Here is a 284582-nt window from a genome sequence, read left to right as displayed (position 1 = left end):
GAGGTTTTGTGTTGGAGCACAGAGTCAGGCATTCTAGCAGCTAGACACTCCAGGGAGCTACACCACAATGTTGTGCAGCTAAGATTCCAGGTGCTAGAGAGGGTGTCCTCTTTATCTGGGGCGGTGGAGGGAGATATTAAAAGGTTGCTGCTCCAGAAGGAAGTACGGTTGGTGTACTGGTTGGACACAGTGTCACCTCATGGTCTTAATGAGAAATTTAAGTGGCATTGGTTCGTCTAGATACTTCCCCCTGTGCCCTCTGCCTTGCGAGTCTTTAAAGTCTTATTCTTATTTGCATATATAGCACTGTTGGTATTCTCAAAATCTTTCCCTCTCCAGGAGATGAAAATGTCTCCTTTTCATTGGATTAACATTGTTGTATTTTCATGGGATTAACATTTGTTGTATTAGTTATGTGTATATTTTTACATTATTTTATTTTGTTTGTATAAACTTTATGTATGTCACCTCAGCACCCTTTGTCTCCAGATTACTATTTTAGCAGCTCTCTTTCTTCCATGTTCTTCTTTTTTATACGTTCATTTGAACTCCCTGTGGAGATTAAGTACCTTAGTACAGATGGTCCTCACTTTATGACCAACCTGTTTTACAATGGCAAACACTTATGACCAGCTCTCTAGCGGGGTGATTCGAGGGATTCCCAACGTTAGAGTGCTAGTCTATGTTTTGGATTTCAGAGATTCCCTGCGCTAGTGAGATAATCTATATTCGGGGAAATTTCCCCAAGCATAGATTCGTCAGATTCCCTGGGCTATTGAACTGGTCTATATTTGGGGAATTCCCCTGAACGTAGACCTGCTCTCTTGCGCATGCTTGCAAGCGCATCCTCACTTACTGAAACAATTAGTTTCACGGTAAGAAATTAACCCAGTCAGTAAGTGAGGACTGTCTGTACTTATTATAGCCTGTGATTATAAGATTTACCTATTAGTTTATGTGCCCACTGCTTCTTTAAATACTGGAGATTGTGCTTTACTCAATCTTACATAATAACATAGTTACATAGCTGAAATTAGATGCGTCCATCAAGCTCAACTTTCATCTGTTTTTGCAGTTTTTTGCAAAACAAAGCCAAAAACTATGTAAACCCAGCTTGAAGCACTTCCAATTCTCCAACAAACTACAAAAATAAATTCCATCTTGACCTCAGAATGGCAGTCAGATCTCTCATTGGATCAAGAAGCTATTACCCCACAATTTAAAAATTACATCCCTGAACATTATGATTTTGCAAGTATTCATCCAGTTCCTGTTAAAATATCTGTGCAGACTGTGATAAAATCACCTCTTCAGGCAGAGAATTCAATATCATTTTTTTTTACTGTAATTATTTTTCCTTTGCCTTAGACTAAATCTCCTTTCTTCCATTCTAAATGTGTGACCTTGTGTCCTATGTATAAGCCTACTTATGAATAGATTTCCAGACAATGGTTTGTATCGGCCCCCAAATATATTGTATAATGCTATCATATTCCCTCTAATGCTCTGTTTTTTTTTTTTAAACTAAAGAGATATAAATTTGTTAACCTTTCTTCATAACTGAAAGCTTCCACTCCTTTTATTCATTTTGTAGCCCGCCTCTGCACCTTTTCCAGTTCCATAATATCCTTCTTTAGAACAGGTACCAATATATTGATGCTCTGCACTAGATTTCTCTGTTGTTTTATTTTAAAAGTGCATCTCAAAGCTCTTGAAGATTTAAGTATGTTATATTTATGTGTCACTGCACACCATCCTTTTACACATATTTTATATATGGTATTGGCTTTTTGTTTGCTATAATTGTGTCATTTTTAAGTGAGTATTTTTTTTTAGGGTTTATGCACATATGTTTAATTCATTTGAACACTTGGTTTAAAGAGGTATATGCAATTTTTTAGCGCTTTTAAACACGGTTTGATTTTTTTTTACTTGTTTTAAAGAGGTATACGCAGTACTTTTAGCATATGGTTTTAAAGAGATTTACATAGTATTTTTCATTTATTTACCACAACAAGAGGATGTAGTCTTAAATAAGAGGGGCAAAGGGTTAAAAATAATATCAGGAAGTCTTACTTTACTGAGAGGGTAGTGGATGCATGGAATAGCCTTTAACCCCTTAAGGACCACACTTCTGGAATAAAAGGGAATCATGACATGTCACACATGTCATGTGTCCTTAAGGGGTTAAGCTGAAGTGGTAGAGGTTAACACAGTAAAGGAGTTTAAGCATGCGTGGGATAGGCATAAGGCTATCCTAACTATAAGATAAGGACAGGGACTAATGAAAGTATTTAGAAAATTGGGCAGACTAGATGGGCCGAATGATCTGCCGTCACATTCCATGTTTCTATGTTTTTAATTGTTTAGCGCCTATTTTTCTACTCACATTGTTATTTGATTTTGCCAATCTGATATAATTTGCCACGTTTTGGCTTGGAATACTGACACTTTACTTGTTCCTTAGCAATTTAACGCTGATGACGTAGGACGCAACGTGCGTTTAGAATCATGTGACCATACTAGACTCATGGAGGATTCAGAAAATGGCAGCAGTTGACTCTGGTGGGGTCTGGCTGCATCTCTTCAGTGGGGGTGGTTTCCGAGTCATTTGGTTTCACTTCTGTTTGTGTATTTATGTAGGTGAATGTACTCACTATTTGAAAGGACATTTTGGCATTGATAAAGAGGCAGCCCAAAACATCTCTTTCTCTCTGGTCCTTCCAATAACAATTGTATGTAGCACTATTTGTGCACATTTGCATATAGTTGAACTGGCTTCACTTTTCTTTACTTGGTTTATCTTACAAAATCCATTTGGTGTAACCTTTTATCGAGTAATGGAATGAGAATTCCTGGCAAAAGAAGCACAGAAAACACCTATGCATTTTTCATTATGTTAAGACCACAAGATGGCGATAGAGAACATGTTAACAGCTGTCTACATAACAGGCACAGATATTTTGAATAAAAAAAATAAAATAAAAAATTGTATGCAAAAATATTAAATTATTTGAAAAGCTTATCCAAAAATATTAAATTGAGGCCTTAGTTATTCACAAGTGTGCAATGCAAAATGATACAGTAAAGCATTTGAAAAACAAATATAAAATATTTTAATAAAAGTGTGTTTAATTGGTGATTAAATTTAAAAGACCATTTATCAGTATAAAGAGGAAAACTATTTTACAACTATAAAACATATGAATATTGGAAGGATTTACCAAATAGTTCATGAGCTTATACAAACAGAAAACCAGGTATGCAGTGTGAATAAACTACAATAAACAAAATTGATTTGATAACTGACTACAATGGAAAAAAAACAAACAACGATATATAACGATGTAGGAAGGACATTTTTCTATAAATGTTAATATTTTCAGGGGAGTTCTGGCAGCCTTTGGCCTGGGGGGCAAATCCAGTCAAGTGGCCCATTGCACCAAGAGGAGAGTAAAAACACCTTTCCCATGTGATTGAAAGGAGGGGCGGGGGGTGCAGTCACCTTAACAGACACTCAATGACAAGCACACACACACTTGCTGATTTGGCGCACACTAAAAAACACAAACTCACTGACAGGCACACACACGCACTTACTGACAGGCACCCAGACACACACAGAAAGACACACTGTTACAAGCATACTGACTCAGACAGACAGACATACTGACACACACACACACACAGGCATACTGGCTGACATACACACACACAAACTGGCTTACACAGAGACATACTTGCACGCACACACAGACATACTGGCGCACACACACACACACAGACATACTGACACACACATACACCCAAACTTTACACTTTTAAAATCAGTAGACGGTGGCTGAGTAAAGGGACGGGGCTGTAGTGGGGGGACAGGGGCTGTAGTGGAGGGTATAAACTGTGGGGGGTTTAGGAAATGTAGGGGGGGGGGGATAGGGGCTTAAGTAGGTTGATGGCTACAATTTGGGAAAGGAGTTGTGGTGTGGGTGATATGGGTTGCAATTGGGGGAAGAGGAGCTGTAGTGGGGATGTTATGGGGCTGTAGTGGAAGGCATGGGGCTGAGAAAGGGGGCAGGAGCTGAGAGGGGGAAAAAAGGAGCAGGGAAAGGGTGGGACAGAGCCTTACTAAGGGACCAGAGCCTGACTAAGGGACAGGGGATGGCTGAGGAAGGGGACAGGGATTGAGGAGGGGGGGGGACAGGGGCTGAGGAGGGGGACAGGGGCTGAGGAGCGGGACAGGGGCTGAGGAGGAGGATAGGGGCTGAGGAGGGGGGGCAGGGCTGAGGAGGGGACAGGGGCTCAGGAGGGGGGGCAGGGCTGAGGAGGGGACAGGGGCGAGGAGGGGGCAGGGGCTGAGGAGGGGGGGCAGGGCTGGGGAGGGGGACAGGGCTGAGGAGGGGGGCAGGGCTGAGGAGGGGGGAAGAGAGGGAGCATGGCTGAGGAGGGGACGGGGGCTGAGGAGGGGGTGCAGGGCTGAGGAGGGGGGGCAGGGCTGAGGAGGGGGCAGGGGCTGAGGAGGGGACAGGCGCTGAGGAGGGGGAGGTAGGGCTTAGGAGGGGGAGGTAGGGCTGAGGAGGGGGGAAGAGAGGGGGCAGGGCTGAGGAGGGGACAGGCGTTGAGGAGGGGGGAGGTAGGGCTTAGGAGGGGGAGGTAGGGCTGAGGGGGGGGGGAGGTAGGGCTGAGGAGGGGGGAAGGGGAGGGCAGGGCTGAGGAGGGGAATAAAAAAAAAAACTAAAGTGTATTTCACCCTCCCTTACCTTAAGCCAGGGAGGGGTGGGCAGCAGGCAGCAGGCAGCAGCCAGCAGCCAGCAGCCAGCAGCCAGCAACAGTCAGTGAAGTCTGGAGCCTGCAGTCCAGCGGTCCTGGGAGAAGAGCAGTGAAAGTCACGCCCCCTCCTCCTGACATCATCAGGAGAGGGCGGCCCACTCCACTGGCTGCAGGCTGCAGGGAGAGTGAGATAAGGTGAAAAATCTCAGAGGCAGGGGATTCAGATTTTCCTTTTTTTGCTGGATGTGGGCAGCCCTGGCCCCTGGGTTTAGGGCGGCCTGGGGGGCAATTGCCTCCATTCCCCCCTTTCCAGCCCGCCCCTGCATTGGATCGGATAAGGCATTGCTTTTAGAGTAAACAACCTATTATATGGAGTTACATACAGAGTGGACTCACTAAAATAACATGGGGATCTATTTCTGGGTTTTGACCCAAGCACAGTTCTAACATGACTGGAGTGGAAGTTGATGATGTAGAAACAAACAGCTTATCTCTTAATCAGAGCTATTTTTCTTGACTGATGACTTAGAGCCACAGCATGACCAGTGGATCATACCACTAGCCAGAATCAGTCACAAAAAGGGTGACGTATAGATTCTGCTTTATCACTTAGCTGAAGGGCACTTTGTTGTTTAGGGACAACAGATTACGCACAAACTGTGAGTAATCTAATGCTGCAGTAAAAAGTACTGCACATTCTGAAAACAATGATGGCTAACTGAGTTCTTGAAAAGACTCAAAAATCCCAGAAATGAAATAGCAATTACACAATTTGCGTAATTTTATACACTATCTAACCTATGTCCAAACGAGGACGCAGAGCATCCTGCGTTATTCCTACGACATGTAATTGCACTTGTTTTTGGTTATCCCATTATTACTTACTTTCCTAATATAACATTAAGAACGGCCACCATAAGGACCTTTAATACGTTTCTATCCGTTTCTCATACTGTTTGATAGGGTATATGTACAGGGGCGGACTGACCACTCGGGCAGATCGGTCATGGACCGAGGGCCCGAGGGAGTCAGGGGCCCGGCAGGCTGCACAGCCATGCTCTGATCTGGGAGATCAGATCACAGATTCTCCCCAGCCAGAATCAAACATATTCTAGGGATAGGTTGCCTCCTGCAACCTATCTCATTCTGTTGTCTTTCTGTTGCCCCCTCCACCCCCACCTTCTGAGACCTGGTAGTGATCCTGCTGCTCCTGCTGCTCCTGCCAAGTCTCCTCCATGTAATGGCTGCGGAGCTCAGTGTGAGGGGGAAGAGGCGGGGCGAAAGAGGGGAAGTTACCTCACTTCCTGTCCTGCCCTCTACTGCAGAATCTGCTGAACCCTGGCAAACAGCAGGTAAGTAAATATTTTGTTTAAGCTAATATCCCCCCTTACCCAGCCCAGCCCCTTCACCCATCTCAGCCCCTGTGCCCCCTTCACCCATCCCAGCCGCCCTGTGCCCCTTCACCCAGCCCTGTGCCCCCTTCACCCATCCCAGCCCTGTGCCCCCTCCACCCATCCCAGCCCTGTGCCCCCTTCACCCATCTCAGCCATGTGCCCCCTTCACCCATCTCAGCCCCAGTGCCCCCTTTCACCCATCCCAGACCCTGTGCCCCCTTCACCCATCCCAGACCCTGTGCCCCCCTTCACCCATCCCAGTCCATGTGCCCCTTTCACCCATCCCAGTCCATGTGCCCCTTTCACCCATCCCAGCCCATGTGCCCCTTTCACCCATCCCAGTCCATGTGCCCCTTTCACCCATCCCAGCCCATGTGCCCCTTTACCCATCCCAGCCCATATGCCCCTTTACCCATCCCAGCCCATATGCCCCTTTACCCATCCTAGCCCCAGTGCCCTACCCACCCAGCCCAGCACCTGTGCCCCCCTTCATCCATACCAGCCCTTGTGCTCCCTTTACCCATCACAGTCCCTGTGCCCCTTTCCCCAATCCCAGCCCCAGTGCCCCTTTACCCATCTCAGTGCCCCTTCACCCATCTCAGCTCCAGTGCCCCCTTTCATGCATTCCATTACCTGTGCCGCTTCACCCATCCCATTACATGTGCCCCTTCACCCAGCCCAGTACCTGTGCCCCTTCACCCAGCCCTGTACCTGTGCTCCCTTTACCTATCCCAGCCCCTGTATCCCTTCACCCATCCCAGGCCCTGTGCCCCCCTTTTCCTATCCCAGCCCCTGTACCCCTTCACCCATCCCAGCCCCTGTGCCCCCTTCACCCATCCCAGCCCCTGTACCCCTTTATCCATCCCAGCCCCTGTACCCCTTTATCCATCCCAGCCCCTGTACCCCTTTATCCATCCCAGCCCCTGTGCCCACCTTTTCCTATCACAGCCCCTGTGCCCACCTTTTCCTATCCCAGGCCCTGTTCCCCCCTTTTCCTATCCCAGGCCCTGTGCCCCCTTTACCCATCCCAGGCCCTGTGCCCCCTTCACCCATAACACCACCTGTTCCCCCATTTACCCATCCCAGTCTCTATGCCTCTTTATCCATCTGAGCCCCCTTTCATAACCCCTCTGCCCTTTTTATCCATCTGAGCCCCTATGCCCCTTTACCATCCCAGATCCTACTCCCCCTTCACCCACTACAGCCCTATCACTCTCATTCCTATCCTTCCCTGTACCCACCACAGCCTCTGTGCCTTCTTGTACACTCCTCAGCCTCTCTCTCCCTGTACCCACCTCACCCATATGCCTTCCTGCACCCACTACAGTCCTCATCACTCTCATCCCTATCCCTCCCTGCACTCACTACAGCCCCTATCCCTCACTGATCCCACTGCAGCCGCTATCCCCCCCCACTGTCCGTATGCCCCCTGCACCTACTATAGCCCCTATCCCCCATGCACTGCAGTCACTATCCACACACATACTGCAGCCTCTATCCACACGCTCTCTGCAACACAACCAGCCCTCTCCACTAACATACGACACTGCAAACAGCTCCATACACACACGCAAACCCACAAGGAACCTCACTGTATGCACGTAATCCCACAAACAGCATTCCCACACATTCAATACCACATGCAGCCTCCCTACACAAACATCACAAGAGGCATCCCCAGCATGGCAATACTGCATACAGCCTCCTTATACACACACACATCACAAGAGGCATGTGTTTGGAGGCTGCTTGTATGTTTGAACATGTGGGGGATGCTGCTTGTGATGTCACCAACAAACACAGAGGAACTGTTTAATTAAATTTGCTTTATGTCTTTATTTTAATGGGGGGGGGGGGGGAGGGGGGAGCGTAAGGCAAGCTATTAAGGGGTACTCCACTCAAAAACAATGTTTTATTAAAACACTGTTTTTGGTTGGATTTACCCTTTAAAGCAGGGCTGTCCAACCTGCGGCCCCCCAGATGTTGCTGAACTACAACTCCCGTGATTCCCTGGCTATCTTTTTAATTGAAAGAATCATGGGAGTTGTAGTTCAGCAACATCTGGGGGGGGCGCAGGTTGGACAGCCCTGCTTTATAGTATATCTGGCCCTGTTTGGGGGACGCCATGACTCACACAGCCATGTTGGGTAGCGCGCACATATCTGTATGACAGCTGCACAAAGACCTTGCACCGGGAGGGGGGCCCTTGATCTCCTATTGACCGAGGGCCCTATAAGTTGTCAGTCCGCCCCTGTATATGTACAATGACACTGGTCATAACACTACTTTGGCAAATTGTATACCATGATGGAGGTAACCTAAATCTGGGGAGTGTTACTCCACACCAAGGGAGACATGGATCCAGCATATCAGTCCATCACAATTAGGGTATGGTTAGCAATTTGACTTTTTTTATTACCAACAAACCAGACTAAGATGTACATGATGGGTATTTCTATACTAACGGAGGTTTGCAGAATATAAATTTGGAGTCTTTATTCTAATAGTGCACATCAGATCTGTGATTTACCAAAACGCTATGTGTGTGATAAATATCAGCAAGAATATTACAGCTAAATTTGTCAGATGTTGGGGATAAACCATGTGACAAACTCCCCTTTTCAAGTGAGTTTGCCATGAGTTCTTGGTGGGGCCTGCTTGCCAGCCTCCTGCCCACAGACTATGGACCCTGTAAACTGTGATATAAAAGTCTCTGTTTGTCTATGGGACTTATATGGTTCGGTAACTGAGCAGCCGCACAAACCGGAGACCACCCTGGAGCTTAATTGATACATTGTTGCAATTTCCACCGCAGTGGTCTAAATGTTCGTCTGGGTGGCCGCAATTCCTATGTACGACCACAAGGTGGTGGCCATCTTGTTTGCATGGACCAAAACTGCGAATAGACTTCAGGGGGACTTAGTCGCGAATGCCCTGGAACTATTTTCGTCATGAAAACCTCGCGGTTCCCGGTCGGTCCTCCAGCGACACTTGGACGCGATCCTATGGAACTATTTTCGTCTATGGGACCATGCCTGCGGTCGGTAAAAAAAATTGACTTCCATAACATTTCTGGACCCCTGAACTGATCTGGGTGATTTTTGGATATGTTGGTCACCCATATCAGGGCTGTTTTGGGGTACTTTTGGGACTTTTTAGAAATATGTGTTTTTTCTGCCTGGAGATAATTAAATTGATACAGTATCTGTCTCAATTATCTCCCAGGCAGAGGGGAGGGATTGTATGTTTGTTATGGGAGTGTCCTGCATTTAATCACTGTTCTTATTGGTCTGTGTCTTTGTGTTGGAGTCCCCAACAAGGTCCATATGGGCGTACCATTTGCACGGGGATTGTCATAAAAGGCCAGTGTGGCACCATTAAAATTGATTCCAGCTTACACTACAAAACTGTGTGTCATCCTGTTATTGGAGGGAAAGAAGATTTACTCCTGTGTCTGCTGTTCCAGCTTGCAGGGGATTCAACGGGGAATGTCCTTGTAAGGACTAATGCTCACATGACTGAGTATCGCTCAGTGCCTGGGGGTGTCTAGAGCTAATTCCTCATTCGGCTCCAGGAGGGAGCGGTTCCAGGGCCCCAGTCAAGCCACGGCGACTGAGGGCAAGAGTGCTGAGGTTTGTCCCCTGTTCCAGCAAGGAAGCGGCCCTTGGCAGATGTACGCAGTCGGGGTACAGGGAGCTCCATTACAAACTGGCCTTATGAAAAGACTCAACATACCTTGTATGAAATAGGCCCATTTGTTTTTTCAAATTGTATGCAGTGATGAGGCAATTGGCAATTAGGTGTTGCAGATCTGTGCCAAGAGCCCAGTAAAGTAATTCGTAGAAATGTGAAAACGGATTTGTAAAGAGGGGAGGTCTATAGATCCTATAACTTCCCAAAAACTGGCAAACTATGTATTTGGGCACAGTTGAATATAAAGTGGGCTTATTTTTTGCATTAGTCCACATCAGGATTAGATTATAGACATCAAAATTACACAAAAAAAAATGATCAAAGGACAACTTCAGTCAGGAACATTTTAAAAGTTATTTTTTTTTTTAAAAATCAGGCCTTAGTGGGTAAACCACCTATGTAAGTCAGTTTTTCAAGCCTGTGCAACTTGAAGAAGGATTAACATTACAAGTCATTTTCCAGCCGGTGCTCTGTGAATAGACTTGTACTAGCAAGTCAGCTATTTTTCTAGCAAACCACATTTGAGTCTGTAAATATGACTGACTTTGAAACACACTACGTTTGTGAATATCTTACTTGGGGATTTCTCTCTGTGCCGTTACAACTCCTGACTTTAAGGAAGTCTTAAGTAAGTTGATCCTATGTAAGGTGGTTGTGGATGAATCCCTTTGCCTAGCTAAGTGTTAAATCTAATTTAAGCACATTACGGTTTATTTATAAAGAACAACTGTGTTAGAAATATCTAAAAACAATCACCATGGAAACAAATAAAATAACTATTCCTCTTTTAGAATTTCACACCATAATTGTTCACCATAAATAATCCACATTATACTTGATTAAATTCATCAAAACACTGTCATATCCAGTGGGAGTAATAAAGAGTATTGACACAAAGACATAAATGGCATAACAAATGTTGGTGAAATAGTACTCTTGTTCATTTCCTCCTAAAGGTCATAAAATCTGCAGCGTGGTGTAATGTAACCTTTTAGCTGTAGCATTCTAGCAGCTGGTGCAGGTTAAAATTCTCCGTGGGTAGTGAGGCAACTTTATAGTTCAAATTTTTGAAATTTCACTCTTGCCCACTTTCTACAGATGTCTGGAAACCTTTGTACCATTGTATGCAGACAGGTTACAACATATTCTATTTTTTTTAAGAGCTGTAATTGTAAAACGTTAGCTTCCACTTTTCCTTTAATTACAAATCACAACATCCTCTGCCTGCCTGGAACTTTACACAGTTAGACTCTAATTGGGTAGACGATGATGATGTAATGGAAAGGGTTGCACAGTTAGCATTTGACAAAAAAGTTAGATACTGCATCCTGTGACAAGGCATGTATGATGTCATGTACCACACATTTTATAGTCTTGTATTGATTCTGTTTTTTGGTAATATTAAAGTCAGGTATTAAACTAGTAGGTTCAATGCAGTAATCGGGTGAAGACGAGTTCAAAACTAGACTTGGGTTCAGGAATAGAAGTCTGAAATAGCAGTGCCTTGACTCAGTCAAAGAGCGGAGTCGCACACAGACAATTGGTCATTCACAAGAATAGGAACACAAAGGAATCAAAAGTGCTAGAGGGATTAGTTTCCCTGAAAGCACTCATTAACAAATATCTACTTTTTTTGTCTACTTCCACTCATGTCCTTGACGTGTCTGGGCAATGGGAATGTCGTTATGTAGTAATGGTTAGACAAATGGAAATCAAGGCATGTTTATTTTGTGCTCAATTTTATTTTGCCTTATAAACTATTATGTACTTCGTCATTTTCTCTGACATATTTAGGGGCAGAAAAAAAAGACTAAATTTGTGAGCTAGATTTATTGTATATATTTTTTTCCTACCAAATTCACTTAATTGTCAGAGAATTTTTTTTTTTAAGTTTAAGATGTTTGATTCTCCCCTGAACTAAATATAATCTGGGTTTCTAGCTGCACTCATCTTTTATCTAAAAAATCAGGTAATAAAAAAAAAAAAAAATCACAGTCAGCCAGACAAGTGATTTGTATCTGTCATCACATTCTCCATTTATGTTTGCACGGTGAAGTTGAATAGAACTGGCACAGATACAACCATAAGCTTGGATTTGTTATGCACTGATACAGTAAAGTGTCTCTTTGAGGAGCTGCAATTGCTCACTCCAGTGTCCAGAACAGCAGTGAGACTGTTCTCCTGGGACCTTTATAAGGTGAAAATGAAGAAAATATGGACATTTTTAGCTAGTCCCTTAGAACCTTTACTTAAACTACTTGGGATATGTCTACATTATTTGAAATCAATAATCCTACCAGGGTAAACCATCAAAGCCAGGAAATATAGAAGCTTACAATTAGGTCCAATGCAAAGGCTTTTGTCTACACAGGCAAAGATGCACAATTTTAAACTTCCCTTTAGCCTCTTTTGTATTCCTTATTCCTTCTTTTGGATGTCTTACCCCATTTATTAAATATTATCCCCATTTTCTGTCGTACACCTCCCTCTAGTGTATTTTATGCCCCTTTCTGAGTCTTTCAGCCCATCTAGTGTATTTTGGGCAGACTAGATGGGCTGAATGGTTCTTATCTGCCGTCACATTCTATGTTTCTATGTTTCTATCTTAGTGTATCTTATCCCCAATTAAGTCTTACAACACCCACTTGTGTGTCTCACTTCCCTCAGATCCTTAGTGTGTCTTTGATTCTCCCCAGCCCATTTGTGTGTCTTTGAATTCCATCCAGCCAATTTGTGTGTATCATACATCCATCAGCCCCTGTGTGTTTCTCTGTCACCCCAAAGTGCACGTCTCTTACTCCCCACAGCACCTTTCTATATATCTCTGTCTCACCCAACCACTTTGTGTGTGTCTCTTTTTTTTTTTTACTTCACGAACCCCTTTGCACTTCTTTTACTCCCCCTAGGCCTGTTGTGTGTCTCTTTGTCCCTCAGCCCTTTTGTGCGTTTCATACATTCCCTAGCACCTTTTTCTGTCTCTTTCACCTCACAGCCACTTTGTGTGTCTCTTACTCTACCTCAGCCCCTTTGTATGTGCAGTACCTCACAGTACCACTACCTGTCTGTGGTGCTATTGCATGCTGCTGCACCCAGACAGAGATCTCTCTATGTTCCCAGCTGGCCTAACTTTACAATTATCTTCTCCCTATTTACAATGAGGAAAAAAGGTATTTGACCCCCTGCTAATTTTGAACGTTTACCCACTGACAAAGAAATGATCGGTCTATAATTTTAATAGTAGGTGTAGTTTAACAGTGAGAGACAAAATAAAAAAAAAAAAAATCCAGAAAATGCATGTCAAAAAAGTTATAAATTGATTTGCATGTCAATGAATGAAAAAAGTATTTGATACCCTATCAATCAGCAAGATTTCTGGCTCCCAGGTGTCTTTTATACAGGTATAAAATACTCTTAAAGGGAGTGCTCCTAATTTCAGCTGAAAAAAAAGACACCTGTCCACAGAAGCAATTGATCAATCAATCAGATTCCAAACTCTCCACCATGGCCAAGACCAAAGAGCTGTCCAAGGATGTCAGGGACAAGATTGTATACCTACACAAGGCTGGAATGGGCTACAAGACCATCGCCAAGCAGCTTGGTGAGAAGGTGACATCAGTTGGTGCGATTATTTGCAAATGGAAGAAACACAAAATAATTGTTAGTCTCCCTCGGTCTGGTGCTCCATTCAAGATCTAACCTCGTGGCGTTTCAATGATCATGAGAATGGTGAGGAATCAGCCCAGAACTACACCTGAGGGTCTTGTTAATGATCTCAAGGCAGCTGGGACCATAGTCACCAAGAAAACGATTGGTAACGCACTACATCATGAAGGACTGAAATCCGGCAGCACCCGCAAAGGTCCCCCTGCTCAAGAAAGCACATGTACAGGCCCGTCTGAAGTTTGCCAATACACATCTGAATGATTCAGAGGAGAACTGGGTGAAAGTGTTGTGGTCAGATGAGACCAAAATGACCTCTTTGGCATCAACTCAACTCGCCGTGTTTTGGAGGAGGAGGAATGCTGCCTATGTCCCCACTGTCAAACATGGAGGTGGAAACATTATTAGTGATGTCCCGAACGGTTCGCTGGCGAATAGTTCCTGGCGAACATAGCATGTTCGCGTTCGCCACCGCGGGTGAACACATGCGATGTTCGGTCCGCCCCCTATTCTTTATCATTGAGTAAACTTTGACCCTGTACCTCAAAGTCAGCAGACACATTCCAGCAAATCAGCAGCACATCCTCCCTAGCAGACCGTCCCATCTACTGGACAGCATCCATTTTAGATTCATTCGGAAGCTGCAACCATTTTTTTTTTTTTCAAATTTTTTATTTTTTTTTAGTGCATATAAATGTTACATGCAGATACTCCCCCCAGACACTCTGTATTACTGCAGCTACTCCCCCCAGACACTCTGTGTTACTGCAGATACTCCCTCCAGACACTCTGTGTTACTGCAGATACTCCCTCCAGACACTCTGTGTTACTGCAGATACTCCCTCCAGATACTTTGTGTTACTGCAGATACTCCCCCCAGACACCCTGTGTTACTGCAGATACTCCCTCCAGACACTCTGTGTTACTGCAGGTACTCCCTCCAGACACTCTGTATTACTGCAGATACTCCCTCCAGACACGCTGTATTACTGCAGATACTCCCTCCAGACACTCTGTGTTACTGCAGATACTCCCTCCAGATACCCTGTGTTACTGCAGATACTCCCCCAGACACCCTGTGTTACTGAAGATACTCCCTCCAGAATCTCTGTGTTACTGCAGATACTCCCTCCAGACACCCTGTGTTACTGCAGATACTCCCTCCAGACACTCTGTGTTACTGCAGATACCTCCCTCCAGACACCCTATGTTACTGCAGATACTCCCTCCAGACACCCTGTGTTACTGCAGATACTCCCTCCAGACACTCTGTATTACTGCAGATACTCCCCCCAGACACTGACACAGAGCAGAATAGGGACTGTTCCCCGTACATAGGGTCACTTGGCAGATATGGATTAACACCTATCCTAAGGATCCCTGATACACACTGACACAGAGCAGAATAGGGACTGTTCCCCCTACATATGATCACTTGGCAGATATGGATTGACACCTATCCTAAGGATCCCTGATACACACTGACACAGAGCAGAATAGGGACTGTTCCCCCTACATAGGGTCACTTGGCAGATATGGATTGACACCTAACCTAAGGATCCCTGATACACACTGACACAGAGCAGAATAGGGACCGTTCCCCCTACATAGGGTCACTTGGCAGATATGGATTGACACCTATCCTAAGGATCCCTGATACACACTGACACAGAGCAGAATAGGGACTGTTCCTCCTACATAGGGTCACTTGGCAGATATGGATTGACACCTATCCTAAGGATCCCTGATACACACTAACACAGAGCAGAATAGGGACTGTTTCCCCTACATAGGGTCACTTGGCAGATATGGATTGACACCTATCCTAAGGATCCCTGATACACACTGACACAGAGCAGAATAGGGACTGTTCCCCCTACATAGGGTCACTTGGCAGATATGGATTGACACCTGTCCTCAGGGACCCTGATACACACTGCGTGGTGGGTGGGGGCCATAAAAATAACGAGGGGGGGACCTACTGTCCTCCCCCCAGCCCCCACCCCTGCACGGTGGGTGGGGGCCATAAATCACAATGGGGGAGGACCTACTGTCCTCCCCCCGCCCCCACCCCTGCGCGGTGGGTGGGGGCCATACAAATAATGAGGGGGGGCCTACTGTCCTCCCCCCGGCCCCCACCCCTGCGCGGTGGGTGGGGGCCATAAATCACAATGGGGGGAGGTCCTACTGTCCTCCCCCCGCCCCCACCCCTGCGTGGTGGGTGGGAGCCATAAAGATAATGAGGGGGGGGGACCTACTGTCCTCCCCCGACCCCCACCACTGCGCGGTGGGTGGGGGCCATAAAAATAATGAGGGGGGACCTACTGTCCTCCCCCTGGCCCTCACCCCTGCCCGGTGGGTGGGGGCCATAAATCACAATGAGGGGAGAACCTACTGTCCTCCCACCGCCCCCACCCCTACGCGGTGGGTGGGGGCCATAAAAATAATGAGGGGGGGACCGACTGTCCTCCCCCCCGGCCCCCACCCCTGCGCGGTGGGTGGGGGCCATAAAAATAATGAGGGGGGGGACCTACTGTCCCCCCCAGCCCCCACCCCTGAGTGAATGGTGTGGGCCCTAAATAAAAATCCCCCCCCCAATCAAAAGTGACTAGGGGTCCCCAAGCCCCTAGTCACCCACCCCCCCCCACAACAAAAAAGTTACCCCCAACCTACCCCCCTCACCCTAAAAAAATAGTGAAGGGGGAATAAAATAACTAACCTGTAAAGAAAAATTCAACTTACCATTTGACGTCTTCTTTTTTCTAAAATCTTCTTTTTTTAGCCCCCCAAAAATCCAAATAAAAAGCCATAAGAACCGACGCAATTGGAAAAAAAAAAAAAAAAAAAACGAGCGCAAAAAAAATAATCCATCTTCACCCATGGAGGGCTCCGCGCAGACTGAGCTCTGCAGGGTGGGGGAAGGCTTATAAAGCCTTGCCACGCCCTGCAATTAGGCTAAGAACCCTCTGATTGGCTGGTTTAAGCCTGATTGGCTGGTTTAAGCCAATCAGAGTGCTCTTTGTCATTTTACACAGCGTGGGAAAATTCCAAAGAACTTTCCCACGCTGTGTAAAATGACACAGAGCACTCTGATTGGTTAGATTCCAAGCCCACCAATCACAGTGCTCTGTGTCATTTTACACAGCGTGGGAAAGTTCTTTAAAATTTTCCCACGCTGTGTAAAATAACAAAGAGAACTCTGATTGGTTAGATTCGAAGCCCACCAATCAGAGTGCTCTTTGTCATTTTACACAGCGTGGGAAAATTCCAAAGAACTTTCCCACGCTGTGTAAAATGACACAGAACACTCTGATTGCTTAGATTCCAAGCCCACGAATCAGAGTGCTCTTTGTCATTTTACACAGCGTGGGAAAATTCCAAAGAACTTTCCCACGCTGTGTAAAATGACACAGAACACTCTGATTGCTTAGATTCCAAGCCCACCAATCAGAGTGCTCTTTGTCATTTTACACAGCGTGGGAAAATTCCAAAGAACTTTCCAACGCTGTGTAAAATGACACAGAACACTCTGATTGCTTAGATTCCAAGCCCACCAATCAGAGTTCTCTTTGTCATTTTACACAGTGTGGGAAAATTCCAAAGAACTTTCCCACGCTGTGTAAAATGACACAGAACACTCTGATTGGTTAGATTCCAAGCCCACCAATCAGAGTTCTCTTTGTCATTTTACACAGTGTGGGAAAATTCCAAAGAACTTTCCCACGCTGTGTAAAATGACACAGAACACTCTGATTGGTTAGATTCCAAGCCCACCAATCAGAGTGCTCTTTGTCATTTACACAGCGTGGGGAAATTCCAAAGAACTTTCCCACGCTGTGTAAAATGACACAGAACACTCTGATTGGTTAGATTCCAAGCCCACCAATCAGAGTGCTCTTTGTCATTTACACAGCGTGGGGAAATTCCAAAGAACTTTCCCACGCTGTGTAAAATGACACAGAACACTCTGATTGGTTAGATTCCAAGCCCACCAATCAGAGTGCTCTTTGTCATTTACATAGCGTGGGGAAATTCCAAAGAACTTTCCCACGCTGTGTAAAATTACACAGAACACTCTGATTGGTTAGATTCCAAGCCCACCAATCCGAGTTCTCTTTGTCATTTTACACAGCGTGGGAAAATTCCAAAGAACTTTCCCACGCTGTGTAAAATGACACAGAACACTCTGATTGGTTAGATTCCAAGCCCACCAATCAGAGTGCTCTTTGTAATTTACACAGCGTGGGGAAATTCCAAAGAACTTTCCCACGCTGTGTAAAATTACACAGAACATTCTGATTGGTTAGATTCCAAGCCCACCAATCAGAGTGCTCTTTGTCATTTTACACAGCGTGGGAAAGTTCTTTGGAATTTTCCCACGCTGTGTAAAATGACAAAGAGCACTCTGATTGGCTTAAACCAGCCGGAGTGTTCTTAGCCTAATTGCAGGGCGTGGCAAGGCTTTATAAGCCTTCCCCCGCCCTGAAGAGCTCAGTCTGCGCGGAGCCCTCCATGGGTGAAGATGGATTATTTTTTTTTTAAATTGCATCGGTTCTTATGGCTTTTTATTTGGCCTTTTTTGGGGCTGAAAAAATAAGATTTTAGAAAAAAGAAGACGTCCAATGGTAAGTTGAATTTTTCTTTACAGGTTAGTTATTTTATTCCCCCTTCACTATTTTTTAGGGTGAGGAGGGTAGGTAGGGGGTAACTTTTTTTGGGGTGGGGGGTGGGTGACTAGGGGCTTGGGGACCCCTAGTCACCTTTGATTGGGGGGAGGGAATTTTTATTTAGGGCCCCCACCCACCACTCAGGGGTGGGGGCTGGGGGGGAACAGTAGGTCCCCCCCTTATTGTTTTTTTTAGGGCCCCCACCCACCGCTCAGGGGTGGGGGCCAGGGGGGGAGGACAGTAGGTCCCCCCCTCATTATTTTTATGGCCCCCACGCACCGCGCAGGGGTGGGGGCCGGGGGAGGACAGTAGGTCCCCCCCTCATTATTTTTATGGCCCACACACACCGCACAGGGGTGGGGGCGGGGGGAGGACAGTAGGTCCTCCCCCCATTGTGATTTATGGCCCCCACCCATCGCGCAGCGGTGGGGGCTGGGGGGAGGACAGTAGGTCCCCCGCCTCATTATTTTTATGGCCCCCACCCACCGCGCAGGGGTGGGGGCGGGGGGAGGACAGTAGGTCCCCCCTCATTATTTTTATGGCCCCCACCCACCGCGCAGGGGTGGGGGCGGGGGGAGGACAGTAGGTCCCCCCCTCATTATTTTTATGGCCCTCACCCACCGCGCAGGGGTGGGGGCGGGGGGAGGACAGTAGGTCCCCCCCTCATTATTTTTATGGCCCCCACCCACCGCGCAGGGGTGGGGGCGGGGGGAGGAGAGTAGGTCCGCCCCCCATTGTGATTTATGGCCCCCACCCACCGCGCAGGGGTGGGGGCCGGGGGGGAGGACAGTAGGTCCCCCCCTCATTATTTTTATGGCCCCCACCCACCGCGCAGGGGTGGGGGCGGGGGGAGGACAGTAGGTCCCCCCTCATTATTTTTATTGCCCCCACCCACCGCGCAGGGGTGGGGGCGGGGGGAGGACAGTAGGTCCCCCCCTCATTATTTTTATGGCCCCCACCCACCGCGCAGGGGTGGGGGCCAGGGGGGAAGAAAATAGGTCCCCCCTCATTATTTATTATTATGGCCCCCACCCACCGCGCAGGGGTGGGGGCGGGTGGAGGACAGTAGGCCCCCACCCACCGCGCAGGGGTGGGGGCGGGGGGGAGGACAGTAGGTCCTCCCCCATTGTGATTTATGGCCCCCACCCACCGCGCAGGGGTGGGGGCCGGGGGGAGGACAGTAGGTCCCCCCTTATTATTTTTATGGCCCCCACCCACTGCGCAGGGGTGGGGGCTGGGGGAGGACAGTAGGTCCTCCCCCATTGTGATTTATGGCCCCCACCGCCCGCGCAGGGGTGGGGGCCAGGGGGAGGACAGTAGGTCCCCCCCTCATTATTTTATGGCCCCCACCCTCCACGCAGGGGTGGGGTCGGGGGGAGGACAGTAGGTCCCCCCCAGTGTGTATCAGGGTCCCTGAGGACAGGTGTCAATCCATATCTGCCAAGTGACCCTATGTAGGGGGAACAGTCCCTATTCTGCTCTGTGTCAGTGTGTATCAGGGATCCTTAGGATAGGTGTCAATCCATATCTGCCAAGTGACCCTATGTAGGGGGAACAGTCCCTATTCTGCTCTGTGTCAGTGTGTATCAGGGATCCTTAGGATAGGTGTCAATCCATATCTCCCAAGTGACCCTATGTAGGGGGAACAGTCCCTATTCTGCTCTGTGTCAGTGTGCATCAGGGATCCTTAGGATAGGTGTCAATCCATATCTGCCAAGTGACCCTATGTAGGGGGAACAGTCCCTATTCTGCTCTGTGTCAGTGTGTATCAGGGATCCTTAGGATAGGTGTCAATCCATATCTGCCAAGTGACCCTATGTAGGGGGAACAGTCCCTATTCTGCTCTGTGTCAGTGTGTATCAGGGATCCTTAGGATAGGTGTCAATCCATATCTGCCAAGTGACCTTATGTAGGGGGAACAGTCCCTATTCTGCTCTGTGTCAGTGTGTATCAGGGTCTCTGAGGACAGGTGTCAATCCATATGTCAAGGTGTCAATATTTCATATGTCAGGTGTCAATCCATATCCATTGTGATTTAGGAATGTTATGTGATTTATGCCCTTTATGGATTAAAACCAGACTCTGCATCAACTGTGTAATTTTCCATGAGAGTTTTGCCATGGATCCCTCTCCGGCATACCACAGTCCAGTTGTTAGTCCCCTTGAAACAACTTTTCCATCACTATTGTGGCCAGAAAGAGTCCCTGTGAGTTTTAAAATTCGCCTGCCCATTGAAGTCTATGGTGGTTCGCCCGGTTCGCGAACATTTGCGGAAGTTCGCGTTCGCCGTTCACGAACCGAAAATTTTGTGTTCGCGACATCACTATTCACTATTTGAATGCTACAAGTATTCACATAAAGGAGCACTATAGTCTACATATAAAAGCAAGAAAGACAGGTCCCGTAGCCTTCTTTCTTTCTTTCTTTTTTTTTTATTCTTTATTTTTGTATTGACATATATATATATATACAGAGATTTGTCTGGTAATACATTTGATTTGTAACATAAACAGTTTGCGAACAGCTGTCATATATTTCCATTTGTTGGGTATTGCCTAGTCTGACGGTACATGAATGTAAAATTGTCGTACCCATTTCGCAAGCCCCATGCGTGCGGCTCATATCTGTCTCTTTGGTTGCATTTATTAATTGGAATAAATAAAGTATAAAGTCCTATCTATAATCAATAGAAAATTGAACTGAATATACATAAATAGATAGTCCTGCTGCACGGGTTTTCGTTACAGCCTACTGTCAATAATAGGAAAATAAAATTAACAAATGAATGAAAACTAATGAATTAATAAATAAATTAAATATTGACGCACATGCTTTTCTGTCTCATTATTGCAACCTCTCTCTGTCTCTCTAATAACTGCGCTAATAACTGCATTAGTCTGCTGTGGCGAAAGTAACCTCACCATTGGTACTTGGAGGGGCCTGCTTGCCAGCCTCTTGCCCCAGGATTATGGGCCCTTCAAAAACACATGTTAAAAAGTGACTTCCATGGAAAAACCAAACCACTGAACCGATCTGGATGATTTTTGGATATGTTGGTCACCCAGATCAGGGCTACCCGAGGATGTGACTCTTGTGGGGTTTCCATGGATCTTGGGGGTACTTTTGGGGTGTTTGTAAATTGTGTGTTTTTCTGTACCTGGAGATAATTCATTATCTCTTAGACACGGAGGAGGAGTATGTCAAATGTATTGCTTATCTGTGCCTCTTCCCCTTCACCTTTTTCCTGTACCATTGTTTCCCCAGCAGGGCATTGTCCCAGGGCCACTGCCAGACCAGTTTAAACTGGCTGCTTTGTCCCTCCCCAATCTCCCATCAGCCCTTGCTATAGTCTGACCCTACCGTTCCTTGTACTATAGTAATCTATGTAACCTATTGTATGTAAATGAGGCTGTTGGGGGTTTAAAATGTGTGTATAAATTATAAGTGCTGGCTTGCATTAAAGAGACCTGCTTGACCACTTCATGAAGTCTTGGCTCATGTTTGGGGGATGGGATAACTACACTCTTGGGGATTGCTATAATTACAATACTCCCCTGAGTATAAGCTCTTGTAAGAGCTTGTTCCTGCTACACTCTCTGGAATAGGAGAGGTCTACCTACTGGAAGCTGGATTCTGGTCTTGGGTCCAGGGTGGGTGGAGGACGACGAGACCCTGGCTTAGCTGCATCGCTGGAAGTGGGGTCTGCAGTGCTTATGGTGTCTGGTGGAGTGCTTGCAGTCCTTGGGAAGCACTAGGAGAATCGATTGGCGGAGGTACTCGGTCAGAGTGTCAGTGGTCCGGCACATCTGCTATCAGTGGCTCAAATCTCCGTTACTAACTCTTAAATTATGTTTTGGAATTAGCAACGAAGGCATGGGAATTGATGTGTAAGAAATTAGTCCTACATACAAGAGCGTTTTAATGACAAAAACTTGACAAATGTCTTGAAATACATCATCTGAACAATGTTTCGAGGTGTGGTAACTGTAGTATGTAAGGAATAATTGATGACAGTCCGTTGAATTATTAGAAAAATAATGCACACCCAAGGTGGTAATGCGGTCACAAAACATAAATTTATTTTATTTTAATTACTACTTACTGTTTTATTTTAAAAATGGCAAGTAGCAGTCATGACCTATACGAGGATGAGGAGACACAGAGAATGGTAAGTGAAATGTTTTTACAAAGTTTATAAACTAGAGCTATAATATATAGTGATCGTTGTACTCTGAATAACCGTGTAATTAAATTCATATATACAATTAAACTTTTTATGACTGCAGTAAACTATTTGATTTGGAAAAATAAAATACAACTTTTATTTTGATTACAGATTGCGGAGTTTTACCGAAGGAGGTGTAGTGCACCAGTGGAGGCAGTAAATCCACTGGACTGGGACCCTCTTATCGAAGAAAACTACGACGATGCATCTGTGAGGACAGACACACCTGGTGTTCCTTCAAGGCTTGGAACATCTGAGTGGTGCCTTTGTGGAAATTGTGTGCCAATGCCGACAGAGGAAGAAAATATCTGCTGCAGGGAGATTCAGAAAATCAGGATCCCAGGATCTTGTGAGCAGGGAACACATACTGTGTCTCTACCGGTTTGGTGCCAGCTTTGGGAATCTGAGCATAAAGTCGCCAGAAGAAATGCTGGAAAGGTTAGTTTAAAATATTTAATTTTACATTTATATACCATAGTGTGCTGTAATGGAATACTATAGTCAACAGAACCATTCCAGCTTATTCAAGTGGTTCTGGTTTCTATAGCATGTCTCTGCAGGCTTTTCTAATTTAAAGTGGCATTTTTATAGTATTTCTATTGCTGTCAAGTTAACCCCCTTCAACGACATGTCATGGTAGGCAGGAGGGAGGCAATCCAGGATTCTACAGTACAAGTAAAACAGCTTTGTTTTCCTGACACTGCACAATCCCTTTAATAGCTACTCCAGCTGTAGTCTTTCTTTATGTGCCCAATAGACTGTCAATACTGTCTCATCAAAGCTCACATTACCTTTTTTCTTAAAATGTGATTTGAATTCAAAAATGACAATTAGGATTAGCGATAATATGGTCCTAAGTTTTGTGCTGATGGTTTATATTTTTATAACTTTTTGCTTCACAAATAGGTGACGAAAAGGTCATGTAGCGCGAGTACTTTTCATACATATAGAGTACATTCAATTTTTTCTATTATTATTGATGTTCTTTCTTTTCATGTTTTCATGTCTTAAAATCAAATAACAATTGTAAACAAAAAATGTTTTTCTTTATTCTCTTGTAGTGACTACAGGAAGACGGCCTACAGGGCTTTTACTTTGTGGGTCTATGGTCACTTGGGACCCAGGAATAGGTGTCCAATTCCATTGTGTGGGGTGAAGTGGATCCGGGAACACTTCCCCGCACAGGACCTATTCTATTTGGGGTATCGTCCAATATCCTCCGAGCCCAATGCTGTGGATTTTATGTAAGACACAGTATGTGTATGTAAAGGATCCTGCTATCCGTGCAGCGCTGATCCTTGTAGCGTCTCCCGAAATCCAAGCTGAAAAGACCGAAGTAGTGATTATAGCTCCCAATTCCCCAAACATGAGTCGAGACTTCATGAAGGGATAAAACGAATGTGTTTATTGATGGCCAAACTCAGCCCTTTTATGATGGTCTTCCAGCAAGGACACCCCCAAATGGGACCTTGTGGAAGACTGAAACAGAATATACAGAACCAATCACTGTACTTTACAAATATTACACACACCCACAGGAAGAGTGTATCCCCTCCTCTCTATCCTGGAGATAATTAAGTTACCCCTCCTCTCTATCCTGGAGATAATTAACTTAAGTGGTTGCAGAGAACCTAATTATCTCCGGGCAGAGAGACACATGTTCTTTTTATTTTATAACAAAACAGTATTAAAATATATAACTTATATTTCACCGAACATAATCCCCACATTCCACATACCCCCAGATAGCTTGGATCTGAGCGCATATTATAGGCGAATAGCACTCAGATCCCACGAACACAGTTCTCAAAAACGTCGAGCAAAGTCCAAGTTCACCAGTTGTTCGTGCCATTCAATCCGAACAGAGTTCCATAACTTAATGGGCCAGCATCCCAGGGTAAGAGGCTAGCAATCCGGCTCCTCCAAGAGACAGGGGAGCAGGGCAGTTTGTCACATGCAAACCCAGTGACAAAAGCCATTTTGTCACACATCTCCCCTTTGGGGGGGAGACTAACCAGGTATCTGACCTGTCGGTCAGTGCCTGAGTTAGTCAATACGCGCACCCACAATAAACCAGTACAGGAGTAGCCCACCCACAACACACCTTTACTGCGCCAGGTGATCCCTCCATTGCTACCGGGCAAGACGCTGTGGGGGCTTGGGGGGCAGAGGCCAGCTGCGCTCTGCCCCGATGTCAGCGCTTCTGCTGGGGTAGCCTGGACGCAACTTGGCTGGATAGGGGAGACATCGCTTACCTCCTCCTCCTGGTATTATTGGGGGGGTAGTTGGGGATCTGGATAGGAGGTCCAGCATACTGTAGGTCGGGTGTAGAGACCACGGGCCCTCCTGCACCGTCCAAGAGATTGTCTCCCCTTTGTAAGGTAAGCTGCCGCTGGGGAGAGATACCGGTTGCCTCTTCTCCCTTTACAATACACTGCCGCTGGTGAGTCCGACCGAATGTCCGGATTCCCAATGATGATGGTTGCTGTTGCGATGAGAAACCGACAGTCTCCTCTCTTTGTGACACAACCGGCCTGTGGGGAGAGGGACCAACTGTCTCCTCTCTCTGTAAGCTGCCCGGCTGCTGGAGGGGGAGACTGACTGTCTCCTCTCCCTGTAACGCTGCTTGGTGTTGGGTAGTGGTAGCGACCCTCTCCACTCCCAGTGATGCTTGTTGTTGCTGAGATGAGGGACCGACAGTCTCCTCTCTCTGTGACACGGGCTGCCGCTGGGGAAGGAGATCTACAGTCTCCTCTCCCTGAACCACACACTGCCGCTGGGGATCTGGGCCGGTTGTCCAGCATTCCTGTAGGGCCGGTAGAGAGACCTCGGTCCCATCTCCACCTGCCGACTGTGGGTCCTCCCCGGACCAGTCTATGAGGTCCCCTACCTCTGCAGCTGGTAGAGGAGCAGGGTGTACCTCAGCCGGGTCTTTCCAGTGGTAGTGCTGCAGGTTAGGCTGTGAGTGGACCAAGCTGAACAGATGTTGGTAGTCCTGCTCCAGCTCCCATTCCCTTCTGACCAGGAATGTCAGATCTGCTCTCACCCCCCTTTCGGGAGGCCAATCGTGTAGGTCTCTCCTGTAGTCTATAAGGTCCCAGAATCTGGACTCTCCCGTGCTCCCAAAATCCATTTTGTCAAAGGACTCCCATAATAGACCAGGGCCATTGTAATCCTCACCCTCGGGTCTGTGGTACTCCTCCGTCCAGGGAGCCTGCCGCACTGTGTCCCACCATAGTGCCTGGTATGCGTCCTCTAACCAGGTCTCCTGCCATACCAGGGTCTTGAACTCCGACACCCACTCCTTCAGGGGCTGCTCCCCCAGCAGAGGCTTTCGCAGCGCCAATCGCATTCGCAACCTCTGCTGCTCGCTGGGGAGACTCTTGCTCCATTGTAGCTGCACGTCCTCCATGGCCTCGTGCCATACGCCTTTCCGGGCTGCATCCCTGTAATCCGGGTGCTCCTCCTCATGGAACGCTGTCCAGGAACTAGCTGATTCCATGCTGCTGTAGCCAGGGGCATTGTACGAATACTAGCGTTGCCCTAATTATAAATCCATGGTACCGGTGTCGCTAGGATGCTATTCACTACTTGATTCGGTTCTGTATATCCATTCAGGAGAAAATTCCGCCGCTTGCCACCAGTGTAAAGGATCCTGCTATCCGTGCAGCGCTGATCCTTGTAGCGTCTCCCGAAATCCAAGCTGAAAAGAGCAAAGTAGTGATTATAGCTCCCAATTCCCCAAACATGAGTTGAGACTTCATGAAGGGATAAAACAAATGTGTTTATTGATGGCCAAACTCAGCCCTTTTATTTTATTTTTTAAAATTCTTTATTTTTGTTGTGCATGTGTAACAATCGCAAGACATTGATGCCACAACAGCATTCTTAGACAATGTGAACATACAAGAGTGTATACTGTTATGTAGCATTTAGAAGGTACGCACATATTTTTTGTATTGTGATAACAAAATCAAGCTGGGTACATGCTGGTGAACCTTAATGACTTCTTCTATCGTTTGGTAACATTAGCGTAAGGTAGACTGTGGCAGGCGTGGATATAGCGGTAGCTATACAATCAAAAACAGTGCCCGTAAAATTTTCGTGGCATTCAGGCTATGGCTTAAGCATTCACTGCGGTACACATATCACCATTTAGCAGTCGTTGTTAGGTTAACAAGTCATGGACATAGTAGATACATTAAGTAGTATGAGAGATCTCATCATATGGCAGAAGCCAGTCGTGTCAGACTAGTCAGCTATTCTGAGAATACACTACATTAACTGTGAATGGAATCCTGTGGGAGTAATTTCCACACTAAGCAATATCAATAAGGGAGATCAGATAGTGGTATCCAAATAGCATTATTCAGGTTTAGTCTAGGGAAGAGGCAAGATTGTTAAACTGGCCCTAGCTATCCTCATTGCTATTCTCTTACTGTGTTAATCTCAGTAGCAGGGGTTAGCAAGGTGTAAGAGAACATAATACACAAGGTCATGACATTCAAGCTTCGGTGTGTGACATTTAAGGGCTAAATTAGCAAACCAGGTCGTTGAGGAGAGAATCCAGACCAGTATCAGTCCCACAAGTTAGCCTAGCCGATTCCATCTGGTATGGTATACTGCTTGCCAGTAAAATCGCTGTGTATAGTTCTGTCCCTATGCTTGTCACAGTTCACAGAGTGCTGCGGGTTCCAAAGGTTTTGCAGTGTCACAGAGTTGCATGGTGTTAGTTCGTGCCTCGGTTAGCGGTATCTAGGTGTGTGCGGGCATTGAGGGTAGTCGATGGGCGTTGTGGCTGTGGTATCGGCTCAGGTCAGCAGGTTAGCAGGGTTACCGCTGGTGGACCTCCTCGATCGGTCCTTTTCAGACCCGACCACAGGGGCACAGAGTGAGTGAGTGGAGCTTCTGAGGGCCCCTCCTGCTGGCGCTACCCTCCACCTCCAGCCCCAGCCCGCCCGCCATGCAGTCGGAAGGCAGGATTGTTTGGGTAGGGGTGATGCTCAGCAAGGTGGTTCCGTCTGCATACAGGCGAGGCTGCTTCGACCATTGTGGATCGCAGCGCCGCCATTTTAGTACCCTGGCTCCTGGCGCATTGCTTTGTAGGGCGGTGTGACCCTCCGCTGGGGACCGGGATAACCCCCACGGTCCATGGGGGGGAGGCGAGGCCCTCGAGGCGCATCCCAAAGCTGTCACAGGGTGGCCAGGTTCGCAAGCAGGACGGCGTCCGTCCGTCCCGCTCTCCACCCCAGTAGGCCGCAGGCCCCAAAGTCCCATATCGCTCCCTGGGGGCTCCGGAACTCCCGATCTCAGGGACTGCGGTGGCTCCGGCTTCTGCCTGGGTGCTCATGACGGCCTCCGGACACTCAGATTTCGGTGATGGTAGAGTTTTGTGCCATTGGGGACCAAAGTAGTCAGGAGCCTCTCCGGCCTGCGACCGGTCAGCATGGCGGTCAGGCCCCACCCCCCAACTCAGCCCTTTTATGATGGTCTTCCAGCAAGGACACTCCCACATGGGACCTTGTGGAAGACTGAAACAGAATATACAGAACCAATCACTGTACTTTACAAATATTACACACACCCACAGGAAGAGTGTATCCCCTCCTCTCTATCCTGGAGATAATTAAGACAGGACTCAAAAAATATAAAACTTTTTTTCTGAAATGTAATCTTCAGGTGTTGGCTCTGTTAAAAAGGATAGCCCTCTAATCTCTGTAGACTCATCTTCTGGACTGTAGTCTGAATATTTCCCTTCAGGTTCAGTAATAGTGGACTCTAGAGATGCATTTATCCGAAGTCTCAATGGCGTATGTGTTGGTCCTGATGTTACAAAATCTTTTTGCCGGTAATAAATATGAATGATCATACACCATCGAAGAGTACTCACTATTTGAAGTTCACCTCCTCTATTCTGCCTTCTGTCTCCAGCCTCCTCTATACAGACACCTGTCTCCAGCCTTCTGAATCCACCTTCCAGTCTTCAATCTTCAGACTGTCTGCATGAGCCAGCCCACGCTGTGTGGTGTTGGAGGAGATCTAATCTCCCACACTCCCACACGCTGCTGACAGGGAGACAGGAAACGTGATGAATGCCAATTAGGCATTCATGAACTTAGAAGTCCCTCTGGTGGCAGTCTGAGTGACTGCAACTGGAGGTGTTCCTAGGTTCAAAATACAGTGTTTACATGAGAGAGGCTGCAGGGAGCTATTGTTCTCACCTGAACAACCTCAGTAAGCTGAAGTTGTTCAGGTGACTATAGTGTCCCTTTAAACTAGGACAATCATCGTTCTCTGTGTTACTGTATTTAACCAAAAGGATGATGACCAGTGGTTGTCTAAAGAAATCCAGCTGTGCCTGTGGGATATCTTTTAAAGAAAACCCAGCATGTCCCAGGAGAGACATGATTCAGCCGAGAATAGGCATGATTTGAATGGGTTGCATAGTCTCTGCAACCTCCCACATGTAAGGCTAAATCTGATCTCACATAGTATAACAATGACGCAAATGAGAGCTCATTAACTCTGCTTAACCTCTCCATACTGGTGAATCACACAATAAACGCCTACAAAAATAAATAAGGTTACTTACTTGCCAAAGTCTAGTGGTGGGTGAAATTTAAGAATGCATCTAAACTCAGAAAGGGGCGTACCTAGAGAATTTGGCACCTAGGGCAGTACCTGTATTTCCTAAGCAACCCCCTCCCCCCCCTCCCAACCAACTTTAAATATTTAAAAAACACCCAAAAATGGTTTCAAGAATATATATAGTACCTCCGCCAAACACGCTCCCTAGCTATCGCCGGGACACCATCAGCACTTAAGCCCCTTGCCGCTGCAGCTTGGCTGGGGTCTCGCCATTGCTTCCCACCCTGGAACAGGGTCCTGGATCCAACTTCTAGTGATTAGAGCTCTCCTGCAGAGAGTATAGCTGTATAGCTGGTACTCTAGTCGAGACTGAGTGAAGGGTGTAAAGGAACTGATTTATTATGGCCAACTTGCCTGCTCTTATATGCAGCCCCCAGCATGGGGTCTCCATTCAATGCAAGACAAGCCCCTCCCATGAATCTGTGTGCTTGGAAAAATTGCATTAAAGACCTGTAAGCTAATTATCTCCCAGGAGGCAAAAATACCCAAAACATCATAGAAACATAAATAACCACACAAATAATACACTGTGTGCAGAATTATTAGGCAAATGAGTATTTTGACCACATCATCCTCTTTATGCATGTTGTCTTACTCCAAGCTGTATAGGCTTGAAAGCCTACTACCAATTAGGCATATTAGGTGATGTGCATCTCTGTAATGAGAAGGGGTGTGGTCTAATGACATCAACACCCTATATCAGGTGTGCATAATTATTAGGCAACTTCCTTTCCTTTGGCAAAATGGGTCAAAAGAAGGACTTGACAGGCTCAGAAAAGTCAAAAATAGTGAGATATCTTGCAGAGGGATGCAGCACTCTTAAAATTGCAAAGCTTCTGAAGCGTGATCATCGAACAATCAAGCGTTTCATTCAAAATAGTCAACAGGGTCGCAAGAAGCGTGTGGAGAAACCAAGGCGCAAAATAACTGCCCATGAACTGAGAAAAGTCAAGCGTGCAGCTGCCAAGATGCCACTTGCCACCAGTTTGGCCATATTTCAGAGCTGCAACATCACTGGAGTGCCCGAAAGCACAAGGTGTGCAATACTCAGAGACATGGCCAAGGTAAGAAAGGCTGAAAGACGACCACCACTGAACAAGACACACAAGCTGAAACGTCAAGACTGGGCCAAGAAATATCTCAAGACTGATTTTTCTAAGGTTTTATGGACTGGTGAAATGAGAGTGAGTCTTGATGGGCCAGATGGATGGATTGGTAAAGGGCAGAGAGCTCCAGTCCGACTCAGACGCCAGCAAGGTGGAGGTGGAGTACTGGTTTGGGCTGGTATCATCAAAGATGAGCTTGTGGGGCCTTTTCGGGTTGAGGATGGAGTCAAGCTCAACTCCCAGTTTCTGGAAGACACCTTCTTCAAGCAGTGGTACAGGAAGAAGTCTGCATCCTTCAAGAAAAACATGATTTTCATGCAGGACAATGCTACATCACACGCGTCCAAGTACTCCACAGCGTGGCTGGCAAGAAAGGGTATAAAAGAAGAAAATCTAATGACATGGCCTCTTTGTTCACCTGATCTGAACCCCATTGAGAACCTGTGGTCCATCATCAAATGTGAGATTTACAAGGAGGGAAAACAGTACACCTCTCTGAACAGTGTCTGGGAGGCTGTGGTTGCTTCTGCACGCAATGTTGATGGTGAACAGATCAAAACACTGACAGAATCCATGGATGGCAGGCTTTTGAGTGTCCTTGCAAAGAAAGGTGGCTATATTGGTCACTGATTTGTTTTTGTTATGTTTTTGAATGTCAGAAATTTATATTTGTGAATGTTGAGATGTTATATTGGTTTCACTGGTAAAAATAAATAATTGAAATGGGTATATATTTGTTTTTTGTTAAGTTGCCTAATAATTATGCACAGTAATAGTCACCTGCACACACAGATATCCCCCTAAAATAGCTATAACTAAAAACAAACTAAAAACTACTTCCAAAAATATTCAGCTTTGATATTAATGAGTTTTTTGGGTTCATTGAGAACATGGTTGTTGTTCAATAATAAAATTAATCCTCAAAAATACAACTCGCCTAATAATTCTGCACTCCCTGTATATCCCCTAATAGCCCTGTTCTGAGCGACCAAGTTCTCCAAATAGCGCTCAGATCCATGCAATGTAGGGCTAACGCCACCATGTTAAAGTTCTGACCGGCCACACACGTGGTTCTATGCCCAAAACAGTTCCAAGTCAACTTTCGGAAGCACCTGCGTTCAAAATATAGGGTGCTCTGGATGACTCTTAGGTAGCGTTTGTGTCCCTTAGTCTCACACACCTTCCCTCCAAAAAGCGCTCTCCTGGCGGGTTGCAAAGTCATTCAAAATCTCAGACCAAGTTGTCCAGGAGCCGCAAGGTCATCTCATGCCGAAAACAGCTCCAAAACATTCGAGGCTAAGTCCCGCTGAGGTGACTGGGAACCCTCCTGCCAAATTTAGATACATGGCGATCACAGCTAAGTACCGCTGAGGAGAATTTGTGGGTTTCTTCATGCGAACAGCCACCAGGGAGCTAGCGTTCTGTTCCATTCGAATGAAGGGAAAGTACTGAACTAGGGGCACCCAGGGAAAGCTTCTAATGATGGCTGGGGAGGTTTATCTCCCAAACAGGGTCTTTGGATATGGCCCATAGTTCTTAAACAGGAGGCTAGCTAGCAGGATCCTCCAGGAGCTCGTGGCATAGGCACGTTTACCACATGTATGTTAGAAAGAGTCCCCTCAAAGCCCCATTAGAGCCACAATGGAGTCTAATGGGCTCTGAAAATGGGGGTCTCTCTAACACTCTGACCACTATTCACAATATTGTATTATAGTATAGCTCTCTGATACCTAGCTCAAGTTGGCTCTTCTCACCTTAATTATTGTTGCTGACTGGCTGCTGTCTCAGGCTGGCAGCTTTGGCTGGCTGGCAGACCTTTCTCTTCCCAAAGCAGGCGTCTTATTCTCCCTAAATCCCGTTGTGTTTATCTTCTTCCCCTTCTCCCCCTTTGTGTGTTTCTTTTCCTCCTTCCATTCTGTGTGTCTTTCCCCCAGCCGTTCTGTGTACCTCTTTGTCCCCCCAGCCCCTTTGTATGTCTGTTTATCCTGCAAACCCATTTGTGTGTCTCTTTTTCCTTTTCCCCAGCCCCTCTGTGTGTCCCTTTGTCTCCCCTCAGCCCCTCTGTGTGTCCCTTTGTCTCCCCTCAGCCCCTCTGTGTGTCTGCTTGTCCTCCTTCAGATCTTCTGTGTGTCTCTCTGTGCCCCCAGTCCCTCTGGGTGCCTCTTTATACCCCCAGCCCATCTGTGCGTTTTCCCCCCTCTTCTCCTGTGCCCTTTTTTTTACCCCATCCCCTCCTGTGCACTCTTTAGTCCTCCTCTCCTGTGCCCTTCTTTGTCCTCCCTCCTGTGCCCTCTTTAGCCCCATCCCCTGTGCCCTTGTTTGTTCTCCCTCCTGCACCCTCTTTAGCTCCCCTGTGCCCTCTTTAGCTTCCCACCCCTGTGCCTGTTAAGGCTAACCTGAGGTCTGAACTCTTTGTTTCCTGTAGCCGGTATGACAGGAAACAGTTCTGTGTTCTCTGTGAGCACTTCCTGTCAGACCAGGTAGGGGAATAAAGGCACATCTACCGTGGTGTAGCGTTACTCACCTTTCCCAGGGGCCGGCCGCGGTCCTCTCTTCAAGCCACACGGTCATGCGGCTGCACGAGCCGCGCGCGGCTCATCCGACGCTTCAGACAGGAAGGCGGGCAGTGACCGCGAGATGCGGTCACATGTCCCGCCTCAATCTAAGAGCGCGCCGCGAGTCTCGGGCGCGCTCTTAAAGAGACAGTGGGAGCCTAAATTGCAAAAAGGCTCCCATTGGCTCCTGTCATGCCAATCACCCCATACACTTACCTTTTGGGGGTGTGGAAGTGACAGGAGCCAATCACATTAGTTTAAAGGCTACTTATACTTACCCTTTTCCCTTAGTTCCTTGCCCTATCGTGGTTTCTGCTACAGTTCCCTTTAGCGCTTGTTGTGTTCAGTTGTGTTCCTCCGTATTTGACCTTGGCTTTGTATTCTGACTTTGTTTTCGCTTTATCCTTGTCTGTTCTGTTTGCCGGCTTGCTGATTCCTGTGTACCAGACCCCGGCTAGTTCTCATTTACGCTGTCTCTTTGTGCCCTTGACCTCGGATCGTTCCTGACTCTGTACTTCTCCTATATACGTCGAGTCCGGACACTCTAAGGTCCGGTAGACGTATCTCTCCTCTGTGCTGTCTTCTGTTTGGCTGGATCCTGCGTGTAGGGGTATATTCTCGTTACATTACGATAGGGCCATGGACCCCGCAGATTTAGCTCAACAGATGGCGTCCCATGAGGCTAGATTTATAGAGCAGGATCACCGTATGGATCAGATAGCTCAGGCTCTCCAGACGCTCTTAGCTAGAACCATTCCAGCAACCACACCTAACCCTCCTACACCCCTGCTTCCTGAAGTATGCACTTTGCCTACTACTTCGGCCCATTTAACACCTCCTCCTAGGTATGGAGGGGATTCTAAGACATGCAGAGGGTTCATTAACCAAATAGAGTTTCACTTTGAGATGTATCCACGTTCATTTCCCACAGAGAGGTCTAAAGTTGGGTTCTTTATGCACCAACTTACCGACAAAGCACTTGAATGGGCAAATCCTATTTGGGAAGCTAATGGACCTATGGTGCATGACTTTCACAGTTTTCTTACAGCTTTTCGCAGAACTTTTGACACTATGAAAAGGTCTAAGAATGCCGCAAGAGCATTAATGAGAGTTAAACAGGGTTCTAGGTCTGTGGCTGATTTCGCTATTCAGTTTCGTACCCTTGCCTCACAGGTAGATTGGACCAACAATGGGTTAACTACTGCCTTCATGGAAGGCTTATCAGACTCTATATTGGATGAGGTAGCAGCTAAGGAGCTTCCTGTTGCCTTAGAGGACCTTATTGACTACCTCATTGATATAGATAATAGGATTCTCGACAGGCTCTATACCAAGAAAAGAAATAGACGTTTTGTTACACCTATTCACCCCAGAGTTAATACACCGGAGAGTGTTAGAATATCTGAAGAGGAACCTATGCAATTAGGGGTTGCCAAACTCTCTGATAATGAAAAATTACATAGGAGAAGGGAGGGACTCTGCCTATATTGTGGTAGGAGAGACCATATGGTAAAGGAATGTCCTTTGCTCCCGGAAAACTCTCGCACCTTATAGGGGACTGGCCTTGGGTGTGATTTCTAAGTCTCCTACATTGCCTCCTAAACGACTGCTTCTCCCTGTTTCTTTACATATGGGAGAGAGTTGTATAGTTGAAAATATATACGCCCTGGTTGACTCTGGGGCAGCTGAGAATTTTATAGACTCTGGTTTTGTAAAGAAAAACAACATTCCCATCAGGGAGAAGGAGATACCCTTGGCCGTTGAGGCCATAGATGGTAGACCTTTAATTTCTCCAGTTGTTACTCATGAGACTGCACCGTTACACATGTACACAGGGGTTTTACACTATGAAACCATTCGGTTCCAGGTCATCACCTCTCCCTCTTCACAGTTGGTGTTAGGGTATCCATGGTTACGTGCCCACAATCCCATTTTTGACTGGGAGACAGGGCAGATCAAATCATGGAGTGAAGCCTGCCATGAGTCATGTACTATTGAAGTCACACCTGTGAATTCTATTAATGTTCCTACCATTCCTCCTTTGTCTACGGCTATACCCTCTCAGTATTTATCTTTAAAGACTGTCTTTGATAAAAGAGAGGCTGACAAATTACCGCCTCACAGACCCTACGATTGTGCTATTGACTTGTTGCCTGGCATACCTCCCAAGGGCAGGGTGTACCCTCTATCGGTTCAAGAAAACCGTGTCATGGAAGAGTACATTAAAGAATCATTAGACAAGGGATTTATTAGGAGATCCTCTTCTCCGGCTGGAGCGGGGTTCTTCTTTGTATCGAAGAAAGAAGGTGATTTAAGACCTTGCATTGATTATAGAGGTCTTAATAAAATCACCATAAAAAATGCTTACCCTATACCATTAATAACAGAATTGTTTGACAGGCTCAAACATGCTACGGTATTCACCAAACTAGACCTTAGAGGAGCATACAATTTAATACGTATAAAAAAGGACCACGAATGGAAGACAGCATTCAACACTAGGTCAGGTCATTATGAGTATACCGTCATGCCATTTGGGCTTTGCAATGCCCCAGCCGTATTCCAAGAATTTATCAATGATGTCTTAAGAGACTTTATTCACTCATTTGTTATTGTGTACTTGGACGACATTTTAATATATTCTACAGATCTACACACTCATCACAGACATGTTACGACAGTTTTAAAGACCCTTCTTGCTAATGGCCTTTATTGTAAACTAGAAAAATGTATATTCGACCAATCCGAGGTCCAGTTTTTGGGGTATTTGATTTCCGCTAAGGGTTTTCGTATGGATCCCCGGAAGCTCGCTGCTGTCATAGAATGGCCTCTGCCGCAAGGTCTGAAAGCCATCCAGCGTTTTCTGGGTTTCTCTAATTATTATAGACGTTTTATCAAAGGTTTTTCGTCTATTGTAGCACCTATTACTCGTATGACAAAAAAGGATGGCAATACACGTGCCTGGTCTACCGAGGCACTTCAGGCTTTTGACTTTCTTAAGACTACGTTCGCCTCTGCACCTATTTTACAGCATCCTGTCCCCTCATTGCCCTATATACTTGAGGTTGATGCTTCCGATATAGGGGTAGGTGCTGTCTTATCCCAAAGAGAGTCTCCTGACAAGCCGTTGCATCCTTGTGGCTTCTTTTCTAAACAAATATCCAAAGCAGAAAAGAATTATGATGTGGGTAATCGCGAACTCCTTGCTATCATTTTAGCACTCAAAGAATGGAGACATTTGTTAGAAGGCACTAAGGATCCCATCCTCATATTTACGGATCATAAGAGAACCTGTCCTTCCTTAGCGAAGCTAAAAGATTGTCTTCCAGGCAGGCTAGGTGGTCACTGTTCTTGTCCCATTTCAATTATATAATCACCTATAGGCCAGGTGATCGGAACACTAAAGCAGACGCTCTGTCCAGACAGTTTGAAACTGTTGACAAACAGGAGATTGATGTTACTCCTGTCATTCCCCCAGACAGGATAATAGCAACTACTGTATTGTCTATATCCTCGTCCCTCTTGCAGGCCATACAAGCGAAACAAAGCATGGCACCTAGCGAGAGGCCTAATGATAAATTGTTCGTTGACGTTCCCGAGAGACGGGATATTCTGTCACTATATCATGATACTAAGACTGCTGTACATCCTGGTATTTCCAAAACAGTGTCAGCTGTTTCTCGGTATTTTTGGTGGGATTCCTTACGAAAGGATGTCACTGACTATATAAGTGCTTGTACTACTTGTGCCTGTATGAAATCCTCTCGTAGAGTTCCTTGTGGGCTGTTGCATCCGTTACCCGTTCCCGAGAGACCTTGGTCCAACCTATCTATGGATTTTATTGTTGAATTACCCCCTTCGAATGGTAACACAGTCATCCTGATGATAGTTGACCGGTTTTCCAAAATGGCTCACTTTGTGTCTCTTCGCAAGTTGCCCACATCCAAGGAACTGGCCCTTATCTTCGCTAGCGAAGTATTTCGGTTACATGGCATTCCCTTATCTATTGTGTCCGATAGGGGTAGCCAATTTATTTCCAGGTTCTGGAGAGCCTTTTGTACAGAAATGGGTATTTCTCTCTCGTTTTCTTCCGCTTACCATCCCCAGTCTAATGGAGCTGCTGAACGTGCCAACCAGTCTCTGGAGCAGTACCTCCGTTGTTTTGTGTCTCACCATCAGGACAATTGGTCTGACCTGCTTCCTTGGGCTGAATTTGCTCGGAATAACGCCACTCATAATTCTTCCGGCAAAAGCCCTTTTTACGTCGTCTATGGCCAGCATCCCGTTGTTCTCCCGGCTGCATTCTCCTCACAGGGCATGCCAGTTCTGGATGAGCATTTGGCTGGTTTGCGTAATACTTGGGAACAGGTTCAGCGTTCTTTGGTTGACTCTGCTGCTCGCCAGGAGGCTCAGGCTGACAAGCATCGCAGAGCGGCTCCTTCCTATGTTGTGGGGGACAGAGTTTTGCTTTCCACGCGGAATATTCGCCTCCGGGTGCCTTCTATGAAATTGGCCCCCCGCTTCATTGGTCCTTATTGTATTATACATAAGGTTAATCCCGTTTCTTATGCCTTGGGTCTGCCTAAGAATCTGCGCATACCTAATGTTTTTCACACATCGTTGTTGAAGCCTTACGTGCGCAACCGCTATACCCGGCATGCTCCTCCTCCTCCTCCTGTCTCTGTGGAGGGTCATGAGGAATTCGAAGTGTCTGCTGTTCTTGACTCTCGTTTCCTTAGGGGTCGGCTTCAGTACTTGGTACATTGGAAGGGTTATGGGCCTGAGGAGCGCAGTTGGATTTCTGCTGATGCTGTTCATGCTCCCCGCCTTGTGCGTTCTTTCCATTCACGTTTTCCTGCCCGACCTAGTCCTGCCCGCCCGGAGGGCGTGTCCTCAGGGGGGGGGTACTGTAGCGTTACTCACCTTTCCCAGGGGCCGGCCGCTGTCCTCTCTTTAAGCCGCGCGCGGTCCTGCGGCTGCACGAGCCGCGCGCGGCTCATCCAACGCTTCAGACAGGAAGGCGGGCAGTGACCGCGAGATGCGGTCACATGTCCCGCCTGAATCTAAGAGCGCGCCGCGAGTCTCGGGCGCGCTCTTAAAGAGACAGTGGGAGCCTAAATTGCAAAAAGGCTCCCATTGGCTCCTGTCATGCCAATCACCCCATACACTTACCTTTTGGGGGTGTGGAAGTGACAGGAGCCAATCACATTAGTTTAAAGGCTACTTATACTTACCCTTTTCCCTTAGTTCCTTGCCCTATCGTGGTTTCTGCTACAGTTCCCTTTAGCGCTTGTTGTGTTCAGTTGTGTTCCTCCGTATTTGACCTTGGCTTTGTATTCTGACTTCGTTTTCGCTTTATCCTTGTCTGTTCTGTTTGCCGGCTTGCTGATTCCTGTGTACCAGACCCCGGCTAGTTCTCGTTTACGCTGTCTCTTTGTGCCCTTGACCTCGGATCGTTCCTGACTCTGTACTTCTCCTATATACGTCGAGTCCGGCCACTCTAAGGTCCGGTAGACGTATCTCTCCTCTGTGCTGTCTTCTGTTTGGCTGGATCCTGCGTGTAGGGGTATATTCTCGTTACACGTGGTCCACCTGCTTGGTCCCAGGCGCTCCGTCACAGTTGTACTTTGACTCACATAATCCTGAGACTTAGAAAATAACACGGAGGTCGCAGAGTTCTCCAGCTGTTAGCTATACCTCTCCTATACGTGAGTACGACTGTCAAACACTGAAGTTACAACATATATTCTTCTCTTTGGAGTAAAGAGCTTAGCGCGTCATTGAGTGGGCACGTCTGGACTTAAGCAGGCCTTCTTGTCACATCTTTGACATTCCTTGTGCCTAAATGTCTCAGCATGAAGCCTTGGTAATCAATGCTCATACCTGTGCAATTGTATGATCTGCATTCCTGTCCCTCCTTAATTTGCACAGTTTTTGCTATTTTGGCTGCACACTGCATCTGCAAGGACACACCAGTCCTGCTAAGTGGGTTGTGCAGACATGTCCTGAGATTTGTTTAAAGGGACATTTCAGACCCCAAAAGCACTTTAGCTTGCTGAAATCCTTTTGTGTGTGAAGAGTACGTCCTCTTTTTTTTTTTCATTTTACAAAAAGTGCAGATTTCAATAGAAATTGAAACGTGCATACCCCTTTGCTGTCAATCAGACAACTGGTCCTGTTACATCCTGGTAGCTTTTAGTAGAGATAAACCCTAGATAAGATTCAGAAATTGCCCAGGACACCTGCCTTGCAAAGACTTCTCATTGAGCTGCATTGGGAAGTATGTGACTTGACACAGTATGTCTGGGAGTAGGGGGAGGGAGGGGGCTTGCAAAGGCAGTAGGCAAGAATCTGCAGTTTTTGCAAGCTGCTCTTAGATATATCCCCAATGAAGAAAATGCATAATTAAATGCATGCATGGATTTATTTTTGTTATAGAAAGTGATTTTTTTTTCTTTAAAATTGCATTTGGGCAGTGAAGTGTCCCTTTAACTCCAATATCCCTTTGTAAGGATACTAAGCCTTTGACTTAGTGATTGGTCATGTGTCCCTGTTGTGCTAGTCCTACTCTACTTTTTCCATTGCTTTTTCAATTGCAAAGAATATGGGAAATTGCAGAAGGGACAAAAGCTTAGAGAAACTCAGTAGCCTGCCCTTCGTTAAATCATTGCTTAGCTCTCAAAATAGTTTTTGCTGTATTGTGCCATTACAGAGAGAACTTATTCCATAGTATATCCGAATTATCCCGCCTGCAAGGGCAGTCCAGTACTGAAATGCCGGCAAGTTCTCGAGAGATACAGCAACCCCACATTATCGTTTTGGCCTCCTTTGGGCCTTGTCAGTGAGGTATTGCTGATAGCCCTCTAGGCACAGTAAGAATGGGGTCCACATCTGCATTACCCTTTTAACTTGGGGAGAACAATGTTAATCCATTGCAACAAAAATAAAAACTGCCTTTTTTGGGTGGGATCAGTCTGATATACAAATGGTACAAGATGAACAAAAAACAGCTTGAGATCTGAGCGGGGACCCACCAAAGGGCAGGCTACTTGAGTTGTTGTCTGTTCTCAGTACTCTCTTGCACCTTGTTTTTTTTGCTCTACACAAGTTTAAAGGGTAATTCAGATTTGGGCCCCTTGCTCATGATGCCTAGAGGGGTATTCGCTATACCTCACTGACGAGGCCTATCAAGGCTGAAATGATCCTCTGGGGTTGCTGTATCTCTCGTGCAGAGAAAGCTGGCCTCCATTTTAAATCTGGAACTCCTTTTTGGGTGAGAGCAGTCTGATATGCAAATTGCCCTGGTTCTTTTTGTAATGGGACAAGATGAGCTAAAACCAGCTGGAGATCTGAGTAGGGACCCACCGAAAGGCAGGTTACCTGAGCTGTTGTCCATTCTCAGTACTCTCTTGCACATTGTTTTTTGCTGTCCCCTTTGTTTCAATTAAGAGATGCTTCTTTGATCTTAAATTTCTGTGTCCTGGCTGGAGTTGCTGCTAATCATGCAGTAAGCCTGAGGTAGAGAACGTTTGTCCCACATAAGGTCTGCTTCAGACAATTTTCCAAGCTCCTGTGAAATTTACCTGGGTCCAACCATGGCAGAACCAATGATATGGGAGATGGGCAAGGGAGCATTCACCCCCAGACTTATAGCATACAGTGTTTGTAGACTGCAAGATCAGAGCACCATTCTTCTGCTGATTTTAAAGCAATCAGAGGTGAGATGGAATGCCTGTTAATACTTCAGGAATGAAGCAACATTGCAGGCATTGTACAGTACCTTTGCTATTTCAGTCGTGTGTGGGTTTGTGCTTTGTCTGGTGGCACATAATCTCAATCTTGTCAGGGTTGGAGGGCAAAACAAGCCATTTTGGGATGTTTCCTATAAGACTGTAGTATCTGGAGATTACTTGCCAGTAATGAGAATTTATTTTTTTTTACAAATGGGAGATAATACATTCGTGTCAGTGGAGTCTTGAGAAAGTGAGTTGATCACTAAGATATGCACAGATTTCAGTGAACACTCTATCGTGGTGTACAGGGACGTATTAGCCGCGAGGCCACGCCTAGGGCAGCACAAAACCAGGATACACCACTGGTGGTGTACATGTCATACTGATGGAGGTTTCAAAAAAAAAAAAAATATGATATCACAGCTCACAAATCCTTCTATCTTTATATATAATTTGTGCAGTGTGACATGTACCATCTACACAGAGATTTTTGTGTGGGGAAAAAAAAGTCCATAGGTTCGCTCTTTCCACCCAGTGTTTGTTCTTGCCAGCGTAGTGTGCTGCCTATTCTGTTCAGGATCTCAATCAAAGCTTAGCTGCACAATGAACTTAGGCTGCACGGCTAGATGTTTAATGAGATCCACCCTGCTGTCCTACTATTAGATGGGTGTGCAGCAAAAGTTTTTTCTCCAGCACCCCTTCCTGATTAGCCCATCCACATTAGCACTATCCTAATGATTTTTTTTTTAAAATCAGGCAGTAGCCTGATGTAAAATCAAACAAAACATTCATATATTCTTGCCCCTCCATTATCTGCTAATGAGCTCCACACCCAGAGCACAAACCCTACACAGCAACATCAATATGTAAAACTCAAATTTATTGAATAACACGTGTGACGGTAGTCACTATCACTGGGAGCTGAAGACAGACACGTTATGTAGGTCCCCAGATTGCTCTTATGTTTCAGTCACCCTGTGCCCATTATAGGTACAGGGTGTGTATAATGTATTTGTTAGTTATTTTCCTCCACCCCCTTCCTTGTTGTTTTACCAGTAGGACATTGTCCCATTGTTTCACACACACACTTCCAGGCTAGTTCAAACTTACTGTTCTGCCAAGTCCTTATGATGTAGGACCTGGTGTGGCACTTTGTGTATCACTGTTACCCTATTGCATGTAAATGAGACTGTAAGGGTATAAATAGATGTGCTGTTTGCAATAAAGGGGACGGTACCTGCCTGGAAGGAGACTTCTTCAGAGAGACCCCAGTCAAGCTTCGGCGACTGGGTCTGAAGTGTTCCAAGTTCCATGCTTCCTTCCCAGTGGCTAGGAAGCGAATTGGACTGAGGTACTCGGTCAGAGTACAAGCGCTCCGTCACATTATACCCAGCAATAGATTACAACTCTGCTCATAAAATGGTGGTATTCCAAAAATAACAGTCTATATTTAAACATCCAACCCATATCTAGGGATCAGTATGGAAAAATAACTTTCTTCCCTAGATTAGTGTGGCATGGCCAAGTTTTTGTATTTATAATTGTATAGAACATCTTAAATAGCATTAATGGAAGAGTATTTTATGGTTATTAGTTATGTGGGTCCAATAAATAAAGTACCATGAATAGTAAAAAATATTATGTTGCTGCACATATAAATTCAAAACACATGCAAATAATTTGATTTGCTCAGAAATATTTTAGATTTTATATTGTTCAAAATAACAGAAAATAACAGAAATATAAGGCATGGGTAACTGTTGCAAATACAGTAAAATGGGATGTGCCAGCAGCATTGAGAAAACACACCAAGTTGGGTGTTTGTTTGGGGTTAAGTTTGAGAAGTGGAGCAATCACCATGGCAACCAAATAACTATTTATGCTGATTGCTCATGTTTTACTTTTGTGTCACACATGCTCTCCATAAATTACACTCAATGCAATTCTAGAAGTAGCAAAGCTAGAATTGATCAGAGTTGAAATGAATCATTCCCAAGTAACCAACAAATAAATTAAGCATTATTATTTATGAACTAAAATGTCATACTCCTTAATTTTGTTGCATTCCTTAAAATTAACTTTCAATTTGTGATGGTCCCCAGCCTGTTCTTTTCCTTGTAGCAGGCCCATAAGGCATGCATGAAGGGTCAGTGTATCATATTTATTAAGAGACGTTTATTTGTGTCTGAGAAAGTGTGGTTAGTTTTCACATCTAAGTAAAGAGTTGAAAAAAACTTTAGATACTTTAAAAGAAAAGCAGTTTAGAAAACGAACATTCATTTGTTGTTTTCATATACTCTAAGGGGAGGGAACAGCCAGGATAGTGCTTTTCCTTTTTGCTTTGTGCTCAACAAAATGTGAAGGTCAATGATTCTCATATATTAGCTTTGGATTGAGTGCTTCTCTGTAAGCAGTGTGGCAGTTCCAGTGCATGTACCCTGCCTCTCTGCTTTTCTGTGAGATTATCACTATTGATGATCTCCACATATGGAGCAGAGCTGTTGCCAGGAGACAATCCCAGCTCGGGATTCGAGATCATCCTTTATTTTAACCCCTTAAGGACCAAGCTTCTGGAATAAAAGGGAATCATGACATGTCACACACGTCATGTGTCCTTAAGGGGTTAAAGGAATTGGGCATGAAAAGCAGGCCCAAACATACAGACCAACACTCCAGGATTATCAATAGAAGAATTGATAATAACTGGTGTGTTCCTTTGAACTTTACCATCAAGAAACTACCATTATTAGATCAGAGTCCTATTTAATTGCAATTTCTATATGTAGTAAATGGAAGGATAAATAGGAGAATGAAAAAAAATATGAATCCCTCTTTTTTTTTAAAGTAAATAAAGATCTATTGTTATAATGTTTTTTTTTATTATTATTTTTCTACTGCTATAAAATAAAGTGTTCTTTTTGAATTGCCCATAGTGATATTTTTATAGTACTTCATGAGAATAGCTCTGATGACTGATCTGCTTTAACAAGAATTTCCTGCTGTATCTCTAATTTTAATGAGAACGGAAATAAAAATAAACAGCAGAACTGTAAATTTACAAAAGGACAGTCCGGTTTCTAGATAATAATGCAAATAACAAATACTCATAGGATGAACAGTAACAGTATCAGAGGTTGCACATTTATCTCTCCAGCAAGATCAAAGGCTTATTGGGATATGTGTGGGCTTTATTCGCTAATGTAGGAACTGTAGACATCTGACAGTGGGATTGCAATGTTTTAGGGTCTGGTATTGATTAGTTTAGAAACATTTTTCTACCCCTAAAATAGTCAGTTTTCTAGCATTATGAGTCTAGTGAACCCTTATTTTAACTGTGGTTGGATTTGGGAAGATGACAGCCATATCAGGTGCAGGAAGAGGAACTAGCAATAGAAAGAGGGAAGTGCTCATGCCATTGTACAGAACACTGGTAAGACCTCACGCGGAGTATTGTACGCAGTACTGGAGACCGTATCTGCAGAAGCATATTGAGAGTTCAGAGAAGGGCTACTAAACTGGTTCATTGATTGCAGGATAAAACTTACCAGGTTTAAGGTTAAAGGAACTTAACATGTATAGCTTGGAGGAAAGACGAGAAGTATTACTTTACTGAGAGGGTAGTGGATGCATGGAATAGCCTTCCAGCTGAAGTGGTAGAGGTTAACACAGTAAAGGAGTTTAAGCATGCGTGGGATATGCATAAGGCTATCCTAACTATAAGATAAGGCCAGGGACTAATGAAAGTATTTAGAAAATTGGGCAGACTAGATGGGCCGAATGGTTCTTATCTGCCGTCACATTCTATGTTTCTATGTTACAAGCTGACTATAATAGCTGCCCAGATTAGCAGACTACGACTGCAGTTTATTTGTCCTCCTATAGCCATTCAAATCTGTGATGGGGTTTTACCTCCTTCTTGAGGCCGCAGTTGCTGGCCAACCAACTGCTGCTTTATCTCTTCCTCTCCCTGCCTATAAAAATGAAGTGTCCCAGCTAGGATTCCACCCAGCTGCCACCTTCAAGTCAATCTCTGACTTTGCAGACAGTTCCTTAGAGACATATAACACATAAGCATTGTAAAAATAAGCTGACCCCGGGGTTTTAACAATTTGTAACAATTCATGGGTTGGTTCTCAGATAAACGTAGTGGGTCAAATGGAGGCTTTAAATGGTTGTAAGGGTAGGAGGGGTAGGACTCGGAGGTTTGTGGCCAAGTTAATGTGGTGGATGACTGACATGAAGGTCATAAGAGAGATGGCAAGATTAATGGGTGCACATGAGATGACTGAGGGCAAGGGTTTTGATATAAATGGCAGGAAGAATTAAAGGGGCACCATACACAGCAAAACCACTATAGCATATTATATATGCTTTATATATATATATATATATATTTTGGATATAGAACTGAGAAGATAAGGATGGTCTGATATTCATTCGTGCAGATCACAATCGTAGCGCATATACAGAACAGGGTTTATTCGGGTATGAAGTGGACATTGAAGTGTGTTTCCAAATCAAATTTCTTTTGAATCACATCTAGTTGAATCAATCAATTCAACGAATACAACGCCACAGGCAAATGCTGGACAATCAATTAGTTCAGGCTTGGATTAAAAAGTATTTGATGTGGACAAATCATCTGAAATGAAGTTTTGCACATGGCTCGTATTTACTCCATTGTAAGCATGCTATCTATATCATGCATTAAAAAAAATGTCCTCAATCCACCAGGAATTCTAGCTTGTAAATGCATCTGAGCCTTCTTTCCCTAACTTACAATGTTTTCCAGAATTAAATTATGTCTTTACTGGTAATATAATGTTTAATTCAAAAGTATCTGTATTTCTGCGTTGCTTTATCCTTAAAACAAATATAAATGTTGATCATGAATTGTATATGGTTTTATTGAATACATTGATCTAACATTCATTTTATGTAGGAAATATATGTAGAACCTTCAAATGAGTATCAGGTGGCACCTAGCTTGGAGGTATCCTAGTCAATGTGCCTTTTCGTAACTGCTTGAAGTAAGTGATATGTGGTGTGTTTAGAGGAGTGTTTTTTACCTTATGATGGACTTGTGAATATCAGCCTGTGCAGGAAATGCTTTCAGTTCATTGATCATCAATCAGGGATTCAATGTGACTTCCTGGAGTAGTATATTCTTTGATTTTTGAGTGCCTTGAGTTGAGTGGCCATTCTTTGGAAGGTAATAATGGTCTTGAGTTTCCTCCATTATGCACTTATGTGATCTGCATTGATGAAGGGCAGATGTCTCTAGAAATGGTTTTGTAACAATCTTTTCAACATTGTTAAGTCTTAGTTTTTTGCCGAAACACAGAGAATGTTTGGATAATGTGTCAAATAGATACATAGATTAGTTGATTTGTGTTGTTCAGCTATATTAGCTGTTAGATGTCCCTTCATGAAGAACAGAACACATATATATATTTATGACATTGTAACTTGTTTGTCACTTAAATTGTCCCTAATTTCAAAATGTATATCTTTTTATATTTTGTAAAGATGGTGACGCAAGTCAGATGACAGCATGCATATCCTAGTATAGCAACACTTCATGATTGCCCATGGATGCTCTATAAATACAGCAGAGACGTGGTTGTAAAACCACATACATGAGTCCTGTGTTCTAGGACAGCAAGGGGTTACAGTGTCAATATGATACTACGGAATGTATGAGAATAAAGAGATTAGGCACAGATGTCCCCAGCTGTGAAAAAGTCTATGAGGGTGAAATAAATACACTGCCCCCAGAGAAAGATGACAGGACATGTGGGCTGTGGGAAAACAAGGGAATCGTGATAAATCATCTGGGGTGGAGTCATACGGAGATAAAAGTAAATGTATATTCTGGTCTCAACCCTTACAAGACAAGACAAATAATAGTTGCATGGATGCCTAGATACAACACCAGCATAGGGTGAACTCTAGATAGTGCATTCACATTGATGTAAAACACTTCATTTTCCACTGTGTCAAACCATCCCAGGTAATTGTCTACATAGGAAATCAATGTAAACAGGACATTCTCCGGCAAATATTTTGATTACATGGGGGATCAATTTGTACACTAGGGATTTAATTAACAGTCCACTCTGAGTAGACTGTAAAAAGGAGGGATACTTGTCCAGAAAGTTAATTACAATTCTAAATATGCAAACAAGAAAAGGGGATTACTGACCCAAATTAGGATTGCAGTATATTATAATAGCTCATATAAGAAAATAGCAATCGATATTAGTACTAAAATTAAACACAACTTACACCTGGACTACATTTTACAGGGTAATAAAACACAAGGAAACATACAGAGCACAGCATAGAGAAAAGGTCCTCTGTTATTATGAGATCAAAACTGCACACTATGGCTTTAGCGCAACATGTAAGAACCCAATTCAACATCCAAGTATGGTGGTGGTCATGGGCGTAGGAACCCAAAAAAATCTGGGGGGGATAGCATTTTTACTCGCCGGGTATATTCTTATTCCGTAAACTAGGAGTTGTTTATCCCATTGTACAGCGCTACGGAATTTGCAGTCGCTATATAAATGATTAAATAATAACAACATTAAAGGGTCACCACAGGGAAGGGGTTTTACTTACCCGGATACAGCGCCGGGATCCTCCTGATTAGAACCACCCCTACCCTTCCCATGAATATTAGAACCACCCCTACCCCTTCCATGCACAAAAGAACTCCACCTACCCCTTCCACGCACATTAACTCCCTACCCCTTCCATGCATATTAGTACCCCCCTAACCCCTTCCATGCATATTAGAACCCACTCTACCTCTTCCATTCATATTAGTACTCCCCTAACCCCTTCCAATAATTTTTCTACCTACCCCCTCCTCCCATCCATATTAGTAGCCCCCCTAAACCCTTCCAATTATTTTTCTACCTACCCCTCTCCCCTATCCTTATTAGTAGCCCCTCTAACCCTTTCCAATTATTTTTCTGCCATGTTAACTAACGCCAGTGCTGGAGTGCCTACATTAAAAGGCCTGCAGGGACAGGCTATAGACACCAGAACCACTACACTAAACTGCAGTGCTTCTGGGGACTATAGTGTTTCTTTAATGTGAGGTAAATTAGAGATTAGTGCAACGAATAATATGCTAGATTGCCTACTTACAACCAGATGAGGATGATGATGGGCTCTAGCTGCAGTCTGGCTCCACTGGTCTGGTGTAGAACAGGCTCTCTGGAGGCTGTTTGTAACTGTGGTCACAAAAATCAATGTTCTGTGAGAACGGGAAGCAGCTCCATTTTTTGGGGGTCCTTTACACAGCTCAAGGTCTGGATCCCAGGGTCCACCTTCATGTTCCACCAATGAGTTTGTTCACAGGGGGTGGAGTGTGTAGGGGATGTCCTGATATGTGTGTAAGGAATGCATTGTGTGAATCTGTGTTTGTATGTGTAAGGGCTGCAAGGTGTGATTCTGTGTATGTACGGGATGCAGTGTGTGCGTCTGTAAGGGGTGCATTGAGTGTATGTACGGGGTGCATTGAGTGTGTAAGGTTGCATGATTGTGTGAGTGTGTGTGTGTGTGTGCACGGGGTGCATTGAGTGTGTGTAAGGATGAATTGTGTGTTTCTGTGTGTGTAAGGGTGGTATGATTGTGTGATTGTGTGTGTGTGTGTGTGTGTGTGGTGGATGTCAATCTCTCTCCCTCCCTTGTCACTCTTTCTCCCCCCTCCCTCCCTGCTTCTTTCTCCCCCCCTCCCTCCCTGCTTCTTTCTCCCCCCCCTCCCTCCCTGCTTCTTTCTCCCCCCCTCCCTCCCTGCTTCCTTCTCCCCCCCCTCCCTCCCTGCTTCCTTCTCCCCCCCTCCCTCCCTGCTTCCTTCTCCCCCCCTCCCTCCCTGCTTCCTTCTCCCCCCCCTCCCTCCCTGCTTCCTTCTCCCCCCCCTCCCTCCCTGCTTCCTTCTCCCCCCCCCTCCCTCCCTGCTTCCTTCTCCCCCCCTCCCTCCCTGCTTCCTTCTCCCCCCCTCCCTCCCTGCTTCTTTCTCCCCCCCCTCCCTCCCTGCTTCTTTCTCCCCCCCCTCCCTCCCTGCTTCTTTCTCCCCCCCTCCCTCCCTGCTTCTTTCTCCCCCCCCTCCCTGCTTCTTTCTCCCCCCCTCCCTCCCTGCTTCTTTCTCCCCCCCTCCCTCCATGCTTCTTTCTCCCCCCCTCCCTGCTTCTTTCTCCCCCCCTCCCTGCTTCTTTCTCCCCCCCTCCCTGCTTCTTTCTCCCCCCCCTCCCTGCTTCTTTCTCCCCCCCCTCCCTGCTTCTTTCTCCCCCCCCTCCCTGCTTCTTTCTCCCCCCTCCCTGCTTCTTTCTCCCCCCCTCCCTGCTTCTTTCTCCCCCCCCCTCCCTGCTTCTTTCTCCCCCCCTCCCTGCTTCTTTCTCCCCCCCCTCCCTGCTTCTTTCTCCCCCCCCTCCCTGCTTCTTTCTCCCCCCCCTCCCTGCTTCTTTCTCCCCCCCCCCTCCCTGCTTCTTTCCCCCCTCCCTGCTTCTTTCCCCCCCTCCCTGCTTCTTTCCCCCCTTCCCTGCTTCTTTCTCCCCCTCCCTGCTTCTTTCCCCCCCCCCTGTTTCTTTATTTCCCCACCCTCCCTCCCTGTTTCTTTATTTCCCCTCCCTCCCTGTTTCTTTATTCCCCCCCCTGTTTCTTTATTTCCCCTTCCTCCCTCCCTCCCTGTTTCTTTATTTCCCCTCCCTCCCTGTTTCTTTATTCCCCCCCTCCCCCCTCCCTGTTTCTTTATTCCCCCCCCTCCCTGTTTCTTTATTCCCCCCCCCTCCCTGTTTCTTTATTCCCCCCCCTCCCCTCCCTGTTTCTTTATTTCCCCTTCCTCCCTCCCTCCCTGTTTCTTTATTCCCCCCCCCTCCCTCTTCCCCCCTTCCTGTTTCTTTCTCTCCCTCCCTCCCCTACCTATGATGTAGCGTGGCCGAGCGCTGTATAGTCCGCCGGTACAGGTAGCTTTTGTTTCCTGTACCCGGCGGACTAACAGGAAGTGCACACTCAGTGTGCACTTCCTGTTAGTCCGGCCGGGTACAGGAGACAGATGCTCCCTGTACCGGCGGACTATACAGCGCTCGGCTACGCTACAGTGAAGGAGTGACAGGAGGGAGCGCTGAGCGCTTCCCTCCTGTCAGCTCCTCTCTTCATGCTGCGCCCGGGCGGTGCGCTCTCATGGACGCACCAGCCCGGGCAAAGCTGCAGCCGCCTGAGGCTCTCTGCAGAGCGCTCGGGCGGCTGCAGCATCAGGGGGGGGGCGGCGGAGCTGGGGGGGATTTCCCCATACCTGTCCCCCCCGCATGATTTGCTGGGGGGGATGCGTCCCCCCCATCCCCCCCGGTTCCTACGCCCATGGTGGTGGTAGCATAATGTTGTGGAAATTCTCTTTATCAGCAGATACTAGGAAGCTAGTCAGGGCAAACTGAATGGAGCCTGAATGGACTGAGGGCAAACTGAATGGAGCCTGTTTCAGTATGTAAGACTCCTGAGGCTTGAGTAGAACTTCACTGTAAAGCAGGATAATAATTTTTAACATACAGTCAAACCTACACCAGAATGATTAAACATCTATAACTTGTATATCTTAAATACAGATTAGGGAACAGCGCACATACAAAAAATTACAGTTTTAAGTTTTACATTGTTAAAATCCCTTATTTTGTCAATATTCAGTCACATCGATTTAGTTACACCATATGGCCATATTGCGTTAAGCCCACCACTATGGCACAGTACCCCAATATCAGTGAGTCCTATATTATAGGTGCCTCTTTGGAGGAGCCTCTTTACACCGCATGATCGCAAGTCACGACCCTTACTCTGAACGGCAATTTCTGGCCATGTATACAAAACGCTCTTTGTTGGATTTATCCTTACTGAACCCACAACGATTTGATGTAAGCATTTTGATTTTAGCATTGTGAACTTTTAATAAAACAGTGTTGTGAACTTTTAATAAAACCTGTTTTCTCCTTTTCATTTTGCTGGAGCCATATGAAGGAGTTCAGGGCTGTCTTTAACACGGGGCAAACGGGGGGAGCAACTCCGGGCCCAGTGACTTCAGGGGGCCCACAGCAGCTGCCCCATGGGCCCCGCTGCCCTCAATAATTTTTCTCCCCGCTATTGCCACCAGCGGGGGGCCCACACACTAAGTAGGCCCACCGGGTGGCCCATGCACTTAGGTCCACCCGGTGGGCTTGTTTCGACATCCGTCTTGGAAGAAGTGACAGCTGCAAGTCACTTCCTCCCATAAAGAGAGGAGCTGCGCTGGAGGGAGCATAAGGAGCCGCGCTGGAGGAAGAAGGAGAAGATGGCAGTGAGGAGGCGGTCTCCACTCCCATCAGCCTCAGGCACCACACTGGATCCCAGGGAAGCCACCCTCCAGAAAGAGGTAGGAAACTGGAGGATGGTTTTAAAAATTTTAATTGTACATGTCTGTCTGTGTGTGTGTATGTCAGTATGTATGTCTGTGTCAGTATGTCTGTCTGTGTGTGTCAGTATGTCTGTTTCTGTGTGTATCTGTGTGAGTTAGTATTTATGTCAGTATATGTGAATGTGTGTGAGGGTCAGTGTGTCTGTCTGTGTACGTATAGGTGTCAGTATATCTGTCAGTGTATGTATCTGTGTGTGTCAGTATGTCTGTCAGTGTATGTATTTGAGTGTGTCAGTATGTCTGCCGGTGCATGTCTGTGTGTCAGTATGCCTGACAGTATATGTGTCAGTGTATCTGTATGTTGTCAGTGTGTGTATTTGCATGTGTGTCAGTAACACATACATATATACATACACTGACAGACCGTATGTCTGTCAGTGTATGTGTATGTGCGAGTATGTCTGTCAGTGTATGTATCAGTATGTCTACCAGTGTATGTGTCTGTGTTTGTATGTCCGACAGTATATGTGTGTGTGTATCTGTACTATCTGTATGTGGTCTGTGTGAATACCTGTGTATCTGAACATCTGCATGTGTGTCGGGTTGTGTATCTGTTTGTCTGTATCTGCATTAGTTTATGTGTCTCTATCTGCAAGTGTGTCAGTGTGTATATCTGTGTATCTGCATTTGTCTCAGTGTGTCAGTATGTATATGTGAGTATGTGTATCCCAGTGTATGTGCATATGTGCATACAGCTCAGCATTGATACACAAACACTACATACAAATACATGATTGCATTCAAACTTCAACACTACATAAAAACACTCCTGCATTTAAACATCAACACTACATACAAAAACACATATTTTGGTGTTAAACACCAATACTATATAAACACACCCCTACATTCAAAAATCAACACTACACATAAATGCATGCTTGCATTCAAACGCCACATACAAAGACACCCCTATATTCACACAAACTTACTCCATACAAAAACATGCTTACATTCAAACACACCAATATGGCTCAGTGCTAAATACAACCTTGCAAGAATGGTAAAATTATATAGCCCCAGCTGTCATAGCATTGTTGGAGTTGCACGACAGATAGGGATATACCTTCTGGCCACCGTTGCGATTGGGGGGCCCAAATAATTCTTGCACCAGGGCTATTTCTACTTTAGTCCTTCAGTTTGTGTGGTGGAGGGCTTGATTGCATGCCAAGGAGTGAGGGGGGTGGTGGCGGGGTCCAGGGGGCCCTGAAGGACCGTGTGGGTTTTTTACCCTTGCCCTGGAAACTGTTTAAATATAGAGCCGGGCCATATAGGCTCTGGTCAATGTGAGTGCCTCATTTTGGGTGGGGGAACAAACAAGGCTTTTCAAATAGTATGCACAATGTGTTTGGCTATTTTTTATCTTTTCTAGGACAGAAAAATTAGGAAATATTTTAAAAGAATAAGTATTGTTTTATGATTATTGGCATTTTTAAAAAAAATAAGAGGTGGCACTTTATGGAGCATTAAAACACTTTATTATATAAATATTCAGTTTTCCATAAAGTATGCACCTTAACAATAGGCTGTGTAATACATTTGCACTTTAGAATCCCAATATTTGTTGGCTAAGATAAGTGATTTTAAGTAGCCTTGTAAAACTTAAACCTGTATTTTATTTATGCGCACTGTTCCCTAATCTGTATTTTGTATTTTGCATCCCTACTTAGAAATGTATGTTCCAGGTGTGACCCCAATTCCCATGTTTTATTTGTAGATCTGAAATCCAGACTAGATTCCTATTGGGATGAGTATCCCTCCCATCAACAGGAAAGCATGGATTGAGGAGAGTCTTTGGAAGCAGATTATGCAGTAAGTATTGCAAGTTAGCATGTAAATCTCCCACGTTAAAATTAGTGTAGGACCCACTGATACTGGGGAACTGTGACGTAGTGGTGGACTTAACACAATATGGCCACATGGTGTAACTCAATCCCCATATGCGTTTGCTAAGATAGGTGATGTTAACTAGCCCTATAAAACATAAAATAGTATTTTTTTTGTGGGTACTGTTCCCTAATCTGTGCTTTGTATGTATTTTGGTCTTAACGGCAGCACTAGTACTTACTTATTATGGCAGCACATATTCTGTGTGCCCCCATTTTAACCTGTATATCTTAGAATGGCCCATTCAGAGCCCAAATCTCGGTCTGATTGAGAATCTATAGACTTTGAAATTGCTGTTCACAAGCAGTCCCAATCCAACCATACAAAGTCAGAGTAATTTTGCCAGGAACTAAGAGTAGTCAAAGGTGCTTCTACAAAGGATTGGCATATGTGATTAATCCATGCAATGAACAGGCAACAAATATATTGGAGCTTCTATTTGTCTGTGATTGTTTTTTTTCGTTGTTGTTGTTGATGCTTGTGTCATTATGAAACACATTTTGTACCTTCAAACTGTTAGGTATGTTAGATAGTTACAAAGGCTGAAAAAAGAGACGTGTCCATCAAGTTCAGCCTTCCTCACATATGCTGTTGATCCAAAAACAAAACAAATAGTTGAATAACATTAAAATCAATTTTTATTACAGGATATAGCACTGTGTAAATAACAACATACACAGAAGTAGCAGTTAATTTGTAGATTTTGCAATGGCTGCACATACACGTAAACTCTCACCTTTCTTTAACTCTTCTTACTCGAAACTCTGTTCATGTAGATTCTCACCCAGGGCCGGCGCGTCCATAAGGCGGCACAGGCGGCCGCCTTAGGGCGCACCGGCTCTGGGGGCGCAAAATTCCAGTGACCGGCAGGAGGGAAGTTCTCCCTCCTGCCTGGTCACCTCCTGGATCCCCGGAGCGGCGCTGAAGTGGATTAGGAGGCGGCGATGGAGCTCTGATATCTCTGACCGGCTCCCTCGCGCGCCTTTTGCTGATGCCGCGGGAGCCGGAATATGACGTCATATTCCGGCTCCTGCGGCATCAGAAAACAGCCTGCGAGGGAGCCGGTCAGAGAGATCAGAGCTCCCTCGCCGCCTCCTAATTCAGTTCAGCCGCACGCCTCCCAGCAGCCCCACTGGACCACCAATGAGAGACCCACTCCAGCTCTCCAGGTAGGGAGGCTGGGTGGGACATTTACATTTAATTTAGATTATTAATTACTGTGTGTGTATGTGTGTGTGCGTGTGAGTGTGTATGTCAGTGTGTATGTGTGTCTGTGAGTTTGTGTGTGTCTGTCAGTGTGTGTGTGTGAGTGAGTGAGTGTGTGTGTCTGTCAGTGTGTGTGTGTGAGTGAGTGTGTGTGTGTCTGTCAGTGTGTGTGTGTGAGTGTGTGTGTGTGTGTGCATGTGAGTATGTGTCTGTGAGTTTGTGTGTGTGTGTGTGTGTGTGTGAGTATGTATTTTTCTGTATGCCTGTCTGTATGTATGTATCTGTATGACGGTATGCCTCTGTATGTATGTATGTGTCTGTATGTCTTGTACGTATGTTTCTGTATGTCTCTGTATGCATGTATGTAACTGGATGTATGTTTGTCTCTGAATGTCTGTATATATGTCTCTGTATGCATGTATGTAACTGTATGCCTTTATGTCTCATTATGTACGTATGTGTGTGTCTGTGTGTCTCTGTGTGCCTGTATGTCTTTGTATGCATGTTTCTGTATGTATGTATGTGTCTGTATGACGGTATGCCTCTGTATGTATGTATGTGTCTGTATGCCTGTCTATATGTATGTGTCTGTATGACGTTATGTCTCTGTATGCATGCATGTATCTGTATGTGTATATGTCTTTGTATGCCTGTATGTATGTATGTATGTGTCTGCATGCCTGTATGTCTCTGTATGTATGTTTCTTTATGCCTGTATGTCTGTATGTATGTGCCTGAATGTCTTTGTATGTATGTTTCTGTATGCCTGTCTGTATGTATGTGTCTGTATGACGGTATTCCTCTGTATGCATGTATGTCTTTATATGCCTGCATGTCTCTGTATGCATGTATATCTCTGCTTGTATGTCTCTGACTGTATGTGTCTGTATGTCTCTGTATGATTATTTCTGTCTTTGTATGACAGTGTACCTGTATGACTGACTGTGTGACTGAAAAATGATGCCTGTGTGCCTGTGGCTTGGGAGGAAAGACACACAGGTGAAGATGCATTTTTTTTTATTTTTTTTTATGAGGGTTGGGGCGCCAAAATGCATCTTCGCCTGTGTAACTAAAAATCCTAGCACCGGCCCTGTTCTCACCTAGATATGTCATATTCACCATGTTTCCAGGACACATATCACTTATACAAAGTAATGAGCAACATATTAAAAGTGCTGCCTTGTGGTATGTAGAAGTCAAATACTACAGATAGTTTTTAAGGATTATCACAGCAAATGAATTCTACATACTACAGGGTATTGTGTGCTGTCAATCAACATGATGAAATTAAGTGTACCCAGGAAAACGTGGTGGATATGGAAAGTCAAGAGTTGTACAGGCATTACCTTTTGTGAAACATAGTACACAGTCTAGAAACTGAAGAAAAAACAAACTAACCCAATTCTGCTTGCAGACATCATTTTGTAATTAGTAAAAAAAAAAAAATGGGTGATTGCCAATAGACACAAACAGTTCCTGTGTACACAATGGTTCAGAGACCCAGATATAATTTGATAATGTCTACGAGTTTTAATTGGACTTTAACTTTTTGAGTGCTTGAAGGATGTGAACTGAATGTCCGTTTTCACAAATAAATGTAGAAATGTGTTTTAAAAGTTGGGTAAATTTTTATTCGTACAAATGATTTGCCCACTATACATAATGCAAGTGATCAGCTAGCAACAAAGCTGGTAGGGATGAACAGTGCAAGGATTACTAACACAACAGTTAATAATACACATACTAAACAAAAATAAAACATTGAGTCACGCCTTTTTTAGTGGAGCAATTTACTTGAAGGGGATGTTCCACAGTTAAAATTGTGCCTCACATTTGCTCTTTAAACAGACAATGGGAGAGATCATTAATTGAATTTAAGAGACACAGGTAAAAAAAAAAAGAGTTAACAAAGACACACCACAGGGACAATATGACAGTGCCACATTTTAAGTCACTGGGATCTTCAGCATGGTCCATTGTACTGTCAATGTTTGTCTATTTAGATTTCACGCCCTGAATTGTATGCACTTGTCAGCAATTGGTGAGACTGAAACTCTTTACTCAGTAGTAGAGTGGTAGAGAGGTTTCCACATACTTTTGTCTATATACTGTGGATAATGCATTAAGAATGCTAAATAAAAGTAGGAAAAAATTAAATTTTCCAGTAAGGACATAAACAGCATATGCACACTTTACATATATTTTGCCAGCAGACAAGTTAAGCATAAAAAAAAACCGATGTGTGCTGGCACTCAATTACGTGTTAGGTGCCGGTATTCGAGGTATAACCCCACAAATAACCTCCAATAAATATCATACAAAAAATATATATGAATACCGCACTCAATAAACGGTTTTAAGTAATAATTAAACCTATGTTCAAATTTATAGTATTTATTGAAAAGCTTATAAGGATAATTCACAAAGTTAATGGTATTTCATCAAAGTAACACATAATTCATCTTATATACACCAACTATGTACAAATGTCTATCTAGACACAGTATCCTCCTATGTGTAATGAACAGTTCAATGAAAATAATGTAACGAAATTTCGTTACATTATTTTCATTGAACTGTTCATTACACATAGGAGGATACTGTGTCTAGATAGACATTTGTACATAGTTGGTGTATATAAGATGAATTATGTGTTACTTTGATGAAATACCATTAACTTTGTGAATTATCCTTATAAGCTTTTCAATAAATACTATAAATTTGAACATAGGTTTAATTATTACTTAAAACCGTTTATTGAGTGCGGTATTCATATATATTTTTTGTATGACAAGTTAAGCATAGCTCATCTGAGACAAAACATGCTGCACTTATCAGTATGCAAGGAGATAGGGACAGGTCACATTCTTTGACCAAGAAACATAAATTGATATGGTGCCTTAACCGTCTTTACAAACTACTGACTGTTCCATTGTTCCATGCAGACAATATTTTTGTTCAATGAACAGAAAGCTGTGAAGTTGCTTTCTATATATATCAGTCACAAATCATTATGTCTAGAAATAAACTAATGGACTGTTGGAATTAAATAAGCAGATTATAATATCAGAAGACAATGCCAGAACAGAAAGTTAATGTAGTTTATTAACCCTGACTTTTTAGCTTTATTTATAATGCTGGGTTGCGAATTTGCTTGTGTAGATTTCAAGTCTCCCCATTAAAAGGACAATCCACACCCTAAAGGAGGGATAAGCAACTTTCAGCACTTCTAATGTTGTGGACTACATTAGGAGCCTGATGCTTTGCCAGTAGTGATGTCCCGAACTGTTCGCCAGGAACCGTTCGCCGGCGAACATAGCTTGTTCGTGGCGAACGCGGCGGGCGAACATATGCGATGGTCGGTCCGCCCCCTATTCGTCATGGAGGTGGGAGGGTCTGGGAGGGAGGGTCTTCTGCTGATTGACTGGAATGTGTCTGCTGACTGTGAGGTACAGGGTCAAAGTTTACTCAATGATGATGAATAGGGGGCGGACCGACCATCGCATATGTTCGCCCGCCGCGTTCGCCACGAACAAGCTATGTTCGCCGGCGAACGGTTCCTGGCGAACAGTTCAGGACATCACTATTTGCCATTGTTAAAGCCGTTAGAGCATTATGGGATATATAGTCCACAACACCAGGAGTGCTGAAGGTTGCCTATGCCTGCCCTAGAGCCTTAGCAGGTTAGTGTGTGTCCCTTTGCAGGGCCGCCGTCTGGGGGTGACAACCATGACGGTTGTCACGGGCCTGGCAGCCGTGGGGGGCCCTGTCCGGGCCCCACGTGTAGCGGTGGAACTGCCGCCGGTGTAGTTGCACCGGGGCCCTTCACGATGATGGGGTGCATCGGGTGGCCCACGTACTTAGGGCCACCCAATGGGCCCTATATCTTCAGGGGCCCGGTCAGCGCTGTGGCCGTGTAATTGCACGACCGAGCCCCTTTAAAAAAACAAAAAACGCAGCTGCAGCAAGTGCTGCTGGGAGGAAGTGGTCACTTCCTTCCAGCTCACTCCGCGTGGGAGGACCGCCAGCCAGGCCGTAAAGAGGGACACCCGCGCCGAATCCTATCAGCCCCAGCCACCCTCCTGCAAAGAAAAGGTAAGAGACAGGAGGGTGGCTGGAAAATGAGCTTTGTGTGTGTGTGTCTGTATGCATGTATGTCTGTATGTCATTATGTATGAATGTCTGTATGTCTGTATGAATGTATGTCATTATGTATGTATGTATGTATGCCAGTATCAATGTATGTCTGTTTGTCTGTATGTATGTCTGTATGTATGTCAGTATGAATGTATGTCTGCATGTCATTATGAACGTATGTGTGTATGGATGTCAGTATGCATGAATGTATGTATTTATGTATGTGTGTCTGTCAGTATGTCTGTATATATGCATGTATGCCATTATGAATGTATGTCTGTGTATGTACGGATGTCAGTGTCTGTATGCATGTATGTCTGTCTATATGAATGTATGTCTGTCAGTATGTCTGTCTGTATGTATATATGTATGTATGTATGTATGCCAGTATGAATGTATGTATGTCTGTATGTCACTATGAATGTATGTCTGTGTGTATGAATGTCAGGGCCGGATTTAGATGAAAAGAGGCCCTAGGCTATTTCACTTATGAGGCCCTTTCACCTCTCATTTTTAAGTTTGTAAATTACATGAGAGACAATAAAATACATAATTACTGTGATATATATCAATATGTTAAATGAAACATATTGTGATTGGTACTAACCTTTATAAAAAATGTGGCACAGATAATAAATTTAAAAAAAGTCGAGATGAGGAGAGGGGGGGGGCAGTGATTGTAAGAGGGAGGGGGTAATGATGAGAGGGGGGGTGATTGTGAGAGGGAGGGGGTGATGAGGAGAGGGGGGGTGATTGTGAGAGGGAGGGGGGTGATGAGGAGAGGGGGGGTGACTAAAAAAATTACCTTAAATCCCTGGTGGTCCGGTGGGGTCCCTGGTGGTCCGATGGTCCTCATTTCCGGTCTGCAGCTCCGCAGAGCTGCAGACCATGGATCTTGCGAGACCCAATCAGAGCGTTGCTGTGGTAACCCGCGGCAACGCTCTGATTGGGCAGTGCATGCGAGATCCATGGTCTGCAGCTCTGCACATTGCGGAGCTGCAGACCGCCGGTCTCGGCGATCGCGGCAGGAGGGGCATTGCAGTCTGCCCCGGGCACCCCCCTAGTAAGTGGCACCCGGGGCTGACCGCCCCCCTCACCCCCCCTTAGTACACCACTGGTCATATCATATGCGTAGAATTTCTCATTATTTTCGGTTCAGTGTTTTAGTGTTCACTGTTTTTAGAATAATGTAATTTTAATTTTGCTAACAATTTGAATGTAGGCCCCTCTTGATCTTGAGGCCCTAGGCTGAAGCCTAGTTAGCCTATAGGAAAATCCGGCCCTGATGAATGTATGTGTGTATGTATGTCGGTGTCTGTATGTATGTCAGTGTGTATGTATGTATGTGTCTGTATGTCCTCATGCATGTGTATCTGTATGTATGTTAGTATGCGTCTGTCTGTCACTATGTATGCCTGTGTGTCTGTATATGTGTGTATGTCTCAGTATGTGTGTGTCAGTATGTATGCCTATATACATGTATGTCTGTTTCAGTATGTGTGTCTGTTAGTATGTATCTGTGTGTGTGTATCTGTTCTTTTTGTATCAGTGTGTGTTTGTGTCTGTGTGTGTGTGTATTCCTGTGGGTGGGATTTGGAGGTGGACCCTGTAGGCGTGATTGGAGGCGGGCCTCAGGGGGCCCAGACCCTGAGCTGAGTTAGGGGCCCCAAAATTTCTGGTAGTGGCCCTGCCCCTTTGTACCAATTCATTAAAGGGCAGATTTCTCTTGAATTCATAATTGAATTAATTGAAGAATACCCTACTAGCAGTCACATTGACAGACAGGAAGGCATCTTGGTTCACTCCGCTTGAACAATCTCATTCAGGCATAGGTGAGAGCTTCCATAGGCAAGCATTAGTCTAATAATTTAAGAAATAAATTCAGACTCTCCAAGCTTTATTGGACTGCTACGAACAGTTTCCTAAATTGGGCTGTTGCACAATGCTGCATTGTATGTTAGTGACGTAGCAAGCGGCCAGTTTTATTCTCACTTTGGTGTGTAATGGTGTGATAAGGGCCTGATAATTCAAACAAATACAGCTGTGTATGTATAGGGAAGTGTCATGCTCACACTAACTTGCTATGCCAATGTGTGCATGTCTTTACAAGGCCATCTGCATTGATCTGCTTTGTGTCAACAGCCTCTGGGGTGACTGTGCATATGACATCAGTGAGAGGCATCTTTAAAGTAAATAATGAAATACTACGTTTCTGTTTAACACAGTGTGTTACAGTTATCACAGTATACTGAGACCTCATCTCTATTTTGCCATAGAGACACAACATTTTAACAATCATAACAAAGATAACTAAAACAATAGGAACACATGACATAATTTAAATCGTACAGTTTTACTTATGTTATAATTCATTAGTGCATTTGCATATATCTTATGAGGGGATAAGTTTAGAATATTTAAGATAGAGGAACTGTACTGGATTGATTTAATATGTGCACCTTCGGCATTTCAGACTGGACTACATCTCCCCTGATGCTTTGCCAGTATTATGGCTGTAAGAATATCATGGGAGATGAAGTCCAAAACATCTGCAGTGCCAAAGGTGGCCTACCCCAGGCCTAGAACCATGGAAAGAAAATAGGGATAGACTGTCTGATGATGATGTCTATAAAAAAGTGTAAATCCCAACTTGCATATTATGAAAGAAATAAAAAGCCCAATAAGCTGATAAAAACAAAACCATTATCATTTAATTGGCTATTACTGTTGGCTGTTTAATAATGCTGCTAACCATCATACAGCCTCAGAGTCTATTATTTGCCATGCTGTCTTCCTAAACTCCTAAATGGTATGTCTTGAAATAAATATTATGGTTAAGAGGTCAACATCAACTATTATTATGTTTCCTGTTGTATTAGTCTACAAATGTTGGATTTGAAATATAAAACAACACTAAGGATTGGTACAATTACAGCAATGCTATAATATTGCTGTTTTAGAAATAGCATGTCACTTTTTTTATAAGCCATGAGTCTACTGTGCTCGCTGTACTGATTGAAGTCCAGCAGTTTACACTGTGCTGTAGTTTTATGTGTACTTAAAGGGATACTATAGTCACCAGAAAAACTTTAGCTTAATGAAGCAGTTTTGGTGTATAGATTATGCCCCTGCAGTCCCACTGCTCAATTCTCTGCCATTTAGGAATTAAATCACTTTGTTTATACCTCCCTGCATGTGACTCACACAGCCTTCCTAAACACTTCCTGTAAGAGTCATCTAATGTTTACATTTCCTTATGTTTAATTTAGCATTTCTTATGTCCTGCTCTGTTAATAGAGTGCTGGTCCTTGCAAGAGCCTCCTGGGTGTAATAAAAGTTCAATTTACAGAGCAGGACATAAAAAAACTTTTAAGGTAAGTTACATCTGATTGAAAATGAAACCATTTTGTTTTCATGCAGGTTGTGTCAGTCACAGCCAGAGGAGGTGTAGCTAGGGCTCCATGGAGAGAAAAAAAAAGATTTAACTCCTAAATGGCAGAGAATTGAGCAGAGGCATGATCTACACACCAAACTGCTACATTAAGCTACAGTTGTTTAAGTGACTATAGTGTGCCTAACTACCCTCAGCACTGCACAAGTATGTTGAATGATACACTTGCATTGCGCTTGCTGGGAACAGTTCATTGGTATACCCAGAAGGAGGACAGATAGAAACTGTGACAGGAATAAGAGTGGCCGATCTAGATCACTACCACTAAGTTGTCTGTACCTTCTCTTCCAACTCCATGGACTGCCAACCACATTTTTCCAAAGGACAGACTGGTATTGACCACTCTGTCTTCTCAACCTCCTGAGCAGGTATCAACCCCTCTGCCTGCTCTTCCTCCCAGTGTCAGTATCCACAACCTCTCAAACATATAAGCCACATGTAGGCCACAATAAAATACAATACAATAAAATATAGTTGTCACCAGGAGGAGGTATAATGAAACAGAAAATCAATAAGCAAGCTAATTTTGCTTGCATTTCACAAGATATGGAAATAGTATAGGAGATATATATATATAATTGCAATCAGGCTTCAGTTGATGGATGGCACTGCACCAAACAAGGTCCATGGTCTTTGGAATCCCACTTGCAAGCATAACTCCACTCACCAGGACTCTCATTCTTCCATTCGTACTGCCAACATTTGGATCAGTGGTAATAAAATGGGAGCTGGAGCAAAATGTCAAAGACATGACAGATTAATAAGGAGGTAAGGTGTATGCTTCTGAATAGATAGCTTTTAAGACAACTTTTAAAACTGTGGATAGAGGAGGATATTCTGACAAAGCCCAGAAAGCACTTCTAGACATCTTGAGATACAAGGAGACAGGGAGACATCTTGGAGACACAAGGAGGAATAAATTAGGAAATGACAAACAAAAAAGTTCACATCGTGACATACACCTTAAACCAGAGGAAAAATAATAAAAACTTATTTCAAAGTGATAACTGGAACTTTGAATGTTACCTACAATCTCTCTCCTATATTGAAGATCCCACTAACAGGTATCTTGGGATGTTAGTGATGATAGTGGTTTGCATGATATGCTAGGATGTGGCCTGGCAGCCTCACATGTGATGTAAAATGAGCAGAGAACAAAGTGTTAATAACTTTTAGTAAGCTACAAGCACAAAACAACAAAACATTGAACACTGCGTATATTGGAAGAGAATAAACTCGCAGACAGAATTGGGGGAAGATTTTTTATAAAATACTGCATTTTAGAGAACAGCTCAAAGCATCATAATTACTGACACTACAGCTTATATTTTAGGATGTTGTACACTGAAGAGCATGGATTAAACATGTATTCCATCATGTAGAAAGACAAGATTAGATTAAAGCCATCTAACTTACGTGTTTCGTGTTGCACAGAACACTTAATCACAAATGTCAATCAGAGGACCAATTGTGCATTATTTTTTTATTTGGATTTGGATATTGTAGGTACTGACTGCACCCCATCGGAGAGCACCAGTTCCTGGTGATCTCTACTTGCACCCAGTTCTTTCACTCCTTGGAACACACAGTTGATATTATATTATTTGACTTTGCAGTCACCATTGTGAACATTCCCTGTTTGAAAGAACATTGATTTCATTTATGGAAGTACATTTAGTATTACATTAATTTAATCATCTAGTCTGTTATTAAATTTAGAAAAAAATGGATACAAAAGTGTTAAATGAACAACTATGGAAAATCCCTGCAGCCACACATCAGGCTCCGGTCCAGGCTCTGTATTTGGAATGCGCACTACACCCAACATGTCAACTTGATGGTAGAGTCTCAAACAGTGATTCCAAAACAAGCAATGTCTTTTGATAGGCCACAATGAGCACACATTCTGATGAATGATGGGCTTTGTTATTGGCAACGAGAATAAACTGAACAGTCACATGCAGCAGGGTTAATATAAATCACTTTATTTTGCTTATCATTAGTTCATCTGACTCTGAAAAATGACTTTGGTTCACGTTAAAGCAAGGCTGACAAGTGTGTGTAGAATTCAAGAGTCTTACGGGCATATTAGGTACCAAATCTTTTTTTTTTTTTTTTTTTAATCAATCTGGAATGTAAGCCCAGATGTCTGCATAAAGTATACAGAAAGTTGACAAAATAGAATTGAGAAATATATTTTTTAGAAGACATGGCCAACTGGCTTCTGGGATTTGTCAAACACTTTAACTCCTTTACTACCACCAATACCACTGAACATAATTATAAACGCAACACTTTTGTTTTTGCCTCTATTTTTCATGAGCTGAACTCAAAGATCTAAAACTTTTTCTATGTACACAAAAGGCCCATTTCTCTCAATTATTGTTCACAAATCTGTCTATATCTTTGTTAACGAGCACTCCTCTTTTGTCGCGATAATCCATCCACCTCACAGGTGTGGCATATCGAGATGCTGATTAGACAGCATGATTATTGCAAAGGTGTACCTTAGGCTGACCACAATAAAAGGCCACTCTAAAAGGTGCAGTTTTATCACACAGCACCATGCCACAGATGTCGCAAGTTTTGAGGGAGCATGCAATTGGCATGCTGACTTCAAGAATGTCCACCAGAGCTGTTGCCGTGAATTGAATGTTTATTTCTCTACCATAAGCCGTCTCCAAAGGCGTTTCAGAGAATTTGGCAGTACATCCAAACGGCCTCACCAGGGCCGGACTGGGAAAAAAATTAGGCCCGGGCATTTTTCAATCAGAGCGGCCCCCTAAGAAGGGGGGCGGGGCAGGAGAGGGTGTGTTTTGTCATCACTAATGACAAGCACGCCCCCTCTCAAAGTGAGCATGTTGGTTCAATGTGCAGAGCCCCACTGAAGAGCTTTGTCTGTTAACTCACTGAGGGTTATTTTATATATTATATATATATATACATATATATATATATATATATATATATATATATATATATATATATATAACAATACACAAGATCCAGTGCACTCTCCTATCTACTAAACAGCAAGTTCAATGTTGACAGATTTTATTAGTTTTTAAAAAATTTTATTTAAAAACACCTTATCTAGGCAAAAAATAATGGGGATTTAGTAACATTATATGATCATACATTGCATAAGCCTGCCACAACGTCAATGTACCCCATCTTTGGCAGGTCCTACTCTCACAGTCTAATGTCTGCTCTTATGAGATTAACCCACTTACTTGGGAAAAAAATTCCATCTGAGGCTCTCTGCAGTACAAGGCTAAATAGGGACCTGAGATGAGGCACCTGTGACAGGGAGGGGTGCAAAACCAAGGAGTTGGCTAGACTCCCAAATATATATATATGGAACATGGGGGGGTGGTTGCACTCACCTGAACATGCTTAAATGGGGTGCTGCTGGGGGCCATATTGTACAATACACAAGATCCAGCGCACTCTCCTATCTACTAAACAGCAAGTTCAATGTTGACAGATTTTATTAGTTTTTAAAAATTTTTATTTAAAAACACCTTATCTAGGCAAAAAATAATGGGGATTTAGTTACATTATATGATCATACATTGCATAAGCCTGCCACAACGTCAATGTACCCCATCTTTGGCAGGTCCTACTCTCACAGTCTAATGTCTGCTCTTATGAGATTAACCCACTTACTTGGGAAAAAAATTCCATCTGAGGCTCTTTGCAGTACAAAGCTAAATATGGCCGTGGGATGAGGCACCTGTGACAGGGAGGGGTGCAAAACCAAGGAGTTGGCTAGACTCCCAAATATATATATATGGAACATGGGGGGGTGGTTGCACTCACCTGAACATGCTTAAATGGGGTGCTGCTGGGGGCCATATTGTACAATACACAAGATCCAGCGCACTCTCCTATCTACTAAACAGCAAGTTCAATGTTGACAGATTTTATTAGTTTTTAAAAAAATTTATTTAAAAACACCTTATCTAGGCAAAAAATAATGGGGATTTAGTTACATTATATGATCATACATTGCATAAGCCTGCCACAACGTCAATGTACCCCATCTTTGGCAGGTCCTACTCTCACAGTCTAATGTCTGCTCTTATGAGATTAACCCACTTACTTGGGAAAAAAATTCCATCTGAGGCTCTCTGCAGTACAAGGCTAAATAGGGACCTGAGATGAGGCACCTGTGACAGGGAGGGGTGCAAAACCAAGGAGTTGGCTAGACTCCCAAATATATATATATGGAACATGGGGGGGTGGTTGCACTCACCTGAACATGCTTAAATGGGGTGCTGCTGGGGGCCATATTGTACAATACACAAGATCCAGCGCACTCTCCTATCTACTAAACAGCAAGTTCAATGTTGACAGATTTTATTAGTTTTTAAAAAATTTTATTTAAAAACACCTTATCTAGGCAAAAAATAATGGGGATTTAGTTACATTATATGATCATACATTGCATAAGCCTGCCACAACGTCAATGTACCCCATCTTTGGCAGGTCCTACTCTCACAGTCTAATGTCTGCTCTTATGAGATTAACCCACTTACTTGGGAAAAAAATTCCACCTGAGGCTCTCTGCAGTACAAGGCTAAATAGGGACCTGAGATGAGGCACCTGTGACAGGGAGGGGTGCAAAACCATATATATGTATATCTGTGTGAGCGAGAGTGCTGTCTGTCTGAGGTTGCTGTCTGTCTGAGGGTGCTGTGTGTGAGTGAGAGTGCTGTGTGTGTCTGAAGGTGCTGTGTGCTGTGTGTCTGAGGGTGCTGTGTGTGTCTGGGTGCGCTGTGTGTGTTTGGGTGCTGTGTGTGTTTGGGTGCTGTGTGTGTTTGGGTGCTGTGTGTGTCTAGGGGTGCTGTGTGTGTCTGGGTGCTGTGTGTGTTTGGGTACTGTGTGTGTCTGGGGGTGCTGTGTGTGTCTGGGGGTGGTGTGTGTGTCTAGGTGCTGTGTGTGTCTGGGGGTGCTGTGTGTGTCTGGGTGCTGTGTGTGTTTAGGTGCAGTGTGTGTCTGGGGGTGCTGTGTGTGTGTCTGGGTGCTGTGTGTGTCTGGGGGTGCTGTGTGTGTGTCTGGGGGTGCTGTGTGTGTATGGGTGCTGTGTGTGTCTGGGGGTGCTGTGTGTGTGTGTGTCTGGGGGTGCTGTGTGTGTCTGGGTGCTGTGTGTGTCTGGGGGTGCTGTGTGTGTCTGGGTGCTGTGTGTGTCTGGGGGTGCTGTGTGTGTCTGGGTGATAAGTGTGTCTGGGGGTGATGTGTGTGTGAGGGGGCTGTTAGCGTGAGTGTGATTTTTTAATTTAAATTTAAATATTTTTTTTATTAATAATAATAATAATAAAAGGTTATATCCCCCCCCTCCTCCCTTCTTACCTTTAGCCTGGGAGGGGGGGGAGCCAGGTATCCATTGAGGAGGGGGGCCGTGCTGCCATGGAGGGCACTCTCGCGAGATCTGAGCGTTGCTGTGGTAACTGCGGCAACGCTCAGACCTAGCGAGAGGACCCGGCGGAGCTGCTGGATAGAGCTCTGCCGGTCCTCTCCTCCCTCCCACACTTCTCAGCCGGCGGCCACCTGTAACTGCCTCTGGGCCGGTGAGGGAGATCTTTGATCTCCCCACCGGCCCATGGAGGCACACAGCGGGGCCGGCGCTCGGATAGTGCCGGCCCTGCAGGGGCTGGCCAGGGGGGGTACTGTGATCTCCCCTGCCGGCCTCGGACTCACGGCCATCGCGGCCCACTGAGCATTTGCCCGGTATGCCCGATGGCCAGTCCGGGCCTGGGCCTCACAACCGCAGACCATGTGTAACCACATTAGCCCAGGACCTCCACATCCAGCATCTTCACTTCCAAGATCTTCCGAGACCAGCCACCCAGACAGCTGATGCAAGAATCGGTTTGCGTAACCAAAGAATTTCTGCACAAACTGTCAGAAACCATCTCAGGGAAGCTCATCTGCATGTTCATCGTCCTCATCGTGGTCTCGACCTGACTGCAGTTTGTCATAGTAACCGAGTTGAGTGGGCAAATGCTTACATTCGATGGCGTCTGGCACTTTGGAGAGGTGTTCTCTTCACGGATGAATCCCGCTTTTCACTGTACAGGGCACATGGCAGACAGCGTGTATGGCGTCGTGTGGGTGAGCGGTTTGCTGATGTCAACGTTGTGGATCGAGTGGCCCATGGTGGCGGTGGGGTTATGGTATGGGCAAGTGCATTTTATTAATGGCATTTTGAATGCACAGAGATACCGTGACGAGATCCTAAGGCCCATTGTTGTGCCATTCATCCACGACCATCACTTCATGTTGCAGCATGATAATGCACGGCCCCATGTTGCAAGGATCTGTACACAATTCCTGGAAGTGGAAAACATCCCAGTTCTTGCATGGCCAGCATACTCACCGAACATGTCACCCATTAAGCGTGTTTGGGATGCTCTGGATCGGCGTATATGACAGTGTGTTCCAGGTCCTTCCAATATGAAGCAACTTCGCAGAGCCATTGAAGAGGAGTGAACCAACATTCCACAGGCCACAATCAACAACCTGATCAACTCTATGCGAAGCAGATGTGTTGCACTGTGTGAGGCAAATGGTGGTCACACTGGTTTTCGGACCTCCCCGGACCCCCCCCAATACAGTAAAACTGCACATTTTAGAGTGGCCTTTTATTGTGGCCAGCCTATTCAGACCTGTGCAATAATCATGCTGTCTAATCAGCATCTTGATATGCCACACCTGTGAGATGGATGGATTATCTCGGCAAAGTAGAATTGATCACTAAAACAGATTTTGACAGCTTTGTGAACAATATTTGAGAGAAATAGGCCTTTTGTGTACATAGAAACAGTTTTAGATGTTTGAGTTCAGCTCATGAAAAATGGGGGCAATAACAAAAGTGTTGCGATTATAATTTTGTTGAGTGTATATTCAGTTGTTGGTTTTTTTTGGGCTTTGTAATGCAAAAAAATTAAATAAGGCCCCACTTATCTTCCTCCCATGTCTGTGCTATTCTTCAAACAAGTTTCTCCATTGGGGCTCTTGTTAGTCAATCTGTGATGAAGTGCGTGTAAGCATGAAACAAGTAAAATTTGTTTTTACTTTTTCCACTGTTCTACTTGTTAATCACAACTTGTTTTTTTACACTTAGTGGATCAATTAAATAAAATTCTAAAATTCTAAAATTTTTCATTACCTTTTCATGGTAATAGTTTCTTTCTTGACAATCCTTGTTTTAGTGGTCTTGCATTTTGTTTGTTTTATTTAGTGGCTGAATGATGTAAATATTGGGTCATTCAAGTGATATGCATATAAAAACAATACAAAATTAGGTATGAAAAAAAATACAGCTGAGTATATGGTCCTACTGCTTTAAAATGCATGAATTAGTTAGTTTCTGGGCTGTCCTTTTCATAAATTCCAAAGTATTGATTGCCATATGACTGGTTTATCCACTATATAATAAATGTTGCCGAATTAAGAATTAAATTGTAAGAATCATGGCAAAATAGTCTGGTAACCATTCTTAAATGAGACCTGAACACAGTAAGATGTATAATCTAATACATATTTTTTTTTTGTTGCCCAGTGTAGATATGTGTTAGCTACAACTCCTATCACTGCTGCTTATTCTGGTGGGTATGCCTTGCTCGCAATATTGTGATAAATAAGCACTATAAGAATACTTGTTCTCCAGATATCTTTTTTCCCCCACTCTATATATAGATCATGCATTATATTGCTAGTAGAGTAACTGTACAAGTTGGGGTACATTAGCCTTGTGGCAGGCTTATGCAAGGTGTGATCATATACCTTAACTAAAGCCACATTATTTGTTTGCCTAACTCAGGTGTTTTTAAAAACTATTACATTGTGTGAGATTTGAAGTTGCATTTAGTGATTGAGTGAGTGTGCTGGCCTGGATCTTGTACGTTATTTTATATTTAGGGTCATACTCCTATCAACAGTTTAGCGACCAATGAAGCACTCAGAGGATTTACCTGAAACCAAACTAGGCTGTTTCTGAGACTAGTGCGCACTGATACGGTGTACACAAAATCTAGCAATAAAATGTAATTAAAGGACCACACCTTCAGGGTCCCCCTCCCGCCGGGCTCTAGGGGGAGGAAGGGGTTAAACTTGCCTCTTTCTCCAGCGCCGGGCGGGGGACTCTCCTCCTCCTTTCCTCCACCTCGGCTGAATTTGCATGCGCGGCACGAGCCAGTCTCATAGGAAAGCATTCTCAATGCTTTCCTATGGATGCTGGCGTCTTCTCACTGTGAAAATCACAGTGAGAAGCGCGGAAGCGCCTCTAGCGCCTCTAGCGGCTGTCAATGAGACAGCCACTAGAGGCTGGATTAACCCATAGGTAAACATAGCAGTTTCTCTGAAACTGCTATGTTTATAGAAGAAAGGGTTAATCCTAGCTGGACCTGGCACCCTGACCACTTCATTGAGCTGAAGTGGTCTGGGTGCCTATAGTGGTCCTTTAATGTTACAAATGCAAGATAACAACATCACTACAGAAATTGGTGGCAAAATGGCTGTACAAAGAGCGATTCCCAATTTTCCCAAGTGAAATCACTTGGGTTGTCTAATTTTGAGAAATGCACAGTTTTAGGCTGAATATTTGAATGACTAAACCTCTGAAATTACATGAGGGAATAGGATCACTGTCTGTCAAACTCCGTAGTTGGACCCTTTAACATTACACATTTTGTTACAAACTACTTTGAGATGAAGTGTTGCTGATAAAGGCAAAAAAATAATAAAAAATAAATAAAAAATAAAATGCCATTACATAAATGTAATTCACATATCTTTAAGATGTAATATTAAATTAAGTATAATGCTTTTGACCATTCAGAACCTTCAGTTGAGAACACATATAAAACATCCATCTTTACTTGACTCTCTTTTTTTGAGTATCCATCCATCTTTTCCTTAAACAGTGAGTTGTTGCATGTTGGTAGTCATCCTGTACGATTAAAACAAATGCCCAACTCATGATATCCTCCTACATTTTATACATTTACAACACAATCACAACTCAGTATTTGGTGACAATCTGAAAAAAAAAAGTCACATTTACTTAATCTTGGAAATTCGACAAGAGAAATGAAGTGCACAGAAGGGCATACCCTTCCCCCATAAGGATTTTTAGAACAATAAGATTAGTTAGCCTGGTGGAGAAGAATGCCATTCTTTTCTGTTCAAGACACACAGACCATCATGTGGCCCTGGTCTATTCATTGACAGAGACTCAGGTGCAACATTCCTATCTCCTTCACTCTCATTGCCCACTGAGGATACATTTCTAAGGTTACATGTAAAATTCGTCACACCGATAAAGATTAAATATTTAGCAAGAATAAAGTAAAACCTCAACAGGGGCACATAGTAATCTAGGTTAAAAATATATATATAAGTCCATTAAGTTCAACCTTTGAAAACCATTATTTTATGCTGGAATAACATGATTTGCAGAAAATTTACCATGAAATGTAAATTTTTATCTACAGTGGTGCCTCGGTTAACATAATTTTCGGTTTACAAATGAAAATCCATTGAAAATAATGCCTCGGTTTACTACATTTTTTTGCAATACGAAGCAAGGATGCATTGCGCCAGGGAGGTTTATAGCGCCGCTCCCGTGCATACTGGAGTCTGTGGGTAGCACATGGCGTCGAGTGTGGTGGTGTTGGAGCGGTTTTTGCTTTCGAGTTTTACAACCATTCTGGACATTTTTTGCAGCGGTTTTGGGACTTTTTGGGTGAATTTCTCAAGCTGTGGAAAGGTAGGGAGCTGAGCTTTGCCGTTTGCATGGCTTTTATTTTGTGTTCGGCATTGTGGGTTGGTTTCCATGCCACCTCCTTTTGACTTTTTTTCTGACCTACGGAACGGATTTATTGGTTTTCAATGTATTCCTACGGGAACCAACATTTTGGTTTACAAATACAAAACGTCCCGGAGAACGCATTAAATTCGGAAACCGAGGTACCACTGTAATCATAGAGTAAGGAGCACAACCATCAATAATAATAAAACAATCTTTATTAAGTGGGTATACTCTATAAGAATATCATATAACATAAAGATCGAAAATATAGGATCATGTCACACTATACAGCAATGATCAGAAAAATTCTGAATATATATGTATAAACGCCAAAAGCGTCTTATATGAATAACAGAGTCTCAATATACAAAATTAGAGAAATAAAATACCAGTCTAATCCAACCCCACAAACATATATATAAATATACAAAAATATATAACAATAAGCATACCAGAGCTAGTGAGAAGCAGGGACAGAGTCGGTCACCAAAACACCCCCAACGTTTTGGCAAAAATGCCTTTATCAAGGGAGGGTTGGATTAGACTGGTATTTTATTTCTCTATTTTTGTATATTGAGACTCTGTTATTTATATAAGACGCTTTTGGCGTTTATACATGTATATTCAGAATTTTTCTGATCATTGCTGTATAGCGAGACATGATACTATATTTTGGATCTTTATGTTATGTTATATTCTTATAGAGCATACCCACTTAATAAAGATTGTTTTATTATTACTGATGGTTGTGCTCCTTACTCTATTGTTATTTACATGTATTTGGGCTTTTGGGGATAAAGCCTTATGTGAGTTTGCACCCCATATTGTATTTTCATAGAGCTCCGCTTGGGAGCTTGCATATATTTCATATTGAGTGTGCCTACCTTATTTAATTTTTAATTACCACTGTAATCATAATCTGCAAAATGGAAACACTTCCAACAGTTATTTACTAAACTGTTAATTGTCTATTAAATGTAACATGTCATTCATCCTGTACAAGCAATGCTTGCAATCTAAGGGGAGAGATTTGGAACCTGCCATTAGTTATATAAACTTTTGACACATGACTAATTGTTGATAATTTTACACATTTTGGTAGCGCATGTGTCTGTATTAAACTTTTATAACAACAGAAACAATTTATGATAAAAGGAAATGTCTATATAATACAATATCATGTTGAAGGATCACTATAACAAATGTTTATTGTTATCTCTCTGTAATTTACATCTGGAGAGAATTTGTAGTTGCAATACCTGCCTGTGGAAGTGCAACAACTCCAAACACTTGAAATGTATATTTTTTTATACTTTTACCTTTCTTGCATAATTTGTTAGTACTTTTATCTATTTAAGTCTTTAAAAACTTGGACGGGTCAATGCTTTCTTTATTTAATGCATTAAAAATAGAGGGTTCTTTTGTGTCCTCTAAAAAAAAATTGGAAACATGATTAATTTAACAAACTATATCTGGGGATATGTTATTTAATATGACTGTATATATTGATATAAATACAAGACTATATTTACATAAAATATACGAGCATAGTATGTCACTTATTTAATTCTAATACAGAATTAAACACTTCTTCTGAAATGGGGTAAACCTGTTTTGTGCTTCACTATTCCTCTGATTTTAAATACATTTATTTGCAAAGACGTTTAGTGTCTTACCCACCTTCCTGAGGTGGATCCAATTGCGTTTGCAGCCTCCCTCCTAACACCCCCTCTTCTCCCAAGACCATTAACTACTATATTCCCTGTGATGAGAAAAGGAATTTGGTGTGAATGTCAGGGAGGGACTTCAGAGAGGAGGTATTTTGAGATAATGAGTAGGCAGGGACAGAGAGATAGATCTGAGCATGGTGGTACAGGGAGAGAAGAGGAGGGTGGGAGAGGGGAGGATTATAGAATAAAAGAGAGGGAAGAAATAAGTGATAGATAGAATTAGGGGAGGGAAAACAAGAGACAGATGGGAGGGGTGAAAGAGGCACAGAGGGGAGAAACTTTGCCAAAGTAAAAACCTTTTTCTTCCTGCTTTTTTTTGCATTGCATGTGGGGTTGTAGCTATTCTTCACTGGGACTGTTTGTTTTTTGCAAGTGACCCTTATGTTGAGGATGTCTAAAAGGACTTTCCCTTACTTTGCTCATCAGGAGATGGATTCAGTGTCAGGCTACCAATAGGAAGCAGCATGCAGCTGTGTGCGTGTGTATCACTTACATGAACAGGACTCTGCTCTCATTCTGTATACATACTATAACTTTCTTGGCACAGGACCTCACAACGCCGCTCTGCATGAACCTCCAGGTGCATTTTAAACGTTCTGGAGCAGGAGAGGAATCTCTAGCATGTCATCATTCAGCAATATAGGATAACTCATGCTGACTTCTGCACATCTCTAAGAACTCCCTGAAATGCGTCCTGATAAGTACTATGCTGCCCTTTCAATGAACTTTTTCTGCGCTGAATACTAAGGGTGACTCTAAAATCAGCCGTGACATCAGACAGGACACTGGAATGAGGGACCTTCTTGGCTTGGACACCAGCTCAATCTGAAAACCACCTTTTTGGAAGCTGTTCATATTGCTTTGTTTCCCTGGTTTACATTCTCAGATTGCAATGTAAACGTGTAGTTCTATGAAGAATCTCCCTGGAGTTACCCTCCTTTGTCATTGAGTGTCTTCTCACTCAGTAGAATTGTCCAAGGACAGAGTCCATGCAGTGGTTCTTGCACTTCCTTTACTGTACAGTGTTTGACTTTGTAATCTCTATTTTTATTTATTAAGTGCAATCCCATGAAGTATACCTCTAACAGACAGAGGAGTTATGTTGCTATCTACTGTAACATATCCCCCCTCTCAATGTGCTGTGTAGGATAAGCCTCTCTGGTTTGTGGCAGCACATTAGTCATCATGCTATCCTTGGTTTGGAATCACCTCTGGTTACTTCTTCTCCCTACTTATTCCCTCTGTCAGCAACTTGGGAGTCATGATGTAGAGCTGCCGTACTACGATGATAATGGTAAGTGTGACAGATACCTTCTGATTCCTTTAGTGGCCGACAAGTGACGTAGGAATACAATGTTTTAATGACTCTGAAGATTTGGTGACTGCAATGTGGGTTAGGTGTCATTGGTGGCAGCTGGTTATGTTGGAGAGAGAGAGAGAGGTTACCAGATCATGTCTTTAATTTCAATGAAATTCCAACACAATAATAAGATATACATTAAAGACTTTTTCTTAAAGAGTTACTCCAGCAATCATTACTGGTACTGCCTGTTGTAGTGGTTATGATGGTACGAGTACCCTGAGGCCTCATACCTGGGTTCTTGTCGGGTGCTTAGAGTGACTCTTTAAATTGGCTGTTACTTCTCAACCCAAAACAGTACCTTTCTTAAATAAAATATTAGTCTTATGCATTTATCCTGAACTTGACAAAATGTCAGAGCTACAGCCATTAAGCTTTGTCAAGCCCTCAGCCTTCACTAGTGATGACTGAGGGGAAAAAAGACTTTGACTGTGGAGGATCTTGCAGGACATTAGCACCTAGTAGATGAAGCAGCAGGAGCTGAAGAGGACCAGCAGGAAGACGATAGCAGCAGCTGTGAGGGACAGGTTCACTTAAAGGGACCATATAGTCACCAGAACACTTACAGTGTAATATAGTACTTCTGGTGTCTATAGCCTATTCCTGCATGCTTTTCAATGTAAGCGCTACCCTACCTTATCAGAGAAAAGGCAATGTTTATATTGGTGCCTAGGAGCACCTCTAGTGACAGTCATTCAGACGGCAGCCACCAGAGGTGCTTCCTAGTCCAGTTCTGGTGTTCACAATCTCCATGCTCTGCATAGAGGTACTGAATATTACTCATAGAGATGCATTGATTTAGACTCTTATTGCGTTTTGCCGTGCATGCACAAAAGTCTTGCAATGCTTTTCTGTGAAGATTAATGATCTCAGTCATGATGGTGGGGCCAGCAAGGCTGGCACAGTGTGGGAGAAAAGGTGAGTAAATTCACCTTTTTAGGGTGATCGGAACAGGGACGGTTGGTCTAAGCATCCACACCAGCTCTATAGTGTCAGGAATATATATGTGTATTCCTGTCTTTATAGTGTTCCTTTAAGTAAAACCTACCTTTCCCTGCACCCTGTGACCATCTGACTGCAAGGAGCAAAATCACCACTGGAGTCTTTTTGAAGATCCCCAATAAGTATGGATTTAGAAATATCAGAGGAAGGCCTTATATTTTTCCAAGCAGTGATTGTGAGGGATGGCTGATGCCAAAGACATCTTCTTGCACAATGTTTATGGAATATCTCTGCTCATTTTTCAAAAAGCATAAGATCCCGTGATCCCATATGATCTTTCAGTGCCAATATTTTGGGATTATCTGCCTTTGCAACCATTCAGGAATGCCAGGAGCATTGGAAACCAGAGGTGAGTAGAACTTACACCTTCCTTTTCCAATAAGGGACCTCCATCCATTGGATAGTTGACCTTTGTGTGTCTTTACCAAAAAAAAGCTTAAAAACAAAAAAACAAACTGTAATTGAGCTATTTACTAAAGTGAGAATTCAAAGTGAATTTTAAAATAAATAAAAAGTTAAATGATCTGAACTGGAGAAATGCACTAATTGAGCTATGCGTCCAGTTTAAATAATTTGGCCTCATATTCATGTTCACTTTAAATTATTTTTTTTAGTAAATAACCCTGTCCGTTATGGATCTGGTTTAAGGATTGAAGTAGTATAGTAAAAAAAATAAAAAAATTTGAAAAGTGCCAATTTCTGCAGTAGATGTTCAATGCTGAACTAACTGGAGCGATACTAGCTGCACAATAAGTGTGATCATTCTTGGATATATCTGTAATAATATTCTCTTATGTATGTAGTGTTCCAGGGTTTGTGAGATCTGATCATGATGTGAAGTGAAGCATGCAGTTTTGGATGGCTGCTCTAGGAGAACTGGCTGGTTATCTATAACAAACTCATCATAATATAAGAAGTTGTTCGAGCCTAGTAATTATGAGGGTTATTGTCAATTAATTTTGATGTGTCTGCAAATTCTTCATGGATATATAATAGGGAATTTACACATTTGAAATGGGCAATGATACTTGTCACATTTTGTTCCATGATTGGAATCCTTTAACCCCTTAAGGACACATGACATGTGTGACATGTCATGATTCCCTTTTAGTGTAGACATTTCTTATCTGATATACAGCATAGTACTAAAACCTTAAGAGGTTGCATAAAAGGTTGGATAACCACAGCAATTACTCCTAGGCTAGAGCAGGCTTGTCATTAAAACATAGTGGTACTAATATACTCCAATTTCTTTTACGCTTTGATCACTGGGCTGCAGCTGGGGGAGAGTTAGAGGAAAGGCATTGCCGTGCAAAAAAAATACACAGTCTCTTTCAGCCTGTGGCTCTTTAATATTGCAGCTTTTTGACCCCAGTTTCCCTCTTGATACACAAATCAATGAAATGAGAATGTACCTGGGTTGTAAGCCTAAATTGTTTTGATACTAAGGGGAATTAGAGGAAGAATATTCAGGACAGAAACAATAGTTGGATTGTGATGCACAACATTCCACTCATTTTCTTAACATGGGTATTTCAATTTTCTTTAGAAAAAGACTTTGATTGGAATGGTATTACCAAGGTTTGTTATGAATTATCTTACGTGATTTGTAAATGATACCATCGGAGTATATTAACAGCATACTAAAATACTTACAAAACGTACAGTCCTCTAGATTGTAAGCTTGTTTGAGCAGGGTCCTCATCAACGTATTGTTCCAGTAACATTTTGTAATTGTCTCATTTATTGTTAAATTTCTCCCTTTATACTATTGTAAAGCGCTACAGGAGGAGTTCTATAAAGGCCAATAATAATACAGCACTACTGAAAGTTTATTTACATTTGATTGGCACCGTGTTAGGCTGCGTTTTCTTTGCTGGTGACTGATCTAGGTACCCAAAAATGCTAGGTGAAACGAGTAGTTTAGGTTACAGTTATTCGTCCATGTGTTTTTAAAAGGACATTCGATGGATCAACGAGACATACATTTACAATGTATTATGTATATTTGCTAAATAAATGTTTAAAGAGATGTATATTCTTATATACATTCAAATTTCCTGCTGCTTCTTCTAATACACCGCAACACAAAGCAGGAGGCACGCTCCACCCAGACCAGGAAGAGGTTTTACCGATCAGGAACCTCTCCTGTGGGGTCTTTGTTTTTTCCTTACGTCAGAAATTCCAGTTCAGCATTGGTTTATGGGATATGCTGCTCAGTCCACAACTGTGTTTTCACTTTGTGTAGGGCTTATTAATGTTCTGTAAAACTCCTGTACATTTTAATTAATCACCACACAGCACATGTTTAGGGGAAACATACAGCTATCTATTTAAACCATTGGGGAACAGGATTTAAATGGCAGATCTCAATCATTTAATGGTTGAAGATGTAATTTTAGTATATCCTCAAGTTGCAAATAAGTTAAGTTCAGGTCAAGTACCATTTTCAACCAAATGTGACTTATTTTAAAAGTTATCTCCTGCTCTGTAAATTGAACTTTAATTAGAAACAGGAGACTCCCGTAGGGTCTAGCAAGTTATTAACAGAGTAGGAGATAAGAAATTCTGAATTAAACAGAATTTACACTAAAGGAAGTGTAAACATTAGATGACTCTTTACAGGAAGTGTCTAGGAAGGCTGTGTAACTCACATGCAGGGAGGTGTGACTAGGACTGCATACACAAAGTTATTTAACTCCTAAATGGCATACAATTGAGCAGTGAGACTGCTGGGGCTTGATCTATACACTAAAACTGTTTCATTAAGCTAAAATTGTTTTGGTGACTACAGTGTCCCTTTAAATTATTTTATCTGTATAATTAATTAAACGGGTAATAAATCCTGTCCTTAAGGAAACAAACTCTCTGAAAACTCCTTCCTTATTTCCATTCAGATCATTTGGCATATAGAGCTATATTATTCCTTATTAGCCTATAGTTTGCATATGTTATGCTACTTTTCATATATGAACTATTGATATTCTTTACAAATAGATATACACATGGTGTATACTCCCACTCTTCCATTAGAGCAGCTATAAGGTCTTTCACAGGTTTCCCTAATTTAATAGTCATATGAATAATGTTGTTCTAAAGTGACCTCTATGATCTTCATGATTCATGACACCTGGGTTATATTATTTCAGTAACCTTGTATTGCATTTTTCTGAAGCAGAGCTCATCTTTCCTTTTGGATTTTAGATTAAATGGCTTCCTGTGTGAAAGCTGAGATTGCTGACCACAACTACACAAAAAATCCTTGAACAAAATTCCGCCAAACAGAACCAAATCTGTGAATGCAACCACAATTATACTTCATATGGACAAATAAAAACACATTCATTTTAGAGGTGTAAAGGGGGAGGGGGAGGTTTGACCAAGGGCAGGGTGACTTACTAATAACAATGTATGCAAGTAAAATTAAATTTTGTACAAAAACAATGTATCTTATTTAAACAGACTGATTTCTAAACACATTTATTGTAGTTTAAATGAACACTTTAGTGTCAGGACCATCCTGACCCTATAGTGTTAAACCACCATCTAGCCCCTGCCCCCAGCCCCCCTTCCCCACCTGGTCCCTCCCTGGCCTCCCTAAATGTAGTAAAATCTTACCTTTTTTTCCAGTCTGCTTCAAGGCTTTCATGCCAAAGCTGTCCATAAGCCAAATAGTACTGAGTATTGGAGTGTGGATTATTTTAAATAAAGATGGAGGAACTCACATATGGACATTATGCAGGAAGTAAGAACTTGACATAGCAGCGGGGATATTAATGTATATTTGTAAGAGAACTGTTCGTGTATAAACACAGCTGCTGTATCTAAAGGTTCAAAGGCTGCAAAGTCTGTTACATGATCATTTTTCACCCTTATGTCATCATCATATAATTTGTTCATCACCATTTCCGCTCATCACCATCATTCCTACAGGAGAGTTTAACTTTAGGTAGATGCACATCTTCTAATACAGAATGGTATGTAGTGAACAGGTAGAGTGCAGCTCCTTACTGTGCAAGAAAAGGGATTTTACATAAATACAATTCTCCATTTTTCTGTCCAAGATGACAGTGAAGAAAGCGACCTTAATGTTCCAGTTTCACTCATACCTCTCTAGCATTTGGGTTTATCTGAGCAATGGGTATAAAAGAAATCTAATGGCTGTGTGATATTGGTACCACCTTGAGACCTAAATATCTGGGATTAAAGCCAACCCCACCCACACTCTGAACTCTACTACTCTGACATATTTTACAGCTGTGTGAGACAGGCGCATGGTCAGGGGCGTACCAAGCAGTGATGGGATGGGAAGACCTGCTGAGGATTGCAGCATGTTTAAACTTAGACAGTATTAGCAATAATCACTGACAAGTATCTGCACTTCCTCTGTTTGCCAGACACCCCCCACCCCCATTGGAAATTACCATCAAAACCTGCACAGCATAATTTCACTGTAGTTCAAGGTTTGATTAGAAAGTCGTGAATGGGAATCAATGTAGGCATGGGCTAGAGCAGGCATAGGCAACCTTTGGCACTCCAGATGTTTTGACTACACCTCCCATGATGCTTTGCCAGCATTATGGGTGTAAAAGCATTATGGGAGATGTAGTCCACAACGTCAGGAGTGCCGAAGGTTGCCTACCCCTGGGCTAGAGTCTAGACAAAAAGTAGCAATCCTGCTCTTGTTCACCTTTGACAACAAAAGTAAAGCTGCCTATTGGTTATGAGACTTAACCCATTCTGGTCACACTCACTATAAGAAGCAGATGTTAATAGCATCCCATTCTGCTGTAATGTTTTAGTAACTCACAAGAAGCTATTTACTAAACTGGGAATTATTGAGAATTGACAAGGGCATTGCAATTTTTACATGAAAATCGCTGAGCTTTAAATTTTTATCTAAATATGCAGTTCAGGCCAGCCTTAAATCTATGGTCTGCCTTTGAAGGACCCTTGTATTAAATGCTTATGAATTAAAATTAAATAAACAATTTAGAATACAGAAGTAATATAACATAGCAACTGTTAAGTTTTATTTTAAGATAATGAATACATCATTAATGCATCTCCTTGCAGGGGTACATTTAAAGCATTGATGCCAAAATTAGGTTTTACATTCATGAGAGTGCAGGGTCAATACTGCTGCTTTCATTCCGGGGGATTATTGTTAGCAAAGCTGAAGGTTAGGGGGTGTCTGCATTCGAAATGCTGTGGATTCATACATCCAGATGGATAAAATTGATGGGAATTGCAGTTCACAACTCCAACATGAGGTACACCTCTACACCCTTCCATGTTCAGAAGGTTGGGTTACAGTGTGCATTGTAGTCACCATGATCTTATGATGTAGAACTAGCAGCAAACCGCTGAACGTTGAAATGTAGCAACTCACTCTATGACATGTGTGACACGTCATGATTCCCTTTTATTCCAGAAGTTTGGTCCTTAAGGGGTTAAAATAGGGTGCTATAATGATGCTGCATTCTTTAAAAGTCAACATTTTAACAATAAATCTCCCAAATGTTTTTTACATTTTATTTATTTATACATGGGATCAAGTGTACTTAAAAGCCAGGGTGCTTGAAGAAATGTGTATTACCTTGAATCAAATGTAATGTATCATCAGTATATTGAAATAGAGAGCAACAGTAAACATAACCATCCATGCCGCCTTCTGTTACGTTGTTTAAATAGGGACTCACGGTAATGGCAAACGCTGAAGGGGTAACTCCATGTACAGTAGCTTAAGAAGGCAAACCAGGTAATGCATACAGATAGGTAGTGAGTTTGGAGCTCATATTTTCATGACATCAGGGAACATTTCGTCCAGGTGTGAGACACTACAATGTAGGAATATGTTCACATACAACCCCCTCTGTAAATTCTTTAATATTTCTCTTTCTCTTGTTCTGTCTGTCACTGTGAAGTAGATCTATAAATATTTTGTGCATAATGTTGAAGAAACACAGAAAAATGGATAACACAAGGGCTTTACATACTGAACACTGAATTGTGAGGCACTAAGAATCAAATATCAAATATTAGTCATATGCTCCAATTTATATTGCCAATGAATAGTTCTATATACTGTAATGAACTGCGTTATAAATAAACCCATAGCTCAAGTAATAGAGAAAGAAAGATGGTTTAGAAAAAACGTGAGACTATTATATTAAATTGCAAATTATGTGCCAAACAAGTTCAGCTGTAAAATAAGCCGAGTTGCTGCTTTTTTGGGTCTAATTTGACAAAACAATTGTAATGCTATATCAACTCTCCACAGAAATCACTTTAGTGAATAATCCCTCTGGGTGAAATTTTAGTGTATGACTTTTTGTTCTGGCGAAGCAATATTTAAAAAAATAAAAATAAAAAATAAAAAAAATATATATATATGATTTCATTTGTGGCTCATAATAATATTTCTTATTATTTAAAAAAACAAAGTATGAGGAATAAGCATATGAAAACAAAATATTGAAGTAAACAGTGGAAAGGTCCGGGAAAAGTAAAGTAATTGTTAAGAATGCAGAAGGCATTGATCAAACAGCCATTTTAGGAAAAGTGGGTGTGAATATACAACCTGCAGCCTGCAGGTAGGCCTTGTAAAGAATCTGAAATTATGGAAAGCTCAATTACAACAATACTGCATCCTCTTCAATGATTGATGCATCACAAATAAGACAAGTGAAGTCCGATCAATATAGAATGAAACTAACTGTAGGAAGAGAAGTGATATCTTTAGATCTGATACTAAAGTAAAACTGAATTAATGCAGTAACACACTGTGTATATTTCAATGAAAAGTCATTTGAAAGTGGGAGAATACTTTCCATAGTCATGGTAGATATTGGTTTATAATATAGGCAATACTTCCACTGGTATATCATGTAAAACTGTGCTGTGCTAGAAGTCCCTAGAGTTACAAAGATAATAATAGTTTTGTCACTTTAAGCTTCTAAATAATCCTTATGGTATGAAAGTAGCTAGTTTTTTTTTTTCATCTCTACAACAGTTATATCACAGGGTACGTCACTAAAATCAAAATTTTCATGAATTAAATCTGAATGACAAAACCCAGAATTGATGTGGTGAATATGACTGTGTTGGAGGATTTTTAGATGCCATCTATTCTTGCCTCGGTTTTGCAAATCAGATTTAATTCTCAAAAATGTAAAGTTTAGTTCATAAGTTGATGGGCTCTAACTAATTTAGGGTTATATTTGAAAGCATTAGATAGACTCCAAGGAGTATTGCATCTTCGATGATTATATAAATTAGCAGAGCAGTGCTATTTGGTGTTAGTGTATTTCTATATTTTATTCCATGTTCACAAAGAAAAGTAATTAGTTAAAGATTTTTTGGGGGGCGCAGCCTAACTGCCGAGTTGAATGGTCGCACATCCTGAGAGCTACAGGAAAAAGAGCTCTAAAATAGCTAAAATCACCCAAAATCTGAGCTGAAATCGCACTGCCGAGGTATCCTGGAGCTGGAGATTAAAGGACCCAGCAAAAATTGCTTCACCCAAGTATCTGACCAAAAACAGCAGCAACCAGAGAAGACCAGCGGCTTACAAGCGACCCTTGACATGCAGCTGCACAAGAAGCCTGACGTCTCTCCTACTCTCTCTCTCCGCCCTTCCGGTGAGAGATACCCCGGCACCCTTAAGTGGGGAAGCGGTGGTGAGCTCCGGTAGCAGCATGTGTCCCGCACCCAAAATGACGGAAGCCACATGCGGCACGCAACCTACACTCCAGGAATAGCCGGACGCTATCTTTGCCAACTGGCTAGTCACACTTGACAAGAGCCAAAACACTGCTGAGAGGGCCCGGTACATACCTGCCGAATACCTGACCACAAGACAAACCACTTTGCCGACACAAGCAATGCCGTACTAGTGTCCACCTAAACGGTGGGAAAACAAGACACCCAGACCGCGACAGCAAAGACGGACCAAGTCGCAACTGACAGGGCAGTGCTCCACACCTTCTGAACTGGACACTGACGCGGCTCCAAAAGTGAGAAAGCTCAGTCGGGCGCACCGACGAGTGCACCAGACAGGGAGATTTGGCATGACCGCTTGCCCCCCTCGCTTCGGGCTGCGGCCTACTAAGCAACAGACCCCTCAAGGCTTGCCTCACCCTAGGGAGCACAACACTCAGCATGTCAGCAGACTCACCAAGAAGCCCCAAGGTGTATCAACGACCCCACATGGAACTTATGATTTAAATGACCTGGGGGGGCGGTAAAGACTGGGGTTAGTGGGGGGCTACCTTGCAGAATTTAAGCCACAAGCATAAATATGGGGTAAGATGGGCCACCCAACTCAAGCAATGCCTTTGCAGATGCAAGCCTCTTATCTCCCAACTCCAACACAATAAAGATAACAATCTCACTGATATCCTCTCATGTCACTACTCTGTTATCCTCATGTCATTCACCTTGTCCTCCTAACATAAGCATGTTTCACAATCTATTTTACACCTATACTCACCATTTCTAAAACAGCATAACTCAACATTTCTCTCTTACTATATAGCCTAGACAGGATCGGTTTAGCCCGGACTCTAAACTATACTATAAAAAAAATTGTGCAGCATACTCAAATGCCATATAAATGTTACGCTTTGTCTAATTTGCTTGTTTGTCACTGCTGTTGGGGCATTGACAGAATGTCTGTAAATCATATGTATGCAAAAATAAAGAATTAAAAAAAAAAGATTTTTTGGAGAGCGTATCATATGTTCTTTTTTGCTGTGCGGTTTCTATTAATTTTGTGGACAATAACCCCTGGCATGTTGTAGTTGAATTATCACCACATGAGTGCCATGGCTTCTCTGTTAATCTCCGTTCATAGTGTTGGCCCATTGAATGATGACATATGTTCACAGATGTTGTCAATTACTGATACAGTTTACTTAAAAATATCACTGCTTATTGTTTTGTTGTTCTGCCACAGGAACCCCCCCCCCCACTATTTTAGATTTATTATATTGACCTAAGAACGAAATCACACTTATTACAAATATAATGAGGCATTGTCCTCAATTAACTTCTCTTGTCCATTTTCCTTTGTAGTTATTGATCTTCTGGAAGCTTTGAATGTAACACGTTCTATCAAAGGTGTTACCAAATCAAAAGGCCCAGATCCAGATACTCCAGCGTGGAAATTTCGGCAACGTGTACCCCATCTCACCCTACCCTGGGATTACTCTGTATATCTACTCTCCAGTACACAAGGCTCTCTGGGCCTGCACTTTGTAGCCAAACAAGCTAAGAACAATAAGGGAACACTGCTGGCCCTCCAGTCGCCAGCTGCCACCAAGAAAGATGGGCATCCACTTCTGCGTCTTGTCTCTGATACCTCCGTTGACCAGTTGCGCTTGGAATACCGCACCCCACAGGGCATGGAGCCAGCCTCTTTGGTGCTTCCAGGGGGATCACCTTTCACTGGCTCTCAGTGGGCCCGACTTGCACTAAACATAGACATTCATAAGGTGACAATCTTCCTAGAATGTGAGGAGCCAGTGGTGTTTGGGAAAGAGGAAGAAGAGGAGTTATTGAGTTTGATTCTCCCCTTGGATCTTCAGATCAGCTTTGCAAGCACTCCAGGTGACAAAGAGAGCAAATTCCTGGTAAGAATCCATCCCAGGTCCCAAGGTTTTAACTATTGTTATTTGGCTTGCTTTTACACTGTCCACATAGTTAACCTTTCTACTCTACATTAACCTTATAGCAACATAGTATTTTGAAAACACTCAAAATGGACTATTATATTCTCTCTTTTAGGCCTGTGATTTCCCTGTGATTTATTATTATACTTAAGTTTCCTTTTAAATTCCTGATAGTAACGTCACACTTTCCCTCTCATACTTGCCTATCACAAGCTAACGTTTTGACATCTATAAAGATATAGGGCAGATAATCATATGTTGGAATGGAGGGTATAGAAAGAGCATGGCATACATGATGTATTAAATGCTCAATAAAATTGTTGTTGTCACTTAAAGGGACACTATTGTCACCAGAACGGTTCTGCTGTCTATAACCTGTCCCTGCAGGCTGAACAATGTTAACATTGCCTTTTCATTGCTGCCTAGTAACACCTCTAGTGGCAGTCACTCAGACGGCCACTAGAGGTGCTTCCTATTTCAGTGCTGCACACAGTGAAGCACCTACAGTCAGCATCACCACGCTCTGCATGGAGACGCTGAATGCTCCCCTTAGAGATGCATTGATCACATTTGATGATCTCAGCCTTGGAGGTGGGACCAGCTGCAGCAAGACTATTACAGCAAAGGAGAAAAGGTAAGTTTAATCACTTTTAAACTCCACAGATAAGGGTGGCGGAAACCTACACATCTGTTCCAGGACTATTGTGTTAGGGTTATATGTATGTGTTCCTAACACTATAGTGTTCTTTTTTTTTTTTTTTTTTATTCTTTATTTTTAGTGGGTTTGCAAGTCAAGAATAACAGTTACAGCATGTGCTCAAATGGATAACATGTAACATTGTACAAACTGGATCATCAGCATATGTCAGAGAGTCGCACATGTGAGTCGTCTACCCGGTTTAGTTTTTCTTTTTCGTCAGGGTAATCCTCCTCTTGTCAGTGTATACGGTGTGCAGCAATATGTTAGGGAGGGTTTGGGTGTCAAGCTTTATGTGCCCTGCTAAGTAGTTAGGTCAAAGCTTCTTGCCTAGGGCAATTATGGTGAGTGGTTGGGGGAGTTGATAAAGTATGGTCTGCATATGTTTGTGCCCCTATGTGGGTCCTTTAGTCGGTCAGGGTTTTTCAGGTGGGTCTCTTGCCCTGTAGTGTGGGTGTATAGACCAGCTGGTTGAGGCCCTACTCTGTCTTCTTGAGGGTGGGGGGAATGGTGTGTTGCCTAGGTAACGTCTCAGTCAGTCGGCTTGCGGAGCCAGGGTAGAGGTGGTGTCTCTGAAATAAGACTGTAAGTGTGGATAGTAACGTCAGAGAATATGTCAACGTGACAAAAGGTCATGTAAGCATACATTTAAAACTGGTAAAAAACAATAGGCCTGAGAGGCCTTCAACTGGGAGTTGTAATCTCCACAAGAAAGTACATAGTAGGATGTTGTAAGGGTGTGCGTCCGCTCATCTCAGGTTTGCAGTTCCGTCGTCCTTAGTGCCGTTCCCCTGGGAGCAAAGGGAGTAACTTCTGCGATGTTCCACGGTGGACAGGCTCCCGTATTCACCGGCGGTGCTGGGATGCCTATCGATTGGAAGAAAGTCGGTGCTTCCGAGGCACTCAGTAGGAGGTGAGTCTTTCCATCATGTTCCGCCGTCAGTCTGTGGGGGCCCCATTTGTAAGGGATAGAGTTCTCCTGCAGGTGTTGCGTGATGTGGCGGAATGTTCTGCGCCACGTGAGGGTGTGTCTCGACAGGTCCCTGTACAGTGTCAAGCTGGCTCCTTCAAAAGTGATTGTGGGGGATCCCCGTGCTGCCCCCATAAGGGCCCCTCTATCAGAGTCTCGAACCATTTTAAGTAGAACATCCCTTGGGGCATCTTGCGGTGCTTTTGTGGCTTTGGGGAGTCTAAAGCAGGAGTCAGTTACAATCAGTTTAGCCTGTTTTGGTGGTAGCAATGTGGCTATCAGCCTTCTGCAGTAGTGAGGCAGTTCCATATTAGTAATGGTTTCAGGTACACCTCTGATGCGCACATTGCGCGCTTTAGCTTTATCCTCCATGCCTGCTAGTTGGGCCGCCAGTGTAGTGCACTGTTTCTGTAGGGATCCCAGTGTGGCATCTGTGGCCGTTTGTGCCACCTTAGTGCTTCTAAGCGTCTCCTCCGTGGAGGCTACACGGCCTGCAAGAGTGTGCACCTCTCCTCTAACGAGTGCCATGTCTGCGTCAAACATCGCCCTTATTTCTATCATTATAGCCTTAATATCGGCTTTTGTTGCTGGTGCTAGGTCACCCCGATCTGATGTCTGTTGGGGCATAGGTCGTACCTTTGATTGTGCAGGCACAGTGTCCGGGAGGCTGTCGTCATCTGAGGATTGCGAGGTGAAGGCCTCAGCCGGCGCCATCTTGGCTGACTCGCATCACTCTGTCAGGCGCATGAAAGCGCCTATATCCCTGGTTCCGGAGCCCGGTTCTGCTCTGTGTTTTTTTGTCTTTTTCCCCATGGTCTCGGGTAAGCAGGGGGATGATATCACGGGTCTCCGTTGTGGTTTTAGCCTCCTTTGTCGCTATTTTATCAGGTCGGCCGTCGGAGCTATGGTGAGCTGCGACCGTCTCGCTAAGGCGCTGGCTCCGCCCCCCTACATAGTGTTCTTTTAATACCATATGGACACCAATTTTGCAAATAAAAACATAACTTTATATAAACGTCTGATATATTCAGCTCCATATTGAGAGAATTTGTGCTAAATTTGTAGAAGCTAGGTAGCAGGCTATACAATGACCATCTGGATCACAGAATGGATGTAGAAGTATCCGTTTATGTTCCATAAATATTCAGTTATTTGCTTTGTGTTATGAAAATCACACAGGAAATCTGGTTACGGTAATTGCATGTCATTTATTTCAGGGTTACTGGCAGACTGCAGAAATTTCCCCAACCGGATTCACCCACAGACCATGGCATTGTGAGAACCTTTCAGGTGAATGCAAACTTCTATTGTACTATTGATTCTGATTTTGATTTGTTATATATCTGCCAGTTATAACACTTAGACCTTCCTAAAAAAAAAAAATGATCAGTCAGTCACAAGCAGGCTGCTGCAAGGCTGGAAACTGTCTTAGTTTGACTTATTGTGGTACATAAACATATATACTGAGACACACACACACATATATACACATATTATTATGAGTAATAGTGTATTATTTATAGAATTTGTTTTTATTTTGTTCTAGTACTTATGTAAATGTCCGACAAAAACATAAATTTGTCAGGTCTGTCACAATCATCATATTTTAAATTGTCCCTCTTAGCAATAACCTTTCCTGCAAATGTTTTAAAGAGACATTTCTGAAGGGCCTGATGACAGAGAACCGGATTAAGCAGAGGTTATTTTGGAGTTTCTTGGCTCATTAGCCCCTTCGTGCCAGGACTGTGAGAATAAAGGGACACTACAGTCACCAGGACAACTACAACTTAATGTAGAGATTCTGGTGTCTATATCATATCCCTACATGCTTTTCAATGTACACAATGTCTTTTCAGAGAAACAGCTGTGTATGCATTGCTGTCTAGTAACACTTCTAGCTGCAGTCACTCAGATGTCCACTAGAGGTGCTTCCTATTTCAGTGCTGCACTGCGTGCAGCACCTACATTCACGCTCTGCATAGAGACACTGAACGCTCCCAATAGAGGTGCATTGATCCAATGCATCTCTATGTGGAGAAGCTGTTTAACGCAGCGTTTTTTTTTTAATCTCAGCCATGGAGGTGGGGCCAGCCGTGGCAAGACCAGTGCAGCGATAGAGAAAAGGTAAGTTTAAAACCTTGAAACTCGGGGCGGGGCCGGGCCGCCGAGCAGAGCGGTCGCAGGGAAGACCAGCTCCCGCAAACAACGACCCTGTAAGCCTGCCAAACTAGAATTTGCCCACCTAACTTACCCATCACTGCGACCCTCGACGGCAGAAGGCTTCCGGAACCGGGGAGAGGCTTGCTCCCCGAGTTTTAGTCCCCCGGAGGGGAGATCTCAGCTACAACTGGCGGGAACTCTCTTGGCGGTGAGTGGAGTGGACGGCCGCCGCTCCGCTATCCCGCTTTCCGATGCCTGAACGACACGCTACACCAGTGCGGACCCGGCCTCGGTCCCCCCCCCTGTGGGCCGGGGGGGTGATCCCGGCCCTCACCCCAAGGCCGCACTCTGAGACCACGCTGTACCCAGAAGGCCCGAAGCCTGAATCCAAGATGGCGGAGGCAGTGTGTTAAGGAGTCAACTCACTGAGACCGCTGATCCCCGCCGGACAGGCATGCTTAGGGAAAATTCATTGCTTGGGAACGAGGCCTAGTGGGCGTTGTGACGGGGAGAGGCGACCGATCTACAGGACTGACGTGCACTGACCCGAACTAACATGGAGTTCCAGCCTCGCTGCACACCCCTCATCTCCCCATGCCCCTCCAGCAGTCCCAAGAATGCCACGCATGGCCACAGACCCCAAGATGACCTGCCTCAAGAGATGTGGACGGCACCGGCAGTAACCAAAGCAGCGCATAAGTCTATACACCAGTGCCAACCAAGACAGGGGTCTCCTGGGAGGTCTACAGCTGGAAAACCACAAGCGGCAAAGGGCCTAACAAACCACCAAGGTACTACCTCACTGCCTCGTCTGACTACCGGTCCACCGAATTGCGCCATAGTAAGGGGCTGCATTTTGCCCATGGCAGGCATATGCCGAAAATAGTACAAGAGACTTTGCTTTGTCCCCCCCGGGCCTAATTTCCAGCTGAAGCGACATGTTTCTCATTTGATTTACAATTTTATGTGCAAATCCTGTTTTACTTGTATTTTGTAGTGCTCTGGACTCTCCTATCTCTCTCTCTCTCCTAGTGCCCTTTCGGGTGGAGCATGTTTTCTCTTATTATATATATCTTTTCAAAAAAAAAATGTGCAAAGTAATTTAGATGCCATACAAATGTCTCTATGCGTTTACTACAAAGCTTGCTCTAGCTGTTGTGGCACTGCAAACCTGTTTGTACCTTCCATGCACAACTAAAATAAAGAATTATAAAAAAAAAAAAAAAAAAAAAAAAAAAAAAAAAAAAAAAACCTTGAAACTCTATTCTGTTGAGGGGGCCGGTGACCTAAACAAGTACTCCTTTAAGGCCTTGATTTTAATATTTTTGGATAACATTTTTAAATCTAATATTTTGAAAATATTTTTTTTTTTTTGTAATAAATTTTTATTGAAACATTTTCCTTTTTCACAATACAAGACAATTATGTTGGGTCTTAAGAGATTCAATTCATGTACAGTGTTACAAACAAATAAGTATTAGAATAAATTATTACACATTATTTGACATTGTACAGAAAGATAGTGTCACAATGATCCCATAGGAACCAGCATAAATAACAAAAATAAAATAAACAAACAAAAAAAAAAAAAAAAAAAAAAAAAAAAACCATCACCAAATTTTGGAGCAGATAATTTAGAGCATATAGTCATTTATTTAGATCCATATCTATTTTATGTTCTATTTGATTTATCCCTTCGTAAGGCCAACAAATACTTCACAATAAAATACAAATATAATAAACTATCTAGCTAGAAGAGTGTCCAAATAAGCCCTTGTATTTTTTTAACCAATCTTTGTACCATTGTTGCTTCTTCGACATAAAAGTCGAATTGTTGATCAGCTCATATTCCATTGACATTTGGAACATGATCTGATCAATCAATAGTTGCTTGTCAAACGGCTTTGATGATTTCCAATGTCGCGCAATAGTGATTTTAACAGCGACTAGGCAATGAATGGCAAAACAAACATCCTTCTGGGAATTGAAAGTCAGGTTTAAATGTAAGAGGGCCGCAGCGGCATTCTCCTCAATTCTATTTGTCGTCATGGCTGTAAAAATATTAAACGCCCATAACCATAAATATTTAACCGCAGGACAGGTCCACCATATATGTGTATAAGTACCTGGCTGACTTCCACATCTCCAACACGTTGGATCAGTAGAATCATATATTCTGGCCAGTCTGGCTGGAGTATAGTACCATCTATATAAAACTTTAAAATGGCACTCAGACAGGTTAAGGCAGTGTATATATTTATTTACCATAGTTAGAGAGGAGTTCCACTCCTCTACAGAAATCTGCAAATCTAATTCTAGTTCCCACCTTTTAATCAATCTGTGAGGGGATTCTTTAAGCAGCTCCAACATGGACGCTGCCACAGACGAAATCTTTCTAATGGCTTGGCTTCGAAAAATAAATTCCAATTTCTTTGCAAATATATTAGATGATTTAATAACATTTTTGTGGATGAAATTTTTTAAGCGAAGATAAGTAAAAATTTCTCCGCCTGGAATATGACGAGTATCTATAATGCTTTGGAAAGGTACGATCTTATCTCCCTGCATAATGTCTGCAATCCTCAGTTTGTCAACATTATTCCAGTGCTTTAACGAGAAATCTTCTATCAGTATTTCCAATATGTCAAGCGTACATGTTTTCGGTATGGAATTATTTATGCTTAGTTTTTTCTTAATATTTAGCCATTCTCCCAGCATCTGGGATAATATCAACGAGCTAGTTAGAGGAGAGTTTTTAAGGGAAGTCTTTGTAGTTGTCCACAAAGAATGTTGTAATTTATCCAAATGAGCCACTTTGGATTCTATAACATACCAGGGCTCAGAAACCTGTTTAGGATCCTGGAGAAGATAAATATGCCTGATAATATTCGCTTGGTAACTATATACAATGCTAGGGAAATTTAGACCGCCATTGCTCAACTTTTTAGTTAGGATCTTTTGAGTAATTCTGGGTTTTTTATAGTTCCAGATAAAATTGTTAAAACTAGATTGAATCATTGCCAACCAGGATACAGGGACTTTAAGTGGTATCATGGAGAACAAATATAGCCATTTAGGCAAAATGTATGAGTTTATAATATTGATTTTACCCTGCCATGAAGTTTCTAAATTTCTCAATTTTTTAAGTTTAAGATTCATGTTGCGAATGAAAATCAAAATATTCCTCTCCATTATTACGGCTGGGTTAGCAGTTATAACTAATCCCAAATAGTTTATTTCTGAATCTGTCCATATAAATTTGTAAGTGTTAGCTAAAGTAGTGACTTGTTCACTGCTCATATTCATGTACATTACTGTGGATTTATTAATATTTAATTTGAAATTTGAAATAATGGAATATCTGTCAATTTCAGACATTAAGTATTTCAGAGACGACTCTGGAGCGGAGAGCGTAAGTAACGCATCATCCGCATAGAGAGATATTTTGACATCCAGAGTATCCATTTGAACACCTCTAATTCGTGGATTGTTCCTGATATTAATAGCCAAAGGCTCAATGGACAAAATATACAACAAGGGAGAGAGTGGGCACCCTTGTCGCGTACCATTTTTAAGAGCAAACCACCCTGCAGTAATGTTGGGGCCCACAGTGCGTGCAGAAGGAGCAGAATACAAAGCCATTATGGCATTATGTATCCAACCTGTAAGCCCGAAAGCAGTAAGAACTTCAGCTAAGTAACCCCACCCGACCCTGTCAAATGCTTTTTCAGCATCTAAAGACAGGGCCAGGAGGGGCAACTGATCTCTATTGGCCAAATCTACAATATCTATTATTCTCCTAGTATTACTGGATGCTAACCTACCCGGTACAAACCCAATCTGGTCCGGATGGATCAGGGTCGTAATTATAGACTTGATTCTCTCCGCGATTATAGCCGCGTATAGCTTCATGTCTACATTAATTAACGCTATAGGTCTGTAATTGCTGGGATCGGTACTACTTTTATTTTGTTTTAATATAGGAATGATATTGGCTTGTAGTAGTTCGGTTGGAAAAGACTCGTTTATGGCTATTTGATTGAACATATCCGTTAGAGGTTTAATCAATAGAAACTGCATATGTTTATAATATAAATTTGTAAAGCCATCCGGACCCGGAGTTTTATTTATAGGTAATCTATTTATTTGGAACTGAACTTCGTCCTCCGAAATGGTTTTATTTAAGTTTAATAAATCCTGATACGTAACTTTTGGTATTTGCGTGTCAAGTAAATACTTTTTAATATCATTAACCTTAGGGGACAGTTTTAAATTATACAAATCCTCATAAAATTGGTTAAATCTTTCCCCTATTGAGGAAGGGGTCGAATAAACCTTTTGACCGTCTGTCAGTTGTTCAACTCTATTTTTTGCGTTGAAATTTTGTAATCGTTTGGACAGATTTTTGTTAGCTCTATTCCCCGTATAGTAATTATTTAGTTTTAATTTATGAATATTTGTTATGATTTTCTGTTCAACCTTTAGATTTATTTGTTTTTGTAACCCTTTTAACTTTGTGTTTATTTCTGCAGAGGGATTCTGTTTATTAAGTTTCGATAAATTATAAAACTCGATATACAAATCACTTAAGGTCTTTCCAGTATTGATCTTCATAATGTGGGCTAATTTAATTAAATATCCGCGCATAACTGATTTATGTGTACACCAATTGTTTGCTGGAGATGTATCGGAGGAGCTGTTCTCCTGCCAAAAATATTTTAATAATTGGGTTAGTTCCTCCTTGCTCTTTGGATCATTAATAAGAGCATCATTCAGTCTCCAAGTATTTCGGACTGGGGGAGATTTATTTCCGAGCTCCATTAATATAAAACTATGATCTGACCAAATACTGTCTTTAATTTCACTTGTGTTGCATAAAGAAATCGAATTTGCATCCAATAGACAGAAATCAATCCTAGAATATGATCCATGTACACAAGATTGATGAGAGTAATCTTTGTCGGTTGGATGCAATATTCTCCATATATCATGCAGGTTGTATTGTTTGCAGATAGTATGGAGTTTTTTAGCCTGCTTAATAGTTCTTTTATCAGTTAGAGTGCCAAATGTATACAACTTATCCATTTTAGGGTCACTGACACAGTTAAAGTCCCCAGCTATAATTAGATGGCCTGTGTGCACTTTATCAACTTGACTCATTATAGACAGAAATTTAGCCATAGGATCAACATTCGGCAGATACACATTGACTAAAGTATAAACCGTATTATCAATGGCACAGACAATAATTATAAATCTAGCTTCTGTATCCAATTCAATATACTTAATTTCAACATTGAGATTACTATTAAAGATAACTGCAACCCCTCTTTTTTTGTTATTCGTTAATGAAGCATGAACAATGGTGGGAAACTTGTCCCCTCCCCATTTCTGGGGACGATCCTTTAACCAATGAGTTTCTTGTATAAATGCCAGTTGTATATTATGTTCAGCTAACGAGGCATACAATCTTCTCCTCTTTCTATTTGTATTTAAGCCTTGTGCATTTAATGACATAAACTTAATCATATTTTTCATGTGGAGTTTTCAAAAGTATTTGATGTGCTTGGACCCCACGTCTAACGTCAAAGAATTGGACAGCTACCATCATCAAGAGTTTCTCCAAAATATCATATGCTCCAAAATAAAAACAAAAAAAACAAATCAAATACAAAAATATACCACCCATAATAAAACAGAATTGGATCAAAATTGATCCAATAGCCACAGACAACATATAACGAATATAGAAGAACCTAGTTCCCTAGTTCTTCCCGTTTCCTCCTTGTCCCTCTTTTCTCTCTTGCACTGTGAATTTCAGATGGTACTAAAAATTGACAGAAACTATGTAGTATCACTACACCAAGAGGGGCAACCTCCCAGAGAAGACTGACAACAGCCTCTTAGAGTCTTACGTCCACTATTTCCATTTAAGTCGGGGAAAGCAGGATACCCTTAAACTGGTCCCACCTAACGTATTCTGTGTGTATTAGTGTCAATACAGTTAACCAGACAGGGTCATTATATAAATGCAAAGAGGGGAAAAATTTGATATACCTATCAATTATCTGTATACAAAAAAAGAACTGAGGGTATGATTGGGTCTGGTATGATTTCCAACAACAAGGGCATAGGCCATAGGAGATAAAGTTTACCCGTGCCATTTGTCGGATTCTACTGTGGTGCTAGTTAATTCAGATAAGCCCCCTATGACCAGCGCTTATACCTCCCAATATATATCACCATTAGGTAGTCGTGCCATGATTTCTCAACTGCATATTCTATTCGGTGCTTACCCATCTACCCCCACATCTTAATAGAGAAAAATAGCAATGGGTATAAATTACATGCTTCAAAAAAAAAGTCTTATTTTACCTTAATTCGTGGATCCCCACCAGCATTGGCATTTTAAAGAATGGGATTATCATACACATATAGTATCATTGTGCCCGTACAGATTATTTGTGCACATTTGTATGAGTGTGCATAGCAGATTTCTATCTAATCTATCCCCGCAAACATCCTTCCATATTTGTTTCCGAATAGTGATAAATTTAAACTTTGACAAATTAACATTCTTTTCCCTTTACCCATTTTCATATTTACACACAGTGTTGTCTTGTGGTAGTAAAACAAAATTCAATGACTATGACAATTGTTTATATTTTAGAATACCGTGTCTAAATATCTATAGGCCCTAGCAGTTTAATTTGCGAATGGCTTATAGAGTTGCTAATGTATATCAACTTGCCTATACCAATATACCGTGACATATTAAGTTTATCTGTGAGTTTACAATTTCTAATGTGAATCTGCATTAGCAGAGTGATTATTAATCTGCACATACAGAAAAATAATGAAAAGTGAGTAGTGAATCTATATTAAATCAAACATTTAAATCGTACTTTTCTTCTCATCTAGTAAATTGTCTTAAACAAGTAAAATCCCAATCACCTTATCATCCCCCCTGTTTGTAGCTATTGAGTAACCATGGCTAATTGTGATAGCTCTGTAGTCTGATCCCCTATGGGGCCGTCAGCCTAGACGTTCTAATAATAGTGAGTATAGGTAAGTTAACGTATTATCCAATGGTAGTAAAACAGACTACCGTAAGTATATCACTTATAATATATATAGGCTGTTGTATTCGAGGAGTGGGACATTATCCGTATTGTAGTACCATTGAGCAATTGTTTAAGGGAGTTTTTTCTTTTTTTTTTTTTTTCTTTTTTTTTTCTTTTTTTCTTTTTTTTTTCTCTTTCTTTCTGCTTTCTCCCTGAATAATAATCACTCTCCTAGTTTCTTTTTTTTTTTTTTTTTTTTTTTTTCCCTTTTCTTTTTCTTTTTTTTTTCTTGTTGCCCTTATCCCCTCTCCCCCCCCTTCCCCAGCGAAACACTTCATTTCTCCCCATATGCGTTATATTCTTAACCACTTAATGGTGCTGCTGCATTAATTTCTTGCCCTTAAGCCATTCAACCAAGTCCATATTAGTGTCAAAAGTCTCTCTTTTGTCTTCATATGTCAGCGAAAGTTTCAAGGGGTGTAGCCACCTGTATCTTATATTGTGAGATCTAAGTATTTGGGTTGCAGAACTAAATGTTTTCCTTTTCTGTCTGGTATCATAGGAGAGATCCCGAAACACCTGTACATTTTGATAACAGCCAGAATTGATTTGATTTGTTCGAGCTGACCGCAGAATAGATTCCTTAAATTCATATGAAACAAAACAGGCAATGATGTCCCGTGGAAGATTTTTCTGAATTGATTGGGGTTTAGATAATCTATGGCAACTATCTATTAATTGGTCGTGTGGATCAAACACAATACCCAAAACTTCTACGAAATCCAGCAAGGTTTTTTTTAGATCTTCTTGTGAGTCTTTCTCAGGTATATTCCTGAAACGTAGGTTTTTACGCCGACTGCGATCTTCCAAGTCAGTTATTTTGAGTTCTAATGCCGAAATCTTGATTTGGGCATTCGTAGTTTCTTGCATAAGACTTTTAACTTGAAAATCCATTGCTTTGAATTGATCCTCTATTCTGTGCATATTAGCAGCAAGAGCATTTATTTCTTGTTTAATTTCTATTTTAATTGCTGCTGCAGTTGTAGCTAATTCGATCTTTATTTCATCCAAGTTCGCTCTGAGGGTAGTTTGTAATATAGTAAGTGTAACTTGATCTGTTTCAACGGATTTTCTGCCTTCAGCCTCGGGAATATCAAGACTAGTGTCTGTATCATTCACTGTCAATTTAGGCTTTTTATTCTGTTGCGGCGAAAAATAAGTGCTCATTGATTTGTCTTGAGAAGGATCTTTTTTATCTTTTCTTGATGAGATCTTAGTGTCATTAGGTTTTCTTGAAGCCATATTGAAGAAAAATAAATCCGGGTTAAGGTTGCACACCAGTAAATATGGTTGCTCTTTAATTATGATTGTATAGACAAACTTAGCGTTGCACTTGAAATTACACAGTGGTATACAATTACCCCGTTTGTATATACGTTGGCACACAAAAATATGTATGTAAAAAATGTATAGAAAAATATAAATATGCCCCTCACACTCAGATATATGAAATAATTTGGCTGACTTTGGTGGGGTTTAGTTGTACACTAATACACTAATAGTGTGCATTCCCATTCAGGATGTATGAGTAGACAAATAGAGAAATAGAGAAAAATATAAATCCTTGATCAGAGGAGCAGCGTTTACCACGTGGGAAGCGGCCACCGCAACCTTGTGAGGGCACATAGGGAGAGTGTTTCCTCCGGTAGATTACCTTTATCTTTTGGTTAAAAAAGGGAGCGGATAGTTCTCTGTCAAGGCTGGAGACAGGGGGGAATCAGGCAGAGTTTATTCCCCATCGGCAAACCGTAATGACTCCTCAAAGCTGCAGCGGGAGCACGGACGGCTCATCTCGGAACGGCCGCATCGGCACCCGCCATCCCTGGTGGCTGCCCCTCCTCCTCCGTCACAGCGACGCCGCACGCAAAGCACGTCAGCACGTCATAACGCCCTAATATTTTGAAAATATTTTAATATATCATGTATCTATATATTTTTATATTTAGAAGAATAATTTGAAAAGTGTATCTAAAAATATTAAATCTAGACATAATCTAGACTTGCAGAACCCCATGCTAAGAAGTTGTTGAAATGTGTCTTCAAAATCCTTCTGCGTTTTGTAAGTCTATTTCTAAAATAGTTATAATAGTTTTGGTGATATAAAACCTATTACAAAGGGTTTTTTAAAATTTAAGTAAAATATCTTTATGCCTTAATGTGCTTCTGTCCTCATCTCAACTGCGTTAAACTTACTCCTCCTTTTGGAGTTGCCAGGACCAATATTCACCAAGGGCATAGTGATTTACTGGGCTTTGAATAATTTTGGATAAATCATACCTTGCGTGGCATGCCTCACCGGTGAATGCATTGGTTGGTGGTGATGATGGCAGTCCCTCTTTAAAGGAACACTACAGGTCCTTTACAAAGTAAATACAACGTTTTGTAGTGTCCTTCTGCCCCTGCACCCCCTCTCCAGGACATGTAAAGGGGTTAAAAAACCTTTTAAACACTTAATTTCAGCTCCCATGTTCCTCAGCGCTGGATTGAGCCCCTCCTCCACTGACGTCAGCACATCTGGAAATGCAATGTTTTACATTGCAGAGTTAAGGGTGCAGGGACACTGCATCCAGAACGCTTCAATTAGATTAAGTGGTCTGGGTACCTATAGGGTCCCTTTAAGAATGGAAACGTCAGGTTATGTGGACAAGTTGGTAGGTTGGCTCAATTGAGCTTGCCATCACACTATTCCCTATTGTAAACATTGCTTAGTGTTTGTAGAGCGTGTTTATTAGGCAGGGTTAAATACTATAAAACTACCTTTTGGAACATTCATGCTTGCTCCAAGTGTTAGCAATGCTAAGTAATAACACTAAAGGGAAAGAATGTCACAGATTATGCCTTGGGGGCAGGGTTTATTCAGCACTGAATCTTGACTGCATTCTGACAACATGCTTGGAAGCCACAAAAGCACAGTGAATTAGGGCTTTCTTCTTCTTGAAAAACTACAGACACATTTGGAAAAATAAACATGAACTGGCTGATCCTAGATCTCTAAAGAGCGACTTTTGTTAAGTACCTGCTGAAACTGTATCACATTCATGGGCGTAGGAACCGGGGGGGATGGGGGGGACGCATCCCCCCCAGCAAATCATGCGGGGGGGACAGGTATGGGGAAATCCCCCCCAGCTCCGCCGCCCCCCCCCTGATGCTGCAGCCGCCCGAGCGCTCTGCAGAGAGCCTCAGGCGGCTGCAGCTTTGCCCGGGCTGGTGCGTCCATGAGAGCGCACCGCCCGGGCGCAGCATGAAGAGAGGAGCTGACAGGAGGGAAGCGCTCAGCGCTCCCTCCTGTCACTCCTTCACTGTAGCGTAGCCGAGCGCTGTATAGTCCGCCGGTACAGGGAGCATCTGTCTCCTGTACCCGGCCGGACTAACAGGAAGTGCACACTGAGTGTGCACTTCCTGTTAGTCCGCCGGGTACAGGAAACAAAAGCTACCTGTACCGGCGGACTATACAGCGCTCGGCCACGCTACATCATAGGTAGGGGAGGGAGGGAGAGAAAGAAACAGGAAGGGGGAAGAGGGAGGGGGGGGAATAAAGAAACAGGGAGGGAGGGAGGAAGGGGAAATAAAGAAACAGGGAGGGGAGGGGGGGGAATAAAGAAACAGGGGAGGGGGTGGAATAAAGAAACAGGGAGGGGGTGGGAATAAAGAAACAGGGAGGGGGGAGGGGGGGAATAAAGAAACAGGGAGGGAGGGGAAATAAAGAAACAGGGAGGGAGGGAGGAAGGGGAAATAAAGAAACAGGGGGGGGAATAAAGAAACAGGGAGGGAGGGGAAATAAAGAAACAGGGAGGGAGGGTGGGGAAATAAAGAAACAGGGGGGGGGAAAGAAGCAGGGAGGGGGAGAAAGAAGCAGGGAAGGGGGGAAAGAAGCAGGGAGGGGGGAAAGAAGCAGGGAGGGGGGAAAGAAGCAGGGAGGGGGGGGGGGAGAAAGAAGCAGGGAGGGGGGGGAGAAAGAAGCAGGGAGGGGGGGGAGAAAGAAGCAGGGAGGGGGGGGAGAAAGAAGCAGGGAGGGGGGGAGAAGGAAGCAGGGAGGGGGGGGGAGAAAGAAGCAGGGAGGGGGGGAGAAAAGAAGCAGGGAGGGGGGAGAAAGAAGCAGGGAGGGGGGGGAGAAAGAAGCAGGGGAGGGGGGGGAGAAAGAAGCAGGGAGGGGGGGGGAGAAAGAAGCAGGGAGGGGGGGAGAAAGAAGCAGGGAGGGGGAGAAAGAAGCAGGGAGGGAGGGGGAGAAAGAAGCATGGAGGGAGGGGGGGAGAAAGAAGCAGGGGAGGGAGGGGGGGAGAAAGAAGCAGGGAGGGGGGGGAGAAAGAAGCAGGGAGGGAGGGGGAGAAAGAAGCAGGGAGGGAGGGGGGGGAGAAAGAAGCAGGGAGGGAGGGGGGGAGAAAGAAGCAGGGAGGGAGGGGGGGGAGAAGGAAGCAGGGAGGGAGGGGGGGAGAAGGAAGCAGGGAGGGAGGGGGGGAGAAGGAAGCAGGGAGGGAGGGGGGGGAGAAGGAAGCAGGGAGGGAGGGGGGGGAGAAGGAAGCAGGGAGGGAGGGGGGGAGAAGGAAGCAGGGAGGGAGGGGGGGAGAAGGAAGCAGGGAGGGAGGGGGGAGAAGGAAGCAGGGAGGGAGGGGGGGAGAAAGAAGCAGGGAGGGAGGGGGGGGAAGAAAGAAGCAGGGAGGGAGGGGGGGAGAAAGAAGCAGGAGGGAGGGGGAGAAAGAGTGACAAGGGAGGGAGAGAGATTGACATCCACCACACACACACACACACACACACAATCACACAATCATACCACCCTACACACACAGAAACACACAATTCATCCTTACACACACTCAATGCACCCCGTGCACACACACACACACACTCACACAATCATGCAACCTTACACACTCAATGCACCCCGTACATACACTCAATGCACCCCTTACAGACGCACACACTGCATCCCGTACATACACAGAATCACACCTTGCAGCCCTTACACATACAAACACAGATTCACACAATGCATTCCTTACACACATATCAGGACATCCCCTACACACTCCACCCCCTGTGAACAAACTCATTGGTGGAACATGAAGGTGGACCCTGGGATCCAGACCTTGAGCTGTGTAAAGGACCCCCAAAAAATGGAGCTGCTTCCCGTTCTCACAGAACATTGATTTTTGTGACCACAGTTACAAACAGCCTCCAGAGAGCCTGTTCTACACCAGACCAGTGGAGCCAGACTGCAGCTAGAGCCCATCATCATCCTCATCTGGTTGTAAGTAGGCAATCTAGCATATTATTCGTTGCACTAATCTCTAATTTACCTCACATTAAAGAAACACTATAGTCCCCAGAAGCACTGCAGTTTAGTGTAGTGGTTCTGGTGTCTATAGCCTGTCCCTGCAGGCCTTTTAATGTAGGCACTCCAGCACTGGCGTTAGTTAACATGGCAGAAAAATAATTGGAAAGGGTTAGAGGGGCTACTAATAAGGATAGGGGAGAGGGGTAGGTAGAAAAATAATTGGAAGGGTTTAGGGGGGCTACTAATATGGATGGGAGGAGGGGGTAGGTAGAAAAATTATTGGAAGGGGTTAGGGGAGTACTAATATGAATGGAAGAGGTAGAGTGGGTTCTAATATGCATGGAAGGGGTTAGGGGGGTACTAATATGCATGGAAGGGGTAGGGAGTTAATGTGCGTGGAAGGGGTAGGTGGAGTTCTTTTGTGCATGGAAGGGGTAGGGGTGGTTCTAATATTCATGGGAAGGGTAGGGGTGGTTCTAATCAGGAGGATCCCGGCGCTGTATCCGGGTAAGTAAAACCCCTTCCCTGTGGTGACCCTTTAATGTTGTTATTATTTAATCATTTATATAGCGACTGCAAATTCCGTAGCGCTGTACAATGGGATAAACAACTCCTAGTTTACGGAATAAGAATATACCCGGCGAGTAAAAATGCTATCCCCCCCAGATTTTTTTGGGTTCCTACGCCCATGATCACATTATATTCATTTAATTTACATTGATTGCCCTTTTAAATTAATCACTCATGTATGTGCTGCTTACAATAAAATGCAAAGTATTCCTTTAAAGTACATTTTCCAATTATTTCAAAACGCATTAAAGGAACATTGTAAGCACTTAAAGGGACTCTCCAGTGCCAGGAAAAAAACAAACGTTTTCCTGGCACTGCAGGTCCCCTCTCCCTCCCACCTCCCATCCCAAGTTGCTGAAGGGGTTAAAATCCCTTCAATGACTTACCTGTATCCAGCGCCGATGTCCCTCTGTGCTGGGTCAGGGTCCGCCCACGCTTCTCCCCCAGCGGGGGAGACCTACTGAGCATGCGCGGCCGGCGGCGGAGGAGACCTAATGCCTTGTACGTGCATTAGACCTCCCCATAGGAAAGCATTGAATAATGCTTTTAATGCTTTCCTATGGGGATTTCAGCAACGCTGGAGGTCCTCACATAGCATGAGGACGTCCAGCTACGTTATAGCACACTTTTCGTGTTCTATGAACACAGAAGTGTCCTCTAGTGGCTGTCTAGTAGACAGTCACTAGAGGAGGACTTAACCCTTCAAGGTAAATATTGCAGTTTAAGAAAACTGCAATAATTACACTTGCAGGGTTAAGGGTAGTGGGAGTTGGCACCCAGACCACCCCAATGGGCAGAAGTGGTGTGGGTGCCTGGAGTGTCCCTGTAAGCCTTATGGGCTGACCAGCCTGTTCTTCTCCCAAAAACCTTATATTAAAGGGATGCTATAGTCACCAGAACAACTACAGCTTAATGTAGTTGTTCTGGTGAGCATAGTCAATCCCTGCAGGCATTTTAAACATGTAAACATTGCCTTTTCAGAGCTTACATTATAGCCTAAGAACACCTCTAGTGGCCACTCCAAAGATGACCACTAGAGGTGCTTGCTGGGTCAGTGCTGCACAGTGTGAACATCTACACCTTTTGCATGGAGACGCTGACATTTTCCCAAAGATATGCATTGATTCAATGCATCTCTTTGAGGAGATGCTGTTCGGCTATGGTGGCATTTGGCTCTGCCTCCAGGTCCACCTCCTTGGCTGAGATAATCAAAATTTAACATTTCAGCCAATCCAATGCTTTCTTATTGGATAATTAATTCTGATTATGTTATCAAGGAGGCAGATCAAGGGCGATGCTAGCGTCATCAGACCCGCGCAGTGATGGAAACAAGGTTAGTTTTCTAGTAATTTAAAAGGAGGGCAAACTGGGAGATGGGTCGTGTACCATGTTTTCTAACACTAAAGGGTTCCAGACCCTATAGTTTTACTTTAAACTAAATAGGAGGCTTGGAAGAGGAGCTTCAATCCACGCTCGCAAGTCCTCTGGGTATGAGACCTGGGAATATTACTTCCCGGCTCTCACCCCGTAACATTCCATGACGTCACACGTGCATGCACAGTGCCGTCATGGTCGGCCATAGATAATCATTAAGCACAGTAATTCTCTAAGGAGGAATTTTTGGTGCATCGCACGCATTGCATGGAGGAGGTCATGGATATTTTGGGAGACACCCCCAAAATAACCGCTGGCCAAGTTGTCTGATCCATGGAGCTCATAGGTACATACTTCCAGACACAAGCACACACAGATCTATATTTTCAGACATAACAAATACACAGACACACACACAGCTATATGCTGCTATATTCACACATCTCCACTCTCTCATACACACAGTTACACCTAAAATCATAAACGGGCATTTACAGACAGGGAATTTTGCATCTGTACATCCACGATTAGGCAAGTCTAGCTTGGAAAGGAGTAAATACAGAATGACTGTGCTATGCCATGGAAGAGGTTAATTTACTCTACATACTATATTTTTTAATGATATAAATATATTATGATATAAAACCTCAAGGCCACACTGTGAAATGTGTGTGGGAGAACAACAGGAAATATTATTTTGCATAACCTTTTGTAGTTAATACATTTGGAACATTCTACAGTTCTAGAGGGATAGGTCATATGGAAAAGGAAAATAAATCAATTTTGTAGTATTTATTTTTAGCTTGGGGACAGGCAGACTGAGTAAATTTTATTTAATCTTTGAAACTTTTTCCATGTGCTTGTCTATTGCAAGTACAGTGTATCTGTAGCACTGTTCCCATACACTGACTGAAAGCATTTCTAGGTTCCGCCTCATTACATTAATTAAACAGCTTCCGAGACCTCTTCATCTTGTTAAGAGACCGGGTCCTTGGTCCCTCCTGCTTCCCACATCAATCAGAATTCCTTTTCATGTCTCCAACACTAGATCTTCCATGGCTCCAACCTTCCAAAATATTTCTGTGACAGCAACAGACACAATGAGGAAACACAAAACAAAGGATTCACAAACCTTGAATTGTGAATAGTGAATAAAATGAAGGTCAAAATAGTTGTGTTGAAAAAATTCGAAGTCTTTTATTTATGTTATTTCTAAAAGGGCTATTTGGGGACATACGATGTGAATTAAGTTTTAAAGTCACGTTGTTTACTGTTTAAAATTTGTATGAAGCTATGAACACTAGGATGTTACACTTTGCCATTTTAGTAATATATTATTCTGAACTTTATGTATGCTAATATATTATTCAAGGATATTGTTGTGCATCTATTACCATTTAATTGGCCTGGACTCCATCATTGTATCACAGACAGGGTTTTCCAGTTCCGCCATGTTTTGCTGGTCACATTTTGCTCATATGCATACATCTTGATGGACAACAAATGACAATTTCTGCCGTGTAGCATACATTTCACTATTCGTAGGCATGGAACCAGGAACGGGATTGACAGGTCAAAAAGAAGTGTAAACGATCTGTAAGAAAGAGGAAGGATCAACCAGAAAGAGGCATGTCAGCTTGGCGTGTGTGCACATTGAATGGCCACTGTATTGGCCAGCTCCTCTTAGAGCTGCAGATGCGCAGATACATTTTGAAGTTTACTTTGCTCCAAATGCTTTTACATGGCTCAATGCTCCAAGTTTACTTTGTCCAATGCAATTGCATCTAATGATGTGCTTGCACTACTCTTTCTGGGAGCTTAGTTTCTGGTGTCCCCAGAAACAAGTCAAACCTTTGATAGGTTTGGGAAAGTGACTCAAAAGAAGGACTGTCTTGCTAAATCCAGGACTTTGTGGAGGTGTGCTGTAGTATGCAGAATTCATATACCACATGTAGAAAATCAATTAGGAACCAATATAATTTCTACATACTCTAGGGCAAACACCAGGTATACCAGAGACACCCTCAGAGAAAAAGAAAAATTCAGATGGAATAAAATAGTTAAAACATTTTTTACCCCAATGTACTGTCTGCATGTAGAAATAGGACTCCTCCAGCTCCAAGTTCTCAACAGTAGAATATATACACACACACACACACACACACACCAAAAAACAGGTATCTACAATGTAGAAATATAATAGAAAAAACATAGGGCAATATTGCAAGTTGAGGGAGTATAAAGTGATTATCTGTAGAAAAACACTCACAAATCCTGGAGAGGTTTGTCCTGAAATTGTCTTCTAGAGTTATTTTCCACGTGCCCAAGTTCTTGGACCTTCCATATGGAGAGGCAACTGATTGGTAGTTAGAATGGTCTAGTTCCCTTGTAAGGGTCCTCACATGACCAGTATCAATTTCTTTATTCAGTAGAGGTGGATCATGTTAAGTCATGGGGCTGACTAGCTCTTCATGGGGGTTACTCTGTGATGGTGACAGCATGGGATTTGGTGTTCCTTCAGTACTGTGATTGATATGTCTGTGGTGGATATCTTGTGCATGGTTGCCATCTTTTCTTATCTACTTGTATGGGCCTATTGTTGTACTTCCTCAGTAACCCTTGATAATTCCACCTCTATGAAGTTGTATCTGTCGTTATGCCCTCTATGGGTGGGGATTCAAGTTGACAACCCTCTGCAAGTGTGGATATGGGTATGGGAATTTCTTCCTCCTCACGGAACATACAGTATTTTTTGCTCAATAACACACACCTGACCATAAGATGCACTTAGTTTTTAGAGGAGGAAAACAAGAAAAAAATATTCTGAATCAAAAGGTGTACTAAACTATTTAATAAACTACCGGTATATCAGAATAATATTTCAACCATGTAAAGTGGACAGAGGTCAACAGTGGCATTAAGAACCATCATCACTGTCATTAACAAACAAAGAGAGACTTTAAGGTCCGAGTATTCTTTTAGTTTTCTGTGAACACAAGAACTCATCATTGTTAGAGTCAGAATTTATGAAGCTCAGTTGCTCACAATCACTGACATCACTTTCTTCGCTATCTTCATATAAGATACCATCTTCGTTTCCATCCAAAGCATTGCTAATACCACATTTTTTGAATGACTGTACAACGATTTCCTCCTTCACTAAGTGCCATGATGTTTTCACCCATTCACAAACTTGAGTGATAATGGGCCTCTTCATTCGTCCAGTAGGTGTCAGATCATGATTACCAGCAGCCATCCATTTGTTCCACTCTTCTCGCATAAAGACCTTAAATGGTTTGTTGATGGAAACGTCGAGAGGTTGCAACTGGCTGTTAAGACCTCCAGGAATTACAGCTAGATGAGTCTTCACTTCTTTAAAGCACTTTTTTGTAGTTTCGCTAATATGTGCTCTAAACTGGTCAAGTACTAGTAAGGCATGTTTTTTTAGAAGCCCTCCAGGACGTTTGGACCACACTTTTTCAACCCATACTCTCATTCCATTTTCGTCCATCCATCCTTTTTTATAAACATGTACAATAACTCCTCTTGGAATCACTTCTTTTGGAAACAACTGTGTAATGGTTTTTTTCATGTCCAGAGGTTTTCACAGTGATAGTTGTGGCACCTTTCAGATCAACAGTCCTATTACCACTAACCATTTGCGTTATCTCTGAGCATGGCCTTAATTCAATCAGAAAACAGACTCTGGTGGCACAAAGCAAATAGAATTGCATCCATACTAAAGAAACAGAATTTACAACATATGGCCGACTATCCTGATACTGCTTAAGAGACAGAAACAAACAAACATTGGGCTTTGTGCATCATATGTATAAATTCATAGTTGATAACGGGAGTCAATTATTACTTTTTACATATGATGTACAAAGTCCATTTTTTTGTTTGTTTTTGCCCCTTACGTAGCATTGCAGCCAGCACTGTTTTTTTTACCTTAGCTAGGGACAGTGCTTGAAGGAGTAAGGTAAAGGAAGGTACACATGCGCACTGCTGTCCCGGCGAGACCAGTTGCTAGGCGAGCGGGCGAAGCAGCGCGCCCCCGGACAGACCCAACACAGGAACCCCAGCCGCCTCCTCTCTGCAGCCTTCCCTCCTCCATGCCGCACGATCTCAGTATGCTTCCCAACTGGGATCTGCTTCTCGCCCCTGCACTCGGGCTTGGCGATTCGGCTCCAGGGAACACACAATCGCTCCATAAGACGCACAGACATTTCCCCTTACTTTTGATGAGGAAAAAAGTGCATCTTATGGAGCGAAAAATACGGTACATTTCAGTGGTTTGTTCCAGTAGTCCAAGCCGACATGACTCTCTTGCTCTCATATTATTAAGATGGGCAGTATATATTGTTAGGTGTCTTACCCAGGGAAAATTACTGGCGCAATGGTCAGACCAGGACTTCAGTTTCCCGTTTCTAAGGCAGTGACATTATCACTGCGCTAACCAGTAATATATATATATATATACATATATATACATATACATATACATATACATATATATATATATATATTATCTTAAGCAGTAGTTACACAACACTTAAGCAGTTAGCATGCTTAAGAATCAAACTATCATGCTCTGCTAATGCAAACCAACAAGGAATTGACTACAGAAAAACCAGGCCACTGAGAAAAAGAAGGGTGGGGAAAGCATACACCCCTCTCTGGCACTCAGAGAGTTAAGGCTAAAAGAATGGAATTTAGAAATGTAGAAGTGAGTTGACATTTCAGTACTTAAGGAAAGAACCCTTTATAGCATAGTTCCTAAGAATGCTGGCAGTCTATGTGAATTACCACATAAGAGAAATTATCATTTTTAATTTACCCATACTTGGTAAGAGAATTGTGCACAAAATTGCTATTTAGTTGCTTCACCTCTGATAGGCTGCTTCGAAGGCGGTCTTTAAAAACAATGAACTACATCCAGTCTGCTGCTTTCCTTTCACACAGAGCTCAGCATTGTCTCTCTGGAGTTATCAGCCCTGCTGGTGACTCTCGCTGAGGTCACAGGGTGTGTTTAGAGCCTGGATGTGCTTCGTAATTACATGGAACCCCCTCAGGGCCCAGAAAGTGAATAAACGTACACATTGCTATACCCAAACAAACACACACTGCGTTATATCAACACGTATTTGCTGTCTGCATAAAAAAAAGACAACAAAGCAATGGGCTGTGTAGTCAGAAGCACTGTTGTGCACACACACCACTGTTGTACACAGCCTGAATTACATTCTTGTGCACATGTAACCACATGAATGCTGGTCCCAAAGCAAGAGGGGAAATAATCTACTTGTTAAAAAAAAAAAAATATTAAAACCAGAGATGGAAAATAAATAGTAAAATATGAGTTTTTCATAAAGCAAACGTTTTGTTTAAATACACCTATGATATACTTGCAATTCTTTGTTTGATCACTCAAAGTGTATACAGTCTATATATAATCTCCTTGCTTAACTCAGTTCATATTTTTGCCCCATAACATTGTACAGCGCTACGGAATTTTGCTGGTGCTACATAATAAATAATAATGCAGCTAGTTACTTCATATAGTAACAAAGTATTTAACCGGATAGCTCTGGTATCCATGGTACATGCTGGTGATGTTGCTTTTGCCCAACATGGTACTCATTTTATCGACCTCTAAAGGATAAAGTCAACCCTGCTATGATTTTAACTTGTGACCGCCAAGGGTTTAACAGATTCTATTGATGATTCATTAGCCCAGTGAGCTATCACCCTCTGCTCAGCTTATATAGTTCTGTTTATTTTTATATCCCTCTGCCAACTCTAGTTCCTTCTGCTCATTTCAGAACTATCTTTTTGAGTGACCTTAAAGGGACACACCACTACCCAAATAAAAATAAATACAAATCACTGTTTAGTAGATATACCCCAAATGAAAACCTGCATGCATTAAATAACTCATTTTTTCATTTGGGTAAATATAACCGCTTGCAAAACCTGAAGTTCTCTTGTCTGCTGCCTTTGCAAATCCTCCCCTTCTAACCCTGCCTTGTCTTTCCGTGGCTGTCCAATCACAAGCTTTCCAATGCCACTCAAGAGAAGTCTTTACAAGGCAGGTGCTCTGGGCAATTGCTGCCTCTTGAGTTTAGCTCCAAAGAGCTGATGAAACCAGGAAGTAACATGACCTGTTGTATGCTTGAAAGGCAAACGAAGTAACAAGGATAATTCATAAAAGTTTCAGTTTCTATTGAAATCTGCACTTTTTGCAAAATGAAGAAAGAGGACACACTCTTCACACATAAACATTTTCAGCAAGCTAAAGTTGTTTTTAAGGGTCTGGAGTGTCCATTTAACTCTGTCTGCATAGAGATAAATATATTACATTATAATTAACATGAGACTGTTTTGCATTTGTCTGCCAAATAAGCCCAAATGTGTACCTTCTTATTTGCCTGGTCCATACTAGTGGTAATAAACCAGATTATATAATATATAATGGAACAAGGAGAAAGGGCATGATACCCTCCTCCTTGTTATCAAAGACAGCCATACTACAGGTCATAGTGGGCACATTAAGCCATTGCACTTGTTGTTGCTACATGATAAAGCCTCCACAGTAAATACCCCCATACAAGAGGAGGAGATATGAAGAGAACCACGAGTGTTGGAGGACATAAAGAGTAACACAGATGGAAAAGAACAGGTAATAGAAATAGAGGGTAAAGAGACAAGAGGAGAAGGACAAGGTAAACAAGGGACATGGCACAAGGGTAAGGGGATTCATGGAGATAGCAATAAGTAGAGGGGTTTGAGAGAGACACAGGTGAAAGATAGTTAGAGAGATGTGTCAGGGAGCGTAGGGATAGACACAAAGGAGGAAAGACTCATGAAGTAGTGGACCTGCTGAGAGACAGAGTGAATGGGATATACAAATAGGGAGCATAGGGTCAGACAGAAGACATAATGGCATAGTCAGGTGTGGGGGCATGGATGGAGACAGGGCAAGATGACGAGAGGGATTGGGAGAACCATAAAAGTGTAAGGAGGATGACATGACAGAGGGGTAGGGTGGATGGAAGGATTAACTGGAGGAGGATATAGAAACATGGAGGACAACACAGAAGCAGAAGACTGATAGAGATAAACAGTAAAATAGTGTGTGTGTGCGGTACACATATGAGTGGAAGGTATAAGAATTAGTAAGGTATGGAGGAAGGATGAAGAGTATAAGGAGAGTAAAGCTTGGGAAAAGAACTGAGACTGTGAAAGAATTGGGGAGAGAATTAAGCTTAGCTGAGAGAACGAAGCAGGGTATGAGATGTGTATGGAGGCAGATGACTTATGGGCTGCCACATGCTAAAAGAGAGGAAAACAAAATGAAAAGGAGAAACTATATAAAGTAAGAAACACCCAGAAGGAAATACATTGTGGAAATATATAATTATGAGGATATATTTGGAACAAAGGGTGGATATAAGCAGTAAAATTAATTAAAAAAAAAAGCACACAAAAAAAATAAAAACACCCAAACTACTTAACTGTAACCTAATCTCAATTTTGAAGCAGACATGTTGGTAGATACGCTCCTTTAGAAGTGTCTTGACCAATTACAGTTAATTTGCAGATCTATATAAGTTGTTGAAGCTATTACCATCAGCCAGTATTTATAATATTAGGACTATAATTCTGCATCAATGTCTATTGCTCTTTTTTAAAAAAAAAATATATATATTGTTTATTTTTCAGTGCATAGAAGTAGTTACAAACGAAAATGCAATGCCACGACAGCATAGATAAGTAATTCAATGAGATATAATGGCATGACATATAAAAACAATGCACATTTTTATAATACTAGCAAGAAACAGGTGAGTTAGTCATGTCTGCTGAGATAAAGTTATGAGTGTTGCAAGAGTGTTTAACTGACTCATGCTGGAGCTTAGCCAGAGTAATGACCCAGGAGGTCGCCACGTTAATAAAAATTGGTAAAGGAGGCAAGGTAGGGCTCTAAGTAGAGAAATAAACAAAAAACGAATAACTAATAACAAAAACAATTACAAGAAAGAATGCCCCAGAGGTATGAAGAACCCCCAAAAGAGTGAGACAAAGTGATAAGATTATTTAGCTTGATCTGTTCGGTCTCCAGATACCCATCATGGGCAGAGCACAGTCCAGCACTTGGGGAGAGCACTGCAGGCCTTCAGGCCAGAATGGAAATCGGTGGGCCATAGCCTGTAGTTTCTGCAGCCACATATGGTCCTTCTGCTTAGGGAGTGCAGGGAGCTTCAGATGAGGGCATGGGGTTGACCGTCGGTGCGAGTGTTCACTCTTTTGTGGTGAAGCGTTTCTGTGCATTCTGCTTTCCAGGCACTGCCTGTAATTTTCAAAGAGCCTGTCTAGCTTGGAGCCAAGATCATAAGGTTCATCACGTAGGGTAGGGAAACACGCTGTCTCCGCCATGTTAGGTAGGTCACACTGGATACCGCCAGTGTGGGAGGCTTTTCTCTGTGCTTCTCCAGGGTCTGGGTCACCCTCCTGGGGTGGACTGGGTCTTCCCTATTGGTGCAAGGGGGGTGAGGGGTAATGTGGCGCTCGTTTGGCTGTGGGTACTAGGCACTTCCAGATTGGGAGACCCGCTGCCTCTCCCGCTCGGCACACACTAGGCCGCAACTGCTGTGGTGGGGAAATAAACTCCCAACGGGCATTAGACCGCTTCTCGGCTTGTCAGGTAGGTCAGGGAGCACACATGTCTCCTCAGGTAGTTTTGGTTTGTGCCAGGAAGGTATCATTGAGCCGTTCATAGCAGTTTTATGGTGGAGCTCAGTCTAGATGCGTGACAGTCCATGACAGTCAGGCTCCGCCCCCGTCTACTGCGCTTTTAAATATGTAAGAATGCTGTGCTTTGTTAGCAACAAACTACTTTCAATGGACTCTATTAAGTATATCAGATGTGTTTTTTTTTTCCAGACTCACCAACACTTCCTTACTCTTTGCCGCAAGAGAGGCATGTTGATGAAGAGGTGCAACGGGAACCCAGAGCTCCAGACATATCAGACATAAAGTACTACCAGCAGCAGCAGAGTGAAGTCCCTCCTTCACGCCTATCTCAAGAAGATCGTCTTCAGAGACTGGAAGAAGTCATACTTGGCTTAACCAGCATGCTCGACATGGTTAAAACTCAGGTGACCAGCAATTAATAATATCATGGTTCAAATATTCAGATAACTTCAGCAGCATGCTACATTTTTATCGATGAAATTAAGATATTTATTCCTTTTGTAATACGGTTACACTGGTTTTGTTTAGTGGAGCCTGAACCTATTCAACAAGTATTAGTATAGCAAGGGTTTCTAAAATATGTAATTAAACACTTGGTAACAATTCTGCTTTCCACATAGGTTGAATGAAATGTATATCAGCTGTAGCATCAACCATATGAAAGTGCATATGTGTTAATGTGCTACAAACAAAAAGTGACATATACTTAAACTTTTATTAAAGTGCAATGTGCCCAATTCACACGTATAATGTACAACACTGCTAAATATAATAAAGTGCTATCAATTTGTGAAAATATACAGTGTAGCACTTTACTTACATATATATTTTGCCCGTATATTAGGTAGGTTGACAGGCTTGCAGGCAATTTCATACAGCATATAACATGTTAACATAGGTTTTTGTTTTTTTGTTTTGTCTTAAAGACACAGCAGACTTTTTTTTTTGTATTACTATGTGTTTTGAGCTTTTACATATTGTAAGGTGCAGCTTTGTATAACAATTTCAGTGTAATAATTTTTAGCGCCATACTTACTTGTTTACTTTACTCTGTATATGTATGAAATTTATGCCTGTATATATGAATGAAATTATAGCTGCTACTCAATTTATATTACAAAGCATTGCTTGACACTGTTCTAATGCCCACAGAATGCTGATCTTCAGGTTAGAGTAAAGGCTCTAGAAAGCTGTGAATGTCGCCGACCCTCATGTTTCTGGGAAGGTCAAGAATATCAGGACAGTGAAACATGGAGGAAAGACACATGCAACATATGTGTATGTGTGGGAGGAACTGTGACATGCTCGCTACGCAAAGATTGGCCACAGTGTCTTGGTAAATTATATATATTTTTTATAAATATACTTTCTAATCTTTTTATCCTTTTATTTTTCTAACTTCTTTTAAAAAGATGCCAAACAAAACTCCCCATCAGAGAATTGTAGTAGTTTGCTTACTTTATGTCTTACACTGTTGAAGTGATGTTTTAAATATCTCTTCAAGCTCACTGCCTTTACAGCTATGTCAGTGCATACACATAGATAAGTGCAGAATATAGTACATTTTCATGACTTTCCTATTGTTATTGCTTCTGAAATGTTAACATTTACAGCAGGGGGTAAGTTGGAATCACAGGGCCCCGGTGAAGGAATTGGAGAAGACCCCCACTTATGATATACATACACTTCAATGCACTCACTGACACACACACTCACTGACAGACATGTAGTCATTGGCATACACACTGTTTAACCAACACACACTTTCACTGACAGACACATACTGACATACACTCACTGACACACACACTCAGATACACATACACTGACAGACAATACACGCACTCACTGACAAACCCCAACATTCACTCACTGATTTGACACACTCTGACAGACATACACACTCACTCACTGACAGACAGACAGACAGACACACAGACTCACTGATTTGTGGTGGTGTTGCCCCGTGTCTGTAATTAAGCAAGTCAGGTTTCTAGAGGTTCAGATCTGCAAACAATACAATATTTATTTTAGGACAACTCCTTGCTTTTGCAAAAAGAAGATAGATACAGGTTAGCAGAATAGAGCTGCATTATACAGATACTTGCAAGATCCCAATCAATGGAAAAATCAGTAAATACTTTGGGCATCGCTAGATGTTGGCATGGTATTAGATCATTTTAAATGGGTTTTTGGTTAATGTGCCACAAATAACAGCTGCTGTTCCATCATGGTGATGTTTAGTTTACCCCTACAGGTTGTACCTATGAGGGAAGAACTTATAATAACAAGGAAACTTTCTCTTTGGGTCCCTGTGCATCATGCATCTGCCAGGTAAGATCATACAACTTTTGCAAATCTGTCTTTATCCTGCTAAATGCCAGCATATCTTTAACTTTATGACACATATAGAAAAATCCCAGAATTAATGTGGACGTGCTTGCTTGAGATTAACATTAGTTCTAGACTGCCTTGTTTTCCTGCAACAGGAGGACTGTGCTGTTTCTGCACTCTTTGCTCATGCACGTGAAAGATACTATGTGCAGAGATGTGGGGTGAAATCCATGTTTTGTTATCAGACAGCACTCCCTAAACTATCAGGGCACACTGCTCCACAGTGACCTCTATATTTCCTAGTACAGGGATAGGCAACCTTCGGCACTCCAGATGTTTTGGACTACACCTTCCATGATGCTTTGCAGCATTATGCTACAGCATTATGGTTGTAAGAGCATTGTGGGAGATGTAGTCCATAACATCTGGAGTGCCGAAGGTTGTCTATCCCAATCCTAGTATAATGCAAATCAATTTGAGGACCAACCCATTAGGAAACTCCACAGATAACCTTTCCCACCCAGGGAGGTAAATTTAGCCAACTGAATTGCCTCTGAAGTGAACTGCCTGGCATTCCTATGGTTTGGCATATTTGATTAGTCTGTATACAATATCTTTGATTTCTAAAATGACTGGTTTTAGGTCTGGTAATGCTATGCAGAGTAAAGGGAGTATGGAGTGATGCAGGTTAGTTGTAAACATCTGTAAGTCATCAGCAAAAGCCGAAACTCTTAGAGGGACACTATAGTCACGAGAACAACCCCAGCTTAATATAGTTGTCTATAGTCTGTCCCTGCAGCATTTTTTAATGTAAACACTGCCTTTTCAAGAATAAAACAAGTTTATATATATATATATATATATATATATATATATATATATATATATATAAATATACCAAAAAAAGGTAGCCAGCACTCAAGGTCTTGTGAAGAAAAATACATATAATAATAATAGTATCTACTATGTCCTGATGAAAGTTCTATGAGATGAACTGAAACGTTAACTGATTGTGGGATCTTCGTATTATTACATTTATTTTTCTTCACAAGACCTTGAGTGCTGGCTACCTATATCGTGTATATCGTGCAGCAGAGCAGAAAGACTGGGAAGCTAGAGTACAAAACCTACGGGCTGTATATATATATATATATATATATATATATATATATATATATAAATATTGTGGCAGGGTCAGAGAGGCTTTCTATGTAAGTAACAGATTGTAGCGCTCTCTATTCCCAGCATAGGGTTAATTGGTGGAAGTCATGCCTTTCAGGTGAATGTAATTAACCTGCTCTAGGGGTTTAAAAGTTCAGCCTCTGAACAGAAGGATGGGAGAACCACCTTCTGAAGCAGATGAAATCTAGAAACGACTTTAGGAAGTAAGTTTTACTAGCTCTTAGGATCACTCGATCATGAAATATATGAGTGTGTGATTCATCACTAGATCACCGCCACCAGAAAACCTGATTTATGAGCGAGGCGTTGAATGGAGATATCCTGCAGAGGTGCATAGGGATATTCAGTTAAATCATTTAGGACCATTGGTAAATCCCATGGAGGAGCTGTGTTTCTGGCTGGAGGGCGCAAGTGTAATGCTACCTTAAAGAACCTTGAGATGAGAGGGTGAGATGCCCATGAGGGCCGATAGAGCTGAGAACTGAACCTTTAAAGTGCTGAGGCTGAGACCTTTGTCCAGGCCTGCCTGTCGGAATTCCAGAACATGGAGGTAAGTAGGGTGTAGAGAATCAAAAGACTTTGCCACAGCCCAATTTTGAAGGTTTCCAAAATTCTGTAATAGCAGGCAGACGTAGACTGTTTCCTTGCCTTTAGGAGTGTATTAATCACTGTTTCTGATAGGCCCTGGCTAAAGAAGGGATCCCCTTTCAACAGCCAGGTCCCCAAGTTCCAGCTGGATGGGTTGGAGTGAGTCGCTGAACCCTGGATTAGAAGGTCCGGGGAGATTGGAAGTAACCAACGATGGGTCAGAGTCATTGTCAGTAGAAGGGGATACCAAGGTCTCCTGGGCCAGATCGGAATAATGGCTATCACCTTCTTTCCTTTCTTCCTGGTTTTTCTCAGTACCCAGAGATTAAGAGGCAGGAGAGGGAACACATACCCCAGGTCGAAGTTGCAAGGATGGGAAAGGGTGTCTTGATCCAAAGCTAGAGGGTCCTTGGAGAGGGAAAAGTAGTTTGTCACATGAGCATTCCCTCTGTTGGCCATTAGATCTACCTGGGGTATGCCCCACCTCTTCATCAGAACCCAAAAGCTGAGAAAATCTGCCAGAATATTTTCTGTTCCTGGGAGATAGATTGCATTCATCCCCTTGATATAAACTTGCGCCAAGCGCATCAATGGAGTAATTACTTGTAAGAGAAGTTTGCTTCTTGTGCCTCCTTGGTGATTTATATATGCAACCACTGCTCTGTTGTCCGTCTGTATAGATAGCCAAGGAGTCTTGAAGGCCATGTGGAGTATGTATATGGTCCTCATTTCCCACAGGCTTGAGTGACGGTACCTTTCTGATGGGTTCCAAGTGCCTTGAATCCATACAGATTATGTCTGAGCACCCCAACTTGTCATGCTTGCATCCATGATGATAATTTGCCGAGGGGGATCTTCTAAAGGAAAACCTCTCAGTAGATTGTCTTGCTATAGCCACCACACCAATTGATCTTTTACTGCTTGTGGAATTTGAATCATTTTGTTTCCAGTTGTTGTGATAGTGGTTGAACTTATTCAGGAAATTTAATTGGATTGTTCTTTAGTTCCATTGAGCCCAGCGGACTAATCCTATGGTTGAGGTTAGCGAGCCCAGAAGGCTGTTATGGAAGATTTGGGGAGGACTGAGAGAATCTGCATCCCTCAGGTCTATGGACATTAGCCAATCCCCTCTGTTGATGTTGGGAATAATAGTGGATATGGATTCCATCTTGAATGATAGGCGTTTCAGAAACATGTTGGTTTTCTTCAGATCTATAATCAGTGTCCATTTCCCGTTGGGTTTTGGGGCCAAGAGCACTGTTGAATAGATACCTTTGTATGTTTCTGAAAGAGGCACCTTTTCTATGACACTTTGGAGAAATAGTTTTTTGACACCGGATATCATGGCTTCCCCTTTCCCCCCCCCAGGGTTTATTGACCTTATGAAGGAGTTGATTGGAGGAAAGGAGTCAAAGTCGATGATGATGATGGACATGACCCATGAGTTTGATATATTCGTGGCCCAGACAGATAGGAAATAATGAAGTCTTCCTCCTAAGCAGTCTGTGTGGGCCTGTCAACCTTCAGAAGTTTTTAGAAGGGACTCTCGATCCCCCCCCCCTCTGTTGGTTTTAAAGGAAGATGAAGGAGGCTGGTAGGATCTCCAAGAAGCATATCTGTTGTATTCTTCACCTGGTCGATATGATCTATGGTCTCGAAAGGACTTGTCACAAAACCTCTTGTCTTTCCATGCGGTCGAGTATGGGTTTCTCTCCCCTTGAGGTTGTAAAGCTTTCTTGCTGTCTGCTGCTTTTTGAATAGCCTCATCAAGGACTTTTCCAAAAAGGAGATCCCCCTGGAAGGGAAGAGAGCAAAGGGAGGATTTCAAAGAATAGGCAGCCACCCTAGAGTGTAACCACAGGGCTCTTTTGGCTGAGACAAATAATGCCATGCTTTTGGTAATCATCTTGGATATATCCAGGGATGCTTCGGAACTGAAGTCCGCTGCTAGTCTGAAATCCCTAAGGTTGTCCAGAAGGTGTTCTCTTCTTACTCTTTGGATATCTTCTTCCAGGTTATCTAACCATGCTTTCATAGCTCTGGACAGGGTGTTAAGGGCTGGGTGTAAAGCTGAGCCAAGAGACAGATAAGCCTTTATGAGGTTGGCATCCAGTCCTTTCTCCATAGGTTCCCTTAAATATGCCATGGAGTCCATTGGAAGCATGGTACGTTTCGCAATATTTATCATAGCCACATCTATTTTTGGGATCGCAGTCCAAGTTTTGCAATCCTTGGAGGTGAAGGGGTAGATCCTCGGATTCTTATTTTTTAAGTTAACTTTCTTCTCTGGCCTGGCCCATTCATTAAGGATAATTTCCTTGATAGAAGGATGCACGGGAAATGAGGGTTTTCAAAATATTTGTCAGATTCTAGGGATTCTGTCTTTTCTTCCTGTAATTTTAGGTTATTTCTTATTAGGAAGATAAGTTACTCAACAGATTTGGAGTCTAAGCATTTAGGGGCAAACTCTGTATCCTCCTCCTCATCGTCAGAAATACTCTTTAAAGTATTCCAGTTCAGACTCAGATGAGGGAGAAGAGAATTCAGCTCTTTGACATTTTCTAGAGGAGGTTTGTTTTGTAGAAGCCTTAAAGCCTTCAGCTATGGCTTGGGATATCCAGGTTTAAAGTTCTTCATGAAGAAAACTTTTCCTGGGCTGGATGTCACTTCTGACATACAGGTGAGGCACAATTATTATTTTTTTTATTTATAATTCTTTATTTTTGTAGTGCTTTGCAGATTTCACATATAAACATAGACATTGCAAAAGGTAATAACACATCCAGTACAGAGCATCACATGTCTGATTCACAGCACTATTTTTAAAGTAATGTGGTTTCATCAAGGGTTAAACTTCTGTGTCAGTTACAGGTTACGACATATGAGATGGATACAGAGAAACATACTGACATTTTTCGTGGGTTATTGGGTCGCAAGCTTAGCCAAGATAGGTATAAAGGCAAGTTACCACCAGGTAGAGTGTAGCATACTGGGCAGACATCAGCAGAAGGCATGAAAAAATAAAAAATAACATTTACTTTAACATTAACTGAGGAGATACACACTATCAGTAAATGCAGCCTAAGTGACCTCTGATGTGGCTAACAGTGGTACAATACACGTTGTGTGTCTTGATTCGTATATGTTATCTGAAACTGGGGTCGCTGCTGGCTCTGGCAATGCAGAAGATAGGAAAAAGCAGCCTGTTCCTAGACATGAGGTGAGTCCCTGTAATGCACCTAAGAGGCCCGCTGAGTCCCAAAGTCCCGCCGTAGGCCACAGTGTGTACAGACCGTTGTTGACAGGCTTCCCAGCTGTTGGATGGTTATAGTCGCTGTACTTTCCAAGCCACAGTGTACAGGTGCGGGCTGCAGTATAGTGGAGTTGGTGCATGGGGATGACTTCCCTGAGTGCACTTCCAGTGTTTGTCTCTGGCGTCAGTTTGAGGACCGGTGGTCAGGCACACTCAGTCGGAGTAGGCACTGAGCCAGCGTCTAGGGATTTCCACTGCAGTGTGAGTAGGTGTAATAAATGCAGGCTGTTGTGGTTCTTGCCTGTCTTCAAGCTTATTCCAGGAATATTCACTTTGAATGACGAGAGCCATCTGAGAATCCTCACGATGTCAGCTCGGATTGTGAAGTATACGAGCACTGCTGCAGCGCGCCACATTTTAGTGAGGTCGTGTGGGAGCCTTTTGCTTTCGGCGTTGAGCCGCCCAGGTTGGTTGCTGAGGTGGTAGTTTGCCTGCTGGGGACCGGGATAACCCCCGCCGGTCCAAAGGTGGGGGTGAACGGGTCCAGGAGGGCCTCAGGTACGTTGTAGTCTAGTAGCAGCCGGGGCAGAAAGCGAGGCAGCGGCCGTCTGTCCCACTCTCCTCCCAGGTAGGCCTCCGTCCTCAAGCCCCAGAGCATCTCTCCAGGACCCAGAATCACCCAATTTCAGGTGCTCCAGCTGCACCGTGACACTCCAGGACCTTTTACTAAAGGCTTCCAATGTGTTGCAAGCAGAGTAAGGTAAGTATTTACCCGATATTTGCTGGATTTCTCGGGAGCCACAGTGACTTGCAGCCTGCTAGCATGGCCGCCCGGCCCCGCCCCCCGAGGCACAAGTTTTTACTCTCTAGAGCAGTCTAATTGCAGGCCAAGCAGCGTTTAGATTTTTCCTTATGTTTCCTGGGGGATCTGTCCCGGCTCATGCTTGGGCTGCAAAATAAAAGGGCCATGTAAGTAACTATGGGGCCCGTATGACACTCTTTTATTCCACTTATGTAGATATAAACATTGTCTCAACTATGTTTCTTTGAACCTGAGCAGTGGGAGGCAGAGGGAGAAGACATCTATAAAAAGGAATAAAGGTGGCGAATTGAGAAGACTTTTATTGCAAGGGAAATTATTTCATTTCCTATGAATATTAAAGAAATTGGAGATAAAGAATATAGTCTTACCTTAAGTCGAGAAAGAAAATACACCGGCAGTACCAAAAGATATTTCTTTGGAACAGAAAGCACTTGTCACTTTAAGAACCGAATGGAAACCTGTAACTTTAAGAGAGGACAGCTTGCGCATGCGCAGATTGTTCGGGAGAACGCTGAGCCGTTTGCACCTTTTCTCAATGTCAGTTCATGCCAAATTATGAGAACAGGTATAAACGAACTGATGTAAGCCTGGGAATCCCTTTGAAAGGTAATGAACGCCACAGCGTTTGTACGGCAGAAATAGACAAACGGACAGGGAATCACTTACCAGTGCGAGGCTGACCACCTAGTGAACATCTTACGCCCAAACGAAGGAGCTCTGCCGACCCGTGAGTACACGAAATGAGGAAAGGACGAAAAATTCCCGAATGAGGAGGAGAAAGGACTACCTCCTAGATTGCCTCTAGGTAACCTATCTGTCCGGTTATGGACAGGAAAAAAGACTGAGGTATGGAAGGAGGAGGGACCTATTATTCCTCCAGTCTGGTTCTCTCTCTTTTTCATTGGTTGATCCTTTCCTGATCTGGTTAGAGGCGGAGCTACCCATAAGTGATGCTGCCATGATTAGACAGAAAATGTGGTTCTTTGTTGAGCTCATTTGCATACGCCTACCCAGAATCCCTTGCAGTAGTGAGAGCACTGTTAAAGTGAGATTTCTGTAGGAAAAGCAAGTCTTATGGCTTGACTGGTGTGTGTATTTGTGTTTAGCAATGTATTAACTATCCACTTACTTCAGGTGGAAGGGGTTTTCATCCACACTTTTTTTCCCGACCACAACTCTGTCTCTCTCTATATATATAAACACAAACACACACAAAATTGCTTGGCACATTTAGCATGTGCTTTCCTGGTTTACAGGATTTATCCACAAAATATTGAAATATATATTTTCAGTAAATCAAAAGATATATATACAATATCTTAATATCTCAGTATACAGCTTATCTGAGAAAACAGGAATTTCGAACAAGTGACAAAGTACAAATGTCTCACTTATTGTTAAGATTATAATAAATAATAGCAAAGGAGATGTATAATTTGATACTATTTATACATATATTGCAATGCTGTTGTTACAATGTTGTTATGAACTGTCAAAGTTTAAATGTTACAGCCATAATTTATATTATGTGTGTTTTAAAGAGTTTGCTAAATTCTTGATATTTAGTTTCTTTTTACAATGTGTGATGATCAGTCACATCATAGTGTGATTATTTTAACAGTTTGTTTCTATTTTTGTTTTATATAATGTCTGGCAATTTTGCTGTGACATCCAATTTCTTTCCACTCTAAACATCTGTGTTTTATTATATTACTAGCGAAAGGCAGGCCATTTTGGGTTTTGTTTGTGTGTGTCTGTTACTGACAGGCTGAGAAGGATGTGTGCTGAAGTTTGCTGAGAGTGGATATATGCATTTCAGAAGTCATGTGTAATATAACACCTTTATTACAACGGTACAGCGTAGCTATACTCAACAAAACATAGAATACAGTAAAATCAGATACTTGTATACCATTAGCATACACACAAATTTAAGTAATATACATTGTATACACTTTGGAAGACATTAAGAAAAGGGAAAAACAAAAATAAGTTAAAACGGAAACATACTATTCTGGAGGTAGGGGTGATGAGGGAGAGAAATAAGTGAAATTTTGAGGAAGGCCTTGTTGTGTATGAGTTTATAACAGAGCTCCACAGCAATAATACTCCCTCCCAGTAATGTGTCTTTAAAGGGACACTATATGCATCCAGATCACTTTAGCTCATTGAGTGGCCTTGGTGCAATGTCCCTGTCCCCCTTAGTCCTGCAATTTAAATATTGCAGTACTAAGGCAGCCTATACTGGAGGCTACCAGTCTCTGGGTTCCTTAAATAACACGTCAGTGAAATCCAGCATCAGTGAAATACTGATAATTGATTCAATGCTTTCCTGTGGGGAAGGTCTAATGCGGAGAAGGCCGAGCACAGACCCAGTGCAGATGGACATTGGTGCTGTAATCAGGTGGGTAAATAAAGTTTTTTTTTAACCCTTTATATGCCAGGGGAGAGAAACACAAGTTCAGTAGCAATACTAGCAAGCAAAGACCACAACAGGGCAGAGAGAGACAGGAAAGGTAAGTATTTAAACCCATTGCTTAACTCTGATTGGATAATTTCCAATCAGAGTTAACAATCACACGTGGGAAGTATCTATACCTCCCACTGTGATTGAGGCACTGTGCCTTTAACGCCGGGTCAGGTGGCTGACCCTGGCATTTGCAAAAATGGGTCATGCATGCTGCCGCTGGGGGACGAAGAGGAAGACGCGGGCGGCATCAGAGGCTGGGAGGATGCCGCTTGCTGAGCGCACGAGGAGAAGGGGACTGCGGACGGCTGGAGGGTGAGTGCCGCGAGCGGACTGCAGCCTCCCCTCGCAGCCGCCCGCGGGATCCTGACAGAAAGAAGGGGGGTACACTATAGAATCTCTTTAAACTACAATTAATGTGTTTAGAGATCAGTCTGTGAAATACATTATTATTTTTCTACATTGTATTTTAGTTTACAGGAAAAGGGCTGCGCCAATTAGATAAACAGTAAAAATAATAGTAACAATAATAATAATAATAATAATACAATACTTTTTAATATCACTATTTAGGCCGCACACCCCCTTGTCAGCAAAGTAAATGGAGAGATAACTCACCTTATTTCCAGCATTTCTTCTCGTGACTGACCCGACCCCCGCTATGCCTCCTTGGCTGAGATCATGAGTCTTGATGATCTCAGCCAATTCAATGCTTTCCCATTGGGAGGCTATTGTGCATGCTCTGCAAAACACTTCTCTGTGTCAACCAACATCTCCTCATAGAAATGCATTGAATCAATGGATCTCTATGGGGAAAATGTTGCCACTCCATGCAAAGTATGGAGACGCTGAATGTCCGTGCTACACACTGTGCAGCACTGCTCCAGGAAGCACCTCTAGTAACAATCTGAGTGACTGCCACTAGAGTTGTTATTAGGCAGTGTGGAGACTATGAGCCTATAAACCAGAGTTATTACACAAGTTAGCATTGGATTCAATGAGATGAAACAAGTTGAGATCTGATTTAAGTCATTTGAGTTTGTGCTAGCCTCACTTAATAAAAAATTATAGAATATATTTGATTTTCATTGAAAACTGTCAACAGTTATATTTTCTGTCTTCCGTGGTCAGGCTGACTGCCCTTCAAGAAGAAAGGAATATCTGACTTAAAACTGCAGTGCTTGCTCGTAGATAACACTTCCTTCTATAACATTTGAAATAAATATATTTTACACAAATTGCAAAAACAGACTTCCTTACTGTACTTTATTTTACAACTGAGATTAAGAGCACATGTACACACTTTATCACGTTATGCCAATCTGATGTTATCGTTATTTCCATTTTAAACAGTGACATGTTTTTACTAAGTCACTTCATCCATGTCATCCCGTGTAATCATTTACCAGAGCATTTTTTGGACATGGCTTTCTTACAACCTCATACAACTGGCAAAGCATGATGGTAGACATTTGTAAGTAACAGCTGGAGAACTACTTGTTGACCATCCCTGCTGTACAGTAATGAGCATGTACACATGCTTGTCTGTTTTAACATATATTATTTATTATAAGCAGTTTAATATTTTTTTTTAGCTGTGTCATCAATTAAATCATTTTAGCTTTAGAGAATGAGTACATAAAGTTACTTAATCTAAAGCATCTATCTTTGTTATAAAATGCGAACATCATCACTCAAGCTTTTAAGCACTTGATGTTTGTAAAATAAAAAGGTTACTGTATTTTTAGTTACTTCCTTGATGGTAATATCAGAATGTCTGCTTTGTGTTCATCAACCAGACAAAGCGAAGTTTCTGACTTTGCATCCATAATAGCACCAAAATGAATTCTGGTTAATTGTGCCAAGTTAGGTTATGTTTCTTATGTACTGCCTTCAATGATTTTAGATCAGAGTCTGTATACCTGAGTCAAGACCAGTGCAGGAAGATCATACATAATTTCACCTGCAATTTTCTCTGTTTTTATCTGATATTGTTTATAATAGGATGGGAAAGTGAATTGCTCTGTGAATGCTTGCCCACCCGCCGCCTGTGCTAACCCGGTGACACTTCCAGGTGATTGCTGCCCTCAGTGTGTAAAAGGTAAGGCATGTTTTGTGATAGTTAAATATGTGTATTTACTAAAACATGCCACAACAGATCCTTCCATAAATGTATTGTAAGATGTGTTTGATTTCAGCATATCTAGTGCTCTGCCCAATTTTATGAATCATTTATTAAAATAAAAGACCAGTATTGCTGTATAAGCCCCTGTCACGTAGAGTTCTACTTTATGTGAATTCCTTGTTTCAAGCTGTTTCAAGATTTCTGCAACAGTTACTATAATAACATGTTGAAACTCGTACTCGTTATTAACCAGAAACATGTCTTTTGGTTTTCATACACTAGTCTTACAAAATAGCTTGCTTGTTTTTATCCTCCCATGTTCTATTTGCAGTTTCGCAAGATGGTCACATCTCATCTGACTGGCAGATAACTCATTTCATACTTCAAATGTATTTTTCACAGCAAAATGATGTTACTCCTCATAGTTTGTTGGATGCTAAAGAAACAGTAAATTAGGCTGAAAAATGCACAAGCCCACACAGAGCAGTTTTTCCCACATCCACATCCTGGATCCACATCCTGGACTAAAAACGAATAGCACAGACAATGCCAATTCAGAAAAGGAAGGTTGGAATGACCTATCATTTTAAGCATAAGACAATTTATTTACATTTTATATTTTCCAATTGTTCACTAATAACCCAACCTGAAATAATAACAGTGATAATAGTTTCATGACAACCATTGTTTTGTATTCTTCGTTTTAGTACAAAAAAAACCATATTCTGATCATAATTTGTGATTTGGTAGATGTCAGAAACAAACAATCTAAATATGTTCTCAATAATAAGACAAAATACCATATAGTGGATACCTCTTCTAAGATAATCATTGTTCCATTCTCGAGCTCCGTACTCACCTTGGCAGCATAGCTTGCAGTTTGTCATTACGTCACCAACAGGCAGATGAACTGTTAAACAAACTTCCATAATACCTAAAAACTCAATCAAAAAGAAAGTGACCTGTAGGATTCCACCATTGCTTGTTTCATTAAATCACAAACTTTTTAAAAAAAATTCTGTGACAGTAAATCCAGTCAACGAAATGCAATGAAATAGTCTCTCTTGATTTCTGAATTTTGGGCCTTTGTGAATAGAGTAATTTTACCCCCTTGTATATATTTTGTTTAAATGTTTGTTTTAATTTTGTTTACCTTTCCCACATTTAATATGTGGTTAAATATATCTGCAGTGTGTCCCTGTAGTGTAAAAGAAGTGTTGGATTCAAATTGTACTTTGATAGTATGTTATTGTGAAATTAAAAGTCATAATCACGAATAATATATAGTGCCTTAGTGGCACTACGAAGTGAGATAATATATTGCTGCATTTTATTGGCTTGATTTACTATGATACGAGAAAATACATCATGCAATTTACTATAACGTGCAGTGGTGGAATCTCTCTGGTGAATGCTGGCCTTTGTTTGAATTTAAATATGTTGGCATTAAAAATCCAGGCAGTAATTGTGCTTCATGTGTTTTAGTCACTTCAGGACCTGCGTTCGTCAAATCCCTTGTTTTGGCATATTTGGAACATTACTTTGTTTGGTTCATTCTGTATATAAAACATATACAGGAAATGGACTGTTTAAAGCATTTCTTCAGATAAATTAGTCAAACTCACTCTAACACATACAACACAACCACATGTTCTTCAAATCAAGTCAGTGGAAATATTTTAATTGTACTGAACATGAACTAAAGGCTAAGAGGACAGGCAAAACTTGCTTTGGTTTATGCGTTGGCCGGTTACCCATTGATATATTTAGAGACTGCAATATCTGAAGTCATCCATCCTGTTATACTATGATGATAATGTATGATGTGAACTGTGAAGGTGTTTGTAAGATCCTGCACCATTTAGGCACAAATCCTTGTGCTGCATAGGTCATATTGATAGAGGTTTTAGGGATATGTTATGTCACACCTTACAACTCCAGCAACTTCCATTTGTCAAATTTGATTCATACTCCGAAATAGTGGACAGTGGACTGAGTGCATTCAACCCTGATGCTTGTGTGGTCAGTTATTTTCTTACTTGTTTGAGTGGGAGACCAGTGACCGGCTGGCAGGGATCTTACCTGGAGTGGGAGTCCGGCAGGCAGAGTTAAGGCACCCTTTGCAATTCGGCACAGACCGAGGGGACTCAGGACAGAAATCCCCAAGGCTGTGACACAGTGCACTGGGGCTGAAATAACCAGTGTTTCCTGGAACGCAGTACAGACAAGGGAAATCCAGAAGAGTAGTCGGTAACAGAATCAGAAGTCAGGGCTGGCGGCAATCAGGCAAAACAGTAGACGAGCAGGGGATCAAAACCAGGAGTCAGATGAACAGCAGTGAAACCAAACGGAACAGGAAATACGATCTGACAACGAGAACCAGACTTGCGGGGTTTAAATAGGAAGACTCAGCCAATGATCATGGAACCAGGAACAGGTGTGCAAATCCCAGGCAAACAGGCTCAGACTACAGGATACCAAGAACATCTAGAAACAGTCAAAGATGCGTGGAGCCCAATGTAAGGATCCTGACTGGGATGCAGGAAACTCAGGTTCGATCCCAGCCAGACCCAAATACACAATATTGTGTAAAGCACAATGATGATCCTGACACCGGCTGAACACATTAGTAGTGTCTTGGATGCACAAGAGCATGTAGTAGCTTGGAGATATTAAAATTCATATTCTTTATGCATTATCAATACAGTGACCTATAGGAACTTGGCTAGCGAATAAAATGAATACTCAGTACTCACATTTCCAGTGTAAAAAAATAAATAAATCCAGATCTAGATATTATAAGCAATGCTTTCTGTCCTTACTCATCCTATTAACCTATCTTCACAGACTGCTCTGATGGTCGCAAGGATGGCGATACCTGGAAATTAGAGCCATGTGTTAGCTGTACCTGCCAGGTAAGACAAGATCCAGGAAGAGTGGCCTGTCTCCTTATGTTTATGTAAAATAACAACAAATATGTAAAATAACAGCAAATTGCTGTGCTGAAACTAACCGTGGCACTGACAATATATATATATATATATATATATATCTTCTAAAGAACTAGAAAACACATGATGTTATTATATTTCATACACAACGGTACCAAGTAAAATAATAATTTGAAAGGAATTTTGTTATGATCAATATATATAATATATATATATTCATTATTTTGAATGACACATTGTTTTATTAATTTATGGTGGTATGGATATATGAGCATTTAACTAGACCAAGCATAGGCAATCTTCTGCACTCCAAATGTTGTGGATTACATCTCCCTGCCAGCATTATGGCTGTAAGGGCATTAGAGGAGATGGAATCCACAACATCTGGAGTTCAGGAGGTTGTCTACTCCTGAACTAGAATATTAGGAGCATCTTTTTACGCTCACCACCAATTAAAGGTATGCAGTTGGGGAAATAATGCTAACGTTGGTACAAATATGTAATTCAATCTGGCTGCATGTCATCTGGTTCTAATAATGTATCCCTCATTTTAATATTTTTGGTTAAACTTTTAAAATGAATGATTGAATATTGATGTATTGTTTTATTTTAATATTAAAAAATATATATTATAAAACTTTATCGAAAAAGCTTAAATAATTTAAAAATCATAATATTTTATATTTCAGTTTTAAACAAATAATTAAATAATAGTGAAATACAATAAATATCATGGCTCTATACTCCAAGCTAGGACAAATAACACAACATAGAAAGTTAGAGTCTGGTTGGTGTTACCACCTTCCAAGCTCCCAGCTGGAGTGCAGTGCTATACAGGTGTATTTAAAGGTGTATTATACATAAATAGATACATAAACACGTACCCCTTTAAGAATGTTTTAAGGGGTATACATGAAAAATAGAAAGAGACAAGAAATAGTACAATATTGTTTGATACAAGTGGAATAATTTGTTTTTAGCCAGTGAGTGGAAATAAACTCACAATTTTAAGAGCCTTTTCTTTGGATTTAGGCTCCAAACTCAAACACTTCTGTGTCTTTAAATTAGACAAACAGTACCTATCTTAAAGCTTGGTTTCTCTCTGTTGCTCTCCACAATATACATAGAAGGGAAAACAAATAGAACATCTCTGGGTTTATCCAAAATATAATGAAGGATGGGTGCTCACCTTTTTGTAACTGGCTCTAAGTATGCTGACTTTGTATCAATTTGCAGGGTGACACTACCCTTACCTTTAAAATGGTAGATTTTATGTTTTACATTTTTTTTTTTACATTTTCAGTAAATTTAACATTTACTTTTATCTGCATCCTGTACCTGGTTCCGGTTTTGTGTAATACATCTGTATAGTGCTGCACTCCAGCTGGGAGCTTGGAAGGTGGTAACACCAACCATACTCTACGTTTTGTGTTTAATTTTTTGGGTGATTAAAATTTGTGGTGGGATTCTGGGAGTACCCACAGAGTGTATCCAGCAGCTAAACTAAATATAAACGTAAGAATATAACGCACCCTTTTTTGACACACTGTTATGTGCTCTATATACAACTTGGAAAGTGCTGCAAAGAAATTATGCCAATGTATATATGTTGCTATAAATGTCCAATCGTAATGTTATATTTGCATGAATACTGTTTAAAATCAAAGTGGGCTATATTACCTGATAAATCCACTTTAGTGAATCGACAATTATTATTATTTATAAAGCGCCAACAGATTCCGCACTGTACATTGGGGGTCTGACAGACATGTATTTGAAACCAGACAAGAAGGACGCAGAGGAACAGTGGGGTTGAGGGCCCTACTCGATGAGCTTCAAATTTAAAACATTTTGGCCAAAATATGTATTTTGGAGAAATTTCTAATAAAACTATTTTAGTTTAGTTTAGGCAGCACTCACCACCATCTGAGAATGCAACAATGCTTGTCCTGTTATATAGCAGTAACTCTAAAAGAAATGGAAAATGTCCTCCACGCCTCTGTGTAGTTGTGAAGAAAATAGCAGGTTATTCGAGACTTTTATTGCCATTAGGGACTTTTTATGTTTTATTGGTTCGGTAGCAGTAACTACCGAACACCGACCACCCCCGGCTCATTATCTTTAAAGAAAACTGTTTATTAAGCACTCTCCCTGTGTGGCCGCCGTTCGTATAGCCGAACGCCACGTGCAAGAGAAAACGGCGGCCATCTTGTTTGCACAAAAGGAGGCAGCGGGACTTGGTCGTCGAGTGTCTGGAACTAAAATCGGACACTCTACTTCCCGAACACCGGTCAAACCATACGAAGCCTGCTCCCTTTTCCCGAACAGCCAGAAGAACGCTGTTCGGTAGTTTGGTTCCCACAAACCAGGGGAACAATCGCTACTATGAGCCAGAGGGCTCCATTCGTGCATTAATTTGTTTTTATGACTTTTTGAAATAGACCGACTGCACAGCCTAAACTCATGGAACTGTTTCTGGGCAGGAGCCTCGTGTGCGGTTGGCCAAATGGGACTTCCATAAAATTTGAAAACCCCTGAACTGATCTGGGTGATTTTTGGATATGTTGGTCACCCAGATCAGGGCTATCATGGGGATGTGTTTTAGGAAAATATGTTTTTACTGCCTGGAGATAATTGAGATAATTGAGTTATTAAGTTAGCTGACTCAATTATCTCACAGGCAGAGAGGAGGGTATTGTCTGTTTGCATTCTGAGTGTTCATCTTTGTCACTGTAATATTATTGGCTGTAACCTTTGTGTCCCTGTCCCCCACAAGGCCCATGTGGGAGTACCCCTTGCATGGGGACTTGCATAAAAGCCAGTGTGGCACCATTAAAATTGATTCCTGTTGTGCCCTTCATGAAGTCTAAGCTCATGTTTGGGTAACTGTCTACTTGCGGAGGAGAAACTTCTTGGAAGCTGAATTCATCTGAAACTATTCATATCTAAACCCAAACTACAGCTATAATCACTCAGGCTCAGCAGTTCGGGAGGAATAGGCAAACAGGGTATCTACTATACCAGTGCTCGTAACTGCAGTGTATTAAAATTCTTTTATTAGTGTCACGTTAGACAATAACATATGAGGTGGCACTAATAGGAAAGTAACTACAAAAATGTATCTGAGTACAGCACATATCCCTTTTCAGTGAAGATGATGAATACAAATGTAGGACAAAAGACCAATAAATCATGATTGTGTCATGATTGTGCTGTCATGAGCAGGAACAAGATAAAGATTAAAACCTGTGCGTTTAGTTTGGAAATAAACATACTGTGTGGGACGGTAGGCTTATATGTGCTGTTAAAAACGTATCCGTCTATGACAAGTGCAAGTGCCTATATTAAAATATATAAGTATATATTAAAATATAAATTTATTGTACGTATGTGCGGTAAAATGCGTCAGTATTACAATTGGACCCAATATGCCATAAATTGCATAATTTGATTAAATGTGCCAAAATATTTCTACTATATATCTTCTAAAAGACCCTTTGATATGTGGAGCACAAGATGTTTCCTGTTTGCGCTAAGTGGTTTAGATTATAAAAAAAAAACATTCAGCTGATAATTTTTATTAAAAATTGGGGAAGTAGAGAATGTGATTGGGCTTTGACAAGGTGTGAATGAAACATGAGAAAAATAGGGATATTAAAAAAACGAAACAAAAAGAGCCTATCTACTAAGCTGGGATCAGTGAAGAAACGACGATGGAATTAAGCATTTTTATTCCAAAACTGGCTGAATTGTAAACATTCTACAGGTCATTTATTGTTTTGTACTTGGCTGTTCATTCCTAAAATTTGTAATACCCTTGTCAGTTTCTTAGTATAATATCAGTTTACTTAATAAAATCTGTAACAGGTATATTCACTAAACTCCAAAGTGTAAAGAGGAGAAATCTGATTTCGAAAAATTTAGGTAACAGTAGCCAGACACTGACTTTAGATTGGTTAGGAAATATTGTTAATATGCTATGTTCAATACACAGAGCGGACTTGTGAGGTGTACCAATGAAGTTTGTGGTCAGGCACCATGTGAGCATCCATTCACCCCTCGTGGGAAATGCTGCCCAGAGTGTACCAGCTGCCGGTACCAAGGAAAGTTTCTGAAGATTGGAGAAAGGTTTCAACCAGATCAATGTACCACATGCACGTGCATGGTGAGTAGTGGATGGATGCAGTGGCGTCTCTAGGATTCATATTTAGGAGGAGGGTACATGGGCCAGGGACAAAAGTAGGGGCGCAGTTATAAAACAAGTGTATGTGTGTGTGTGTATATATATATGTCAGGGCACCGCGGGCGGCTGTAAGGGGAGGCTGCAATCCACTTGCAGCACTCACCCTCAGTCCCTCGCCACGGTCTCCCCTTCCCCTACCTGCACGCTCGCGTCCTCCTCCTCACCTCCCAGCGGCAGCATATATACGCTGCACACTGGGAGCCCACATGCTTTTACGAACACCAGAGTTGGTCACGTGACCAGGCGTTAAAGTCACAGTACAATAATCAATAATAAGTGCGAGGTGTAAATATCTCCCACGTGTGATTGTTAATTCTGATTGGAAGTTATCCAATCAGAATTAACCATAGGATTATTATACTTACCTTTCCTGTCTCTCAGTGCCCTGATGTGGACTTGTGATACCTGTATTGCAGTCTGTTCGTGCGTCTCTCTCTGGTTACCGATTATTTGGCTTGTTATTCCGATTTTCCCGTATTCTCCATTCCTTTGACCACGGCTTGTTTCTCGTTCTCCTGTTTTCTGGCTCCCTTTACTTGGCTTGTCTCCTGACTATTTTTGGTGTGCTTATCCCGGCCATTCTAAGGACCTGTATTGCACCCTTTACTTTCTGTGACCTGTTAGCGTGTTAGGTTCCCGAATCGTGACAGCACCTACCACAATGGATTAAAGAATCAATGTTTTTTCTGCCCCACCCACCCCCCATCCGTGTCTCTGTTCCCTTTCATGTATTTTCTCCCCCCTTCCATATAGTGTGTTTTATATGCAGTGTGTCTATTTAATACATTGTGTCTGTGTGTATAGTGGATGCAGTGTCTGTGGTTGTGTAGTGAATGCAGTGTGTATAGTCAGGGCCGGCCTTAGGGGTGTGCGAGCTGTGCGGCCGCACAGGGCGCCATGGTGCAGGGGGCGCCCTGCGGCCGCATAGCTCACACGGCATGTCTGTTAGCCTTGCGGCTAACAGACATGCCGGGCTGCTGGGCGGTCGGGCGGCGCTGGCGGGCGGCTGGCGAGGGAGCACTTCCTCTGAGCTGTATGCTCAGCTCCCTCGCACGCCGCAGAGTGAGGCTGGGAGCCGGAATATGACGTCATATTCCGGCTCCCAGGCTCACTCTGCGGCGCGCGAGGGAGCTGAGCATACAGCTCAGAGGAAGTGCTCCCTCGCAAGCCACCTGCCAGCGCCGCCCGACCGCCCAGCAGCCACTGGACCACCAGGGAGGAAGAGACCCCCCCCCAGCATTCCCAAAGGTAAGGAGGCTGGGGGGGGGGTGTCTAAATAAATTTAAAAAAATGTGTTAATGTTAGTGTGTGTCTGTGTATGTTAGTGTGTGTGTGTATGTTAGTGTGTGTCTGTGTATGTTAGTGTGTGTCTGTGTATGTTAGTGTGTGTATGTGTCTGTTAGTGTGTGTCTGTGAGTGTGTTTGTCTGTTAGTGAGTGTGTGTGTCTGACTGTGTGTGTGTGGCTGTCTGCCTGTGTGTGTGTGTGACTGTTTGCCTATGTGTGTGTGTGTGTGTGTGAGACTGTCTGCGTGTGTGACTGTCTGCGTGTGTGTGTGTGACTGTCTGCGTGTGTGTGTGTGACTGTCTGCGTGTGTGTGTGTGTCTGTCTGCCAGTGTGTGTGTCTGTCTGCCAGTGTGTGTGTGTCTGTCTGTCTGTGTGTGACTGTGTGTGTGTGGCTGTCTGACAGTGTGTGTGTGTTTGTCTGTGTGTGTGTGACTGTGTGTGTGGCTGTTTGCCTCTGTGTGTTTGGCTGTCTGCCTGTGTGTTTGTGTGTGGCTGTGTGTGTGGCTGTCTGCCTGTGTGTGTGTGTGTGTGGCTGTCTGCCTGTGTGTGTGTGTGTGTGTTTGTGTGTGACTGCCTATGTGTGACTGTCTGGGCAGACTAGATGGGCCGAATGGTTCTTATCTGCCGTCACATTCTATGTCTGTGTGTGTGTTTGTGTGTGGCTGTCTGTGTATGACTGCCTGAGTGTGTTTGTGTGTGTGTGTGTGTGTGTGTGTATGGCTGTCTGCCTGCCTGTGTGTGTGTGTGTGTGGGAAGGGGTAAGGAGTGGGGGAGGGGGGGGGGGGCGCTGTGAAGATTTTTTGCACAGGGCGCCCAAATGCCTAAGGCCGGCCCTGTGTATAGTGTATCTAGTGTTTTGTTGTGGATGCAGTGTGTCTAGTGGATGCAGTGTCTGTGTAGTGGATGATGCACATCATTCTGTACTTGATTCTATTACATAATCTCTGTTCATCCATGTGAATCAAGGCAAACTCACTGTACATATAGTGAAATGTTTTCACATATGGTTGTTAACAGTTTGTCACAGGAGAAGTAATAACAACATACTACTAAACAAATACATTTGAGGGGTTGTGATAAGTCTACGAGTTACCAGGGATAAATGCAAAGGCTCTTTCAAAATTTCCACTGAGATAAATACGGAGTCATTTGTTTTTTTTTAGTATTATCCTAGGGCAGGTAGCCTTTCTGAATCATTGTCAAGATTTGCATTTTAAATGGAGGTCTACATATTATATGACCATTACCCTGCTGGAATATTCCCTAGAAGCTGTGGATAACTCGGATTAGTATCCAAGTCAAGCAAGTAGTACTTATGTATTTATTTGCCTAAGCTTAAGTTTCCCCTTATCCCATCTCCTTTCTTTGCATAGTTTTTTTTTTCTTCTTATGAATATATTCCCATTGACTGTTACTGCTTGATGTCTCTGTGTAATAGAATGGCACGGTGCAGTGTGAGAGAGAACGCTGTGCGGAGCTATCCTGTGGAAAAAGATACACTCCACCTGGAAAATGCTGTCCTGTCTGTCAACAAGGTGAGTGTTCTGCACCTGTCACACATACACCACCATTCACTTGTTACAAATGCTGATTTAGCTACCTTTTGTGAAAGAGCATGGTTGCATGTGAGAATGAGCATTAACAAGAGTACCTGGGTAATACTGATGTCTAATTTATAGATAGAGTGCGTTGAATGGATGCATCCTTAGTTTTTCTGTATGTACATGTACAGACCACATTGTCAGAGAAAGAAATCATTTTTATTAACTCTTACTCAAAAAATGCTGACTAGGTCTGATTGTTTATAATTTTATAATGCAACCTGTGCTGCGACAGAAGCTCTATCCTCCTGTTTGTAGATGCCTGTAAATTTTTTTTTTTGTAAATATGATTTTTATTTCAAAGTTATGTGATTCATTCCGAGACGTGCAAGTCTCCACGTACAGTTGTTAGCAATATTTAGGACTCAACGTGAGTCCAACCATAGGAAAACAGTAATGCACAAATATAAACTTGTGGGCGCGCAGGCCCCATGTAGTAGTGGACTCGCAGGTCCTCGTCAGTGATCAAAACTTCTGTGTCGTACTTCACATATCCATAGTATCAGTAAACAAAAAAAACAATAACAGATTCTCGTGGGCGCGCAGGCCCTATGAAGCTCAGAGCTCACAGGTGTACTTCAGCAGTCTGCAAGCAATATTCGTCTGGCCAGATCCGTAGCTATCATGAGTTAGGTCTGGTGGCATGTAGGATCGTAATGGGCATTGCGGGTTCGGCTACCGACCAGGTCTTCAGGTGTGTAGGTCGGTGAGGCCGATGGGCATAGTTGTGTACGTTAGTCGTCAGTGCCCAATGCTCGTGTTCATGCAGCCTAAAGTGTCTGCTTGCTCTTGGTTACGGGTTTCCGTCTCTCTAGTCGGTCCGAAGTAAGGGAGTCAGGGAAAAGGGGGGCAGGGTCCAGGTAGGGAAGGGGGGATAGGGTTAGTCTACTGTCTCTGCTTTTGTTAGTCTTGGGGTATCGGTCGTGTAGTCCGTTAGCATGGACTGGAATTCCGGTTTCGTTGTCGTCAGTATCCACTGCGTCCATATGTCTAGGTAAGTCTGCTGTTGTTTTTGCGGGCCAGCCGCGTACATGATAAGTTCCTCAACTGCTCTGAGGTCCTCCATTTGGGCAAACCACTGGGACAAGGGCGGGGCCGTTTTATTCTTCCAAAACTGTGGGATTAATTGTTTTGCTACATTAATAATTCGGATCGTGAGTGTCTTTTTATATTTGGACGTGGGGGTGGGCGTGTGGTGGAGCAGCATAGCTGCCGGTTCAAGGGGTGGGGGGTTATCTGTGAAGCGGGCTATGACTTGGTGGATAGTGCGCCAGAACGGTTGAATCAGTTCGCAGTTCCACCAAATGTGTAAGAGTGTGCCAATCTCCTTCTCACACCTCCAGCATAGGCGGGAGTCTTGAGAGTTTATGTGGTGCGCAGTAGCTGGTGTGTGGTACCATCTCGTGAGCAGTTTATAAGCAGTCTCCTGACTCTTGCTAAATGTTGAGCAGTGGTGAACAGTATTGCAGATCTTTTCCCATTCAAGGGCGCTAAACGTCTTATTTAGGGATTCCTCCCATTTCCCCATAAAGTTAGGTGTCTCTACTGGAGTTTGCATTTGGAGGAGGGAGTAGAGGTGTGAAATTCCATGTGGTAGTGGGTCAGGGGCTGAGCATAGTCTCTCAAAAGTTGTGAGATCTCTGCCCAAAGCCTGTCCCTGTGGGAGGAGTTTTATGTAGTTGCGTACCTGTGCATAGCGAAAACGCGTCAGGAAGGACTGAGGGGTCACCCCACGTAACTCTGTCAGGTCTTTCAGTCCCCGGTTGGAACAGACATGTCTCAGTCGGGGTAGGGGGTCGTCCACTAAAATTTGCAAGGCCTTCGGGTCCAGGCCTGGGTGGAAGTCCGGGTTATGGGTGAGAGGCAGAAGGGGGGAGGGGTGTGTACTAAGAGCATGACGCCCTATACTCCTTCTCCATACCGTCAGAGTCGCTTTTGTGTAGGGTGTGTAATGGGCTTCCCTCCCAGAACCTCCCGCTGGGAGCCATGGGAGTAGGGCGGCGGGGACCCCCGCTGCGTGTCCCTCTAAGGACTTCCACAGCTTGTGTACCCCTAGTTTGGACCATTCCACTACTCGTTGTAGGTGACACGCTTTGTAGTATAGCAGAAAGTCTGGGAGGGCTAGTCCTCCTTTGTCTTTGGGCCGTGTGAGCAGAGAGTATTTCAGTCTGGGTCTCCTCCCGTTCCACACATAGGACCCCAGTGCTCCCCGGAGTGTCGTGAAGAAAGAGGTTGGGATCAGGATAGGCAAGGTCTGGAAGAGGTAGAGCAGACGTGGCAAAAAATTCATCTTCACCACCTGCACCCTACCTAACCAGGATATGTGGGGGAAGGCCCATTCCCTCATCTCTTTCCGAAATTGGGTCAGTAATGGGGTGAAGTTTGTCGCGTACAGGGTGGTTGCGCTCACTGTCAGCCAAGTACCCAGGTAGCGTATCTTGTCCGAGGCCCATTGGAATTTGTAGCTCCTGCGCAGTTGGTCTGCGCGAGGTGTGGGTACACTAATATTTAAGACATAGGATTTCGAGAAATTAATTTTCAATCCCGAGAGGAGTCCGAATGTGTGGAAGGCCTGAACTAGGTTGGGCAGGGAGACCTCTGGATGTGTGAGGAAAAACAGTAGGTCATCTGCGTAGGCGGCAATTTTGTGGTGCGTGTCTCCTGTGTGAATGCCGGTAATGTCGGGATGATGTCTGATGGTGTTCAGGAATGGCTCCAACGCTAGGACAAAAAGTAGCGGGGAGAGGGGACATCCCTGACGCGTACCGTTATATATAGGGAACGGGTCTGTTAGGGCCCCATTGACCAGTACGTGTGCTGTCGGTTTGGAGTACAGGGCTTTAATCCAGCCCAGAAGGTGTGGTCCCATTCCCAGGTGTGTTAATGTCCGGAACATGTATTCCCAATTGACCCTATCAAAGGCCTTCTCCGCGTCTGTGGAGAGTAGGAGAAGGCCCGTGTTCGTCTCGGTATTCCTATGCATCAGTGTCAGGGCCCTGATAGTGTTGTCCCTAGCCTCTCGACCCAGCACAAACCCAACCTGGTCTGCGTGGACCAGACCGGGAACGTGCGTCTGGAGTCTAGTCGCCAGGACTTTTGCCAGGAGTTTAATGTCCGTATTGATGAGGGATATGGGTCGGTAGCCGCCACAGTGCTCACGATCCTTCCCCTCTTTGGGGATGATAGTAATGTGCGCCATTAGAGCCTGTCCGGGAAGTTCGTGTCCCTCTCTGATCGCATTGAACATGTCTGTCAGTGGGGAGTAAAGTATGTCAGCGTATGTCCTGTAATATTTTAGTGGTAGCCCGTCGGGGCCCGGGCTTCTCCCTGATTTGGAGCTTTTAATCGCTAGCGCAAGTTCCTCCGTGGTAATGGGTTCTTCTAGTCGGTTTGATACGTCAGTCGCTAGGGCGGGGAGTGTATGGGCCGAGAGGTACTCATCTATAGAGTCGCGGAGTCTGAGAGTGTGCGTGTCAGTGTGCGGTCGTGGTAGGGAGTATAAGTCTGCATAATATGATCGAATGATCTCCTGTATCTTGGTGGGGTGTCTGTGGAGGTTCCCGTCCTTGTCCCGAATGCGGTCTATGTATGTGTCCCGCCTTCTTTTGTTGAGCATGCGTGCTAGGAGCTTCCCACTCTTATTACCGTTTACATGAAATAATGCCTTGTGTCGTAGAGCTGCCCTATGATGTTGGGATTGTATGAGTGTGGTCAGTTCCCTCCTTAGACCTAACAGCGTGGCTTGGTGGGTAGGGAGTTGGAGGCGTTTGTTGAGGGTATCTAGGCGGTGTATGTCTGCTAATAGTGTAGTCATGCGTGCCTCCCTCTGTCGTTTTAGGAGAGCGCCCTTTTGTATGAAATGCCCCCTGATAACACTTTTGTGTGCTTACCATCGTATGGTGGGGGACGTCTGGTCGCCATTGTGTGTAAAGTAGTCCCGGAGTGTGGTGTCTATGTCTGCAGTCAGTTCTGGCATGGCAAGCAGAGCTTCATTCAGCCTCCACTTAGAGACCCTAGGTCTGAAAAGGGGAGACTCCAGGGTGACCGACACCGGTGCATGGTCCGACCACGTTGCGGTGCCTTGGTCAGCCTGGAGGGCCAGTGGGAGGTGGTATTGTGAAAGGAAGAGGTAGTCAATGCGAGTGTAGGAATTGTGCGGGTGAGAGTAGAAGGTATAGTCCCTTTCATCAGGGTGTAGTGCTCTCCAGCAGTCCACTAGTCTCTCCCTCGTCAGTAAAGCCCTGATTGCCGCGATGTGTTGGGTAGGGACGGGTGAGCGTCCTGAGGAAGAGTCCCATTTGGGGTCTAGAGCTACGTTTAGGTCTCCCCCTAGGACCAGTACCCCTTCTGCGAAGCGCCGCAGTAAGCAAAGTGTCCGGGCCAGGAAACGGTATTGTCTGCGGTTTGGGGCATAAACGTTAGCGAAGGTGTAAAGCGTGCCCGCTATCTCCCCCTTTAAAAAGGTATATCGACCCTCCGGGTCGGTTTGTACATCCTTTTCTGTGAACGGGATGCGTCTATGAATGAGGATCGCAGTTCCTCTGGATTTTCCCCCCTGAAAGTCGCTAAAGTATCCTATGGGGTAGTGGTGGTTCGTCAGTGTGGGACGTGACCCCTCCCTGAAATGCGTTTCTTGTACGAACACAATCGATGCTTTACGGGAGAGAAATTCCCTCACCGCTCCAGACCGTTTCTCGGGTTGATTAAGGCCTCTGGCGTTCAGGGAAAGTATCGTGATGGGGGCCGGGGCAATGGACATGACCGGGGCTCTTCTAGCAGTCGTGTATCAGCGTAGGCTTGTCCGTCCGGCGGACAAGCGGGAGGGTGGGGTAGGGAAAAGGGGGGGGCACAGGAAGGCTTGGGTTAGGCGGGGAGGGAAAAAGTCAGGAGTCAAGAGTCACAGTCGGTAAGTCTATACAAAATCGCTATAACCAGCGGTATCGGAAAAGAGCGAAGGGGGGCTGGAACCCCCCCGTCCGCTAGAGGGTGGAGGGGGACCGCTCACCTGATTCTGGTCGCTCACTCCAGTAGGGCAGTCGAAGGGGGTCCGGGAATCCCAAGTGAGTAGGGTCCAGGGGGTCAAGTGCGCTCTCAAAAAGGTCGTCACAGACCACTGTGACCTCTCGGGGCACCACCCAGTTAGGATCCATCGTCTCCCCGACTTACGGCACAATCTATATAAAATTCAGCATGAGTGTCAACCTCACCATATAATACAGCAAAAAACAGTAGCAATAGTATTAGCCATAACACAAAACACATCAACATTTCAAGATTACCCTCCCTCCCCCCCCCCCTTGTGCGGTAGAGCCTAGCAGGTCTACTGGCCTACAATGCCGCTTTCCTCCCCGCTCCCAAGTCCCCGTCACCTTCCCCCCTCCCGCTCCCAAAGCTAGACATCCCCTCCTTCCCCAGCCTAATGTACCGATCTCAGTTAATATAGAGGGCCCTTAAATGTTAGAGTATTAGAGTGTGGGGGGCCTTGTAATGGGGCTATGAGGTGCATTGCTCCTATTGTTTTCCCTCTCGGGCCTAGGCCCTTCGTGGGTCCCTTTCCTCTCTGCGGCAGTGTGGGTATAGTACCCCTTTCACCCCCCAGGGCAATCTTAGCTAGGTCTAATATTCCCCCCCACACCCAAAGTGGAGTTTCAGTTCCCATAATACTTGCTGTGACCAAATGACAGTCAAAGTTCACAATAGCGGTGAAGCGCCAAGGGTGGTCTGCAGTGGGTGGTACAGTTCATAGACTGCTAGTGGAGTCAACATGGCGGTTCCGGGGGGGGGGGTAACCTCCCAGGAATGGAGCGGGTTTCAGTTGGGTGTCCCCACTGGTCTGGTCGTTTGAGTACGGGGGGGACGAGTTCTCTGAGGGCGAGGGCCCGTGTCCTGTGATCTGGGGGCAAAAGCGTAGAAATTGAGTGGGTTCGGCCATGTCAGAGTTTCTGGCGGAAGGTGCAGCTCTCTTTGCAGCGCCTGGGCGTCTTCTTCCCCTAGGATCGTGAAGGGGCCGTTGGGTGTAGCAACCTGTAGGCCCGTGGGGAAGCACCAGCGGTACCTCATTTGGGCTGCTTGTAGCTGCCTTGTAAGGGGTTTCAAGGCTCGTCGAAATGATAGCGTGGCTGGGGACAGGTCAGGAAACAGGTGGACTTCCGAGTTTTCCAGTATTATTTTATCCGTGCCCCTTGCTTTGCGGAGGATTTCCTCCTTCAGTGGAAAGCTTTCCAAACAGCAAATAATGTCACGGGGTGGCCCGTCTGGGGGGCCCGGAGGCCTCAGGGCGCGGTGCGCTCGTACAAAGCTAATGGGTGTCTGGAGAGGTCGCATCAGCAATTTATTAAATAAGTCCAGCAAGGTGTCTTGGATTGGGCTTTTCTTGTCCAGCGCCTCTGGCACCCCTCTGATTCTAATATTTTGTCTCCTACCCCTGTTGTCCAGGTCCTCAATGTGAAGCGCCATTTGTTGCAGTATCTTGGTATGGGATTGCAGTCTGTCTGTGGTTGCTGCCTGAACCGCAGACATGTGGTCGCTGTCAGCTTCCAACTGAGTCACCTTTTGGCTGAGGCCTTGTATGTCCTCACGCATGGCATGTAGCTCAGCGGTAATGGACGCGCGGAGTTCCGCGTTTGCAGTCTTCAAATCCGCTTTTGTGGGTAGTTGCTGTAGCATAGACATTATGTCGGGTAGGGAAGCTTGGGAGGTCGGTAGTGGATGGTCACCCTGCGGGGATCGCGGGTGGGAAAGGCCGGAGGCCGTGGAGTCGTTTGAGGCCTGGTCCAGATCCGCCGGTGCCACGAGGTACGGCTTCACGGAGGGGGTCACAGTGCGTTTCGGGGTGTCCCCGGGTATTCGATGCGCGGTGTGTTTTCCCCATTTTCGGCTATTGTTAGTGCGGTCGGTGAGGTTGAAAGTTAGGCCGGCGGGGAGCTCTCAGTTTATGCTGCCATCTTCGCGGACCTCCAAGCCACGCCCCCTGCCTATAAATTTGAACTGGAATCTGCATCCCTGGTCCCCCAATCTTGTGGGTACATTGGGATGTGACTTGTGGTAGCTCCGTTCTGCTGTGGGTGACTTGGCTATAGTTGACATTTATTTAGTATTCAGTTTATGTGCATTTCCCAAACCCTTGTGATCCGGCATGCTGCCATCTGTCATTGGGAGAGGGCTAGCATTGCTTTTGCAGTTCAGACCCCCGCAAGTCCTCCTTGAGTATTGTTCTGGATAAATGTCCTGTAACCAGTACAATAATTAATGCTTATTTTACTTTATCTAACACATGAGACTGCTGTTTTTTGGGAGGTGTCAGGGGCCGTACTACCTGTAGGAGGATATGCAACAAGAAGGAAGAAGAATAGTTGCCAATATCTTGTAACTTGCTGCTAGCAGGCAGGATGCCATTCCCCCAGCTACACTACATTTGGAGTACAAATCTTTAATTGCTAATATTTTAGATTCTCGAGTCATTGATGACGTTGTGAGATATCCTCATACATACAAGTCCTATAATCGAGCACATTTTAACCAATACTTCAGCAAATAACATAGTGCTTTTATGCCAATCTTGATCTTCTGTTGAAAATTAGATGCACATTATGTACTGGAATGTTAATTAGAGAAACCCCTGTTGAAGCCTGGTGACATTATTTATTTATTTATTTGTAAAATATTTTACCAGAAAAGATAAATGGAGATTTATCTTGTTTTCAAGTATGCCCTGGGTCTTCAAAACATTGCATTGATACAATAGGGAACAATAAAATACAAAAACAATATTAATACACAATATGTACAAAATTTAACATAGAACAGGTAGGAAATATTTAATCAACCATGACAGGTGCATTATATATCTCTGTTTTGAGATATATAAAGAGGATTTTAGGTCTGGGGAAGATTTGAAAGTGTGCGGGAGGTCGTTCCATAATTGCGGTGCTCTGTAGGAACAGGAGAATCGGGCTGCTTTCTTTTTTATTGAGGTAGACTAAATAAAGTGCTGGTACTGGAGCGGAGGTTATAGGAGGTGGGAACAGCCAAGCAGAGCATTCTGCTCAGGTAGGGTGGAAGCTTCCCAGAAAAGCTCTTAAACACAAGGCTGGAAAGATGAAGGGTGCGTCTGGATTCCAGCGACATCCAGTTTAGTTCTTTTAGCATGTCACAATGGTGGGTCCTGTAACTACATTGTAGCACAAAGAGGCAGAAGAGGCGTTATATAACGTATTAAGTTTATTAAGGTGGGTTTGCGGTGCAGGTGCATATACTACATCCCCATAATCAATGATTGGCATCAGCATTTGCTGTACAATCTTTTCCTTTACTGTGGGCTTAGGCTTTGTTTCTGTACAGGGCACCTAGTTTTGGAAAAATTTTAGATGCAAGTTTTTCCATGTGGAGGCCAAAAGATAGATTGGGGTCTAACAACATACCCAAGTATTTGAAAGAGTGGACGGCCATCAGTGTGCAATAAGATTTAGCTTTGATGGATAGATGGGAATTTTGTAATTTGTGTAATTTAGGTACTGTTCCAAAGATCATTGTGACAGTTTTTGTCAGTCACTGTGGTAGATCGAATTTGCTTGCATACATTACTGTGTCGTCTGCTACGTTCATGTTGTCTGTCTTCTGTTACATTCATGGTAACAGCTGTACTTTAGAAGTGGAGTGGACCTTAGGGTGGTACTCTTAAATCCCTGGATGGACTGCCCCGATTTGTAAGCATAAGCATTTTTATTCCTGGTAATATAGCATTCCATAGGGCTGGTTCATTGTTGGGTTGCTATGGTGTCAGGTTGAACCAGATTCCTTGGGAGTCCATTCCCTTTGTTGACTGTTTGCAGTGAACACATTTGGCTAGGAGTCATCCTTCTCAAAATTCTTGGCTATCTGGAATCCCAAGCTAAGATACTTAAGATATAGAATCTTAACTAGTCAAGAGCAGAAGTTGCAAGTAAGTCTTGGCCCTCTGTGTTCCTCCTATCACAGGGTTTCCATGAGCTGGACACCTTGGGCCCGCTGAGGCAGAGCATGGCTGAGTAGGCACCTGCTTACCCAGGCTGAAATATGCTATGTCCAGGGGGAGAATGGAGGCAGAGCTGAGAGAGCTCTGATCTCTGTGCTCTTTCAGCACTGCCCCTTCACACGTGTCTGGTGATAATTCCGGGATAGGACATTACTTCGGCCCTGGCTTCACCTCTAAATGTGCTATGGAGCATTGCTAGAAGAGCTGGGTGGACTAAATAATATTTGTGGGTGTGTGAGAGAATGTTTGCGTGAGTGTGTCAGTATCAGTGAGAGTGTGTATCTGTTAGTGAGTGTGTGCGTGTGTGTGTCTGTCAGTGTGTGTCAAACCAGTGAGAGTGTGTGTGTCAGTGAATGCGAGTGTCACTGGGGAGAATGGGATGCAGTGAAGCCAGCATGTTAGCATCAGCACAGGGAATTGACGCCAAGCAGGATCAATCACTCCACACTCACACGCAGTAAAATCCTATATACAATGACACGCAGTGTACCACACATATATACAAAATCACACTCTGTCAACTCCATACATAAATATAATACTTGATCAATCAACACAATCACACTCAGCCAAGCTTCACTCATAATCTTTCTCAGCCAACCACAGCAGAATCACACACAGCCACCACACACATCCCACTCGGATTACAGGCGGTAAGGGTAGTACTAAGGAGCTTGTCCATGCTCTAGTAATCTCTTGCATGGATTATTGTTACTCTCTCCCAATAGGTCTTTCAGCAAGTCGTATTGCCCCACTACAGTCTATAATGAATGCTTCATCTAGACTGATTTTCCTCTAATGTCGCTCCTCTCACATCTCTCCCCTCTGTCATTCCTTACATTGGCTTCCGGTATCCTATAGCAGTCAATTCAAGGTACTAATCCACACCTATAAAGCACTGACCAATTCTAGCCCCTCCTATATTTCTTCACTGATCCGCAGATATGCCCATTCTTGGTCTCTCCGCTTCTCCTGTCCGCTGCTCACACCTGTACAGCCAACTCACGCTTGCAGGGATTCTCGCGGGTGGCTCTTTTCCTACTCTTCAATCATTTAAAAAGTGCCTCAAAACCCATCTCTTTTGGAAAGCTTATGACCTCCCAGAGTAACCTCTACCTCACTTACCTGTCCCTTGCTCTCTCCTAAAGAGCAGCATTCTATTCTCTCCTCCAGCTCTGCTTCACTCCACCTTGTTTGATTGCTACTTCCTGTCCTGTTGTGTTTTACGCCCCACCACGTTTGGACTGTAAGCTCATTTGAGCAGGTTTTTGTAATTGTCTAATTTTTTGTTAAATCTCCCCCTTTGATAATATTGTAAAGCGCTACGGAATATGCTGGCGCTATATAAATACCAGTAATAATAATATTAATAATGGGGGCCCTTCTTAAATATTGCACCAGGGTCCTGTGACTTCTAGTAGCGCCCCTTCCTACAACACATCTCAAATGATATCACTCTATATTAAACATAGAAACATAGACATAGAAACATAGAATGTGACGGCAGATCATTCGGCCCATCTAGTATTTAAAAATACTTTCATTAGTCCCTGGCCTTATCTTATAGTTAGGATAGCCTTATGCCTATCCCACGCATGCTTAAACTCCTTTACTGTGTTAACCTCTACCACTTCAGCTGGAAGGCTATTCCAAAACCACATGAAATCACAAAAAAATAAAAAATAATAATTATAAAAAGTTAAGGATAATAATAATAAAAATCAATAAAAAAATCTAAATAATCTTTTAAATAAGTGCATGTGTCATTCCAATGAACAATCCACACAAATAAAATTAACCATAAAAAGTTAAAACAACAACTGCTGACCGTTAGACAGTTGTGTAGCTGGCATAGAACAAAATCACAATTCAATACACTTTGTATACATTGCCTGGTAAGGCTAATCACAGGGTGACATGCTCAGTAATGGCTGCTGTGGTGATTACTTACAACCTGTACATTTCAGTGCTTTACGTGCAAGTAATTGATATGCAAATGACGGTATGTGTGCGAGCAGACAGTAGAGGTTAGCTAGTAAAAGTTAGTGATAAGGTTGGAAAACAGACAGCCTTTTGTAGCCGCTAATATCTACTAACTGTAAATAGCAACAGTTTATGGCATTTTTTTGTGTGAAAATAATCAAATCGTGCCCTGAATAGGCTATTTTTTATCTTAACCTGTAAAAATATGTACATAGCTACAGTGACATTCATTACGTTTTCACGCTCCACAGGTACACCTACAGATTTAAGTTGAATAACCATTAATCTACAACTTTCTATTTAAAACAAAAATAATATTAAGAACAATGTACACGTCAATATTAATAATACATTTGTATTTTCAGGCTGTGAGTACGAAGGTTTGACATATAAAAATGGAGACTTTTTCCTGTCACAAAGCAACCCGTGTGTGAATTGTTCTTGTTTGGTGAGTTATCCACTTACAGTATGTGACACACAATTTACTGATTCCTAGATACTCAACAGCTCACTGACACCATAAGATATGACTTGGTAGCTAGTAGGACTTGTTGGGATATATCTGGAATTGATCATTGACAGAAAGTTTTGTAACAAGAATTTTATTCAGGTGATAGATCGACGGTAGTCAGATACATGTACAGTCTCTGACAGAATAATCCATATATTATCTCACATTAGCAACTAGTGTTATGATATAATGTTAATAATAATATGATCTTCTAAAACCATACTCAGAGAAAATAACATCTTGTCATGCTTAGGAAAAGCACATTCGTGAGCCTTTTATCTCACTCCATTGCAGTGACAGGTACACTTAATTCTAGCATGCTGATGCTCCACAGCACAGGTTTGGTCTTATGTACAAAAGAGCAGTTTTGAAGCAAAATTATTAAATTGGAACCATCAGCCTGACAACTAAATGAGTGTTTCCGATAACAGTTACACTTCTAGAATTCTATCCTAGAATTGTTCTATATTTTTAATTATGTTTGCCTGTATTACTGTTAGCTGGTTTATGTAATCATGTGATTTTTTAAAAAACATTATTTTACAGAATAACCTAGTACGATGCTTGCCAATTCAATGCCCTGTACTTCCATGCACCAAACACATTTCCACCCCAGGTCAATGCTGCCCCAGTTGCGCAGGTATAGTATTCCCCATAAGGTAAAAAATGAATTTTAGTATGACATCGGTGTGAGTGATGCAAATGTTTGTACTAAGTGAGTTAGGACAGTTTTGACACATGTATTCTGTATTCATTTTTTTACAGATATGCAAGCAGGCTGTGGGAGTAGATCTGATATGTAAAAATGACAGTAGCAAACCCCAAAAATGTAATTAAGCTTACTATTATAAGGGACAAGGTAGGCAGTGGGCACTGTAATTGCTTCTTCTCAATAAATTGGTTAAAATGTCTAGAATCGCCTTGCACCATATCCTTTCATTCAGTGTTATACCATTTTTAATGGTTTAGTGCAAAACATCCCCTCTATGCTGCTTGTGTTAACGAGGAACATTAGCCTGATCAGCAATTGGCAGCAGTGATTGTCAACTGACTTGCTGAGAGTGGCAACTGACCATTTTCAGCCTATTACAACTGCTGATTGCTGGTAGAAATTCGTATGATAATGGAAGAATATAATCTCTGCCTTAGCCATACCTCCAATAGGTACTTGGCCGTGGATGGTCAGAAACCCCTATTCAGTACTGAATGTGAGGACAGAACCAGGGTACACTAGGCACTATAACCAGTACAATAAGATGAAATGGTGGTAGTTCTTACAGTGTCCCTTTAAACTATATGGAGACATGTTGATTATGTAATAGCCTGTTGGAACAGGTTGAAAATCACTTTGTGCTGAGACCTGTAGAATCAATGATTCCAACCTCTAGTGATGCTAAAGGAAGGGATCAATAGACAATGGTCTCTGTCCCTCTCAGCACAGGTATGATGACACATACCGAAGAAACATTTGGCTTAAAGAGACTGTCCTCATGACATCACCCACATGTTGTTCACTTTGTTCCTCCTAGTGTGTGAGTTTGAAGGGCGTCCATTGTTACCTGGCAAGAATTTGACTTCCACAGATGGCTGTCTTCACTGCAATTGTCAGGTGGGTAACAGTAAAATGTAGACAGACTCATTCTTACACTTTGGCCTCAAAATCAGTATGTTTGAACTACACCTAGTTTTAATAGCATTCCAAATATTTACCTTAAGAAAAACATTCTCCAAGTCACAAGGTTAAATGGTCTATGGTCACTTGCATCATCTGACTGTCTATTTCTGATTCAGGATGGTGAAGTGAGGTGCACTGACTCTGTTCGTTGTCCACATTCCTGTACTCACGGTGTCAAACGAGGTTCTTGCTGCTCAGATTGTACAGCCTGTGACCTGCATGGGGATATTATTCCCAATGGAGTCACATTCCGAGGAAATGGCAATCCTTGTGATAGCTGCGTGTGTCGGGTAAGTCTAAGCATGCATTATTAGCTCTATACTGTGTGTTTCCACTCAATGTGCTGTATTTTGTAGAATCACGTGTTCATTTGTATTATCCCATTAGTCTCTCTGTATTCTCAATGGATATTTTCTATGTGCTTTGGATAATATTCCAAAGCCTAGTTCCAGTGAAGTACTGTTCTTTCTCTTCTTTGTTCATATTGCATGTTTGTATTCTTGTGTTGACAACAAGTGGCAAAACAAATAAAGGAACCGTCTCTGTTCATTATCATAATCTTTCTCTCAGGATGCTATGTACTCCTCAGTATGTGCCAGTGAAATCTCTTGATATTTGATGGCTTACCTCATTTGGGTTGTTGTGCAGTTCATTATTTTGTATCTCAGTATCGCTGTCTCATAACACTTGTTTCCTTCTATTACATGCAAATATGATTCTGCCATTATTCTTTATGATCTTCTATGTGTTCTTTCATGTATAAAGATAATCATGGAATATGACTACCATTTATGTGTATGTACGGCTCCTGGTTGTAGTGTCTCAGAGTTGCTCAATGTCCAAAATAGGTTACTGCTGTGTCACTTTTGTTAACAAAATGTTTCTATATTTGTTCAGATTAGAAAGAGATTTTGCTGTCATTGTTATTCTCTCTGAGTTTTGAAACTGAATTCGACAGATTTGAAAAGTTTCTTACATAAATACATCACCCTTTTATACATTTTATTTAAGCCTAAACGAATTTAATTGAAATATTCCCCTCCGGTAGAGCATGTTAAATTGTTTCCCTCACCTAATTTATGGGCGTCATACGTCTTACATCCATTCTCCTGTTAGATTTCAGTGTGATAGAATTTCTTAATTTTTTTTATTCCACATAAAAAGCTCATCGTTTTTTTCTCTTTTCATGAGAATCCTTATTTTCTCACCATGTCGCTGATAGTTACACCACTGCATAATTCCTTCTGCTATCTACTGATAAGATAACCCACCAGTCAGAACAAATTTACTGTGTACAAAAATAGATATCTGTTTGTCTTCACAATACAGTAGTATTCCTGTCTTTTTTGTTTTTTTTTCTCAGGATGGTAGTGTACATTGTGTACGAGTGACTTGTCCTGAGCTGAGTTGTACTCTGCAGGAGGAAGTTCCTGGTGAATGTTGCAAGCGATGTCAAGGCAGGTGACCTATTAATTCAGAGTATTTAAGTACAGCAGTGTCCCTGTTTTTAGAATGCTCTCTTAAAACCACAGTTAAAATTTTCTCATGCTTTTAAAGCAGTTCCATTTCTAATACAGAAGTCAGACATTGTAAAATCAAGGTTATTTAATAACGTATATTAATACTTATTATACTGTGAGAAAAATGGAGATTCATCTGCTTCCTAGGAGAGAGAGTGAGTAATGACTGTTCATCATTTTGTTCAATAGCTCCCATTTTATCCAGAGGTCTTTCAATGTTCCTTGGTATTTTTAAAGCACATAATGTTGTTTTGCTGACTCTCTTCCTACTCATTATTTGTCTAACAGTTTTCTTGGTGTGTAATTGTGTGATTAGTGTGATTAGTGTGAAAGGCTTGTTTTACTAACAGAACTGTGGTCTGATCTCTAGAACCTCTCTAGCGTGGTCTGGCTTCTTAAACAGCCCGTCAATCATTAGCAATACTGAGTCTCATTTATTAATAACAGAGAAACTATATAAAGGCAATAGATAAACTAGATTATAGTGTCATTGTTTGAAAATGGAGTTGTACGTTTCGACAGTCTGTCACCTGTTCTATTATGGATATTCCCCTGGAAATTAGGGAATATTGATTCAAGCTCATTATTATTATTTAAACATAGAGGATTTGTTGGCATATGGTCTTTCAAAAGCCTTTGTTTTTATTCAAGAGTATTATCAGTCAGTTTCAATGATTTAGAAGACAAAACATTTTATTTTAGAAAATAGATTTTCTTAAAATCTTAATATTGAGGGGTTGTACTGTTCAATTGTTTACATTTTCATCATTTTTTATGCATTTATAAAAACGTTTATATATTAAGAGAAACTATTACATTGGCCTCTCTTCCATTCTGTGCTCCCAGGCTGCATTGATGGTATTTCCAGGCGCAAACACGGGGAAGAGTGGAAACCTCAGGGTGAACCATGTCAAAGCTGCCGTTGTTTGGTACAATACAAGCTGATTTACTAGTCTTCCTGCCATTTTCATTACATTCAACTGCTGTCCTTACCTTACAGTATCATATAACTCATGCTATACTTTTATTCTGTATTTCTCCCAAAAACTCACTATGGCCCTGAGATCATAAAACCCAATCTTCTTTCATATTTTAATCTCTTGCTCAAACAGGAGGGCAGCATTCAATGTAGAAAGCGTCATTGTGCCTCTTTGTGTCGGAACCCAGTACCGGCCAAGCCAGGAACCTGCTGCCCTGTTTGTGATGGTAAGAAACCCAGACTAACCTTGTATTGCTCTCTGATAATGTCTCATCATAAAGTATACAATTACACTGCTTGCTGTATCCTCATAGTTCTCCTCATCAGGCTGTACTCTCTCACACTGCTCCCTGTCTGAATATATTAACCATATTGCTTCTTGGCATTTAATATCCTTAGATAGTTCTCCAAGAACACATATAGCCTCAGATATCCTACTATCCTTTTATATTCTTACAGCATCTTCCCCTAACACCTTGTCAGTGTTGCATGACTGAGGGTGGTTGTTAGTTGTCTTAGGGCCATGCAATAAGCCACTTAGATCTAATTATTTTCCGTTAAACACCCAAGAGGATGTACATTAGTATATTTTACTTAGCTATATAGTGAGTGAATTTTGAAAGAAGTGGTAGACATGGGGTATAAGACAATATGGAGGGGTGAGATTGAAACTCTGGTAGTGTAACACACTGTGAAGTTGAGGCAATGGATAGCAATTTGAGACACTGTTAGATGAGAAACTGGGGAGAAGTAAAACAGTCTTATGGATGAGAGCACTGGTTATATGCGGTACTAGGGAGAAAATGAGGAGAGGTTTGAAATGCTCTGGCAGGACTGAGACACTACATTATTAAAATAGATGATGAAAAAAGAGTCTGAAACTGAAGGAGAGAGAATTTGAAGACTGGGTAGTGGAAATAAGAAAAAGTAGAAACAGAGAAATATGAGACAGAGAGAGAATTAAATGCATAAATTAAGAGTGGAAAAGAGATTAGAGGGAGAGAACAAAAGGGGCATAGTCTTTATTACATTTTAAGTCAATGTATAGATTAGGGAATTAGTCATTAAGCAGACAAATGTGATCAGCACTCACAAGGTTGTTCACTAAAGTGTGAATTATCGGGAAACCAAAGTGAATTTCAAATTTAAGGTCATAATATTAAAACAAAGTTAGTTGTGCTTCCAGTATGACAATTATGGCCTTAAATTTGAAATTCACTTTGAATTCCTGAAATCCTGACTAGTGAATAAACCTGAATGTTGTATTTTTTGCCAGAGTACCTGGGATGGAAAATATTTATCTTAGTGATGCAGTTGTCTGTCATGCTTTTCAGTTATGTGCTATTTTACGTTCCCGTTTTACATGCTGCAGATTATGTGGGCACTATATATTTTGTTTACAGTTTTATGGGGAAAGTAGTGGGTTAAACCAAACCGTTTTAAATTTTAATCCAGATATGATGCTGCCATGTTACATCCTCACTCACTGGTAATTCTCGGTTTTAATTCCTCTAGATTGTAAGCTCACAAGCTGGGTTCTCTTATTATTGCGTTCCAGTGTGTCTCAATATTTCTCCCCTGTTTGTATCAGTACCAAAGTTATTTTACATTAATTGTAAATCTATATAATAACTGTTCAATAAATAAATAAAAATTCCCACACACAGTTCCCTGTCTTGTTATATCCTTCCACACTACGCCTTCACCTCTTTTTTGTTCTCATAATGCTCTCTTTGTATGATTTCAAAGTTCTCCATGTATTAATACGGACTTTTTACTTAGGTTGTTTGTATCATGGCCGCAGTTATCTAAATGGACAGGCTGTTAGAAGTTCTGACTCATGCACCCGCTGTATCTGCGAGGTTTGTTTACCGTGTTATATGTGATTGCATGCTGCTGCATGTTTTTTTTTTTAAGTCCTTACTTTGACTTTATAATTACTGCTCTGTGAAATGTTGTATCATTGTACTGAGTTGTTTGTATTGCATTGTCATTATGGTCATCCATTGTATGACTGTTAAAAATAAAGTTGAAAATGCACAGATCTACAGATCAATGTTTGCACAAACAGACCAGTCATAGCTTTAAATATTAAATGGAAAAAAATTGAAAAGATGAAGAACAATGTCAGGCTGGTGCGACGTTAGGTTGTAGTTGTATTGATAACGAATAAGGGCACCCCTAGAATTGGGATATTTTTCAAACCTTGAAATACTACAATTGATACAATAAATGTGTCAAGAACTGTATGTAGTGATTCTTCACCATAGGTAGTGATTTTTCACCATTCTTCACAAAGAAAATTTATATAATGAAGCATAATGGATTATTTGTAAATGGCTGAGACAGTAAATTTATATGGAATATGCCTTGGAAGCAGTGAATTAGGGGAAATAATACTCATGGTAAAGAATTGGGGGAAACAGATGAATGGAAGTAATTGGGTGGGTTATACAGTATAACAAAATCTGTGGGAAAGTTTAAGGAGGGGGCATAGTGGAGAGTAGTGGGAAATTTACTAGGCAATGGACAACATTTTGTTCTTGGACGCAGCTAGCACAGTGTATTTGGGCAGACTTTAAATTCACTTTGGTTAACTGAATATGTTGTGCAGAGTATTTGGTAATATTATCATCCTGTAATATGTAATGAAGGTACAATGTGTGCACCTGGTCCTTTAAAATGACCTAATATTGGCTGGTATGTGAGCACTCATTGGAATTGATCACATCTAGGAGATGGTTTCTTGAATAATTATGGATCCTTCACTGTGTTTAACGGATGGTTACAGACATAATCTTTCTGTCGCTATGAAAACTAACAAGTCACACTACTAATTGTAAGACCTCTTTTATAGCTGATACTTTATGATAAATAATCAGCATAATATTGATTACATGCGCAGCTGGTTTTGTTATATTGATTAAATAACTTAAAAGTTATAATTCTTTCTCACGTGGAGCTTCCATTATTTTGCCCATCCTATGTCATTTATGCATATGCATGTTTTTACACACCAACACTAAAATACAGTTAATGTTGTGTGTGTGTGTGTGTAATGTGTAGGACTTGTAAGTCCATATTTTTTTAATTTGGTTTAGTGGTTTGTTCTTAATGTTTTGTTCTTTTTATGCCTTAGAATGGAAATGTTCAGTGTGATCCCATACCATGTCCCCCAACGATGTGCAGAAATCCTATCCGAAAACCTGGGGAATGCTGTCCTAGGTGAGACCCAAACTAACCTGTTAATCCATCTCATATATTTTACATCTCTGGCTGCAACATACCTTTGCTCACTAAAGAATGGTGGAATTTTAGGGTTAACTGGGCAATTTGCATTTGTGTATTTAGGTATTTAATTAATGTGTATTTAATTAATATCTCCCATTGCTATACCAACATATGTAAATCGCTAGAGTGCTCCATTATTGTGTCCATTTAAAGCGGCACTGTCATGCCGAATCCCGTTTTTTTTTTAACCCCCCTCCCGCCTCCACTACATCCAATCGACCCCCTAGTCACCCCCAAATGCCCCTAAGCCCCCCACATTACCTCTTTTTAATTCTTTATCTTCTGCCCCGATCTTTATTCAGGGCGCCGCCATCTTTGTGTGGGTAGGTGAAGTCCCTGTGGGACACGTCATCTACCCACACTACACAGACTGTGAGATTCCCGCACATGCCCAGTGAAACACCTGGACATGCGAACGGGAATTTCATCTATTCATTCATTCATCAGACAGACGAATGAATGAATAGAAAAAAATCAGACGAACAAACTAACACTGTGTATCAGTGTTAGTTTGTTCGTTCAGTTTATTACAAGGAGGGAGCTACCGGCGTGCAGCTCCCTCCTTGTAATATGTAACTATAGAAGCGGCAGGGAGCAGTGCTCCTCGCCACTTCCTAAGCCCCCCATGTCCCCCCTCACTCTATGGGGGTCAATATGACCCCCATAATAGGACAAGGGAGATTAAAATCTCCCCAATGCCCCTACTCGCTATACCGCGAGTAGGGGCATGTCCACTAAACAGTGAGCAGCCTGTGGCTGCTCACTGTAAAAAAAAAAAAAATGGTAATAAGGGGGGGACCTACTGTCCCCCCCCCGGCCCCCACCCCTGCGCGGTGGGTGGGGGCCCTAATAAAACAATAAGGGGGGGGACCTTCTGTCCTCCCCCCCGGCCCCCACCCCTGAGCGGTGGGTGGGGGCCCTAATAAAAACAATAAGGGGGGGACCTATTGTCCTCCCCCCCTGGCCCCCACCCCTGCGCGGTGGGTGGGGGCCCTAATAAAACAATAAGGGGGGGGGACCTATTGTCCTCCCCCCCTGGCCCCCACCCCTGCGCGGTGGGTGGGGGCCCTAATAAAACAATAAGGGGGGGGGACCTATTGTCCTCCCCCCCTGGCCCCCACCCCTGCGCGGTGGGTGGGGGCCCTAATAAAACAATAAGGGGGGGGGACCTACTGTCCTCCCCCCCGGCCCCCACCCCTGAGCGGTGGGTGGGGGCCCTAATAAAACAATAAGGGGGGGGACCTACTGTCCTCCCCCCCGGCCCCCACCCCTGAGCGGTGGGTGGGGGCCCTAATAAAACAATAAGGGGGGGGGACCTACTGTCCTCCCCCCCTGGCCCCCACCCCTGCGCGGTGGGTGGGGGCCCTAATAAAACAATAAGGGGGGGGGACCTACTGTCCTCCCCCCCTGGCCCCCACCCTTGCGCGGTGGGTGGGGGCCCTAAATGACCCCCCCCCCCATCAAGGTGACTAGGGGTCCCAAGCCCCTAGTCACCCCCCACCCAAAACATTCTATCCCCTACCTACCCCCCTCACCCTAAAAATAGTGAGGGGGGAATAAAATAACTAACCTGTAAAAAAAAAAAAATTAAACTTACCATTTGACGTCTTCTTTTTTCTAAATTCTTCTTACTTCAGCCCCCCAAAAGGCCAAATAAAAATCCATAAACCCGTCGCACTTTAAAATAAAAAAAAAAAAAAAAACGAGCGCAAACAAAAATTAATCCATCTTCACCCATGGAGGGCACGCCGCGTACTGAGCTCCGCAGGGCGGGTCAAGGCTTATAAAGCCTTGCCCCGCCCTGCAATTAGGCTTAGAACACAATGATTGGTTGGTTTAAACCAATCAGAGTGCTCTGTGTCATTTTACACAGCGTGGGAAAATTCAAAAGAACTTTCCCACGCTGTGTAAAATGACAGATCACTGTGATTGGATGGTTTTCAAGCCATCCAATCACAGTGCTCTGTGTCATTTTACAAGCGTGGGAAAATTCCAAAGAACTTTCCCACGCTTGTAAAATGACACAGAGCAGTGTGATTGGATGGATTTCAAGCCATCCAATCACAGTGCTCTGTGTCATTTTACACAGCGTGGGAAAATTGAACTTTCCCACGCTGTGTAAAATGACACAGAGCACTGTGATTGGATGGTTTGAAATCCATCCAATCACAGTGCTCTGTGTCATTTTACAAGCGTGGGAAAGTTCTTTGGAATTTTCCCACGCTTGTAAAATGACACAGAGCACTGTGATTGGATGGCTTGAAAACCATCCAATCACAGTGATCTGTCATTTTACACAGCGTGGGAAAGTTATTTTGAATTTTCCCACGCTGTGTAAAATGACACAGAGCACTCTGATTGGCTTAAACCAACCAATCATTGTGTTCTAAGCCTAATTGCAGGGCGGGGCAAGGCTTTATAAGCCTTGACCCGCCCTGCGGAGCTCAGTACGCGGCGTGCCCTCCATGGGTGAAGATGGATTAATTTTTGTTTGCGCTCGGTTTTTTTTTGTTTTTTTTTAAAGTGCGACGGGTTTATGGATTTTTATTTGGCCTTTTGGGGGGCTGAAGTAAGAAGAATTTAGAAAAGAGAAGACGTCAAATGGCAAGTTTAATTTTTTTTTTTTACAGGTTAGTTATTTTATTCCCCCCTCACTATTTTTAGGGTGAGGGGGGTAGGTAGGGGATAGAATGTTTTGGGTGGGGGGTGACTAGGGGCTTGGGACCCCTAGTCACCTTGATGGGGGGGGGGTTCATTTAGGGCCCCCACCCACCGCGCAGGGGTGGGGGCTAGGGGGGGAGGACAGTAGGTCCCCCCCCCCCTTATTGTTTTATTAGGGCCCCCACCCACCGCTCAGGGGTGGGGGCCGGGGGGGAGGACAGTAGGTCCCCCCCCCTTATTGTTTTTATTAGGGCCCCCACCCACCGCGCAGGGGTGGGGGCCAGGGGGGGAGGACAATAGGTCCCCCCCCCTTATTGTTTTATTAGGGCCCCCACCCACCGCGCAGGGGTGGGGGCCGGGGGGGAGGACAGTAGGTCCCCCCCCTTATTGTTTTATTAGGGCCCCCACCCACCACGCAGGGGTGGGGGCCGGGGGGGAGGACAGTAGGTCCCCCCCCCCCCTTATTGTTTTATTAGGGCCCCCACCCACCGCTCAGGGGTGGGGGCCGGGGGGGAGGACAATAGGTCCCCCCCCTTATTGTTTTATTAGGGCCCCCACCCACCGCGCAGGGGTGGGGGCCGGGGGGGAGGACAGTAGGTCCCCCCCCCCTTATTGTTTTATTAGGGCCCCCACCCACCGCTCAGGGGTGGGGGCCGGGGGGGAGGACAATAGGTCCCCCCCCTTATTGTTTTATTAGGGCCCCCACCCACCGCTCAGGGGTGGGGGCCGGGGGGGAGGACAGTAGGTCCCCCCCCCTTATTGTTTTATTAGGGCCCCCACCCACCGCGCAGGGGTGGGGGCCGGGGGGGGGGGGCAGTAGGTCCCCCCCCCCCAATCTTTAACCCCCGCGCAGGGGAGGGGGGGTGTTTATTGTTTTTTTTGTTTTTTACAGTGAGCAGCCACAGGCTGCTCACTGCTTACTAGACATGCCCCTACTCGCGGTATAGCGAGTAGGGGCATATTATTTACTAATACTAAGTAATCTTTACTTAGTATTAGTAAAGTTGGCTGAAAGACCAATTCAGGTCTTTCAGCCTTTTAGTAGATAGCTCCCTGATACCGTGGGAATTAGGGAGTTATCTACTAAGCGGCTGCAAGATGCAGCCGCGGCAATGAATAGGATCGGAGTTTCATTCATTAGAATGAAATTCCGATACAAAGTACCGAATTGCATCCTAACACCAATGGAGAATTCTGTTAGGATGCAATTCGGCAGTTTTGCCGGCGTTCTGTCTTAGTGACAGGACGTTCGGCAATACTGACAGGAAGCATTGTGGGAACAGGGAGGAAAGCTAGGGATCATGGGAAAATTGCTCTGACCAGCGGAAATGAAGCACACTTTGCTCCTCCGCTGGTCAGAGCTGGTCAAGCGGAGGAATCCCATAAGACAAAGAGTCCCTACTTTGTCTTATGGTTTTAAAGAAAACTAAAGGAGACAGGAAGAAAAGAAGAACAGATCCTGAGAGAGGGGTAGAAGAGGAAGAGATTGAGGAAAGGTAAGTTCGGCATGACAGTGCCGCTTTAAGCATCCTTTACAACATTTTTAATCTAATTGTTGATACTTTCAGTGCAGAGATAGCCAACAATTACAGTATATAGGATCAGGAACACAAACATGTATTCCTGACCCTACAGTGTTAAAACACCTTCTAGCCCCCCCTGGTTCCCATTGCCTCCCTAAAAATAATAAAATCTTACTTTTGGTCAAGTCTACAGCTGCTGGCTCTGCCTCACCCTCACCCCCCCACCCTCACCATCACCCCCACCACCCTCAGCATCACCCCCCCACCACCCTCAGCATCACACCCCACCACCCTCAGCCTCACACCCCACCACCCTCAGCCTCACCCCCCCACCCTCAGCCTCACCCCCCACCACCCTCAGCATCACCCCCACCACCCTCAGCCTCACCACCCTCAGCCTTACTCACCATCACCCCCTCACCCTCCGCCTCACCCCCCCACCGTCACCATCACCCCCACCACCCTCAGCCTCACCCCCCCCCCCCTCACCATCACCACCCTCGGCCTCACTCACCATCACCCCCACCACCCTCACCATCACCCCACCTACCCTCACCATCACCCCCCACCACCCTCAGCCTCACCCCCCCCACCCCCCTCAGCCTCACTCACCCCCCCCACCCCCACCCTCAGCCTCACCCCCCCATCCTCACCATCACCCCCCACCACCCTCAGCCTCACCCCCCACCACCCCCCTCAGCCTCACTCACCCCCCCACCCCCACCCTCAGCCTCACCCCCCCATCCTCACCATCACCCCCCCACCCTCAGCATCACCCCCCACCACTCTCAGCCTCACACCCCACCACCCTCAGCCTCACCCCCCACCACCCTCAGCTTTACCCCCCACCACCCTCAGCCTCACCCCCCACCACCCTCGCCATCACCCCCCACCACCCTCAGCCTCACCCTCACCACCATCACCACCCCCAGCCTCACCCTCACCCCCCACAGCCTCACCACCCCATCACCAACCATCACCCCTCACCACCCTCAGCACCATCACCCCCCACCACCCTCAGCCTCACCCCCCCACCCTCACCATCACCCCCCACCACCCTCAGCCTCACCCCCCCTACCCTCACCATCACCCCCACCACCCTCAGCCTCACCACCCCCACCCCCCTCAGCCTCACCACCCCCAGCCTCACCCCCCACCACCCTCAGCCTCACCACCCCCCACCACCCTCAGCCTCACCACCCCGACCACCCTCAGCCTCACCACCCCCCACCCCCCTCAGCCTCACCACCCCCCTCAGCCTCACCACCCCCCTCAGCCTCACCACCCCCCACCACCCTCAGCATCACCCCCCGCCACCCTCAGCATCACCCCCCCGCCACCCTCAGCATCACCCCCCCGCCACCCTCAGCATCACCCCCCCACCACCCTCAGCATCACCCCCCACCACCCTCAGCATCACCCCCCTCGCCACCCTCAGCATCACCCCCCGCCACCCTCAGCATCACCCCCCCGCCACCCTCAGCATCTCCCCCTCACCACCCTCAGCATCACCCCCCACCACCCTCAGCATAACCCTCCGTCACCACCCTCAGCCTCACCCCACTCACCATCACCCCCTCCTTCTCACATCACCCCCTCTCACTCTCACATTTCTCACTCACTTTACCCCCCTCACTCTCACTTTACCCCCCTCACTCTCACTTTACCCCCCTCACTCTCACATTACCCCCCTCACTCTCACATTACCCCCTCTCACATTACCATCACCCCCATCCCTCTCACATTACCATCACCCCCCGCTCCCTCTCACCATCGCACCCCCGCTCCCTCTCACCATCGCACCCCCGCTCCCTCTCACCATCGCACCCCCGCTCCCTCTCACCCCCTCTCCCTCTCACCATCGCACCCTCTCTCCCTCTCACCATCGCACCCCTTCTCCCTCTCACCATCGCACCCCTTCTCCCTCTCACCATCGCACCCCTTCTCCCTCTCACCATCACCCCCCTCTCATCATCACCCCCCCCCCTTATACACACACAACACACTTCAAGCAGCTACCCCATACACATAGGGTCTCAGACAAAAACGCAAACATGCTCACAGAGACATACATTCAGACACACAAGGATACTCTCTGTCAGACACACTCTCAGGCACATACACAGGTAGACAGCGCATCAATGTGTATATGTGACACTTTTTTGTTAGTGGGGCCTCATGTTTGCGTTTCGCCTAAGGCCTCATAAAGTCTAGAGCCGCCTCTGAATGTAAACACTGCATTTTCTCTGTTCACTGCAAAAAGCCTGAATGGAATGATTATACTTACCAGAACAAACAAGCTGTAATTGTTCTGGTGACTATAGTGTTCCTCTAATTAAGTATTGCCACTTCCCAGGATGTTTAATACTACATTTTTTAATCGTGTATATTTAACAAATGTGTATTTGTGATGCGTGAAAAATTATAAAAAATTAAATATATGCAACCGGACTCCTTAATCTTAGCTCCCTGTCAATCATTGATATATGTTGTCCTCTCTGCACTTGTCAGTCAGCACTGGAAACACATATGGAAAATAGAAAGGAAACATTGCTTATGTTTCTCCTCCTCTTTAGCAGTGTGTGCCTGTGCTGTGCTGAGAATAAATCATATTATTCTGTTTGTTTAAAAACATTCAACATTAATTTAAAAGGTATAGCTCACTGTCCAGGGATGCCTAAATATATAATTATATATATATTTATACACAATATATACACAATATTACATTTTTATTTATTTGTTATTTTTTTTTTATCATAATAGGGGAATACAATATCACAGATAGTGCATTGTCCTATATCTGAAATATAATTAATGTAGACATACAATTAGTATCACAAAGCTTGATAAACAATAATGGTCAAGTACCCAGCTTGTGTGTATTTGTATGAATCCTGGTGGTATTTGTGGAATGTAGATTATTAAAGGATACTCCAACCCTTTAGGGGGGATTCTGGGTGCCTATTGAAATAAACCAATAGTACAGTGGAACCTCGATTAACGAACGCCTCGGTAAACGAAAAATTCGGTTTACGAATGAAAATTCATAAAAACAAATGCCTCGGTTTACAATTTTTTTTCACAATACGAAACAAGTGTCCCGGTTTATAGCTCCGCCCCCTGCATACTGAAGTGTGGGTAGCACGTGCGTGTGTAGTGTGGAGGTGTTGGCGAGGTTTTGGAGCCATTTGCAGCAAGTTGTGGAGCCTTTTGGAGCCATTTGCAGCAAGTTGTGGTGGAGCCTTTTTGAGCCATTTGCAGCAGGTTTTGGAGCCTTTTGGAGCCATTTGCAGCAGGTTTTGGAGCCTTTTTGGTGCATCTCAAGAAGTGGAAAGGTAGGGAGCTGAGCTTAGTTGTTTGCATGCCTTTTACTGTGTGTTGATGTGTGATGTTTTAAAACATAAAGTTGGATGTTTGAAATGTTATTGCTTGATTAATCATGTCCCTGTACAGTATGTATGCCTTTAAAGTGCACTTTATAAAGAGTTTTGAACAGATACAATACTTTATTTGACTTTTTTCTCACCTCCGGAACAAATTAATTGGTTTTCAATGCATTCCTATGGGAAACCGTGTTTCGGTTTACGAATTTTTCGCAATACGAAACGTCCCGGAGAACGCATTAAATTCGTAAACCGAGGTCCCACTGTATAGATAGGACTCGGTGGAAATGAAAATACAGGACATGAATGGAATGGTAAAAATGTATTCAGTTTGTCCTTGATACAGATATATCAGCTAGTCAGGTCCCTGCCCACCACAATGAAAGGTAGGAAGAGTCCGAAACTGCTGAGAGATTAATCTAGTAAAGGTTCTAGGTGAAGTGTGGAACCAATACACATTAAAAATATAAGATGCTGAATAAAAGTGAGATCTTAGTAAAATTGCTTCTATCCCACAAGGAGTTAAAATGCTTAAGTCCTCTGATGAAGTGATCGTTGATCACGAAACGCGTTAGGCGGCATCTTCACATCAGTTTCCCGAGAGTCAGCATCCTGGAACGCATTCAGAGCCGCAGTGGAACGCACGCGGACAATATCTAGTGTTGTTCCAACACGAGGAGGTCCGGACGCACTCCTAACCGGCCGGTAAGAGAGTGACAACATCATCTCTGGACCCCCGGGCTGTAAACCTCATATCTATTGCTTGCTCTACTGGGACTATTTTTCAAATGAGTCTTTTATATATATGTGTGTCTTGTTGACAGTTTTATTATTAATTCATACACTGTCTGCTGCACTATATAATAGACTTAAGGATTTTAACCCCTTGTGGGATAGAAGCAATTTTACTATCACAGGTGTTTCACAATATTTATTGTTTCCAAATACGTTTGAGGGCTAAAACACCTCATAGGGCAGTGATTTATCTCTCCCTACCTAGTAACCACAGTCATAGGCGTGCGCACGGGGTGTGCCGGGTGTGCCTGGGCACACCCTAATCCCCGCGGCACGCCTGTGAGTCCTGCAGGAACGCTGTTCCTGCAGGTACTCTGCCGCCCCCAAATGCTTTCCTCCTCCTCCCCCCGTTATGGGGGGGAGCAAGAGGTGATGGACACCCGGACACCCCCCCCCCACCCTCCGGTCGGGCGGCTCTCTCCATACAACAAGCGGCGAGGGAGCTGTGTGCTCTCTGCTCCCTCTCGCCGCGCGCCGTTTGCTGATAATGGGAGCCGGAATATGACGTCATATTCCGGCTCCCAGCTACAGCAGACAGCCCGCGCGGTGAGAGGGAGCAGAGAGCACACAGCTCCCTCGCCGCTTGTTGTATGGAGAGAGCCGCCCGACCCACTGGACCCCAGGGACAAGTCCACGCCAGCTCTCCAGGTAGGGAGGCTGGGTGGACAATTTTTGTAAAAAAAAATAATAATTTGTCAATGTGTGTGAGTGTGTGTGTCTGTGAATGTATGTATGTGTGAGTGTCTGTAAGTGTGTGTGTGTGTGTGTGTGTCTGTGAGTGTATGTGTTTGTAAGTGTGTATGTGTGTGTCTGTGTGCCTGTAAGTGTGTATGTGAATGTGTGTGTGTCTGTGAGTGTTTGTGTGTGTGTCTGTGAGTGTGTGTGTCTGTAAGTGTGTGTGTATGTGTGTCTGTGAGTGTATGTGTCTGTAAGTGAGTGAGTGTCTGTGAATGTATGTGTGTGTGCCTATAAGTGTGTATGTGTGTCTGTGAATGTATGTGTGTGTGTCTGTGAATGTATGTGTGTGTCTGTGAGTGTATGTGTCTGTAAGTGAGTGTATGTGTCTGTAAGTGAGTGTGTGTCTGAATGTATGTGTGTGTGCCTAAGTGTGTGTGTGTCTGTGAATGTATGTTGTGTGTCTGTGAATATATGTGTGTGTGTCTGAGTATGTGTGTGTGAGTGTGTGTACGCGTGTATATATATATATATATATATATATATATATATATATACATATATACACACACACACACACACGAGTGTATATTTTTTTGGGGGGGTGGGAATCTTGGGAGAGATCCCACACTTTATTCCCCAGGACTTGACCCCTGCCGGCAGGGGAGATCTCCGGATCTCCCCTGTCGGCTCATGCAGAGCTGGCGCTATCTAAGTGCCGGCTCTGCTCTTAGCCTCCATGGGCCGGCGGGGAGATCAAAGATCTACCTCACCAGCAGCATGGAGGGAGGCAGGAGAGGACCCGGGGAGCTCTAGACAGAAGCTCCGCCAGGTTCCTCTCGCGAGATCTGAGCGTTGCCGCGGCAATGCTCAGATCTCGCGAGAGTGAACTCTAGGCCCGCAGGCTAGAGTTCACTCTCCCTTGGACAGCAAGGATCCCCCCTCCCTACATAAGGTAAGAAGGGAGGGGGTTATTTACTAATCTGCCCCCACCTTCACAATCCCTCCAAGCATACAGCACACACACACACACACACACAGCACCTACACACATACAGCACCCTAACACAAACAGCGCGCACACACGGCACCCTCACATACACAGCACACAAACAGCACCCTCACAGCACACTAACAGCACCCTCACAAACACACACAGCTCCCTCACACAAACGGCACACTCACAAATACACGACACAAACAGCACCCTCACACACACATATCACACAAACAGCACCCTCACACACACAGCACACTAACAGGCCCCAAACACACATACACAAACACCCTCACACACAGCACACTACCAGCACCCTCACACACAGCACACAAACAGCACCCTCACACACATAGCACACTACGAACACCCACACACACACAGCGCACCAGCAGCACACACAAACAGCAGTATATGTATGTGTGTGTATGTATATATATATATATATATATATATATATATATATATATATACATGCGGCGTGTGTTTGTGCTTTAGGGTGCACACCCTAATGCAATAGGCTGCGCACGCCTATGACCACAGTGGTAGACAATATCTGCCCCACTTATTATACTACTTTCTTTCAGTGCTGACTTCCTCACCCCTTTCTGACGTCAGCCAGGACCTTGCGTGGTCTAATCACGGCTTCTCATAGAGCACATGTGCATGCGCACAATCTGAGCCAGCAAGGGGAGGGAAAGTGGGGAAGGAGACGGAAAAGGAGGGTGACATTTTTTTCTTTTTTAAACAATTTTATTGGGAATATTGGGAAGGAGTGGAGGGGAGAAAAATGCTTGCAAGGGAAAGCTCAATTCCCAGCATGATATGCGTGCTGAAGATGGACATGTTTTATGCACACAATTTACGTTAGGTAGCCTGGAACAGAGTTCAGAGAAGTTATGCGTGCTGGGGTGGAATTAGCCCCTGAAATGGTGATCATGGTTGAAGTGTAGCGGAATGAACGCAATTATCGACTTTTTAATCCCTTTATTCGACTGTCCATACCCCCCCCCCCCCCGTTCGTTTACTGAACCAACTTTGTGTGGTCCCCTTGTTTGCAAATCATGTTTGGGCTTGATTAGAAGATGGTGCTTGTATCATTCAAAATATAATAGAAATGAGGCTTAATGATTAATCTGTGGGTAGGTATTAATGATTATTTTGGATATGATACTGGAACACAAGGCTAATGGCCATTAACCCCTTAACGCCGTTACAGCGTTCTATGCCATCCCCATTTAAATGGGCTTTAAAGCCGTTGTGGTGGCATAGAACGCCATAACGGCTGAAGCCTCCAGGAGGTGAGATTTACTTACCTCCGCCGTGATCCTCTTCGGGAGGACTGCCTGACAGCCCAGACAGCCCTCTCCCGGCAAATGAGGCCCCCGGGGGCCATGTGTTCGCTCTCAAAGACCCGGTAAGTGCCCTGGACGGCAGGAACGTTCAATGCCTGAAAGAGGACAACATATCAAGGCAAGCTAGAAAGTTAGTTTATAGTTATACCAGACTTCCAGGCCACTTATGTGTGACTTCTCACACCTTACAGAGCAGCTGTGTTGGGGTCCTAGCTTCAAAAATGTATTAAGGCTATAAACCTTCTGACCTCCAATGTAATCAAATGGACCCCTTTTTAAAATGTATTTTTGGAGTGTTTTAGAATATTGTATATTTTTCTGTAGAGGATCCTGGGAGGAAAAGCCATGTATTATTGTATGGGAGACCCCATGTAGGAGTCTGTGCATAAAAGATGTGTGTGGCCAAAATAAAAAGGAGTTGACTCCCAGAACTGTGTGTCGTCTAGGTGCTGGGGGATTTTGTCTTGGATATTATACTGCTTCTTCAGCTACAAGGATTATACAGCGGAATACCTTGCTAGGTATTGCAGCTCTGCTACATGGAGTAAACCTTTAAAAGTATAATCAAAATAATATATTTATGAGGTCACCATTTACAGTCCCTCTGCAGATGGAAATAATTGAGCCCTGAAAGACAAACGTGTTTCTTTAGCAGCTTTAAACCAATATATTCCATTGGCCAGTTCAAGACTTGCAAATAGTGATGTATCCCATTTCAAATGCACTTTATAAAAGTGCCAATTTCTATAAGACATCAGCACTTATAATTAAATTAAACGCACCCACTTAGCTGTCAATCAAGAAGCCAGGGAGGTTTCTTCCTACTGATGTTAGTTCCCCTAATATAACGGAAGTGACAGTCGCAAACTACTTGAGCACGCCTGCTGACGCCTTCGCTTACCTCCTTGACTCCTTCTCAGACTGCAGATCATACTAGCACTGCACAGGCTCAATGAGAAGCCTCTCACAGGGTGTATACAGCCAGTCTCTTGTATGTAAAATGCATTCATGTATTTATTGTTTGTATATATATCCCTTTGAATAAATCTAAGCAGACCTGCACATCCTAAAACATATTTTAAAATGCACTGAAGTGGTGTGGCAAAACACAAGTAAAATAGTAGGAACTTGGTTAACAAATATCTTTAATGTCTGGTGGAAAGAACTGTACGCGGTCTAGTACAACATTCATAAAAAGGGTTGGTATCCGGTACAAACAATTGAATATATTTGTAAATAATATAGACTACATTCTTGAACTTTATGACTCTCTCCCTCAAGTTCTATGGCTTTAATTTAATTTACTTTTTTTATTGCCAGATTTTAAACAAAAATCCTATTGAACAATCCTCGCAATTATACACTCCAGTCCATCTTTTTATTTTGCCATGTCCACTCATGTTCTCTCCCTTTCTTGAACCCCCGCACACCTTCTCCATGGCTCTACACACCACCCACCCTCTATTCCTTTCACCTATGCCTTAACATTTTTTAAGTATACGTTCTATTATTTCTTAAGTACATAAAATATATAAAAATAAGAAAGTAAACTTATTATACATTCTTGAGATGATACATAAGGTACAGTTAATTTGGTTACCTTCTTTAAGCTGTTTGCTAATTAGTGTTCCTGTTTTGTTTTCTACCTACACTGGTTTGTCACCTAGACTTGTTGTTATGTCTATGCTTAATGTATGTTTATTTTTTTTTTGCACCTTATAAAATTATTTTAAAAAAACAGCTTGAACCGATTTTCATGTATGTCAAGTAAGGTGTTTTTAAAAATAAAATAAAAAAAATCCATTCTTGGCAAGTGCCTAAGGATTCTTATAGGAAATATGTATGGACAAATAAAAACAAAAAAAGACATGCAAAGATAAAATAGAAATAGGCTATTTTAATTATTTACCCTTATGCAGAAATACCTTGGAGACACCTTGGTACATGATTGTCCCTTTTACGGTATATACGTTAGAACCCAGTTTTGTTTTAAAGTAACAGCACCTCTAGACTCTGACATTGTTTCTGTTTTTTTCATCCCCATTCAGACTGATTGCTGCTTCCTGTCTCATCTAATAAGAAGCATTTTCCTTTTCTTTTTCTCAATTGTAACTATGCCTCCATTCTCTCTCTGCGGCAGGTGCGAGGGCTGTGAATTTAATTCCCAGATGTTCGCTGAAGGAGAGGTTTTCACTGCTGCCCATGACCCTTGTCTGAGCTGTACATGTTCGGTAAGATTACGATCCCCCTTCTACCCACCTCTAGCTAAGTTACCTAAACAGTGCACTAAGATCACGCCAAAGATGGTAACATTCCATCCTATATAGAAGAGGACTAACTAAATATTACACCAAGACACATACATTTATGATTTATGGGATATAATTCAAGTAAACTACTTGTTTGGATTTAAGTGAGCTAAAGGATGTATTTTTTGACTAAAACCAGACACTGTCATGCTGGTATAAGGGATTACGCACATGCAGGATGTAGGCGGTGCACACTTACTGGCACAAAAATAAGTGACATTTAAATATGTCCCTCTTTATGCTTTGACATAAGCAGAATAATTAAAGTTTCATTAACTGTATGTTGACACATTGAAGTGAATTAATTTTCTTAATAAAACAGATTTCAATACATTGCAGCCTTGTTTCAAAAATGTAGCACTTATATTTACTCTCAGTTACATTTATACTAAACCATGGTGAACATTTACATGGGGACATTCCATGCAGCAGGTGGGTGCATAGGGAGGTTTAAAACCGTTCTTATAGTAATATGGGGGTCATAGGCCTTTTTATTAATTCATTTATTTAGCATATTTAATGTGGCAGCTGACTAGCAAGCACTGGCCAAACGCCACTAAATTAACCCTCACAGCGCCTGGGGTTTTTAAACATTTGCCTGCTGACTGCTAGTCCTGCCAGTAGCCAAATAGTTCAGATTTTTTTTTTTAAATTAAGCATTTGGGTCTTGATTTCAGTCATTCAACGGCATTTAGTCCGACTGAAATCCAAACCCAATTCAGGTTCATTTGGAGCTTACATTGCAAAATCTGTACCTTGTTAAATAATGTAACACTGTCCAGATTTTGCATTCTGAATGGCTCTTTACGATGCCAAATTGCTTTGCCATTCAGACTTTATAATTGTGCATTTCCTCAATGTAATTTTTCTGCAGGTAAGTATAATGGCTGAAGATAATATTATATTAACCGCAAATATTTAATAGGGAACTATTACTTTTAAGGATTTTTAATATTAAACTTACTTATCCCTGTATATAACAAATTTGTATTTATGAGGTTTAAAAAATAAATTATATGTAGAATTCAACAAATCTTTTGTCTGAAACTGGATGCCCCCATCTTTACAACTTACTACAGTCCTGTTGTGTTTTACGCCCCACCTCCTATAGACTGTAAGCTCCTTTGAGCAGGGCCCTCTTCAACCTATTGTTCCTGTAAGTTTTTGGAATTGTCTCATTTATTGTTAAATCTCCCCCTTAGATAATATTGTAAAGCGCTACAGAATATGCTGGCGCTGTATAAATACCAGTAGTAATAATAATAATAATAATCACTATTATACTATGCCATTGGCACCTCGACCTCCGCTCTGAGAAAACATACAGAGCAGAGAAGTGAAGCAATGTTTCTATATCACCTCTTCATTTGCATTGTGTGCCCTTGCTGTGACTTGTCTGAACTAGATAGCATTGCATTTTAAAATCTTTAATATAAAATTAGAAAAATCTGAGCATCAGATAGAAAAGATTATAGGTGATTTTCATAGTTCTATTTAATGGTGTAATTATCAGAGAAGTGAGGATTCCCTTTTAACATAACACCTACTGCCAGGATCTATTGGTAATTTTCTTGCAGCTCTACATATGCAATGCAAAAACAGAATGTATCTCTTCACATCTAACGTTCTCTTGTTCTTGTTTGACATTTATAGTCTGGGGAAGTGTCATGTGATCACCTGGACAGGCGATGTCCCACTGCAAAGTGCAGTCACCCAGGAAAAGTAAATGGACAGTGCTGCCCAAGCTGTGAAGGCAAGATGTTAAAACTGTGCAGTGACTTTATGGGGTGTTTCCAGGAGGAGAGGGTATTGTGGTGTGACATATAGGAAGAGATAAGCACTAGCTGAACAGGCTGAGTAAAGACATCTAGATAATGATGGATAGAATGCATGAATGACATGGCATAGAGACAGAGTTCACTTTAGACATAGTAGGTATCTGCCTACAAGCACCTCTCATGTTAGAGGCACCTGCTTTCAGCGCTTATGTGCCTTTTTGGAGCTTAGGTGGGCTGGTGGGAAGAGACATGTACCAGGAGCCTAGGTCAGTGTCCTCCTATGCTTTATAGCAGAGCTGCAGGAACCGTTATAGAGTGTCTGTGTGTGAGACTGGACAGGAGGTATAAGGAATCACTTCCTGTCTGCCCACTATCAGCCTCTCAGGAAAAACAGCAAATGGGTGATACACACTATATAACACACTATATAACTGCTACTGCTGCTAAACACAAACTCATGGAGGGGTGACCAGATCTCCCAAAAGTCCCACTTTCGGCAGGAGGGGTCTAATTTTGTGCTCCTGTCGAGCTGTCCCTAGGCAGCATAGTGCAAACACATTATTAGATGCTCTGGTGTTACGGAGTGGGCACTAGAAATATGCAGGTATAGCTTCAGCAGTGCTCCCTGCTTAGTACTGAATGCTGGGGACCTGTAAGTGGGTTGACCCGACCCTTTTCCAGGCAGACCCACCCTTTATGGTCGTCACTAGTTACGTGGGTCATGTATCTGTTGATGCCTCCTTAGGGCCTCGCACATCCCATTAACCCGGTTGCCAATGATGCGAGGTATTGGTGATTGGACAACAGAAGACATAGGAAAGTGAGTACTTTGCATATAACTCTTTAAAGGGACACTATAGTCACCAGAACAACTACAGCTTATTGAACTAACTCTGACATTAGGTTCTTAGGTTCTCGTTGATACTATACACTGATTAAAGAAACAGAAATACTTGCAAACACTTTTCAAAGTGACATTAAAGGTATTCTAAACTTATAAACACATAACTGTGTAATGCCCACTTAATAATTATAAAAAAAATAGATGTTTTACTGTGTATTTTCTGGTTAGGTTTTACAATGTGAAGGCTTCTGCTAGAGGGTTCATAGATTCCCTATAGTGCCCTACGATAAGCCAAGATACAGAATGGAGAAGAAATTAGAAAATAATGCATGTTGGGGTAGCAAGTAAGAAAGCAGAATGTAGATTCTAGAAGTATTTATAATTTTTTGTGCTGAATATATTATTTTTGTCTCTGTAGTTTGTGACTTTGAGAGGAAATTGTACTCTGACGGACAGACATTCCGGCCCCCAGGACACAGTCCATGTCTAAAATGCACATGCACGGTGAGCACTCCATCACCAGCACCACCCAGGCTGTATCACTTGCCCAAAACGGTGTGGTTATACTTGTCTGTTTGCTCATCACAACTCTGATTTAGCACAATGTGGGCATTTTACTAAGGTTTCTCAGATCTATAAATAATGCCCATTAAAAGTGTGTGTGCCTTAATACATGACTATTGATAATGACGGGGTAAAGTATAGCAGAAGTGCTTAATGTGTAAGACTGGCTGAATTATCACTCGGCTTGGTGCTGTTTTAACATTATTTATATGTAAACCGCCTTTGTTTTAGCTCACTAACCAATGTGACCAATGTGACAGTATTTTTTTATAAGAAAATAGGTAAGCATTTTTGGTATGCACTACCCTGGAGCCATAGCACAGCTCAGTGTAGATGTGCAACAGAGGATATAAAGATAAAAATAAATGGACCTTCATGCACTGAAGATGTTACACTACTTCATCAGCTCAACAGAGTATTGATGGTGTTTGGCATAGTAGAAGTTTAATGAAATGATGTTAAGGTTTAAACAACTCATCCATAAAGTGTATTATATTAATAAGTGTATTATTCAGTTCTGTACTAGTAAGGATGCTGTCAAAACATGGACCATTGGTATGCCTTGGGAACGTGGAAACCACTGCAATGAATTATAAACATTGCTATAGCTAAAATTACATCTCTATCTTGTTTCACTTAGAAAGGGAATGTGCGTTGTACAGAGGAGACCTGCCCTCCAATAGCCTGTCCTAACCCGGTCAGAGACCCAGATCATTGTTGTCCAATCTGCAAAAGTGAGTGTGACATAGCTCAATGTGCATATATAAAAATACAAATCACAAACAGGTAACAAATAGCATAGTGCTATGATATGGTATAGTGTGAAAAATCATATGGCTCATTCAGCACAAACATTTCAAATGGCATATTGATGTGTATTGTCAAAAGAAGTAACTTTGTTACGTGACAACTGTGGGATTAATTTTATATTAGGACAGACAAGAATTTAATTATTATGAATTTTAAAAATAAATGCTAATACGTTTTGCAATATTAAATTAAAGGTATTGTGATACAAAATAATCAACTAAACCAGTGCAGGGTGCAATAGACAACACCAGTACCTAACTTGCCCACTTTCATATAGAAATCCAAAATAGTATGGGTAGAGCGAACAGGCTACAGAAAAGTGCTGTACTGAAATTCTTCAGGTGGTTTATTTTTTTTCTGTATGATTCAAACAACATTCTGCAAAAATATATTTTGTATTCTATGGTTTCTATATTATTATTTATATACAGATATTGTGCATGCTGTATACTACTACCGGCCTCCAATTACAATATAGCAGAGTTGATCTATGCTTCACTTCACGCTATACCAATTCATACCAGAGATAGGGTAGTGATTGGCTGAGAGAGCTCAATTGACTCTCTCAGCCTACAATGCCTGCTACCCATGATATAATGTGAAATTGAGCATAGTTCCACCCTTTTGTCATTTGGGGCCTGGCCTGCACAAATTAGAATATATCTGCTAAATGATAATGCAAGACCTGGCACCCGTGGACACCAGGCACGATAACGACTTCAGTTAGTTGAAGGCGTTATGGTGCCTGCGGTGTCCTTTTATTGCTTTGAAATACACTAACTATTGCTTTGATACTTATTTACTGTTTTTGGCAATAAATGCAATTTCTGATCCGTTACTCCTTGGATGCATTGTATAGTATAGATTTGATTAGGTTTTTTCATATGTCTGTCTTGGACTCATATCACCCTATTTTGTTTGTCACTTTATTATATTACATTTGCTTTTTCCACACTCTTGCCTGAACCTTTCTCTCAGTCTGCGTTCAGGATGGAGAAGAGTTTTTAGAAGGAGTGGAGTGGGAGCCAAAGAGTGACCCCTGCAGCACCTGTGCATGTTTGAACGGAGACGCAGTGTGTGGAGTTAGCCAGTGCCCCCCAATTGCATGTCTTCATCCAACTAGGAATGAACGTGAGTCAACCTTGAATAGCTAAAACTGACAATGACACAGTCTAGATACTATCATGATGCTTTACTAATCTTGCACACTCATTGCACAAACAGAGTTTACATAATACCTGGCCAAACAGGAATATAGAGGATATAGCTGACTACCTACAGATGAAAAACAAAGTAATACAATAGTGTAATACAGTTATAGCACATATTAATGCGCACCAGATCAGAATGCACACAAGAGATTTAGGAAGGCTATTGTTAAGCCGAAACACGTAGGACCTTGCACATATTTTCATTTAATTTTTCATTGGTATAATAAATCTTAGCATTTTTTACCTATTACCTGGGTTCTGTATTCCATTCTGTGGTGGTGATTATACCAGAGGAGAAGGATCCTTGGATATACCCCCCATACCCCCATGGGAGGCACCCTGAGGCGACATTATACTCTTAAATCTCATGAGTGAATTCTTATCTAGTGCGCATTAATATGTGCTATAACTGTATTACACTATTGTATTACTTTGTTTTTCATCTTTCTATTCGTGTTAAGCTATTCTGTTTTTACAAAATACCCTCTGCATCCTTGGTACTGTGAATGATATGCAGAACTAATGTTTTGACAAAATATTTTGACCCCCCTGAATTGTCAGCACTTTAACAAACAACCATAATGCACACTACAGCCAGTGCTTTCATATAACTCACTCTACAGCCAGGGCTTTCATAGAACTCACTCTACAGCCATGGCTTTCATAGAACTCACTCTACAGCCAGTGCTTTCATATAACTCACACTACAACCCGGGCTTTCATAGAACTCACAATACAGCCAGTGCTCTCATAGAACTCACTCTACAGCCAGTGCTCCATAATAACTCACCCTTCAACCAAGGCTTTCATAGAACTCACTCTACAGCCAGTGCTTTCATATAACTCACTCTACAACCTGGGCTTTCATAGAACTCACAATACAGCCAGTGCTCTCATAGAACTCACTCTACAGCCAGTGCTCCCTAAAAACTCACTTTACAGCCAGTACTCCCATAGAACTCACTCTACAGCCAGTGCTCCCGTTGAACGCACTCTACAGCCAATGTTCTCATAGAACTCACTCTACAGCCATGGCTTTCATAGAACTCACTTTACAGCCAGTGCTCCACAAGAACTCACCCTTCAACCAAGGCTTTCATAGAACTAACTCTACAGCCAGTGCTTTCATATAACTCACTCTACAACCCGGGCTTTCATAGAACTCACAATACAGCCAGTGCTCTCATAGAACTCACTCTACAGCCAGTGCTCCATAAGAACTCACCCTTCAACCAAGGCTTTCATAGAACTCACTCTACAGCCAGTGCTCTCATATAACTCACTCTACAACCTGGGCTTTCATAGAACTCACAATACAGCCAGTGCTCTCATAGAACTCACTCTACAGCCAGTGCTCCATAAGAACTCACCCTTCAACCAAGGCTTTCATAGAACTCACTCTACAGCCAGTGCTTTCATATAACTCACTCTACAACCTGGGCTTTCATAGAACTCACAATACAGCCAGTGCTCTCATAGAACTCACTCTACAGCCAGTGCTCCCTAAAAACTCACTTTACAGCCAATACTCCCATAGAACTCACTCTACAGCCAGTGCTCCCGTTGAACGCACTCTACAGCCAATGTTCTCATAGAACTCACTCTACAGCCATGGCTTTCATAGAACTCACTTTACAGCCAGTGCTCCATAAGAACTCACCTTTCAACCAAGGCTTTCATAGAACTCACTCTACAGCCAGTGCTTTCATATAACTCACTCTACAACCCGGGCTTTCATAGAACTCACAATACAGCCAGTGCTCTCATAGAACTCACTCTACAGCCAGTGCTCCATAAGAACTCACCCTTCAACCAAGGCTTTCATAGAACTCACTCTACAGCCAGTGCTCTCATATAACTCACTCTACAACCTGGGCTTTCATAGAACTCACAATACAGCCAGTGCTCTCATAGAACTCACTCTACAGCCAGTGCTCCATAAGAACTCACCCTTCAACCAAGGCTTTCATAGAACTCACTCTACAGCCAGTGCTTTCATATAACTCACTCTACAACCTGGGCTTTCATAGAACTAACAATACAGCCAGTGCTCTCATAGAACTCACTCTACAGCCAGTGCTCCCTAAAAACTCACTTTACAGCCAGTACTCCCATAGAACTCACTCTACAGCCAGTGCTCCCGTTGAACGCACTCTACAGCCAATGTTCTCATAGAACTCACTCTACAACCAGTACTCCCTAAAAACTCACTCTGCAACCAGTGCTCCCATAGAACTCACTCTACTACCTGTGGTTTGCCAACATATTCTGTCAACACGCCTGCAAACATGCCTGCAAACACTGTCTATACACAGTTGACACTCTGCCTGCACACACTGTCCATACACAGTTGACACTCTGCCTGCACACACTGTCCATACACAGTTGACACTCTGCCTGCACACACTGTCCATACTCAGTTGACACTCTGCCTGCACACACTGTCCATACACAGTTGACACTCTGCCTGCACACACTGTCCATACACAGTTGACACTCTGCCTGCACACACTGTCCATACACAGTTGACACTGCCTGCACACACTGTCTATACACAGTTGACACTCTGCCTGCACACACTGTCTATACACAGTTGACACTCTGCCTGCACACACTGTCCATACACAGTTGACACTCTGCCTGCACACACTGTCCATACACAGTTGACACTCTGCCTGCACACACTGTCCATACTCAGTTGACACTCTGCCTGCACACACTGTCCATACACAGTTGACACTCTGCCTGCACACACTGTCCATACACAGTTGACACTCTGCCTGCACACACTGTCCATACACAGTTGACACTGCCTGCACACACTGTCTATACACAGTTGACACTCTGCCTGCACACACTGTCTATACACAGTTGACACTCTGCCTGCACACACTGTCCATACACAGTTGACACTCTGCCTGCTCACACTGTCCATACACAGTTGACACTCTGCCTGCTCACACTGTCCATACACAGTTGACACTCTGCCTGCACACACTGTCTATACACAGTTGACACTCTGCCTGCACACATTATCTATACACAGTTAACACTTTGTCCCAACATACACTCCAGAGCCTTGTTACAGCACTCTCTGTGATCTCCCATAACACTCTCTGCACAGTTATACTTTTACACAGCACAGTTATACTTTTACACAGCAGAATTATTGAATGATTCGAGCTCTGATACATTACTTTCACTTCCTGATCTCTCTCATAACCATCTAGACTAGACACCAACAGCCTGTCATCTGTCTTCACACTTTCTCAATTTCAAGCTCTCTAAAACTGAGCTCCTTATCTTCCCTCAATATAAAAAAGAAATCCTCCACTTTCAGTCTTCCTGCAAGTTTATAGTGTGCACATCAGCCTATCCATGCTGTCTTGGTAATATCACTAGCTGTGGCTTCACCTTTATACCCATATTCAGTCTGCCAAATCCTGTCATTATCACCTTAAAAACATTGCCAATATTCACCCCTTTCTTACTCAAGATGCCTCTAAGAAACTTGTTCACACTCTTATAATTTCCAGATTTATTTCTGTAACTTTCCCTTAACTGGTGGCTCCAGAACCCTTACTGTCTCTACAGTCCTTAATAAATGTCGCTGCCAGGGCTTTTTTTATTTCTCATCACTCCTCCCTCATGTTACTTCATTGCCAATCATTCCATTGGCATTCAGTAATTTTTAGGATTCAATTCAAAACGCACATACAAAGCTCTTACAACCCTTACATACATCTGACCTAACACACTCCCATCACTGGACATATTGTTATCTGTAGGGCCACCACTATCTTGGCACAGGACCATCTGCAAGCTAGTAAAGCTATCTTTGGGTTCCTTATTTTCATAGGTGAATGTTGTCCTGTTTGTGACACCTGCAGCTACAACCAGAGAGGGTACAACAATGGACAGATCTTCACAGATCCCGATAACCCGTGCCAGGATTGTATGTGCCAGGTTAGCCCATGTGTGCATGCATTAAAGAGCTATAGAGACTCTGAAGACATGAAGCCTCTATATTCCTTCTTACTGTGCAGTACTATAATAAATACATTAATCAGCTTGTATAAATTTGAACTTATATCTTATGATTGTTAACAATTTCACCTACTCTGGGAGTTGACTGTTAGTATTACAGAAATGCTTTTGGTAATAAGGATTTATCTTTCTTATATGATGCATTCATTTGTTTTCAGGATGGTACAGTCCAGTGCTCCCCTATTGTGTGCCCGCCTGTATTGTGCTCCAATCCCGAGACGGAACCCGGGCAGTGTTGCGCCAAATGCCCAGGTGAGCATGATGGACAGGACTAGAGGTTCACTTACAGAAAATAGCTTGCTGATCATATATGTTGTTTTATTACCTGAATCATGAGTTGTACTTAACTTCCAGATAGCTATGTTTTGGTTCCTCAAAATGTATGCTTTTACATTAGGCACCATATCACTGAAATGCAATATATCCTTCATCTTTTTACTAGAGTGTTTGTACCAGGACCAGATCTTCCTAGAAGGGGAGGAGTTTTCTAACCCAAGCAATCCGTGCCAGGAGTGTGGGTGTCTGGATGGGCAGGTGACATGTAAAGACAGAGGTTGCCCAGGTCCTACGTGCTCCTATCCACTGCCAGGCTCCTGCTGCAACAACAACTGTAATGGTAAATGTTAATTAAAGTGTTACCATTGGAGAAAGAAGACTGTAAATTTGCTATAAATAGTTACATTACAGTATGAATAGGTTAGGGATAAGTGACTGAGTATGCAACCCACTGAAAATATGTTAGAGGAATATGGAATGTGTGTAGGATAAATTAATGTCTTCTAAAGAAGGGAGAGACAGATATCAACAAAGTAACAAGTTAGAGCTGTGTACTAAAGATCAGAAAGTGTATTCTATGGAATGTAATATGGAGACTTTTATACATCCTTGACAACTTCCAAAATTGTCTTTTTTTTCCCTTTGTTCTCACAGGCTGTAATTATGCTGGGAAGGAATACCCTAACGGAGCCGATTTTCCTCACCCCACCGATAAGTGTAGGCAATGTCATTGCATTGTGAGTACTGATATCCATTCATGTGTTAGTTCTCCTGAATCCTATCTACCAGGATTTTGTACCGTATGTTCTATACTTGTGTGTCAAGCTTAGTTAGTTGTTACACATATATAATATACATATTTGTAACCTCCCCAGACCACCTTTTCTGGCTAGAAAGAATCCATCCTTGTTTATTTTCTCTCTCTCCCTTTTCCATGCTTTTAGTCACTGTCCTCCCTTTTTCTTGAATTAGTAATAAGTATATACAAGCCAAATGTGCTATTTATGGTGGTATTTGTTACGTGAACAGTAGTAACCAGTCCCCTGACGTGAGATCCAGTCCAGTCCTTTCTCCTCCAGCACTAGTGAACACCACAGTAAGTCTGCCACTGGCCTCCCAACTCCCTATTATCCTAGGCAGTCATTTACCCATCTGATTGCTCCTTCTTCCAATGAGGTATCAATCCCTGTTCCTACTACCTACACTCTGTGTACAACAGTACTAGTTCAACAATAGGTCCATAGACTTTGTAGTAAGTCCCCACTAATAGCGTGCAGTGCAGCCAGATAGCAGGTTGGTATACTCTGCCACTAGATGCTCTATAAGGATCATAGATCATAGACAATAGGACAAAAATAACTATACCCTCTCTGTTACCCTAGGACTGGCCTTTAACAACATTACATTTAACTTAAGGTCACACTTAAAAAAAATATCCATACAACATTATGTTTAGTAACAAAGCCCGGGCTGGCTGACAGAGTCTTTTCATTTCCATAAGAGACAGCATAGTTTCTGGGCAGAGAGCTACATACCCTCTAGTCTATTCACTACAGATGCAAATTGATAAGGAAGTGGAACAGGACACAGGAGCTTCCATGTGAAAGCAATTCAGTTTTAGACTGCTGATTAAAATGTAAAGAGTAATCCACCCTTTTTAAGTCAAAGAATATCGTTTCTACACTGACCACTGACTCACCACTATAGCTTTTCTCATCTTTCCATTCCTTGGGGCTTACCTCTCCTCATTGCCCATTTAACCGGATTGATTAGGATTGTATTTTCCTCTGCAGAATGGTAACGTACAGTGTCTGATGCTGAGATGCCCTCCTGTGCTCTGTGCTGAACCTTTTCCAGTTCCTGGGGAATGCTGCCCTCAATGTCCAGGTATGGCCTTAGTCTCCAGGAGATAGGAGGGTTCAGTCATGGGAAAGAGCACCTAGAAACTGAAAGATCGTTAACCAACTAACTATTAACTATCTTTCAGTTAGTTAGTTAATAGGAACAGTCATAGGCAATAGATAATATTAATGCAATTGTGCATTTGCTTTCAGATATGATTTAATGGACACCTGTCACCAGAGGAATTCTTGCAGCATGTAATCATATTTTTAAAATGAAGTATATGTAAAAATGCCTGGAGGCATGTCTACTAAACATTAAAACTAATGCCGGGGCAGCCATTGCTGCTCAGTTCCTAGAAAAGGGAAAACTATTATATAGGCTTCCCACACTATGACTATCCCACACTATCCCATTGTAAAGCGCTATGGAATTTGTTGGTGCTATATAAATATAATATTAATAATAATAATAATAATTCTATGACAGGTATTGCAAAGTGTATATATTAATTATTAGGCAAACTTTTCTGTTACTGTGCTCCTGTGAAAGATACAGACTGTTCCTTTCACTGGAATTCACACACTAATTAATTTAGAATCCACATTGCATTTGTTAAAACTACAATTTTATTTCACTTTAAACATCCAGAGTTGTAATATGGTCTATGTGGCAGTGTTTTTTTTTTTTATTTTATTTTAATTACTCTCCTCTTTAGAAAGTAAAATAAATATGGCTTCTTTCCATAGTGCCCCCAGCTGATTGCCCATACTCCGGGATCACCTACAGACATATGCAACGATTCTATGATCCTTCAGACAAATGTCGTGACTGCATCTGCAATAATGGCACTGTGACATGTCAGAGGAAACCCTGTGCCCCTGTGCCCTGCTCACATCCTCTGCAGGGAGAGTGCTGCCGTTCCTGTGATGGTAACATTCTATCATATGGACTAATTAATCATTTCTGGAGAAAAAAACTGAATTTAACAACTGTTTCCTTTTAGTTTGTTTGTATCTAACTACTTTAAACCTTATAAATTATTCAATATGATCTGGTAATTAAATTTGAGATTAATCTTTCCACTTTGTTACCATGTTTCATGGTTGTGCCAGCATTAAAAATGTTGTTTATGGTTATTTATGATTTTTATTATTTGTTTCTCTATTGAAGATAATTTCAGCTTAAAAAGTGAACATTATATACTTTTAGTATAGTTCTCTTGTTGTAGGCAAGAAGTAGCTGTCTGAGCGTTTACTAGCGGAGCTGACCTGCTGTATATTAATTTGTGCAACTGAAGTTTATGCACCTGATTTTTTTTATTCCGAATCACATTTTATTTATGATTTATAGTATACCACTTTATTGACCATGTTTCATTCCGGTCCATGTATTTATATTTGCAATTTTCTGTTATAAAGACAATATGTCTGTTCTCTAGTGAATTAATTGAGCAGGTCACCATACTGAACCATATATATATAATTACTATTATACTTTATTTTCAGGATGCCTTTTGTCAGGGAAAGAATTGGCCAATGGTGAACAGTTTACACAGCCATCTGAACCCTGCTCTCTGTGCGTGTGCTGGGAAGGCAGTGTAAAATGTCAACCAAAAACATGCCCTGTCCTCCACTGCCCTTACCCAGCCTCTGGAAAATGCTGCAAGGAGTGCCAAGGTGAGGTACCAAATGCCACACACTGACTTCTATATTCTTTTTCTATATCGAGGATCAGACCTCCTTACCTGGTGTGAAATTGTGCTTGTAGTGTTCAGTGGATTGTACACCAACACTGGTCTTATTTGTAAAACATTGAAAAGTAGTTCAACGTGTCTATTTGGGCATCATAACATTTTAAATTAAGCCCAATGCTGATGTTACAAGTGGCTCCTCGGTAAATTATCCTAATATTGAGACATTTTCCAGTTGTCATCACCATTCTATATTTTATATTTTACGTCAACAGAGAGCAGACAAAGAAATGTGATGGATAGGAATCTGAGAGACAATAGGCAGAAGAGAGATAAAAACCAAGTTATTGTTACACTGATAAAGCCTTAAAAGTAGTGGGCTGAGCTCCTCACTAACAGACTCTATTATAGAGCAAAGAAACGGCAATATGACTTTCTTATATGCTCAAATTAAATTTACATTCATCCCACACTATGTCGTTGGAGAAATTGTAAACTTGTTTGACAATGTTTCCATTATATTTGTAAATTACATTTTCTACATTAGTTATTAATACAACCCACATAATCCTAAAATGTTTGTGCGTGTGTGTATATATGTACGATTTTACGAAAACTAGAAGTTTTGCATCACCTGCATATCTCAAGCTGAACCTTGGGAAGTCCACCTTGGGGACAGATATTCTAAAAAAAATCATGCTTCCTCAACTATCCCAGTTTAACATGGAAATGAGCATATGTCTCATCAGCATGGTGCAAGTTTGGATCTGGCTGTTGAAGTCTCTTTCTGAGCCCATAGCTAAGTGTCAGATAAGTTGTGGTGATATCAAACATCTGTTACTGTTATGCATCACCTGCATTAGAGCTAGATTACCCATGAGCCGGCATAGGCAGCTGCCTTTGAACCCAGGCTAAGACTGGGACCTGGTGGGCCTGGGAATCCATCTCTGTATGTGTGGGAATCCAGCTCTGAGCCGGCAGGGAGATCAGTAGATTTCCCTGTACAGCTCTGTGTCTGTCTGCGGGACAGCAGCATTCAAAGAAAGTGAAGTCATTGTTATAATACTCTTTAAATGAGGTACATTATAATGCATGCACAGATGTATTTGTATTAGTAGAGCCCCATTCTACCTATGTATCAGCCTGACTCTGTTAAGTCATGTGTTCGAATTGTTGGTATAATTGTTCATATCCATTTTAACAGTGTTAGTTATCTAGCAGATCTTGGCATTTTTTTTTTTATAACCATTTATAACCCCTGAAGCCTAGGAAGAATTAAATTCCATTTTTATCTTCTATTTCCCCCTTCAACAAGTTATTCTGCCACTGTCCTCCTGCCGATTTTTCTCATTATTATTACTCCAAAAGTGTTATTTTTGATTTTATCTGTGTGTGAGAATACTCACATCATTTGTGCTGCCTTCTTTGTCTACCATATTACCTGTCATCATATCCTTCAAATGAAGTGTATTTACTATTATAACCTTTAGACTGTCAGTACCTGGGTGAGGTGTACCTGAATGGCCAGGAGTTTACTTCTCCACAAGATTCATGTAGCCGCTGTGTGTGTGCTGATGGATTTGTCACATGTAGTAAGAAGCCGTGTTATAAAGCTGGCTGCACTCACCCTAGCACCCCTCCAGGAAAATGCTGCCCAACCTGTGATGGTATGTAACATGTACATGGCACAGATACTAAGCATGCCGGTAATACTGGTGAATGTCACGGTTTTTGTTTTGTTTTGCTTTCATTCATCTTTTATTTCAGTTTTATTTTCTGTATTTTCTCATTTTTCCATATCACCCTTATTATCAATATCCTTTGAATTATATGTTTATAGCATGCTACTGTTGTTGTAATTCTTTTTTTTTCACAGTCTTTTATTATTTTGTAAATACAATACATCTCTTCACCCATTATCTCCTCTCTGCTCCCCATAACAGGGTGCATATATAACGGAGTTGTTCTGATAAGTGGTCAGACTATTCCTGACCCGTCTAACCCAACTTGCTCTGAGTGTAGCTGCAGGGTAAGTTTTTTCTTTCATCGACATTTGATTTGGAGTATATGATACGCATCCCCTCATTCTATTTGTATATTGAAGGACAAATGGGAAGGCATTGCATGAATCAAATTAATCTTCAATATGTTCTTTCATGTTCTATTTGTCTCTACTTCCAGACCGGGTCAGTGCAGTGTGCCCGCAAACTATGCTCATCCACTACATGCCCACATCCTGTGACTGGACCATGTGACTGCCCCATGTGCCAGGGTGAGACTCCGTACAGAACAGAGCATTTTCACATTTTTAAGCATCAAAAGGCAACTTAGGCACCCTAGCTTAAAATTCCACAGTAATCAGCATCCTGTATTAAACAAACAATTACACAGATTTTTTTTTTTTGTGCTGTTTAAGAAAAAGTCTTTAAAAACAAGTCCTTGTCCAGGATTCTGCTTTTTGTATAGTTCTGTAGAACTTCATAAATTATATAAGGGAATCACTTGTTTCCATGGGGTGTGAGAATTTAAAATAACAGAAGATTTATTTTCCTAACTGGAATTCTTGGTAGTTGCAGCTCAGCTTCTGAATGACATCCAAGCGAATGGTAGTAACAATAAATAAATGTCACATTCCACTATGAGAATACATTTGGCTTTGCATAGTTTCAAAAATCAGAATCATCAGACACACGGTGATTGTGCAAAGAAAGTTATCCTGCGTGTTTTATTACATTTTGTAACAAGTGACAAATGTCATGTGGACATCTTAAATGAATCAAATTACACATCCAGCTGTCTTTGCAAAATCTGTCCCCCAGAGTTCACTCCAGGCAGAGTCAATATATATAAGCGCTACGGAATATGTTGGGGCTATATAAATACCAATAATAATGATAATAATATAGGTTTGATGTGCCTGGGCTGTTATGTTTAAAAGAAAATAGTGAACATTAGTTATATGCAATTTTCAATGTTTTATTCAGTGGTGTCATTTGTCGAAGTGGATTTTCCTTTTCAAACTCACAGGGTTATTGAGTAAAATGACATAAACATTTATTTCACATTTAACCCCTTAAGGACACATGACATGTGTGACATGTCATGATTCCCTTTTATTCCAGAAGTTTGGTCCTTAAGGGGTTAAAGGCTGTAGTAGCTAAACTAAGAGCATAGCCGACTTAAAGAATTTCGCCAGTTTGGCCTTAAATTCGAAAATTCACTTTGAATTTTCACTTTGGTGATTAACCCTGAAAATGTTGTTCTGAGTACTAATGATATGCAGAGTTTTGTAGAGAGTTTTGTAGTACACTATATACATATAACATTATGTTTCTTCTTGATAACAGGTTGCCACTTCCAGGGCAAGAACTATTTAGATGGTGATACTTTTAAATCTGTGCAAAGTGAATGTGAGCAATGTCGCTGTATGGTGAGTAGATATCAATGTAATATTAGCACTTGGTGTACATAGATCGGGGTAAACCAGTTTCTCTTGTGTTCACAAGCCAGGGTACACCTTTAGTAGCCATACTATCCTTTCTGAAAAATATACACAAAAGCGATATAAATTTAGATGTCATTGGTGCTGGAGTGCATCAAGTCTGAACTAGATAAATAACTTTCTCCTAGCACTGATTTAGGAGAACGTAGTAGTCAAACTCTCGCCTGTAACTAAACTAGCACTTGGTCAATATTTAGTGTGACTGTCTTTTACCAGATCTAACAATCTTTGCACTTAAATTAGGTCACTTAAAATTGCTTTGTTGGCTGGAGTAGAAATGGGACATACGTTTGGTTTAACGTATTTATAGAACAGCAATAGAGCTTGTATCGGGAAGTTAGAGATAATAGTTAGAGATAATTTGGCTGTAGACATTGATAACATCTAAAATTAAATGTTGAATCAAATACTTGACATGCTGAGTTGGTTTGCCTCCTGTCCTCAAATCTTGTTGCAGAGGGGTCATGTCACCTGTACTCCCAAGTCCTGCAGTTTGGTGACCTGTACACATCCTGCAGAGGACTCCTGTATGTGTCCAGTGTGTGATGGATGCAACTACAATGGGCGAGACTGTATCAACGGAGAGAAGTTCCCAGACCCAGAGGATGAATGCAGCCACTGTAACTGCAAAGTAAGCGGCCATTTGTTCATTAATCAGGGAAAAGTGAGTTTGGAAATGGCTACTGGAAGACAGTTATGGCAGTCATTGCAAGCCACACATGATGTTCTTTATATGGAAGTTAAATGGTTCTACTAGTGAGAATAAAGAACCCAAGAAAATGATTTAAGCCCACCATTAAACTGATGTACAGACCTGATAGAAAGTACAATGTAAATAATATATTATGGTTGAATTCGGATTTGCAGGAATCTCACTGTTTTGAATTGGATTGTGTATGGTGTGATTGTGGATTGCAGCAATTCAGCAATTCTCGAGCCCTGTCCTCTGTGTATTCCTCAGAACGGTGAAGTGACATGTGTATCACTGCCTTGCCCTCGAGTGTCCTGTCTATTCCCCATAACACCCCCAGGAGAGTGCTGTCCACGCTGCACTGGAATCTGCAAACACAATGGGCGCACTTACCAGAATGGCGACAGCTTCCAACTTCCAGGGGATATTTGTACCCAGTGTACTTGTCAGGTAAGTGTGTCTTGGCCAGTAGGTAGACTAATGTCATGAAAACTGTAACACAGGAGTATAAGCAATATATGTATAGAGGGAAAATAATAACTGCACATAAGTTAACTATGATACTGAGATTGAACAAAGTTAAAAGTATAGTAAGGACTAATTGCTCAAGGTATTTGATCAGACAGAAAACAGATTTTTATGAGTGGAATATTTATATTTCTAACAGAATGAAATGGTGAAATGCCAGCGTGTACCATGTATCCAAGAGTGTACACATCCTGTCCCAAGTGCATCATACTCCTGCTGTCCCATGTGCGACCGCTGTTTCTTCGAAGGCAAAGAATTCAATAATCGACAAGCATTTTCTTCCACGTTTGACCCATGCCAGCGATGTGTGTGTCTGGATGGCAGTGTTACCTGCACCAGTGTGGTGTGTCCTACATTGCTTTGTGCCAACCCGGTTGGAAAGCCTAGCCAATGCTGTAAGGAGTGCCCAGGTACAAATAAAATCCAGCTCATTTATTCTATTGCGAGTCAAACAAATGACTATAATCACCCATGAACCATGTGATAATGAATTTGGTAGCATGCATACAACTTCAGAGCATGGCATCTTATTGTGACACTCCATTTTTTTTTTTTTTGACATTCTTTATTTTTATTTTTTATTTTATAGAGTCATAGCGTGAAAATACTTTACAGGTTAACAGGTTACAACGTGTAAGCCTTACAGATATGCGTATAACAGCAATTAAGTAATTCCAGCATTCTGCCAACGTGCTGTTGTCGAACTGAAAACTCTTACATCGTTAGAGACAGGCTTGTATGCGGAGCCATGTCGTTAGACGTGTAATAAGTGAGATCACAATGTATTTGTGTGTGTATGAGGTGTGTGGTTTGTCCGCTGGGTTCCAGCGTGTCGTTGTGTATCTTGCCCCAACATTTCGTTGTTGTCATCGTGTGGCAGGGGGGAACACGGATAGTCGTGTAATCACCTGGTGAACCTCACGTACTGACATGTCCATGAGGGGGGGGGGGTTGGGTTGGTGAGTGAGTTCCTGTGTTTCTCGTATTAGGTCTAATGTACTCCACGTCACCCCATTGCGGCAGGGGCTAGTGTCTGTGTTTTGTGCAGTTCTCTTTTTTCCCTTGCTGTACCCTAAATAGTGTGCCTGTGTTGCTAATATCTTGCTGGTGTATACGGTACTACATCTCCAGACGTGTTGTGTCAACCCGTGCGAGCTGACCTTCGGAGGATACCTTGTAGGGCTCTTAATGGGGGTTCTATTCTGGTTAGTGTCTGTGCTGTGTGTGGGTTCAGGCCATATTGGGTCTGGAGGCCCGTTGTGCTACTCCCTGAGCTGCGTGACCACCCACCAGTCTCCCCGGGTAGAACTGTTTTTTGGTCTCTCGGGTTAGTCGTTCTTGATCTGTCTTCGGTCATGTCTGGAGTGCGCTGTGTGATCCCGTAGCGTCGTGGTATGTAGGTGCGCTGCGTGTGAGGTCTGCGTGATGCGTCGTGTTGTCACCTCGGGTCGTTGGTTTGTACACCGTTGGTCGTCTGAATGTCCTCGCCTGGGTCTGAGTTGTCATAGCATGTCTACTGTCCATCAGGGCGTGATGTAAGTGAGGTCATATCTGTCATCCGTGGCAGTCCTGGTTATTTTAGACATGGTCTGGTCTGGGATCATCTAGCTTGGGTTGTGGTGTCGTGTGTCTAAGGCGGAGGCGAGTTTTGGGGTTGGGTTGGGGGGGTCAGCGTGTGACACTCCATTTTATCACCCAATTGGTTTTGCTGCTTGGATTGGACGTTATATATGGTTATAACCAATGGGTTTGTGGAGTTCGCTGTTAGAATTTTACTAAAGTAATAGGTACATAATAAGTAGTTACTATCACTAATAAAAACTAAGCTAACAGTAACTGTATGCTTTTAACATGCTGCCAGTATTCACCCTCCATTCCATCTCTCTGACAGTGTGCCGGTACCAAGGAAAAGAGTATAGTGAGGGTGCCAACTGGGTGCCACCAACAGACCCATGTCTGCAGTGTACATGCTCAGTGAGTATCAACCCTTTGTATTGGATTCACCAGGCAGCCTTTCTTGGTTACTGTAGAGTCCTGTGGCCACCCAAACAACTTAATGAAGCAGTTTTAGTGTATTTATTATGCCTCTGAAGTCACACTTGTCAATTCTCTGCCAATTAGGAGTTAACTTACTTAGTTAGAATATATGCTTATAAGGAGGTTACTTAAATACCTAAGAATGTTGTTCGCAGCCTACTCTGCATTTACCATGTTATATTATTTGTTTTTCTTTTATATATTTCTTCTCTTGTCAGTAATGTCTACTTCTGTATAATGATGAGTTTATGATGAATAAATAAATCACTGACAGTCATAGAGGGATAAGGACAGATTTTTAGTGGGTACACTGTGATTAGGAGACTTCTGTGAGCTGGACTGAGGACCGATGGAATTTACATTTGTCTTGTCTTCCAGGGTGGAAACGTTCAGTGTGAGCCTCCCTCGTGCCCTTCTTTGCCCTGTACCCAGCAAGTGACTGATCCTGGAGCATGCTGCCCTCGGTGCAGGGGTGAGTCCTGCTCCCAGCCCTTTAACAATATTACTTTGAAAACAAAACCCAAAATAATGAAAAATGGAAGTGAAACAACAGCAATAGAGAAAAGATACTCTGAGCCCTATAAAAGTAAAAGTGGATAGGTTGTACATCGAAGAAATAATTTAAGCAAACACAAAGTGAAAAGGATATATGAACTGCAACTCTCGTAAACTCTAGAGTAATATAAACTATAGTGAAACATACAGATTTATCATGGTTTAGATTTAGTAGATCAGGTTGTACATGCTAAAGTTTAAAAACTCTTCGCAGGATTTTATTACCAGTAATGTCCGTTTGCAATGTGCAATATCTACTTTGTCATGCCTGCTCTATAAATAACATGACATCCCGATCATCCCATTTACTACTCAATATCATCTTACAGGTTGTGTATATAATGGCCGTGAGTACAGGGATAACAGTAACTGGCTCTCCAGTGTGGATCGCTGCATGTCCTGCATGTGTGTGGATGGAGTGACAACCTGTTCCAAGCTTCAGTGTGTTACATCTTGCATTAATCAGATCACACTGCCCGGCGAATGCTGTCCACTGTGTGCAGGTAAGTCGTGCGTGCCATCCACTAGGATGCCTATTCAGGGAATATATTTTTTCTGACAGTGGTGTCTTGAATTGGACAATTCCCTTGTCAAATCCCTGCAATTTTTTTTTTCAATTTACCTATGGAGTTTTAGCCTCTATTTGGCCGTTCCAGTTCTAACCCTCTAATTCAGCCTTTAGTGAATAAACTCCTTGGTCTGTTAGGAATAAATACTCTTGTATCACAGTATTTTTGAATCTGTACCTGTATGACACACTTTTTCTTCTGTGCCCTCTTTTTCAGACTGTATTGCTAATGGTAAGGTATATGTTACCGGGGAGAGTTTTCACCCAGCACACGATCCATGCGATATCTGTACATGTGAAGTAAGTGAATAACCTAGCTAACCTGACTTACATTAAACTGTCCAACTTACAGTAACAAACAGAAGATAAATGACATTCAGCAAGGTCCTCGCAATGAACAGGTGCACAATAGCAGTACTGCTTATATACTTACGTGAGGAAATACATGGAATAATACCGCACCCACACCACAATTATTGATGACCATGGCAGAAGAATCTAAACACTTTTTTTATATTCAGTACTTAGGAACCATACGGTTGCTTGTCTGCCCAACTTCTATGGTGTTTAGACATCAGTCCATACTGAGTCCATGGTTTTACTTTTTATTCATGGAACTCATGTAACTATCCAAAAAAGTTCTTAATTTGTCCATAGTAATCTCTACCATATTTTTCTGGTAGCATTTGTGACCTATAACCAGGGTTTGCTTACAGTTACTACTTTTGTATAGATATGAAATTTGGGAAGAGGTCCTATAACCAGGTGTATGCATAATGAGCTACTCAAACTTAGACACAAGTTTTAAATTGCATCATGAAACAGTGAATGGAACATATGGTATTGAAGGGGTTATTTTGCCATGATGTAACTGGTTCCATCTCCATACATAGCGATTGCCAGATGGACGACAGTACAGACGTTGTAACAGGAAACAGTGCCCTAGCCTTCTGGACTGCCCTCTGAGCCACATTCTTCCCCCTGCATATGGCCAGTGCTGTCCTACTTGTGCCCGTGAGTGTCAAAATGTTACAACGTGCAAAAGATAACCTTCAGATCATGACCTAAACTCTACCCTTCCCGTTTACAGAAGCTCTCAGTAACTGCACAAACTCCATAGTGGGCAATGAAATTCAGGCCACAGATGATCCCTGTTACACCTGCCAATGCAAGGTATGAAAACTAATTTATTTAAAAAAATTCTATTATATCTTGTTATTTGAGTAAATAGAAAATATATTCATAGCTATGGTAACTATTCACAATATATTCTGGTAGGACTTGATGCATAGCTGATAAGGGTATATTGTTCTTCAAGGATCTTACATGGATTTGTGTTCATCAACCTTGTCCCATCCTGAGCTGTCCACATGCAGAGCAAGTCACTCGATCTGGGTCTTGTTGCCCATTCTGCAAAGGTGAGCTGTCTTCCCAAAGTATGCATCCCAAATTGTTTCTCATAACAACACCAGAACCCCTATATGTGTTCTTTCATAACTTTTTGTTTTTTTTCCTTTCTCATTGTATTCACACATGCTGAAAGGGCAAAAGTAGGTTAATAAAGGGAAAATCTAAGCACCAAAGCCAGTGGTGCCACTTGTGGTTGTCACACAAACTGCTACTAGAAGCACTTCATCCTTAAGACCTTCAATTTTCAAAGGTCTTCATGTTTAGCATCATCACATGCTGATGATGAATGCATAGAACCATTTGATTTGTTGGTTCTCTATGAAAACCACTGAATTGACAGAGCATGGCAATTGCTTCACATAAGATGCCAGTCAGCAATACTTCTTTATGAGAATCATGTGATTGCACCAGAGATGACCAATACTGACAGCTGAGTTGCCAGATTGACTGTCTGTGTCCTGGATTGTAGGTAAGTTTAAAGCGGCACTGTCATGCCGAACTTACCTTTCCCAAATCTCTTCCTCTTCTCTTCTCCAGGATCTGTACTAATTTCTTCCTAACTGATCTAATTTTCTTTAAAAATGCGGTGCCTCCTTTCACTATTCCCAAATGTCCTGTCATTTAGACAGGATGCCGGCGAAACTAACGAATTTCGTCCTAACAGAATGAGAACAGTTTGTCCATTCATGTTAGGACGACCTTCTGTACTTTCTGTTCGGATTGTAATTTCATTAGAACGAATAAAACTCAGATCCTATTTGTGCCACTTAGTAAATAGCTCCCTTCAGCCAAATTTACTAATACTAAGTAAAGATTAGTGATTAAAGGAGATTAAAATCTCTCTTCTGCCCCTACTCGCTTTATTGTGAGTAGGGGCATGTCTACTATACAAAGAGCAACCAGTGGCTGCTCACTGTTATAAAAAAAATATAAAAATAAAAGACCCCCATGCCACGTGGATTGAGGCTATTCAGGTGGGGGCCAAAAGTAACAAAAGGAAGGGGGACCTATTGTCTTCCCCCTGGCACCCACCGATGAGCGACGGATGAGGGCCACAAGTAACAAAAAGGAGGGGACTTATTGCCCCCCCCCTTCTGGCCCCCACCCACCCATGAGCGGTGGGTGGGGGCCAAAAGTAACAAAATACCCCCCCGCCCACACTGGTGAGTAGGGGTCCCCTAGTCACCCTCACTCCCCAATAAAATAAACCTTACCTACCCCTGCACCCTTAAAATAGTGAGGGGCAAACAAAAAACTAAATGCCTGTAAATAAAAAAATGAATACTTCTTTGTTCTTAAACCTCATTTTTTCAGGCCCCAAAAAAGCCAAATAAAAAGACACAATTCCCATCAAACTCTGTAAATTAAAAAAAACCTGAGCGCAAAAAAATAAACACACGCTGAAAAAAGAAAAACCGGACGCAAAAAAAAATAATCCATCCAGTGAGGGCAGACTGAGCTCCACAGGACGGGAAATGGCTTATAAAGCCTTCCCACGCCCTGCAATTTAAAACAGAGAGCTCTGATTGGTTAGTTTAAGCTTTAAACAGTGAGCTTTGCAAGTTACCAATAAGGCAAGGCTCACTGTTTAGTTGACATGCCCCTACTCACGGCATAGCGAGTAGGGGCATTCAGGAGATTTCAATCTTCCTTATGCTAATATAGGGGTCATATTGACCCTCATAGAATGATGGGGGGGGGATGAGTGGAGTTAGGAAGTGGCGGGGAGCATTGCTCCCCACCACTTCTATTTTCATTCACAAATTACAAGGAAGGAGCCGCGAGCCAGTAGCTCCCTCTTTGTAATAAACTAAACGAACAAACGAAAAGGTTTTAGTTTGTTCGTTTGAAATTTCTCCTTCTGACGAATGAATGAATTAACGAATACCCAAGTATTTAACTGGGCATGCACTGGAATTTCATAGCACTATCTAGTATGGGCAGATGAGGTATCACACGGGGCCTTCATCTGCCCACAGAAAGATGGCGGCACCCAGGTCCGGGCATAAAATTAGGTTATTAAAAAAGTAAAATGGGCATTTGGGGGTGTCTAGGAGGACAATAAAATGTATTGCAGTCGGGAAGGGGGTTAAAAAAACAAAACAAAACTGATGCGGCCATGACAGTGCCGCTTCAATGGCTATTTGTTTTTTTAACAAGGAAGGCCCAGTAATCTAAGTTATTAGAAAGAAAACTAATATTAAAAATAAGTATATGTATTTATAATATGAGAGTGTTCCTTTAAAAAAGGGAGCAAAAAACAGACTTACTATTCTTGTTGATTTTGTAGAATGTGTGGTTGAAGTTGAAGGAAGGCGGGTTCCTGATGGAGAGACCTGGACAGACAGACAAGATCCTTGTGTGACCTGCACTTGTACTGTGAGTCCTGCATGTTCTATTTACACATATAAACACATTTTGCGTTGTCGTGTGATTGTCGTGTGATCCTTGATTCATAGTATTATTTCTGGTATTGACCTTGGCTTTGCTCTTGACTTTCAGTTTCTCTGTAACCTTTACCTTTCCTGTTTACCTGTCTTATTTATTTACTGTGTACATGACCTTGGCTTGTTCTCAATTTCGCTATCTCTCTGTTTTTAACTTTGTTTTCTTTGTTTATTACTCTAAGACCTGGTAATACGTTTTTTCTAGTCCTATCTTATTACTGCTACTCAGACTTTACATGTTGGGGTTAGACTTTGTGACAATCCATGAGCAAATGTGTTTGAAGGGCCTTTTTGTGGGTGTCTAACCTTACATAAATGTCAGGAGTGGGAGTGAGTTTATGGCCTTTGGACTGGTGAAGGAGATCTTTGATCTCCCCACCGGCCCGAAAGGGCCCATGGGAAGGAAACAGGGCAGTCTCTCCATGGGCTGGCAGAGGAGATCAAAGGATCGGCCGGGAACACTGTCGTCCGGGAACGCTGGGCAGCACGGTGGGGCCCCCATGCTTGCAACTGCCCAGTGTGCCCATGCGGAAAGACGGCCCTGGATCTGACCCTGGGAAGTCAATTAGAAGTAACTTGAGGACCAACAGAGGTGGAAACCAGGAAATAGTTGATACGTGAATATGATTTGTGTGGGTGTGAGTAAAAAGTGTCGTTTTTTTTCTGATAGTAATGCCGTTTGTGCAGCAAAATATATTAGAAAGTCATCCAACTGTGTCCCATGCATGCTATGTAACTTGTCACTAGATGACCCACTGTGGTCCTTCCCTGTGGAGAAGACAGCATTAAAATCACCCCCAACCATTAACTTATGTGAGGGGTAAAAAAGACTAAGATGGGCTTGAAGTGCATCCCAAATAAACTTGTCTGGGTTGTTGAGAGCATACACAGAAGTAAAAGCATATTTGGATGAGCCAACCCCTCTGTGGCCGTGGTTAAATCGACCACACCTAAAGATGCATAGAGGTCAGTAGTCTACATGTATTTGAATACTTTCCATATGTTAGAGGAATGGTGATAGATTAATGCCCAAACATATGTAGAGGGATGCCATGCAACATAATGTTAATGTCTAAAATTAATTAGTCACATCACAAGAAGAATGGCTAAAGATGTGTACAGGAATGTCTGCAGTCCAGTTGAGTTTATACCGAAAGATATGTAAAAAAGTGACTTTTGATACCATTATTGAAGAGTGAAAGGATTGCAGTCTAACATAAGTTTAATGCATAAATATGAGTAGAGCAATGTCAATGGTCTAACAAAAAGATTCTCACATAAATACAAATGTATGCAGTCTGATGTATGATGTATTCCTAAAGATCTATAGAGGAAAATCTGAAGGTTAACATCTGATAAATAGCAATAAATTAGAATTTTGGATTGTGCAGTCTAGCAAATTGAAAACAAAACAAAATACAGGGTTATTCAGTAAAGAGAGATTTTAAAGTGTACCTGTCATAACAGATATACATCTGCAGTTTTCTAACCATCTGTCTTGACCCATGTTATATAATGAGGTGTTTCGGCTCTTAATATAATTTAAAGTACATATTTTAATTTATTTCTATTTCCTATGTCTCCAGCTATTATTGTTGTTACATTATAAGTATATATATATATTTGAAAAACTCAATAAAAATATTTGAAACAATGTGTCCAGCTAAAAGCATCAATCACCAGCTTCCAGTACGTGTTCTGCTTACTGCAAGACACACCTCTCCTGCATACGTGTTGGGAAGCACAGACTTGCTTCCCCTAACAGTCCCCAAAACTTTCTTTGCTTTGTGTTCTCTCTCTCCATTCTCAGACTGCCTAAATCACTCTGGCTGCTGCAGTAAATAATTCTGTCTGTTTCTCTCCTCTCTTGGTGTTGCTGCACTCACACATAGCCTGCCCCATCCTCCCTAATTACACTTGCAAGCATTGCTTTTCTTTAGGCTGAATTCACACTGGAGAGACGCTTAGAAAAGCACTTCCATGATAAAAAAAACATGCAGAGCACATCATTCTTATCTCTGTGCCTGTTAGTACATACTGAAATAAGTGTCAAGAGTGGGGAAAAAAGCAGTTGTTTTTTTATCATTTAGGATGAATTTTTTTTTTTAATTCTTTCTTTTTGAGTGCAGGGTTAAATACAGTTGTATACAGTGACTTGTTCAATACTACATATCATGTTATACATTTGGCACAGGTAGTCAAGAGGTACTGCACTTTATTTTTTTTTATTTTTTTACAAGATAGGAACGTAGGTAATACAGGATATGGCATAATTGTGATGTACAAAGTTTAAACAGTCGAGTGTCATTCTAGGCTGGTTTGTCTAGGTTCTAGATGTTTTAGATGTAACTGGCTCTGACATTGACGTTTAAATGGTTAGTAATATGGCTTAACAATGTATGAGAAGTTAAGTAGGTAGATGATACACATGCTGAAACAAAGAAGGAGTTAAACTAAGATGATACACCATCCTAGTGAGGGATGTCTAAATCCTTTAGAATATCATTAACAAGCAGAGTCAAACAGGTTTAGCGATGGCACCAGTGCTTGCACATTTTGAAATATTAACTGGTTAGTAGGAACAGGCTTAACATAACTGTTGGGTACCGCCAAGTGGTCAAATACGCATGCGGAGTGAGAGGCTACAACATGCTAGTATTCATATTATACGTCCTTTGCATCTCAACATGGTACTGCAGCTTGCTATTTTGGTTTGAGTAGGTAGTGCAGGAAGGGCCAGCCCTAGTCTGCACTATCAGTGTAGCTAACCGGGATTTGGGTTATTAGTTTGACCTGTTTAAATGCTGTATTGTTTTTTTTTTGTTTTTGTTTTTTCTCCAGAGTAATTTGCACATAGGAGATTTTGCTTTATGTGTACATTATGGAAGAATAAACAAGCTGCAGCAAAATGTCTAAGATGCAGACAAAACAATGCTATGAATCAAGCTAAAACATTCTAGACATGTATGTAACATGTTGGAGAGATAGGAACATAATGTTTACAGGCTGGATTACTGCTGACCAGCCAGTATCCCACCCCACAGGACCCCATAGGTGAATGATGACCACAATGCTCAGTAGTAAATAGCCCACTGTGTTCTCTGCCAGGAAGTAAAAAACATACATGTATCAAGCACACTAGAAAATCGAGCAGCTAGGCTAGACAAGCAAGGCCATGTTTAGGCCAAAGTCCGCCAATACCTGCGACATGCAAGATAGTGTCCCATAAGGCAGCGTGGGTTTGTCGGTCCGGTAGTTTGAAAGCTGTGGGTGTGAAGTCAGGAAAACTGTGCAGCCTCTTCTGTCTGCTGCCCGCTTAAGAATCTTAGGGCTTGCACCCTGTAACCCCGGAGCAGGCCTGGTCACAGCCCGTCTCGAGTTCTGCATTCTCCGTCTGAGGCGCAGTTTCCGTGAGTCGGTAGCCACAGGTTGAGCCCGAGGACGACGAGTAGATTTCCCAGGTGAGCGGGTTAGTAGGTTTTGTGGGGCGATGTGCGGTATCTGAGATGTAGCTTCTGCCAGAATGCTTCAAAAATGCTATCCAGTCTTGAGAGAGCTCTGGCCAGCACTCCTTGAAGATCAATGTCACACGTGGCGTCCGCCATTGCTAGTGTGCCATTGAAGGTGCCATTGTTGGTCTATGCAGGCTGATTGCGGTGGAGGGCATATTGCTGGCAATCCGTCACCGAGGCACAAGTAGAGTGTGCCGGGATAATCCCCACCGGCAGGGGGGGCAGAGATGGAAGAAGAGACTGCAGGCGTAGTATACAGCAACATGCTGAGGGGTCTGCCACCTCCCCTGCAGGTACTGTGAGTAGGCCTCACATCTGCTCCCAATAACAGCCACCGATCTCGACTGTTGTGATCTCCCTCTGTTTCCTGGAGAGGTCAATAGTAGAAATTCAGGCATAAAACTGGTGTTGTAGAGGCTGCTTTAGCACTTTTTCCCTAGAGCCCACAAGCTATGCGGCTGGTCTGCGTTGCTGTCAGGCTTCTCTATGGGCGCGGGTGCCTGGAGCGGGCCCTTGCTTGGGTTCTGCAGTCTCTTTCGAGGGGTTGTTTTGTACGGGTGAGGTACACGCTTTTTTCGACGCCATTTATGTTGAATACATTTGCCGCCATTTTGCACGCTGCTCAGGATCTCATCCGCAGTGTGGTGGTATTTCTTTGCCGTAGGTTCACCACTGTTGCATGGGTCTTTAGGCTTGGGCCGGGATAACTTACCTTATTTCAAGCTGTGCCAGTCCCGGGTCTTCATTCACATTGCCACTCTCTTAGCTCTCTTAGAGATCTTAGTTATCTTAGAGAATGGATCTGCAGCTGTTTTACCAAGCTGTTTTAGGTATAAATCTACCAGACATTGATTTTACATCTACTAGAAAGCAAATATTTTTTTGTATTTAGTTTTTGGGCTCTGGAGTGTCCGTTTAAAGGGGTGAAAACCCCTTCAGGTCACTTACCTGAGACCCCGCCGATGTCCCTCGGCGGTGGTTTCTGCTCGCTCCTCCCAGTCATTACGTCGGCTGGTGGGCGAGTCTGATCCCGCCCACCGGCCGGGGAGACCTAATGCGCATGCGCGGCAATGCCGCGCATGCGCATTAGAGCTCACCATAAGAAAAGCTTTGAAAATGCTTTCAATGCTTTCCTATGGGGAATTGAGCGACGCTGGAGGTCCTCACACAGCGTGAGGATGTCCAGCGACACTCTAGCACAGGTTTTCTGTGCTATAGAGTAGGAAGTGCCCTCTAGTGGCTGTCTAGTAGACAGCCACTAGAGGTGGAGTTAACCCTGCAAGGTAATTATTGCAGTTTATAAAAAAAACTGCAATAACTACAGTTGCAGGGTTAAGGGTAGTGGGAGTTGGCACCCAGACCACTCCAATGGGCAGAAGTGGTCTGGGTGCCTGGAGTGTCCCTTTAAGGATTGGATTGGGAACCACTGCTCTACAGTGCCACCTATACCACAAATTGGGCCTTGCACTTTAAACATTCATTACATCCAGATGCAAATTGCTCTCATGCTTTTCTGCGTACAGCACTTTATATCATTATAATATTTCTTCTGTTTTTTATGACCATTTTCTGTATCTTACAGCTGGGGCACGTTGAGTGTCAAATAGAGGAGTGTCCTCCCTTGCAGTGTCAGCAGGGGGAGCAAAAGGTCAAGACACCCGGTACATGTTGCCATGTCTGTCAGGGTAAGTCACATGCAACAAAAGAAGACAGAAACATTTTTTGAAATAATACAAAATAAATGATTTATTGTTTTTTTGTTGCTAAAGAAGAATCTATGTGATACCAAGGAATTGCAAACTACAATGTTCTGTCTATTGTAACAATGTATTTGGTTAGTGAATAGTAGGAATCATTTGACTTTATCATCGACTTTGGGTTGTGTATAGGTTTTGATCTAGGCCTGCAAGCACCAGCTGGGTCTCTGGGGAACAAGGTTATTGAATGATTTCTATCTTTCCCGCAGCTCCTGCTGTCTCCTGCTGGTACCAAGGCCGGAGGTTTCTCTCCAATGAGCATTGGCAGGTGGATGAGTGCACGGCCTGCACCTGTGTATCGGGGGAGGTGCACTGTCATAGTGAGCGGTGTCCCCAAGTGTCCTGCACAGCTGTGAGTACTACAACTAAATAAAAAAGATTTTTCTAGCGTTTGTCTATTCCAACACAGATTATCCATAGTTATATAGATATCTATCTGATTCTCAAAGCTTATGGAATGGCTTGGGCAAGTATTTTTGCCATTGTAGGTACATTTTTAGATTTCTGTCTCTTCGTGCTTCCCACTTGTACTTTTAAGGTATTGTTTCTCCTAGCTCTCCTAGCCCTTTTTCTTGACTAACTCATTTTACCAGATCTCTTTAAAGTCCACGACAGCTACAAAATAACGTATTTGGGTTGGTCCTCCAAGTAACTGATCTTACTCTATGAAAATGCTTATTGAAAAAACATTGTCTAACTCTCCACCACACTTAGTGATATATACAGCTTGTTTTCACAGATGCAGATAAAGGGTGTCTGTTATATGTTTTCCACTGATGGTTAGACTATGCATGATTCTAGTCTTCCCTCTTCAGGATGAAACTCCAGCTCTTATCCCTGGAATGTGCTGCCCACACTGCATTCCTCGACCAGCCACTTGCATTGCATTCGGAGACCCTCACTACAGGACATTTGATGGCAAAATGTACCACTTCCAAGGCAGCTGCACATATGTTCTGAGTGAGGATTGTGAAGGAGGGGACTTCAGGTGAGCTTTAGTTTTTAGATGTTATGGCATTATCTATTCTAATATTTCAAAACTTAATGAATAACTTGTTCTGTAATTATACATTTTTAGATGAATCATAGAAAAATTCAAGGGACAATTTTTTTCACACTCTCCTATTCCTTTGTAGCATCCATGTGACAAACGATGACCGTGGCCAGCGTGGTGTATCCTGGACCAAGGAAGTAACTGTACTGATTGGGGATGCTGTGGTGCATCTCTTACAGGATTGGGTTGTGATGGTAAGCACAAAGGAGAACAGTCCATGTTAGTATAACAAATTTAATCTAATTTTCCTCAAAGCCAACATACTTACTGATATCAAGGGTTCTGGTATCAGCATGTGCAGAGGTCCCTAAATTTATAGCTTTTTACTTCAACAATAAACACCCAGTTCAAACTGCCGTAAAACCCTTCACTCTATGATTGGTAAATATATTTATTGGCAGATTCATTACACATTAGCTGAAAATATACATCCCAAATACACATATTCTCTCGAGTTGTACAAAAAGAGTTTAAAGATTTTTTTATAGTTGTATATTTACATACTTATAGAGCAGTGGTTCCCAACCCAGTCCTCAAGTAACCCCTACCAGTCCAGGATTTAGGGATGACCTATTTGTGTGTAAGGTGTTTTTAGAAAACTGAGAATAAAACACTTTAGACACAACAGGGTAATCCCTAAATCCTGGACTGGTAGAGGGTACTTGAGAACCCCTGTTAGAGAATGAACATTTTTTTTATGCAGAGAATGTTATAAGTTAAAGTATATATTATAAAATATATATCTCAATATGGTATTTATGATATAAAATCAAATTAGCAGATTTATGAAATGGTAAAAATAAAGCATTTGTGAAGAATTAAAAAAAAAATGTTGCAAGCTAAAATTTCCCCTTCTGTATATTAACAATCAAAATTAAGACCAAAAGGATGTATTCACTAATCAATGAAGTGAAGCCAAATAAAAACTGAAATGGAATAAAGGGCAAAGAGAAAAACATCTGTACATCAGCCATAGTCCCAGCCTGGTCTGATTTGTGGAGCTCAGTTTTCAATTCAATACAACTCATTGTTTAATGAATTAACTCACCTGTGTTCCATTCAATGGCCGGGTTATTCACCAAAGTGAAAATTCAAAGTGAATTGAAAGTGAATTTCAAATTCAAGGTTAAAATTGCCAAACTTGAAAAATTCTCTAAGTCAGATATGATTCCATTTCAGCTACTTTGGCCTTACATTTTGAATTCTCACTTTGTGAAAAACCCTGTATGTCTCTACAATGCCTTTCATTATACCCTATGTTAGTATTTATCCATATAACATGAATGCTGTTTCTGCTTATATCACTCGTTTTCCTGTCCGCAGGTGGACTATCAGTCAGTAGAGCTGCCTTACCTGAAGGAACCTTATATTTACATAGAGAGGAAAACAAACACCATCCTTTTGAACAGTAACATCGGTGTAAAGGTATTCCTGGAAAAACAGTACATATATGGTCAGGTAGGAGAGATACAGGCAAGATATACAGGAAGAGTAATACCAAGGTAGAAACCCAAAATACATGAGGTGAGAGGCTCCGGTGCAGGGACTGAATACATGAGGAGTGAATAATCATGTTATAAGTGGAAATAGATGTTTAAATGGATTCAGTGTATACGTGAAGACAGGTGTTTGTGTAGAAACAGGGGATATGTTAGAACTAATGTTTTGTAAAAACAGATGTTAGCAGGATGTTAGGTGCAAATGCTCAGCAATACAAAGGGAGGTCAGGCAGAGCAGCAAGTGGGAAGATGGTATAGATATAAGGAGGGTTGTATTATTTAATATATTCCTTCCTCTACCACAGTGCTTTTTGTGATGTGAGTAGGTAAAGTGGCTGATATCTGGGCTGATTTGAATAATACAATTACAGTTTTGGCATTAATAGTTAAATATTAATGTGTAAAAAATGTCGAGTCATCTAAGACCTCAATGTTCAGCAGGATAAAATGTGACTGCCTGATCTGTTCATTTTATGTTCTATAATGCTCACATATTTTAGGTTCAGTGGAATGGGCGATCCCATTTGGAGGTCAGTGTCCCTGGAACATACCGAGATCACCTGTGTGGTCTGTGTGGAAATTTCAACAATTATCCACAGGATGACCTGCGAGACCGGAGAGGACAGATCCTGCTTTCAGAGGCAGCCTTTGGCAACAGCTGGAGGGTGAGGTTTTATCATGGTTACTAATAAATTGTGGTTCCATCTCAATATATGATCCACATAAAAGCTATAGTTACTGTTGTCCTTTATAAACAGTATGTACCAACATGTTATACATAGGATTGCATACTATAAACGGCTTGAGAACTGTCATCATTTTCCTGGGACCTGTGAAAGTGAACTGGAGGAGAACAGCTGACCTCAAGCAGTGACAATCCGAAAACAATATTAGTGCCTTATAATGCTAGTAGCACTATATTACTTGTGTAATATGCTCTGTGATGTACATTCAAAGAATTTCAACTCGTTGAATTAGGCCACTGTATAGCCCTGGTGTTTTCATTTTATATGTACGCTGGAGGACAACGGATTGTAACGGTTACTCCCTAATGAATTACTCTGATTCAAAAGCAGGTTAGGTTTCTCATCTTAAACCTCCTCTTGATGCAATAATTAAATATGCTCTCAAACTTCTTCTTGGTGCAATAATGAAAGCCGTTCTTATGACAGAACTAAGACTTGAGAAAGTCAGAGAGGTACCTCATTGGCCATGATGCTCAAAAAACTATGGACTGTAGCAGCATCACATGATAACTTGTTATTAAAATAAGATTTAGAGTGATCACTCCATTTTCCACTCTTCACTTCTACCCACGATTACCCATTGTTGTATATATTTCTGCATTACAGAGATGTACCTCCTTTTTATTTGCACTTTAAAATTGGTATCATCTAGAGTATATGTGTGCAAAACCTTTTAATAATTGCAGTGTATTCCCTTTCATCACACAGGTACAGAGTGATAATGACTCTGTCAGTGCGTGTTGGGATGGGCAGGATGTGGACCCTTGTAAGCAGGCTGGGTATCGTGCCAGAAAAGAAGCCAATGGACGTTGCAAGCTGCTGAAATCCAGTGTATTTGAGCCATGTCATCGAGTAGTTCCACCAGAGCTGTTCTTTGCTTCTTGTGTTTACGACCTGTGTGCCTGTGGAGCAGGAGATGAGTGTTTGTGTGATGCTCTAGAGGCCTACGCGTCGGAGTGCAGGGAGGCTGGTGTTATCCTGCAGTGGAGATCCCCAGCATTATGTGGTATTTATTTTGTATATGTTTTCATATATCATTCCTATTCCAAAAATATGCATATTGCTAGTAAATTGGAAGGTTACATAATTTTAAAAAAATGTGTACTTATTAGAAAATAACTTTGTAAAAAAATAATGTTTCCACAACTATGCCAGAGATACCTAGCCAAATCTCAGTTTAGTAAATGACTCTGTTAATGATGATCCCTGTGATAGAGGAGGAGTTAAACTAGAACCATCATAAACATGCATTAATTTCTCTCCACAGCTGTTGGCTGCCCACATGACAGAGGTTATGTATTCGATGAATGTGGTCCCCCTTGTCCCAAGACCTGTTTTAATAAGGATGTACCACTTGGAATCCTGGAATCCCACTGCTTCAAGCCATGTGTTCCAGGCTGCCAATGTCCTGCCGGGCTGGTGGAACATGAGTCTCACTGCGTTCCTCCTGAGTCCTGTCCCAAGATTATCCATGGGAACCTGTGAGTTCAAGTACCCAAAGGACAAAAAGATGTTGGCTGTTTAGGGTGAATGTGTGCATTCCCTACCACCGCCAGTAAGATATTTATCCATAGTCTGGCAAACATCAAGGGTATATATGGCTTGTCAGATATCTTATTCTCAATCCCAGTTGTGCACATTTTAACACATTCTTACAAATCTATTGCCAATCTTTCTTTGAGCCTGATCGAATTAAACTTGGTTTTAGGTCCACCACTCTTTACGCATTTGAGAACTTTTCGAGTGGTGTTCATCCCTGAAGTGCAAGCCAAGTGCACAGCAGTATGCCTTGCATTTTCCCATGTGAACCAGAGACATTAATAATTACGGAAACCGGAGGCAAACTGCAATATCTGTCACTAGTTCAAAACATAGAAAGTACATGAACATACCTTCCTTATTTATAACAAAATGTTTGTAGGTCTCATCGCTGTTCTTTATGTTTACAATATTTTAATCTGCAATCTCAAGTTATGTTAGTGGAAAAACACAATTTTTTTTCTATTGTAGCAAGTGAGGTAGTCTAGTTGATTATTGCACCAACTGTTTAAACATTATGTTTATGGCTGACTTTTCCTACAAGGATAATGCATCCTTTCAACTTTCTGAGCTTGACCAAACCTAAATCATTGAGTTGGGTAACAGTAATCTTGTTGCTGAGGAAAACAAAATATATTCTCAATGAATCTGTCCCTATTTAAGCACTGTTGTTACTGTATAGGTAATATTGCTTATGACTGTAGTGCTTACCCATGCAGTTCTCTCTGATTACACAATATACTGCATATTCATTATTTCCAAAAAGAAGTACAAATAAATGAAGATATTAATTTGAACTTAAGCATGCGGGATGAATTGCGAGAAAACAAAAACGACATATTTTTTTTAAAACCGTGTTTCCAAGCAGCTTCAACTAGTGTAGGATTTTTTTTTGTTCAAGCAACAATCATTGATATCAATATTACAACAAGTACCCCTGTTTCCAGGTTCCATTATCGTCTATAATTAAACAGGTGTTCTATTACCACTTAGAATACACTTACACAGAATACACATGGTGAGAGACAGTTTTAGATCTTGCACGTCTCTGAATAAGGACAGAGATATTAAGCCCCTTCCTTAAGGGGAGTTATAGTGCAGGACTTAATTTTGTCTGTTTGTATATGCTTCTGTATTAATATATTACAGTGCTGCGGGCCACCCCATGTGTGCCCTATTAAGGGTTAAGAAGTGTGTAGGTATTCATAAGAATATCCCTTGCTGTCTCATTAAAAATGTTGCTTTTGAGCTGAAAGCAGCAAGGTGAATTGTCAGCGAAGGTGTAGGTTTGCCTTGACGTAGCAGGTGAGCTTACACTTTAATGGCCATTGAAATGATTTGAGATAGTGTGCAGGTAATTTTTCTTTTGTGATCTTTCCGTTGATGTTACTGTTTTACTCCACGAACAGCTCTATAGATGAATATGGGAAACTAAAAGTACTGTAATTGATTATATCAGTGAAAAATCGATGCATTTTCTGCTGCTGAATTTAATTTACTAGTAGCACAGTTAGCTGAGTGACTGCAGATAAACAGTGCATTCTTGTGGTCATTTTGTATACTGAATTATTGTTAAAAAAAAAAAAGAGAAGCCTGATTTTAACATGTAGCAATTCACAACTAATTATGCTCCAGAAGATGGTCACATGGGGCTCCGTTGGTGCAAGACGTGGAATTTGCTGCTCACTACCTTCCACTAACTTTGTGAAACCACTGATTTTTTTTTTATACATAGATTTCTATATTTATATACCTACTTTTTATGAATTTATATTCAAGATCTGTGGCACTGCCTGATTGTATTTATTGCTTGATTATGTATGCCTTCCTGATAATAAAAATGGTTTAATTCTTTATTACGTGTGCAGACAATTAAGACTAATCTATGTTAATCTATAAGATTGATTCTTATTTGGTATTGTTTTAAGTCTATGTAAAACTTTTCATTACCAGTGCAGAAACAAATTGAGTGATCTGATCTGTACCATATGTCAGGAATAAAAATGCCAAACAAGTATAGGTTTAAAGTAATTAAAGTAGACCTGCATTTCACAAATATCTGGATGACATGTCCACCTTCACATTGATATACAAATGCCTAGGAAATGTATATGTTATAGGATGCATTGTTGTTTAATTGTTCAATTAGATGCTTTTTACACAGCCACCATGCCTTGAATGCCTTGTACAACACATTCAGAAAGTATTCAGAACCCTTCATTTCATTTACATTTATTTATGTTGCAGCATTTTGCTGCAAAATTTTATATATTTTTTCACATCAATCTGTACTCAATATTCCATAATTACAAAGCAAAAAACTGATTTCTGACACTAGTTCAACTATTTTACACTTGTAATATAAATATATTATATTAACAAAAAAAAAATGAAATACCACATTGAAATGACTATTCAGACACATTTGACAGCTATTATAATCTCAAGTATATTTGGGTATGATGCAACAAAATTTGCACACCTGAATTTAATTAGTTTCTGCCATTCATCTCTGAAGATCTTCTCAAACTCTGTCAGGTTCCATGAGGATTGTTGGTGGACAGCTTTTTGCAGGTATCTCCAGAGATGATCGATTGGGTTCAAGCTCAGGCTCTAGTTGGGCAACTTATGGACAACTCAGCAGAGTTGTCCCTAAGCCACAACTGTGTTGTTTTGGCTGGGTTCTTAGGGTCATTGTCTGGTTAGAAGGTCTAAGGGCCTGAGTGCTGTCGACCAGGTTTTCATTAAAGATATCTCTGTATTTTGCAGTATTCAGCTTTCCTTTATCCATGACCAGTCTCTCAATCCCTGCCCCTAGGCATAATGCTACTACTGCCATGATTCACTGTTGGTATGATATTGCGCAGTTATTGAACAGTGTTTTGTTTACTCTAGACATGATGCTTTGAATTGAGATCAAACAGTTCAGTCTTTGTTTTATCACACCAGAGAATCTTATTTTCACTGTCTGATAATCCATTATGGTGCTTTTTGACTTCTATATGAAGAGGTTTCCATCTGGCCAGTCTGCCATAAAGGCCTGTGGAATGTTGCAGTGATGGTTGTCATTCTGGAAGTTTCTCTCAACACCACATCTTTGCACATCTCTGGAGTAACCATCAGGTTCTCATTCACATTTCATATCAAAGCCCTTCTCCCAGAGTGCTCAGTTTGGCCAGGCAGCCAGATCTAGCAAGAATCCTGGCGGTTCCAAACCTTTTCCACTTAAGAACTATGGAGGCCACTATGCTCTTGGGAACCTTTAATGCAACTGATTTTTTTGTAAGTAAGGACCGGGCACAAAAGATTCAAGACCGATTTATTTAAGTGTATTATGCAATAGTTCAGCACACAAGATCCTTCTTCAAAATTATGCCAGTGAGTTAACCCTGCACTCCAGCTTGTAAGCTTGTAGCTCAGAAGAACTAACTGAAGCTTCTTGCTCTACGAGTTGCTGAGATGAGGCTGGAATCAGCACTGGCACACTCCAGGTAAGATGTCAAACAATTCTAAAATGGTTTGACTACTTACCATGAAGAGAATCCAGGACATTCATAGCACCATAACAACTACAGTGAGCTTGGAGTGTTCCTTTAAAACCACAGGTCCTAAAATTTAATAATTAAGAATGAACGTGTGTGCTCGGTCTACATCATAGACTGAACAAATTAAGTTTTTCTAGTCTTTCTTCATAGGAATAGGGGAATAAAGGGGTTGGAAAACCTTAGTTATGAACACACAACTAAATGAAGTGAAATATCTTTCTTGAATGTTTAGACTTATATAACATTATATGTTTATTTTTTTCATGTAAAAAACAGGTAATATTAAATCTCCAAATCTACATATGAACTGCTAAAATTTGTAGTCATGCTGGAATTGCTAAATTTTAAGCTATATTTTTGGCAGACATCAACTTTTACCAAGTAGTTACTGTTAGTATAGTGCAAACAAACTTGAAAAGGTATACAATATAGGAAAACTTGCTGAACAACAGGTATAATGTAGTAACCAATCGAGAAGGCCATAGTCTATATAAGGCAAAACCATAGCAATCAAGTCCTCTTTATTTGACTGACAATCAATATGAGATTATAATGAAGAACATGATGAACTGGAACTGAAAAAAATCCAGGAGATTTCTTGAAGGAAATCTTCATGAAGAACAAGCAAAAAGAAGAACTGCATGAGAAAAGATTGTCTCCATTTATGCTGAAAAAAAATAAAGAAAGATAGGTATTCTGAATTAACATTCAGAAAGTTGTGGTAGGTGTACAAATAGAAAAAAGTGGTGGTGACATAATACTCGCCTCCTGTCTTAATAATTTGTGACTTTATGTCACTAACGTTAGAATTTTAATGAAGACAGGATGCTCATATTATGCTAGTTGAAAGCTAATCAGCATTTTGAGGATGTCATGAAGACTACCTCCAGTAATATGAGCTTCAGTAGCCATGTGAAGTGAGAAGAATGGACTCCAAAAAGGTAAATGTCAATGCTTGCTAGGCACATAGATTTTGACCATCTAGCAATAGTAGGGTTAGAAACTAGGAGGTAAGGTTTACAAAAAGTGATTAAAAGTTGGGAAGCATTAAGAGTTCTAAATGGAGCCGTCTTCAATTTGTAAATTTTTAAGCAACAAACAACACATTACAGGCATACCCCGCTTTACATACACTCACTTTACATACACTGGCGAGTACAGACATACCCACGAGTGTATTTAAAGGTGCCTCGCAAGTACAGACATTCCCGCACCTCTTCTGTTTGCGAGTGAACAGTAAATGGAAGGTTCTATTCTCGCCCGGAGCAGCTCAGTTCAGTGTCATTGGGGCAAAAACTTTTCACACCTTCTGACATGGCACAGGTTAATCATCGCAAATTTATAATGCCTACTCCTAGCTGAACACACACACACACATATATATATATATATATATATATATATATATACACACACACACACACAAAATACAGAATCCAGCGCACTCGCTTATTAACTAAACAATGATTTTTAAATCTTAGAGATTGTAATAGTTTTATATAAAAACACCTCACCTAGGCAAAAAATAATGGGGGTTTAGTTACATTATATGATCATATATTGCATAAGCCTGCCACAACGTCAATGTACCCCATTCTTGGCAGGTCCTATCCTAGTAGCAGCCTAATGCTTGCTCTTATGAGATTAATCCACTTACTTGGGAAATACTTCCTTACTGGGACTCTCTGCAAGTCAAGGCTAAATAGGGTCCTGGAATGAGGCACCTGTGACAGGGAGGGGTGCAAAACCAAGGAGTTGGCCTGGGACTCCCAAATATATAAAAAGCGAGTGCGCTGGATTCTGTATTTTGTATATTTTGGCCCCAGCAGCACCCTATAATGTATGCATGTTCAGGTGAGTGCAGCCCTCTTGGTTTCTTTTATATATTTGGGAGTCCCAGGCCAACTCCTTGGTTTTGCACCCCTCCCTGTCACAGGTGCCTCATTCCAGGACCCTATTTAGCCTTGACTTGCAGAGAGTCCCAGTAAGGAAGTATTTCCCAAGTAAGTGGATTAATCTCATAAGAGCAAGCATTAGGCTGCTACTAGGATAGGACCTGCCAAGAATGGGGTACATTGACGTTGTGGCAGGCTTATGCAATATATGATCATATAATGTAACTAAACCCCCATTATTTTTTGCCTAGGTGAGGTGTTTTTATATAAAACTATTACAATCTCTAAGATTTAAAAATCATTGTTTAGTTAATAAGCGAGTGCGCTGGATTCTGTATATTTTGGCCCCAGCAGCACCCTATAATATATGCATGTTCAGGTGAGTGCAGCCCTCTTGGTTTCTTCATATATATATATATATATTTTTTTTCCCTACATTGTCTATATTCTGCAATAGGCTGCCATCCAGTGAAAGGTTTTACCCTGCCATTTTCTATAACTATGACTTGGCAGCTTAGCTGCATTAGCCAAAATTCTGAGGATTCAAAGTTAAACCATAAATGCTTAAAGTGATGAGAAGGTGTTTCTAAACAAAGTGTGCAACTAAGCTGCTAACAAATACAAATTGGCAGAAAATGGCCCAGTGGGCAGGGTTATTTTACTTTTCCTCCGAGTTTAAGGTTGTCAGATGAGTAAACCATTAAAGATAAATGACAATTTTTTACTGTTTGTTTTAACTAAATAAAAGCCCACTGGAAATCTACAGTTGCAGTATCAGTTATGCCTTTAAATTACTATTGCAATGCAGTACATGCAATTGGGAAGTAATAAAAAGGTATTGCTTCACTTTAAGTACATTTTCGTTTTACATACATGCCCTGGTCCCATTGTGTACTTAAAAGTGGGGTATGCCTGTACTGAGGATTATGAGGAAATCAAGAACAAATTAGTTTTAGTGTGTCTTACCACCTGAAAGCTTACTTAACTGGGCAAAAGTAAAAACAAGAAATAAGAAAGAAATAAGACAACAACATGACAAGTTTAAAGGACAGAAATTGAATGATCGATTTTCACGAACTCACCAAGAATCAAATACATTTAGAACCAAAAAGACATACCAAGTATGGAAATGCTTAGGGCAAGGAGTACATTTGGATACTTCTCATGAGTTTACAAACAAAATCATGTCTACCAACCAATAAATCATCAATAGAGGCATGTTTGATATCGGAAGCTGAAGGGACAATTTACTACCTGTTGCAAGCATTTCAAACACCAGAGTACCTCCTCTTTTGAATCTGTTGATAGAGGAATCTTGTCCGAATATGCTAGACCAGCTGTTCCCAACCTGTGGTATCGGTATGATCCAGTTTCCTGGGGGGAATGCAAAATAAATTCTGCAATGGTGAAACTGACTTCCGCAGGGTCGTATCTGGGCAGGTGCACACTGTCCTTGTGATTGTCTGTCTATCTAGCCTGCCCTGATGTTTGATTGGTGGCAGAGCGATTTCACTGCCAGGATTACAGCATGATCCAGCACGTAGAATTGTGTAACACAGACAGGGCCGCCATCAGGGGGTGACAACCATGACGGTTGTCACGGGCCCGGCGGCCCCGGACTGCTCTGGCAGTCCTGGGCCCCACTTTCCCTTTCTGCCCACATAGATATCGCTATGTGTGCAGCCGCGGGCCCCCCGCTCCCTGTTACCACAGAGGGGGCCCAGCACACTGCCTCTTCTCCTCTCTTCTCTCTTCTAATAACTCTCGCGAGACCCGGTTGCCATGGCAACGCTCCGCGGGTCTCGCGAGAGTTATTGGAAGAGAGAAGAGAACAGGCAGTGTGCTGGGCCCCCTCTGTGGTAACAGGGAGCTGGGGGGGGGGGGGGGCCCTACCGGACCACCAGGGATGGAATCTCCCCCTCCCTGGACCAGGTAAGCAGGGAGGGGGGAATAACATTTAATGAAATTAATTTTTATTTATGTGAAATGCCCCTTCCTCCCCTTATATCTGCTTTGGACTAATACTCTCATTATGCTAAGTCATACATAACTTGATGACCTCAATGTGAAGATGTAAATATAATGGCTGTTGTGGTATGGTATTTTATCTGAGTGCTGTGCTGAGCAAAACATATAGATAATCCAATTAATGAGAGTAACCTTAAAGGACCACTCTAGGCACCCAGACCACTTCAGCATAATGAAGTGGTCTGGGTGCCAGGTCCCTCTAGGATTAACCCTTTTTTTTTTTATAAACATAGCAGTTTCAGAGAAACTGCTATGTTTATACTGAGGGTTAATCCAGCCTCCAAAACCTCTAGTGGCTGTCTCATTGACAGCCGCTAGATGCGCTTGCGTGATTCTCACTGTGAAAATCACAGTGAGAGCACGCAAGCGTCCATAGGAAAGCATTGATAATGCTTTCCTATGAGACCGGCTGAATGCGAGCGCGGCTCGCATTCAGCCGATGACGTCGCAAGGAAGAAGGAGAGGAGGAGGAAAGCTCCCCGCCCGGCGCTGGAGAAAGAGGTAAGTTTAACCCCTTCCTCCCCCCAGAGCCCGGCGGGAGTGGGTCCACCCTCAGGGCACTCTAGTGCCAGGAAAACGAGTATGTTTTCCTGGCACTAGAGTGGTCCTTTAAGCAATAGCTCCAGGCTATCCTACCTTACACGACAGCAGAACAACCTGCAATGTATTATTTGGCCAGGGTTGCCATATGGACTGCATAAAAATCAATAATACTCTGCAGGGAAGTGATGGCTTAACCTCCAGAATTCCTGATCATTTGAACTACACTTCACATAATGATCTGCCAGCCATTAAAGGGTGTACAGACTACAACATCAGGAGTGCCATCACTGAAGAATAGAACATTTTCTGATATAAATAGTCTTCCCAACTGTAGGAGGACACTTGAAGGGTTAAATTATGTATCTCGTGATTAAACAGTCAAAAATTAATTTTGCTTGTACATCACAGACTCTTGTATTTTGTTATGCTACAGAACACTCTCCATATACTAACACAACACACACTCTCCATATACTAACACAACACACACTCTCCATATACCAACACAACACACACTGCATACACTAATACAATACACACACTGCATACACTAATACAACATGCACTCTACATTCACTACACACTAACACACTCTCTGCATTCACTACACACTAACACACTCTCTGCATTCACTACACACTAACACACACTCTGCATCCGCTACACACTAACACACACTCTGCATCCGCTACACACTAACACACACTGTGCATTCACTACACACTAACACACTCTCTGCATTCACTACACACTAACACACTCTCTGCATTCACTACACACTAACACACTCTCTGCATTCACTACACATTAACACACTCTCTGCATTCACAACACATTAACACACTCTCTGCATTCACAACACACTCTGCATACACTAATACAATACACACACTGCATTCACTAAAACAACATGCACTCTGCATACACTACACACTAACACACTCACTGCATCCACTATACTGACATTCGCTACACATTAACACACTCTGCATTCACTACACTAACACACACTCTGCATCCGCTACACACTAACACAGTCTCTGCATTCACTACACATTAACACAGTCTCTGCATTCACTACACTAACACAGTCTCTGCATTCACTACACTAACACAGTCTCTGCATTCACTACACTAACACAGTCTCTGCATTCACTACACTAACACAGTCTCTGCATTCACTACACTAACACAGTCTCTGCATTCACTACACTAACACAGTCTCTGCATTCACTACACTAACACAGTCTCTGCATTCACTACACTAACACAGTCTCTGCATTCACTACACTAACACAGTCTCTGCATTCACTACACATTAACACACACACTGCATTCACTACAAATTTACACACACTACATTCACTACACCCTAACACACACACTGCATTTATTACACACTGACACACACTCTGCATTCACTATACTGACACACACTCTGCATTCACTATACTGACACACACTCTGCATTCACTATACTGACACACACTCTGCATTCACTATACTGACACACACTCTGCATTCACTATACTGACACACACTCTGCATTCACTATACTGACACACACTCTGCATTCACTATACTGACACACACTCTGCATTCACTATACTGACACACACTCTGCATTCACTATACTGACACACACTCTGCATTCACTATACTGACACACACTCTGCATTCACTATACTGACACACACTCTGCATTCACTATACTGACACACACTCTGCATTCACTATACTGACACACACTCTGCATTCACTATACTGACACACACTCTGCATTCACTATACTGACACACACTCTGCATTCACTATACTGACACACACTCTGCATTCACTATACTGACACACACTCTGCATTCACTATACTGACACACACTCTGCATTCACTATACTGACACACACTCTGCATTCACTAACATACACTCTGCATTAACTGTACACACAGCATCCACTACACAAACATCCTGTATTCACAGTACACACACTACATCCACCACACATTGAAACACTCTGCATTCACTATACACAGACACTGCGTCTAATACACACACTACATCCACTACAGACACTGCATCCACTAAACACATTTCATCTAGTACATACAAACACTACATCCACTACATCACTGTACACACACTACATCCACTACACAATAACACTCTGCATTCACTACACAATAACACTCTGCATTCACTACACAATAACACTCTGCATTCACTACACATTTACACACACTCTGCATTCACTACACATTTACACACACTCTGCATTCACTACACATTTACACACACTCTGCATTCACTACACATTTACACACACTCTGCATTCACTACACATTTACACACACTCTGCATTCACTACACATTTACACACACTCTGCATTCACTACACATTTACACACACTCTGCATTCACTACACATTTACACACACTCTGCATTCACTACACATTTACACACACTCTGCATTCACTACACATTTACACACACTCTGCATTCACTACACATTTACACACACTCTGCATTCACTACACATTTACACACACTCTGCATTCACTACACATTTACACACACTCTGCATTCACTACACATTTACACACACTCTGCATTCACTACACATTTACACACACTCTGCATTCACTACACATTTACACACACTCTGCATTCACTGCACTAACACACACACTACATTCATTGCACTAACACACTCTGCATTCACTACACACTAACACACACTCTGCATTCACTACACACTAACACACACTCTGCATTCATTACACACTAACACACACTCTGCATTCATTACACACTAACACACACTCTGCATTCATTACACACTAACACACACTCTGCATTCATTACACACTAACACACACTCTGCATTCATTACACACTAACACACACTCTGCATTCATTACACACTAACACACACTCTGCATTCATTACACACTAACACACACTCTGCATTCATTACACACATGCACACACTCTGCATTCACTAAACTATGCACACACTCTGGATTCACTATACTGACACACACTCTGCATTAACTGTACACACAGCATCCACTACACAAATCCTGTATTCACAGTACACACACTACATCCACCACAAATTTAAACACTCTGCATTCACTATACACAGACACTGCGTCTAATACACACACTACAGACACTGCATCCACTAAACACATTTCATCTAGTACATACAAACACTACATCCACTACATCACTGTACACACACTACATCCACTACTCAAACACACTCTGCGTTCACTATACACACTGCATCCGCTACACAAACAGTATCTAATTCACACAAACACTACATCCATTACACACATTCTAATTCACTTCCACTATACACACCACATTCAGTCCTGCATCATTGTCAGCGGACTAGGTAGGGCGTGGGCGGGCCCGGGATGGAGCGGGCGGGGGGGCCCAGACTTTGTGCTTTGTCAGGGGCCCCAAAATTTCTGATGGCAGCCCTGAACACAGAGGACTGATAGGTAACGTATACCGGACCTTAGAATGGCCGGACTAACGTACTGAAGAATAGTCAGGCATAGCCGAGGTCAAGGGATACAGAAAGATACACAACGATAAGGAAAAGCCAGGGGTCAGGGATGCCAGAAAACAGGGAATTAAAAAACAATGCCAAAGTCAAATAACCAGAATTACCAGAATCAATAACGCACTCTCGGACAACCACAAAGGAAACCACGACAGGGCACTGAGCAGGATGAGAACTGGGCCTAAATACCCCTCCTCTGGATCTGATAGGCTGTAATCGGCCTTTGACCCCAAAGGCAGTTACCAGGTTTCCATTTGCATAATTGCTGCTCAGCACAAACCCTCCTGTGGATTTGATTGCTGCTCGGCACAACTTTTCCTGTCAGGACAGTAAATTCCATTGATCACATTTTTATAAGCGGATGAATACGTGACATTCACTTTCTGCTTGCCTGTTACTCACACTGTAGCCCCACCCTCTTGTCTCCTAATTGATATTGTTGGAGTGTGGAGCAATCAGAGGCTGGCAGGCTGGGACTGAGTATATCGCCCAACAGGCTGGGATTTTACAGGTCGTACCGTTCCCCAGTGCAAAGTGACACACACTGGATTAAGCTCTTGCTGCTTGCTTGGCACGCATGGTGGGATCCCAGTAAGTAAAGAAATGTAATAGATTTCCTCTCCTTTGGTGCATGGAGAGAAATACAAAGTTGTCACCCCCACACACTGCCACCTCACACTGTCACTCCGCCACACTGTCACACACACACTGCTACCCTCCTCACACACTGTCACCATTACACACATTTTCATCCTCCCACATTCTGTCACCCTTTGGGTCTGTTCATCTGTATGGTAGTCAGTGTTTGTTTATCTGTAAGTGTGTCAGTGTTTGTATCTTTCTGTCTCTGTATCTGCATGTGCTGCAGTGTTTTATCGGTGTGTCTGTGCATCTGCATGTGTGCCAATATTTGTATATGTATATCTGTGGATCTGTGTGTGTGTGTGTGTATCTGTTTACCTGTGTGTCAGTGCTTCTATCTGTATGTCTGTGCATCTATATGTGTGTTAGTGTTCGTATCTGTGTGTGTGTTTTTGTACGTCTTTGTATCTCTATGTGTATCTTTGTGTGTGTCTGTATCTGTATGTATTATACAGATTAAGTTACTGTGCACACATTGATTAATTGATTATTTAAAAAGCTGTGATAAGCAGTGAAACATGTCTCAATTGAGTAAAGAGGACCCGTGGACAGCTATAATCTCTGTTAGTACTAGATTTACTTAATTTAGATTTTAAAGTTTTTTTTAACAGCATTTTGATTTGTTCATCATAAAGTACTACTATAAGATTTTAGTCCAGTGGATTCCTGCCATTCAACTTCCAAGTAAAGAATGTCTGTGTCCCCCTATCGCTGTTATACGTAGAGCCAAGTATGTTAGGCTCTTTATAAGGTGAGCATGTGACACCAGCCACTCTATTCTCTCCAGCGGCTGATAGGAATTAAGGGAGAAGGTGTAGCTGACACTTCTTTCCAGCAACAGTTACATACTACGAGAGATGAAAAGATTGGCTATGTATGTGACTCTTTTAAAACTGTTTTATAACCTAAAAATTGCTTCGGTTTTTGGATTAACAAAATGACTAACTTGGGAGTAAACTAGGCATGTGCATGGGGAAAATTTTCGGTTCGGTTCGGCATTACGAAATTCGGGACTTCCGCAATTCGGGATTTCCGCACTTTGATTCGGTTCGGCACTTCAACACTTCGGCACTTTTCTTGCAGCCGCTTAGTAGATAACTCCCTAATCCCCACGGTATTAGGGAGTTATCTGCCAAAAGGCTGAAAGACCTAAATTGGTCTTCAGCCAAATTTACTAGTACTAAGTAAAAATTACTTAGTATTAGTAAATTTTGCCCCTACTCACTATACCTCAAGTAGGGGCATGTCTATTAAACAGTGAGCAGCCTGTGGCTGCTCACTGTTAAAAAAAAAAATAAAGGGTCCCCTCCCGAGCCCCCACCCGTGACGCACGAGTGGGGGCTTTTAAACTAAAGGGGGGGCCTATTGCCCCCCCGACCACACCCCTGAGCGGCAGGTGGGGGCCCTAAAGTAAAATAATGGGGGGACCTATTGTTCTCCCCCCGGGTGGGGGCCCTAAATGAGAATAGGGGGTGGGACCTACTGTCCTCCCCCCTGGCCCCCACCCCTGAGCAGCGGGTGGGGACCCTAAAGGTGACTAAGGTGTGTAATTTGACTCATAACTCTCTGATTGGTGGATTGAAAGTAACCAATCAGAGAGTTATGAGTCAAATTACACAGTGTGGGAAAATTCCAAAGAACTTTCCCACACTATGTAAAACGACACAGAGCACTCTGGTGGATTTTAAGCTAACCAATCAGAGTGCTGTGACAGGTAAATGTAGAGACTTACCTGTCAGTCTCTTCATTTACCTGTCAGAGCACTCTGATTGGATGGCTTAAAACCACCAATCAGAGTGCTCTGAGCCTAATTTCAGGGCTGGGCAAGGCTTTATAAGCCTTCCTCCGCCCTGCAGAGCTCAGTCTGCGCGGAGCCCTACATGGGTGAAGGATTCTTTTTTTGCGCTCCTTTTTCTCTCTTTTTTTTTTTAAGTGCGTCAGTTATTATGGATTTTTTATTTGGCCTTTTTTGGGGGCTGAAAAAAGAAGATTTTAGATGAAAGAAAACATCAAATGGTACGTTTTATTTTTTATTTTTTTTACAGGTACTTAGTTAATGGTCCCCCCCCACTCATTATTTTTAGGGTGAGGGGGGTAGGTAGGGGTTAGTTTTTTTGGGAGGGGTCACATTTGTATTTAGGGCGCCCACCCGCCGCTCAGCAGTGGGGGCCAGGGGGGAGGACATTAACCCCCCACCCTTTTTCTAATTTAGGGCACCCACCCACCGTTCAGGGGTGGGGGCAATAGGTCCCCCCCTTATTAGTATTTAGGGCCCCCACCCGCCGCTCAGGGGTTTGTTTTTAAAAAGAGCAACCACAGGCTGCTCACTGTTTAATGGACATGCCCCTACTCGCGGTATAGCGAGTAGGGGCATAATTAACTAATACTAAGTAATCTTTACTTAGTATTAGTAACTTTGGCTTTAAGACCAATTTAGGTCTTTCAGCCTTTTAGTAGATAGCTCCCCAATACCGTGGGAATTAGGGAGTTATCTAGTTATTCATTCCTGTCATTACATTGACTGGCCAAGTAACTTACTTTTTATTTGAATGTATGTTACTTGATTGTTGTAAGTGTTGCAAATGCTTACAGCTGAATCCTGGCTATGTTTGTATTTATTGTAAGATTCGTCATTCTTCCACTGGGTAAGTATATTAGTACTTAGGCAATACTGTGCTTCGGCACTTCAGCACTTAGGAACTTCGGAAATTCGGTAATTTTGGAACTTTGGGAGTTTGACAATGTCAGGACTTACCTGGGTTGGGAGTCCGGCAGGCAGAGATGTATGCTCACCCTTGCAAGTAAACACAGGTCAAGGTGGTCAGGCAAGAATTCACCTGGCCTGTGAGTCGGTGCACAGGGGCTGTGTAGGATAATTCTCCAAGTTGCAGTACAGGAACGGATAAAGCAGGATAATCGTCGTGGGAAGCCAAAGGTCAAAGGATGCCAGAAATCAGAATAAACGAAACGACAAGCCAAGGTCAAGAGTAAACTGGAGAACACGAAACAGCAGTATGATCACCAGAGTCAAGGAACTGACACTGCCTTCTGGGAGAGGCAGTGTTTTATACCTGGCTAACGAGACCATCAACATCAGGTGTACCATGAGAGAGATGGGGAAACTTCAATGCATGTCCAGCCCCCAGTACTGGATACAGGACAGAGCTGGATACTGGATACTTACCCACAGACTATGGATATGGTCCCAGGAGTCACTGTGTGACAGCAGCAGTCATTGTACAAACTATTATTGTTACTGGAGAACAGGGCCGGACTGGGCATTAAAAGCAGCCCTGGAAAAAAATTTTTTACCAGCCCCATAATGCGTCGCGCCAGCATAGTGTGCAGATACAGAGTTGGAAAAGAGAACTTAAAATTAAAAATTATTACTCCAACGTAAAAAAAAGCACTCATATGGTTCAAAATAAACAAAAGTGCTGATTTATTTTAAGCAGATGTGCCTTTGCATGTAATCAATGTTTCAGTCCAACTACCTTGACATATTAAGGAAAGCTTGGTAATGGGACTGAAATGGTGAATGTATGTTGGGCACAACTGTAAAAAATTGACGTTATCTTGTTTACTTTGAAGTCCTGTGGGTGCGCTCTTCACTTTTAAATATGTTATTGTGCTGGAGTGTGCACCTACCTAGCAACAAAACTGGGCCAATATCTGCGCATTACATATGGTACATATTAATGACATTTCTCTGTGTATTATGCATATATAAATGTACATTAATATATGTGTAAATATAATAGACATAATTATATATATATATATATATATATATATATATATATATATCTCTAATACACACATTAATATACATGTCATATACCAGTGGAGGATCCAGAGCATGATCCCGGGAGGGGCACTTGTAGATTATTTAAAGAAAAAATCCATGCACAATAACCACTACTGCTCTGTGTAGTGGTTATGGTGCAAGGAGTGCCGGTGTTCTATCAGTCTGCTATACCTCGTCAGATTTCTATACCCTCGTCACTTCCGGGGTGTCAGGGTACCTGTGGTCTCTACCTCCAAAAGAGGTAGAGACTTAGCTGTTCCACCATTCAGACGGTCTGATGACTCCCTTCCCCGCAGTCTATCCGGTCATGCAAGGCCGGCCGCGAGGGAGTGACTGCCTTTTACACCATCTAGGCAGGAAGTCATCATCAGGACACTCCCCCGGATCGACCTGTCAGTCAATTGCTGCAGGACCAATCAGGACGTCTCGGAGGTGTGGTTACTGCTCTGAACAGGGTATTTAACAGAGCTTCCTTCATTAGCTCATTGCCCTGTCGTGGTTCTAGCTTGTTCTAGTCACTCAGTGCTTGTGTATTCTATTATTCCTTTTGGTTTTGACCCGGCTTGTTTACCTTACTCTGCTTATCTCTGTTACCCTTGATTCGGCTTGTCTCTCGCTTACCTGTCTTCTGTTACCCTCGACCTCGGCTTGTCTTTGACCATTCTATACGGTACTACTTACGTTAGTCCGGCCATTCTAAGGTCCGGTATACGTATCTGGCTACTGTTTGTACTCTGCGTGTTGGATCCCTGTCCCGATCCTGACATTACGACAGGGCCAATGGATCCTGCAAGTACAAACAGTCAGCTGGCTTCTCCTGATCCTAGGTTTGAAGCCATGGATCACAGAATGGATCAGATGGCGCTTGCGCTACAGGCTCTATTATCTCATGCCAATAACCCACCAGAGGAGATACGTAATACCCCTGTTTCTCCTGTCAGTTTAGGTCTAGAGGTAGCCACAGTGGGTGCTTCTTCTCGCATTACCCCCCCAGTACGCTATGGTGGGGCTCCTGAGAAGTGTCGTGGTTTTTTAAACCAAATTAGTATCCACTTTGAATTGCAACCCCGCTCTTATCCTACAGATAGGGCAAAGGTAGGATTTATTATCACCCTACTTATTGAGAAAGCTCTGAGATGGGCCAACCCACTATGGGAGAACGATAACCCATTAGTGTATAACTATAACGCATTTGTAGCTGCTTTTAGAAGAACATTTGATCCTCCAGGTAGAAAGGTTAATGCAGCCAGATTACTGTTGCGCCTGAGACAGGAGAACCGAACACTGGTGGATTATGCACTAGAGTTCAGGTCTCTGGCGTCAGAAGTCAAGTGGAATGAGCAGGCGTATATGGATGTATTTTTGAATGGCCTATCTGAAGTAATCCTTGATGAGGTTGCTACCAGAGAACTCCCTGAGAATTTAGAAGATTTAATTTCGTTCATCTCTCGTATAGATGAACGTTTAAGAGAGAGGAACCGGAGACCTTCTTTTAGGTTAGCCCCCGCTTTTCCAAGTCCTGACTCCACGGTATCTTTGCTTCCTGAACCTATGCAGATAGGTTATACCCGCCTCTCTGAGGAGGAAAGACAGTACAGGAGAAGAGAGGGTTTGTGTATGTATTGTGGAGCCAAGGGTCATTTACTCTCGAACTGTCCTAACCGTCCGGGAAACGCTCGCACCTAAGTCTCTCTAGAGGACAAGCCTTGGGTGTTTCTATTTTGTCCTCTACTCCTAATTATAAAGATCACAGGCTTCTGCTACCAGTTTCCTTAACTTGGGAGAAGGAAGTAGTAAGGGCTATGGCATTGATAGATTCCGGTGCTGCTGAGAATTTTATCGACCAAGTCTTTGCTATTAAGAACAATTTCCCATCCCAGCTAAGGGAGACACCCTTGGCCGTTGAGGCCATAGATGGTAGACCACTACTAGACCCTGTTATCTTTCGTGAAACCATACCCATTAGTTTAAATGTTGGTATCCTACACGTGGAGAATTTATCTCTTTTGCTCATTTCATCCCCTTCCGTTCCCATAGTTCTGGGGTACCCATGGTTGAAGAAACATAACCCTATTATCGATTGGGAGTTAGGGGAGATACTCTCGTGGGGCCAGGGTTGCCAGGATAGGTGTTTATGCAAGGTTTCTCCATTAGCTAATGTTAACATACCTGAGACTCCTATTCAGTCCACAGAAAGACAGATACCAGACCTTTACCTAGACTTAAAGGCAGTATTTGACAAGAAGAATGCCGATTCTTTGCCGCCACACAGGCCATTTGATTGTAAAATTAAGCTCCTACCTGGGACTATGCCTCCGAGGGGCCATGTATATCCTTTGTCTGTTCAGGAAAACTTGGTTCTAGAGGAGTATATTCGGGAGAACTTAGAAAAGGGATTCATTAGGAGGTCTTCTTCCCCGGCCGGGGCTGGGTTCTTTTTCGTTAAGAAAAAGGATGGCACGCTGAGACCTTGTATCGATTACCGAGGCTTGAATAAAATAACTGTCAGAAATGCCTATCCTATTCCACTTATTACCGAGTTATTTGATCGTCTTAAGGGCTCCAAAATCTTCACCAAGTTAGATCTCAGAGGGGCATATAATTTGGTGAGAGTCCAGCAGGGACACGAGTGGATGACGGCGTTCAATACTCGGTACGGTCACTATGAATACACAGTTATGCCGTTTGGACTTTGCAATGCTCCTGCAGTATTTCAGGATCTGATTAATGAGGTACTTAGGGAGTTTCAACATGATTGTGTCATTGTCTACCTAGACGACATACTGATACACTCTAGGGAGATTGAAACCCACCATAGACAGGTCAGAGCGGTATTACAGAAACTTCTGCAACATGGTCTATACTGTAAATTGGAAAAATGCAGCTTTGATCAGTCTCAGATAGATTTTCTTGGTTACGTGATTTCTGGGGAAGGTTTTAAGATGGACCCTGACAAACTCCAGTCTATTTTAGATTGGCCATTACCTAAGGGACTTAAGGCTATTCAGAGGTTTATTGGTTTCTCCAATTATTATAGGCGCTTCATTAAGGGTTACTCGTCTATTATTGCGCCCATTACCAATATGACCAAACAGGGGGCAGAAACTAAGACGTGGTCTCCTGAAGCTCTCGCTGCTTTCAAGAGGCTCAAAGAACTTTTCGCTTCTGCTCCAATATTAGTCCATCCTGATACGACTTTGCCGTTTCTACTCGAGGTCGATGCCTCTGAGACAGGAGTAGGTGCGGTTCTGTCACAAAGATTAGCGGTAGATAAACCATTACACCCGTGTGGTTTTTTTTCCAGGAAACTTTCTGGGGCTGAGAGCAGATATGACATCGGAGACAGGGAACTGTTAGCAGTCATTAAAGCCTTAAAGGAGTGGAGACATTTGTTGGAGGGGACCCTACACCCTATTACGATTTTGACAGACCACAAAAACTTGTCATATATTGGGGAGGCTAAGCGCTTATCCTCTAGACAAGCTCGTTGGTCCTTATTCCTGACTCACTTCAATTATGTACTAACTTACAGACCTGGTTCTAAAAACTCTAAAGCCGATGCATTATCTCACCAATATGAACCTTCTACTGTACCTGAACCAGTTCTTTCTTCTATAGTTCCGAAGTGCAATATCATTGCTAATACGAATCTCAGGATTCATTCTCCATTACTGGCCGAGATCATTAAGTTGCAACATCTCGCACCTAAACAGACCCCTGCGGGTCGTCATTTCGTTCCTCCTGCTTTTCAACTGGAACTTTTACAGTGTTTACATAATAGCAAGATGGCGGGACATCCTGGTATTCGCAAAACTTACGCCTTGATCTCTAAGGACTTCTGGTGGTCTACTTTACGGAGGGATGTTGAGGAGTTCATCGCTGCATGTGAAGTTTGTACTAAAACCAAACAACCCCATACGCTTCCATGTGGACTCCTGCAACCCTTGGAGGTTCCAGTGAAACCATGGTCCTGTTTGGCCATGGACTTTATTGTCGATCTACCTATCTCTAAAAGACAGACTGTTATCCTCACCGTGGTTGACAGGTTTACTAGGATGGCACACTTCATTCCCCTGCCTAAACTTCCGTCTTCTCCCGAATTGGCAGAGATATTCGCCAAGGAGATTTTTCGCCTACATGGGATACCCTCTCAAATTGTATCGGACAGAGGCTCCCAATTTGTTTCCCGCTTTTGGAGGTCCTTCTGCTCTCAACTTGGTATTAAATTAAACTTTTCTTCTGCCTATCATCCTCAGTCTAACGGAGCTGCTGAATGTACCAACCAGAAAATTGAACAATATTTACGATGCTTTGTTTCTGAACACCAGGATGATTGGGTCGGTTTGATTCCTTGGGCGGAGTTTGCACACAACAATCTCGTTTGCGATTCTACTCATTCAAGCCCCTTCTTCATGAATTATGGTTTTCATCCGTCTATTCTTCCTTCGGATTCTCCTTCCCAGGGGGTGCCGTCGGTTGATGTTCATGTTGCCAATTTGAGGAAGTTGTGGGATCAAACTCGACAAATCCTTGTGCACAACTCTATGTTGGTCAAGAAACACGCTGATAAACGTAGAAGGGCGGCTCCGGTCTTTGTTCCAGGTGATAGGGTATGGCTGAGCACGAGGAACATCTGTTTAAAAGTGCCCTCCATGAAGTTCGCTCCTCGGTATATTGGACCCTACAGGGTGCTGACCCGTATCAATCCTGTTGCGTATCGTTTAGCTCTTCCTAATACCTTACGCATTCCGAACTCGTTTCACGTTTCATTGCTGAAACCACTCATATGTAACAGATTTTCCTCCACAATAGCCCCTCCTCGCTCCGTTCAGGTGGAGGGTCAGGAGGAGTATGAGGTCAACTCTATTATTGATTCTCGAATCTCCCGGGGGAGAGTACAATATCTGGTTGATTGGAAGGGATATGGTCCTGAGGAGAGGAGTTGGGAACCTCAGGAGGATGTTCATGCTCCCCGTCTCCGCAGGGCGTATCACTCTCGCTTCCCATCTCGTCCCGGTTCATTCCGCCCGGTGGGCGTATCTGAGAGGGGGGGTACTGTCAGGGTACCTGTGGTCTCTACCTCCAAAAGAGGTAGAGACTTAGCTGTTCCACCATTCAGACGGTCTGATGACTCCCTTCCCCGCGGTCTATCCGGTCATGCAAGGCCGGCCGCGAGGGAGTGACTGCCTTTTACACCATCTAGGCAGGAAGTCATCATCAGGACACTCCCCCGGATCGACCTGTCAGTCAATTGCTGCAGGACCAATCAGGACGTCTCGGAGGTGTGGTTACTGCTCTGAACAGGGTATTTAACAGAGCTTCCTTCATTAGCTCATTGCCCTGTCGTGGTTCTAGCTTGTTCTAGTCACTCAGTGCTTGTGTATTCTATTATCTCTTTTGGTTTTGACCCGGCTTGTTTACCTTACTCTGCTTATCTCTGTTACCCTTGATTCGGCTTGTCTCTCGCTTACCTGTCTTCTGTTACCCTCGACCTCGGCTTGTCTTTGACCATTCTATACGGTACTACTTACGTTAGTCCGGCCATTCTAAGGTCCGGTATACGTATCTGGCTACTGTTTGTACTCTGCGTGTTGGATCCCTGTCCCGATCCTGACACGGGGAGGGGAAGCAGCTGGATCCTGTGCTGCACATGCGTGCTAGCACTCCTGCTACTCCTCCACAGCCAGGTCCTGGAAGGTAAGTAAAACTAGTGTTACACTTTCACTATAGTTAGTGCATTCACTAAGCTTAGGCACACGGGACATTTAGGGTTAAGTGAGGGTTCAAATTAGGGTTAGGTAAGTGCTTCTAACCTCTCTCACTCTCTATTCTTACCCTAACCCTTGGGGTAAGGGTTAAACTAGAGTGTGAGAAATCCCTATTTAGTGATATTCCCTGTAACGGATCGCCTGGCACCCCGACCGGGTACCTCCGTTAATGGATGCTCCTAGTGCTTCCTGAGGACTCCAAGCACTCTGGCAGACACCACAATCACCGAATCCGAGAAACCTTTTAAATTCTCCCAAGCGTATGAATGCTGTAGACCATTGAATAGGAACCATACGAATAGGCTTGTACTCCTAGCAGTCAACTGGAACAGCATACAATAAATCCTTCCCCCAATAATGAGACGACACATCACTTTGAGGGTAAAACAGGAACTCTGGACTGGCTCATCCAGCCTGGCTTTTATTTCCAACTCACACATACAGGCCACACCCAGGGGGAGGCATAAAAGAAACAATGACATAGATGTTACCTCCCACACATCCCCTCCCCTTAGTGTGACACATAATCCCATTATGCATACAGTGTAAAATATACTTTTACACAACTTTCATAACTTTAAAACCATACATCACATTCACATAAAAATACATATCCACACTCAATCCATTCAGGGGAACAACATATTAAAAAATGGCATGAATCCGACCAGGGGTTCAAAAGTTACTAAAAGTATCTTTTGTTCCTTTCTGGCTGGCAGAAAAACATCCCCACAATGCACCCTGGTTTCCTCCCTTCTGCCCTGGAGATAATTGGAGAAGAAATCTAATTATCCAGGACTAGAGGCAGACTCCATTAACCACATGGTTGCAAAACAACATAAAACTCTTTAAAATACATAAAGTCACATTTTATACATTAAACACAGACATTTAACATATCCCCAGATAGCTCAGGTCTGCGTGCACATTATTAGGTGAATGGCACGCAGACCACACAAATACAGTTTAATTGCCATGGAGCCAAAGTCTTTCCCATAGTCTTTCATTATATGAATAGGCTCCATGGCATAGCTATCTGGGGGGTATCACTGCTCACACAGGGCAAGTACCGAATGGCCCCACTGTATTTAAAGGGCCAGAATGAGTGACATGCACTCTGTTAGGGCCGAATACTGTTTGTAAAGGGCCCAATCTCCCAGGGCCATAGTCCAAAGGCAGCAGGCGGGCAACCAGGCTCCTCCAATACAATGTGGCGAGATTGGTTTCGTCACATCTCTCCCCCTTTCCAAAAAGACTAACAGGGTACCTGACCTCCTGCCGGTCAGTGCCCTTGTTAGTCCAGCAACCCACCCATAAAGCAAAAAAAACAGTACAGCCCACCCACAATAAATAGTTACTACACCTGGGTAGAGGAGAAGTTTGTCCATGTCCAGGTGCCTCACCACGGCTGTGTAGGGGACTGGTAGGCTGCCTTGGTGGGTTGCTGAGTGGGCAGAGACCAGCGGTACTCTGTCCTGGTGCCAGCACTACCACCGGAGTAGTCTGGTTGGAGCCTGGTTGCTGGAGACGGACTGTCTCCCCCTTAGTTGCATAGCTCTGCTGCTGAGTGGGGAGACCGGTTGTCTCCCCCTTGGATACACAGCTCTTTCGTGGGGGGTTAGGACCGACCGTCCCTACCCCCTGTGTGGTGAGTGCAGAGACCACGGTCCCATCTGCACCGGTGGGGGGTTTACAGTCTCCCCCTGGTATATTAAGCTGCCGCTGGGGAGAGGGGGTAACAGGCTCCTCTCCCACTAGAACACTCTGCCGCTGGGGAAAGGAGATTGGGCTCTCTATTCCCTGCCCATTACGGATCCGCCGCTGGGGAGAGGTGGTAGCAAGCTCCTCTCCCATACATACTTTCCACCTTTGTGGAGGTAGACCGACTGTCTCTCCTCCCAATACAGTGTCCTGCCGCTGGGGAAAGGAGACTGGGCTCTCTATTCCCTGCACATCAATGATCCGCAGCTGGGGAGAGGTGGTAGCAAGCTCCTCTCCCATACATACTTCCATCATCTGTGGAGGGAGACCGACTGTCTCTCCTCCCAATACAGTGTCCTGCTGTTGGGGAAAGGAGACTGGGCTCTCTATTCCCTGCTGGACATTCTGCCTTTTGGGAAAGGAGACTGGGCTCTCTATTCCCAAAACATCACGCTGCTGTTGGGGGGTAGGACCAACTACCTCTGCCCCCTGTAACTCAGCCTGCCGCTGGGGAGGGAGGACGCTGCTCTCCTCTCCCTGCACTTCACATTGCCTTCCCGGCATATCACTCTGCTGCTGGGGGGTAGGACCAACTACCTCTGCCCCCTGTAACTCAGCCTGCCGCTGGGGAGGGAGGACGCTGCTCTCCTCTCCCTGCACTTCACACTGCCTTCCCGGCATATCACTCTGCTGCTGGGGGGTGGGACCAACTACCTCTGCCCCCTGTAACTCAGCCTGCCGCTGGGGAATGGAGACTGGGCTCCCAATTCCCTGCAGGACCGGTGGAGAGACCTCGGTCCCATCTCTACAGGCCACCTGGGGTTCTTCCCAGTAAATCTCTACAATATCTTCCCAGCGGAAAGGGTCTGGATCTGGGTCTGTCACCTTACTGTCCTGCTGAGCCTTCCCAATGAAGCGGAAGAGATCTTGGTAGTTTTGCTCCAGTTCCCACTCCAGGGCTGCTAGGTGAGCCAGGTCTTGCTCTACCTCATGGGGGTCATCCCACTCATGCCTAGCCTCCCTCTCATAGAAAATGTCCTGCAGTCTGGTTTGCGCAGGGCTCCCGAAGCCAGGCTCTGCAAAGGACTCCCATAACAAGCCAGGACCATCAAACTCCTCTCCCTCTGGCTTGTCATGTTCGGCTGTCCAGGGTATATACTGTGCCATATACCACCAGAGCGCCTGGTAGGCATCCTCCAGCCATAGCTCCTGCCATACCCGGTGCTCTAGTTCCTTCACCCATTCCTCCAGGGGCTGCTCTCCCAGGAAGGGCATCCGCAGGGCCACTTGCTTCTGCAACCGCTGCTCTTCACTGGGGAGACTCTCACCCCGCTGGTATTGTACATTATCCAGGGCCTGGTACCAGATGCCTTTCCTTATTGCATCCCGGTCATCCATGTCACCCTTATTGTACTCCACTGCTGGTTCCATCCTGGTGCTGTCAGGGTCGCTGTACTCAGACATGCGTTGCCCTCAAATTGTAAATCCAAAGAAATGGTGTTCTGTAGCTGTCCTTCTTGCTGTAGGAACGATCCCGCCGCTTGCCACCAATTTAACGGATCGCCTGGCACCCCGACCGGGTACCTCCGTTAATGGATGCTCCTAGTGCTTCCTGAGGACTCCAAGCACTCTGGCAGACACCACAATAACCGAATCCGAGAAACCTTTTAAATTCTCCCAAGCGTATGAATGCTGTAGACCATTGAATAGGAACCATACGAATAGGCTTGTACTCCTAGCAGTCAACTGGAACAGCATACAATAAATCCTTCCCCCAATAATGAGACGACACATCACTTTGAGGGTAAAACAGGAACTCTGGACTGGCTCATCCAGCCTGGCTTTTATTTCCAACTCACACATACAGGCCACACCCAGGGGGAGGCATAAAAGAAACAATGACATAGATGTTACCTCCCACACATCCCCTCCCCTTAGTGTGACACATAATCCCATTATGCATACAGTGTAAAATATACTTTTACACAACTTTCATAACTTTAAAACCATACATCACATTCACATAAAAATACATATCCACACTCAATCCATTCAGGGGAACAACATATTAAAAAATGGCATGAATCCGACCAGGGGTTCAAAAGTTACTAAAAGTATCTTTTGTTCCTTTCTGGCTGGCAGAAAAACATCCCCACAATGCACCCTGGTTTCCTCCCTTCTGCCCTGGAGATAATTGGAGAAGAAATCTAATTATCCAGGACTAGAGGCAGACTCCATTAACCACATGGTTGCAAAACAACATAAAACTCTTTAAAATACATAAAGTCACATTTTATACATTAAACACAGACATTTAACATATCCCCAGATAGCTCAGGTCTGCGTGCACATTATTAGGTGAATGGCACGCAGACCACACAAATACAGTTTAATTGCCATGGAGCCAAAGTCTTTCCCATAGTCTTTCATTATATGAATAGGCTCCATGGCATAGCTATCTGGGGGGTATCACTGCTCACACAGGGCAAGTACCGAATGGCCCCACTGTATTTAAAGGGCCAGAATGAGTGACATGCACTCTGTTAGGGCCGAATACTGTTTGTAAAGGGCCCAATCTCCCAGGGCCATAGTCCAAAGGCAGCAGGCGGGCAACCAGGCTCCTCCAATACAATGTGGCGAGATTGGTTTCGTCACATTCCCCTATTGTGAAATATCACTAAATGTGAACAAGTCCCTAATCCTAACTCTAATTTGAACCCTAACATTAACCGTAAATGTCCCATGTCCTAAGCTTAGTGAATGCACTAACTATAATGAAAGTGTAAAACTAGTTTTACTTACCTTCCAGGACCTGGCTGTGGAGGAGTAGCAGGAGTGCTAGCACGCATGTGCAGCACAGGATCCAGCTGCTTCCCCTCCCCGGAAGTGACGAGGGTATAGAAATCTGACAGGTATAGCAGAATGATAGAACACCGGGACCCCCTCACAGAGTAAGTAGTCAAACCGTTTAAGAACAGTTTGACAACTTACCTGGGGTTTGCTGGGATATGGGGCTGTAGTAGGGTATAGGAGCAGTGGTACAATGTGTGGGGGGGTGTAGTGCGTGAATGCGTAGCGTGTGTGGGGAAATGTGTGTGTGCATGGGGCAGTGTGTATGGAGGCACTGTGTGTGTGTATGAGGCAATGTGTGAATGTGTATGGTGTGTGTGTGTGTGGGGGCAGTGTGTGTATGGGGGGCAGTGTGTGAATGTGTATGGTGTGTGTGTGTGGGGGCAGTGTGTATATGGGGGGCAGTGTGTGAATGTGTATGGTGTGTGTGTGGGGGCAGTGTGTCTATGGGGCTAGAGTTCACTCTCAACACTGCGACCACCAGGAACTCGTGGTGAGAGTCAACTCTAGCCCATAGCTCCAGGGCTAGAGTTCACTCTCGTGAGAGCCGGAGCAGTGCCGTGGTAACCGCGGCAACGCTTTGTGCTCGTGCGAGAAGGACGCAGAGGAGCTGCAGGCTGACCTCCCGGGTCCTTTCTCCCTCCCCTGCCGGCTCCACCCTTTCCCTTTGTCTCACTCTCCCCCACATCTCTCTTCCTCTCTGTCTCTCTCTCCCCCTGTCTCTTTTTCCTCCCTCCACCATCTCTCTATCCCCCCTCTGTCTCTTTCCCCCATCCTTTCACTGTGCCCCTCTGTTTTATTTGCCCCCTCCCCTTGTGTCTCTTTATTTCCCCCTCCCCTTGTGTCTCTTTATTTCCCCCCTCCCCTTGTGTCTCTTTATTTCCCCCCTCCCCTTGTGTCTCTTTATTCCCCCCTTGTCTCTTTATTCCCCCCCTCCCCTTGTGTCTCTTTATTTCCCCCCTCCCCTTGTGTCTCTTTATTTCCCCCCCTCCCCTTGTGTCTCTTTATTTCCCCCCTCCCCTTGTCTCTTTATTTCCCCCCTCCCCGTGTCTCTTTATTTCCCCCCTCCCCGTGTCTCTTTATTTCCCCCCTCCCCTTGTGTCTCTTTATCCCCCCCTTGTGTCTCTTTATCCCCCCCCTTGTGTCTCTTTATTTCCCCCCTCCCCTTGTGTCTCTTTATCCCCCCCCCGTGTCTCTTTATCCCCCCCCCTTGTGTCTCTTCATTTCCCCCCTCCCCTCCCCTCCCATTTACCTGATTGAGTGGGGCTGGGGCCGGCCGCATTCCGCGCTGGAGCCGCCGGATCGGGTGGCAGCCTCGCCGGTCCGGCGGCACTCCTTTCACTAATGCAGACACGCTGGGGGCTGATGGAGGAGGGAGGAGCATGTCTCTGTACCATGCTCCCTCGCGGTTCCCACAATTCCAAGCACAGGAACCGCGAGGGAGCATGGTACAGAGACATGCTCCTCCCTCCTCCATCAGCCCCCAGCGTGTCTGCATTAGTGAAAGGAGTGCCGCCGGACCGGCCCCTTCAGAGTGTGTGCCACCGGACCGGCCACCCGGTGGCACATACTTGCTCAGAGCAGCCCCCAGGTGCCGCGGCCCACCGGGAAAATTCCCGGTATCCCGGTGGGCCAGTCCGGTCCTGCTGGAGAACTGGGCTGCGCCTTCTGCTAAATGAGTAGAAGAGTGTACATTTGTATGAGGCTTGTATGCAAATGAGGGCAACTAAATAAGTAGGCATATGTATATATTATTGCGTTTTATTATGTTTGGAAATTGTATTTATATTATATAGTTCAAGTATTAATTGTATTTGCTCATGTGCTAATGTTCTATGTATTTGTATTTTAAATGTTTATCACCACATGTTTAAGGTGTGGTTTCCAAAGGCTAGTCCTTGTCCAAATATAAAGGTGTTTAAGTTAGTTCTTTTTGGAATTGTGTGTCCTGTGTGGATTTTTAGAGATCCCAGTAACAGAGTCTTCAGACCTGTTGGATGGCTGCATGATAACTCTAGCCCAGAGGCAAATCAACAGAGTTAGGCCTGAGAGTCGCAAATGTATTTCCAAAGAAAGGAGCAATCACTATGAGCAAAGTTGCAGAGCAATAGGAAGAAAAGATGATACCTGCCTGGAAGGAAAGTTGCAGAGGAATAGGCAGAGGGGACGATACCTGTCTGGAAGAAGAGTCAGGTCGTGTGGAAGAGTTCCGGACACTAGGTTCAGCGACTGGGGATGAAGCATTCCAGGCACCCTCTGCAATGGCTAGGAAGCGGATTGGGAGGAGGTACTCGGTTGGAGTACAGGAGCACTGTTAGAGATCAGTTACCTGTATCAATATCTATTGTATCACTGTGAACGGTTTTACACTAGGAGCTGCTCTCCTGTTTGCTTTATCTCCCTATCTTTGGGTCTTTGGTTTCCAGTGCTTACCAATTTAAAGAAGGGTGTACCCCCTCCACCTGTATGTATAACTACACACTAAGAGCCAAGTACACTAGGCCTCAAACAAGGTGAGCAGTTATATCACTTTACTGAGTAGGTAGTGGATGCATGGAATAGCCTTCCAGCTGAAGTGGTAGAGGTTAACACAGTAAAGGAGTTTAAGCATGCGTAGGATAGGCATATGGCAATCCTAGCTATAAGATAAGGCCAGGGACTAATGAGAGTATTTAGAAAACTGAAATACAATTTTATCTCCATCCTGCAAAATCCTGAAAAAAGAATTCCAATTCATAAATTTAGGATCACATTATTAACTAGACATGTGCAATTTGGTTTGGTCCGAATGAAAATTCAGACGGATTTTGGCCTTTCGGATGCTTCCGAATGTCCTAAGTGCCGAACAAAATTGCCATGTCCCTAATTGCCGAAGTTCGGAAATGCTGAACCGCACCAAATGTTTTGCCCATGCACATCCCTATTATTAACTAAAGTGCGAATCTTTAATTTTAGCATGATTTTATAAAGTTAAAGGGACACTATAGTCACCAAAACAACTTTCACTTAATGAAGCAGTTCTTGTGTATAGATCATGACCCTTCATTCTCACTGTTCAATTCTTGTAAATATGATTTTTTTATTGGTGTTTGGTACATGTTATAATTCCAAAGCGTCATATATATGTAACAGTTAATCAATCAAACAATAAGACTCGCAGGTCTCTAAACAGACTGTTACCATTGGTATGTTAGAGTTGCATATGTAGGACTCGCAGGTCCTTTAACCCCTTAAGGACACATGACGTGTGTGACACGTCATGATTCCCTTTTATTCCAGTTTGGTCCTTAAGGGGTTAAATCATATTACGACATGTTCATATTGGGTTTATAAACTCTCATTAGGGTTATATTAACCCTCTGCTGGTGGTTAGTGTTTTTTCTGCGGGGTGTTGTGCCCCTTATATGTTGTGTGATTGTGGTTGTCATCTGAATGTATTGCGTTTTCCGTAGTGGTCCTTATCTAGAGTGATTGAGCTGGGGTGTGCGGGGAGGTATGGGAAGGCTGGGTGCTCTCCCTCAGTCCCAGGCCCCACCAGCCGCGCCTCGCTCCACCATGTACATTATCCAGGGTTGCCACCTTTCTACATGTTTTGTGAGACTACCCATCAGGGTAGCATGTGTCTCTTCTGCGGATCTGATGTCTTCTAATCTGGCAAGCTATTGCTCAACTGTGGGTGGTTGGGTTTATTTCCAGAGGGTAGGTATTAATGCCTTGGCCGCGTCAAGGAGGTGTCAGAGGATAGAGTTTTTGTATTTTGAAATCGATTCTTCCGTAGAGTGGAGAAGTATGTTCTCCATTGTTAGCTGTGTTGTGTGTTCAATTCTCTGTCATTTAGGAGTTAAATAACTTTGTTTATGCAGCCCTAGGCACACCTCCCTGCATGTGACGTACACAGCCTTCTTAAAATCTTCCTGTAAAGAGTCATCTAAAACTTGCACTTCCTTTATTGTAAATTCGGTTTAACTTATAATTTCTTACCTCCTGCTCTGTTAATAGCTTGCTAGACCCTACAGGAACCTCCTGTATGTAATTAAAATAAAATTTACAGAACAGGAGATACAAAAACTTTTAAAGTAAGTTAATATCTGATTGAAAATTAAACCATGTTGTTTTTTTTACAAGATGTGTCAGTCACAGACAGGGGAGGTGTGGTTAGAGCAGCAAAAACAGTTACAAAAGTGATTTAACTCCCAAATGGCAGATAATTGAGCAGTGAAACTTTAGAGGCATTATCTATACACAAAAACTGCATCATTAAGATAAAGTTGTTTTGGTGACTACAGTGTCTATTTAAGAACACCTACTGGGCTATTCACTTTGGGAATTCAAAGTAAACTTAAAACATTACAATTATTTATATAGCGCCAACATATTCTGCAGCGCTGTACAACAGGAATCAAGACATTTTAATTCTAACAAAACACGGATGACATTCAAATGAGCGTACAATCTAAAGATCACAGTATTAGAAAAAAATCCAAACCAGCAATCAGCAATTTTGAAATCCAATCTGAAGTCCCAACAAGCCATCCTTTAGTGAATAACCCTGCAGGTCTCCTTAATCCAAGAATCTATATATGATTTGACATTCTACGTTTGTGATATGTAGCCGACATCTGATCCATGCAATGGGCATTTGTCAGTCTTGACAGATCAACAACCACCTTCTTTATCTTTAGCTTTTGTCTTAATTTCCGGCTTACGTTATGAATCCTCCTACAAATAAAAAATATTAAATAAATGAATAAATTTGGTATACACTAGTATTACAGGAATTGTTTTAGTGAAGAAAGAAGTTCCACAATTTGTAATGCAAGAACAGCCAGGGTTATTCAGTTTCTATGCTCAGAGCCAGCACTGAATAATTAATAAGTGCTATAAGGACTGACCTGGAGAGAAAAGACAGAATGAGTATGTTGGGGAGTGAACGTGATATTGAATAGCAGCTGAACATGTAATGTATTTCCTGGGGATAAAGTGAAATCTACTGAAAGGAAAGAAAAGAATGCATATGTTTGCTGTAAAGAGCAGAAAAAAAGTAATTGTCTTAGAAGAAACCAAGAAAAACTATACAAATCAGGTGAGTGTTTCTAAATGATTATGTTAACACATTGCCAAAACCTATGATGAACTACAATGAAGGGCTCGGGTGTCTACACTGTCCCCAATTAAATTTCTAATGGACCAAATTGAAATAGCTGATTACTTGGCTGAATTGAAGATTATCGTTTACTGTTGCAAATAATGTTTAGAGCTAGTTAAACATAATGTGTTTAATTTTGAAGTTTGTATTATTAATTTTCGAATTAGTAATTAAAACAAGATTTGTGGAGAGAAACCATTCTATGAGTATAGAAAAAAAGGTTATTTGAGAGGGAAATTCCTTAAGTTATATGAAAAATGTGAATCCGGAACACAGAGAATGAAACTGTTATTACAATTATAGATTCCATATACACAATGATTTCCTGGTTATTCATTTATTTATTTACTTGTTTTGTGCCAACAAATTACACTGAGCTGAATTATGTCTGCTGTAGTACAGTATATGAAAACACCCTTCAGAATGTGAATGTAGCATTAATATGCTTATTTATAAAGTTATATACTACAGAGTAACTGTATCACACGCTGCTAAGCAACATTTTCAAGAAAATGTCTGGAAATTCAAATTTGTTTCATTCCGTCACTTGTAAGCATCTGTCAGCTGGGAGCAGTGTGTGTGAGTAGGACATTCAGCCTTTCCACAACACGTTGGAACAGCTGGGCCTGTTAAAAAAACATATAGCCTGGGTCCACAGACATATAGTCTCCACACACGTACATGCAGGGACGTATTAGCCGCGAGGCAAACAAGGCATTTGCCTTGGGCAGCATTTTCCAGGGGGTGGCAAAAAAAAGCCGCCCCCAAATGCCCAGGGCAAATGTCTTGTTAGCCTGCGGCCAACTGACATGCCGGTCGGGCTGCTGGGCAGGCGGCGCTGGCGGGCGGCTGGCAGGGGAGCACTTCCTCTGAGCTGTCTGTTCAGCTCCCTCACATGCCGCAGAGTGAGGCTGGGAGCCAGAATATGACTTCATCCCTCGCCAGCCGCCCGCCAGCGCCACTCGCCAGCGCCACCCGCCCAGCAGCCACTGGACCCCCAGGGAGAAAGAGAACCCCCCCCCCCAGCCTCCTTACCTTTGGGAATGCTGGGGGGGGGGGTTTAAATAAAAAAAAATGTGTTAATGTGAGTGAGTGTGTGTGTGTCTGTTAGTGCGTGTCTGTTAGTGAGTGAGAGTGTGTCTGTTAGTGAGTGAGTGTGTGTCTGTTAGTGAGTGAGTGTGTGTCTGTTAGTGTGTGTGTTTGTGTCTGTTAGTGTGTGTCTGTTAGTGAGTGAGAGTGTGTCTGTTAGTGAGTATGAGTGTATCTGTTAGTGAGAGTGTGTCTGTTAGTGTGAGTGTGTGTGTGTCTGCTAGTGAGTGAGTGTGTGTCTGTTAGTGTGTGTCTGTTAGTGAGTGTGTGTTTGTCTGTTAGTGAGTGTGTGTGTTTCTGTTAGCAAGTGTGTTTTTGTTAGCTAGTGTATGCGTATCTGTCAGTGAATGTGTGTGTGTGTATTTAGAAGGCGGGGTGGGGGTGGCGCGGGAGGGGGGCGTCTGAGTTTTGTCCTGCCTAGGGCAACACAAAACCAGTATACACCACTGCGTACATGCACATTATCTGGGACACATGCGCAGTTACACACAAACAAAGAAACTGTGAAAGTGCACCACACTATATATTATTGAGTCATTCTTCTGTCTTCCTTCTTTTTGGGTGCAGGAGGGTGGCTCCCCAGGGATTAAGTGGGAGCAGCTGGAACAAGTTGCTGGCTCCGCAGAAGTATAAACTGTTTGATCTGGCAAGGGATTGCTCTGTGTGATTTTCACCAGAAAACCCCCAAAGCTTGTGTGATTAATATTAGTGCTTATGGTAGAGTCTTTGCCCCCCATGTCTTATTAAAAGGTTTTTAAGCAATTTGAGAAAACCAGTCACTTTCCGAAGACATAAGACCAGGGCTCTTGCTTACCTGCCGCATTGACTTGCAGCCAACAAGCCATTATAAGCTTACATTGCAATAATATGAATCTTTACATATTTACACCTGGTGTTTTACATGCCTAGAAAATTACCTACCCCAATCATGCCTATTTTCACAGCTGGACCTACAAAACAAAAATAAAAACATAGAAATGCAGCCTTTATTAACACAATGAATATACCCTGACAGTTGTTCTGTCTGTGCCTCCTCCCTCAAGCTGCATCACCATGGATCTTCCTCCTCGAACCCCCTGCTGCAGGGTTTCCCTGACAGAAATTTGCTCCCTGTACCAGAGGCTCTTCCAGATCCAGACTGACATGAACTCGATCCAGGCAGCTGTGGATCAGGTGAGATAATTGTATCTATCCAGGGCTTTCATTTTCCCTCATTAATACCAGTTTCCTCAATTTATTCCTTTTCATCTATATATATATATATATATATATATATATATATATATATATATATATATATATATATATATCTCCATAGATAAATAGGAGCACTCAAAAGGACTTCTTTATCGTGTATTTAATGTGACAAAAAAGTTTACATCAAAGTGTAGAACATCAAATCGACGTTTCGACCCCTCAGGGTCTTTTTCAAGATCGACCCTGAGGGGTCGAAACGTCGATTTGATGTTCTACACTTTGATGTAAACTTTTTGTCACATTAAATACACGATAAAGAAGTCCTTTTGAGTGCTCCTATTTATCTATGGATATATACTTGGACGTTGGAAGCACCAAAGGCAAGAATAACACGAACTATTTTAAGTGCCTAAACCAATTGGCAGCTCTCAGAGCACTTCCAAAAAAGAGTCTTTATGAATACATGCCCAACAAAATTGACGTTTCGACCCTATAGGGTAATTATCAAGAATTAGCACATTATTGCAACTAGTCACATGATACAACCAAGGGACTAAACAATGATAGTAAATGATGGTAATGGCAACAATAACATTCCACACTTTTCTCCCAGTACCTCAAAAGCAAAAGGTTCTAACGAATTGTCATAAAAGCCCTATTAAAGGTAATCACACTGGTTTCCATGTATAAAACAGCCATATCCATAACCATTTTTCTCTGCACATGAAAATGGGATTCCTGGCTTGTACTACCTTACACCTGTAATAAAAGTACACAAATGCTTTCCTGATTTATTTGACTAATTTAGAAGATTCCAATTATATTAAAAATAAGGAATGAAAATGATATGTTACCCCCTCTGGTGCGTTCAGGAACTCAGTCTGGCTGGCTATCGTCTCTGGGTTTGGGCCTATCTGTAAGGACTTCGTGGTCACTTAACCTTTCCCCAGTAGTTTTCGAGAGGATCTCTCCCCAAAGCCAGGCCACACTTTTCTCTGCTGTCTTTCTGTGTATGTGTCCCTTGTATCTGTATTTTTCCTTCCATCCTTTTTTTCTTTTCTATTTGACACTGTGGTACATAATGTATCATCTACTATCTGCCCCTGGGTATAAACTGGGTGAATCCTGATAATATTAGATCATGCAAATATTTTAATGCAATTCTTAACTAAGACTCCCTTCTTTACTTGGACCACATGTGGCAGGGTACTTTCTGAACTTATGACTTACTATTCACTATAATGCCTGTCCTGATTTGAAATAAATAATTACCTATATGCTCACTGATAGATACCTCTTGTAAAAAGGTATAGAATTACTAATGTATACATGCATTTATATATATATATATAGATGTAAATACGTATATAACCATACATCATACACACATATACCCAACCTACATATGCAAACATACACACATGTATGTATGTATGTATGTATGTATGTATGTGTGTTTATAGTGTGACCTAAAGCAAGGAATTATGCTGGATGGAATCTATATAACTCCCCAAATTCTGCAAGGTTCCTACTTAGTGTAATGCAGAAGATTAGCCCCAGGATAATGTGTTATTTTTACAGATCTTGCATTTTATACAAGTATGTTTGGGCCCCCGGGTCAGTGCACTTGGAGAGTAGGGTTGGGCAGTGCTCCACTCCACATTTTGGAGGTTGCTGGGAGACTGCAGGTGAGCATCTGTTTCCAGAGTTCCAATACTCTGGTTTACCTCACCTGCAAAAGATAATTGATTGCAGGTGATGTAGTACTCCCCTTCCAAGAAGGAGAGCTGCTAAAAAAAACTGAAACAGAAAGGTGGATATTTCTGTTGGGAAATGGACAAGCCATCCAAACCAGCCAGCTTACAATATTGTTAAGTTAGTGCTCAGAAGAACAAATATTTTGCTTTGCTTTATTTTGTTATACTTTGCTGTAACCTGTTGAATGCTGGAGCTACAAAAAAAAGATTAAGTCATTTTACCTTATCCAGTGTGAAGGGCCTCTGAAGCTTGAAAAGCGTGTATGTAAAACCCTGATCCCAGCACAAGGTACCTTAGGAAATAAGTATTTTGTCACAATATTATATTTCTAATTTTTTTTCTCAAAAGATGACACATAGCACTACAGGAAAAATAAAATAAAAAACACTTTTATTTAGTTCAAAAAAGGAAACATTTGATGTTTTTCATGAAAACTTTTATCAGGACAACAGAATAAAGTGAACCAAAGACATTAATCCCACCCACGTGGTGTTAAAGAATACCCGTATTCGACTGTGCCCCTGATCAGAGAATGGTCAGTAATGCTCTGATATGGCCCTGAGTATGACAGTTACTTCATGGGCTCTCACTAAGGGCACTGGTGCTGCTGCACCATGGTAGCTCCATCTCTGCCATTCTCGTCATTCCTTACATCTTCTCCCAATGGATGCTTGTATAACTCTATACAAATGCTTCTTACAACTCTTTCTTTTGTCTGTCTACTGCCCGCTATGAATTCTACATTTAGGTAATTAATTGATATGTAACTTTGTTACTAGGTGTGTGGTGTAAGAGTGCACCCAGGGTTCTGCTGTTCTTCCAGATTACTTGATGTCCTTGTGGAGGTGGAGAGAATGCGCTGGGTAAAGGAGCAGGTGAGCAACCATATGTCTGACACCCAACATCTACACGATCACATATACACACTTATTGTGTGTCTGTGTCTTCCTTCTTTTCCTTTCCTTTGAAGGGAACGTTCTGCTATTCCTAGATGAATACAGAGCCAGATTTTCCATTAGGAGGAGTAGACACCTGCCTACAGGCGCATGTCCAGTAGAGGACACCTGTAAAACCATTACAATGTGCCTTTTTGGAGCTTAAGTGGGCTGGTGGGGCGTTAAGTGCCAGGAGCCTTGGCCAATGTCCTGTGTAGTCCTGTCAGCTTCCACTGCTTGGTAACATAATTTTATTTTTATTAGATTTTTTATTTTTTTTTGGGCGGGTAGCAGGGAATTGGGGGCACCTTAGAATTTTTTGACTACATGCACCTGACATGTAAATTTGTCCCTTGTTGAATAGCCGGTAGGATCAATGCAACTGTATGTCTCTTTGAGATTACTCATTGAGGTGCTGGGTAACATTTTACTCCTAGTGAATTTTCTTACCTCCTACACAACCATTTGAAGGCATACAGGGGGTGGGAATCTGAGTCCTCTTAAACTGCTCATCTTGCAATCCAGTAGTGACAGCAGCCACAGAGCTTATAGCATGTCCCCAGTGGTAGATTTCAATGAAAACAGACTTATAGCTGGTAATTGTATGCACAATGTGTCCCAGTAAAGGGGGGAAGGATTGGGTGTTTGTTCCTTCCGTCTTCTTCTTGAGAATAAGGAGAGACCTGTGGAATGCATTTTTTTAAAATTATTTGTTATTTTACTGAACACTTACATTGTGGATATTGTATTGCTTTCAATTACGATCTTTCTTTTATGACAGATTTATTGGGATTTCCAGCTTCTAGATTGGAATGGAAGCTCATCACTTAACCTTGGAGATGTCAAAATTCTCCTGCAAAGAGCTCAGGAATCCCAAATTACCTCTAAGTCCTGGCTGGATTTCCTCAGTGAGCGTCAATCAACCTCGAATATGGTTTCTTGGTCTGAATTAGAGGTATTCATCTACTAAATGAAGTGGAGAATCTCAGGCACAAATCCAAAACATTAGTATGAATCATATCTTTATTTTAAATTAGCTTTTATTGGAATATTAGTGCCTGAAATCCCCTAAAGAAATTAATATAATGAATATATTAAATATATATTATATATACAATATTAGAAATTAAAGATACATGCATCATTTTGAGTCATTTGCCTCACTCTGCAGATTCAAAAGAGCAGGTAAATATTTCATATTTACCTGTTAATTCTTTCTTATCCTTTCCAAACCTACTCCAGGTGGTATACTGATCTAACCAATTAGTTATCTATCCCCAGGTATGCTGGAATAGTGCATTGGGCATCCCTGACAGTTTTACACATATACTGTTGGAAGTTCTGACAAAGGGAATTGAGAGGAAGTCTGATCAATGTGTTCATGCAGTGCAAGCTCTGGTGTTTCTCTCTCCTAATGATGCCCTGATTCTGTCATTAGTGGACTGGTCTTAAACTGAGCTGGGTGGGTAAAAGTAGGGTTGGGGGGAAGGGGGGAAGGGGGGAGTTAGGCTTAAAAATTGCCCCTTGCTTAGAGGTGAGTCCAACATTGCAACCTCACCTAGTTTATAGTGATATTTTTCTTGCTTTATTTAGGTTTATTTGTTTAGAAATGTGTTTGCTTGATGGTTTAAAAAAAAAAAAAATAACTGTTACGTGATGCATTTTAATATTGTGTTAAGATGCATCACTTGACATTTATATACAATATATATAGTTTGGTGAGCTCTTCACTACTTTTATTGGCATTTATGCATCCAAAGTACAACAGGATCAATATATAAAAATATTTGAAAAAGTTTAACATTATAGCGACAAATTACAGGTAGAAGGCAGCAAGATAAGATTAGGTCTACCTTAGATAATATGCTAAGTAGACTCAAAGCAGATATGGTATAATGTCTACTGTAGGTAAGTTGCATCTGTATCAAGCAACTTATATATAATTTATAAAGACTAACATGTACTAAGATGAAAAAAAGAACAAAATCTATCTCTCTCCCTGTGAATCGCATAGGCAATATAGGGTACTTAAGTTAAGTATGCACATAACCTTTTAATCAATGAAGGGTTAATTAGACAAAATAATCAAATAATCGAAAAGAACAGTTGTCCAATGTTTTGGGTAGTTTGTTAACCCCACTTTGCCTTCTTGTTGGCTAAAGGAGTCAGTTTTTCCTTCTGAATAAGATGGCCCTTTTTTCCAATTCGTATGCCATTCTTAGCAAGTCAACCTACCCGTGCTACCTTTAGGTTATAATTTGTATAAGCATTACAATACAATTATATAATTGAATATAAATTGATAAGTATTCTGACAAATTATATTTCTGTATGACATGCTTCTTAATTTTGTCTCATTTCCACTATCTCCAAGAACTGGCTTTTTGGAAGTTCCCCTCCTTTGAAACAGCAGAAGGTAGAAACAGAAACGACTTATTTTGTGTCAAAGACTGGAAAAGCAGGGATCATACAAAAGGTATGAGAAGAGACATGCTTTATAATGGAACTCTTATACTTTACATCTGCTCTGTATCAAATCACTTTCAAACAACTGGCCAACAATAATGTCTTTTTGCAGCTTTGCTGAAATATTTGTCTCACCCTGTGTTGGGCTTCAGAACCGTTTTAGCCAGGATGTAGGGTAACTAGCTCAACCTATTCTTCAGATCCACTGGACTAGGTAGAAAAACTGATATTCAATTACCAGACTTAAATTAATTCATTTTAAATAATTCAACCATATGATGATGTAGGTATGAGGTGGGCTATGCGATCTTAAATATGGGTATCAACTTGTATATAAACGTACTTCCTCCTCCTTATATGATTCATTCTGCATCTAGAACTCTTTAAATGATCACAACTTCTATCAGCCACAGCTGTCTACGGTTCTTGCAATGACCTACATGCAGAGACTGGAGCATTTGCTGTTTCCTCTTGATTTTATTAGTATTGTGTCTTCCAAACCTAGGTATGAAAGCTGTACTGACGGATCACTGCAGTCATTTAATAAAAAACTTCATGTTAGATTCTATCTGTCTCCCATCCAGGAGGACAAGAACCAGAAGTTGTGTGAAGGAGAGTTATGGCATCAGAGACAGAAAAGACAGTAAGTGCAAACAAAAGGAGGGCTTTACTGCCTATCGGTTTGTAAATTTATTTCTGTCCCCTCTCAATTTGTAAACGTATGTCTGTCCTAATTTGGTTTACATAAAGACTTGCAAATATTTACAATGTATCAATGCTTCATGTCCTTGATTTAATATTTTTGAATAAGCTTTTAAAAATATTTAATATTTCTTGGATAAGCTTTTCAAGTATAACATGTCAACATGTCAAAACATATTAAAATATTTTTGCACAATATTAAGTCATTTAAAAAGCTTAGCCTGAAATATTAAAGGGACACTATTGTTACCAGAACTACTACAGCTTATGGTATTTGTTCTACTGAGTATAATCATTGCCTTCAGGCTTTTTGCAGTAAACACTGTCCCCCCCCCCCCTTGACAGTTTCAGCCAATCCAATGCTGAGATAATCACTTCTGATGCTGTCAGCCAAGCAGGCAGATCAGGGGCAGAGCCAAAAGCAGCAAACTGGAATAAAAGGTATAATTTTACTATATTTAGGGGGAGAAGTGGTAGCCTGGTGGCCTGTTGTTTTTAGCACTATAGGGTCAGGAATACATGTTTGTGTTTCTGACCCTATAGTGTTCCTTTAACCCCTTAAGGACCAAACTTCGGGAATAAAAGGGAATCATGACATGTCACACACGTCATGTGTCCTTAAGGGGTTAAATCAAGGCCCATGTTGTGAATCATTGCAAGAAGCAAAATAGGGCTAGCATTGGCTGAGAATGTCAGCTGATCACTTTCAGCCAATGAGCTAAACCCTGCACTGTGTGTGTATGTGTGTGCAGTGGAGGTGGCTGAAAGCTGTATGTGGAGGTTTGAGTGTGCCTGTGTGCACTGATTGAGTGTGGTGTGTGTACTGTCTGATTTTGTGTGTAGGGGAATTTGAGTGTCACTGAGCGTTGTGTGTGTGTTTAGTGTCTGTGTGTTTTGCCCTTTCACTGGTGGTACTATGGAAGCACACTGAGAGCAGAATTCCTGGTGGTATGTTGGGGAAGCATTGTGGTCTGCACAAAATATAAGGTGCCGGTCACTTTAACCCCTTAAGGACACATGACATGTGTGACATGTCATGATTCCCTTTTATTCCAGAAGTTTGGTCCTTAAGGGGTTAAGAGCTGAATGCATCATTCTCTGTTATTGAGAAGTGTTGGGGACCACGATGATACACCTAAAGTTGTCTGCACCTGATAGAGGCAAACTTCAATGCTCCCTTGAGCTGGTGAATGGGTTCAGGGTCAAGCAGCAAAACCATTTTGATCTTCCTGCCTCCTCCTTCTCAAGGAGGGACCATCACAACCAGACCAAGAGCTCCCAGCGTAGGTTATCTGGTTTTGATTCTAAACCGGTTTCACTTCTTGCAACAGGGAAAGCTGTAAACCTCTCCATAAATGCTCTGTTTAAGTCGGAATAACAAACATTCTTGGGTATAAAAGCTTGACAAATAATGTTTAGACAACTTTCCTGGAGTTCCCTGCTTGACATGCAAATGAGTATAGACAGACATTATGTTTAAGATTTCATGTGTATATATATATATATATATGTTCGTATATGCATGGATACAGTTTGCAACTGGTTCTGGGGTTGGATGGTTATTATTCAGTAAATAGTGAAAATCTTTCAAATGTAACTCTTTAATGATATTTTTTTAAATAGTGCAACAATTTGAGAATAGCAATCACTACAAACTGGGATTTAACCCCTTAAGGACCAAACTTCTGGGATAAAAGGGAATCATGACATGTCACACATGTCATGTGTCCTTAAGGGGTTAATTGGTAAAAACCACATAGAAATCCAAAGCTTAATTTACATATCTGATTAGTCCGCAGTCGATAGACCAGGCATCCAAGTTAAATTAGAAATCCAACAGCTGTCACTCTTTGCTTTTCCAATCCTTGAAGATCAGTGTTAAACTGTATAGATGATGGCCTTACAGGAGCCTAGGATTTGTGCCTCAAGTGTACCAGCCGGATTATTGTATAATTACATTAAACCATCAATTGACAAACTAGTTGTGTCGTAAGCTTATCTGAGCAGAGCCCTCAATTACCTGTTTTTAAATAACTCCATTCTATAATTGTAAAGTGCTGTGAAAAATTTTGGTGATTTTGGCACCGATTTAATATTCCCAAATGATTCAGTATTATTAGAAAAAATCCCAAATGATTTATATACTAAAATTCCCGTAAACTTTAATCATGGCTTCTGTAAAAAAAAAATTACATGGAAACTTTTCTAACAATAGTGAATTAAATTGAGGCGACAGACAGACAGACATTCAGCAGGTCATCTGAATTGCTTAACTTGGAATCGCTATTTGGATATATCCCAAAACACCAGAAATGGGCGATGGAAAACCGTTTTGGGTGTTTCAAGATTTGGAGTTCCTGCTTTGGTGCCACAAAAAAATTCATGATGGGGAAAAAACAGTTAATTGATGGCTAGTGGTCAGCTGCTAAATGTTAGTTTTATTCACAGATCAAGTTACAAGTGACCAATACATCGGAAAAAGGAGGAGCAGTAAAAAAAAAAAAATCTATATTTATATATCATATATTTAAGGAATATGTAATATTTAAATATAGATTATATTTTTTTCATTTCCTCTTTTTCTTTTTTTTCTTTAGTCGCACTTGATCTTTAAACCAAATGGGAGGGATGGGAATGCATCTATCCATGTACTGCAAAATAATAATATTAATATTATGCGTATATTTTGCAGTACACTGATTGGTCAATTTGTGCTCCCTTTTGTTTTCTTTCAAAAAGTTTTAACAGAAATTATAGATTAACTTCGTCCGACCCGAAACGCCTCAAGGATGAATTTTTTTTCATCTGAATTGCATTTTTTTTTCTCCAGATTAATGATTTTCCCAAACCAATTTTATTTACTGTGCACAAGTTTAATTTTAATGATCTGGCTTTTAAACTACATCATATGACAAAGTTATTCAGTTCTAGTTTAAGGCTTCACAACATAAGAGCACAACCCATGTATTAAAAATTATCTTTATTTGCAATTCAACAAATATATTTAAAAATCCAGAAAGGATGATAAATACAGATTTCAAATACGAGACCAACTACAGCGGCTATGCTCTTATTGTGTTGTGATACATGATTTTTGGGCTGCGCTCTTATTGTGCTGTGATATATGATTTTTGACCTTGAGGGAACAATGTATTCATAGTGAGCACCCTTACAGTGATCTCTGAGTTAGATGTTTTTCATATGTGTGTGTTCCTCCGCCTTTGTTAATTTATTTCCAGTTCAAGGCTTAACATATCCCAGGGGAAAGAACGGTAAGAAATCTCAGATGGGAAATTACAGACTTGTGAGTTTGTTGAAGAATTTATTTGAAGGATCCAGATGTGTCGGATAATAGGTTACAGACAGACTACAATAAATCAAGAGGTGTAATATAGTATGATGCGCTTGCTGCCATGTCTCATGTTTACTTAGACATATTTGGTATCAGGAGGACATATAACATAATTTTGTCACATGTGTGTGCATTTATGTGCTATGAAATAACCTTTTAGAGGCCATTTGCAAAAAACAACAACCCTTTTGTTATAAATGGGAAATATTTTTTGTAAATGTTATTATATGTTGTGAAATATGTAAAAAACTACAAACAAACAAACAAATGAACACAAAATCAACAGATCTAATTATATACACTAATTGCGTGCAGAAAGGATTTCCCTCCTTGTTTCTACAGCTATGTATTCACTGGGCATATTGATTGCATATAAAATGATTGACACAGAAGGAAGCGCTTCATTTTCAGGGTATTTGAAACAATGCATTTTTCTTCATGGGCCAGAATACCCATGCTAATTCAGGTACTATGGCATGAATCATGCAATTCGCTTTATGAGCTATGTTATATTGTTACATTGTAATATAGTATTGTATAAAAAAAAAAACAATAGAAAATGTGAGAGCACACTACATTAAATTACACATTACCCTTATTAGCACTCTTTTTTTCAATCAAAATGCTTAAAATCTCCTGTAATTGACATAAAAGAAAAACGCAAATAGGGTAATAAAGTTGAGCCTTAATTCCAATGGAAATGTAAAAGGTCTCTCTCACATGGTCTTGAGCCACTTTCCTTAAACTGGCTCCGGCTACAGGTATAGAAAGGTATCTGCTTGTGGCATTCAGAATACAAGCTGCTTACTCTCCGTGGTCCCTTGTTGAATTCAAATATTCCTGGATGCAGGAAATTGAAAACAAAGATTTATTGGACAAACTAAAAACAAAAGCACATTACTTGTACAAATATAACTTAAAATCCACTATGCAGATCTGGTAACTTGACGCGTTTCGGCCTGAGCCTGTATTAATTATATGATTGGAAATGAGAGGTATCAGTTGACGTTCTCAGCCAATGAGCCAAGCCTTGTATTGTGGGACTAAGCTCAGGAGAGCTAACATAAATTTCTGCTGAGGAACTTCTGGCTCTAGAGAGATGGTAGAGGGGGAAAGAAGTGTCACCTAACAGACCTAACAGTTTAGAAATCAAACCGTTCAAAAATGTTTTAGCTCATTTCGATGCGGGGGCACATAATGTGCCACTGCACTATAGTGGTTGTGCTGCTTGGATCATTCCTTTAACGATAAATGAGGGACTTTCACATTATTATCTCTTCACATTGTGTTGCAATCATGTATGTGGAATAGTGATGTCCCGAACGGTTCGCTGGCGAATAGTTCCTGGCGAACATAGCGTGTTCGCGTTCGCCACAGATGGCGAACATATGCGATGTTCGGTCCGCCCCCTATTCATCATCATTGAGTAAACTTTGACCCTGTACCTTACAGTCAGCAGACACAATCCAGCCAATCAGCAGCAGACCCTCCCTCCCAGACCCTCCCACCTCCTAGACAGCATACAATTTAGATTAATTCTGAAGCTGCATTCATTTTTTTTTTATTATTATTTTTTTTGTGTGTTTGTTTATTATACATTATCCTCCATAGCCAGTAACCTGTGTTTATTATACATTATCCCCCCATAGGCAGTAACCTGTGTTTATTATACATTATCCTCCCATAGCCAGTAACCTGTGTTTATTATACATTATCCCCCCCATAGCCAGTAACCTGTGTTTATTATACATTATCCCCCATAGTCATTTATCGTTGGACCCAGGGCCGGCGCGTCCATAAGGCGGCACAGGCGGCCGCCTTAGGGCGCACAGGCTCTGGGGGCGCAATATTTCAGTGGCTGGCAGGAGGGAAGCTCTCCCTCCTGCCGGCCACCATCTGGACCCCGGCGCGGCAGTGCTGTGATGTGATAAGGCGCGACGAGGTAGCTCTAATCTCACCGCTCTGCTCCCTCTCGCGCTGTCTGCTGATGCCGTGGGAGACGGAATATGACGTCATATTCCGGCTCCCGCGGTATCAACAGACAGCCTGCGAGGGAGCAGAGCGGTGAGATTAGAGCTCCCTCGCCACGCCTGATCACAGCACTGCCGCACGCCGCCAAGCAGCCCCATTCGATCACAGGGAATGATCCATCTTCCACACCAGCTCTCCAGGTAGGGAGGCTGGGTGGAAAATTTTTATTTATTAAAATAATTAGTAAATGTATGTCATGTGTCTGTGTGTGAGTGTCTGTGTCTGTGAGTGACAGCGTGTGTGTCTGTGAGTGACAGCGTGTGTGTCTGTGAGTGACAGCATGTGTGTCTGTGAGTGACAGCGTGTGTCTGTGTGTGAGTGTCTGTCTGTGAGTGACAGCGTGTGTGTCTGTGAGTGACAGCATGTGTGTCTGTGAGTGACAGCGTGTGTCTGTGTGTGAGTGTCTGTCTGTGAGTGACAGCGTGTGTGTCTGAGTGACAGCGTGTGTCTATGAGTGACAGCGTGTCTGTCTGTGAGTGACTGCGTGTGTCTGTCTGTGAGTGTCTGTCTGTGAGTGACAGTGTGTGTGTCTGTGAGTGACAGAGTGAGTGACAGCGTGTGTCTGTGAGTGACAGCGTGTGTGTCTGTGAGTGACCGAGTCTGTCTGTGAGTGACAGCGTGTGTGTCTGTGAGCGACTGCGTCTCTCTGTGAGTGACTGAGTGGGTGTGAGTGTGAATGAGTGCGTCTGTGTGTGTCTGTGAGTGATTGTATGAGTGTGTGTGCATGTGAGTGTATGAGTGTGTGTGTCTGTCAAATCAGTGAGAGTATGTTTGTCATTGAGTCTGTGTGTGACTATCAGTGTGTCTGTCAATGAGTGTCAATCAGTGTGGGTCTGTCAGTGTCAATGAATGAGTGTGTGTCAGATCAATGAGTCTGTGTCTGTCAGTGACGTCTGTGTGTTTGTCATTGAGTGTGTGACTGTCAGTGTGTACAGAGTGTAGCGGAGCGGAGCGCGGTACAGGAGCTTCTGTTTCCTGTACCCGGCCAGACTGACAGGAGGTGCTCACAGAGAGAGCACTCCCTGTCAGTCCGGCCAGGTACAGAAAACTGAAGCTCCTTTAGGGGATCTGCTCCGCTCGGCAATGCAACAATAGAGGTAGGAGGCACACCAGGAAGGGGAGTGTGACCACTAAAGGGGTGTGGGGTGCACCAAGGGACAGGGAGGGAATGGGAGAGAAACACCAAGAGACAGGGAAAAGAGGGGGGAGGGGAGAAGAACACCAAGGGACAGGGAAGGGACCACTAATGGTCGGGGAGGGGAGAGGGGCTAGTTAAGAGGCACATATGAAGATTATTTCTGGGGGGGAGGCAGCATGATGTCTTTGGCCGGCCCAGAGAGTGAGTGAGTGAGTGAATAATATAATATATATGTTCAGAAACATATTAGTAATATATGTAAATTGGGTTCACGCAAAGAGGGTGAAAAGGTATTAAAGAAAAACACACTTATTGCATCAAATTTACAAAGCCAAACTTTTAAAAGCTTTCCTCATTTCTTTCTCGGGATGAGGAATATATCGGTTGTAGACTGAGGATTTCCATCTGCCCAATCTTTTAATAATATGCACTGGAGTGTCAGTGTTGAAGGAGACCGAAGCTGCCCCTATTCTAAATGAAAGACCCGAGACATGGATACAACCCAATCTTAGGAGTAGTGTTCTGATGTAGAAGATGAATTTAGCCGTAGTCAGAGGGATTCAGTGAGAGTAGTGGTGAAATGTGTGTGGCATGACTGAGTGTGGGTAAGTAAGAGTCAAGTATTTTAACTGGGCACTAGTTATAGGTGGGATAAAGTGGTATAGCAGATTGATGAGTAGTTTGGTTCGTTTTAGAGGTTTGCAGAGAAAGTATATAGTGATTGTGACGAGAGCAATCTCGCCACATTGCATTGGAGAAGCCTGGTTGCCCGCCTGCTGCCTTTGGACTATGGACCAGACTTTAAAATACTTTATTTTCCCTGCAGAAAGGCTTATTTTGCCATGGATCCCCCTCCGGCATGCCACAGTCCAGGTGTTAGCCCCTTTGAAACAACTTTTCCATCACTATTGTGGCCAGAAAGAGTCCCTGTGGGTTTTAAAATTCGCCTGCCTATTGAAGTCTATGGCGGTTCGCCCGGTTCGCCCGTTCGCGAACATTTGCGGAAATTCGCGTTCGCCATTCGCGAACCGAAAATTTTATGTTCGCGACATCACTAATGTGGAAATGTGAAACCATATTGGGAAACTTTCAGAGGGCACTATGACAAACTGAGAGGGGGCATATTAGGTCACTGTGAGCACATATCACTGGGACACTTTTACAACATATGGAGTAATGTGTGAAGAACTGTGACAACATATGAGGCAATGCACTAACCTGTGGGCAATATATGGAGCATTTTATCATGCAATATGAGGGATGCTACAATGTGGGCTAATAAAATGCTGGTTAATTGCTTGTTGGGATTTTACATATGTGAAAGGACTGTGGCATATGGAGGGAAATATTTGTCACACAAGAGGATTATGACATACATAGAAGCCTATATATTAATAGGTATTATTTATTTAAAATATTGTTTTAAGATTTTTGGAGTAAATATTATTTATTTGAGGTGGTGGCAGTTTCTGTCCATAAACATAAATCAACAAAAGTGTGTTTTTTCTTATTCAAAAAATGTGTTATCCATGTATACTGACATGAAACAGAAATGTACACATTACTTTACAGTATACAAAACAATCACAAATTCTCATGGTCAAAAGTATATTTTTCCAGCATGATTAATATCAGTTGATAAATATGGGTTGTGAACTCCAGAGATTTTGTTCAATCTTAGGTGGGACTCCAGGGGTCTCGATACCCTGGTGACAGCTGAAGATGATGCCGTGAATGAGAATGACAGTTACTGTGTGACACACGAGGACTTGACTGCAGCAATCGAAGAAAAATACTCAGCACTACGTGAGAAGCTTTACCAGGACATGCTACAGGCTTACTATGGTATGCTCATTTGTTTGTAATTCACCAAGTACCTCAATGCTTAGTGCCTTTATGTCTAACATATTCAGAACTTATGTCTGAACTACTGAAACCCCACTCTTTAGATTGCTAAAGATCTCCATTGAGATATCCAGGCAACTAAACCTAGATTTGAGTAGGTGGGTTCAATAATGCCTATTCGCTATTTCGCTATTTTGCTATTTTGAGTGTTTCCATTATGAAAGTGGTCCATACAAGCGAACCGTACCGATCCATTCAGGGTCCTGCTTCAGATGTAGGGCCATAGAAAATGGAACGGTTCGGTTAGGGTGGAGCTACTATACAATCCATTGATTGGTGGACAGGAAGAGCATTTTTTCTAAACCCCGCATGGCCCTGAAGGTCTGACTTGCAGTGGAAACGCTCACCAGAATGGGCTGGTCCATTCTAAACCTTCCGAACCGATCCGCTCAGTGGAAATGAGGCATTACATTCCTTGTCCTTCAATGAGTCTCAATACACTTGTAATTGGCAGTTTGTTTGGTTTTCTTTTTAACAGGAATAAGGCTAGCTGTAGAAATTTAATGGGTCATTCATTTTCCTCTTCCATGGAGTTTTATAGGCGGAAAACACAACAGTTGCCTGTGGTTATTGCTGTGCTTTAAGATGTGCTAATGTCTGTCATTTAATAGGAAACTACTGTCATTCCAGCCATCAATAGTTTTCATTCTGCTGTCTTGCGGAATTAAACCTACGAGATAGCCTTTAGTCCTCAGAAAAAAATAATGTGGATGTATTTCGCTTTCACTTTTGTGCCAGTTTTGTGTGACTGCCTCATTTTCTTATGTATGAAATGGTCTCTCCACATTGAGAACATTTTATTCTGTCTTTTCTGTAATGTTCCAAAACAATCTGTGTTTCCACCAATTTAGTAAGGTTTGGTTAAAATAAGACAAATGACACAATAGAAAAAAAAAATGCAACATTCACAATCTGAAGAATTTCTAAGCCTTAAGCAGAAAAGAAGAATGTGAAAACTACTTATATTTTACAGAAAACAGTCACTCTGATATAAAAAAAGGTACACTCTTACATGTCCTTTTCTCAATGCATATATAGTGCCACAATATTTCACAAATATATTTTTTACATCTTTGTAACATATCTTTCCTGGTAAAATATTTAATAAATAAATAAATAAATATGCCAAAAAGAAATAGGTGTGTGACCACTAACTTGTAGAATAATATAAATGGAACGACCTCCCGCACACTTTCAAATCTTCCCCAAGTCTAAAGTCCTTTAAGAGATCCCTCTCTACAGATCTCAAAACAGAATGCACGTGTCATGGTTGATTATATATTTCCTACCTGTTCTATGTTAAATTTTGTATATATTGTGTATTGATATTGTTTTTGTATTTTATTGTATCCTATTGTAACAATGCAATGTTTTGTGGACCCAGGACATACTTGAAAATTAGAGAAATCTCAATGTATCTTTCCTGGTAAAATATTTTATATATAAATAAGTATATAAACAAGTGCAAATAATCAATATTCAATTGTAAGCTGCTAGTGCACTGTGGTGTGTAATTCCCCACAACAAAGAAATAAACATAAACAAAATATAGAGTATCGCTATATATAAAGTGCATGTGATATTTTTATATACATAAAATTCCTTTAACAGTAAAAAGGTTTTTCCATAAAAAATCCTCTATAAAATCAGTTGTACACCATTAAGGAACAATATATCTTAAGTGTAAAAAACTTTTGTACAATTTGAGAACACCAATAACATTGGAATAAAAAGCTTTTAAAGTCCATATGGGCCACCCTTCCCCTCTTGATTATTGTGTGAGGAATGTGGTAGGTTCTCCCCAGTTTTTCTGCAAAAAATCTCCAAACAATAGATACATAGGGTGATATTGCTTTCAAATATTTACCATATAAAATAAAGGTCAAATACAAAGATAGAGCCTTATATGGCTCAGTAGATGTGCTTTGTATGGTAAAAAGGACACTATAGTCACCAGAACGACTACAGCTTATTGTATTTGTTCTGGTGAGCATAATCAGTCCCTACAGGCTTTTTGCAGTAAACACTGTATTTTTAGAGAAAAGGCAGTGTTTACATTACAGCCTAGTGATACCTTCACTGACCACTCCTCGGATGGCTACTAGAGGTGATAGCTAGGGCAGAGCTGAACAGTTTTATAGGACTGACATTCGGTGTCTTACACGCAAAGGTTAAAGGAACTTAACATGTATAGCTTGGAGGAAAAACGAGACAGGGGGGATATGATAGAAACATTTAAATACATAATGGGAATCAACACAGTAAAGGAGGAGATTATATTTAAAAGAAGAAAAACTACCACATCAAGAGGACATGGTCTTAAATTAGAGGGGTAAACGTTTACAAATAATATCAGGAAGTATTACTTTACTGAGAGGGTAGTGGATGCATGGAATAGCCTTCCAGCTGTAGTGGTAGTGGTTAACACAGTAAAGGAGTTTAAGCATGCATGGGATAGGCATAAATCTATCCTAACTATAAGATAAGGCCAGGGACTAATGAAAGTATTTAGAAAATTGGGCAGACTAGATGGGCCGAAAGGTTCTTATCTGCCGTCACATTCCATGTCTTTACCCTCTGCATGGAAACACTGAACTTTCTTCATAGAGATGCATTGATTCAATAAGATTAGGCAGAAAGAGGCTAAGCAAGTTATAAGAGCTTCCAAATCACACACAGAAGAGAAAATAGCACAGTCAGTAAAAAAGGGGGACAAAACTTTTTTTAGATACATAAATGAGAAAAGAAAAGTAAAACAAGGATTAGTTAGATTAAAAACAAAAGAAGGAAGGTATGTAGATGAGGATAAAGGTCTAGCTGAATGCCTCAATGAATATTTTTGTTCGGTATTTACAGATGAAAATGAAGGAAAGGGACCTCAGTTAAGAAAAAGGATAAATGAGTCATTTATTACACGTGAATTTACAGAGGAAGAGGTTCTATTTCAACTGTCAAAAGTAAAGACAAATAAGTCAATGGGACCTGATGGAATACACCCAAAGCTATTAAAAGAGCTCAGTGGTGTACTAGCAAAACCATTAACAGATTTATTTAACCAATCATTGTTAACAGGAGTAGTCCCAGAAGATTGGAAGTTAGCGAATGTTGTGCCCATTCACAAGAAAGGTAATAGGGAGGAGTCGGGCAACTATAGGCCAGTAAGCCTTACTTCAGTAGTGGGGAAAGTGATGGAAACCATGTTAAAGGATAGGATTGTTGAACATCTAAAAACACATGGATTTCAAGATCAGAGACAACATGGGTTTACTTCAGGGAGATCATGCCAAACTAATCTTATTGACTTTTTTGATTGGGTAACTAGAATTATAGATCAGGGTGGTGCAGTAGACATTGCTTACCTAGATTTCAGTAAGGCTTTTGACACTGTTGCACATAGAAGGCTTATCAATAAACTACAATCTTTAAGTTTGGATTCCAATATTGTTGAATGGGTAAGGCAGTGGCTGAGTGACAGGCAACAGAGGGTTGTAGTCAATGGAGTATATTCGAAGCTTGGGCTTGTCACCAGTGGGGTAACATTTAAATACATAAAGGGAATCAACACAGTAAAGGAGGAGACTATATTTAAAAGAAGAAAAACTACCACAACAAGAGGACATAGTCTTAAATTAGAGGGGCAAAGGTTTAAAAATAATACCAGGAAGTATTACTTTACTGAGTGGGTAGTGGATGCATGGAATAGCCTTCCATCTGAAGTGGTAGAGGTTAACACAGTAAAGGAGTTTAAGCATGCGTGGGATAAGCATAAGGCTATCCTAACTATAAGATAAGGCCAGGGACTAATGAAAGTATTTAGAAAACTGGGCAGACTAGATGGGCCGAATGGTTCTTATCTGCCGTCACATTCTATGTTTCTATGTTTCTATGGATCTAAGCAAAGTAAGTTTTACTCTCATTTAAGTAGTTGCATGCATTTACTTCAAACAGCTTAGTATTTAGATATATCAGCTTAAGTATACATCACCATTAGAGAAGCTTGGTTGTCTCCTTGCCACAAGTGACTGGGGGGAACTCATGCAGTCACTCGGAGAGACCCTCTCTTCTGGGAACAGCAGAAACCAGTAACACGCGTGCGCATTACAGGTGGGTAGTTCTCCAAGTGAGCGCAAGATTCCCGTAGTCTTCTATACCTGTCTTCAAGGACTGTCAGTAGTTCCTAACCAGTGCAGCCCAGCAAAATACCTTGATACAAGTAGCTGGATGGACCTGGCAGTTGACCAGACTGTTCAGGACCACCAGAACTTATGCCAAGTCTTGTGCGGTTAATTATAGCTTATCTACAAGCTTTCTTTGTACTGTTCTAGAGATGGCAACATAAGTTGTTGATGGCAACATAAGTTTCTCAAACTGCTGAAGTGCTGTGTCAGCTTATAGTGCTGTGTCAGCTTAGTAAACAGCTGTAGTGCTGTGTCAGCTCTTAATAGCTGTGGCATTAAGCCTTCAAGCCTGCATCTAGCAATTGTGGCCTTCAAGCCTGCATCTAGTAATATGTGCTATGTGTGCTTATATGCTTACCGGTGCCATCTTAACTATCTATAAATGTTTGAGTTGCTCAATAGTGATCAATCAATCATACTTAATTAATATGGAATAATATTATCACACCTGCTAGTAAGAAGGTAAGGAGAGAAATGAACAAGTGAGTGCTAGTAGACAATCCCCAGAAAGTGCAGAGTGAACGCATCATTAAACGCATTTGCGCCAAGCTCAGGAAGCTGTCTGCATAATACGCCCTTGGTTGGCCAGCCTGCATTATTGACAGGCGACCTGACATGCATTCACGCCAGGCTGACCTTCCAATTCTTTTGGCAGACCCGCTCCCTTTCTGGACATGTCCATTGGTTAAGTGATTTGTGTAATTGGCCCATCTGTTTACCCTGCCCTCCGCTGCTGTTTTCAGGGGTATAGTTTTGCTTGAGAGATAAAAGTGAGAGATTAGCAGAGGGTATGCGTTTTCTTATAGCTGCATCCTGTGAGTTTCCTTCAAACAACATCACTAGATACAGGACACGTGAGAGGTATTACTGTTTTAATGTTTTCTGTCGATTAGATTCTGTAATATAAATGTGTGAAACATCCTTCCACCAAGAGGTGGCACTGTGCAACACAATGCCCATGCAGGAATCTGCTAACACTGCCTTGCCTGGTCATCAGAATCTCTTTCAGTCCATAATCTCTAGACAAGAGGCTAGGTCTCAAGTCCCTCCACAGGCCATAGTGAGAATGGAGTGGGCTCTCTTTCTTTACTTGGAGACAGGAGTTCTCTACACTAACGTGGTTTAAAGCAAGTTTGCTCTTTCATGTAATTGTTGAGCAGTTTTTTATTTACATAATTTTCATAAAGCAACAAAAAGTCAATAAGTTATACAAGCCATGCTCCTCTAGTTCACTGTGGCAATTAGGTTTTTCTTTTACCAATAGGGTATTGCTTTTTCCATCACTTTTTAGAAAGATAGCATAACTTCTCCTACATAAAATGGACACTTTAGGTACCAAAACAATGTTAGCTTAATTAAGCATTTTGGTGTATAGATAATGCTGCTGCAGTCTCACTGCTCAATTCTCTGCTATTCAGGAGTTAAATCACATTTGTTTCTGTGCATGCAGCCCCAGCCACACCTCCCCTGATTGTAACGCATACAGCCTACATGAAAAACATGGTTTTACTTTCAATCAGATGTTAACTTGCTTTAGAAGTTGTTAGCTCATGATCTGTGAACTTTACATACACAGGAGGCCCCTGCAGGGTCCAGAAGGTTATTAACAGAGCAGGAGCAAAGAAATTCTAAATTAAACAGACTGTGCAAAAAAGGAAGTTTAAACATTACATCTCTTTACAGAAAGTATTTAGGAAGTCTGTGCAAGTGAAATGCAGGGAGATGTGACTACAGCCGTATAAACAAAATTATTTAACTATTAAATGACAAAGAATTGAGCAGTGAGACTGCAAGAGCAGGATCTATACACCAAAACTGGTTCATTGAGTTAAAGTTGTTTAGGTAAGTACAGTGTCCCAGTACTCTTTATAAGTTAGTAGGAGCCTCAACTTCTGTCAGATGATACAGAGACTCTGTGCCTCTTTCAAAACTAGCCCTTTGATGTTCTACCGAGATCCTCTGTTACATTCTTATGAAACATCTTCTATATATATTTAATTTCCAGGGTCACAAAAATGGGCATTAATGAGCAGTGAGAAGAAAGAGCAGAGTCTGCAAGAACTCAGATTGCTGGCACAATTCGGGTTGGAAAGGAACAGTGAATTGGTTTTATCGCAACTCCCTGGAGGAGAGCACAACTTTAGGTGACTGAAACCTTGTATATTCTTATGTTTGTTCATATTGTCCAGAAAGTCTTTTTGTGCTCCTAATATTTCTGAGCTGCTAAATTTAGCAGCATGAAGAGTTGGAGGTACAGCTGTCCCTGCTATACATATATGCCTACCTCACAAAATTGAAGAAGCCTTACCACATAAACCAGGCTAGGTGGCGCTGTCCAGTAATGTGACACAAGGATATGCATATCTGTGCATCTACAGTACACATTCTAGGCCAGAGGTAGGCAATCTTCGTCACTCCACATGTTGTGGACTGCATCTGCCTTAATGTTCTTACAGCATTACTGGCAAAGCATTTGGGGAGATGTAGTCCACAAAATCTGGTGTGACAAAGATTGTCTACCCTTTAATTTATGCATTGTCTGCTAAACTGCCACAGCAACACCTGCCAGAACAAGAAAGTATATAATCAAATAATTGCAGTTAAGTGTGAAGCAAAATATACAATATCCCCCAGCTTTTATTTTCTGTCTTTAAAGTGTACCTGCCATGAAAAAACAATATGTAGCACTGTATAAAGAATTCAATTCAGTTTATACTGCAAGCCCAAATTATATCCAATCTATGTTTTAAACTTATTAAAAAATAAATGTACCCTCATTTGACCTTAACGCTGTATAACTTGCAGGGATGATATCAATAATCTCTGTGGTGCGAACCCTTCGTTAACTTGGACAGCAATTCGTGGATTAAAAGAACTACAGAAAAAAATGGAGGAAGAACAAAAAACCCTGACATCATCTAAAGAAGATGAAAGGTGAAAACAAGGAATAACAAGAATTGTTTAGCATTTAATTTAGCATTCCTATAAAACTAAAGGGACACTAAAGGCACCGAGAGTGGTCTGAGTATTATTATTATCTAACAGTATTATGACATTCACAGTTAAAATGCCATGCAGAACTTAAATGTTTTTTTTAAATCTTAATTTCTCACTTTTTTTTAGATTTTATTCCTAATGAATTATGTTTCTTATATAAATATTTCATGTGAAATGAAAGCCTTGTTTCTTCTGAACAAAATTATATATAATAAGTGTGGGTGCACTTAATATGAAAAAGGTGGATTACGGTTGAACAGACATATAGCGCAAATTCCCGTTTTTGTTTACGTTCTGTTTTGATCACAATGTGTACAACTGGCTCAATCCTTAAGGGGTTAACCCCTTAAGACCACAGGACGTTCTATGCCGTCCTTATTTTGGTGGCTCTAAACGCCCCAGGATGGCATAGAACGTCCTACGATCTTTTGTACTTACCCGGTCGCCGGTGATCCCACGCCGGCGATCGCGGTATGGGGGACTTACCTGGGAGCCCAGGGAGTCCCCCTCTGTCCTCTTCGGCCCCCCAGGGCCATGTGATCGCGAGGTCCTTGCGAGGACCCCGTGATCACATGGACGGCATAGCCGTCCATATCAATGCCAGCAGGGGGAGTGCCTGTAATGACAGGTACTCCCCCTGCTGTCTGAAAATAAAATAAAAAGATGTTAAATAAGTGTAAAATTAAATAATATATACTTAGATCATATATATTTATTATATATATGATCTAAGTATATATATACACATATACACATATACACATAAATATACATACACTGTCTATGTGTATTTTAATATTAATATATACATAATTATATATATATATATTAATATCAAAATACACGTACAATGATATTGATTAAATATATATATAATTTTCATTATATATATATTTATATATAATAAAAAATACATAAATATATAAATATGTTAAAAAATAAAATAAAAAAAGTAATAAAAAATAAATAGATAAAAAATATATAAACATGCGTCATTGCGTTCTAACTGTATTTTAAAATTAATATATATATATTGATATCAAAATACATGTAGAACGAAATAATATATATCTATATACATAAGTATATACGTATATATCACTATATATATATATACCTATAATAAAAAAATTATATACATATATATATATATACACACGTATATATATATAATAATTCTACGTATATATTTATGTAATAATTTTATATAATTAGGTAATTTCATTAATTACAATTTGCAGGACCTGCCTGACAACCCAGGCCGAAAGTTCAGGGAATTAAATTTTCTAGCACTATATTTAGCCCTGTAACTTTCCAAGACACCATAAAACCTGTACATGGGGGGTACTGTTTTACTCGGAAGACTTCGCTGAAAACAAATATTAGTGTTTCAAAACAGTAAAATATATTACAACGACGATATCGTCAGTGACAGTGACATTTTTTGAATTTTTCACACACAAATGGCACTTACACTGACGATATAATAGTTGTGATACATTTTACTGTTTTGCAACACTAATATTTGTATTCAGCGAAGTCTCCTGAGTATAACAGTACCCCTCATTTACAGGTTTTATGGTGTTTTCAAAAGTTACAGAGTGAAATATAGTGCTAGAAAATTTAATTCCCTGAACTTTCGGCCTGGGTTGTCAGGCAGGTCCTGCAAATTGTAACTAATGAAATTACCTAATTATGTAAAATTATTACATAAATATATACGTAGAATTATTATATAAGGTTTGCGTTTCAGTTTTTTCACATTAAAATTCGCCAGGTTGCCTTTGAGACCGTATGGTAGCCCAGGAATGAAAATTATCCCCATGATGGCATACCATTTGCAATAGTAGACAACCCTGGGTATTGCAAATAGGGTATGTTCAGTTTTTTTTAGTAGCCACTTAGTCACAAACACTGGCCAAAATTTGCGTTCAAATTAGTTTTTTGCATTTTCAAATATTAACACTAACTTTGGCCAGTGTTTGTGACTAAGTGGCTACTAAAAAAGACTGAACATACTCCATTTGCAATACCTTGGGTTGTCTACTTTTGCAAATGGTATGCCATCATGGGGGTAATTTTTATTCCTGGGCTACCATAAGGTCTCAAAGGCAACATAACCAATCTGGCGAATTTCAATGTGAAAAAAATGAAATATGTAACACGTTATATTTGACCCTGTAACTTCCCAAAACACCATACAACCTGTACATAGGGGGTACTGTTTTACATGTGAGACATCGCTGAATACAAATATGTGTATTGTATTGCAGTAAAAGCAAACAGTATTTTGACATTCACAGTTAAAATGTCACCTAGAACTAAAACAATTTAAAAAATTCTTATTTTCTCCCATTTTTTTATATTCTTTTCATATTAAATTATGTTCCATACCTAAATATTTGATGTTAAACGAAAGCCCCGTTTCCCCTGAATAAAATGATATATAATAAGGGGGGGTGCATTTAATATGAAAGAGGTGAATTACGCCTGAACAGACATATAGCGCAAATGCCAGGTTTTGTTTACGTTTTTTTTGGATCACAACTTGTACATTTGGCTGCGGTCTTAAGGGGTTAAGTTACATCTGATTGAAAGTGAAACTGTTTTGTTTTAATACAGGCTGTGTCAGTCACAGCCAGGGGGAGGTGTGGCTAGGGTGCAGTGTCCCTTAAGTTAAGGTAGTGGGTACTCTAATCTAAATAGTGAGGAGACACTATAGTGTTAGGAATACATTTGTGTTCCTAACGCTATAGGGTTCCTTTAAGCATGCTGTAAATATGTGCAAACTGCAATAATATGTGTTAAATGTTGTATTCTAACAGATGTAACTCTTTAGTGATTTAATTTCCCACAGATTCCAGTTTGTCCTGCTTTGTGCTCAGACTATGAAAGTGAATACAGAATGCAATTTCAGAGCAGCTGTTCTTGCAGTAGAACCGTACTGGACACAGAGGTGAACAATTAAACAGAACTTGTACATTGTAAGGGGAATAGAATATAGTCAATCTATTTAACCCCTTAAGGACCAAACTTCTGGAATAAAATGGAATCATGACATGTCACAATGTGGTGGAATCTCGGTAAAAATAAATTTAGTAGGCTGAGATTACCACGTGGCATGTGTACGTGCATATGCTGACGTATCGATCAGTTGGTTGCACGAGGCAAGATACGATCAGTAGAGTACGGAGCATGTGCAAGAATACAGGATGTAGTATTCCCCCTCCTCCATTGTGCTGGACAAGCCATGCGGTCAAACAGGAAGTTAATTCTTATTTGTGTTGATTGGTTAAGAGAATGTGCGGGTGGAGCTTAATATGGGAGGAGTTATGTGCCTATATAAGGAGCCTGCACTATTGTCCGGGGCTCAGAATTTGCTGTATTTTGGTGACGTTAGTCCCTCTGAGTCCCGATCGGTGATCCAATAAAGAATCTCTTCCTTCCTGAAGAAACCTGTGTCCATCTCTCTGTGCTTGGCTTCCGTCAGTTTCTCCGGTATCATTTGGTGCATTGGCCGGGAAGCTCATCGTTCAACGGTAGCTGAGAGGCAGAGGCGTGAGACGGTCTATCTTTGCCCACGTTCTCTACGGCTGCACCCCTGAACTTCTGCGTGGACCTCCCTTCGTCTCGGCGCCACTGGTCTGTTGTCCAGGAGATCATCGGCCTCTACGTGAGAAGTGCTGGGGTGTCCCCGTCGATGAGTGTGAACTCAGGTTCAGGAACGAGGAGGTAAGACAACTGCTGTTTTAGACGGCAGGACCCACTAGGGGTATACCGATTGTGCGGTAGGCCCAAAGGGGTTTTGAATCTGTGTATCTGCCCCCTCTGTCGGAGGGAAGGAGCGAAGGCGCACCGCTTGATCGAACGCTCTTTAGTCAGACCGTTTGATTTTGTTAGTCAGGCGGGGTCCTGGTGTAAATAGCCCTAGCCGGACACCGGTGTCTTGTCTAGACTAGCGTTCTAGGGTGTATATTACGTTCGCTAGGTCGGAGGGACCGGGAGACTAAGCGGCGCCTGTGTAAATTCGGTTCGCTAGCTCTCAACCTATCTGGGCTAAGTGGGAAGGCGTGTAAATTTGGAACCCACTAGACTTTTGATAGTGCGACTAAGAGGCGCCTGTGTAAATTCGGTTCTCTAGCTCGCTATATGTGGTGATTGGGCAGTGTGGCTAACCAAAACGGGTGTATATAGTTTTAGGTAGTCCATTCAAGGTACTGGCCAATAGTTTAGTTGGGAATTGTAAATGTGTTAACGATTGTTTAGTAAAGTGTATATCTTGTTAGATAGCGCGAGCTCAGCCGTCTAGCGAGAGTGTTAATAGTGTGTTGCTGTATTATAGTGCACGGTACCATAACCCTGTATATTTACTGACACTGTATATAAGTACTAATCATTGTCGTCCATTGCATGTTTAACACCATAACCACTAATAATTGTATTGTGACCTTAACTTGTGCTTTGACCTATGCTAACCGTACTGTAACCGCTATTTGTAAAAGACGATGTTACTGGGGTGTGTTATAGACGGGTAATTCGTATATAGAGAATTATAGCGTGGGTGACTGTATAGTTACGCCAAAGGGCATAATATTGATTATATAGTGACTGGTGTAACAGCTGTGTGTGTACGGGAATTCCTTGAGTGTTTATTGTGTTATTGTGTACGTTTCACTTGGTAACCGTACCACGTGGTGCTGTTGCCAGAGGAAACGGGTGTGACTGTTGAATAGTACGCGTGTATAGTATTCGTTGTCAACGACGTTCCATTGTTAAGTATGGGTGCGTCGCAGTCAACGATTCCGGATCCCTTAGGTTGTATGGTGAAGAATTTTAAAAAGGGATTCAAAACTTTTGATTTTGGGGTTAAAATGTCTCCTGTACGTTTGGTCACTTTGTGTACTAGGGAGTGGCCTACTTTGGTTGCGGCATGGCCGCCACGTGGCAGTTTAGATCCAACTCTGGTACAGCGCTTACACGTGGCTGTATCAGGTAGGCCTGAACTTTACGGCCAGTTTCCTTATGTTGATTGTTGGAGACAGGCCGTAAATGACTCGCCAAAATGGCTCCAGACATGCCACGAGGAGCAATGTCGCCTCATGGTAGCTAGGACTTGTTCGTCCACTAGGACTGTGGTTAGGCCCATTTTGGACACGCCCCCTGAGTCCGAGATCCCTTTGCCGCCCCCTTACTTTCCGTTAAGAGGAAGTGACGCAAACGCAGGAAGTCCTGCAACCCTCCCCTCATTACCCCCATCCACTTCCGCTTCCTCCTCCAGTACAGGATCCACCCCCCCTCGTACTAAATCTCCCCTTCCGGAATCAGAACCAACCCCCATTAAAAACGAATATCCTGATTTGGCGCCACTTCAGACTTCCGGTCAAGCTTCATCTAGCTCGACTCGAAGTGTTCTATTTACAACCTTTTCCCAAAACCAAGCTCCCACATCCCCATGCCCTATTTCTCCCCGACTGGAACCTATGACTGACGCCCCTCCACGTAGCCCCATACAGACCCGACAGTTGACCGGTGCCCAACAATTAAGACACTATCAGATGCCTCTTCGTCTGAATCCTGGGTCAGCCTATATCGATGCCGCAGGCCAAATGGCACATGCTGACCCAGTCTTTGTATACGTCCCATTCACGACAACCGATCTTTTAAATTGGAAGACCCACAATTCCTCGTATACTGAGAAACCACAAGCTATGACTGATCTGTTCACCTCAATAGTACAGACACATAACCCGACATGGGCTGATTGCCAGCAGTTATTAATGACTTTGTTTAACAATGAGGAAAGGACAAGAATAAATCAAGCAGCCATTAAAGCACTAGAGGATAAAGCCCGTACTTTAAACCAAGCCAATCCATCAGCATGGGCCGCAACACATTATCCCAACACCGATCCCGATTGGAACGTAAATGGTGCTGATATGGCTCAACTCAGAGCCTATAGAGACGCTATAATTGCTGGCATGAAAGCCGGAGGAAAGAAAGCTATTAACATGTCGAAGACAGTTGAGGTGATTCAGAAAAGCGATGAAGCGCCCAGTGTCTTTTATGACCGATTATTGGAGGCATACCGCTTGTATACCCCCTTTAATCCGGAAGACGCAGATAATTCCCGAATGGTGAACTCCGCCTTTGTCAGCCAAGCTTACGGAGATATTAAGCGCAAGCTACAAAAGTTAGAAGGGTTTGCAGGTATGTCAATCACCCAACTAATGGAGGTAGCGAATAAAGTTTATATGAATAGGGAAACAGAAAGCAAGAAAGAGGAAGAGCGCAAGATGCGTAAAAAGGCTGATATGCTAGCGGTAGCGATCGCAGGCGTAGATAGACGGGGCCCAGATAGAGGCGATAGTAGATGGAGTAGGGAGCCTTTGAGTAGGAATCAGTGCGCGTATTGCAAGGAAGAAGGGCATTGGAGGAACGAATGTCCGCAAAGAGAGCAGTACGAGAGAGACCTACCCAGGGCAGGCTACGGAAACTTTAGAGGCAGAGCGAGAGGTAGAGGAGGCCCCGGAGGGAGTAATGGTTATAGAGGGAGTAATGGGAACAGAGGAAGTGTTAGGGAAGACAGGTATATTCCAGCAGCGCAAAGGTCCCGCGATAGAGAAGGCAGGGACTTCGTGGGATTGGCTGACACGGTCATGGAGGACTATTGATACCGACCGGGCTCCATCCCCCTTGGTCGAGCGGAGCCTATGGTCGATGTATCAATAGGGGGGAAAAGGAGTGCGTTCATGATCGACACTGGTGCTGAACATTCAGTGGTGACTAATCTAGTTGCTCCTCCATCTGGAAGGACTATTACTGTGATAGGAGCAACTGGAAGAAGTGCTGAAAAACCGGTTCTTAAAAGTCGACTCTGTACATTGGGAGGCCACGTAGTAAAACATCAATTCCTTTATATGCCTGAATGTCCAGTCCAATTGCTGGGACGTGATATGCTATCAAAATTACAAGCGCAGATTACGTTCCTACCAAATGGAACAACATCTTTAAAGTTTAATGGACCTTCAGGTATCATGACATTATCCGTACCAAAGGAAGAAGAGTGGTGACTTTATACAGTATTGACTAGCCAAAACCCTAGGAGTGATGAGACATTATTTAACATACCAGGAGTTTGGGCAGAGAACAACCCACCAGGACTGGCCCGCAATATTCCACCTATAAAAATTGAACTAAAACTTGGGGTTTATCCAGTGAGCCTAAGACAATACCACATCCCGCAGAAGGCTAAGAAGAACATCCAATCCTATCTGGATAAGTTCATACGGTATGGTATCCTAAAATTCTGTACTTCCCCCTGGAACACCCCATTGCTGCCTGTTCAAAAGCCCGGTACAGATGAGTATCGACCTGTGCAGGACTTGAGAGCAGTCAATGATGCGGTTGTTAGTATACATCCAGTTGTACCCAATCCATATAACCTGCTTGCTTTAATTCCGGGCGGGGCTACTTACTTCACAGTCTTAGATCTCAAAGATGCCTTCTTTTGCCTCCGAATTGCCGCAGAAAGTCAATGTATTTTCGCTTTCCAATGGGAGAATGCTGTAACAGGCTCAAAACGCCAAATGACTTGGACAAGACTGCCCCAAGGGTTTAAAAATTCACCTACCCTATTTGGTTCAGCCCTAAGTCAAGATCTACTGGATTTCGAGTCCATCCCAGGAGAGTGTGTATTGTTACAATATGTAGATGACTTGTTGATAGCAGCAGTTACAAAAGAAATCTGTCAGCAAGCAACGCACGATCTACTACACATTCTCTGGAAGGCAGGATACAAGGTGTCTAGAAAGAAGGCTCAGTTGTGTTTGCCAACTGTCAAATATCTGGGATTCCATATCTCTAAAGGTCAAAGAATTATGGGGCCAGAGAGAAAAGAAGCTGTCTGCCAAATACCAATACCCAAGAATAGAAGACAAGTGCGAGAATTCTTGGGGGCAGCAGGCTTCTGTAGGATATGGATTCCTAGCTATGCGATACTAGCAAAACCTCTGTACGCAGCTATCAAAGGTACAGAGCACGACCCCTTCTTATGGACCCAAGAACAGCAAACGGCATTTGAAGATGTGAAGAAGGCTTTGATGAGTGCCCCAGCATTAGGTCTACCTGATCACACACGACCATTCTACTTATATGTACACGAGCAAAGAAGAATGGCTGTGGGAGTATTGACACAGTACTTGGGATCATGGCAAAGACCTGTTGCCTACATGTCTAAGCAATTGGATGCAGTGGCCAGCGGACTTCCACCTTGTCTAAGAGCCGTAGCTGCAGCCGCCCTGCTAGTAGCTGAAGCCGATAAACTCACTCTGGGTCAAGAACTTTATGTACGAGTCCCACATGCAGTACAGACGTTGTTGGATTACAAAGGAAATCATTGGTTTAGTAACAGCCGTATGACCAAGTATCAAGCAATGTTGTGTGAAAAACCAAGAGTGCATTTAGAGACTGTAAACACCTTAAATCCAGCTACCCTTTTGCCACAACCTACTGAAAGTCAACATGATTGTTTGGAAGTAATGGATGAAGTATTCTCAAGTAGACCAGATCTTCGTGATTTTCCCATCCAGAACCCCGATGTTCAATATTACACCGACGGCAGTAGTTATGTGAAAGAAGGGATCCGCTATGCAGGATATGCAGTAACAACAATAGACAAGGTGATAGAAGCTCGGCCACTGGCGAAAGGAACATCAGCACAAAAGGCAGAATTGATAGCACTGACACGAGCGTTACAATTGGCTGAAGGTTTAAGAGTGAACATCTACACGGACTCCAAATATGCGTTTTTAACCACTCATGCCCACGGAGCTTTGTATAAAGAAAGAGGACTACTGAATTCAGAAGGAAAAGAAATCAAGTACGCAGCTGAAATCCTACAACTATTGGAAGCAGTGTGGGAGCCGAAAGAAGTCGGTATCATACATTGTCGAGCGCATCTGAGAGGAGATGGTGATGTAACCAAGGGAAATCGGATGGCAGATAGTGCAGCTAAGCGTGCTGCTGAATCAGGAAGACAGGAGTATGTGGGGCATATAGCTGCTCTTATACCAACTCCACTGTCCCAATGGACTCCAGTTTATACAGCTCAAGAAGAGGAGTGGTTAAAGACTGAACCAGGAAAGTATTTGGAGAACAAGTGGTATCAGCTAGAAGATGGAAGAATAGTCATACCAGCATCACTAGCGGTAGAAATTGTCCAAAATTATCACAACGGGACACATTCTGGGAGAGACAGTACTGAAGAATCTCTCAGAAAACATTTCTACATACCAAGATTGTCCAACTTGACTCAGGCCATTGTACGAAGATGTGTAACGTGTGCTAAAAATAATGCAAGACAAGGACCAGTAAAGCCACCAGGAGTCCAGTTTATGGGGGGACTCCCCATGTCCGATCTACAAATAGACTTTACAGTGATGCCTAAATCGGGTGGACATCGTTACCTGTTGGTAATTGTGTGCACCTATTCAGGCTGGGTAGAAGCATGTCCTACTCGTACAGAGAAAGCAGGAGAAGTTGTAAGATTCCTGCTACGAGAAATAATACCCCGATATGGACTACCCTGTTCTATAGGATCGGACAATGGTCCAGCTTTTGTTCATCAGTGCCTACAACAACTGACTCATATGCTAGGTATAAAGTGGAGGCTTCATACTGCATATAGACCCCAGAGTTCTGGTAAGGTAGAGAGAATGAATAGAACTATTAAGAACCAGTTGGCTAAAATGTGTCAGGAAACCCAACTTAAGTGGAACGTTCTCTTACCCATAGCTCTATTGCGAATCCGCAGTACCCCTACCAGAAGGATGGGCCTCTCTCCTTTTGAAATTATGTATGGGCGACCACCTCCCGTACTTGGTAACTTAAGGGGGGATTTGAGTCAGTTGGGAGAAGGAATTACTCGGCAGCAGGTTGTAGAGTTGGGTAAGACTATGGAGGAGGTACAGAAATGGGTACAAGATAGATTACCTGTGAATATTTATCCCCCTGTTCATAGTTATCATCCAGGAGATCAAGTGTGGATTAAAGAGTGGAATAATGTACCGTTAGGGCCCAAGTGGAGAGGTCCTTATGTTGTTCTTTTGTCTACCCCCACAGCGATAAAAGTAGCCGAAGTGACTCCGTGGATACATCACTCCAGGGTTAAACCAGCAGCAGTCGATTCTTGGCAAGTTACAGCAGATCCAGAGAATCCCTGCAAGATCCGGTTAAAACGCACTACTCAGTCGGAGTAACGAGGAATCGTGTGGATTACAAATTTTATTGTTACAGGGATTTGGTGCGTGAGTGAGAAGGCCATAATAAAGCCTGTCCGCTTACCAACACATAGTATATAAGCCAGGAAAGTCTCGAAGGGACACCTGTGAAGACGAGCAGAACTCCATTCCCTGCAGCCCTCACATCCTGGAAGCTGAGGTGCCTTCGCACGGACGAAGACTGAGGATGACGGCGAAAGATGTGCTTTTGATAGTGTTTATTTATATGTGTTTTTATATTCAGGAAGGTAGAGGTACCGACACTCCTAGCTGTGAGGTATGCATTAAGACTACGAGAACAGGTAACCATATTTCCCAAACCCTAATTTGGCATTCACAATACGAGTGTAAAGGAGATGTATCGAGATGTAGATACTTAAATATAGACTATAGTGTGTGCCATTTAGGAGTAGGAGAACCTAGGTGCTTCAGTCCGGAGTATCAACCTCGTACAATTTGGTTGACTCTCAGGAATGGAGATCCTCAGGGGACCCTAATTAATAAGACGGTGTTAGAATCCGTACATTCTTCGGGTGTTCTGCTATTTGATGCGTGTAAAGCGATATCAGGTGGTAGAAAGCCGTGGAATGTATGTGGGGATCTTAGATGGGAGAGGACGTATGGGTCTAATGATAAATATATTTGTCCCAGTAGTAAAAATAAATATGTAAGTCCTAGATGCCCAAATAAAGACTATAACTTTTGCCCATATTGGTCTTGTGTGGGGTGGGCGACTTGGGGACAGACAGTAGATAAAGACATGATAGTGACTAAGTTGCCGACTAGCCCATATTGTAAGTCTATGGAATGTAATCCCATCCATATACTTATAAATAACCCCGATAAGTTCTTAGACAAATATGGCAATTTATTTGGGTTTCAGATATACGGGACGGGTTTAGATCCTGGGACATTATTGTTTATAGGGATAGAGACTGATACGGTATCCTCCCAAACTCATCAAGTATACCATTCCTTTTATGAAGAGATGAGTATAGATAATAAGATCCCCCATAATGCTAAAAACCTGTTCATCGATTTAGCCGAAAGTATTGCCGGCAGTCTTAATGTTACCAACTGCTATGTGTGTGGAGGTACTAACATGGGAGACCAATGGCCTTGGGAAGCAAAGGAGGTAATGTCCGGTTCTGAGGCAGTTGACCAATTAATATCTACACAAGCCGATTATCATATGAGTGTTAGAGGTAAATCTGAGTGGAGATTAAAGACCTCCATCATAGGTTATGTTTGCATAGCAAGAAAAGGAATAATGTATAATACTTCTGTAGGAGAATTAACTTGTCTAGGGCAAAAAGCTTATGATGATGATACAAAGAATACAACTTGGTGGTCGGCTTCAAATGTCTCAGAACCATCTAACCCGTTTGCTAGATACGCCAATTTAAAGGATGTGTGGTTTGATTTATCCATCACATCTACCTGGAGAGCCCCAGCAAATTTGTACTGGATCTGTGGTAAGAAAGCCTATTCGGAGTTGCCACAGGACTGGGAAGGGGCATGTGTGTTGGGTATGCTCAAACCATCCTTCTTCTTGTTACCGATTGAAACAGGTGAGACTTTAGGTGTTAAAGTGTATGATGTGAATCATAGGAAGAAAAGGGGACCCATAGAGATAGGCACCTGGGAAGATAATGAATGGCCTCCCCAGCGTATCATAGATTATTATGGGCCAGCCACGTGGGCTGAGGATGGTACCTTTGGTTACAGAACCCCTATTTATATGCTCAACCGAATTATAAGATTACAGGCGGTGGTTGAGATTATCACTAACGAAACATCACAAGCGCTCAATCTTCTAGCGAAGCATAACACCAGGATGAGGACAGCAGTCTACCAAAATAGATTAGCCTTGGATTACCTTTTGGCAGTAGAGGGAGGTGTATGTGGGAAGTTTAACCTGAGCAATTGCTGTCTTCAAATAGATGACGAAGGGCAAGCAATAGCTGAGCTTACTAGCCATATGGTTAAACTAGCGCATGTGCCTACTCAGGTATGGAAAGGGTATAATCCAAGTAGTTGGTTTGGTAGCTGGTATGAGTGGTTTGGAGGGCTTAAGGCAGTGGTAGGTGGAGTCCTACTGATTTTAATGTTGTGTCTACTCCTGCCGTGTCTTATACCCTTAGTAGTTAGGTCTGTGCAAAGCCTGATAGGAAATATAGCAGAGAGGAAGGCTGCTGCACAGATAATGGCGATTTATAAGTATAAGGCTCTAGATCAGGGAGAACCAATGCAGGAAGATGAGTGTTAAAAGATTCACATCATATGATAAGTCTGGTCTGGTTCAAGGTAACTTGCGGTGTATGCAAACCAAGGTTAAGTGATGCCTCAAGTAATTGTGAAATATCAAGAGGCATCAAAGGGGGGAATGTGGTGGAATCTCGGTAAAAATAAATTTAGTAGGCCGAGATTACCACGTGGCATGTGTACGTGCATATGCTGACGTATCGATCAGTTGGTTGCACGAGGCAAGATACGATCAGTAGAGTACGGAGCATGTGCAAGAATACAGGATGTAGTATTCCCCCTCCTCCATTGTGCTGGACAAGCCATGCGGTCAAACAGGAAGTTAATTCTTATTTGTGTTGATTGGTTAAGAGAATGTGCGGGTGGAGCTTAATATGGGAGGAGTTATGTGCCTATATAAGGAGCCTGCACTATTGTCCGGGGCTCAGAATTTGCTGTATTTTGGTGACGTTAGTCCCTCTGAGTCCCGATCGGTGATCCAATAAAGAATCTCTTCCTTCCTGAAGAAACCTGTGTCCATCTCTCTGTGCTTGGCTTCCGTCAGTTTCTCCGGTATCAACACGTCATGTGTCCTTAAGGGGTTAAAGTTCAATACACAATGGATGGTTTAAATAAAGTTTGTGGCTGTCAGCAGAAATATGTTCACACATGACATGCGTCTGCATTTATCATATGGATGTTGGTATGGGCTGTTGATCGTACCATTCTGGGCTTAACAGGATGAGTCAAGGGTCACTAACACCTGGGTATGATTAAATTACCACCTCCATTTCACAACCCTTTTAAAGGAAAACTCTGGGCACCAGCATAATTTAAAGTGTCCTATCATCTTTTAAAGTAATTTTTTTTATCCCTTGTATCTTGATACTTATTCTACCCCTTGACACTTGCCTTTATTTGTATTTATTCTATTTTCCTCCTTGTGCTGTAACTCGGTATTAGAGCACAGGCATTTATTCTCCAATGCCCATAATGCCTGCTGTTTGACAATTTGTTGGATAGTTTATAAAAACATTTTTGAGTTATGGATCTATCTGACTGCTGTTGCATTTCTTACTCAGCTAGCATGCTCTGCTTACATTGCACCTCCTGTTCCCTGTGAAGCAGTTTCTTCCCTCACGTTGGCAGGCAATTGCAAGTTTCCCATTAATTATTAGATCATACAGTGAGTGTTCATACCTCCCAACATGAGAGCAGGATGCTGGTGGGCGACCCCTGGTGGGCGTTGCCACTGGCGCAACTATCGTCACTTGTAATGATCAAGATTAGCAGGCCTACCCGGGCAGGCTCACCTGGAAAAGCACACTAGGCTGACAGATAGCCTCTCTGTCCAGCCCCCAGAAAGTTGGCCATACAGAGAGTATTACCCTATTTATTGCCTACAGGACAGTGTGAACATGTCTAATGATGCGATTGTGCTGTTCTGCCCAGGAATAGTCCTTTGTGTCCCTAATGAGGAATACCGGGGAACTAAATTGAGATGGCAGGGCAGTACACTAAAATAGGGTCAGGACAGTTGGTGAGGCCTGAAGTTAGCATCAATTGAGGAGATTTTTCAATACAGACACACATGCGACCGCTCAGCTGCTACTTGAGCCTCCGTATGTGGCTGAAGTGTGTCACTAGGAACAACTTTGCGGTTCTCAAGGGTTGCGTAAACAAGGCAATGACCTAATCCAGTTTGGCAATGCTCTGGCAAATGTTCTCAGAGACACTATTAATTAGAATGATGAGGTAGGTAGGGACATATTTGGGGAAGAAGGGGGATTGTCTAGAGAATTAAGGGACCCATTCATCAATTTTACAGTAAATAAAAAGGTTATCCTTTAAAGTAGTTGTCCTACAGGATTTAGGAGACTGGACATCCCCCGTCCCCTTTAACACTAATATATAAAAGCACCCAGGAGACTATGCGTCTCCTGAGCCAGCATTATAATTGGGACCAAGAGTTTGACAGCATGTCTTTTTATTACTATTTTTCACTGTTTGTAGCTGAATACAGTGACAAAGTGTCACTGCTTGCTGCTAACATTCACAGATAATGCCTTTTATTTCCCCAGTGTCATGTTATCTTAGTATTTAGACTTGGGAAAGAAAGCTGCTGGCTGAGCTTAGTTACTCTGGGATGCCAGCCTGCAACACATGATAGTGAGTATTACAAATCTTTAAATTGACTTTTATGTCTAACGGAATCTACCAAAAGTGCTGATATTCATACTGCTTAGTAAATTACCTGAATAAATACCTGTGCACATTGCCTGTTATAACAAATAATACATTTTCCTACTAAGGTCCAGCACATATCGAATTTTGCCAAGTTTTTCAATAGGTGCAGTGATTCAGTGAGTGAAATATTTTGTAGTTTTTTTTTTGTAGTTGTAGCACTAAAAGCTGTGCCCTGATTTCTATTATCGCTATTATTTTAAATACCAAGATTCTGGGATAACAGTCCGGTGTGCTTGGAATCTTGCCACGAGGAACTTGCTCATATCCGACTAACCACAGGCCAATCGTCGAAATCAAAAGTGGAGAAAATGACATGTTTAAGGAAAAACACTTCAGCAGAGGTATGATAAATATGTTTGCTCATTATTACTACTATAAATAAACATTCTAGAACTGGCACATTTTTTTTACGATAATTTCTTTAATCACATTGGGCAACACAACACATTCAATTTTAAGGGTTTCTCACAAGCAAGCCTTCGTACTACATTTTCCAAAAGAAAGTTAACAATAAATATATTAAAAGATACTAATTATTATATTATTATAATTGTAATTATACAAGTGAGGTTTTCAGAAGCCTCTATACTAATGAGCATTGTCCTGGTTGGAACATTTGCTACAAAAGTTTTAAGCTTTACATTGTTTTGCTATTAGGTAGTATGCAAGACTTTAAAGGGTCAATCTAGGCCACATGAGAACCTGCCAAAAAAAAAACATATTCTATAGTTCCTGATGCTCTCAACCAATAAATTCCATCCAAGCAGGTGGAATTGACTTTCGCATTCACGCCCGGTGTGCATGTCGCAATATCATGAGATCTTTCAATTGCCCATACATGACCAAGTCGTGCATTTGCAATGTGATTTTCTACTATACCTACGGATAGGACACTGATTGGCTAGATCAGTGTCGCTCCTAAGTTAGACGTGGAGAGCACAGTAAAAAAAAAGTAGGTAAATATGAAAACAAAATCATAATTACCTGTTTTCTCTGCCTGCAGAATGAGAACTATTTTGTTCACAGGATGAGTCAGCTGTCTCAAATGGATGCATGTCCTTTAACAATATAAGCATGCTTTGGTTGACTGTTATAAGCTAAAGAGGAGGTCTGTGTATGATGGTAATGGGAGACTGTACTTCATTTTCACACAGGAAAATAAACTTGAAGCTCTCCTCATGAAACAAGAAGAGGTTAGAAATCTCTTGTTCCAATTATTACAAAGCTGCAACCATGCAGAACTTGAGAAACCTTCATCAATCCTGCACTGTGAAGAATCAATGGACCACACAGAAAATATGGGTGAGGTTAAGCGATAAAACATAATATTCTAGTTAGACCATTCAGTAACTCATGCTAACTAAATGACAGAATCCTCTTTTTTTTGTGTTATGGTTTCTTCCTAACCACCATGGAACTGTTTGTAAGGTTTTCCTAGTGGTGATAGATTTTTGGAAATGATTACACAGAACCATTTCTGAAATTGCAGCTCCTATTATGACCAAACCTTTGTCTCTTAGGTATGTCTCTTAGATATGACAGCATTATAATGGTACATTTGTAGACATGTTTTTTTTTCTATTTAGTAGAAAACAGCACATAGTTCAATACCACTCATGGATGAACAGGAGAAGGATATTTTTGTAAAGTAAACATATTATTGTTTTGATCATAGTCAAAATTATACTAACCAATCAATCCAGTATTGTTTCTTAATCAGTAGCTTTCACCACACCAGGAACCCGAGATCCTTTGAGGCAATTGTTTCTCCTGGCCATGACTGTGACAAAGTCGTGCTTGCAAGAAGAACGGGGGACTGTGACTTGGGGAGATTGTGCAATAAGACTGCTTGTACAGGTGCAGCTAAAGCAGGAACTCGAGTTGAGGGAATTCATCCACGGCTTGGCTGAGGAGGTGGGATGTCTGTATTATAAAATAAATCCTTAATTCCACCAAAAGCAAATTCAGTTATTAATTTTGGATAGTGGTTTTTACAAAAGTGGGGATATTGCTGGGTCAAGAGTGAAAGTTGTTAGAATTTTGACATTGTTTACAGGTGAAACTATGCCTTTTGGAAGGTTTTAGGAATAGAAAGACTGACACTAATGAAAAATATAAAAAATTTTAATAGAAAATATACTATTTATACTTCCAAAAAATGGTTGGAAAAGGAAAATAGATAAATATTATATAAATAAATCATCATAATGATAAAACACATGTACACCTGATTCCAACTGGTTACCAAAGCCCCCACCCCAGGCCAAAAATAAATTACTACTCAAATGCAACAAGGACCACAATTCTATGCTATACCAGGGGCAGTGTCTCAGGAGGAAACAGAAAAACAAATAAATACATACGCATATGTATCTATTATTAAAGATATATTATATATATGGATACATCAATATGAGGGTCCCTAAGATAGCATGTAGCCTAATTAGACAGTTAACAATCAAATAGAACAAGTGCAAACAAACTAATATTGGAAATGGTTCAAGATGAGCACAGACTAAAAGTCTACATATAAAAATAATAATATAATAACAGACATTAGTATAGCAGAACCTGATACAATTGTAATCCCCAAATCAATGAATATAAATAGCAGTCTCAAGTACAAAATTGCTATTAGTATTGATTGTAATAACTGTTTCTCAGTTCCAAAATAAAGTGCAAAACTTCAAAGTCTTTTAGTGTGCTGGAGGTATTATAGCCACAACTCCTAATGTGCACAGTACATACGTGATGGCTCTCAAAACATCATATAATGTAACCGCTTACATTAAAAGGCTCCCGCTATAGTAACCGCCGGAGTCACTTACACTTTGAATAATAGAAAAGATAGTCACATTTTCTCATAATATTTCCATTGTAATAGTTAAATGTTGGTGGCTCTGAGAACCTCAATAGCTACTTGTGATATGTAAAACAATATATGCTTTTCAAAATCCACCAAAAGCAGGAACTGCAAACTGAGCACAAGACGGGAGGTTCTGTTCCAGAAGGACCTGATCCTGTATCAGATCTCATACAGTCACTACAGCCTTTCACACAGAAGGAGCAACTTGCTTTAACACAACTCAGGGAGAAGGTGAGACGATGCTTTTTTTGGTGTGAGAGGACTCTATTTTTAAAATAAACAGTTTGATAACCACAGTCCGTGAGTGCTGATTGCAGCCCATTTGTCTGTTTTCCACTGACTTTCAATGCTCACTTAGCATTATACGTTATAATTAAAATATTTTGGGTCATAGCCTACAGTGGAATAGGTATTTGTTTTTAATTGACAAATTAAGCGCTTTGATGGTGTGTACCTTCAAAAGCCCTGGGTCACCTTTCCCCATTATCCCCTGTCCGAGCTATAGAGGAACAAAATGACACACAGCCAGAGGGAAGGGGTGATGAGGGGGTTAATTTACATATTCTAAATGCCACTCTCCTTTCCTCCTCACTGGTGATGCTGCCGGACCCAACAGTAGCTGTGTCTGTGTCATTGTCCAGGTCCAGGTGCAGCAGTGACTGTCAAGGCAGGGGAAGCTGCACTCTGGGCATAAGCTCAGTTCAGCTGAGACTGCCAGGGAGTTGGAATGCAAAGAGGAGCAAGTGACCCGTCTATCAGTCTCCTCTGACATATCGGAGCAGAACTGGGAGCGGCACAGCAAATCATGATCAGGAGACTTTTTTTAAATTTGAGTTCCAAGCCAAGGGCCCAGGATTCTGATTTTTGCGCCTCCCTCGCATGGTGCCCTAAGGCGGCCACCTGTGCCGCCTTATAGATGCGCCGGCCCTGTGTCTACCTTACAGCCACTGGACGGGCTTCTGCTTTGAGAACTGATTCAAACTTGATTCTCACAGCTAACCTCCATTTAAATGATGAGCATAGTGTTGCTAATTTTAGTCCCAATGCTCTTCTAGACAAAATGCAATAAGCTGCGCACCCTTTTGAGAGTCACCACTAGGCGTCCTACGCGTTTCGTCTGTGTGAAGGACTTCCTTAGGGACTTAACAGTATCGGGTAACAATCCAAAATTAATACTCAATTTAACAGTGAAACCTGCATTTTATTAGCTATTTTTTTGAAAAAATATATATACATTTTCTTGTAACAATAGAAATTACTATTCATTAGGACTCTTCTGCAAAATTATACAAAAGAGATGAACTTGCCCATTTATCATTTCACACGCTGCACTTTATGTAATCTTTCACAGCTTGTTACAGATTCAGAAGCCAGAACTCTTCATACAGACCAGGAAAAAGTCAATAAAAATCTAAAAACCAAAGGTAATGATAGCCAAGGAGATGCTGTGGAGTGTCGAGATGTGAATGAAAATATAAAAGTCATAAAAGAAGCATTGGAATTTACAAGGGGAGAAGAATCACAGGCTTCGAAAAATGTTACACAAACACTAAACAAAGATTATTATCTTAATGGTGAACTTAATGATTGTATAGTTACATCAACTGAAAGAGAACATGCAGGAGATTTTCTGACAGAAGAAAACAGAGAAACAGGCTTTCAAAAACAAGAAATGGAAAGAGACAAAATACCAATTTACACAGACGGTGAAAAAAAGAACCATGAATCAAGGCTTACAACTGAAAGAAAGGATGGATTAACTAAGAGTGGCCTATCAAATACTGTAAGTACAGCAGAGGTGAATGAAAATTCCTCTGGACTTGATGTGGAACCATATGTGCAAAATGAGAAAGGAGGGATAAGCAGCAAGATGAATGAAAAGGTAACTCTGGAACATATCAGATCAACTGTTAATATGATAATATTGTACTATACAGTGAGGGAAAAAAGTATTTGATCCCCTGCAGATTTTGAACGTTCCCACTGATACAGAAATGATCAGTCTATAATTTTAATGGTAGGTGTATTTTAACAGTGAGAGACAGAATAACAACAACAACAACAAAAATCGAGAGAAACACATGTCAAAAAAGTTTTACATCGATTTGCATGTCAATAAGTGAAATAAGTATTTGATCCCCTATCTATCAGCAAGATTTCTGTCTCCCACGTGTCTTTTATACAGGAATCAAGCTGAGATTAGGAGCACACTCTTAAAATAAATCTTACTTTTTTTTTTTTTTACCAGAATACGATTAGATTTCGTGAGTGTCCCAAAACTATTGGAGCTTAAATCTAACTCCCATGGAGAAGGAAGGGTAGAGGAATGCAGAGACACAACATAACTACCAGGCTGAGGAAGGTGGCATTGGCTGGGATGAGTATCTTGCACCAAAATAACAAAAATATAAGGTGCAAAGGGGGGACAAGGTGAAAAAAAATACATTCGGGGGACTCTGAGGCCAAATAAAAACAGGGAGCAAAAAAAAGCCAAACCAATGACAGGGCAGTTTGAAATTCTTTAGGTACTGATTGATAATCATCCCTTCAGTCTGAGCTGCCGTATTTCCCTGGTGTTTTACAGAAAGCAGTTTGTCTGTCTAGCTCACGGTTAGGCCCCTTCAGTGCTCCAGAAGTTTTGGCCTACATACATCTCTTTTAATGGTCTTATAGCTAGAATGCTGGTAAGGCATGAGGGGCGGTGTAGTCCAAAACATCTGGAGTGCCAGAGGTTGCCAGCTCCTGGTCTAGCTGTTTGTACAGGGAGTGCAGAATTATTAGGCAAGTTGTATTTTTGAGGATTAATTTTATTATTGAACAACAACCATGTTCTCAATGAACCCAAAAAACTCATTAATATCAAAGCTGAATATTTTTGGAAGTAGTTTTTAGTTTGTTTTTAGTTATAGCTATTTTAGGGGGATATCTGTGTGTGCAGGTGACTATTACTGTGCATAATTATTAGGCAACTTAACAAAAAACAAATATATACCCATTTCAATTATTTATTTTTACCAGTGAAACCAATATAACATCTCAACATTCACAAATATACATTTCTGACATTCAAAAACATAACAAAAACAAATCAGTGACCAATATAGCCACCTTTCTTTGCAAGGACACTCAAAAGCCTGCCATCCATGGATTCTGTCGGTGTTTTGATCTGTTCACCATCAACATTGCGTGCAGCAGCAACCACAGCCTCCCAGACACTGTTCAGAGAGGTGTACTGTTTTCCCTCCTTGTAAATCTCACATTTGATGATGGACCACAGGTTCTCAATGGGGTTCAGATCAGGTGAACAAGGAGACCATGTCATTAGATTTTCTTCTTTTATACCCTTTCTTGCCAGCCACGCTGTGGAGTACTTGGACGCGTGTGATGGAGCATTGTCCTGCATGAAAATCATGTTTTTCTTGAAGGATGCAGACTTCTTCCTGTACCACTACTTGAAGAAGGTGTCTTCCAGAAACTGGGAGCTGAGCTTGACTCCATCCTCAACCCGAAAAGTACCCACAAGCTCATCTTTGATGATACCAGCCCAAACCAGTACTCCACCTCCACCTTGCTGGCGTCTGAGTCGGACTGGAGCTCTCTGCCCTTTACCAATCCATCCATCTGGCCCATCAAGACTCACTCTCATTTCATCAGTCCATAAAACCTTAGGAAAATCAGTCTTGAGATATTTCTTGGCCCAGTCTTGACGTTTCAGCTTGTGTGTCTTGTTCAGTGGTGGTCGTCTTTCAGCCTTTCTTACCTTGGCCATGTCTCTGAGTATTTCACACCTTGTGCTTTCGGGCACTCCAGTGATGTTGCAGCTCTGAAATATGGCCAAACTGGTGGCAAGTGGCATCTTGGCAGCTGCACGCTTGACTTTTCTCAGTTCATGGGCAGTTATTTTGTGCCTTGGTTTCTCCACACGCTTCTTGCGACCCTGTTGACTATTTTGAATGAAACGCTTGATTGTTCGATGATCACGCTTCAGAAGCTTTGCAATTTTAAGAGTGCTGCATCCCTCTGCAAGATATCTCACTATTTTTAACTTTTCTGAGCCTGTCAAGTCCTTCTTTTGACCCATTTTGCCAAAGGAAAGGAAGTTGCCTAATAATTATGCACACCTGATATAGGGTGTTGATGTCATTAGACCACACCCCTTCTCATTACAGAGATGCACATCACCTAATATGCTTAATTGGTAGTAGGCTTTCGAGCCTATACAGCTTGGAGTAAGACAACATGCATAAAGAGGATCATGTGGTCAAAATACTCATTTGCCTAATAATTCTGCACGCAGTGTAGTGCTAGCAGCAGTCTGGAACATACTGTTTAGAGGAGGACACTGCCCCTTGCTCGCTGACTTTTCTTTTTTCCTTGATATCATCAAGACAGACTGGAAGAGGAAATAAAAACCCTATGTGAAACTGAACTGAACTTGAACTGAATTGCTATGCCATTACATTGTAAACATATATATATATATATATATATATATATATATATATATATATATAAGTAAAACAGTACCTTGCACTCAGGCTCCACAGTAACCAAAACCGGGTGCAACACCAGGGCTTTGATATCCAAATAGAAAAAATGATTGGTGGCACTCACGGATTCCATAAAATATAACTTTTATTCCAATAGTTTAAGACAGATCAACGTTTCAGTCCATCTTGTGGACTTTCATCAGGATGGTGTATATATACAACAATATATCAAGTATATCTCGGTATATATACAACAATATATAAAGAGATTTGAACTATTACATATTTTAATATATATATTTGGCTATTTAAGACCGTGTAAAATTGTGTCTTTGATTCAGTAGTCCTATACTATACATTTACTCAGTGGCGTGATGGCATGCACATTGGTGTTTTTTAGGGATCTCCGGATGAGCTTGCCACATCTGTGATCTGTGAAGCAACAGAAACCCTAATAGCAGGTCTAATGTCATTAAAAGTGAAAGTGGAAGAAGCATACATGAAAAGAAGCCTCAAAAGACACTCAACTCACAGGCTAGGAGAGAACCTCACTCAGCCAGTAAGCACTAAATATAAATTTAAGCATTAAGTCTTCCTTTACCCTGTGTGTGGGAGGGTGAAGAGAATAATGAAAGATATACATGTTGATTTGAGACTTGTATACAGCTGCTTGTCCATGGAAACCTTTTTTTGAAACTCCCAACACCCAGTTGTTATAGTGATGTTGAGTCTATGGGTAGTTTCAAACTCTGTTGTGAGTGATGCCACAGATGATAGATGATTTTTTTGAGCTATGTGCTTCAGCCCTTGATAACCTGCTCTGTGAGTCTTTGTGGTCTATCACTTTATGAATGGACTGTTGTTGTTCCTAGACACTTCCATTTTACAATAATAGCACTCACAGTTAACCTAGGAGATCTAGTAGGTTAGAAATTCCACAAACTGACTTGTGGCAAAGGTCACATCCTAAGACAGTACCTCATTTAAACTCACTGGGCTTTGCAGTATGACCAATTTACTGGCAATGTTTCTCTACATAGATTTAATCTGCTGGAGTTTATACTGTTGTTGGTGCAATTGGTAAGGCTAAAACACCTGAATTTAATAATTAGTAAGCTTGTCCAGAAACCTGTGATATACGCTCAGAAGCATGTCTGTCCTGGGCCCTACCATTATGTTGCTTGTGACATGGTTCATGTTGCCCACTCACACTGTCCCGAATCTGCAATGCAATGAAGATTGTTGGAGGGAACTACGTGAAATCCAAATGGCAAAACTGACAGTAAAATAGCTGAGTTGAGACTACAATTGAGTTTGGTAATTGTTACCTTTATTTTGCCACTTTGATTCAATATTTCTATATTTTTTAGTTTTGTGAATAAACTCCATATTATATATAGGAGGAAGGGTAAATAAACGTGACTTGAGCTAGGGTAGCAAACAACACAAAATACATCATGTGAGGATGGTTTTACAAAGGAATTATCTAGCCTGGTGTGAAGAAATCACACACTTAGTTCGTTAACTTTGATTTTTCTCCGACCACCCCCCTGACTTAGGACAAGATGGCATCTTAAAGTCTGAACATCTTTATATATTTAGGGTTACCACAATATATTATGTACTGAAAGATTCGTAGCATAGCCTTGAAGCTTGTATGCATTATTGTTATTGTATTTAGTCTGGGACAAAATGGCATAAACATATTATGCACTGAAAGTAGGTAAAAGGTTATTGCTTAAAGAAACCTGTATGAAAAACAATATGTTCCATTTCAATATATCTTAAAGACAAAGTACACAGTTTGAGAAATACAATATTTGCATTTGCCCATAACACCATGAGCCAGGGGAACAGTTCATGAATTTGTTCGGTTTTTAGGCTTCCCTAAATGGACTGACCGCTACCTCTGAAACTGTGGAACAATTTTGGGCATAGGATCTTGTGTGCGGTTGGTCAAATTATGACCTCCATGGAAATCCTGAACCCCTAAACCGATCTGGGTGATTTTTGAATATGTTGGTCCCCAAGATCGGGGATATGAGGGGATATAACTTTTGTGGGGTTTCCACGGGTTTTAAGCTACTTTCTGGGTTTTGTTGAAATGTATGTTTTTTGTGCCTGGAGATAGAGTTTAGTACAAGCACAGGGGAAGGATTATCCTATTTTATGTGGGAGTGTCCTGGAACTGAGAGCCAATGTACTTACAGTATGTATTTTGTCATAGTCCCCTCTCAGGTGCAGTGGGGAATTCCCCTGGTATATGTCACTGTAAACCCCGTGCATGAGGACTTGCCAGTTGGCCTGAATAAATTCATTCCTGTTGTACCCTTCATCTAGTCTAGGCTGATGTTTGGGTATCCGTCTGATTTGCTTGGTGAATTGACTTGGATGCTGTATTTCTTCTGGAGAACATTCGGCTCAACACCCGAACTGTGAGCTATAATCACTCAGCCTCTAGCAGTTCGGGAGGAAACGAACGAACGGGTATCTGAAATACCAGCATTCGTTACACCTGTGTACTTATATGAATGCAATTATGAGTTTATATGTTTCCACAATTGATCATTTATATTGGAACTAAGGTGTTGTTTCCGGCATGGAAACGCACGTCAAGTACCTTGTTAAATTTACGTATTACTTTTACCCCCTTTGTTTCTATGCTATGTACTGATTGAATAACTGGCAGTAGGGTGCAGTAAAGCTGGCAAACAAGGGACTTATTATATATTTAGTCTTTGGGTGAGGGCCAGAATAGGGAACAGCTGTCTCAGCACATTACTTTCTGTAGTTCAAAAAAGCTTTACTAGTATTGAAATACTGTATCCTAAATTGAAGCTTTTGGAGTAGTTTTTTGTATTATATTATGTTACTATTGTTGATTTTCTAGTCCTAAGCTACCTCACAATAGGAATAAGAGCTATAGTATCAGGTAAATTGATATTTTTGGTGTAATACAAAAATAGACAGTTGTTCATGCTTGAGTATAACAGGGTTTCCTGGTGACTGTTGTCCCTATATTCAATTGAAGTGATGACTTCCAAATACATTAAAACAATGTGGTGCTCATCTCCAAGTATCACAATAAAATCCACGTTGGTTTGGTGTTCTTCCGAGGATCACCTTTCGGCTTACACCCCAGAGAGAGTCCCAGACGACACCTGAACGGAGTGGTAACGTTACCCAGCTATCTGCCTGCATATACGCTTTTATTGTGGTACTCGGAGACGAGCACCACATTGTGTTAGTGTATTTGGAAGTCATCACTTTGAATGTAGAGATACATTGTGTCAATGGATTTGGATTGGAGGACACTGCAAATTAACCTTTTCTCAAAACTGCTGATCATTTATATCACTTTCTTGCTATTTCATGACAACTTAATATTGTATATATTTTTTTTATTTTTTTTAGCATTCTGTGTTTTTATTGAGGTAGGAATGAAATAACAAAGGACAATACAGTGGTACTGTTACAACGTTTGCGGAATGAACAGTAATGGTCAATACACGAGGGGAAGTGAATAAATAGGGATCATCAATAAATTGTAAATGCATGAACCCTAAGAGAGTAGGCAAGCCTCATTTTTAGTTGAAGGAAACAAAACAAGGGCGAGGTAGAAACAGTGGGCTGTGTAAGTCAGACATACTGTTAGGGTAAAATGCAAGCTTTCGTCATCCATGGTTGACATTAAAGCCCTGAATGCTTGGAAGCAGAGAATATAGAGCATAAAAGCTCACGAGCTCCAGGGTATGTATATCCCACGTTGCAAACCCAACTCACTTCCGTGTGGTTGTAGCCTCACTTCCAACCCCTTTACGTGGATTAAACAAACAGGCGCAACTGCGCTCTTAGAATTTTATAACCTGTCTTGGGCGGCCCCCTGAAGGGGGGTTGGGTCAAGGGGGGCTAGTCTGAATGGCCTATGCCCAACCTCAGTATTTGTCTGGGTCGTGTGATTGACCTAACGTAAGGGTAGAACCGCTGTCGTGTACGGTCTATGTGCGTGTATGTGTTCGAGTTCCTGGCTCTGTATAAATTGTGCGCACCTGTAGTCCGTCAAGGGGTCGGTGGTGGAGAAGGTCCGTCATGGGTGCGGGGAAAGGACAAGAAGGGAAGAGGGGGGGTGGGGGAGGGAGAGATGTCGGCTACAGTGGGGAGGGAGAAGGGGGCATCCGCCAGCCCCCCAGCCACCCATGTCCCAGCTCCGCGCGTATCTTCGGTCACCCGTCTATTTGGTCCCCCACTCCCGCTGCCCTGCCGGCCTACGAGCCATGTATTCGATCCAGGGAGCCCAGAGGTGGGTGCATTTTTCTCCCGTCCCCCTCAAGTCCGCCGTGAGGCTCTCCATGCTGTATATTTCTATCACTGTTTCCATCCAGCTTGCCATTGTCGGTACAGCCGTTGACTTCCAGCGGGCCGGGATCAGACTCTTGGCGGCGTTCAGAAAGTGTCGCGTGAGAGATCTCTTGTACGCACCAAGAGGCATCGTGGTATGGTGGAGGAGCATTGGCAGGGGTTGCATCGGTATGTCTGAGTCTAGAATCTCCCGTAGTCTCGCGTGTATTTGTTGCCAAAAGGCCTCTATAGGCGGGCATGACCACCAGATGTGCAGGTCTGTGCCGTTGTCCGCCCCGCATCTCCAGCATCTGGCCGTCGTCAGCAGGCCCATCCGGAAAAGC

At 42.5% G+C, this 284582-nt stretch overlaps 1 protein-coding gene across 1 annotated transcript; it reads left to right on the top strand.

Annotated features, from left to right (window-relative positions):
• Positions 1-73463: 73463 nt before the first annotated feature.
• On the top strand, positions 73464-204086 carry KCP (kielin cysteine rich BMP regulator). The gene is made up of 54 exons (XM_063448335.1): positions 73464-74423; positions 84570-85126; positions 88050-88122; positions 112279-112493; positions 113242-113425; positions 114347-114423; positions 124741-124837; positions 127709-127776; positions 131807-131977; positions 134780-134876; positions 146304-146386; positions 146996-147089; positions 147979-148058; positions 148241-148414; positions 149488-149581; positions 150491-150573; positions 150757-150850; positions 152406-152485; positions 153763-153848; positions 167447-167537; positions 169269-169368; positions 170656-170741; positions 171442-171535; positions 172590-172742; positions 176682-176788; positions 177028-177121; positions 177312-177485; positions 177800-177882; positions 178939-179032; positions 179737-179919; positions 180496-180666; positions 182171-182347; positions 182624-182709; positions 182862-182952; positions 184028-184110; positions 184640-184813; positions 185144-185323; positions 185541-185811; positions 187293-187375; positions 187817-187910; positions 188323-188496; positions 188779-188861; positions 189455-189575; positions 189652-189734; positions 189880-189979; positions 192262-192350; positions 197513-197615; positions 197897-198039; positions 198503-198675; positions 198824-198935; positions 200065-200166; positions 200741-200905; positions 201695-201992; positions 202254-204086. The coding sequence occupies exons 1-54, from the start codon at positions 74315-74317 to the stop codon at positions 202469-202471; spliced, it is 7149 nt and encodes a 2382-aa protein (XP_063304405.1). The 5' UTR covers positions 73464-74314; the 3' UTR covers positions 202472-204086.
• Positions 204087-284582: the final 80496 nt, after the last annotated feature.

The sequence above is a fragment of the Pelobates fuscus genome, chromosome 3, assembly GCF_036172605.1.
Source record: "Pelobates fuscus isolate aPelFus1 chromosome 3, aPelFus1.pri, whole genome shotgun sequence".
NCBI lineage: Eukaryota > Metazoa > Chordata > Amphibia > Anura > Pelobatidae > Pelobates > Pelobates fuscus.
The sequence above is the reverse complement of the archived record's forward strand: the minus strand, read 5'-3'. Positions and strand labels throughout refer to the sequence as shown.

Bases quoted from the DNA above. Each gene is read 5' to 3' on its own strand.
- KCP (XM_063448335.1), top strand. From the start codon at position 74,315: ATGCTATCCTTGGTTTGGAATCACCTCTGGTTACTTCTTCTCCCTACT. The intron at 124,838-127,708 runs GTAAGGCATGTT...CTATCTTCACAG, and splicing joins CTGCCCTCAGTGTGTAAAAG to ACTGCTCTGATGGTCGCAAG. The intron at 152,486-153,762 runs GTTTGTTTACCG...TTTATGCCTTAG, and splicing joins GCACCCGCTGTATCTGCGAG to AATGGAAATGTTCAGTGTGA.